The 288358-nt window shown below is 44.8% G+C and overlaps 1 protein-coding gene across 10 annotated transcripts; it reads left to right on the forward strand.

The window, feature by feature from the left end:
* The first annotated feature begins 19707 nt into the window (after window positions 1-19707).
* On the forward strand, window positions 19708-204495 carry SCML4 (Scm polycomb group protein like 4). 10 transcript variants are annotated; one of them, XM_073576066.1, is made up of 9 exons: window positions 19708-19900; window positions 136830-137041; window positions 168810-168929; window positions 185492-185621; window positions 186326-186526; window positions 192399-192593; window positions 197766-198044; window positions 200291-200436; window positions 203673-204495. In XM_073576066.1, the coding sequence occupies exons 2-9, from the start codon at window positions 136844-136846 to the stop codon at window positions 203796-203798; spliced, it is 1395 nt and encodes a 464-aa protein (XP_073432167.1). In that variant the 5' UTR covers window positions 19708-19900; window positions 136830-136843; the 3' UTR covers window positions 203799-204495. The 10 variants fall into 10 exon arrangements, with proteins under 10 accessions (XP_073432167.1, XP_073432165.1, XP_073432172.1 ...); XM_073576064.1 differs by lacking the exon at window positions 19708-19900 and adding an exon at window positions 19911-20106; XM_073576071.1 differs by lacking the exon at window positions 19708-19900 and adding an exon at window positions 19911-20106 and having other exon boundaries at window positions 197769-198044.
* Window positions 204496-288358: the final 83863 nt, after the last annotated feature.

Here is a 288358-nt window from a genome sequence, read left to right on the forward strand (position 1 = left end):
TTTTTTCTTACATTCAACACATAGGCCAGATGATGGGACTACTACTGTCCCATCATTGGCTAATGTGTCAATCACCATCATGGTAGCAGGCATCGCCCGATGGGACTTGTAGTCCCATCGGACGATGCCTGCACAGACCCCCGCAGCATGCACAGACCCCCGGACAGTCGGCACAACCACCCCGGCAGGCCAGCACAGCCCCCCGGCAGGCCGGTACAGACCCCCGGCAGTCCACACAGACCCCCGGGCAGTCGGCACAGCCCCCCGGCAGGCTGGTACAGACCCCCGGCAGTCCGCTCAGACCCCCGGACAGTCGGTACAGCCCCCCGGCAGGCCGGTACAGACCCCCGCAGCGTCGGTACAGACCCCCGGACAGTCGGCACAGCCCCCCGGTATATGTAGTATATATGTAGTATGCATGTAGTATATATGTGGTATATATGTAGTATGCATGTTGCATGCATGTAGTATATATGTGGTAAATATGTAGTATGCATGTTGCATGCATGTAGTATATATGCAGTATGTATGTACAGTCATATGTAAAAGTTTGGGCACCCCTATTAATGTTAACCTTTTTTCTTTATAACAATTTTGGTTTTTGCAACATGTATTTCAGTTTCATATATCTAATAACTGATGGACTCAGTTATATTTCTGGATTCAAATGAGGTTTATTGTACTAACAGAAAATGTGCAATCTGCATTTAAACAAAATTTGACCGGTGCAAAAGTATGGGCACCCTTATCATTTTCTTGATTTGAACACTCCTAACTACTTTTTACTGACTTCCTGAAGCACTAAATTGGTTTTGTAACCTCATTGAGCTTTGAACTTCATAGCCAGGTGTATCAAATCATGAGAAAAGGTATTTAAAGTGGCCACTTGCAAGTAGTTCTCCTATTTGATTCTCCTATGAAGAGTGGCATCATAGGCTCCTCAAAACAACTCTCAAATGATCTGAAAACAAAGATTATTCAACATAGCTTTTCAGGGGAAGGATACAAAAAGTTGTCTCAGAGATTTAACCTGTCAGTTTCCACTGTGAGGAACATAGTAAGGAAATGGAAGAACACAGGTACAGTTCTTGCTAAGCCCAGAAGTGGCAGGCCAAGAAAAATATCAGAAAGGCAGAGAAGAAGAATGGTGAGAACAGTCAAGGACAATCCACAGACCACCTCCAAAGACCTGCAGCATCATCTTGCTGCAGATGGTGTCACTGTGAATCGGTCAACAATACAGCGCATGCATAATGCCTTTTTGTATGACCAAACAACTCAATCTTTGTTTCATCAGTCCACAGGACCTTCTTCCAAAATGTAACTGGCTTGTCCTAATGTGCTTTTGCATACCTCAGGCGACTCTGTTTGTGGCGTGCTTGCAGAAACGGCTTCTTTCGCATCGCTCTCCCATACAGCTTCTCCTTGTGCAAAGTGCGCTGTATTGTTGACCGATGCACAGTGACACCATCTGCAGCAAGATGAGGCTGCAGGTCTTTGGAGGTGGTCTGTGGATTGTCCTTGACTGTTCTCACCATTCTTCTTCTCTGCCTTTCTGATATTTTTCTTGGCCTGCCACTTCTGGGCTTAACAAGAACTGTACCTGTGTTCTTCCATTTCCTTACTATGTTCCTCACAGTGGAAACTGACAGGTTAAATCTCTGAGACAACTTTTTGTATCCTTCCCCTGAAAAGCTATGTTGAATAATCTTTGTTTTCAGATCATTTGAGAGTTATTTTGAGGAGCCTATGATGCCACTCTTCATAGGAGAATCAAATAGGAGAACTACTTGCAAGTGGCCACTTTAAATACCTTTTCTCATGATTTGATACACCTGGCTATGAAGTTCAAAGCTCAATGAGGTTACAAAACCAATTTAGTGCTTCAGGAAGTCAGTAAAAAGTAGTTAGGAGTGTTCAAATCAAGAAAATGATAAGGGTGCCCATACTTTTGCACCGGTCAAATTTTGTTTAAATGCAGATTGCATATTTTCTGTTAGTACAATAAACCTCATTTGAATCCAGAAATATAACTGAGTCCATCAGTTATTAGATATATGAAACTGAAATAGCTGTTGCAAAAACCAAAATTGTTATAAAGAAAAAAGGTTAACATTAATAGGGGTGCCCAAACTTTTACATATGACTGTATGTTGCATGTATGTAGCATGTATGTAGTATGTATGTAGTATGTATGTAGTATGCATGTAGCATGTAGTTTGTATGTAGTATGTATTTTTTTTCTTACATTCAACACATAGGCCGGATGATGGGACTACTACTGTCCCATCATTGGCTAATGTGTCAATCACCGTCATGGTAGCAGGCATCGCCTGATGGGACTTGTAGTCCCATCGGACGATCCTGCACAGACCCCAGCAGCCTGCACAGACCCCCGTACAGTCGGTACAGACCCCCGGCAGGCCGCTCAGACCCCCGGACACTCTGTACAGACCACCGGCAGGCCGGCACAGCCCCCGGCAGGCCGGTGCAGACCCCCTGCAGTCCACACAGACCCCCTGCAGGCCGCTCAGACCCCCGGACACTCGGTACAGACCACTGGCAGGCCGGCACAGCCCCCGGCAGGCCGGTGCAGACCCCCTGCAGTCCGCACACACCCCCGGGCAGTCGGCACAGACCACCGGCAGGCCGGCACAGCCCCCCGGAAGGCCGGTACGGACCCCCGGCAGTCCGCACAGGCCCCGGGCTGTCGGTACAGAACCCCGGGCAGTCAGCATAGACCTCCCCCGGAAGGCCCGAACTGACGGCGCATCATGATGCGCACAGACCGCGCATCATGATTACGTCATTTCGGCAGCCAATCCAGAGCCACAGCAGTGGCTCTTTGCATTATGGGAACTTCCGATTCCGATATTGAAAAAATATCAGTACTCGGTATCGGAATTCAGATACAGCGAATATCGTCCGATACCCGATATTTGCAGTATCGGAATGCTCAACACTACATACTATACATTGCTAAATAATACTGGGTGATTTCAGGGTTATTTCTATTGTAGATTGGTAAAGGAGGTTTCCAATAATTGACATTTATCACATATCCATGGACAAAATGATGTGTGTGCGGAGGGGGTTGCATTACTGTATACTATGTGTGTGGGGGAGCTGCTCTATACTGCGTGGAGGGGGGCTGCATTGTACTGTGTGTGTGGAGGGGAGCTGCACTATACTGCATGTGGTGTGCTGCATTATACTGTGTGGGCGGGGGCTGCACTATACTGTGTGTGGAGGGGGGCTGCATTATACTGCGCGTGGGGGGAGCTGCTCTATACTGTGTGTGGAGAGGGGCTGCATTATACTGTGCTTGTGGAGGGGAGCAGCACTATACTGCATGTGGGGGCTGCATTATACTGTGTGTGGAGGGGAGCTGCACTATACTACGTGTGGAAGGGGGCTCCGTTATACTGTGTGTGGAGTGGAGCTGCACTATACTGTGTGAGGGACTATATTATACTGTGTGTGGGGGAGCTGCACTACACTGTGTGTGTGGGGGAGCTGCACTATGCTGTGTGTGGAGGGGGCTGCATTATACTATGTGTGTGGAGGGGGGCTGCATTATAATGTGTGGGGGGAGCTGCTCTATACTGTGTGTGGAGGGGAAGCTGCTCTATACTGTGTGTGTGGAGGGGAGCTGCACTATACTGTGTATGTGGGGCAGCTCCACTATACTGTGTGTGTGGGGAGCTGCACTATACTGTGTGTGGAGGGGGGGTTGCATTATACTGTGTGTGGAAGGGGGCTGCATTATACTGTGTGTGTATGAGGCTGCAGTATACTCTGAGGGGGGCTGCAGTATACTCTATGACAGGGGCTGCATTATACTCTATCAAGGACCATGGGGAGTGCATTATACTATATGTACTATATGGGACCTGCATTATACTGTATTGAGGACTATCTGTGCCCGTCATTCTCCTTAGCAGGTTTAAAAAAACTCGGGAACAAGCATCGAACGACTTCAATGCCGTCTATCACGTTCGTTTAACAGCCTGAAATCTGCACCTGTAAATACAACAGAAACGTTGGTGTGATGTGGGATATGTGACCATTTGGGGACTCACTTTAAACTTTTGTCCAGGTCCCCACTTTCTCTAAAACCGGCCCTGTAAATATAGTGCAAACATAGCCTGCAATGCAAATACATACTAAAGCAAAAATTTCACCGGCAATGGCAAACATACTTTAAAAAACAGCTGGAAACATATAAAATAGACTTTAAAAAAGGAGGAAGTTAAAAGTATGATAAGATTCAAATGTAAGGCCAATGAGAAGCACCAAAATTTAGGGGAAAAAAAGGGGCAAATCATGAACTGTATCTGACTGCTTGGGGCACAACCACCACGACCACCGTGATCCTAGAATAGGAGTCCCAGCATGTATCTTTCTCACATACTGTATAGATCATAGTTGCTAAATAACAAAAATATTCTTATATATCAAAGAGACAGCCTTTGCAGCTGGAAAGGGGTGTAGTGCAAGTTCTCAGGAATACCTCATTTTTATTTCTCATCTCACTGTCCAAGGCCAATTTGTTATATTTTTTTCAAGAATCAAAATAATGGCCAGAACATTTATTAGTTTAGTGTATTTTTTGTTTAAGGCCGGGGTCACACTGGCGAGGAATACGGGAGAGTGAGAGGCGCAAAAAGCACGCATTAGACACGGACAAATGATTCTCTATGGGGTCACTCACACCAGCCGTATATTTCTCCTCAGTATCCTACGCTCCGTGCCACTCGCAGCATGCTGTGATTGTCAGCGTACTACAGCCGTAATACGCCAATGCAAGTCTATGGGTGCGCAAAAAATACGGATTACACACGGACCACATGTGTGACTTGCGAGAAATACGCACCAGGTGTCTTTTAGCAAAGCCGGCAATTCAGTGCGCTATACAGTAAACTCACACTGACAGGTTTAATAAAGAAAGAAATAATAGATATAGACACATAGAATACACACATATATATGCATTCTATGTGTGTATATCTATTCTTTCATTTCTTTATTAAAACTGTCATAGGGCTCCATTATATGTCCATTTTGCAAGCCGGCGACAAAATCCCACCATACGGATGCCACACGGATTACATACGGATGCTGACATGCGCAAAATACGCGACCACACCTTGATTACGGATGACATACGGAGCACTGTTTAGGGGTCATTCATCCGTATTATGCATGTAAAATACTGGCCGTATTTTGCGCAGGTTAGTGTGACTCCAGCCTAAGGGTTATTCTCAAGTTGGTAATATTGCAAAATTCTTCTAAAAACAAGCAACCTTGCAATCTACTTAATAAAAACCCTCTCTGTTTTCAAGAATGGAGAGATATTTAATTTGATAATTTACTACTTGCTGCCTTGGTTACCAGTTACCACTGCAACCTATTAATGGTGGTGTGAGGAAATGACGCCGCTGCCACCAATATGTGATGACAGCGCCGCTGCCGCCAAATTGTGACGACTAGCGTTGAGCATTCCGATACCGCAAGTATTGGGTATCGGCCGATATTCACTGTATCGGAATTCCGATACTGAGTTCCGATACTTTTAGCTTATCGAATACCGGAATCGGAAGTTCCCATAATGCTATGAGCCAGTTTGATTTGATTCAGCCAATAACAATCCTCAGAAGTGTGGGCACATCCTGTTAGACATGTAGGCATGTTAACTAATGGCATGGCTGTGATTGGCTGCTGAAATGATGTCATGATGCACTATAAAAGCCGCCGCCGCCATTTCTGGTTCACTCTGCTGTGAATTCAGTTAGGGACAGGCTGCTGTTCAAGACTGTGAGGGACAGTTAGAGATAGTGATTTTCACAATCATAGTGTGCTTTACCTAGGCTACATAAAAAAACACTGTAGCTTTCTTTTGCCTTGCAGCAGTGTTCACAGCTGTCTGCAAGGTCTGTGTGAGTGCAGCTCACGCTGAGTAGTGTGTCCTGCAGCCACGTCTGGTTGTAGGCCGCTCAGCGTGTGTCACTGCCTCATACATATTTTTCTTTTTTTGCTGCTCATTTTTCATTCTCCTATTAGTGTGCACTGTGCATCCATTCGTATCCATATACGTTGGTTGCAAACACTATAGGAGTAGACAGCGGAGCCTCTCTGCAGCCTTTCAGTGCTAGTGCCCAGTTTGCTGCACTGTTCACGGCTGTCTGAGAGGTCTCTGTGTGTGAGTGCAGCTCACGCTGAGTAGTGTGTCCTGCAGCTGCGTCTGGTTGTAGGCCGCTCAGCGTGCGTCACTGCCTCACACATATTTTTCTTTTATTGCAGCTCATTTTTTATTCTCCTATTAGTGTGCATCCATCCGTATCCATCTACATTGGTTGGTTGCAAACACTATATAGGAGTAGATAGAGGAGCCTTTTTTCTGGCTTGTGCCCTTCAGCTGAAGCCAGATTAGTATTACCCTATTTTTTGGAGCCTCATCTTTTGCATTGTAGGTTACCTTCCTGCATTGTAATAGCTCCAAAAAGTTTGTGATACTATCGCTTTCAAATCTTTGGTCACATCCTTTTAGTTTTTTTTAAAAAAAACAAAATAAAGTTCACCAAACACTCCATTTGACAGTTGTGTAGGCCACATTAGCTCCTATTAAAGTGTAGTCCACACACACACTTCATAAAATTAGTGTTTCTTATACCTGTTACCAGCTGTTCAGGAATAAACACACTAAGCCCCCCTTTGTACTTTTCTGCCTATCTTTATCAGTCTACCAAGATGAAGAAGGCAGGGAGTAAGGCACGTGGGCGTGGAGTTTCAACAGGGAGAGGATGTGGGGATTCTGCAGGGAGAGGACATGGGGATCCTGCAGGGAGAGGACATGGGGATTCTGTGCCTGCTGCAGGCACCAGACAGTCAGCATCCCCCAGTTTTAGCAGGCAACAGTCCTTTATGCGCAGCTTTGTAGGACCTCGCCGTACCCCACTGCTGCGGGAGGAACAAATTGAAGCCGTTGTCGGATGGATGGCAGCTAACGCATCAACTTCAATGACTTCCACGTCCTCTCAGGGCCAGTGCACTGAAGAGCAACCATCTGTCTCTTCACCACCTGCCAAAATGCCCAGGCAGTCAGAGAGCCCTGGACAGGAGCCATCACAGTCTCTACTTCTGTTCTCTGAATCTGTTGGCTTGGAAAGAGGGGGCCAGCCAAGCAGCATTCAAGAATGTGAAGAAGAGGGAGTATGCAGTGATGCGCAACTTCTTTGTCCCTCTGAATCAGAAGAGGCAGGTGGGCCAGTGCCTATGGTCAGCACACCTCAGTACGCATCAGATGATGACGAGACTCAGGTGCCACTTTCTGGTGCGTACGGTGCTGGCGAGACAACCCAGGAGAAGCAGGTATTTGAAGAGGGGAGTGTAGATGATGAGGTCTTTGACCCATTATGGCGTGAGGAACAGGTAGGTGATGGGAGCAGCTCTGAGGAAGAGATTCCCCGAAAGGCCAAAACAGGAGGGAGAGGGAGGGGGCAGACTTGGTTGCCTGTAGCCTCCACTTCTGCACCTGTTAGGAGCATTCCTCTTCCAAAAGCCAAAACGGGCGCTCCCAAGACTTGCAGTGTGTGGTCCTTTTTTGATACAGTTGCAGATGACATTTGCTTTGTCAAATGCAAGCTGTGTCATCAGAAAGTCAAAAGAGGGAAAAATGTCAGCAACCTCAATACCACAAATATGTGGAAACATGTGCGGACCAAGCACGAGATGGAGTTACACAGACACACTGAAGACGTAGGCCAACGTACAGCACCACCTACCACCTCTTCAGCTCGTGTTGGGGCCTCTTCCTCCAGCTCACACACAGCTGGTTCGGCTTCCTCACAGGATCGCCAAGGAAGAACCTCTGGCACAGTTGTCCGGAGACCCAGTGACATTCCACCCACAGCACCACGTTCCCAGTCATCCTCGCACTCCCAGGCCACTCTACAGCCACCCGGTAGCACAGGCATGGGATAAAAGGCGGCCATACTCGGCAAACCATCCCCGAGCACAGGCTCTGAATGCTGGCATTGCCAAACTACTGGCCCTTGAAATGCTCTCATTCAGGCTGGTGGAAACTGACACCTTCCGGAACTTCAAGGCATTGGCAGTCCCATAATACACCGTGCCCAGCCGCTTTTATTTCAGCAGGCAAGCCGTCCCTGCCCTGCAAAAGCATGTGGAGGGAAAAATAAAACATGCGCTACTAAACACCGTCAGTAGCAAGGTCCACCTGACCACCGATGCGTGGACCAGTAACCATGGACAGGGACGATACCTTTTCCTCACTGCCCATTGGGTCAATGATGTGGAGCCGGGTACAGATCTGGAGAGTGGCGCTGTACGTGTTCTGCCAACCCCACGGATTAACCACAACAAGAAAGCACAAAATGACAAATTTGCAAAAATACTCTGCAGTAAAAAACATGACAGTAATCAGCAAGTGCTGTATAACAAATACAGGGTATTTAGTCGATACGTTTTTTGCATGGTTTGGGAGACCCCACCCCTCTCCTGTGTGACGTGCACATAAATGATCTGTTTTTCACCACAAGCCCATATACTGGGAAGCGCCTGTCTGTATCCTGTTCATTTAGACACTGTTCACACGTTCAGGTTTTAAATACATTAGATAGGGACTGCTTCGTGAAGGGTTACCGTGAAGTGGTGAAGCAGCTTGGTATATATTTTTTGCAAAAAACGTATCTACTAAATACCCTATATTTGTTATACAGCACTTGCTGATTACTGTCATGTTTTTTACTGCAGAGTATTTTTGCAAATTTGTCATTTTGTGCTTTCTTGTTGTGGTTCAGCCATTGGGTGGTGTGGGCATTGTCTTACCGACTTGTTCACACTTGTGCATGTCACATATATGTTTTTAATCTGTTTTTTCCGTGCTTAGCATGGTTTGGGAGACCCCACCCCTCTCCTGTGTGACGTGCACTTAAATGAGCTGTATTTCACCACAAGCCCATATACTGGGAAGCGCCTGTCTGTATCCTGTTCATTTAGACACTGTTCACACGTTCAGGTTTTAAATACATTAGATAGGGACTGCTTCGTGAAGGGTTACCGTGAAGTGGTGAAGCAGCTTGGTATATATTTTTTGCAAAAAACGTATCGACTAAATACCCTGTATTTGTTATACAGCACTTGCTGATTACAGTCATGTTTTTTACTGCAGAGTATTTTTGCAAATTTGTCATTTTGTGCTTTCTTGTTGTGGTTCAGCCATTGGGTGGTGTGGGCATTGTCTTATCGACTTGTTCACACTTGTGCATGTCACATATATGTTTTCAACTCCACGGATTGCAGGACTCCAGTCTGTACACATTGACTCCTCCTCCTACTCAAGTTCCTCAGAAACAGCGCTGCAGGAGCCTGTTACGACCGATATGAGCACAACTGTGGCCAAACATCAACAGGCCGTACTCAAATTAATTTCTTTGGGGATTTGAAGCCACACAGTGCAGGAGCTTTGGAATGCCATCAAGCAGGAGAGCGACTTGTGGTTTGTGCCAGCGAATCTCCAGCCAGGCTTGGTAGTGTGCGACAATGGCCGAAATCTGGTGGCAGCTCTGGGCCTAGGCAACCTCACTCACATCCCATGTCTGGCACATGTGCTGAACTTGGTCGTGCAGAGCTTTCTGAGGGACTATCCGGATCTTGATGCACTGCTGCACAAGGTCCGCATAGAGTGCGCTCACTTGAGGCGTTCCAGCACGGCAAGATCGCGCATTGCTGCTCTGCAGCGCCGATTACGCCTTCCGGAACATCGCATCATATGTGACCTACCCACCAGGTGGAATTCAACGTTACATATGTTGGAGCGGTTGTGTGAGCAGCAGGCAGCAGTCATGGAGTACCAGCTGCATCAGGCGCAAACAAATCGCACTGTGCGCCGGTCACACTTCAGCACCACTGAGTGGGCCTCTATGAAGGACATCTGCCTCGTTTTGCGTGCCTTCGATGATTCCACGCGGATGGCGAGTGCAGATGATGCACTAGTCAGAATGACTGTCCCCCTTATCTGCCTGCTTCAAAAAACACTGCAAGCACTAAGGGAGGAGGTTTTGGAAGAGGTGGAGGATGAGGAGTCACAAATGCCATCTGCTTCTGGACAGTCTGCGCTACGTGGTTCCTCACAAAGGCCTAGGCAGGGGACACTTTGTGAGGAGGATGAGGAGGAGTCAATGGAGGAGGAAGACATCTCTCCAGAGGAGGGAGGTACACAATGCTCTAGTCAGTATGTACAGCGAGGGTGGGGTGATGCAGAGCAGGCAGAGATGACGACTCAAGCAGGGGACAGCGTTTCTTTGGCTGTTGGAAGTCTGCAGCACATGGTTGATTTCATGCTGCAGTGCCTGAGAAACGACCGCCGCATCGCCCACATTCTCAACACGGCTGATTATTGGGTGTACACCCTCCTAGATCCTCGCTACCGGGACAACTTATAAAGCCTCATACCACCGTCGAACCGGGAGCGTAAAATGCGGGAGTACCAAGACACACTGGTGCAGTCCATTATGTTCTCCATTCCACCCGACAGCAGTGCTGGTAGTGCTTTACAAAGCAGCTCTGTGCGTCGAGGCAGTGGAGGAAGCTCTGCACAAGGGAGGGAGCAGAGGCAGCGCCTCAGCACAAGGCAAGACCACTATGGCCCAAATGTGGCAAAATTTTGTGTGTCCGCCACAAATGTCTACACCATCACAGACAGCTCCAGTCAGCAGGAGGCAACGTTTCCGTCAGATGGTGACAGACTACATGTCTTGCCCTGTCACTGTACTCCCAGATGGCTCTTCTCCCTTCAAGTTTTGGGTCTGTAAGCTGGATACATGGCCAGAGCTTAGCCAGTATGCATTGGAGGTGCTAGCTTACCCTGCTGTCAGTGTATTATCGGAACGCGTCTTTAGTGCCGCAGGTGGTGTACTAACAGACCGTCGCACGTGACTATCCTCCGATAACGTTGACCGGCTTACTTTTCTGAAAATGAACAAGGCCTGGATCTCGCTAGAATTTGCCAGTCCTCTTCCAGAATAAATTATTGGTTGGCAACAGAATCCAGGTCTCCTGTTGTGTTCATGTTTCTACCACCTGAACTGTAATCCCTGGGCTTCAACACAGTCAGTTGTCGCTCAGAAGTGCCGTCTGCACAGAGAAAAACACTAGCTTCTGTGTTAGTGGGGTTCAGTAACGCCAGCTGCTCCCCTGCTGTGTGGACGGCAAAGTCTCCTGCTGCCTCCACATGCAAAAAACATCAGGCCTCAGCCTGCTCCATGCTTGATCCTGGGCTCCAACAACGCCAGTTGGTGTTCAGAAGTGCTGTCCACACAGAGAAAAACACTAGCTCCTGTGTTAGTGGGGTTCAGTAACGCCAGCTGCTCCCCTGCTGTGTGTACGGCAAAGTCTCCTCCTCCCTCCACAATCGAACTACTACTGATTTTTAAACGTGCTCCACTTAGGCCTCTGGCTCCACTGTCTCCAGTATTTCCCCTGGCCTCCAACCCCGCCAGTTGCTGCTCTGAAGTGGCGTCTGCACAATCCACACTTGTTCCTGTGTTACTGGGGCTCAGTCACGTCAGTTGATCCCCTGATGTGTGTCCGGCAATGTCTCCTGCTCTGTCCAGTGGGAATGTGGACAGAGCAGGAGACCGTGCCGGACACACATTAGGGGATCAACTGACGTGACTGAGCCCCAGTAACACAGGAACAAGTGTGGATTGTGAAGATGCCACTTCAGAGCAGTAACTGGCGGGGTTGGAGGCCAGGGGAAATACTAGAGACAGTGGAGCCAGAGGCCATAGTGGAGCACGGTTACAATCAGTAGTAGTCTACAACCTATATAAAACTTGCTGCAAGTTGGCCTCCGCCTGCTGCATGATTGATCCTGGGCTTCAACACAACCAGTTGTCAATCGGAAGTGCTGTCCGCACAGAGAAAAACACTAGCTCCGGTGTTAGTGGGGTTCAGTAACGTCAGCTGTTCCCCTGCTGTGTGAACGGCAATGTCTCCCGCTGCCTCCACATGCAAAAACCATCAGGTCTCAGCCTGCTCCAAGCTTGATCCTGGCCTCCAACAATGCCAGTTGGTGTTCAGAAGTGTTGTCCGCACAGAGAAAAACACTAGCTCCTGTGTTAGTGGGGTTCAGTAACGTCAGCTGTTCCCCTGCTGTGTGGACAGCAATGTCTCCTGCTGCCTCCACATGCAAAAAACATCAGGCCTCAGCCTGCTCCATGCTTGATCCTGGGCTCCAACAACGCCAGTTGGTGTTCAGAAGTGCCGTCTTCACAGAGAAAAACACACTAGCTCCTGTGTTAGTGGGGTTCAGTAACGCCAGCTGCTCCCCTGTTGTGTGGACGGCAATGTCTCCTGCTGCCTCCACATTCAAAAAAACATCAGGCCTCAGCCTGCTCCATGCTTGATCCTGGGCTCCAACAACGCTAGTTGGTGTTCAGAAGTGCCGTCTTCACAGAGAAAAACACACTAGCTCCGGTGTTAGTGGGGTTCAGTAACGTCAGCTCTTCCCGTGCTGTGTGGACAGCAATGTCTCCTGCTGCCTCCACATGCAAAAAACATCAGCCCTCAGCCTGCTCCATGCTTGATCCTGGGCTCCAACAACGCCAGTTGGTGTTCAGAAGTGCCGTCTGCACAGAGAAAAACACATGCTCCAGTGTTAAGGGCATGTCACACTAAGAGATATCGCTAGCAATATCGCTATAACTAGTGACGTTATAGCGATATTGCTAGCGATATCTCTGTGTCTGATACTTACCAGCGACCGGCTCCCCCGCTGGTTATCGCTGATCGCGCGAGAACGTTCAGGACTGTTTCTCGTCGTCAGCTTCCTGTGGTGCTTCCTGATGTGAGGACGAGCGACGCATGGAGCCGGGCGGGAGGACGCAGGATCGCCTGGTGTGACAGGTAAGTAGCGACCCCCGTCCCCAGCGATGTCGCTAGTGAGATCTGCCTGTGTGGCAGCTCACTAGCGACCACTTAGCGATGTACCAGCGATCCTGACCGCGTCATATCGCTGGTCGTGATCGCTGGTACATCGCTAAGTGTGACAGTACCTTTAGTGGGGTTCAGTAACGCCAGCTGCTCCCCTGCTGTGTGGATGACAAAAAGTCTCCTGCTGCCTCCAAAATCACACTACATCTTATTTTCTACTTGCTCCAAGTAGGCCTCAGCCTGCTCCATGATTGATCCTGGGCTTCAACACAGCCAGTTGTTGCTTGGAAGTGCCGTCTGCACAGAGAGAAACACAAGCTCCTGTGTCAGTCGGGTTCAGTAATGCCAGCTGCTCCCCTGCTGTGTGGATGGCAAAGTCTCCTGCTGCCTACACAGTTACACTACTACTGATTTTTAACCGTGCTCCACTTAGGCATCTGGCTCCACTGTCTCTAGTATTTCCCCTGGCCTCCAACCCCGGCAGTTGCTGCTCAGAAGTGGCGTCTGCACAATCCACACTTGTTCCTGTGTTACTGGGGCCCATTCACGTCAGTTGATCCCCTGATGTTTGTCCGGCAATGTCTCCTGCTCTGTCCACATTCCCACTAATTTATTATGGGTACCTTCTGCTACCCATCCGGGTTCCAGCACCATCAGCTGGTTCTCAGCAGTGCCTTTGGCTGAGGTGCCTCCTTCTCGGTATCCGAGTTCCAGCAACGTCTGCTGGTTCTTGGTAGTGCTTTTCAGCACAGGTACCTCCTGCTTTGAAACCGTGTTCCAGCACCGTCAGCTGGTCCACGGTTGTGCCATTGGCTCTTGTTCCTTCTGCTGCCCCTCCGGGTTCCAGCACCGTCAGCTGGTCCTCGCTAGTTCCATTTGCTCTTGCAGCTTCTGACACCCATCCGGGTTCCAGCATCGTCAGCTGGTTCTCGGCAGTGCCTTTGGCCTAGGTGCCTCCTTCTCGGTATCCGAGTTCCAGCAACGTCTGGTGGTCCTTGGTAGTGCCTTGTAGCACAGGTACCTCCTGCTTAGTAACCATGTTCCAGCACTGTCAGCTGGTCCACAGTTTTTCCATAGGCTCTTGTTCCTTATGCTGCCCCTCCGGGTTCCAGCACCGTCAGCTGGTCCTCGCTAGTTCCATTTGCTCTTGTTCCTCCTGCTAACCATCCGGGTTCCAGTACCGTCAGCTGGTACTCAGCAGTTCCTCAGCCTTCTTGTACCTTCTGCTACTTTTCCAAGTTCGAGCTTGTGGAAATGGTTTTTGGTTCTCACTCTGGATCTCCCTGACGACGACCCTGAAGACAACGACCCTGAAGACCACACCGAAGAAGACCAAAAAGATGACCCTGAAGAAGATGACCAAGAGGACAAAGAACATGAAGACAACCACCAAGATGCAGAACAACAAGAGACAAAAGACCAAGAAGCTGAAAAAACAAAAGCAGAAGAACATTAAGCATAAGACTAAAAATCAGAGCAAATGATATTAAACTAAATTATAAGCAGAAGAAGACTAAGCAGTGTATGGAGGTGAGTCCGTTCCTCCTCGTGGTGCCCCTGGAAAATGCCTGCTGCTGCAGGCCAAACTGAACGCGGACAAATCCTGTTGTAAATCTTTTGTGACAGGCAGAACGGAATGTGTAATCTTCAAACTTTTATATATAACAACTACAGGAATGCCTGTCACAAATAAGAATATGATGAAGAGGAAGAAGAATAGGAAGAAGATGAAGAAGTAGAATATGAAGAAGAATAATAGTTGAATAAGAAGAATATGAAGAGTGTAAAAAAAAAAGAGTAGGAAGAAGGTGAAGAAGATGAATAAGGTGAAGAAGTTGATGAAAAAGATGCTGCTGCTGAGGATGATGAAGGAGAAAGTGTGGGACAAGTAAAAAAAGAAGGTGAAGAGCATGGAAGTAGTGAAACATACATACCTGACAAAATATAAAAGAGGTTAACATAGTCAATATCTTTGTAACTCCGAACGTCTTTAAAAAAAAAATAAAATGATTCCTGCTATTCCATTTGATTGGGCTAAACCTCTATGGCTTTAATGTCTCCTACACCTCCCACAATACATTCTACATTATTATTAGTTGTTTTTCTTCATGTAGAATTAACCTACAAGGAAAGAAAGGGTTTTTTTTAATTCCGATATTTCTGTCCCATTGACTTGAATGGGACTTCCGATATCAGATTCGGCGATACCGATACTTTTTGGATATGGGCCGATCCAATCCGATCCGATATTTTTCAATATCGGGTGGTATCGCTCAACACTAGTGACGACGGCAAGCGCACCCTGTGCCACCAATATGTCACGATCCCACCACTGACCCGGGTATGTCAGCGGACGGAGGGACGCGATGCACTGCCGGCACACGGCTGTCACAGCCACAGCGGGGGCTTATCTTAGTTATCCCGCCACTGACACCATGTAACTAAAATATACAGCATGCTAATCTCGCTCTAACAATTACCGCAGGGGGGTATTTTGGATGCCCCACTACTGCTAACAACCTTCCAAGAACTGCGGGGATTTATGTATATCCCACTTTCTCAGTTCCACTTTGGAACTCGCAGCTCTCCAGTGCCCCCCTTACCCTCAGGTTAGTCAGGGAACTGCACCTAGGATAATTAGTCGCCGGATGGGCTGCTTGTTGTGCACGGGCAATTAGGCTACTGCAGTGAGGGAATTATCAATGCTTTGGGCCTCAGCCCCTCATTCAGCAATATAAGACCCTTTCTGTCCTGCCAACCAGCCTAACCAACCGCACACACCACGCTGCCACCAGCTCCTGGTTTCTCCACTTAAGTTATAGACCTAATGGAGGGGTTCGAAGCCAACCCAAACAGTAGCTTAATTATCTAAAAGAGGCGCATAGTTTGTTTCTTAGAGCATGGAAACAGAGCTAACAGATTTTATCATTTATTCCCAAAATGCAGGCAGTGATTACATAGATAAAGTTGCTATAAATTGAGACATTAAATATGTACAATACAAATATAACATAACAGGGATCAAAGCAGAAAGTACACTTACATGTGCTTAGTTGGTATTAGGCAACCCATGTGTGGCGACAAGGCGGAGCCACACGTCTCCACTCATCTGGGGTTCTGGTCAGCATCAAGACTCCAGCTTAACTGAAGCACTGTAAGGGAGGGGTGCCTTATAGCCCAGGGTCTGTGACATCACGAAAGGGGCAGTCTGCAAAAGTTCATCCCCTCTTTCTCCAAGTTGACAATTAACTAAAAAACTTATGATAACCATATATCAACAAGGGAAGCTCGTATCACCTCACTGAGGGTCTCATAGGTTGTAGTTCATCGAATATAATAAAGCAACATCAGACATGCCATACTTAGGACACTCCGTTTGGGAGCAATCCATATCTCAGCTTCTGGAGGGGTTAGAGCCGCGAAAATTAGAGGTTATAAAAGCTAGTTTCGTGCCCTTCACAGAAATGTAGTCTCTGACGCGTATGATTTTTGCAATATGACTTGTTTTAATACTTCCCATATCTTTCATCCAGCCTCGTGGCCAGAACAAAGGAATCCTTTAGCTTAACTAATTAACATTCCTTTCTCAACAGGAAATGGATGGTATCATGTTTCAGATGCAGGCAGAGAGCACACACACAGACAGCTGCTAAGGAGGGGGGATGCTGCCAGCTATGTGACAGGCTGGTCTCCTCAGTGTGTAGCAATGGGAGATTCTAGAAAGTTCTACCTTACAGACATTTTACATTACAGGTGGCTGGTCTTCTAGGCAAGAGGCGCAGGGCTTACAAGCTCTTTTCTACAGAGCTTGGAAGCTCTGCTTTAAGGCTGACTAGATCACTCACTCCTCAGCTTGTAGAATCCGAGCGCATTCAGTTCGCACCAGCACCACATCCATACTGCTGGCCCAAGCTGACAATCACTCAGGGATGTATCTTTCCATGGAAGCAAAAATATATGAGCCAGGGGAATGATGCACTCCTTAAAATGGATTATGAGATAGCCGCTTTAAGGGAAGCGTCAGATGGCCGTATAACTTGAATGGGGATCGCAAAGCAAAAGCTTGGACTTGGCCGCTGGCTCTCCCAAACCAAGCATGACAGCTAAATAGAAATACTGGATGTCATGCTCTGGTCAGGAGAGCTGCCTGCTAGTCCAAGCATTGCGTTGCGATCCCCATCCAAGTTATATGGCCGTCTGATTCTTCCCTAATTCTATGTATTTTCTTTCTCTGTAATTATAGGTAATCTGCCATTTTCTCACCATGGAAACAACAAAAACCCTCACTGTAGCATTGATCCACTCCCGCTTGGATTACTGCAACGCTCTATTAATTGGCCTCCCCGTCACTCGACTATCCCCTCTCCAGTCCATACTTAATGCAGCAGCCAGGGTTGTCCATCTGGCTAATCGATTCTCGGACGTGTCCTCTCTTCGTCAGTCATTACACTGGGTGCCAATTCATTATAGGATCCAATTCAAAGTACTTGTTCTCACCCACAAAGCTCTCCATGGTGCGGCACCCCCCTACATCTCCTCCCTCATTTCTGTCTATCGGCCTAGCCGATCACTGCGCTCTGCAAACGACTTTCGACTAACCTCTGCACTAATCCGTACCTTCCACTCCCGACTCCAAGACTTCTCTCGTGCTACTCCTATCCTCTGGAATGCTCTACCCCAAGAAATTAGGACTATCCACAATTTGCATAGTTTTAGGCGCTCCCTCAAAACACATTTGTTCAGAGTGGCTTATCACGTTCACTAATCAAAGTCATTCTATGTGTAAGTGTGCGTGTGTAGCCCATTCACTATCTCCATCCATCCTTCACTCCTGCAAGATGGCTGGACCTTCATTGTAAATATACAATTGTTAATACACACCTGTACTTTGTATCTCCCTCACCTCATTGTAGATTGTAAGCTCTCACGAGCAGGGTCGTCTTATTTCATCTTATTTTGCTTTAATTATTGTATTGTTGTTACTTATGACTTGTGTTGTTAAACTGTTAAACTGTATAGCGCTGCTGAATATGTTGGCACTATATAAATAAAGATTATTATTATTATTATTATAGGTAATTGGATGTATGAATTCAATAAAAATGGTGGAAATTTTGCCAAATTCTGTTCAAATTAAAACTCAACATATTTGGTACAACTCAATGACATATTTTTCCTTCATGCCATCCCAAGGCTGATGTACCCGCACATCAATAATCTCTACAAAAAAGGGTGATTGTTTTTCAGAAAATTTATACATTTTATGGCACAAAACTGTTGATGTAGGTGTCAAAATCTGTGATAAGTTCCTGACTCGTTCTGCACAGTAATCTCCCCTACGTCTTTCAGAGAGAGTTCAGTTGTATTCCCCTGACGTCCTTACACACACAGCTCTGGCAAAAATTAAGACACCACTGCAAAATGTTCAGTTTGTCTGATTTTTCTCTTTATAGGTATATTTTTAAGTAAAATGTAAATTGCTCTTTCATTCTATAAACTACTGACAACATGTCTCTGACTTTCCAAGCAATAAATTTTGTATTTTTTTGCTAAAAATGAAAAATTGTCAAAATTAAATAAAAGAACCAGTGCTTTCAGACCCCAAATAATGCTTAGAAAACAAGTTAATAATCTTTTAGAAACAACAATACTAATGTTTTAACTCAGGAAGAGTTCAGAGATCAATATTTTGTGGAATAACCATGATTTTTAATCACAGCTTTCATGAGTCTTGGCATGCTTTCCACCAGTCTTTCACACTGCTTCTGGTGCAAAAATTTAAGCAGTTCTTCTTTGTTTGATGGCTTGTCACTTTCCATCATCCTCTTGATTACATTCCAGAGGTTTTCAATGGGGTTCAGGTATGGATAATGGGCTGCCCATGACAGAGTTTTGATGTGGTGGTCTATTAATTTTTGCCAGAGCTGTATTCTCTCAACATTTTCTGCAAACCCGTGTGTAGCAAATAAGCGGAAGTGATGACTATCTATCCGAGTCTCATTCATTTCTGACACCACAACACAAACCACATGTGACATGGCGGAAGAGGCGAAGAGGTGGCTGCGAGCTCTTGTGACGGTAGAGATAACCAAGGTGTAGTTCTAATGCAAAACTTCACGTATGGAAAACGGGGGTCTCCTCTCAATATTTGCTCCATGTCCTCATATCGTGCTGTTAGAAAATGAACACCCTGTTAAGGTTTATTGTATGGTTTTATGGCCAAATAGGTCTTGTGGCGCAGAGGAAGGTGGAGGAGGGGAGAGAATGTGGGGGCCGCAGCAGTGCCCCCCACTCTAATAATAGTAAATTCACAATCACTTAGGAAGAGATTATCCCAAAGATGAATGTTCTGCCTGCTGATTGAGAGGCGGTGTAATATCTGTGTACGATGACTACATCTGCATAGATAATGCCCTCATGGGCTTTATGGGGGCATGAAGACAATAAGTGCAGGTGTCCATAGGCACTTGCGTGTCAAGCCTATTCTTTGTGTACCTATCTCGGCGTGCCAGTCTGGGGATATAGATTTGGGTGTCATGTTCGTTGTGTAGAGAGGATTTGGCTGCTGCATTATGAGGACAAAGAGATGTTACAGACTGGTTTCTATGGCAACAGAAGATGTAGTCAGAACCCAAATTCTAATATCCCAAATGTTGTGATGTGTGCGCACTATGCAGTCTCCAAAATTGTGATGCAGAAATAGTCCCCCCCCCTTCTTGTCAGGGCGGCATGCTGTGTGAGGGGCTGCACACTGGCACTCCATTTCTACTTTTGAAGAGTGACAATTTTGGGCTGAGCAGCTCAGAGGAAGGGACACAACACACAGGCCCTGTTTTGTGCATGTGAAATGTGTGTGTTCTGTACAAGGCAGCGGTTGGCTGCTTTTCCGGACATGATGTGGTTGAATCTGTCATCGTAATGGAAATTCATTGCTGTAGCTATGGTAAATGGAGTTTTCTGCCTGTGCTGAATGCATTAGTCTAATGAGATGTTTGCAGCTGGAGAGCTGAGCGGCTGGAGGAGACTCACAGCCTGAGAGCAGACAGGGGGAAGATGGCTCTGCTGTGTGTGCATGCCCTGGCAATCAGCTGTCCTCCCAGTCACAACACCCTGTGAAGCCACTGACAACTGCTCCACAGGAAGGCAAAGGTAAGGGGAGACATGCAGGCTGCCGCCATGCCTCCTGCCAGGGCACCATCCCTGCCTCTCTCAGAACTGGGCAATTGACATTTATCTTGGGCATGGACATATTAGAGGATAGAGTCATATCCAGTGTGTGTGTATGTGTGTGTGTATATATATATATATATATATATATATATATATATATGTGTGTGTCCTCACATAAATAGTGGAACGGGCATATATACTTGGCATTGAAATGGAGAAAGCAATACAGTATATGTTATTATTAGGAGTTGCTAAACCTCTGTGCACACAAAACATGGACAGATTTTTAATTTTCTATTTATTCTGCTTACTATATGGGGTGTATTAGCAGTGGACTAATATGGATATAATGTATTAACGTCACACAGATCTCTGCCATTATTTTGTTATGGATGCTGAACACATTGTAAATATTATTGCATAGTAAAGTAGAAATAATAGTATATTTCCAAGTACTGCACTGCTATCCATGTGCCATCCATGTATTTGCTGCATAGTCTGTATTCCTCATAGCTTACTGGCAGTAGTAACACACTTGTGAATGCACTGTCATGGGCAGGCTCCAGTTCTTCCAGGTGAATGAGCTGGAGGCTGACCTGCCTGAGATCTACTAGTAGCACTTTGCACAGTCAGTTCTCTTTCCAAGTGTCAGACTCCGGTTAGAGCTGCATGATTAGTCCTGTAGCTCTCTGGCTGGACATGGCCTTCTAGGGGATTGTATACCCTGCTGGTCACTTGATTGTTTCCTTGTGTACTTCAGTTTGGGAGATACCGTAATCTCCATTCAGCTTTACTATCAGCTCTGCTAATGTTTTCATAAAGCCATTCTAGGATATGTTGCAGATGGAAAGGCGGTTAACCCCTTCAGATGAAAAATTGTGAAGCGGTGGACAACTGACACTGCATTTTATATAGCACTCCCTTAGCTACCTAGCTGGTTTATGATGATGAAAGAAGTCTGACACCTGACAACCTCATTGCTTAGAGGTTAGAATCTTCATTGTGTTTTTTTTTTAATACAATTTTAGAATGTGCGCTCAAGAAATCTTTCACATGCCATTTTACTAAAGATATTTGAATAGAGGTAAAACCTGTATTACAAAAGGTATACAATGTAATGTGCCTTCTTTGTGTAGTTACACTATTTATTTCTTATGCTAATTTATAGAGCCATCATATTCCAGGGCGCTTTACATACATCATCTCTGTTCCCATTGGGGCTCACAATCTAAATTCCCTATCAGTATTTATTTATCTTAGTTATATATATATAGCGCCATTAATTCCACAGCACTTTACAGACATCATCATCACTGTCCCCATTGGGGTTATATAGCATTGAGGTTATATAGCACCATTAATTCCACACTCCGCACTTTACAAACATTATCATCACTGTCCCCATTGGGGCTATATAGCAGTTATATATAGCAGCTGTATAGCGGTTATATAGCATTGAGATTATATAGCGCTCTTAATTCCACATTCTGCACTTTACTGACATTATCATCACTGTACCTGATGGGGCTCACAATCTAGATTCCCAATCAGTATGTCTTTGGAGTTTGGGAGGAACCGGAGTACCCAGAGGAAACCTATACAAACATGAGGAGAACATACAAACTCCTTGCCGATGATGTCCTTGGTGGGATTTGAGCCCATCAGTGTCTGACTGGGATGCCTACCGACAACTAGTAGTACTGACACTGGGGGCCCACCCTAAAGTTCCATGCTAATATTAGGCTAGGTTCACACTTGTGTTTTATTATTTGTTAAGAGGCTGAGTCGTAAGTTCCATAATTATCATGATTCTAGCTATACCTTTTTAATTTTTAGGCCTTCGGGTGGCAGTAAATTGTTTAATTTCCCAGAGAAATATTTTTTTTTATTTATGAGTTGACACAAGGCTTGACTTTTGCAATGCCATCAATTGAGTGTGCATATCATTTAAAGGGGTTGTCCTACATAAAAGACTAGCTGAAGAACCCGGTGTTGCCTGGGCATAGTAACCAACTGTGGTTAGTTATAACAAATTATAATGATTATATCTAATATATAAAGCTCAAGTGTGTATGTATGTATGTGTGTATGTGTGTGTGTGTGTATGTCCGGGATTGGCATCCGCACCGTCGCAGCTACAGCCACAAAATTTGGCACAGTCACACGTCTGGACCCCGAGAGTGTCCTAAACTATGTTGTGAGGCAAAATTTTAACCCCGCGCGTTCCAATTCACCAAATAATTTTGCCCCTATCTACATAATGGGGAAAAAGTGTGTGTGTGTCAAGCCCCGCCCCTCATTATGATGTCATAATGGTTGCCATGGCGACACTGATGTCATCATAGGTTGCAAGCCCCGCCGCTCATTATGATATCATAATGGTTGACCATGGGATGGAGGATGTGTGATGGGTATATGGGCACTGGACTATGCGATGGAGGATATGTATGACGGGTATATGGGCACGGGACTATGGGATGGAGGATGTGTGATGGGTATATGGGCACGGGACTATGGGATGGTCGATATGTATGATGGGTATGTGGGCACGGGACTATGGGATGAAGGATATGCATGATGGGTATATGGGCATGGGACTATGAAATGAAGGATGTGTGATGGGTATATGGGCACTCGACTATGGGATGGCGAATATGTATGATGGGTATATGGGCACGGGACTATGGGATGGAGGATGTGTGATGGGTATATGGGCACTCGACTATGGGATGGAGGATATGTATGATGGGTATATGGGCACGGGCCTATGGGATTGTGAATATGTATGATGGGTATATGGGCACGGGACTATGGGATGGAGGATATTTATAATTTGCTATATCTAACCACAGTTAGTTACTATGCCCGGGCAGCGCCGGGCTGTTCAGCTAGTTGCACATAAAAACCGTGCATCTAATCCTATCCTGTGTGATACTGACTGCTGAGCCGTGTATCTAATCTCATTCTGTGTGATACTGTCTGCTGAGCCGTGTATCTAATACTATTTTACTGTGTGATACTGTATTGTGAGCTGCGTATCTAATCCTATCCTGTGTTATACTGACTGCTGAGCTGTGTATCTAATCCTATCCTGTGTTATACTGACTGCTGAGCTGTGTATGTAATCCTATCCTGTGTGATACTGACTGCTGAGCCATGTGTCTAATCCTCTCCTGTGTGATATTGACTGCTGAACCGTGTATCTAATCCTATCCTGTGTGATACTGACTGCTGAGCCATGTGTCTAATCCTCTCCTGTGTGATACTGACTGCTGAGCTGTGTGTCTAATCCTATCCTGTGAGATACTGACTGCTGGGCCGTGTATCTAATCCTATCCTGTGTGATAATGGGCTCCCCCTGCAGTCTGTGTCAGAGGGTGGTCTGTGTTGGCACGGTAATAAATTGTGTTATTTCCAGCTTTACAGAAGGACGATAACACCATAGAAATGATAAGAATAATAGGCCTCAGTTACCACAACTGTCTACAAAGAAAACTGTTGCTGATAGCAACCAATCACAGCTCATTTTTCATCTTTTAAACAGCTCTGGGACAGCGTGGTGAGTTTTGAGTGGCGACTTTTGTGTTTCGACTATTATGTGGTGAGGTTGGTGTATGTGTGGTGAAATGTGTGCTGAGGGAGGTATATGTGTTGAAGCACGTGGTAGTGTGTGGTGCATTTTGTGTCTGTTCATATCCCTGTGTGTGGTGAGTATCCCATGTCAGGGCCCCACCTTAGCAACTGTACGGTATATACTCTTTGGCACCATCGCTCTCATTCTTTAAGTCCCCCTTGTTCACATCTGGCAGCTGTCAATTTGCCTCCAACACTTTTCCTTTCACTTTTTCCCCATTATGTAGATGGGGCAAAATTGTTTGGTGAATTGGAACGCGCGGGGTTAAAATCTCGCCTCACAACATGCCTATGACACTCTCAGGGTCCAGACGTGTGACTGTGCCAAATTTTGTGGCTGTAGCTGCGACGGTGCGGATGCCAATCCCGGACATACATAATACATACATACATACACACACACACACACCCACATTGAGCTTTATATATTAGATTATATTATTCATAATCTCAAGGGACACAAAAAAAACCTCAAACTGATCCTTTACTCGCCCTACCGCCTCTCGCCACTGTTCTAGCGTTTGTCGATTGGCTGCAGCGATGACTTCACGCCTTCAGTGCTGCTCAGTGGCTCATGACATTTACACCAGATGCTGAGTTCAGTGACTGGCTGCAGCTATGCAGAAATGACATCACTTCTGCAGCTGTTCAACACGATCTATGAAGTGAATTAGTTTTTTTGTGGGGATTATTTTTTCATTCCCGAGTCTACTAAACGGCACCACCCATTAAAGACTGGCTTTTATTATTTGGGGGTGGGAAGGTGGGATTTTTTTTCCTTTCTTTTACATACTTTTAGTGAAAAATAACATAAGATTTATTAATTTTTGCAAATAAAAATTCAAGTTAATTTTATTATTGGTACATGCATTTTGACTTTGGGGGGTGGCGATTTTTGCATGAATTATGAAGGACACCTTGTGCCCATTCCAGGATAGCAGTGGAGACTGAAATTGTTAAAGGAAATCTGTCAGGATTTCACATATCAAACTACGGTATTTAAATGCGCATATAGCTTTCAAAGACAAGTCCAGCAATATCTTTTCTTGTCCAGCCGGTTCCTCCATTACTGAGATATCAGCATTTTAATTGAAAGGCAAATGAGGCTGAAGGACTATGGTAGATATGAAACCTCTGTCACTCCAGCTCTATTCCTTGCTCAGCACCGCCTCCTGCTACTTGACTGATAGCTCCTCTGCCTGAAATCACACTGCAGAGAGGCTGTCAGTCAAGTAGGAGGAGGTGTCCCTGGTCAGAGAATAGAGCCGGAGTGACAGAGGCTTATGGTTCTTTAGCCTCATTTGTGTATCAATTCAAAAGCTGATTTCTCAGTAACAGAGGAATGGATTGTCCTTATAAAGGTATTGCTGGACTTGTCTTTGAAAGAGCACCTTGCGCATATAAATGGTTTAGTTGGGAAATCCTGCTGACTGATTACCTTTAAATCATAAACTAGAGTGCTGGGATAGAAGAGGGCAGTTGTGTAGGAAAATAGGAAAAAAACCGCTTTTGGGGGGTGAAGGATAGAGATGGTAGATGGGCCAAGGGCATAGTACAGGAAGCTCTACTACTCACTTCATTCCGAGCACTGTGACTCCTGCCCGTAGTGCTAGTACTGGTCTGACATAGCAGTGCAGGTGAGTGGGAACATGATCTCTTTAGTCCTTTCTCATACTTAGTTTTGAAATACTTGCCTTGGCCTTAAACTCCACAGCCTGTCCATGCAGGTGTGGTGATTGTAGGTATGCAGGATGGAGTGACGAGTCGCTAGACAATTTGATGCTTTCAATAATAACGTTTATATGACTAGGGGCCTTATACAAACAAACACAACACCGGTAGAACACGACAACTTCTGGCAATGGCCAGTCACTATAGGGCCGCGGTATGGCCGACTACGGGTCCTTAGTTATATAGCCCACTTAGCTGTCCAGACGTCCCTCGCCATTCAGGATGGTGGTCTTTCGGCGTAGCAGTTGCTGGGCCCAGTTGCGGAGGTGTTGGCGAAGTCTTCACGTGCTCCGGCGCGCCGATGACACTGGATCCCCACAGGCCCCAGTGGAGTCCTTGGACGGTTGGGCCGCAGCCCCCGGACTGGGGAGAGCGGCAACTATGTGTGGTGGCGAATGACAGGCCACCTGTGCAGCTAACGGCTGCGACGTGGAATCCGCGGTCAGCAAAGGCCCGGCCCCTGCTGCGGACCGAAGCGGGGTAGTAGTGGCCGCCGGTGGTGCTGGACTAGCTGTGGCCACGGGGGAAGGCAAGGCAGCTGCGGGCGGCAGGTAACAGGCTGCAGCCGCGGGCTGAGGGGAGGCAGCAGCGGCCGCGGGCAGAGCTGAGGCCGCAGTGACCTCGGGCTGGAGCGGGGTGGCAAGTACTGGATGTTCACCTTGGCACCGTCCCTCAGGTGTCCCCTGTCAGCGTCTTCCCTGGCACCGGTCAGTCGCTCTCACTTGCAGTCGCTCCCACGGTCTCCAGCTGCTTCTCTCCCAGTCTGCTGACTCATTGCCCCGGGAATTCCCCGCCTTCCTTATATCGGTCCCTCCCCCAGCCCATCTGTCTGTCACAATGGTCCGTCCCCGAATTCTGTCCCCCGGGGACAGTTTCCCCCGGAACCCAGATGACGGCTCCTTTGGTTCCGGCCCGGATACTCGACGAGGGCCGTTCCTCCCACACTCTCCCGTCCTGTATGCTCGCTAGTCCTCGGGCGAGGGTTTTTGTAGACTCGGGTTAGTCTTTTGGGACGACAGTCCTTGTCGCCACACGAACTGGTCCTGTTTGTAACGTTCAGGGAGTTTGCCAGCTGTTGACCGCTCGGAGCGTCGAAGCTCGGCTGTAGTGGAGTCTTCTGGGGTGGTGGAGGGTGGTTGAATAGATGGTTCTGGTGGGATGCCCAGGTTTACTGTAGTGCCACTATTAGGGCGACCCGCAGATGTGACGGGGAAGTCGTCTTCGTCATCCAGTTCCCAGACTGTGGGTAGGGGGTTGGGGACCTGGAGGGTCGGCTCGGGCCGCGGGGATCGGTAGACGTACAAGGTCGTAACATGTTGCGGTGCACAACCCGAGTGAGAGGTGGCTATCTCCTTCTGCTTGTATTTCGTACACAGGCCCGTCGGGGCTTATTCGACGTAACACTCGGTACGGGTTCACCTCCCACCGTGGTTCTAATTTGTTTTGGGGACGTTGATCGAGTACGAGTACCCAGTCCCCAATTTGAAAGTCAATGGGTGGGAGTAGTGCCTCCCCCCTGGTGTTCTAGATCCTAGAGCTTTGTATGGACGATATGGTGGAGGGTCTGCAGCCGGTGGTTGCGGACCCACGAGGATACCCCGGTCCAGTCCAGGGTAGGGGTTTCACTGGGTTCAATTCCACCTCCGTAATTCCTTTGCCTTCCCGTCCGAACAGCAATGAGTAAGGGGGTATAACCAGTCACTCGATGTACCCAATTGTTGTATACCCACACTAGCTCGGGAACATATTCAGGCCAGTGGGCCCTTCGGTCACTTTCTAGGGTGCGCAGCATTTGGATTAGTGTACGATTGAATCGTTCACAGGCTCCGTTTCCCTGCGGGTGGTACGGCGGCGTCCGCGATTTATCCATACCGTAAAGACGGTGCAGGTGTTCAACTTCCAGTAATCCACGCAAAAGCGCAGAGTGCCATCCTTTTTCCGAACCAGGACAATAGGGGCCGCCCAAGGATTTGGCTTTCTCGTATGACCCCCTTCCGGAGCATTTGGGCTAACAAGGTTTTCACTTCCTGGTATAACTGTGGTGGTATTTGCCAATATCGCTCCGAGATGGGGGCCGCTCCTGCCGTGGGGATCCCATGCGTGATGGCCGTGGTACATCCGAAATCGTCCTCATGGCTGGCGAAGACACTGTAAAATTGTCCAAGGAGTGTCTCTACTTGGAGAAGCTGGGCTGCCGCTAGGCTGGAAAGTTCAGCCCACATTCTTTCCAGGATGACTCGACCTTTCTCCTGGACCGAGGATGTGGCGGCCTGTTGGGTTCATACCATTACGGCCCAGGGATCTTCGGGTTGCACCCTCAACTGGACTGCGGGGTCCAGCAGCATCTCCTCCAATGGCCTTACTAGTTTGGCCATTTCGGCCCGGGGCTTCAGGGCGATGTCCTGATCTTCCAGGTTGACACAACGTACCAAGACAGTCCCTTCCCGCACTGTGGCCAGGGAGCGGGCTACCAGGAGGCCAGGGTGCAGGCGCTCTGAGTAACATGGCTCCACCTGTACCTCCACGCCCTCCAGTGGTATCGGAGCGCGGATCAGCAGGGCCACCACCGTCTGTCCAGGAGGAAGCACAAGCGGGGGGGCCGCCGGCGAGATGACCTTACCCAGCGCCTCACCCTCCTGACACTCCTGGAGCACTCACGCCTCCCGCACCAACTGCTGGAAGACGTGCCCTTGGGCCGTGCGAGAACCCCACTGACTTAGGGTCTCCTGCGTGGAGTCGTTGAGTAGCGGATTGCCGAACTCCCGCAGTATGTTCATGCCCAAGATGATCGCATGATGATCGTTAGTCTCTCCTTGGGTTAGGACCACTCCCCGGCGGCCGAGGGATTTACCACACAATGTCATCTGAAGCCACACCACCCTGGCGACAGGTACCGGCAGTTGGTTTGCGGCCACTAGTCGTATCATGGGCCCCCACTGGGGCCTAGCCGCTTCTGGGAAATTCTGCCGGAAGTATGTTGCCGGCATGGTCGTTACCTGCGACCCTGTATCCACTAGGCACCGCACAGCACGGCCCGCGACTTCGGCCCATACTATTGGGCACTTAGCGACCAGTTCTTCGGGACTTCCACCACCCCTCGTTGTGGCTTCCGGCTCCGAGCGGCATCCCCCATGCCCGGAGCCCTCTAGCTTAATGTCCGCCGGGGTGGGTATTTCCCACGCCGCGGACACTCCCGTGAGAAGTGACCCAATTCTCCACACTCATAACACCCGGGTGGTGAGGCTCGACCACCCCGGGTATTGCGAGTTCCCCAGGGCCCGGAACTGTAGCCAGGTCGGCCGGGCGTGGGCTCCGTCTTTTTCTTCACTTCAGCCAGCTCTCCCCGGATACTCTTCAGTTCTTGTCTCATTTCATCAATCCATTGAGGTTCCTCGACAACGCTTATGGCCGACTCCATACTCCGGGCCTTCCCCACAGGAGCCGTCATCCCCTGCTCTTGCTCTCGCACCCAGGCCTGACTCCCCACTTCGGAGAAGGCTAACTGTGGGATCACTCGGACCTGTTCCCGCAATGCCTGCTTGAATAGCGGGTCCCGGAGTCCAGTCACTAGCAGGTCACGCAGGGTAATGTCGATGGGCCCTACCCCTATTCCGTCCTTCCTTTCTATGGCGGTGCGTAGCTTCTGGAGGACGTTCATGTACTTCTAGAATCTGCAAGACCCTGGCGAAGATGTTGCGATGCCCCGGGGGTCTCAACATTACTGACTTCCGGGCTTCCCCATCTAGCGCCATAAGGGCCACCTCAACCTCTAATGGGGTGCATGCGGAAAAGGCCCCGCATCTATTCTGTCCAGCGTATCGGAGCCAGTAAACCGGGGCAAGTTACTTAGCATGGCCCCCAGGGAGATGCTGGAGCGGGGACCCCCATCATCATCAGCGGCCGCAGCCCCACTCTGATCAGACGCACCGCCGTCTGCACTCGGAGACTGCATCCTGCCGACTACGCCAAATGTGATTGCAGGTACGCAGGATGCAGTGATGAGTCGCGAGACAATTTGGTGCTTTCAATAATAACGTTTATACGACTAGAGGGAACTTTCCTCAGTCGCGGTCTGCTCACCAAAAAAAGGGGTAACACGTGTTGCCCTCGCAGGGGCCTTATACAAACAAACACAACACCGGTAGAACATGACTACTTCCGGCAATGGCCGGTCACTATAGGGCCGCGGTATGGCCGACTACAGATCCTTAGTTATATAGCTCACTTAGCTGTCCAGACGTCCCTCGCCATTCGGGATGGTGGTCTTTCGGCGTAGCAGTTGCTGGGCCCAGTTGCGGAGGTGTTGGCGAAGTCTTCACGCGCTCCGGCGCGCCGATGACACTGGAGCCCCACAGGCCCCCGGTGGAGTCCTTGGACGGTTGGGCCGCAGCCCCCGGACTGGGGCGAGCGGCAGCTATGTGTGTTGGTGAATGACAGGCCACCTGCGCAGCTAACGGCAGCGGCGGGGAGTCCGCTGTCAGCAAAGGCCCGGCCCCTGCTGCGGACCGGAGCGGGGCAGTAGTGGCCGCCGGCGGCGCTGGACTTGCCACGGCCACGGGGGAAGGCAAGGTGGCTGCGGGCGGCAGGTAACAGGCCGCAGCCGCCGGCTGAGGAGAGACGGCAGCGGCCGTGGGCAGAGCTGAGGCCGCAGTGGCCGCAGGCTGGAGCGGGGCAGCAAGTACTGGATGTTCGCCTTGGCACCGTCCCTCAGGTGTCCCGTCGGCATCTTCCCTGGCACCGGTCAGTCGCTCTCACTTGCAGTTGCTCCCACGGTCTCCAGCTGCTTCTCTCCCAGTCTGCTGACTCATCGCCCCGGGAATTCCCCACCTTCCTTATATTGGTCCCTCCCCCAGCCCATCTGTCTGTCACAATGGTCCGTCCCCAAATTCTGTCCCTGGGAACAGTTTCCCCCGGAACCAAGATGACGGCTCCATTGGTTCCGGCCCAGATAGTCGATGGGGGCCGTTCCTCCCACACAGGTGTGCAGGGCTTACTGCTCCAAACTTCCAGGTGCAGTGTAGTGACTGCAGTGCAGTGGGGATAGCTACACTGGACCTTTTAGATGCCCCCCTTCTCTATGTAAAAGACAGAAACTGCACCTCCATAGCAGCCAGCAAGTGGTAGTTCAGCTGTTAACACATTATTTGTAGTCTATGCCTGCTTTTTGGTTGAGTTTTACCTTTTTTTTTAATTCCAACTTGCTTTGCTGGCCCTGACCCCGCCATCGTGTCGTCCAGTTCAGGCTTAGAACGTGGGCAGGACATACTGCTTCACTGGGCAACACATCATGCACTGTTAGGAGGTGGGCCTGTGTAGAGAGAAGACAGGCCATGCTTTTCCAAACCAGGACGTAAGTCCTAAGATGTGGGAGGGATGTGACACCTGTGGGAACTTCTACTGAAGGAAGCATTCTTTATGGAAGAAGCCTGGGAGGAGGCCCAATCGATAATTGTTTGGTGCGGAAGTCTGAGCCTACTTAGTCTCTGCTCCCCACACATAATTAAATAACACACACATCAGTATATAACACACAAACGTATAGCACACACCTCAGTATATTGTAAGAGCAGGTAGAGTTCATGGGATGCAGTGAGTAACCGGAGACAGAGAAGGGGTTAACAAGGATTTACTGAACAAGCAATAACAAGTAGTGCTCCACGCAGGGAGATAAAGACAAGCAGGGAAGGAATATATAAAAACAAGACAACTTATCGATTGTGGTTCTGGCAGGGAAAAGGCTGGAAAATCTCCCGGTGGCGTCTCAACTGATATACAAAGTCTCTGTCTCTGCTGCAGAGATACGAGTAGCACTGCCGCCCAACAGCGCTGATGGATTCAGTTCTGCTTGACTTGGGTACGTCGGAACGTGGAAACAGTCCTTTATGTGGATTCCTCAGAAATGGTGCTGGACACGGGTCATGAGCACGCGTGCAGTTCGCAACGGTCTTTTGGAGTAGTCTCTAAGTAGTTTGTCCTGCATTTCAGGTAGAACAGGGGTATCCAACAGTGTGAGAACAGACTGTAACTTAATAGCGACAAGAGAAGTCTTAAGGTCAGCACTCTGAGGTATGGGAGCAGTGGAGCTGTCAGTGCAAGCAGCGGAGAGACTCAATCATCTCCTGTCGCCTTTCCGCCAAGTCTGACCTGTTCCCACGCTCAGGTCTCTGAATATACCCGACTTTGCTTCCCCATTGACTTGCATTGGGTTTCGTGTTTCAGTCGGCCTCCGACTTTTCCCTATAGTCGGCCGATTTCGTTCGACCCGACTTTTGCGAAAGTTGGGTTTCATGAAACCCGACTCGACCCTAAAAAAGGCAAAGACGCTCATCTCTAGTCACCACTCAAACACCCACATACTTACATTAGTTTAGATGCTAAGATGCTAAGATGACCGAGCTGCACCCAGATTGTTATCCTTGTCTATGTCACTTGGCGGTATGTCACAAATGCACATAATATAAACTGAATATGCAAACTCACATCTAGTAACCTAGCAACGTAAGTAGCATAATGTCATCCTGGTAGTGATGTGCCTGAGACCAGCACATATAGCGCAAGATGGATTTCACTCATTCAGTGTCAGGAATAAGCTTTTATATTTTTCTACAATACATTTTAAATGACAGAACAGGAATTATCAGATTTGATAGCTGTATCTATAATCCGATATACCAGGGGTCTCAAACTCAGCAGAGTAAATGGGCCGCACATAAAAAAAAATTTGAGCTGGGGGCTGCATTCCTTTCAAACTTAATACACCTCGCACACACACGGCTCCGCTCCGTACACCTCGCACACACACGGCTCCACTCCGTACACCTCGTACACACACGGCTCCACTCCGTACACCTTGTACACACACGACTCCGCTCCATTCTGTACACACACGGCTCCACTCCGTTCTGTACACACACGGCTCCACTCCGTACACCTCATACACATGGCTCTGCGCCGTACACCTCGTACACATGCGGCTCCGCTCCGTACACCTCGTACACACGCGGCTCTGCTCCGTACACCTCATACACACATGGCTCCACTCCGTACACCTCGTACACACGGCTCTGCTCTGTTCTGTACACACACAGCTCCACTCCATACACCTCATACACACATGGCTCTGCACCGTACACATCGTACACACGCAGCTCTGCTCCGTACACCTCGTACACACACGGCTCTGCTCCGTATACCTCGTACACACACTGCTTTGCTCCATACACCTCATTCACATGCGGCTCTGTACACACACGGTATGGCTGTGCTTCATACACCTTGTACACACGGCTCCCCTTTGTACTCCTCGTACGCACACGGCTCCGCTCCGTACACACACGGCTCTGCTCCATACACACACGGCTCTGCTCCGTACACACAAGGCTCTGCTACATCCACCCTGCAAACCACTCCTGACCCCACACATAAACTTACCTTCAGCCAGCACCATGACAACCAGCACAGACAGCAGCGTCCTGCATACACGGAGACCCCTGATCATGTGACCCCTGAATCCTCCCCCTCCTGTAACCTCATCCTAGGTCCTGTGCAGAGTATGCACACAGAACAGCCATCGCGGATCGCACGCTCCTGAATGCGCGCCTTCCCCCTGCCTCAGGGAGTGAGACGTGGTGCACCGCGGGCCGCAGGCATCTGCGGCCCGCGGGCCATGTGTTTGAGACCTCTGCACTATACATTGTGATTCATTAATGGATTTTTCTTTTTTGGTCATCCATACACATATAATTCATAATGATGCCAGGTGTAGGAAGTGGTACTGTTCACGGCTGTCCATATTCCCATATACACCTACCGTTCCTTTATTTTTCTCTGTGTTCTTTCAAGTAGTCGAGTTGGTTCATAATAAGCAGTTTTGGCGTATGTGTGCTGTGACAAAGTCACTGGTAAAGGGCTTGAGGTGAGATATGTTTCTCTACGCTTAATGGCATAAGTGATATAAAACCCAGAGTTTTTCCTCCAACACACTAAGTGTTGTGAGGGTTAAGCTAAGTTGCATAATGGGCTGGGTTTTATGTGGACATCCATAGAGTGGGTGGGAGGATGTCCACCTTATCTCCAGCTGCAGAGCAGGCACTGAGCTGACAGGACATGTGTGATGTCACAGTCAGGTGTAGGAGTCACACGGTCTGGGGCTTAAGTAGCTGGCCTCCAATGGCAGCAGGAGTCAGTGTCTGGAGAGGACGCACTCCAGAGAAGTGTTTGTGCCTGTGTCAAAGGACCTTAACCAAGGACACTGCTAACCCTGAGTGGGCTGATGCCCACTGGGAGAAGGACTGTGTTTTATTTTGTTTTGCATAAACCAGCTTGGTTTATGCTGCATTTAAAAATCCAAGCACGTTCTTAAAGAGACAGTGTTCCATTTCTACCTCTGTGTCCAGCCAAGTGAGCCGATCTACCACAGTGTCTAAAGATTTTGTACATTTCTACCATTATTTTGGGGTTTTCTGTGTTGTCTTATGCACGTATTTAAGGGAAACTGTGTAGCAGCAGGGGTTTTTCTCTGTAACCATAACATTTAATATTTGGAAGGCCACCTTTTTCTAGTGCTTCCCTCCAGTCACAATATCACTACTCCCCCCCCCCCCTTCTTGTCAAGAAGAGGAGCAGAGGAGTCTGACTGATATACAAAGGAAGACCTCATTTAGCCTCTCCTGTGCTCTCAAATCACCAAGCTCATTTGTCTAAACATGTTAATATTTTAATTGCCTTTCTATGGGAACCAACTGCGTCGGATGTGTTGAGTTTGTGGAGCTGTCATTTTCTATGTATTTCTTTTCATCCAAGTGTTGGCTTCTAATCTTATTTACTGGCTGCATAGAAGAATCTGATCTAAATGGGTGAAATTCCCATTTTATATTTTTGTGGCATGTATCCAGGAAATGACAATATGCTGGGTCCAGCCTCTGAGGTCCCTACTGATCCAGAGAATGAAACATCTAAGGTCCCTTCGGCTTTTCTCCTAAACAGGGGTGCTCCAAGCTACCTGATGTGAATGGAACAGCAACACTAAAATGAATGGTCTATGTTGTAGTTCTCTGAACATCGAGGTTCCTCCATGTGAAAGAATCAGTGAGTATCCCGCTAGTTGGACCTTTACAATTAAGACGTGATGCCAAATATTTTGTTTTCAGTTATGTAATGAAATATTCCATCACTATTATATAGTTGCACATATAGGCAGATTTAGGCAGATTGCAATTCAGTATTGTATAGAAATTAAGTGACCTCTGGGAGATGTTGTGGTTACCATAGTGGTTGTCACTTAACTTACACACGTGGTCAAAATTGTTTGTACCCCTCGTATAATGACAGAAAAACCCACAATGATAACAGAAATAACTTGAATCTGACAAAAGTAATGATAAATGAAAAATCTATGAAAATGAACAAATGAAAGTCAGACATTGTTTTTCAACCATGCTTCTACAGAATTAAAAAAAATAAAAATAAAACTCATGAAATAGGCCTGGACAGAAATGATAGTATGATACCCCTGAAAATAATGTGCCAAAAGGGACATGTTAAATCAAGGTGTCCACTAATTAGCATCAGGTGTCTACAATCTTGGAATCAGTGAACGGGCCTGTATAGAGCGCGACAGATACTCACTGTGCTGTTTGGTGACATGGTGTGTATAACACTCAACATGGACCAGAGGAAGCGAAGTAAAGAGTTGTCTCAGGAGATTAGAAAGAAAATTATAGACAAACATGTCAAAGGTAAAAGTTACAAGACCACCTCCAAGCAGCTTGATGTTCCTGTGACTACAGTTGCACATATTATTCAGAAATTTAAGATCCATAGGACTATAGTCAACCTCTCAGAACGTGGCCGCAGGAGGAAAATTGATGACAAGTCAAAGAGACGGAAATTACAAATGGTAGCAAAAGAGTCCAGAAAACCTTCTAAACAGATTAAAGTTGAACTTCAAGCTCAAGGAAAATCAGTGTCAGATCGCACCATCTGTCATTGTATGAGCCAAAGTGGACTTCATGGGACACAACCAAGGAGGACACCATTGTTGGAAAAAAAAAGCCAGACTGGAATTTGCCAAACTGCATGTTGACAAGCCACAAAGCTTCTGGGAGAATGTCCTATGGACAGATGAGACAAAAATGGATCTTTTTGGCAAGGCACATCAGCTCTATGTTCACAGATGGAAAAATGAAGCATATCAAGAAAAGAACACTGTCCCTACTGTGAAACATGGAGGAGGCTCTGTTATGTTCTGGGGCTGCTTTGCTGCATCTGGCACAGGGTGTCTAGAATCTGTGCAGGGTACAATGAAATCGCAAGACTATCAAGGGATTCTAGAGAAAAATGTGCTTCCCAGTGTCAGAAAGCTTGGACTCAGTCGCAAGTCATGGGTCTTGCAACAGGATAATGTCCCAAAACACACAGCTAAAAACACCCAAGAATGGCTAAGAGGAAAACATTGGACTATTCTGAAGTGGCCTTCTATGAGCCCTGACCTAAATCCTATTGAGCATCTTTGGAAAGAGCTGAAACATGCTGTCTGGAAAAGGCAACCTTCAAACACAAGACTACTGGAGCAGTTTGCTCTTGAGGAGTGGGCCAAAATACTTGGCGAGAGGTGCAGAAGTCTCATTGACAGTTACAGGAATCATTTGATTGCAGTGATTGCCTCAAAAGGTTGTGCAACAAAATATTAAGTTAAGGGTACCATCATTTATGTCCAGGCCTATTTCATGAGTTTTTTATTTTTATTTCTTTAAATTCTGTGGAAGCATGGTTGAAAAGCAATGTCTCAGACTTTGTGGTCCTCTCCTTGTTATTACCCTTCCCCCTTCCTCCCCCTCCCCCCGCTTCCCCACTCCCACTCCCCTCCTTTCTTATTTGTATTTAAATGTTCAATAAAAATTATTGGAAAAGAGAAAAGCAATGTCTGACTTTCATTTGTTCATTTTCATAGATTTTTTATTTATTATTGTATTTTTGTCACCATTGTGGGTTTTTCTGTCATTAAACGAGGGGTACCAACAATTTTGACCACGTGTGTAGCTCTCACACACTGTGAAAAATTTCTAATACAAATTTGGTCACATACCCTTAAGGACGTGGTTCCAGTACCCAGTAAACATTTCTGCTGTAATACAAAAAATGCAATGTGTGACAACACTTTTGTCTGTTATATTGTAATTTTTTATGGGGATTTAAAGAGGATATGTGTTTTTTTTATAAATATGTAATTTTTTTCAAAAACCTGGTGTAAATGCTGCTTTTCTCCTTAATTTGGCATTGTATTTCTTTTTTGTATGCGCCTCTCCATCCGTGAGATATGGCCCTTCTTTCCCTGTATGTAAATCTAGTCTTTTTAGCCAAGTGGGTGTGATCCTTCAACTCTTCTTGAAGATCTTGCCCAGTTGACTAAAAAGAGTAGATATTTATAAGAGAAAAAGGGACATATCTCAGGAAAGGAAAGAAGCAGGAACAAAAGAAAAACAACGCCCGAACAGTGATATTTACATAAGTACAAAAACTTATATATGGCAAGTGACATGGTCGTCCTTAAAGAATTATTGGCATCTTAGATTTTCATGACTGCAGCGGGAAACTTGAATTACAGAAAGTGTATAGCTTACTCAGATATGCTTTTAACGCAACATTAATTCATTGCTGTGGGAGCATGTGTTTCACTGTTTCCTTAGCCTTATCTTCTGTAACTGTCACTTGGATGCTGTTATCCCTGTCTAAGCCAGTAGGAGCTAAAATGTGAATAACCTTTTTAAAGGGGCTTTCCACTTATAGGATTCTGTCCTTTAATGGAAGCACTGTGTTAAAATAATACAATCAGATGATATTGCCCCTTTTCTTCTCTCTGTCCCTGCTCCTGACTCTACGCTTTGGCAGCAGCAGTAATGTCATGACTACAGCACATACATCATCACTAAAGCCAATCACTGAGTTCAGTGGCTTGTGCTATCTACATCGGCAGAACTGCCATGCTCAGTGTCTGCAGCAGTGATGTGCTCGGTGTCCATTCTACAGCTAGTAAATAGAGACCGGAGTCAGACAGGAGCCTGTAAATGGAAACCCCTTTAATATTTGGTAATATTAGGACTTTTGGTTATTTTTTGGTTGTATTCATGGAAATTCATTCCCCAATAAGCCTTGATGTATAGGTTTAGTAGATGTTGGCGAAGGGAAAAAGTGAAAGTGGCTTTTTATACACTTCATCTAAGTACCAATTTGCCATATTAGACTTTTACTAAAAAAAGAGCCATATATCAGACTTTGCTTCTTTATCACAGTGATATTGTGGTTTCTGAAATTATATGCAAGTCAGCAACACCTGTATAAAGTGATTACCTGCTTCTTATGTTTCTTAGTATTTACTGTGTTGTAATAGTGTTTTTAGCTCTGCTCCATAAGTCAGACTCGACTATAGTATGGTGCCTATAGAGAATGTGTGGATGTCTGAGATACACCCCTTGTCTTATTGTTGATTCAAAAGGGTGCTACCCCCACACATCGACTTCTCTGTCTCTTCCGATAGTCTTGTGGTTTACAGCCAATCACAGGATCTGTAGGATGGCTCAGTGGGTTCTCCAAGAATGTAATAAAATTGCCTTTGTCAATTATTTGAAACAGCAGTCCATCCGATTCACCAGGGCGGACTTATCGTTGGAGCAACCTGTGCAGCCGCACAAGTGCCCAAGTGGTAAGGAGGGCCAATTACACCTCCAAAATAAGGTGGAGTGCAGTATGATCAGCTATTCAACTACAACTGGCCCAAATATTGCTCTTGCACAGTGGCCCTCTTCTGTCTGTGTACACTTTTGCTAACCATGTGTCAGGATGGGCTGCAGTTGGAAAAAACACCTCCCAAGAACTGACAGAAGAGCTGTATCATAAACACATTTACATCAATGAGCTGAGGAAAAGGGCTATGATATCAGAAGAAATAAATCTTCACCTCTGACTGAACATGAAGAAGTGAGGTTGGTGTAAAAAATCCTTTGTGCTCTGTCAGCTGAGGAGAAGATTTATTTTTTTTTCTTGTCATTTATGTCCTTTTTCTATGCTTATGATACAGCTCTTCTGTCATTGAGACGCATGTCTTGGCAGCTGTTTTTCTTCAGATTTCAGCCCATCCTGACTCATGACTAGGATGGGCTGCCATGTGAATTATGTGCGAGGGGCCATTTTATTACATTCTTGGAGAATTCCTTTAAAGAGCTAAATGATAAGTTTCCATTATTTCCGTACACAATCACTTAAAGGAATATTTTATCTAGCAGGGCAACAGCGTTTTAACCTGAAATATTAAAGGGGTTGTCCACTACTTTACATGTCCCTTTCATGTAAACTAACTGCTACAGATAAGTTTTAACTATTCACCAAATTTTGGGAGTCCCTAACACTAATCTCAAACAAGGAACATAGAAAAAATTAAAAAAAACACATATCAAATGAAAGGTAGACTCACCAAACCCTAAATAATGCACTAGCAGGATGCAGCAGACCCCCACTGACAAAGGCTGGGGCAGCACAGGTGCATCCCACTGATGAAGACAGCCAGTTACCCAACAAAACAATGGAGGGGCTGGCTGCCTAGTGGAAAAATGCACAAAAATAAGGCTTGTGTTGTTTTTTTGAATTTTTTCTATGTTCTTTGTTTGAGATTAGTGTTAGGGACTCGCAAAATTTGGGGACTCTTGATGTTTGGGTTGCGAGCTTATCTGCTTTGGCCAAAATAGTAACTAATACCCCATATCTTTTTTACACTTTTTATCATTTTTACAGGATGCAGCTGGGCCTCTTTATGTTGGCTTGGTTTTTCTGTGTGATGCATATGGGTCGCCCTCACACCCAGGGCAGCGGGGTACTCGGTACTGGGCCGGTGTCAGGGGGAATGTGTCACAGCAGCAGTGACCCGGTCCGTGGCCCTGGGCGCCCAATATCAATGGCGGTGATGTTTGTAATATAGTTTATATGGATAGTTTGTGACGCCACCTGTGGTGCTCGGCAAGTGTGATGTTAGGCCGACGCTGCGGGCAGATCCTCTGGGACTGATGGTATGCGCAGCTTAGATGGTAAAGCTCCCCACAGGTGGAGCTGTAGTCCCAGGGCAGTGTAGATGAAGTAATGGCGGGGAGGCGCAGTTGGTGTAGGTGCAGGTACCCAGGTGTAGCGGTGCTGGAATAATTGGAGGACACCAGAGAATGCGGTTCCAAAGCTTTACTCACTGTTTGCAGTTCACACAACTGCCTGCCTCCGCACTGTGTTCTTCAGGTCAGGGCCCCAGCCAACCTCCAGGCAGGATAGGATTCTCCCCTCCACACTCCGCCAATATGTACCTTACTGAACGACTCCTCCAATGTGCCTTTAGGTGCGAAGCACTCCAGTAATTAGTTACCATGGAATGCCTCTCTCTAGGTGTTCCTAGTCTCTACTTGTATGACAGACAGATGTAGCCTGCTTCGGGGACTCCTCTCTGCGTCCCGGCTCACTATCCAAGTGCTGTTGTGTCCCAAGTCTATGATGGGAGTAAGGCCTTAGTGGCTCACTACTCCTCCGGTGTCTGTTGCCAGACATAAAGATCCAATCAACCTTGGGGACCGGGCCCCGGCCTTTGCGTTCTGGACTGGAAGGGTTATCTCTCTTTCTCAACCTGCTTCCCGCCATCCTTCCATTCTCCTTCGTTCCGATCTGTTCTATCTCTCTTATGGAATCTGTAGTCTCCAGTCTACGTCTCTTTCTCCTTCTCTTCCTTCCCGTGCCAGCTGGCCCAGTTCACTGGGGCAGCTGCAGCACTCATTCCTCCATCCCTTCTTCCAGGGATCCCCACTCCTCACCGAGTGGCTGTCCTCTCCTACTCCGCCTGCCCTCTTCTGCGGACTGACTTGAAATCCTACACCTTCCCTCTCTTTTATATCTAACTCCACCCGCCTCCCCAGCACCTCTCGTGTTACGAAGCCAGGGACCACAAAAGGCACCCTATGACCTTTCCAGCATAAAGCATGGATGGGTCCCTGCTGAACTATCCTGTGTGTGGGGTGCAGGTGTTGGAATGTGGAAGGGAGTTCCCACCATACCTGGATGGTGGGGTACCACACCTTAGGAGAAGGTGCAGTACCTCTGTGGCGACTGAAGCCTCAGGGGCGCCACACATATATATTGCTGAGTGGCCCACCTGCTAATATTATGGGCATCATTAATAGGCTGTTCTGACACTTTGCACCACACTTATCTGTGTGACTGATGTCCTATGCAAGCCTTATTTTTGTGCATTTTTCCACTAGGCAGTCAGACCCTCCATTGTTTTGTTGGGTAACTGGCTGTCTTCATCATTGGGATGCACCTGTGCTGCCCCAGCCTTTATGAATGGAGGTCTGCTGCATCCTGCTAGTGCATTAGTCAGGGTTTGGTGACTCTACCTTTCATTTGATATGTGTTTTTATGAAGGGAAATGTAGTTAGAAGAGGAACCGATGACTGTGAGAGCAGGGAGCAGGTCGTAAAGCAGAAAGGTATAAAACAACATGAAAATTGGCAGAAAAACTATATGGGGTTCTTTGGGGGCATTATCCTAAAGCATTTATGTAAAAAACAGTAACTGCGTTAGGGTAGTGGACAACCTCTTTAAGTGATTGTGTAGGAAAATTGTGGAAAAAATGAGGCAGCACAACTCTGCTGTGGTTTAAAGTTGCAGCATGATTGCTGTGAACAGGTCAACAATCACCCAACAAATGTTCGTCAGGTGAGATGATTGTTAATCATCCTGCTTGGCAGCACGTCATCTTGTGTAAACAGGAGATGCGCTGCTGATAGCTAATTCTATGCATAAAGAACATTTACATTAGCATCGTTCTGTGAACATAGAAGTACAAACATTCCGTCTAAAAAGTGCATAAAACGACTGAATCAACTATAGGTCATTAAATTGAATTAGCTGATCATCTATTATTTAATGTAAATGGGCCCTAAAATAGGCTAACCAAACAAAAGAAAAAGCTATTCGCTACTTTTTAGAAGGAAGGTTTGCATTATGTTCAATGACAATCCTATTATCACAAATATTTTATACACTGACACCTATTGTAACTTTCTTGGCATAACTAAATAACGAACTAAAGGAATCATTCTGTCTCCGAGTACAATATTCCATGATCATCACCATGGCTAGATTCACACATATTGCTGAGATTCTTGCTATAGTTTAACTGACAATAATTCTACATCATATAGATGTTAACTATATTTTAATGATCAGATTTAATTATTATCCAGCCTGTATTAATAATTCTTTTTTTCATGTTAGTACTGTGACAGTAGCCTGAATTAATTATTTTTTATGTTACTGCTGTGATAATAGCATGTACATAATGATTGCAGGTAGAGAATAATAAAGCGTTATATTCCAAGGCTGGAATCAATTTTCCTGGTAATAACCCACTGTACATGAATGCAGAGCTCAGACCGACATTTAGATAATTAATTTTCGGGACGTTCCTCTGATCGGAGTCTTTTATCTCAAAGTAAACAAGCTAAGATGAATTCCTTCAGCTTCATATTGTAAATATTGCTTAGGAATAGCTAGAAGACGTGTATAATGCTAGCGGCAGCACTGAAGGATTTCCTCCTCCTTTCCTGCTCTTTGAATTACAGATGAAGCTTTGAACATTTGTGATCTTGCTCTCTTTGTGTATGCTTTTCTACATACTACTATATATAAAGTGCACATTTGCAGCTCTTTGTGTTCGGAATGAATGGAAATGTATCACGTATGTGCTTCCAACACTGCAGTGCAGCAGAATGATCTATAGTTCATAGGGAAAGCATTGTGCAATACGGAGACCATTTCACTACAGGACAGGCCAGAACTATAACAAGATGCATGTTCGTATGTCTGATCATCATTTCGTCATCTAGCAATGTACATCTATTCCAGGCCAAGGACTTGTTCACACAGGCCTACGATCCATAGTGTGCCTTATTACAGTTAGCGTGGGTCTACTGTAATAGTTACAAATGTGCTTACATTGGAAAATGTATCCAATATCCAGGTGATCTTAGTCATTTAAAGGTTATTTCAAGCCTGACCTTATCATTGGAGCAACCTGTGCAGCCACAAAGGAGCCCAAGTGGATAGGGGGCCTATTTTGACCTCCAAAGCAGGTGGAATTGTGCATTATGACTACAAAAGGCTCATCTATTGTTCTTGCAAAGGAGCCCGCTTCTGACCTGTTGCTTAAATCAGATTTTTGTTTATATTTATTTTATAAACCTCTTTGTTAAATTCATTTATAACGTAATCTGTAGTAATAAATAAATGATAAATCTTTCACTGATAACTGGAACTATTTTTGACTCGCTCTTTCTGTTACTTCAGAAAGAGTTTTCGTCAGTCTCATTATCTTCACAAGCAGGATCACTGCTATACACAACTGATAACACGAGATCCACCGTTCACAATAGGTGATGTCGCAACTCCTCCTGGTCTCTATTTCTTTACGATGATCTTTGCACACACTCATTAGATGCATCAGTACAAAGACAAGGTCTGAATAAGTCTAATGCTGCTAATGTGTTTCCTGAAAGAACCGCAAGTATAAGTCTAGAATAGCCTCAGTGTAACAATGGCAGGATTTCTATTTTTATTAATGCAGATGGACATATAAACATTAAAAAAAAATATAACAAATGAAAGATGTCCTTTTCCTGTTAATGCATCACAAATAAAGTACCTTTAATTTGTTTTGATTAAGAAAATGGCATATTTTGTGTATACAGATCCTATGCATATGTAAGTACAGTATCTCTATGGTATCAGACAAGAAGAAACCCTCTGTTTTCTGATACTGTAGTCATAATCACTGGCGATCACAGATAGAAGGGGGCCCCTGTGCAAGCACTGTATATGGGCCCTTTATAATCCAAAAGCTCATTATACTGCAAAATTCCACCTACTTTGGCGGAAGAGATGGGCCCCTTACCTCTTGGGCTGCAGCTGCACAGGTTGCACCAATGATATGTAATGTCCACCCCTGATGATACTCCTTTATATGAGTACCTTACTTTATACTAATCTGCCAGATATATGTTAGGATTAGGTAGGAGATTCTAGTTGTCCTTGTGACACAAGGAAGCCCATATCGCCTTTCTGATGTCCGTTTTCCATAACAGCAACCTCAATGCAGCAGCCATTACTTGTTATTCATGGACACATAGATGGTGTACCGTGTTTAGTGATTTTAGTAACTGATCAATTCACTTCAGTCTTTTTGGTGGGACCAGAATGTCAAGCAGACAAAATGTTATCTGGAATGGCAATTCTTCCATTTGTGCAATCTGTCATTACAGATTATTTCTGTCTGTGTGTCCCACCTGCGTGGAGTAGATGTATCCAAAATGTATATCTAGCATTTGTGGTTGTAACGTTCCTGATATATGTTTGATGGTATCAATACTGAAAATTCGAGTGCTGAGTGTGCAGCTCGTCTGTAGGAAGCTCTGCAGACAGGATATACAGTCCGTGCCACTGCTGTCTGCCTTACTGACTGCTTAGTATCATCGATCCATGTAGACACTGTCATTTCTGCTCATCTGCTGAATCCTTCATTAGACCCAACCTCCCTCTCCACCAGAATTATACACAGGATGTCTGTATTCTCTGCTAACTTCACTTTTTGTTCCATTAAAATTTGGTCTTTGGTATGTTGTTAATATATTATTATAAAATGAATTAAAGGAGTTTTTTAAGACCCTATATCAGGGCAGTGAATCCTCTATATCACCTTGGTTTGGCGCTGGCCAAAGTAGAGAAGGAATCCCTCTGTTCTTCACCATTAATCTGTGGAAGCCAGTTGCAGTCTGCAGAGAAGTATGCAGATGGGACAGAAGTATATGTAATTGAAAGGAGTGTATATGAAGTCATCCAGGGTCATCATCAGGTTATGACAAGGTAGTGGAAGTAACAGAAACACAGTAGATGGCTAGAGGTCATTCTCTGCATGCCATATACTCGGATAAGCATTTGAGCTAGGGGTTTCTTTATTAAATAAACCATTGACTGTATATGGAGTTTCAGATTTTAAAATGACACTAAATGGGTTTTCCCATGAACAAAAGTTGACATTAATCAATAGATATTGGAATAATAATAAGTTCCACAATTGGATGTGTGTAAATAAAATGTCCCTGTGCTGAGATAATCTTATAAGTGTGCCCCTGCTGTGTACTGTGTAATGGCTGTGTCTGACCATTTAGACATGGTCTAATCATACCACAGCTCCATGCAGGAGAGGAAGGACATTACAGCAGGGGTCACAGCTGTTTCATTTTGTGAGGTAAAACATTTCCCTGCCTGTTTTTAAGCAATGTTTTATCTCAAAGAATCATTTGTGATTCCCGACTGTAATATCTGTATACTCTCCCCTGCTTCCTCCCCTGCCTAGGAGCTGTGGTATGATCAGATCATGTTCCTGAACGCTCAGCCACAGCCATTACACAGTACACAGCAGGGGCACATTTACAGTATAAGATTATCTCAGCACAGGAACATTTAATTTAAACACATCCAATTGTGGAAATTATTATTATTCCAAGAACTGTGTGAATTAACACGTATTCTCGTATATAAGCCGAGTTTTTCAGCACCTTTATTTTGCTGAAAAAGACCCCCTTCGGCTTATACACGAGTCATGGTACCAGTACGGAGGTCCCTGGTGTCTCTGGATCGTCTGCGCGCTCCCCTGCAGCCTCGGTAACTATTCCAGTGGCTGCTGACAGGGCTGGTGGTCGACGTTGGCACCGGCACAAGTGTCGGGGTCCTGAGCAGGCGGGGACACCAGCGCGCTATGGAGGCCAGGTGCCTGTGCCGCCACTTGTTCAGGCCCCTGGCACTTGCGATATTCACCTGTCCCAGTTGTGGTAAAGCAGGTACACAGGATGCAGTGATGAGTCGCGAGACTGAGTATACTTTTGAAAATAACTTTTATAAATGAATGCCACTAGGGCTATACTAAGCAACTAGAAAAAATAACAATAAATGTCCACACAGGGACTCAAAACAACCAAACACTATTAAAGGGGGAACGACTACCCCGGCAGAGGCCGGCTACTAAAAGGCTGCGGTATGGCCGACTACGGGTCCTTAGTGTCTATATTGCCATTTATCCATTCTGTCGTCCCTCAGCATCTCTGAAGAAGATACTTTGGTGTCGCAGTTGCTGGGCCCAGTTGTTGAGGATCTGGCGTCGTCTTCGGGTGCTCCAGCACCCAGGGGAGTAGGGGCACAACAGGCCCTGAAGGGGTCCTTTGAGGTGGCGACCCCCTATGAAGAACAGCGGGGTCACGCTTAGTCACGGGTTTTAAGGAGACTCCAGTCCCCCCAAACAGGGTTGTGTCGCAGTTTCCAGGGATGGCGGTTTACAGGCCACGTGCACGGCCTGGGCTATGCACTAAGTCTCTCTGCTAGCGAGGAGCAGGCCCCAACTGCCGACTGTAGAGGGGGAATGGCAGCTGTGGGCGGTGATGAACAGGCCGCAGCCGCGGACTGCACCTGGGTGGCAGCATCCATGGGAGACCGCGGTAGGCCACAACTGCGGGCTGAAGTTGAGTAGTAGTCACTGCGAGAGGCAGCGGACAGTGCGTGACAGGCTGGAGTACAGCAGCAACGGCCGCGGATGTCTGTGGGTAGGCCGCGACTCCGGACTGGAGTGAAGCGGTAGTCTCTGGTCGGCAATCCCGGCATCTCCTAACGACAGGCCAATGTAAATGTCCCCTAAGCTGCTGGCTTCCTCTCCCTTCAGTGTCCGTTGCTCCGGCTTTCTCAAACTCACACAGTCTCCTGCTCTGTCTCTGCCGTGCTGCCAACTGACTCCCCTGTGCGCTTCCTGTCCCTTTTATACTCTCCCCTCCCCTTGCTGTTCTGTCACTCTCAGCCATCCACCTCCCTCTTTCGCTCCCCGGGTACAGTTCCCCCAGGAACCCAGATGGCGGCCCCCGGCTCCGGCCCGGACACCCCGCGGGAGCCCCCCTCCCCACACTCCCCACCCTGTATGCTCGCCAGTCCTCAGGCGAGGGCTTTAGTATGTTGGGGTTGGTCTGTGGAGATGTCAGCTTTTGTTGCCATATGAACTGGTCCTGTTCGTATTGTATGGGGGGGTTTGCCAGCTGTTGACCGCTCGGAGCGTCTAAGTTCGACTAGGGTGGAGTCTTCCAGGGTGGTGGATGGTGGTGGGATTGCTGGTTCGGGCAGGTTAATTGGAACAGTTGAATTGTCATTGAGTGGAAAGCCCATGGATTTCGGCGAAAAGTCTTCTTCATTGTCCGGGTCTCAGGCCACTGGCAACGGTTCAGAGACCTGGGGGGTAGGCTCAGGTTGTACTGGGTCGATGGAAGTACATGGACGTAACATATTACAGTGCACAATGCGAGTAGGCAGTGTTCCGTCTTTCTCGGGTCGTATTTCATAGAATCATAGAATCATAGAATCGTAGAGTTGGAAGGGACCTCCTGGGCCATCTGGTCCAACCCCCTGCTCAAAGCAGGATTCGCTAAATCATCCCAGTCAGATGTCTGTCCAGCCTCTGTTTGAAGACTTCCATTGAAGGAGAACTCACCACTTCTCGTGGCAGCCTGTTCCACTCATTGATCACTCTAACTGTCAAAAAGTTTTTTCTAATATCTAATGTGTCTCCTCCCATTCAGTTTCATCCCATTGCTTCTAGTCTTTCCTTGTGCAAATGAGAATAAAGTTGATCCTTCTACAATGTGACAGCCCTTTAGATATTTGTAGACAGCTATTAAGTCTCCTCTCAGTCTTCTCTTTTGCAAACTAAACAATCCCAAATCCTGCAACCTTTCCTCATAAGACAGGGTTTGCAGACCGGTCACCATTCTGGTCGCTCTTTTCTGAACTTGCTCCAGTTTGTTGATGTCTTTTTTTAAAATGTGGTGCCCAAAACTGGACACAATATTCCAGATGAGGTCTGACCAAAGAGGAGTAGAGGGAAATAATGACTTCACGTGATCTAGACTGTATGCTTCTGTTAATACATCCTAGAATTGCATTTGCCTTTTTTGCTGCTGCATCACACTGTTGACTCATATTCAGTCTGTGATCTATTAGAATACCCAAGTCTTTTTCACATGTGCTGTCACTTAGCCCTATTCCTCCCATTCTATATATGCTTTTTTCATTTTTATTGCCCAGATGTAGTACTTTGCATTTCTCCCTGTTAAAAACCATTCTGTTAGTTGCTGCCCACTTCTCCAGTTTATTTAAATCTTTTTGAATCCTCTCTCTCTCATCTCTAGTATTAGCTATCCCTCCTAGCTTTGTGTCATCAGCAAATTTAATCAGTTTACCCTCAATTCCTTCATCTAAATCGTTGATAAAGATGTTGAACAATACAGGGCCCAGGACAGAGCCCTGTGGTACCCCACTTGAGACATTCTTCCAACTGGATGTACAGCCATTTACGAGCACTCTTTGGGTCCGATCACTAAGCCAGTTATGAATGCACCTAACAGTTGCCTTGTCCATTCCATACTTAGCCATTTTTTCAATAAGGATTGTATGAGAGACTTTGTCAAATGCTTTGCTGAAGTCAAGATATACTATATCTACAGCATTTCCTTGATCCACCCAATCAGTGATACCGTCATAGAAGGAAATTAAGTTAGTCTGACATGACTTATTAGTTACAAACCCATGCTGACTCTGTTTAATCACTTCATTCTTATCCAGGTACTGACATACATGTTGTTTAATAATTTGTTCAAAGATCTTTCCTGGTATAGAAGTCAGACTCACCGGCCTATAGTTGCCTGGGTCCACCTTCTTCCCCTTTTTGAAGATAGGAACAACATTTGCTCTTCTCCAGTCTTCTGGCACTTCTCCTGTTCTCCAAGAATTTTCAAAGATTATGGAGAGGGGTTCAAAAATTTCTTCTGCTATCTCCTTCAGTACTCTGGGGTGTAATTCATCTGGACCTGGAGACTTGAATTCATTTAGGTTAGCTAAGTGTTTCCTCACTATCTTTCTGTTTATAGATATCCTGGATTCTTCTATTCCCTTAATAGGACAGTGAATAACAGTTGATGTTACATTTCCTTTCTGAGAGAAAACAGATGCAAAATAGGAATTTAAAAGTTCAGCCTTCTCAACATCCTGTCTTACCATTTCATCATTTTCATCCTGTAAAAATCCTATAGCATCTTTGACTTTTCTTTTACTTTTGACATATCCCCAAAATCCTTTATTATTGCTTTTGACATCTCTTGCAAGCCTCAATTCATTTTCAGCTTTAGTAATCTGATTTGTACCCTGCAGGTTCTGCAGACAGCATTATATTCTTCTTTAGATATGCCTCCCTCTTTCCATTTCATAAACATTTTTTTCTTCCTTTTTAGCATGTGCTTAAGTTCTGTGTTCATCCATCCTGGTTTCCTTAAATGCTTCCTATTCTTCCCTCTTTTCGGAATTGTTAACAACTGTGCTTTGAGAATTTCATTTTTCAAGATTTCCCATCCTTCCTGGACATTTTTGTCTTTAAGGATATCCAGCCATTGGATCCCTCCAATTCTCTTTCTGAATCCCTTAAAATCTGCCTTTCTGAAATCTAACCTTGACGTCTGAGTCTTCACAGGTCTTCCGCCTCTAGTTATCCAAAACTCTAAAATAGCATGGTCGCTACCTCCTAGGGTCCCAGCCACTTTTACCTCCTCAACCATTTCCTCCCTGTTTATAAGGATTAGATCCAAGGTAGCAGTTCCCCTTGTTTTCTCCCCTACCTTTTGGAAGATAAAGTTGTCAGCAAGAGAGGATAAGAATTTCCTTGACCTGTTAGTTTTGCCTGAGAGAGATTCCCAACAAATGTCTGGATAGTTGAAATCTCCCATGACAACTATGTCATATTTTTTGGAGAACTTGGCCATTTGATGCATAAAGAGTTCATCCATATCTTCAGCTTGCACAGGCGGCCTGTAGTAAATGCCTACAATGGTGTCCTTTCCATTGTTCTGTCCTTGTATTCTTACCCAAACAGTTTCCACAGAACTCCCAGTCTCTGAAGCTTCAATCTCTGTGCAGATATACGTGTTTCTAACATACAATGCGACACCCCCTCCTCGTTTATCAAGTCTGTTTCTTGCAAATAAGTTGTATCCTTCTAGTCTTGTATTCCAATCATGTGTATTGTCCCACCAAGTTTCAGTGATTCCAATGACATCATATTTCTTTTCCTGTGTTAGTAGTTCCAATTCTCCTTGTTTGTTGCCCATGCTTTGTGCATTAGTATAGAAACACTTTAGTTTGTGATTGGTTTCTCTTTCTCCAATATTTTTATTAATTAGATTCTTTCGTCTTTGTTCTTCCTTTCCACTTCTAATTGCAGAGTTCTCAATAGCATTTGTCAGGTGTATGGCTTTTTCTGGTCTTTTGCTTCCCTTCCCATGTTGTTCTAGTTTAAAGCTCTCCTTACAAGTGTAGCAAGGCGACTTCCAAATACATGCTTTCCAGTCTTCGTAAGGTGCACCCCATCTCTAGCAAGTAGTCCATCGTATAAGTAGTTCACTCCGTGATCCAGAAATCCAAATTGTTGCTGACGGCACCATCGACATAGCCAGTTGTTCACCTGCAGAATCTTATTCCACCTCCTTGTTCCATGGCCATCCACTGGGAGGATGGAAGAGAAGACCACCTGCGCTCCCAGTTCTTTCACTTTCTTGCCTAAGTCTTCAAAGTCTCTGCAGATGGTTTCCAGGTCGTTTCTTGCGGTGTCATTTGTCCCCACATGTAGTAGCAGGAATGGGTAGTCATCTGTAGGTCTGAAGAGTCCTGGTATCCTGTCAGACACATCTTTAATTTTTGCACCTGGAAGACAGCACATTTCTCTTGAAGTTATATCCGGTCTGCAGATAGCGGCCTCTGTTCCTCTCAACAGGGAATCCCCCATGACCACCACTCTCCGTTTCTTCTTCACAACATTTTTCTTTCTCCATCCAGGAGGACTCTGAAGGCGTACAAGGTTGCTGTTTGTTGGCAAAGTCTTATCCTGATGTATTTCTTCATCGTTTTCCTGCGTGAGAGCCTGGTACTGGTTTCTGAGCAATATACAGGCCCTTCAGGGTTTATGCGGCGTAGGACTCAGTAGGGGCTTTCTTCCCAGCGTGGCTCTAATTTGTTCTGGGGGCATTGGTCTAGTACAAGTACTCGGTCTCCGATTTGGAGGTTGGGCGGTGGAGGTAGGTTCTTTCCTGGGTGTTCTAAGTCTTGGAGCTTGGTATGAACAATTCGGTGGAGAGTTTCCAGCCGGTGTCAGTGATTTTGTACCCAGGACGATACTCCGGTCCAGGGCTGGGGCTCCTCTGAGTCCAATTCTATCTCCATGATCCCTTTGCCGTCTCGTCCGAATAGCAGGGAGTAAGGAGTATAGCCGGTAACCCGGTGCACCCAGTTGTTGTAGACCCATAATAGGTCAGACACTTATTCGGGCCTGCAGGCCTTCTTGTCACTCTCCAAAGTACACAACATTTGAATTAGTGTACGATTAAATCGTTCGCAGGCCCCGTTTCCCTGCGGGTGGTATGGCATGGTTCGGGATTTGTCAATACCGTAAAGACGGTGTAGTTCCTCCATGACTTTTCCCAAAAAGCATGCTCCTTGGTCGGAATGTATATGTTGAGGGCAGCAGTACACTTGTATAAAGGTTCTACAAATTGCAGAGGCGGCCGACTCTGCGGTTTGATCTCGAGTGCGTGTGACCACAGCGAACTTAGTGAAATGGTCCACCATGACGAGACAGTGTTCATATCCCTGGAAGGCGGGACCAATGGTCAAGTAGTTCACCGTCAAAAGCTCGAGGGGCGCTGAGGTCACTATTGTCTGCACTGGGGCTCGCTGTGTTTGTGGTTTGGCTAACTCGCATAGGCGGCAGGCCCGGCAAGTCTATTCCACAACAGCATGTAAGCATGGATGGTAAATTATCTGCTGCAACCATTGCAAGGTCTTTTGAGTTCCGAAGGGAGCCCCTTTTTCGTGGGCTTCCTGAGCCAATTCGTTGAGTTGGGCTCCTGGCGTAACTACCTGCCAATTCGTCATAGATGTAGCCCGTGATGTCATTTTACGGTACAATAGTCCTTTTCTGAAAGTCAGTCTCTCCCATTGTTATAACATCAGCAACATGACCTGAGTCAAAGTCTGTCTTTGGGAATCAGTGGGCAGTTTGCCAGCAGCTACCCACTTTCGGAGAAGTCCAATTTCTTCGTCTTCCTGCTGCTGTTGAATCCATTTGTCACGGGATTGTTCCAGCATGCCCCTTAGGGTTCCCAAGGGGGATACGTTCTGGCTGGTAGCCATGAAGACGGCGGTGGTGAGCGCGAACGGTATCTCTTCCCCTTCCAATTCGTCGTCTCGATTCTTCCCTGGAGTTTTATGTCGGATCCTGGAGAGGGCGTCAGCGTGTACATTTTCGGCCCCTCTTTTATAGATGATTTTGTAGTTGAATTTAGCCATCCGGGCCACCCATCTTTGTTCCAGAGCTCCCAGTTTGGCATTCTCCAAATGGGCCAGCGGATTATTGTCAGTCCGCACCACCACCTCGAAGCCCGCCAGGTACTCTGCGAACCGCTCCGTCATGGCCCACACCACTGCGAGGAGCTCGAGCTTAAAGGAGCTGTAGTTGTCAGGGTTGCGCTCGGAATCATGGAGTGATCGGCTTCCGTACGCAATCACTCTCTCCCGGCCGTCTTGAACTTGTGACAACACAGCCCCTAGCCCGTGAAGACTACCGTCAGCGTGTAGGATGAAAGGCTGTGAGAAATCCGCATAAGCTAACACCGGGGCACCCGAGAGTGAAGCCTTAAGATCTTGGAAGGCCTCTTCTTGCGGTTGTTACCACAGGATTTTCCGTCCATTTGCCCCAGCGGGAGCCCCTTTTAGCAGGTCGTGCAGGGCTCGGGTTTGACATGCAAAATTCTTTACGAAACGACGGTAATATCCGGCCAACCCCAGGAAGGCCTGCACATCTTTTATCGTCTCGGGGGTAGGCCATCCCTGGAAGGCAGCAACCTTCTCCTGGGATGGTCTTACGACCTCCACCAAGACGATATGCCCCAAATATTCTATCTGGGTGCGAAATAAGTGACATTTCTGGGGTTTTACCTTCAACCCGTACTTTTTCAGCCGGCCGAGTACCTGCCCCATCCGCTTCAGGTGGTCCTCAAACGTGGCAGCATAGATGATGATATTGTCTAGATATATCAACGTGGCCTCAAAATTGAGGTTCCCCAGACACCGCTCCATCAACCGCTGAAAGGTTCCTGGGGCGTTGGCCAGCCCGAACGGCTTTTGCTTGAACTCAAATAGTCCCATGAGAAGGATGAACTCCGTCTTAGGCTAGTTTCACACTAGCTTATTTTCCACACAGCGCTCGTCGATGCTAAGCCCCACCCCCTGCCGACTCCCTGCCCGCCTCATCCGGTCATCGCCGCCTATTATCGCACATGGCTGCATTCGATCTGCGCACCCTATCTTTAGCATAGGATGCGCAGACCGTGCGCAGACCGTGCGCTAGTAGGATTGTAGTGTGCACTGCGCACTTTTGAAGGTGCGCCGGTGTGCGCCGAACGCACCATGTTGCATTTTGGCGCGCTTGGCGCACCTTCAAAAGTGCGCAGTGCACGCTAAAATCCTACTAGCGCACGGTCTGCGCACCATATGCTAAAGATAGGGTGCGCAGATCGCATGCAGCTGTGTGCGATAGTAGGCGGCGATGACCGGATGGGGCGGGCAGGGAGCCAGCAGGGGGCGGGGCTTAGCGGCGACAAGCACTGCGTGGAAAATAAGCTAGTGTGAAACTAGCCTTAGCCCTGTCTTCTTCTGACATGGGCACCTGCCAGTACCCACTGGCCAGATCCAAAGTCGAAAAGTACGTCGCCTTTCCCAAGGGGGATAAGGATTCTTCTATACGGGGTAGTGGTTACGAGTCTTTGATAGTGCAGGCGTTCAGCTTTCGATAGTCCACACAGAACCGTAGGGTGCCATCCTTTTTGCGGACCAACACGATGGGAGCCGCCCAGAGACTTTGGCTTTCTCGGATGACTTCCTTTCATAGCATTTGAGCCAGTAGAATTTTCACTTCTTGGTAGAGCTGTGGAGGGATCTGCCGATATCGTTCGCGGATGGGGGCCACTCCTGCCATGGGAATTTCATGAGTGATGGCGGTGGGGCATCCAAAATCTTCCTCATGACTAGCAAATACGTCATGATACTGTCCAAGCAGTGTTTTTATCTGGGAAAGTTGAGCTGAAGTCAGACCGGAGAGCTCGGCCCGCATTTGTTCCAGGATGTTTTGACCCCTCTCCTGGGTTGAGATCTCGGCTTCCTGTATAGTCTGGATAGTCACTGCCCATGGGTCCTCGGGTTGTGCGCTGAATTGTACCGCAGGGGCCGGCAGCACTTCTTCCAAAGGCCTGATTAGCTTGGCCAGTACAATCCGGGGCTTCAGGACGATGTCTTGGTCTTCAAGGTTGATGCAGCGCACCAGGACAGTCCCTTCTGCACTGTGGTCAAGGAGCGGGTCACCAGTATGCCAGGAGGCAAGTGTTCCGAGTAGCATGGATCCACCTGCAATTCCACGCCCTCCAATGGTATCGAGGCTCGTATTGGCAGAGCCATCACTGTCTGTCCGGGGGGCAGTATAAGCAGGCGAGCCGCCAGTGCGATGACCTTACCCAGAGCTTCGCCCTCCTGGCAGTCCTGGTGCACTCGCGCTCCCAGCACCAACTGTTGAAATACCTGTCCTTGGGCCGTGCAGGAACCCCACTGCTTCAGGGTCTCGTGCATTGGATCATTGAGGAGCAGATTGCCAAACTCCCGCAGTATGGTCATGCCTAGGGTGACTGGATGCTATTATTAGTTTCCCCTTGAGTCAGAACCACTCCTCTGCGACCGAGGGATTTTCCACACAGTGTCACCTGCACCCACACCACTCCGGCAACAGGGACCGGTAGTTGATTGGTGGCTACCAGTTTGATCATGGGCCCCCATTGGGGTCTCGCTGCCTCGAGGAAATTCTGCCGGAAATAAGTTGGCAGGCATAGTGGTTACTTGGGACCCCGTGTCCACTAGGCACCGGACGGCCAAGCCGTCGACTTCTTCCCATACCACCGGACACTTTGCGACCAAATCTTTGGGACTTCCACCACCCCTGATCGTGATTTCTGGCTCCGAGCGGCGTCCCCTCAGCCCGGAGCCCTTTAGTTTAATGCCCGCCGGGGTGGGTATTTCCCACGCTGCGGACACTCTCGGGCAAAGTGGCCCAGTTCCCCGCACTCATAGCACCGGATCTGTGAGGATCGGCCACCCCGGGTAGCGCGGGGCCCCCAGGGGCCGGGATTGAAACTAGACTGTCCAGTCCCAGATTCAGTGTGTCTTTAAACTTCGGCCAGCTCGCCCTTGATGTTCTTCAACTCCTGTTTCATCTCCTCTACCCATTTAGGCTCCTCGACTGCGTTCACAGAAGCCTCCACACTCCAGACCTTCCCCACGGGGACCGCCATTCCCTGCTTCTGCTCTCGAGCACGGGCCTGACTCCTCACCTCTACAAAATCCATACCTGGCTTTACTCTGACCTGGTCCCGTAATGCCTGCTTTATTAATGGATCCCGCAGACCAGTCACCAACAAGTCATGTAGTGTAATGTCAATAGGTCCTACCCCTACGCCGTCCTTCCGTTCAATGGCTGTGTGCAACTCTTGGAGGACATTCATATATATTGGGTGATGGTCTCCCCCTCCCCCTGCAAATGACTGAACAACCAGGTCCTTAACTCCCCCACGTTGGTCGGGTCCCCATGAGTCTGTTCCAAAATCTGCAAAACTCTACCAAAGGTGTTGCGGAGTCCCGGGGGCCTCAACATTACTGAATTCCGAGCCTCCCCATCTAATGCCATGAGGGCTACTTCAGCTTCCAGGTCGGGAGTCATCGGGTGCATCCGGAAAAGCCCCCGCATTCGCTCTGCCCAGCTCCATAGCATTGTATTGGAGCCGGAAAACCTAGGCAGGTTGCTCAGCATAGCCCCCAAAAAGATGCTGGAATGAGGGCCCCGTTATCTGTTGAGTTCGCGGCCCTGCCCTGGTCTGGGGTGCTCTTGTCTGCGCTCGGGGACTGCATCCTGCCGACTATGCCAAATGTGGTAAAGCAGGTACACAGGATGCAGTGATGAGTCGCGAGACTGAGTATACTTTTGAAAATAACTTTTATAAATGAATGCCATTAGGGCTATACTAAGCAACCGGAAAAAATAACAATAAGTGTCCACGCAGGGACTCAAAACAACCAAACACTATTAAAGGGAGTACGACTACCCCGGCAGAGGCTGGCTACTATAAGGCCGTGGTATGGCCGACTACGGGTCCTTAGTGTCTACGTGGCGCCCCTGAGGGTTCAGTCCCCACAGAAGTACTGCACCTCCTCCTGAGGTGTGGTACCCCACTATCCAGGTAAAGTGGAGACACCTGACCACACTCCAAGACCTGCACCCCACACCACAAAGTAGTGCAGCAAAGCACCTTCGGCGGCTCCCTGCTTGGAGTGTAGCATAGCACCCCTTGGTGGCTCCCTGCTTGGAACACGAAACGTGCTGGGAGGTGGGTGGAGCTTAGTCTGCACAAGAGAGCGGGAGATGATTAGGACTAGGTCAGTCAGTCAGTCTGACCGAGAGAGAGAGAGTTTGAGAGATCCCCAGGAGAGAGATGGATTGATGGAAGTGCTGCAGCAGACCTCAGTGACCTGGGTCTGCTGGCACAGGAAAGAGACATTTTAGAAAGCCTGATTCTCCACAAGAAGGAAAGGATTAGTACGGAATGTGAGGAGAATACGAGAACAAGGACCAGGGTTAGAGAAGAACCCTTCCCAAGTTCTAAGCGCAAGGCTGGGGCCTGGTCCCCGAGGTTGTAAGGATACTAATGGTCCTGCAGCAGACACCGGAGGAATAGAAGTAGTGACCACTTTATTCCCACACAAGACTTGGGGGCACAACAGCAACGATAGTGAGTCGGGACTAGGTAGAAGGAGTCCCCAAAGTAGGCTACAGCTGTCTGCCATACAAGTAGAGTTCATCAGAACATCTGACAGGAGGAACTCCAGTGTAGCTCAGTACTGTGAGTACTTCACTCAAAGGTGCTAAGAGGGAGACGTTCAGAAAAGGCACATATGTTGGCGGAGTGTTGGAAAGGAGAACTTCATCTTGCCTGGAAGTTGGCTGAGCTCCTGACCCAGAGGACACGGCATGGATGTGGGCACCTGTACCACAACAGACTGTGAGTAAAGCTTTGGAACTACATGCCTTGGTGTCCTCCACTTATTCCTGCACCAGCCTGTCCGACACTGCTACATCCCTTGCGCACGACACTACACCATCTAAGTGTCACTTCACCTACTCTGCCATGGGACTACAGCCCTGCCTGTGGAGGGCTATAACATCATTGCTGCACCACACCATCTGTCCCAGAGGATCTGTCTGCAGCGTCGGCTTACATCTTCATTGCCGAACACCACAGGTGGCGTCACAAATCGCTTATAAACTTTCACCACCATAAGCACACTGAAACAACCCCTTTTGTAATGGAGCCCCAGGGCCACGGCCCTGGTGACTGCTGCCGTGACAACCCCCCGTTGAGAAGATCAACCGGCCCGGTACCGAGTACCCCACGGCCCTGGTGAGTGAGGGCGCTCCATCTATAATACCACTTATCCATTCTGTCGTCCCTCGGCATCTCTGAAGAAGATACTTTGGTGTCGTAGTTGCTGGGCCCAGTTGTTGAGGATCTGGCGTCGTCTTCGGGTGCTCCAGCACCCAGGGGAGTAGGGGCACAACATTCCCTAAAGGGGTCGTTTGAGGTGGCGACCCCCTATGAAGAACAGCGGGGTCACGCTTAGTCACGGGTTTTAAGGAGACTCCAGTCCCCCTAAACAGGATTGTGTTGCAGTTTCCAGGGATGGCGGTTTACAGGCCACGTGCATGGCCTGGGCTATGCACTAATACAGTTCCCCCAGGAACCCAGATGGCGGCCCCCCGGCTCCGGCCCGGACACACCGTGGGGCCCCCCTCCCCACACAGTTCCACTGCGGCGCTGTGTCTTCCGCTTCTTCTATGACGTTCAGGTCAGAGGGCCCGATGATGTGATTAGTGGGCACCCTCTGCCTGATCAGCTACTGCAGAGACCCGGCAATGCTGAGGAGCAGCAGTCAGCGACGAGAAGTGATTGACTTTTTTTATTGCAGCAGCAATATAGGGTATATGATCAGCATAAACTGCATTATTGAGCATTAATTATATGAGCATCTAATGGGGCCATCATTAACTTCATGGTGCTTTATATGGGGCATATTTTTGTATGGAGCATCTTATGGGGCCCATCATCAACTTTATGGAGCATTATATGGGGCATATTTTTGTATGGAGCATCTTATGGGGCCCATGTCTCAAGTAGTGTAATTTTATTGGTATCTATTTTTATTTTTAAAATTTACCAAGTAGCTGCTTCATTTCCCACCCTAGGCTTATACTCGAGACAATAAGTTTTCCCAGTTTTTTGTGGTAAAATTAGGTGCCTCGGCTTATACTTGGGTCAGCTTATACTCAAATATATACGGTACATAAAGAGACAGAAGGATTTCCACAAGCCTATACCTACAGAACATCTGTGATTAGTTCAAGATGTTTCTTCAAAAACTGTGTTCTCGTGTACCTAGAAGAATTGATGCTGTTTTGAAAGTAAAGTTTGGTCACCAAATATTGATGTGATTTCAGATTTCTTTTTATTCATTCACTTTGCATTTTGTTAAATCATAAAATACTTTATTAGCAATTCTATTTTTTAAAACGTTCTTACTGGGTTTTTTAACACATCTGCCTAAAACTTTTGCATAGTAATGTATCTCTGACCCTATTGCTACTGCAGTCAGCTGCACTCAGTACTTTTATGTATTACATAAAGTTTGGCATCTTTACCTTACTGATGAACAACCAATGCATGTTCATATTTTTTTTACAATTTGCACGTATTTTTCCTTTTTTAACTTTCTTCAATGTAGAAAAACAACACCTGTTACTACCTGACAACAATGAAACAACTGCTGTTGACAAATCTGCTATTTAATTCACAATTCACAATTAGGTGATCGGACTGATTAAGATCAAAATATGATTTACAGATTTTTTTTAATTAAAGGGTCTATCTCGTTAGAATACGTTATGATATATTTGCTGGATGACCAATTGGAGATTGTTTAAACCTGGTTGACCGCAATGACCAGTAGATTGGAACTATCCCGTTACAAAACGACGCAGCAAGTTAGAAGCTTGACAGACGCTCCTTTCATTCCTTATGGGTGGAAAAAGCAGAGCCAATCACTCAACAGCCCCATTTAGAATGGACAGAATGCAAGTCGAGAACACGCACTACCGTTCCTTGTTAACTAATCAACAAGTTATCACCTATTTATAATAACTTGTTTTCATAGGACAACTTCTTTAAAGGGGTGATATGAAAGTAAAATGTATTTTAATCCCAAATGTCTGTCTGTTTGTCATAATCTAATCTCTTTTCTAGTATACCTTGCTTAAAAAGTCCCTACCATTTCCTCACTACTCCAACTAACTGCTATATATATTTTTACTACTTCCTCTTTGATGATGCTTCGTTTGAAAATCCCAATGCATGCTGGGATACTCAAACGAGTTGTCATCAGGGGGCCAAGGCTGCATTCTTTGGGGGCCGAGGCTGTGGTTGTCAGTACTGACGGATGCCAAGTAGCATCTTGTCAATGTGCACTATTCTTTTCAGTACACAGTGACAAACCCCGCTATCTCAACGTCAACAGTGCAGCGCTTCCTCTTCCAGGCCGTTCTGATGACAAAGCGAGACTGCCGACAGACATAATGCTGATTGACAGCCGGATCCCCACACTTAGGCATGACAATGGCAGTCACTGCCTGTCAGCAGAGTGGAAGAGAATCTGCTGCACTTTCAATGTGACGTCAGCGTAAGCCGCTGAATCACCGGCAGTAGTGGTCCGTGACCGCTCTGTGCTGGCATAGATCGTCACCGGGCACAACAAGCAGGTAGATGGCAACTACCTGCCTGTTAGTTTTTTTAACCTCCTAGTAAAAAAAAAAAAATCCCAGATAAACCCTTAAGGAATACTCATGAGTGGCAACAACAATTTACAGTAATTGAAGCTGGTATTATTTCATTAATAAAAACCATGGGTTTTATGTTTTTTTTATCAGCTTGTATTTTGTTGACTCAACAGAGAGTAGGAAAATGATAAATAAGCACATTTAACTTCTGCCACCTGCTGAAGTCCACATGCTGTTAGGAAAATGAAAATATATTAATTACAGACAGTTTGCCCGGAATATAGATATTCTTTTAACATTCTGTCTGAATTTTTTTTCTCACCCCCGGAGTGTCAATCACAATCTATATATATATAAACACCTTATCGTGTCTGTCTGTAACCGAAATCGCGGGCCGCTGATTGGTCGCGGCCGCTAGGCCGCAACCAATCAGCGACAGGCGCAACTGTATCTAACGGTAAGCTGCACCTGCCGCTGATTGGTCACGGCCTGGCGGCCGCGACCAATCAGCGGCCAGCGCAGTCGGGGTCAGCGCTTAATCAGCCGCAGGGATTATTTCGTTAAAAAGATAAAAAAAAATTAGTATCACCGACGACCTCCAATGTCCTTTCCACCCCCCCGGCCTCACGGTCCCAGTAAGGCTTTGCGACTTAGACCCGCAATGACGTCACTCTCGCGAGAGTGCGACATTATCAGCGGTATAAGCTGCAAAGCATTACTGGGAACGCGAGGCCGGGAGCGTGGAAAAGACATCGGAGGCCGTCGGAAGGTGGCCATGGGTAACAAAAACACAAACATACTCGCCTTCATGTGGCCCTCAGACTATTTTCCTTCTCTCTCCAACACGCCCGGCATCGCGTTCCCAGTAATGCTTTGCAGCTTATACCGCTGATGACGTCCCCTCTCGCGAGAGTTACGTCATCTACGGTCTTTAGCGCTAAACATTACTGACACCGCAATGCCGGCTGCGTGGAGAGGAGAGCGGGGGGGGGCACACCCGCATTGCTAATTGGTCGCAGAAGCCCGCGTCAGTGATTGTTCGGGGATACAGGGCCATGTTGCTTATTGGTCGCGGACACAGGGCCGCGTCGCTCATTGGTGGCGGAAACACGGAAAGGGGGTGAGGGGACCATGCATACCAGGAAAGGGGGGGTGAGAGGACCATGCATACCAGGAAAGGGGGGTGATGGTGAGCATACATACCAGGATTGGGGTGTGAGAGGACCATGCATACCAGCAAAGGGGGGGTGAGGGGACCATGCATACCAAGAAAGGGGGGTTAGGGGACCATGCATACCAGGATAGGGGGGTGAGGGGACCATGCATACCAGGATTGGGGGATGAGAGGACCATGCATACCAGGATTGGGGGGTGAGGGGACCATGCATACCAGGAAAGGGGGGTGATGGTGAGCATACATACCAGGATTGGGGTGTGAGAGGACCATGCATACCAGCAAAGGGGGGTGAGGGGACCATGCATACTCCGAAAGGGGGGTAAGAGGACCATGCATACCAGGATTGGGGGGTGAGGGGACCATGCATATCAGGAAAGGGGGGTGAGGGGACCATGCATACCAGGATAGGGGGGTGAGGAGACCATGCATACCAGGAAAGGGGGGGTGAGGATACCATACATACCAGGATTGGGGGGTGAGGGGACCATGCATACCAGGAAAAAGGGGGGTGACGGTGAGCATACATACCAGGATTGGGGTGTGAGAGGACCATGCATACCAGGAAAGGGGGGTGAGGGGACCATGCATACCAAGAAAGGGGGGTGAGGGGACCATGCATACCAGCATAGGGGGGTGAGGGGACCATGCATACCAGGATTGGGGGGTGAGAGGACCATGCATACCAGGATAGGGGGGTGAGGGGACCATGCATACCCCGAAAGGGGGATAAGAGGACCATGCATACCAGGAAAGAGGGGTGAGAGGATCATGCATACCAGGATTGGGGGGTAAGAGGACCATGCATTCCAGGATTGGGGGGTGAGGGGACCATGCATACCCCGAAAGGGGAGTAAGAGGACCATGCATACCAGGAAAGAGAGGCGAGAGGACCATGCATGCCAGGATTGGGGGATGAGAGGACCATGCATTCCAGAATTGGGGGGTCAGGGGACCATGCATACCAGGATAGGGGGTTGAGGGGTAGCATGCCCATCAGGATTGGGGGTGAGAGAACCATACATATCAGAATTGGGGGTGAGAGAACCATACATATCAGGATTGGGGGGTGCATTATTACATTATTATTAAATCTTCAAAAATAAACTGCATACATATTCTAGAATACCCGATGCGTTAAAATTGGGCCACCATCTAGTAGGCTATATTTACCTATATTATTTTATCAGAGGACGCGTAAGGAAACATCAGCATTTCTTTCAGTAATTTTCTGAGAATTTTGTGACAGCGTTTTTTGCAGGATTTTTATTTTGGTCTTGCACAGGGGCCCACCGGAGGATTCTCCTGTTCTCCTATGGGCCAGTCCAAGCCATAGCATGCACATACCTTGAGATGGTTTTTGGAGCATAGAAGTAATAAACATATAAGAAACATGTAAATTACATGCAAATGTTACCCGCATCATATCAAAATCCATTGCCATTGACTCCCAACACTGTAAACAAGCCAAAAAAAATTTACAATTAACAACAACTATGTAATAGAAAATACAATTAGAGTTTTCTGTAGTCAGCAGCATTGCACCAGCTTTTAAAAATATTTCTTGTAATGTAGCAAATGTCAAGCAATGAACTGTGTGTAAACTTGGTTTGCTTATATCTGGATTGTTTTGTTTTTTAGTGGATCATTTAATTTAATTTATTTATACAATCGTAAGAACAGTTAATCTTTCTCTAAGTTATTCTCAGAGGAACGACTATGTGACAATGAATCTCAGCTGATATTCTCTGCCTGGTCTTGGCTTGGTAAATAAAAACAGCTGTATTTAGCTTGTTGGTGAGTGCCATTATATAGACCCCTTTTGATACCTCCCACAGTATGTTAGCAATCACGGTAAACAGCTTAAATGTGTCATTAATCAGTGAAGCCATTTGCTTCAGTTAGTATTGCTCTGGAGTAACAGTGTCAGATCACAGATATATGTAGCATAATTCATAGGTAATACGTTTGGTAGCAAATTGAATCTATCAAATTACTTCAGCTCAACCTAAGCTCAAGGCTCAAAGTCGCAAAGTTTTTGTTCATCATGAAGTTGTGCAAAAGTTTAGCATCTTTTGGCGTTCTCATGCGAGTTTCTCAATATGGGCAAAGCTTGGATAGAGTGCACTGAGCCAAGAGGCCACAGCTCGTCTAATTCATGACGAGCTGTCACATAGCTTGCGCCAAAAATCTTACTTCAGTCAGGGACTAGAGTGAGACGTCTGGCATGGAACACCAAGGCGCATGCCATTCGCAAGACTCTGTTAATGAATCAAGAGGGTGTGAGGCAGTGACCCCTGTTACAGCTAGGGGGCACTGTGTGTTCTCCCCAGGACACGCATGGAGGCATATTGAGGCTATGGGAATGCATTGCAGTCACAGGTGTAGCTGGGATTGCAATGGTGAAGCAGAGACCGATGTCACAGGTAGGGGGTCTCTGTGTAGTCTCCCCAGGATATGCACGGAGGTATATGAAGACCATAGGTTTGCATGGCAGTCACAGGCGTAGCTGTGACTGCAATGCAGACTGATAATATAAGTGTTAGTCATGGACATGTTAGTGTCCAAGACAGAGGTAGGGAAAACCTGCTCTGGATGTTGTGTTTGAAACAGATTGCAGTATGATAGTGTTGCAGTCTGTTCCATTCCGGATCCAGGTTTCCATGTGGCTGAAAGCCACATGTTTCTGTGATAAAAGCCCTGCAGGAAAGGGTTAGTGAGAGACTGAGTGAGTGCTTAGTGAGTCTCAGGTGTGTCAGGGCCAGAGTGAGTTGGTGCTTGTTGCTGTGCAGAGCAGTTGGTGTGCAGAGCACAGGACAGAGCGGAGCCAATAGGCCTGGCACCCACACTGTACACAGAGATGCAAGTCATCCACGGTGACTGGTCTCGGATGTGTACAGTCCTGTGCTCAGAGGTTAACCGGAGGTGGAAGTCCTGTGCCCAAAAGAAGACTGGCGTGTGTAAAGATAGCAAAACAGGTGGATATGGTGCCCGGCTGCGATCCAGAGGATATCCTGGACTGTGTATGGCTGTGTGAGTAAAAAGACTGTGATACAGCGGTGCAAGACACCCACGGGAACTAGTCAGAGGAGGACTAGCGTGTGTAGTGCCTGCAACATGTAATGCTGTGTGAACAGAGACTTGGATATGGTGCATAGTCACCCATGGGAACTAGTCAGGAAGACTGGCGTGTTTAGTGTCTGTAAAATGAACGTTGCCGTATAATATATATTCTGCAAATGGTGAAATGGATACTAGTTATATGCACTTGTGTGGATTGGACTTTTGTGTTTGAATTTTGTGGGTCACTGCCTCTTCACTGCGCACGGTGTTACTGCTGCCTTACAAGGATCTTACTCAAACACACCCCCTCATCAATACTCGCTCGCTGGTTTTGATGAATCAGGGCCATAATGAGTTATATGAAAATATAATATATGGTTGACAGTATTCAATTAAGGCACTATAGCAAATTGTTTAAAAAATCTAATCGATCACCACTAATATTTTGGCAGCGGATCTGAGTATTAACAATGCTCAATTACTGCCATATATTTTGAATCTTCGATAATGAACAATTGTGTAATATCAGTCCAGTGCATGCTCCTATGTGTAGACAGTACAATAGTCCCTGACTTCTTGTGAACTACTGGATTTTATCATCCATTAAATCACTCCTGGTAGCTCTCAGATGCTTCCCCTTTCAGCTCCACTCTCCTTGCTCCTCTGTATCTGCCTTATGCAACTGAAGAAATTATTTCGGCCTAGAGCATTAATATAGTATGTGATTCCACACAACGATTAGTTGCAATTATAAATCTCTACTGTCTCGCTCTGTTTGTCCACACTACATTCTATGAGGTGCTGCTTCAGCCTTTCTCCTTGATTCCTGTTAAAGCTGACATGGAAAACTTATCGCAAGCAGGAGGCAGAGTAAATAGCCTGAAGCTGCTTCACATAGGATACATTGATTAGGGGGTGACATTTCTTTGCCTCAGATCTTTTACTACTACTGTTAGGACTCAGACTACATCCTCTGTACCGCTAAAGATTCAGATGCGCTATGAGAAATGTAGACTGCTTTAGTAGAACTATATGAGAAGGGAAGAAGGAGCCAATGTGGCTGTCATCCCAGAAATGGTAAATACAAGCTATACACAGGTGCCTCTACATTTAATATTAGTGTGTGCTGCTTTTATTTGTGAGCCTCTGCACTGAATAGGAGATTTACTGAAAAAAAAACAAAAAAAAACCTTATTTTTTTGACAGAAGAGGACAATCCAAAGTCTTTTGTTTTTGGAGGTAATGGAAGTTAGCTCTATTATTCAGATTCATCTGAAAATCAAAATTGCTATCTCATCCCTCAGAGATGGACTTGATATAAATGAGACATTGTATTGGGTCTGATTTTTAGCTCCGTAATGCATATTGATTTTCTGCTGGAATGAAGACTGTGCCAGTCTCTTGTGTGTAATCTATTTTTCTCAACCTGTGTTATTTATTGAAGAATATATAGAATTGTACCAGTAGATCTGCCTCCTAGTAAATCAGCTGTAGAAAGCTGGAGTTTCATGTTGGACAGCGCTTGCAGAGTAGATCCACAGCTTATTTCAGCAGTGACCTAATAAATCTTGTATCGACCAACTCTACCGTATGTTACACGGTGAGATAGGCCCAACTGTATGCCTGTATATAGAAATATATAGAATAGTAGTCACATTTTAATATTGTGTTGCCTTTCCCCATATCTACTGTAACACTGAATATCTGTGTGCCTGCTTAGCAATTTACAAACTGTGTTCTTGTGTATATTTTTAGTAGGGTGGTTTGTGCCAGCACATAGCAAATGTGGTGTGGGTAAATAGTTATTTTTAACGTGTTAACTCACTTTGTCTAGTAAAAATGCTATATGGGACTTCTGTGCTTAGCTTGCAATACCTTGTTCCTATTCGTTTTCACACTTCTTTTCATCCTGTATATTCATCCAGTATATTCATCCAGTTTGTATAGTGTTATTCATTGGTATCTAGAAGAATTATAGCTTATTGTACAATGCATATTACTATATCATATTTCCAGATAAATTGCTATCCCTTTTAACACTACATATTATATTTTTGTGTGGCTGAAGAAGGCTCATTCAGGATAGAATTTCCCATGTTCCTTTTAAGATATTGTCTGAAAATCAGTGGTCCTTGTGCAAAATAGTCCATGTACACTCGCACTTAGGCCGGGACCACACATGCGAGAAACTCGGACGAGTCTCGCATCTTAATACCCGGCACTCAGGAGCGGAGCGTGCGGCTGCATGTATTTTTGTGCACAGCGCACCCTCCGATCCGAGTGCCGCCGGCAGTGCCGGGTATTAACATGCAAGACTCGGCAGTATTCCTCGCATGTGTGATCCTGGCCTTAGGCGAACATTGGATCCATTTGCTGTCCATTTTCCACACAGACAGCTTACATGTACCATTAGCTATGTCAATCACAATTCGTTCTCATTGAGACGTCTGTGAATTGCGTATGTATTTTATTAGTGATTTTCGGATGGAGCACACGCTCATTAAAGTCTGTTATTGTTGACAAGTTTATTTTTTTGTGGAACATTTGACCACATAGAAATTACCCATACAAGTCCATAGGTCCATGAAAATCATGAACAGCATCGGATGGGCATCAGCGTACAGTCTGTGATTAACATTGTAATGGGAAGGAGAAGATTTTCAATTTTTGTCTTCATAAATGAAAATCATAAATGAAGCTCCGATGGTGAAAACAGACACAGCAGCTGAAAATCGTATCTAAAACACTGCTGAAACGCGGACCGTTTTTGCAAATGTGAACAATCACTGATATCTGAATGAGGTCTTAGCAGTAGGCTTTTGTGCTTACCTCAAAAAGTTGTGTCTGCCATTAGTTTTATCTTGCACAGCTACCATAGTAGCAATTTGCCTCACAGATTCCAAGATCACCTGCCTGACTATATATGCAAAAAAATAAATAATGATCACATTCTATTAATCTTTTCTGTAAAAATGTAGCTACACATGATGTTTTTAAAAGAAACACGTGCAGGAACTAGTTAACTCAAAATTGCCTACTAATGCACAGGCATAGATTGACTGTGTCCTAATTACACACAAGGCATTGATATGTAGAAGCTAACTCAGCAATGTGTCAGAGGCGGTCGTTTTCTAGAAATAGTGGCAGCAATAGATCACTGGAAGACACACCATTATTAGAGGACTGCATCATGTCTGACCTATTTGAATTGTAAAATAATAGCAGCAATTACATTTAAAATCCACTGGGAATTGGTGCCCATTTCTTACACTTTCCCACTCACCTCCTATTTATTTCAATGTCGACAATGTATAATAAATAGAGTCATCAATAAAAGATTTGCCCATCACCAAGTCTCCTAGTACCAGAGTGGAAAGTCTGCATTAATCACTTATTCAGATGTTTCTATGAGTGCTGAATGACTCCTAGCCTAGACTTAAGCCCCCTTCTCACATAGTGAGATCGCTAGCGATATCGCTAAAGCTTCACCGATTTTGGGACGCAACAGCGATATCGCTAGCGATCTCACTACATGTGACACGTACCTGCGACCCGGCCCCCCGCTGGATATCGCTGATCGCGCGTGAACGTCCTGGGCCATTTTCTTCTCACTGGCGTCCTGCTGGCATCCCACTGGCGCCGACTAGCGACGCATGGACGCAGGCGGAAGTCGTCATCATCGCTGCGTGTGACAGGTAAGTAACGACCGCCGATGGGCTGCTGCGTCGCTGGTGAGATCTGCCTGTTTGGCAGCTCACTAGCGACCATTTAGCGATGCACCAGTGATCCTGACCGGGTCGTATCGTTGTCGGGATCGCTGCTGCATCGGTAAATGTAACGGGACCCTTAGTCCTATACAAGAACCATTGTTATCCCAAACATACCTTTTCAGGAGCATCTTGGGGCTCTGCCTGCCAACTTTCTAATTGATGGGACGGACGGCTCTCCTTTGAGGGCTCGCTCACACAGGCGATGATACTTTCTTCTGAAAGAATTGAATCAATTATAGTAATGACATTCGTCTCAAACTCTGATCAGAGTTTGAGCCCAGTATCAGTTTACTGTGATCTGTTTGCGTGGGTTTCCTCCGGGTACTCCGGTTTCCTCCCAAACTCCAAAGACATACTGATAGGGAATTTAGATTGTGAGCCCCATCGGGGACAGCGATGATAATGTGTGCAAACTGTAAAGCGCTGCGGAATATGTTAGCGCTATATAAAAATAAAGATTATTATTATAAAAATAAAGATTATCTGATTATCTCCCATGATCAGAGTTTGAGCCCAGTATCAGTTTACTGTGATCTGATTATCTTGCCATGATCAGAGTTTGAGCCGACTATCAGCTTAGGCCTCTTTCACACTTCTGTTTTTGACAATCAGTCAAGATCCGCCGATTTGGAAAAAAAACGGATCCGCCATTTTTGTTTGCGGATCCGTTTTTGACCCCATTGACTTTCATTATTGGCGGATCTTGACGGATTGCCGTCCGTTGCATCTGTTTTTGTGAAGATCCGCCACAATGTTGGTGTCCGTCAACATCCTCAAAGATTTCCAAATAGAACTTGCAACGTTTTTTTTTGGGCGGCGGATCCTCCAGACACTGATTTAACCCAACATTCTGTCTGGGTGCCGGACAAAAAAAATCTCTCTCTCTCTCTCTCTCTCTTCCTTTAAATTTCCTCGTTTTGCGGATCCGTTAAAAAACGGATCCTGTGACATCCGTTCACATCAGTTAGGAACGGATCCGCTTGTCTGCCTTTTTGGCGGATTTTAACTGACACAAAAAACTGAAGTGTGAAAGAGGCCTTACCGTGATTCGATTATCTCACATGACCAGAGTTTGAGCCAAGTGTCACTTTACTGTGATCCGATTATCTCGCATGATCAGAGTTTGAGCCAAGTATCAGTTTACTGTGAACCAATTCTCTCGTATCACAGGTATGGAGAAGACAGAGAACTTAGTTTTTGCATCTTCTCTATTGTTTGTGTCCACGTTTAGCAGCATAGAAATAAATGCTGTCGTGCTCAGGGCGGTAGAGACGACAGCCAGTCCGAGCATTACGTTGCAATCCTTGTACAAGTTATACTGAAGTCTGACTCTTCCTTTAGTTTGAAATAATGGTCTTTTTCTTCATGTGATAAATTATCAATGTCATGCTTGGTAGACTGGCTATAATTTACCAATATAAGGACTGGTGTGCTTTTCTTTTTCACAAATGTGAAGAATAAAATCTGGGGTTTAGTTTAATAAAATCAAATTGCACAAAGTTCTGGTGTGAGGAAAGAGCGTGTAATTTGTAATTCAAGCAACAGAACATCTAGTCAAACAATGGCGCACACAGTATAGAGTGAGGCATATCGAGACATATTTAACATGGTAATAGAAAAGAGAATGAGGCTATGTCAGCTATTGTGCTCATATATTTATTAGAAGGAGCAAGCACTGTTGGCACAGAAAGGAATTTCCTCGCTCATAGTTAATCAGTATACATTAGATTTTTTCTGCATTAATTTAGAAAGTCATAGTGATTGCTAAAGATTTAGAGAAACAAGTTATATAAAGTTCTAGTTATCTTTCTTTCGTGCCATTAGACTTCACTTCCTCACTTCCTAATTTTTTAAATGTATGTAATTAAATGCACAATTTGTATGAATGAATACATGAATTCCACTATTGTTATACATGTTAAAAACGTAAGGAAAAATGTTTACATTTTTTTATCTAAAAGTGCAAAAGCCATCCAGCAACGTCAAGGTGTCCCTAATTTTATTTTGGATGGTCTCTATCACTTGTGCCTCATCTCTCTATGTGCCAAGCCAGGCCTTATGTAAACTGGGGAAGTGAGAGGAAAACCAGGCACAGCTTCTACTTAAAATATATAGCATTCATATAAATGATATGCATATTTACAGATTGGACAGTGATTGTGTGCTTATCATTGTTAAGTGAGTCTGTCACCCCCAAATACTTTTTAAATAAGTTATACAGTGATATAGGGGACTTGGCCCTTCTAAAAATCATGCCAGCCTATTACTAGTATAGTGCCTGGGAATATAACTTTTAATTTGTATGCAAATGAGGTGGCTTCAGTGCATGGCCAATAGTTTGGTGCACCATTATGTCCCATAATTTGCATATTGGAGCCTTCCGCACTTTTAATTGACAGTGCTAACAGCCCAGAGTGAGCACTGTGTGAATGCTGCTGACGTGTGTACGCATGCGTACTGACGTGCTTGTGCGGGCTGAGCATGCAAACAGCGGCTGGGAACGTTCACCTTCTTGTCTCCTTTCCACTGACCCCACTTGCTAGACTAATACACCTGGATGTGTCGCGAGTAGTGTTGAGCGATACCTTCCGATATCGGGAAATATCGGATCGGATTGGATCGGAGGATACCCCAAAAATATCTGGTATCGCCGATTCCGATACCGGAAACCCATGCAAGTCAATGGGGCACAAAAATGGGAATGAAAATAAACCCTTCTTTCCTTGCACATCCAGTTCAGGAGGGGGGAAGAGTGTGGGCGGTGAGTGGGCAGAGACTGTGTGTGTGTGTGGGCGGGGTCTGTACGGGACTGCCGGGGGTCTGTGCGGGCCTGCCGGGGGTCTTTAAACCCATAAGAAGTCAAAAAATCTTTTTTAGCATTTTCATTTTTTCCTCCCCTTTTTCAAGAGCCATAACTATTATATTTTCAGTCAACATAGCATTATTAGGGCTTGCTTTGTACCGGAAAGTTGTACTTTTGAAATACACCCTTTTGTTTACCATATAGTGTACTGAAAAATAACCCAATTTATGTGAAATTGTAGAAAAACATGCAATTCCGCCATGATTTTTGGGGATTTGTTTTCATACCATTCATTTTGTGGTAAAAATTATCTAGCATTATAATACTCCAGGTCAGTATAATGACCACAATACCAAACTAGTTTTTTGTTATTTTAGTGGTTACAAATTCTATTAAAATTTGTGGAAAATACACTTAGTTTATGTCACCATTTTCTGTGACTTAAAAGTTTTTAATTTTCTACTCCATAGGTTTGGTTGAGGGCTTGTTTTTTGAGACCTGTGATGTTTTAATTCATACCATTGTTGATGTACATATGACCTTTTGATTGCTTTTTTTGCATTTTTGTAGGAAGTACAGTAACCAAAAAGCAGCAATTCATGTTTCGATTTTTTTCGCTCTTTTCAGTGTGTAATAAAAGATTTTATCAATTTTATATTTTAATAGATCGAACTTATTTGGACATGACGATAACAAATGTGTTTTTTTTTTTTTTTTTTTTTTAATTTTTAGGGGGTCATTTTGAGTTTTTATATTTTTTATTTTTCTACATTTTCCTTTATTTTTTAGCCCCCCCCCACGGGACTTGAACCAGCGTTTGATTGCTTATACTATAAACTGCTTATACTATAAAGTTTTTGCAGTATATAGTAAAATCCCAGTTCTTCTATGGTGCTCAGCCTTTCTTTGAACTTCACCGTAGGACCAAAATGGCAGCTACAGGGGCCTTCAGCTGTCCCCAGCTCCAATGGCAACCCATCATTTCCCCATTATCGCTCTTTTTAATGAGTAACTGTACTTTTACTGCTTATATACACGTCAGTATTTTGTCAGTATTTTGCATCAGTATTTGTATGCCAAAACCACAAGTGGAACTCATAGAAAAACCTTATACCTGAAAAATTGAAACCTATTCTGTGTTTTTGAGACACTGATAAAATACTGATCAAAATACCGAGAGCATGGGCCTGTTACTTGGAGCAATGGATTGCCAAAGAACCCTTCTGTGCAAGTTCGTCTGCCGGCCTGGGATCCTCGAGATCGGCGTCACGGCCCTTGGGTGTACTAAAGCTGCGGAGCTACAGGGAAAGATGGACTCACACCCTCAGAAGCATGATGTGATGGAATCTGGGTACACTGCCACTGGTGGAGAAGAATTACTAGTGTTAGAAGCGTTAGCAAGAGGGATGCTCTACCCTTTCTGAGAACTAGGGCTGAAGTTAAGTCCGGTACCTGTGGGAAAAACTGTAACCCATTGGTCCTTATCCTATATGGCAGATTGTAATGACCATAAGCTGCCAAGTAAAAGTTCGACTGTTTTAACAACTTCAGTGTCCCCTGGATTTTTTGCTGCGAAGGCTCTGGAAGATGGAAGCCTGAAGCCAGTGGAGGCCTATGGGCCACAAGTAAATGTGATGCACCCCACACATAGTAGTACAAGACTGAGCCTTCTGCCACTCTGTCAAAGGCCACGTTCAGCATTTTATCAGTATTTTACATCAGTATTTGTAAGCCAAAACCTGGTTTTGGCTTACAAATACTCTACGAGTACCCATAGATTCACTGATCAAACATCTGGCATGTCTCTTTGAAGGGTCAAAAAGCTTTGTGTTCACTATACAGGTGAAAACAATATTGAAATAAAAAAGATGGGCACCAGTAATATACCTACTTTTAACTGTTATCTTTTAGCTCCTCTCACCAGACCACATCAATGTTGTACAAGTAGGAAAACAAAAAAGCCTCTAAAAGCAAAACAGTGGAATTATTTTACGGAACCGTAAAACAAAATTGCTCCCAAAGTTGGACAACTTCTTTAAATAAATAGCAGTCAGACAATATATAAAATGGTTGATGCATCCAGATAAAACAAAAAATTATTAGTCTCACTTAGTAGCGCCTACGTATACATTATTATGACTTTCTCTACCCTTTGAGGCTAACAGGCTAAATTTTCTACCAGTCTTTGGTGTGTGGATGGAAACAATAGTACCCAAAAACCAAGGAAGACAGCACTGGAAAGTAATGGTGCTAGCCACTGAGCCTCCATGTGTCCCAAGATTACAGCAACATTTAATGGATCACTGCAAAATACGGTAGCTACAATTTGCAAAGACACATTACTTATAAAATCATAGAAGCTTCAAGTTACTCTGGTGAGCAAAAACCCTGAATAAATATTTTCATAAATTTTGTAATATATTTTGCAACTTCATTTATCATCAGTAGTAAACTGAATTTTTGTGCTACTCTAATGTCGGCATTCCCTAGAAATGAGCACAAAATATATTCTTTTAATAACTATAAGATCTCAACAAATTTTTGAGACTTTGACATTTTGTCATCTCCGAATACTATTTTCAGTTCATTAATGTAATCATTGTCATCCCCATGAATATGCCAGTGTCATCTACAGTATTTTAGTAATCCAATTACAAGGAGTGAGACTTTAGTTGTATATTTCATGAAATTACTATCTACATTTTATATCTCTCCTCTTTAAGTATACATTAAAGCTGCATGTAATTACAGGATCACAGAGTATTGTGATATACACACCTGCCCAGGTAATAAATTATCCATATTGGGACTGTACTAATTTTAATTTTTTTTCAAATTAGCTTTGAGCTAAGAATTTTGACATACAGAAGAAAAATAAAGTGAAGCTGAGCGTATATGGCAGGCATTGCCACGAGCAAACAGAGACCTTTTTCAGCAGAATTATCCCTTGATCACTGTGTAATCAAGGCTGTTAAAAGGCTCTAGGGAGATCATTTGTCACAGAGTCCAAGCTGCAAACCTGTGCTGCAACTAATACAGCTACGTATATGCAGAGATGCTGATTGTAACCCCTCTATAATATATTTAATTTTTTTTCTGTTGTGTATTCAGTTCTATAGTTCATCCAAATGACAGGTTTTGGATTAAAGCTTCTCCAAGTAGATGGCAACTTGGTAGAAGCTGCATAGAATATTGGATTTGCCCCTGATGAAGCTAAAGACCAGTGGGATCTTGCATGGAAAACAATTAAGAGCCGCATTGTTCGAAACACGTTGGCCTTACCACTACTGCTAAGTGTTTTTGGATGTGTATTAATGAAGTTTTTGGATTTTAACTTCACTCCTGGTGCTGGATATACAACCCATAGATTAAGTTATCATGGCATCCGACAAAAGTTGGTCCAAATCGATTTGTACATTCCATTACATCGGCCACAAAGTAGAGTTATGAAAAACATGCATCCCCGATTAGCCCTGAAGTTGAAAATGTATGTCCCATCACTATCGGATTTATACTAGTCCCAGTATTCATACATTTCTACCGGTCACCAGTTGTCTGCTTCAATGAAAGTAATGTCCACCTGTGAAGACCAATAGCTATCTCTAAAGGGTGTGAGATATTTGCTTCAATCCTCTCAAAACTTAAGAGGCAGCTGGTATTTTATCTGTAATGGAGTGGCCAGTGCACTCACCAGATGTCAACCCCACTGAGCTATTGTGGGAGCAGCTTGACCTTATGGTACACAAAAAGTGCCCATCAAGCCAAACCAATTTGTGGGAGGGGCTTCTAGATGCATGGGGTGACATTTCTCCAGATTACCTCAGCAAATTAACTGCTAGAATGCCAAAGTTCTGCAATGTTGCAATTGCTGCAAAGGGAGATTTCGCTGACGAAAGCAAAGTTTGAAGGAGAAAATTATTATTTCAAATAAAAATCTTTTTTTTTTTTTTTGATCCTTGTCAATGTCTGGACTAGATTTTAAATTCATTTGGCAACTCATTTAAAAGTATGAGTTTTCATGGAAAACGCCAAATTGGGTGTCCCTTAATGCAGGGTTCCCCAACTCCAGTCCTCAAGGCCCACCAACAGATCATGTTTTCAGGATTTGCATCACCTGTACAATACAAGGGAAATCCTGAAAGCATGGCCTGTTGGTGGGCCTTGAGGACTGGAGTTGGGGAACCCTGCCTTAATGCATGAAACATGAGAAATCAGTTCACTTGTCAAGGTGCATGGCAAAATACTCCAGTAATAGCAACAGTCCAAACTATAGCAAGCAGTCACATCGTCTTACAAGAATTGCTTTATTGATCTAGTAGTATAGAAGGCACAATAAATGGTGGAACACAACAGTACAAAACTTAAAAAGGCAGAAAAGAAATATCCACTGCTATCCCAAGCAACATGTTTAAGACCTACATGTTCCTTCTTCAGGCTTGACAATGACATGATTACAGGCTTGACAATAACATGATTTAAATGCTATTTACTAACAGATTACCAATATACTTGTGGATGACAGTTTCCCATGACAGAGCATAAGTCATAGGCTAGGTATTGTGTGGTTCCTACATATGTCACTGTATAGAAGAGGAATTCTTTAAGGATGGACTATCTCTGGAGAACTGCATCTCATTTTTAAAAATTATTTGGTTGCAGGGTTAACTGCAACTTTTATTTTTCCATACAAGAGCATAAAGTTGAGGCCTGATTGCATTTTTCCCACAATGTTGTGATGCTATCCAACCTTTGTCTAATAAAGAAAGTGTAGGCATGAACATGGAACTAATGAAATCATAGAAAAAAGTGAATTCCGGTCTGTCAGATTCCCGTGTAAACTCTTATTAATAATAACAAGAATGCTTTATTTATATAGCGCCAACATATTCTGCAGCACTTTACAAGGAAGCGGTGACATATACATGCAATAAATTAAATACAAGGTAAGAAAGTTTAAACAGTTACATTAGGAGTGATGGCCCTGCTCGCAAACTTATAATATACAACAAAATAGGGGGAGGGACACAATTGGTGAAAAGTGCTTGTTATTTCAGATCGAGCAATTACGGTATAATAAATTGTGATTTTCATATAAAGATGCATGATCTAGTAACAGCCATTTTTCTTAGTGCAGGTCTCGTGTGCATGGAGAGTGTGGAGACCGATTAATAGGAGGGAGTGGATTGTGAATAATATTTAGAAGGAGGGAACAGGGGAGAGTAAGGTTAGTGAGTTGAGGTGATAGGTTTGTTTAACCCCTTCACTACCAAGGGTGGTTTGCATGTTAACTCCCGGGCCAATTTTTACAATTCTGACTACTGTCCGTTTATGAGGTAATAACTCTGGAACGCTTCCATAGATCCCGGTGTTTCTGACAATGTTTTCTCATGACATATTGTACTTCATGTTAGTGGTAAAATTTCATTCAAACAACTTGTGTTTATTTGTGAAAAAAAACGGAAATTTGGTGAAAATTTTGATAATTTTGCAATTTTCCAACTTTGAATTTTTATGCCCTTAAATCACAGAGATACGGCACACAAAAAACTTAATAAATAACATTTCCCACATGTTTACTTTACATCAGCACAATTTTGGAACCAAAATTTTTTTTTGGTTAGGAAGTTATAAAGGTTAAAAGTTGACCAACGATTTCTCATTTTTGCAACACCATTTTAATTTTTACGGACCACATCACATTTGAAGCCACTTTGAGGGGTCTATATGATACAAAATACCCAAAAGTGACACCATTCTAAAAACTGCACCCCTTAAGGTGCTCAAAACCACATTCAAGAAGTTTATTAACCCTTCAGGTGCTTCACAGGAATTTTTTGAATATTTAAAAAAAAAAATCAACATTTAACTTTTCTTCACAAAAAAATACTTCAGGTTCATTTTTTTTTATTTTACCAAGGGTAACAGGAGAAATTGGACTGGAAAAGTTATTGTGCAATTTGTCCTGAGTACACTGATACCTGATATGTGGGGGGGAACCACTGTTTCGGTGCATGGCTGAGCTCAGAAGGGAAGGAGCGCCGTCTGACTTTTTCGATGCAAAATTGGCTGGAATTCAGATCGGACGCCATGTCATGTTTGGAGAGCCCCTGATGTACCTAAACAGTGGAAACCCCCCACAAGTGACCCCATTTTGGATACTAGACCCCCCAAGGAACTTATCTAGATATGTGGTGAGAACTTTGAACCCACAAGGGCTTCACAGAAGTTTATAACGTACAGCAGTACAATTAAAAAATCATATTTTTTCCACAAAAATGATCTTTTCACCCCCAAATTTTATTTTCTCAAAGGTAACAGGACCCTAAAAGTTATTGTGCAATTTGTCCTGAGTACGCTGATACCTCATATGTGGGAGAAAACTACTGTATGGGCACACGTCGGGGCTCGGAATGGAAGTAGTGATGTTTTGGAATGCAGACTTTGATGGAATGGTCTGCGGGTGTCATGTTGCCTTTGGAGAGCCCCTGATGTACCTAAACAGTGGAAACCCCCCACAAATGACACCATTTTGGAAACTAGACCCCCTAAGGAACTTATCTAGATGTGTGGTGAGCACTTTGAACCCCCAAGTGCTTCACAGAAGTTTATAACGCCCGGGCGTCAAAATTAAAAAAATCATATTTTTTTCCACAAAAAAGATATTTTTGCCCCCAATTTATTTTCCTAAGGGTAACAGGAGAAATTGGACTCCAAAAGTTGTTTTGCAATTTGTCCTGAGTAGGCTGATACCCCATATGTGGGGGTAAAGGCCCCGTCTCACTAAGCGACTTACCAGCGATCCCGACACCGATATCAAGGTGTCAGGATCGCTAGTAAGTCGCTATGTGATCGCTGGTGAGCTGTCACACAGACAGCTTCACCAGCGATCAGCACAGCGATGCCGAGCGCCCGGCATCGCTGGCCATCCTGTAAAAAATAGAATCAAAATAAAAAATATAGTTATTCTCACCATCCGATGTCCCGCGCAGTCTTCCTGCCTCTCTCCACGCTCCGGTCCCAGTGATCCTTTGCATGAATGACCGCGAGATGTCACGGTCTCACGGGATAACAAAGTCTCGCGGTCATTCGTGCAAAGGATCACTGGGACCGGAGCGTGGAGAGAGGCGGGATGGCTGAACGGGACATCGGAAGGTGAGAATAACTATATTTTTTATTTTTTTTATTTTTTACACCTGATCGCTGGTCTCCCGCTGTCACACACAGCGATGCGTGCTGGCCAGCGGGAGACCAGCGACCAAAGAAATGTCCAGAGATTTCTTGCAGCGATCAGCGATACTGGCAGGGGGGCCGCTCGCTGATCGCTGTCACACACAGCGATCTCGCTGGTGAGATCGCTGTTACGTCACAAAAGTTGTGACTCAGCAGCGATCTCGCTACCGAGATTGCTTAGTGAGAAGGGGCCTTTAAACACTGTCTGGGCGCATGGCAGAGCTTGGAAGGGAAGGAGCACCATTTGACTTTTTCAAGGCAGAATTGGCTGGAATTGACATCAGAAGCCATGTTGCGTTTGGAGAGCACCTGATGTGCCCAAACAGTGACACCCGGCAGCGATCAGTGGATCTCACCACGGGGGCGCCGCTGATCGCTATGACGTAATATTCCATCCATGGGAATTAGGTCCCAGGTCACATGGACGGAATATTACGTCCATTGTAGGAAAGGGGTTAAAGAGATGTGTTTTTAAAGCGTGCTTAAAAACATGGGGGCTAGGTATCAGTCTGATCATCTGGGGTAGTGAATTCCAGAGAACTGGTGCAGCACAGGAGAAGTCTTGTAGACGGAGGTGCAAGGTTCAGATTATATAGGATGTTAGTGTTAGGTCAGTTTCAGAATGGAGGGCATGAGTGAAGTGATAGAAAAAGATGAGTGAGGATATGTAGGGTGGTGCAGAACTGTGGAGGGCTTTGTGGGTTAGAGTAGCCAGTATAGTGACTGGCTCAAGGTGGAGGCTTTGGTGAAGCGGCCTCCCTCTTACCTGTAAAATGAAATCAGTACATGAGTCCTGGCACTGTAAGCTCACTGAGCACTCTGGCCCTCTTTTGACACCACTGTGTGAATTATCTCTATGTTGTGATATCATAGCATTTTTCATGTTCTGTAAACTTGTTAATTATCCCTTTACTGTATCCCACCAAGGACAACATCTGCAAGGAGTTTGTATGTTCTCTACGTGTTTGCGTGGGTTTCCTCCGGGTACTCCGGTTTACTCCCATATTCCAAAGACATACAGATAGGGAATTTAGATTGTGAGCCCCATCCGGGACAGCAATGATATAAGCAAACTGTAAAGTGCTGCAGAATATGTTAGCGCTATATAAAAATAAAGATTATTATTATTATTATTATTATTATTATTTACTGTGACATTCCCACATGGATTTCCACCTGTTACATCACCACGTCCATTATTCTGCACTGTGACATTACTTTGTGCATTATCTCTCTATTGTGACAGCCTTATTGGAAAAGACACATGACACAGAATGGAGCCTTAAAACTAATTATATTTTTCTCACATTCTGAACTCACTATTGACGGTCATCATTATCCCCAAGGTTTCTTGTGACACCTCTGGTTGTATTTTCTGGTCATCCCTCTGTCTTATTCTGTATTAGTAAAGTTTTTTGGCAAAGTATTCACTACACTGCTTCTCTGTATAAGAGAAAGTGTTTGACTTACAGTGTGTAGTTTGATATTCATTGACACTTACAAGCTGAGGTCTGGTCAACAATTACACAAGCCAATTCTGGAGCCGAGTTAAAAAGTGATGGCAGATGGGAGATCCAAACACAGAAATAGGTGAAGCGACAAAACCCGGACTAGTACTAATGATTCTTATCATTGTCACACTGGCAGCCAGTGGTGTCATTTCAAGCTTGTGAATTACAAATTGCCAAAAGGCAAGCTTGTAGACCCCAATGCAAAATTGTAGGATAGTAGCAAAAAGAAATCTGGTTTTAAAACGTAACTGTCATGATCCAGACTGGGTTTTGAGTCCTGTTTTCCCTTTTTCCCGGTCTGGTCATGTCAAGAGTTAACCTTTCCCAGCCTCAGTCTGGGTTTCCGGTTGGCTATTTGTCATGCTGCTTTCTGGAGGTGTTCTCAGTTATAGTTTTTGCCTAGGGCTACTGTAGCTGGCTCTGATTGCTCTGATTTGTCCTGCTGCGTTCGCTGTCTGAACCCGAGTCTGTTTTCCCCTATTCCCGTCTTGACTCAGTGTTTCCCTTTAGTGTGCTGACTCCCTGGTTTTGACTTGGCTTGCATCCTGACCTGCTTCTGTCTTTTGGCTTATCCGCTCCTGACCGTTACTGATCCGCCTGGCTTGTCTCTGACCGTGAGTTTGCTTATTCCTTTGGTACTGCGCTACAGTCGAGAATTTGACCCAGCTTGTTTGACTATTCTGCTGCCACCTGTGGTAGCCTCACTGCTGCACTACAGGCCAGCTCTGTTTAAGTGTAGTCCTGCTTCCACTCTACTGCCATCTAGTGGAGCCTGCACCTACCTGCATTGCAGCAGCGTGATATAACTGACCAGAAACAGATGTTTTTTTTTTCTCTGCTCTGCTGCCTATGGATCCACTCCATACCTTGCGGATCAAATGGCTAGTTTGACACAAATGATGCAGGATCTGTCTGTGGAACATAGGGCCTTGGCCACGTCTCATAACCACCTACAAAGAGAGCTTTTTGACACGGTAAAATCTTTGCAAGGATCTTCTTCCCAGTCTGTCTGTAAGCACTCTGATACTGTTGATGTCACATTGCACTCTCCTGAACCTACGGTCAGGCTCCCAGATAGGAGAAAAGGAGAATTTCTGTACGTTCAAGGAGAGTTGCAAGCTATTCTTTTCTCTCAGATCCCGATCTTCTGGAGATGAGAGCGGGTGGGGATAATCATTTACTTCAGGAGGGACCTCAATCGTGGGCTTTCTCTTTACCTGCTTCTGCCCCTGAATGTGTGTCTGTGGATAGGTTCTTGGAGGCCTTAGGACTTATTTTTGATGAGCCTTTCCAGGTCAGATTGGCAGAGGACACAATCACGAGTTTCTTTCAGGATAAGCGCTCGGCAGAATGGTATTGCCGAGTTCTGTTGATGGTCCACAGAGGTGTCCTAAAATGACTCTGCGCTGAGATGTTAGTTCAGGAGAGGACTGTTGGATCACCTGAAGGACGCTCTGGCTCTCCATCCACCACCCAGCTCGTTGGAGGAGGCTATCACTCAGGCTGTCCTTATGGATTGGAGGCTGCGGGAGAGAGGTGTTACACAGTGAGAGGTTCCGTTGCTCCCTGCTAATCTTGTTGTTTTGCCACTGTCTGAACCTATGGAGGTGGGGGTCACCAACCTCGAGAGGAGACAGCGATGTGAAGGAAAGCTGTGTTTTTACTGCAGAGATCCCAGACATTGTAAAAAGGACTGCCCCTCCTGCCCACCGACTAACAAGTGGCTGAGTCTGGGTGATTATCGAGGAGGTCACCCAGACTCTCAGGTACCTTTTTCCTCATTTTCTAAAATATTGCTGGAAGTGGAACTTAGTTGTGGGAGATGCTCCATGGCCACTTCTGCTTCCGTGGACTCCGGGTCGTCCATGAACTTTTTGACTCTAACTTGGTGACCAAGTGTAAGTTAGGGACAGTTAGGCTGGAGACTCCTATTCATATTGTTGCTATTGACAAGAAACGCTGGCTAAGAATGTCATTAAATTTGTCTTGGATGAGTTTCTCCTTAAAGCGGGTTCCATGCACCAGGAACGCATTTCATGTTTTGTTCTGGAGAATCTGTCTGCGGGACTGGTGTTGGGGTTCCCCTGGTTACAGTTACATAATCCTGTGATAGACTGGGAATCTCGGAACATTGTCAAATGGGGTCCCAATTGTGTTAAAAGTTGCCTTACTACTGTACTTGTGTCATCCGTTAATCTGGAAGGTATTCCGGAATACCTGAAGGATTTTGAGGATGTTTTTTCAGAAAAGGAAGCTGAGGTCTTACCACCACACTGCCACACTGTGCTATTAATCTGGTTCCGGGTGCTAAATTGCCCAAGGCCTGTCTGTACAACCTCTCTGGCCCGGAGCGAAATGCTATGAAGGAGTATATTTCTGAAAGCCTACATAAAGGCCACATCCATCCTGCTGTCTCCCCAGTGGTGGCTGGATTCCATTTTGTAAAAAAAAAGATGGTGGTTTGCTCCCGAGCCACGATTTTCAGGAATTAAATAAGATCACAGTGAGAAATACCTATCACCTCCCACTCATCCCTGATTTGTTCAATCAATTGTCGGGGGCCAAATGGTTTTCTAAATTGGACCTCAGGAAGCATATAATCTAATCCATATTCGGGAGGGGGATGAGTGGAAAACGGCATTTCTCACTTCTAAAGGGTTATTTGAGAATTTGGTTATCTCCTTTGGTCTCACTAATGCGCCAGCTGTTTTTCAGAATTTTATTATCCATGTGTTTTCTGTTTTTATTGGGCGCTTTATGGTGGTGTATTTAGACAATATCCTTGTGTTTTCATCTAACAAACAAGTTCACATGGATTATCTACGTGTGGTTCTCCAGAGGTTATGGGAGAACTCGCTTTTTGCGAAACTTGAAAAATGATCATTCTTTTTCCAAGAATTGTCCTTTTTTGGGTTTATTCTGTCTGATAAGGGGTTTCGTATGTACCTTGGGAAGTTATGGGCCATTGTGGATTGGGTGCAACCCAGAGACTTAAAGGGTCTTCAACTTTTTTGGGGGTTTGCAAACTAGTATAGGAAATTCATTAAGGGGTTTTCACAGGTGGTCAAGCCCCTCACGGATCTGACTCATAAAGGGGCTGATCTTAAAAATTGGTCAGCTCCTGCTGTGGCAGTTTTTGCTTTATTAAAGAAATGCTTTATGTCTGCTCCTCTTCTGGTCCAGCCTGATCCGTCTTGAACCGTTCATAGTTGAGGTGAATGCATTGGAGCTGGGGGTGGGGGCAGTGTTGTCCCAAGGACTCGCCACATTGACTTACTTGAGGCCCTGTGCCTTATTCTCGAAAAAATTCTCTCCTGCTGAGAGGAATTATGATGTTGGGAATCAGGAGCTTTTAGCTATAAAGTTGACCTTTGAAGAAGGTGTAGTCCTGATTCCACTCTACTGTCATCTAGTGGAGCCTGCATCTATCTGCATTGCAGCAGCGTTATGGTAACTTTTACTAGTCCGTTCCTAAAAAGAGGTCTATATCCTCAATAAAATTAATGTGAACAATTATACCATCACTCAAATAAAGCAAATGGAATAAATAAATATTTCAACTCCCTGTTTGGGAAGAATAACCTATGATTCAACTCCCTATTTGGGAAGAACAGGTTTAAGACATTTTTCACACCACATGAAGTGATTATGTGAACCAACAAAATGACCAAATCCTCACCATGGGAAATTCAAATTGAGCTAGTTTTATCCACATTGTTCACATATAATATGCCAAAAACAGCATCTGCCACACACATATTTGTTACAGGTTGCGATAAAAAAGGAACGATCTCACCAGTTGTTAGTTTTTCTTTTTTCTCGTTTAACTGCAACTTCAAGGAGTGGGGGTCCCAGTGTTATCCCTGTTATTTTGGATGACCCTGGCACCCCAAGACTCCCGCCCTTACAAGGAGAGTCCACAGCTAGCCCTGATGCTAGCCAGCCCTAGACCGACCCTGTGTGTGCCTCCCGATGCGTTTCCTCAACAGCTTGATTCATCAGGGGAATGGCACATGTATTCCTTATCAGGAGTAACCGGGCAGCAGTGAAAAATCTCCAACAGGACCCCAATTGTTGCAGACTTTAGTAGTAATGATCTTTTCATAAAAGCCAAAGGAACCTCTTTGTCCCTCTAGGCTCCAGGGCATGGGTGCCATTGCAACCCCCATGCCTATCTTAGTTAAGCCCCCTGCTGGCAGGTGAAACTTGCAGCAGACTCCCTGTAAAGTAAATTCATATTTAATGCTCCTTTAATGAGTATAGAGACCGAAGCGGATACATAGAAGAAGCAAGATAAATTTAGTAAATCATCACCTAGCTGGAAGGTTTTCCAAACAACTCATTGTATTGTTACAGCAGATGGTAGAACAACGTCATAGTGTTACTTGATAAATTTACTTTTTTGATTTTTATTTCATAAATTTAGTCTTTTTACTTCTATTTTGCCTCTAAACAGAATGTTACAAAATATGCTTCATTTCCAATGAGTATTTCAATGGGGATCACAATTTATCAAAATCGGCTTGAGACACGCATACTTACAATACAGTCTCTGCTAATGATTATCACCAATAAGATCACTTCTTTATTGACCTTGCTTTTCAAGTATTGCTCATACAGGCCAATTTAATTTTAGCAGTTTTGTTTCCAGTAAAATTTCTAATTTCATCCAAGCGTTTGAGATTTTTTTTGTAGTGGGTCCCCACTTTCTAACAAATAGTGTGACCCTAAAGCTAATGCAATGCAAATTTTTCCATCTGCCGTCTGTTTTGTACCAATGCCTTCCAGCTCTATAATTAACTATTGACTAATGGCACTGTCTTTGGAAAGCTGCCAAATTTCACAAGTAGAGAACATTTAAAAACATATATCAGTCACAGTATTATGGCATTATTAGACTAATATGCCACATGAGGCGTAGGTTGTTTTTTGGGTCTTTCAAAATATTCACTAAATTATAAGCAAGAGGAACCAGTATGGCCGATTGATGATCTAGATATTGCTATATGGGTTCTTATATTATCGTGTATGAAATAGTTTCCGATCAAGAGAATTGCTGAACACTACAGGTCACATTTAGGCCAGGTTTACATATTGTCCCTTTTTTCGGTCAGAAACAAATGTCACTTTTGTATTCCTAATATATGTCCGTTTTTCATGTCCGTATTAAATCTGTATGTACATTTTCTACATCCGTGTGCCATCCATATGTTCCTATTGTACATGCACATGGCATAAAATTTTTACGTTAACAATTTGATAAAAAAGGACAAATGCAGTTTCATATGATAATTGTAATGAAAAAAACGGATGACATACAGATGGTAACCGATGGGTGATCCATTTTTTAGTGCACTGATCTTCTTATAATTGGCAAGTCTGGTCTGGAATACGTAACAAAGTACTGGAAGGCATGGTGCAATTATTTTTACATGTGGATTATCGGTCTGTGTGTATAAGCTCTCATGTGAACTAACAATTTGACTTTCAGTGGTCTTGTCCATATTTACCCGTTTTGCATGCAGACAGCACACCGACATTTAAAACGTTCATATGAGCAAGCCCTTAATTAAGGTCTTCCCAAAAGCGAAGCAGTAAAATCTGAGAAATACAGAAGCAGACACAGCCCTCTAAATAAATTTCTTGCATCTCTGCCTGCCTGTGTGTTATGTAAACCAGAGATCGGCTCTCTGGTGCCACCACTTGCCCCAGGTCGGTCAGGGAACTGCACCGAGGGCAAATAGTCGCCGGATAGGCTTCCCTTATAGGTAAGAGTTATTGAGGCGCTCCCAGTGAGGGGGCATATATATCTCCAGTCCAGGCTGGGGATATATATAAACCTCCCGGCCATCACTGCCAGAGTTCCTCACTAAAACAGTACGGTATGCTGCCACCAGTTCCTCGATCAAAATAAGGTCCGTCCGTCAGCAGGCTTATATCAGGTCAGAAACCAACCCGGGTAGCGCATAATAACCAACCAAGATTAATTTTATATTTAATCTCTGAAAGGTGCACTAGAAATATACAAGCATATATTTACAGAACAATATACAGTGGTATTCAGTCAAGAGTGTAGTACAAGGATAGGGTATAGATAGGTTGCAATTACTGTGTTATGTAGCATGTGACCACAGGGAGGCGCTGATGGATCACAGGTCCAAGTTACGAGTTTTCCTGGTTACGTCAGCTAACGGATCCTCCTGCCAGTAAAAAACTAAGCTCAAAATGAGGAGGTGCCACTTATCTCCTAGGCTGCTCCCTCCTACACTCTGCGCCCACCCCTGGGCTGGGCTGCCTTCCTCCTCCCATATCTGAGAGTATGATTTTCCAGGCAGAACCATGGATGGCCCATAATTTTCAGCCCGAAGCTCTGAATGGAACGGCAGCGGTGCCACTGGATTCTGCTGGATTTTATCTGCGCAGGGATACCAAATATGCCTACCGTATGTAATCCCTGGAAGCTATGCTTTGTAACTGTAGAACACAGGGGTCTACAGGTGGCTGCCGGGAAAAAAGGGATGCGGGGGAAGGAATGCCGGTTCCGAGAATGTGCTCGGCTACACTCACAGACATTGCATTCTGTTATTATAGGTCATTTTCCAGATTCAATACCTCAGAGCCTTGCTGTGACCTGTGGTGCTTGAGTTAGACAAAGGAATCCAGTTTAGTTGGGCCTGCAAGAGAGTTCACACCCCTGTGATAATTGGTGGGGACCAGAGCTTCAAAGGGCTTGTTCCTGGACTTAAATTAAAGGAAAACAACGATCCTGGGGAATGAATGCCAAGGGATGGGGGTTGAGTGGTATGAAGCAAGTATTTTTGGGCCAAACTGTATCTTGATGGGGAATTCCATCAGAAATCAAAATATCATCATTTTCCCATTTCTCACAGGGTCTGTCTCTCTCAGCTTTACACATCTAGAGCTAGTTTGGAAAGAAGAATGTGCACAAATTGCAGCATCAAGATGTGCAAAGGTGGGAGAGACATACCCCAAAAGATATGCAGCCGTAATTGCAGCAAAAGGTGGTCCTACAAAGTAGTGACTCGGGGGCTGAATACAAATACACATCAATTTCCAGATACATGGTTTTCTATATATTTTAAATATATATGTCATTTCCTTACACTTCACAAATACTTACTACTTATGTTAGGATATCACATAAAGTTCGATTTCTATACATTTATGTTTGTGGTTGTAAAGTGAATTAACATGGAAAAGTTCATGACATACGAATACTTTTTCAAGGCTATTATTAATTCTTTCTTTCTAAGACCCAGTCACTTTTTATAAAGTGTAAAGAGTGGCATAAAGAACAGAAAAGTGGCTTATTTTTTGGGAAAACAGACGTGCCAATGTTTTGGGTCTTTTTTCCACTGGAATTCTGGTCATGTCACCAATGGCTTCTTTGTATATCAGATGTGGAGAAACCCACGGCAGTAACACATAGATATCATCACAATATATGCTTTATAGCAGCTTTGGCCATTAAATACAGAACCTGTCAACGTGAGAGTATAATGCTCTCATACTGAGTGTTTCTAACATCTCCTGAGAAACACACAGGTCTAAATTGATGGGCATTGATCTGTTAAAAGAAGCTGTGTGTCCTTCTCCAGGATCCCACATCACAGCTTAGAAATCACAGAGCGGTGTTTTTCATGATTGATTACAGGCTCCTCCTGGTGCTGCATTTATCGGTTATGTTTCCCGATAACAAAAAAAAATGGATCTGCTTTTAAGGTTCATTTCTGAATAAATATGGCAACACTCTGAACCTTTAATTAATGTAATGTAATTGAGTCGCCAGCTCAGGCTCAGTAATGATTCTTATGTGGCTTCTGAGCAGATGAATCCGTTTTTCACTCTTCTATTTTAGTGAAAGATCAATAAGAACTGATGGGTGAAGATGTGTGTGTCCCTGGACGGACGACCTGAGCAGACGTGTTCTTTAAGATGGCTTGATGAGTGTGATTAGGACAATTAAAGATGAAAAAGAGGTGCACAGTGATCCCTAAAATCACGGTCATCGAACAGTATTTGCTGACAGAATGACGCTCACCTCTGTGCTTTTACAGGAAATGTTTTGGTCGATGGCTGCTATGTGCTTTAGTACATTTACTCTTTGCAGCTCATTAGGCAGGCGCCTTGGCTACATGAAAGTGAAAGAGGAAAAAGCTTTGCTTCAATCTCCCTCAGTTTAAATGCACTTTCCTTGTTTGGTAAATTATTAACACATAGATACAACATTGTAATGAATAACCGGATATACTGACTTGTGGCCAGCCATACCAGTTCTAGAATAGTAACAGGAGGCGGCAGTCACACTCTGCAGCATTTGTCAGTTCTAACGGGAGGCGGCAGTCACACTCTGAAGCATTTGGTGACGTGTTCTTATTATACTTTTCCTCTGATGTTCCACTCCTTGTTTTGACTTACAAATACTGATGTAAAAAAATCAACAAATACTCAACATGTGCACGTGGCCTAAAACACCTGGAAGAGTAGTGAGTATAGGGAAAAGTCAGATAGCTGAGCCGCATAAATCGGACAAGGATTGCAACACAATGCTCAGACTGGCCGTCGGTTCTACTGACCTGAGTGTGACAGCTGCATAGAAATACATGCTGTCATGCTCAGGTCACAAGAGCTGACAGCCAGTCCAAGCATTGCGTTGCGATCGTCGTCCAAGTTATACAGCCGTCTGGCTATTTCCTTAGAGTCTACTGCTCTATATATACACCAAAAGGTCTCAAACTCGACCAGGTGAATCGGCTGCACATAAAAAAAAACTTTGAAGCTGACAGGCCACATTCTTTTCCGGAATAGATGACATTTTCAGTGATACCATATTTTTATGTACGGCTTTTTGATCACTTTTTGTTCTATTTTTTTATGCCCGTGAAATGAAAAAGCTACATTTTTGACTCCTTTTTTATTTATTTTTTATGGTGTTCATAGTATGGGTTATGGTACAGTTTTATAGCTTGTGTCATTCAGAAAGCGGCATTATTTTTTTTGTTTACTTGTCAATGCTGACTTTTATTCCCCATTGACTTGCATTGGGGTCGGGTTTCGGACGAAACTCCGACTCTTTTTTGCCCTAGTCGGACCAGTTTCATCCGACTCAAATTTTGTTTCATTCGGGTTTCATGAAACTCGATCTGACCAAAGTCGCTCAACTCTAGTAGAGGGGCCTCTTGTTGGGGCTGGTAGGCCCGTGGCTCATACCCAACAAAATAGCCATGTCGTCCCCAAACAGATTGGGACCAGCCTCCGACACTGGGTGGGAACAAGTGGCCATATTGGTGAGGTTGGCTAGAGGCAGACATATGTGGCTGCTGTGGGAAAGGTTGGGTAGGGGGAGGAACGGGTTGAGATGTAGGCCCACGTATTTGAAGATCCTCAGAGCCTGCTTGAGTAGGCATTTGTGTGGGGTGTCCAAGGCACATCAGATTCCTTGGGGAAAGCTGCCACCTCTCCAGATATTCAAATAACTGATATGGGGTATTGGAGTGTGTGCTTGCATCAAGCAGGATCTGAAAACCTCCAAGAATACATAGCCTCACCTCACGGGAAAGGGCCCGAAGATAACGGGCCAGGCTGCATGAGTATGCCTCCTCACCATCATTATTATTGACTCTAGCCAGATAGCTCAGCACCCCTGTGTCAACATTGGTACAGGTATCTTGGGCAGGGATCTGGCGCCTTCTTCTTCCTCGCCAGGATGGTCAAGCAGGCTATGGGCAGCTCTGGATCTGGGCAGTTGGGCTGGTGCTGATGTTGCCCTGGTCCTCCTGTATGGCGGATGGTGCTGTAGCAGATGGTCCTGCTTGTGGATGTAGCCCTGGTAGTGGGGTTTGTAGTGCAGGCACTGGGTTTTCTGGAGAGGAATCTTCACCCACCTCTTCTCCTCCAGCCACATGATCAATTATGGCCTCTGTATCTGAGCCAGTTTCTCTCTCCGTAAGGTTGAACTGAGTTCTGTTATGAAATCAAACAGAGCCAAAATTCTAAACATTAGTTTTGTCCCTGTAAAGTATCTGTGTAATGTGGTGTGAGGTATCTACTTACGGTCTCAGATCCAGAATTGGAGCAAGGAAGGAGAGGCGATCATAATAAATTTTCGCTTTGTGTGGCCTGCATCACCACTCCTGGCCCGCTGCTGACGTTCCCGCCTGTATTGGTCGCGGATGCTGCGCCAGTGTCACATCACATCTTCCACTGCAATAACATAGATTTGAAACATAGTAACATAGTTTTGAAGGCTGAAGGAAGACCTTATGTCCATCTAGTTCAGCCTATTTTTAGTGCAGCTGTTCTGCATTGTTGATCCTGGGGAAGGCAAAAAACCCACAGAGTAGAAGCCAATTTTCTCCATAGGGAAAAAAATTCCTTCCCCTAAGCTGGGTCAACCATCTACCTATAATATCCTGTTATTCGTAGCCTTCTATACTGTTACTCACTTGTCACAGTCCTTGGTACAAACAGTTCATTGGAGAGATCTCTGTATTGCCCTCTGATATACTTGTACATATATATTAAGTCTCCCCTAAGTCTTCTCTTTTCTAGAGTAAATAGACCTAATTTTGATAACCTTTCTGGGTATAGTAGTGAACCAACTCCATTTATCATTTTAGTAGCCCGCCTTTGAACCCTTTCAAGTTCAGTAATGTCTTTCTTGAGCACCGGCGTCCAAAATTGCACACAATACTCCAAGTGTGGTCTGACGAGTGATTTGTACAGAGGGAGAATTATGTTTTCATCTCGTGTCCCCAGACCTCTTCTAATGCATCCCATGACCCTATTTGCTTTGGTGGCAGCTGCCTGACACTGGGCACTCCAATTTAGCTTCTTATTGACTAAGATGCCTAAGTCTTTTTCCATGTCTGATTTCCCCAGCAGTTTCCCATTTAGTAAGTAATTATAGCATCTGTTTCTCCTTCCCATGTGCATAACCTTACACTTATCTGTGTTAAACCTCATTTGCCATTTTTCAGCCCAATTCTCCAATTTACTCAAATCTGTCTGTAGTTGCAAACTGTCCTCCTTTGTGTTAACTACCTTACATAGTTTTGTATCATCTGCAAATACTGATATTTTACTGTGTAAGCCATCCACTAGATCATTAATAAATATATTAAATAGTAGGGGGCCCAATACAGAACCCTGTGGTACCCCACTAGTAACCCTGGCCCAATCTGAGTATGCACCATTAATAACCACTCTTTGTTTTCTATCACTAAGCCAGCTACCTACCCATCTACACACATTTTCCCCTAGCCCAAGCTTTCTCATCTTACTTACCAATCTTTTATGTGGGACAGTGTCAAATGCTTTAGAGAAGTCGAGATAAATGACATCCAATGATTCTCCTTGGTCCATTTGAGAGCTTACATCCTCATAGAAGCTGATCAGGTTAGTTTGACATTTGACAGGAGCGATCCTTCATAAATCCATGTTGATATGGAGTTAAACATTTATTAACATTGAGATATTCCATAATGGTATCCCTTAGAAACCCTTCAAAAATTTTACCCACAACAGATGTTAAGCTTACCGTCCTATAGTTTCCAGGTTCCCTTTTACACCCCTTTTTGAATATTGGTACCACATTTGCTTGCCGCCAATCAAAAGGAACAGACCCTGTTTCTATAGAGTCTTTAAATATAAGGAATAGAGGCCTGTCTATCACATTACTTAACTCCCTTAATACCCGAGGGTGAATGCCATCAGGGCCTGGTGATTTGTCAATTTTAATCTTACTAAGGTGGTTCTGCACTTCTTCCTGGGTTAGGCAGGTAATACTTAATGGGGAGTTTACATTATCACTCTGCATTTCCCCTGGCAAATCCTTTTCCTGTGTGAACACTGTTGAGAAAAAAGTATTTAAAACATTTGCTTTTCCCACATCGCTCTCTATGATTTCACCCCATTGTTCTTTAAAGGGCTGACACCATCAATTTTAACCCCTTCACCCCCAAGGGTGGTTTGCACGTTCATGACCGGGCCAATTTTTACAATTCTGACCACTGTACTTTTATGAGGTCATAACTCTGGAACGCTTCCATGGATCCCGGTGATTCTGACATTGTTTTCTCGTGACATATTGTACTTCATGTTAGTGGTAAAATTTCATTCAAATAACTTGCGTTTATTTGTGAGAAAAACGGAAATTTGGCGAAAATTTAGAAAATTTTGCAATTTTCCAAATTTGAATTTTTATGCCCTTAAATCACAAAGATACGGCACACAAAAAACTTGATAACTAACATTTCCCACATGTTTACTTTACATCAGCACAATTTTGGAACCAAAATTTTTTTTTGTTAGGAAGTTATAAGGGTTAAAAGTTGACCAGCGATTTCTCATTTTTACAACACCATTTTATTTTTAGGACCACATCACATTTGAAGCCACTTTGAGGGGTCTATATGATAGAAAATACCCAAAAGTGACACCATTCTAAAAACTACACCCCTTAAGGTGCTCAAAACCACATTCAAGAAGTTTATTAACCCTTTAGGTGCGTCACAGGAATTTTTTTGAATATTTAAAAAAAAATCAACATCTAACTTTTTTTCATAAAAAAAATACTTCAGGTTCAATTTTTTTTATTTTACCAAGGGTAACAGGAGAAATTGGACTGCAAAAGTTATTGTGCAATTTGTCCTGAGTACGCTGATACCTGATATGTGGGGGGGAACGACTGTTTCGGCGCATGGCAGAGCTCAGAATGGAAGGAGCGCCGTTTGACTTTTTCAATGCAAAATGCAAAAAACAGTGGAAACCCCCTACAAGTGACCCCATTTTGGAAACTAGACCCCCCAAGGAACTTATCTAGATATGTGGTGAGAACTTTGAACCCACAAGGGCTTTACAGAAGTTTATAACGTACAGCTGTACAATTAAAAAATCATATTTTTTCCACAAAAATGATCTTTTCACCCCAATTTTTATTTTCCCAAGGGTAACAGGACACTAAAAGTTATAGTGCAATTTGTCCTGAGTACGCTGATACCCCACATGTGGGGGTAAACCACTATTTGGGCGCATGGCAGAGCTCGGAAGGGAAGCAGCGCCATTTGACGTTTTTGGCTGGAATTGAGATCGGACATCATGTCGCGATTGGAAAACCCCTGATGTACCAAAACAGTGGAAACCCCCCACAAATGACACCATTTTGGAAACTAGACCCCCTAAGGAACTTATCTAGATGTGTGGTGAGAACTTTGAACCCCCAAGGGCTTCACAGAAGTTTATAACATACAGCTGTACAAATAAAAAAACATATTTTTTCCACAAAAATGATCTTTTCACCCTCAATTCTTATTTTTCCAAGGGTAACAGGACCCTAAAAGTTATTGTGCAATTTGTCCTGAGTACGCTGATACCCCACATGTGGGGGTAAACCACCGTTTGGGCGCATGGCAGAGCTCGGAAGGGAAGCAGCGCCATTTGACGTTTTTGGCTGGAATTGAGATCGGACATCATGTCGCGATTGGAAAACCCCTGATGTACCAAAACAGTGGAAACCCCCCACAAATGACACCATTTTGTAAACTACACCCCCCCAAGGAACTTATCTAGATGTGTGGTGAGCACTTTGAACCCCCCAGTGCTTCACAGAAGTTTATAACGCCCGGGCGTGAAAATAAAAAATTCGTATTTTTTCCACAAACATCTTTTAGTCACCATTTTTTTTATTTTCCCAAGGGTACCAGGAGAAATTGGACCCCAAAAGTTGTTGTCCAATTTGTCCTGAGTATGCTGATACCCCATATGTGGGAGAAAACTACTGTATGGGCACACGTCGGGGCTCGAAAGGGAAGTAGTGACGTTTTAGAATGCAGACTTTGATGGAATGGACTGCGGGTGTCATGTTGCCTTTGGAGAGCCCCTAATGTACCTAAACAGTAGAAACCCCCACAAATGACCCCATTTTGAAAACTAGACCCCCTAAGGAACTTATGTAGATGTGAGGTGAGCACTTTGAACCCCTAAAGGCTTCACAGAAGTTTATAATGCCAGGGCATGAAAATAAAAAAATCGTATTTTTTCCACAAACAAGATCAATTAGTCCCAAATTTTTTATTTTCCCAAGGGTAACAGGGGAAATTGAACCCCAAAAGTTGTTGTCCAATTTGTCCTGAGTACGCTGACACACCATATGTGGGAAAAAACTATTGTATGGACACACGTCAGGGCTCGGAAGGGAAGTAGTGACGTTTTGGAATGCAGACTTTGATGGAATGGTCTGCGGGTGTCATGTTGCCTTTGGAGAGCCCCTAATGTACCTAAACAGTGGAAACCCCCCACAAATGACCCCATTTTGGAAACGAGACCCCCTAAGGAACTTATCTAGATGTGTGGTGAGCACTTTGAACCCCCAAGTGCTTCACAGAAGTTTATAACGCTCGGACGTGAAAATAGAAAAATCATTTTTTTCCACAAAAATGATATTTTTGCCCCCAATTTTTTATTTTCCTAAGGGTAACAGGAGAAATTGGACCCCAAAAATTGTTTTGCAATTTGACCTGAGTAGGCTGATACCCTACATGTGGGGGTAAAACATTGTTTGACTTTTTCAACTCAGAATTGGCTGGAATTGAGATCAGACACCATGTTGCATTTGGAGAGCCCCTGATGTGCCCAAACAGTGGAAACCCCCAATTCTAACTCCAACCCGAAACCCAACACACCCCTAACCCTAATCTCAGCCCTAACCCTAACCCTAATCCTAGCCCTAACCCTAGCCCTAGCCCAAACCCTACCCTAACCCTAACCCTAGCCCTAACCCTAATGGAAAAATGGAAATACATTTTTTTTATTTTATTATTTTTCCCTAACTAAGAGGGTGATAACGGGGGGTTTGATTTACTATTTATGGCGGTTTTTATATTTGGCAGCTGTCGCACGCTAAAAGACGCTTTTTATTGTAAAAATAGTTTTTGCATCACCAAATATTGAGAGCTATAATTTTTCCGTATTTTGACCCACTGAGTCATGTGAGGTCTTATTTTTTCGGGACGAGTTGACGTTTTTATTGGTACCATCTTCGGGCACGTGATATTTTTTGATCGCTTTTTATTCCGATTTTTGGGATGCAGAATGAACAAAAACAAGCGTTTCATGAATTTCTTTTGGGGGGGGTGCGTTTACACCGTTCCGCGTGCGATAAAATTGATAAAGCGGTTTTATTCTTCGGGTCAGTACGGTTACAGCGATACCTCATTTAGGTCGTTTTTTATGTTTTGTCGGTTTTATGCAATGAAAACTATTTTATATAAAAAATAATTATTTTTGCATCGCTTTATTGTGTGAGCTATAACTTTTTTATTTTTTTGCTGATGATGCTGTGTGGTGGCTCGTTTTTTGCGGGACAAGATGACGTTTTCAGCGGTACCATGGATATTTATATGCGTCTTTTTGATCGCGCGTTATTTCACTTTTTGTTTGGCGGTATGATAATAAATCATTATTTTTTGCTTCGTTTTTTATTTTTATTTTTTAAGGGGTTCGCTAAAGGGGTTAACTAATGGGACAGTTTTATAGGGCGGGTCGTTACGGACGCGGTGATACCTAATATGTGTACTTTTATTGTTTTTTTTTTTTATTATTTCCAAAAAATGGATTTATTGGGGGAATAATTTTTTTTTTTTTTCTAATTTATTTGGCGATTTTTTTTTTTAAATTTATTCTAACACCTTTTTTTTATTTTTTTTTAACTTTATTAAATAGTCCCAGGTGGGACATCACTGTCCTGTGACAGATCGCTGATCTGTCACATCACAGATCACCTGTCACAGGCATTGAAGCAGACTTCCTCATGCCTGCGCTTTGCAGGCACTGAGGAAGCCAGCTTCCTGCAGGCCCCCCGAAGGCCCCCGTCGCCATCTTGGATTCGGGGGTCTGCAGGAAAGGAGCCCCCCGCAGCAGCGCTGCACATTGCGCTGCCGTGGGGGGCTCATGGAAGCACGGAGGGAGCCCCCTCCCTGCCGATGCTTCCCTTTAACCCCCGGTACACCGCAATCATGTTTGATCGCGGTGTGCAAGGGGTTAACGTGTCGGGGGCGGTCCGTGACCGCCCCTGACACATTGTGCCGGGTGTCAGCTGTGATAATCAGCTGACACCCGGCCGCGATCAGCGGCGCTCACCACGTGGGCGCCGCTGATCGCGGTAGACGTACTATCCCGTCCATGGGCATAGGGGCCCGGGTCCCATGGACGGGATAGTACGTCTGATGTCAGGAAGGGGTTAATCTTTTTACTGTTTATATAATTAAAGAATAGTTTGGGGTTTGTTTTACTTTCCTTAGCAATGAGTCTCTCAGTTTCCACTTTTGCTAAATGTATTTGTTTTTTACACATTTTATTTTTTTCTCTAACTTTTTAATGCTTCTTCATTGCCTTCTTGTTTTAGCTTACTAAATGCCTTGTTCTTGTTATTTATTGCCCTTTTTACATCCTTATTTAGCCACATTGGTGTTCTCCTATTCCTAGCCCTTTTATTTCTGTACGGTATGGCTGGAGTCACACTGGCGAGTAATACGGGAGAGTGAGAGGCGCTAAAAGCACCCAGTAGACACGGACAAATGATTCTCTATGGGGTCACTCGCACCAGGCGTATATTTCTCCTCCGTATCCTACGCTCCGTGCCACTCGCAGCATGCTGCGATTGTCAGCGTACTATGCCCGTAGTACGCGAATGCAAGTCTATGGGTGCGCAAAAAATACGGATTACACACGGAACACACGTGTGACCTGCGAGCAATACGCAGGTCTTTTGGCTGGTGAACAGGAAATGGGCCAATCCATCATCAGGAAGCCTAGACATGCAAATGAGCTCAAAAACCGCTCCAGACATCCAGGAAGTCAGCCTCCACGGAGTACAGCAGCAGCATGGCGTCCACATACATTAATGTAGAGCTCCTCATTGTGCTGGTGCAGGAGCGTCCAGAAATATGGGACCCACGCGACGCAAACTATGCGAATCGCACAAGAAAGGAGACGTCATGGAGGCGTATCTGTCGCCAGATGTACCATGACTTTGGTGACAGACCACGTGATGAACAGCATAAAATTCGTAAGTGCAACCATAAAAATATAACCTTAGCGCGCGCTATAAAATGAATCTACAATCAGCACCCCCCCTTCCTGTGCATGTACTTTTGTTAGCCTCATGAGGCCATTACATTAGGATGTGACACGTGGCTTCACACAGCCATAATTAGGGGTTAGGCCACAAGCTCCTCATCCTCCTAGCCAATACAATTAGCTTCAGTGGAGCTAATGAGACCCTGGGTATCGGCCCAATTACATATGCCACCATGGGTAGAACGCACACCCCAGAAGGCCCCATGCCTAGACTACTGTTTGAAAATGTGACCTCTCAAATATGTGATTTTGACAACCTTTCCTGTCACATTGCAGTGGAAGATGTGATGAAACGGTGGAGAAGCATCCGGGACCAGTACCGCTGGGAACGCCAGCAGCGGTCCAGGAGTGGGGATGCTGGCCATGTAAAGCGCAAATATATATACTATGACCGACTGAACTTCCTCGCCCCAATTCTGGCTCTGAGACCGTAAGTACATACCTCACACCACATGACACAAAAACATTACACAAATACTTTACAGGGACAAAAATATTGATGTATTTTTGCCTCTGTTCTATTTCATAACAGAACTCAATCCAACCTTACGGATCGAGGAACGGCCTCAGAGGCAGAGCCCATTATAGATCCTGTAGGGGATGAGGTGGCTGGCCCATCTTCTCCCCCTACAAGAAGGATGGCTGAAGAGGAGGCATCACCAGAACACACAATGGCTGCCCTACACAACACATCACCAGGACGGTCTGCTGCTGCAACCTCACCCATCCTGGAAGAGCCGGGCAACTTGAGCAGCAGCCCAACTGCCCAGATCAGGCCCTCCCCACAGTCTGCTCTAGCATCATGGCGAATAAGAAGAAGGCGCCAGGTCACCATTCAAGCGAGCAGGACCAATGTGGACACAGGGGTGCTGAATTACTTGTCCAGAGTCACTACAGATGATGGTGAGGAGGCCTATGCACGTAGCCTCACCCTTTATCTCCGTGCCCTTACCCGTGAGGTCAGGCTCCGTATTAGGGGATGTATTCAGATCCTGCTTGATGCAAGCACCTCCCCAATACCCCATATGAGGTGTTTGAATTTCTGGAGAGGTGGCAGCTCTCACCAAGAAATTTAATGCGCATGAGACCATCCACACAGATGCTTGCTCAAGCAGGGTCTGAACAGCCCCTAATACGTGGGCCAACACCTCAAGCCCTTCCTCCCCCTACCCATCCTTCTATTCCGCAGCCCCAAATGTCTTCCTCAAGCCAACCCCACCAATATGGCCACTTGTACCCACCCAGTGTTGGAGGCTGGTCCCAACTTGGTTGGGGACGATCTGGCTATGTTGGTGGGTATGAGCCACGGGCCTACCATAGCCAACAAGAAGCCCCTCACCATCATCAGTACTCTGGCCAGTATCACCAACAGGCCCAGGAGGCTGGACAACTACAGCATCATGGGCAACAGTATGGCCCCACACAGGGCGATGTTGCCCACAATGTCCAGCAGCACCCACAGGCTGTTCCTCCACGTTCCCCTTCCCCTACATATGAGGATTTATGATTCAAAAGTTTGGAGATGTCCAGTGACATGTAACTGGTGCTTCTAATCTAGACAAAAAAACAGGTGTTCTCCTTCACCAACATTTAGAACATAATTTAACACTCACATTTTTAAACAATGTTTTCCAAACATATGAAACAATCCATCATGACAGGCAACGCTACCTCACGCCTTTCACACAGATATTAAATGTGTGTCTAAAAGAGAATATTTAAATGCGCTATACTGTTACATGAAAGGATGAAAATACACTATTCACTTGCTAACGCATAGGAAAGGCGTGCTTGCCTTTAGTTAAGTAGTCAACTTTGTTGTTAGCAATCTCTAGTAAAACAATTTGAGGCGACCAGCATTCACAATATCAAGCTCTCTCTATGTCTTAACAAGTGAGTTTTGTATTTTCATCCTTTCCAGTATAGCATGCTTAAATATTGTCTGTTCTACAGACAGGTAATATCTGTGTGAAAGATGTGAGGTAGCCTTGCCTGTCATGGTGGAATCTTTCTATGATTGGATAACATTATGAGGAAATGTGAGTGTTATCTTATTGACTTTATTTAGGCGATGGAGCTCACCCTTTGTTGCCTAATCAAGGTTAATGTAGGCATGCAGCAATGTTGTTATTGCATAATGTTTGTTGCAGTTTTTTTCTGTAATGTTAATGTTACACCAAGTTAAGGGCATGTCACACTAAGAGATATCGCTAGCAATATCGCTATAACTAGTGACGTTATAGCGATATTGCTAGCGATATCTCTGTGTCTGATACTTACCAGCGACCGGCTCCCCCGCTGGTTATCGCTGATTGCGCGAGAACGTTCAGGACTGTTTCTCGTCGTCAGCTTCCTGTGGCGCTTCCTGCTGTGAGGATGAGCGACGCGTGGAGCCGGGCGGGAGGACGCAGGATCGCCTGGTGTGACAGGTAAGTAGCGATCCCCGTCCCCAGCGATGTCGCTAGTGAGATCTGCCTATGTGGCAGCTCACTAGCGACCACTTAGCGATGTACCAGCGATCCTGACCGCGTCATATCGCTGGTCGGGATCGCTGGTACATCGCTAAGTGTGACAGTACCTTTAAAGAAGGCACAAAGGGTCATTTTGGCCATTGCCAAATTTGTGTTATGGCAAAATTATGTTTGCCTTTAAGCAAAACAAAAAAAAAAGGCAAAACTAAAAATTTGTCTACTCTAGTTAACGTCTCTGTGTGTTATTTCACAATCCCTCACAACATACTAACAGACACCAACCAATGCAATGAAACAGTCATAGAATCATAAAGGCTTGAGTAATATATATTTAGACACACTTAAAGAAACAAATTATAACATAGACACAGCATTCTCTTGCCAAGAAGTTGCCCCCTCAGGTGAGATAAAGTAATTTGTGAATATATCACGCACTTTGAGGCCAGAGAGCGGTCTACGTTGAGGGATGATAGGTGGTCTCACCCTGCGCACATTGTCCGGCCTACGCACAACACCATCAGAGGAGGAACAATCATGTATCCTGGTGAAGTTATGCAGAACAACACAGGCTTTGACAACTTCATTCACATTTTGCTCACTTAACTGAATGGCAGACTGGAGTACCCGCCATTTGGCACAAAGAATCCCAAAGGAACACTCCACCAGTCGCCTAGCACGTGATAGGCGCAAGTTAAAAATTCTGCGCCTGTGGTCAAGGTTGCGCCGGGGATATGGCCTCATGACATTAAGTGATAACTGAAAGGCCTCATCTGCCACAAGGACATAAGGGACTGATTGTTCGGGGGAGCCTGGTAGCTGGCGTGGTGGTGGTAGATCTAACTGGTTGGTGCGTAGCCGCTGACCCATTATGGAAGTATTGAAGACTCTAGAGTCTCCCGTCCTTCCATAGGCCCCAATGTCAACAATTATAAACTTGTATTGAGGGTCTACCAGAGCCAACAATACAACAGAAAAGTATTGTTTATAATTGAAGAATTGGGAGCCTGAGTTCGGCGGCTTACGCACCCTGATATGTTTGCCATCCAGGGCCCCAATACAATTTGGAAACTGGCAGTCCTCCTCAAAGTCCCTTGAAATCCTTAACCAGTCTTCCATCCTGGGCTCGGGTAGGACCACCTGATGGAGTCTTGTCCAGATTTGTGCACATGTAGACCTCACTATGCCTGAAATGGTTGACTTTCCAATGAGAAACTCATGGTGGAGGGCGGCATAAGACAGGCCAGTGGACAGGAAGCTGTAGAACAACAGAAAAAGTACAGTTTAGAATGGCTAAAGTAAAAAAAAATCAGTTACATGCCGACCAAACTTGTTAGGAAATGAGAGAGAACAACACACACATATTTGGTGGCACAATGACTAAGTGATATGCAGGACATATTAGATGTAACATTCTGCTGTGTCAGGTGAAACATATTTTGAGTAAGATGAGGGTATTTAAACTTTGTCCAAGGCCAAAAAACATAAATTAACACACACATTATGAACATAGAGAATGTGGTTGTGTAGTACATACCGTATTGTGAGTAGAAGTCGCTCCTCTGCAGATATGGCTTTGCGCATCCTAGTGTCCTAGTAGGTGATCCCAGGGCGCACTGTCTCCAAGAGGCGATCAAATGTGGAAATGCTCATTCGACAGTACTGGTAAAATTTCTCCGGGTGCTCCCGCAGAGACGAATAGAGGCGGTGAAAATGACCTCTTGTGAGTCGTTGCCTCAAAAGTGGATGTACCCACATGCGTCTCCTCCTCCACGGATCCACTATCACAGGATATGGTTGGCCAAAGCGCCGTGACAAAAGCCAGGTAAAGAGAACCTGCTCAGTTGTATTGAATGTCAGACCCTCTGCCATGCTGCACAAAGAACACCAACACACCTCGTGAAAGCAAGGTGACAAATGTACAGAATGTAGGCAGCCACCTGTTTCTGAGTGTCTAAATAGGGTGCAGGCTAATGATTTAAATTGTTTGCAGGCCTCAAAACCGTTAAATGTCCATTTTGCAAGGCTGCGAGAAAATCTCGCCATACGGATTGCATACGGATTACATACGGATACACACATGCGCAAAATACGCGACCTCACCTTGCTTACGGATGACCTACGGACCACTATTTAGTGGTGATTCATCCGTATTACGCATGTAAAATACGGAGCGTATTTTGCGCAGGTTAGTGTGACTCCAGCCTATGGCTAGCTCGCAGTGGGTGTGTAAAACTGATTTAAATACAGTGGGGAAAAAAAGTATTTAGTCAGTCAGCAATAGTGCAAGTTCCACCACTTAAAAAGATGAGAGGCGTCTGTAATTTACATCATAGGTAGACCTCAACTATGGGAGACAAACTGAGAAAAAAAAATCCAGAAAATCACATTGTCTGTTTTTTTTTCATTTTATTTGCATATTATGGTGGAAAATAAGTATTTGGTCAGAAACAAGCAATCAAGATTTCTGGCTCTCACAGACCTGTAACTTCTTCTTTAAGAGTCTCCTCTTTCCTCCACTCATTACCTGTAGTATTGGCATCTGTTTAAACTTGTTATCAGTATAAAAAGACACCTGTGCACACCCTCAAACAGTCTGACTCCAAACTCCACTATGGTGAAGACCAAAGAGCTGTCCAAGGACACCAGAAACAAAATTGTAGCCCTGCACCAGGCTGGGAAGACTGAATCTGCAATAGCCAACCAGCTTGGAGTGAAGAAATCAACTGTGGGAGCAATAATTAGAAAATGGAAGACATACAAGACCACTGATAATCTCCCTCGATCTGGTGCTCCACGCAAAATCCCACCCCGTGGGGTCAGAATGATCACAAGAACGGTGAGCAAAAATCCCAGAACCACGCGGGGGGACCTAGTGAATGAACTGCAGAGAGCTGGGACCAATGTAACAAGGCCTACCATAAGTAACACACTACGCCACCATGGACTCAGATCCTGCAGTGCCAGACGTGTCCCACTGCTTAAGCCTGTACATGTCCGGGCCCATCTGAAGTTTGCTAGAGAGCATTTGGATGATCCAGAGGAGTTTTGGGAGAATGTCCTATGGTCTGATGAAACCAAACTGGAACTGTTTGGTAGAAACACAACTTGTCGTGTTTGGAGGAAAAAGAATACTGAGTTGCATCCATCAAACACCATACCTACTGTAAAGCATGGTGGTGGAAACATCATGCTTTGGGGCTGTTTCTCTGCAAAGGGGCCAGGACGACTGATCCGGGTACATGAAAGAATGAATGGGGCCATGTATCGTGAGATTTTGAGTGCAAACCTCCTTCCATCAGCAAGGGCATTGAAGATGAAACGTGGCTGGGTCTTTCAACATGACAATGATCCAAAGCACACCGCCAGGGCAACGAAGGAGTGGCTTCGTAAGAAGCATTTCAAGGTCCTGGAGTGGCCTAGCCAGTCTCCAGATCTCAACCCTATAGAAAACCTTTGGAGGGAGTTGAAAGTACGTGTTGCCAAGCGAAAAGCCAAAAACATCACTGCTCTAGAGGAGATCTGCATGGAGGAATGGGCCAACATACCAATAACAGTGTGTGGCAACCTTGTGAAGACTTACAGAAAACGTTTGACATCTGTCATTGCCAACAAAGGATATATCACAAAGTATTGAGATGAAATTTTGTTTCTGACCAAATACTTATTTTCCACCATAATATGCAAATAAAATGAAAAAAAAACAGACAATGTGATTTTCTGGATTTTTTTTTCTCAGTTTGTCTCCCATAGTTGAGGTCTACCTATGATGTAAATTACAGACGCCTCTCATCTTTTTAAGTGGTGGAACTTGCACTATTGCTGACTGACTAAATACTTTTTTTCCCCACTGTATTTCCCATCTATTTTCTGTGCTTCTATTTTTGAGGACATTGTCCCAATCAATTCGGCGAAGGTCCTCTCTAAGCTGATCAAACTTTGCTTTCCTGAAATTCAGCGTTTTCGTAACCCCCTTCCAGGGCACCTTACTGAAGGACAAGTGGAATTGTATTATATTGTGGTCACTGTTCCCAAGGTGCCCATCGACTCGTACTTCTGTTATTCTATCTGGCCTGTTGCTTAAAATTAAGTCCAGAAGGGCTGTCCCTCTAGTTGGGCCCTGCACAAGTTGTGACAGATAATTATCCTTGGTCACTGACAGAAATTGGTTTCCTTTCTGAGATACGCAGGTTTCAGTTTCCCAGTCTATGTCGGGGTAGTTGAAGTCCCCCATAATAATCACCTCATTGTGATTTGCTGCTTTGTCTATTTGTTTCAATAATACATTTTCAGTGGTTTCTGTTATATTTGGTGGCTTATAACAAACCCCTATGAGGATTTTATTACTTTTCTCTCCTTGTATCTCCACCCATAGAGACTCCACCACTTCATTTCCCTCTTGTATATCTTCTCTTAACCTAAAAAACACATGTAAAAAAACTACAGTTACTTTGTTTTAAAGCTTTGGTTCTGCATTTAATAAAGTAACTGCAGTTTTTTTACATGTGTTTTTTAGGCTCCACATAACAGCCTCCAGAAAATAAAGCACCAATTCCGCACAGTTCAGCAATGTGTTTAGAAGCACAGTGGGCGCAGTTTTCATGAAATCACATCCACTTTGCTTGCACAGTTAAGCGCAGCAGAATTTCTGTATAAAACAACAGCAGAAAATACGCATTTACGCTACATGTGAACAGGGTCTAAATGTCTAAGCAACGTGGATGTGATTTCATGAAAACTGCGCCCACTGTGCTTCTAAACACATTGCTGAACTGTACGGAATTGGTGCTTTATTTTCTGGAAAACACATGTAAAGAACTGCAGTTACTTTGTTTTAAAGCTTTGGTTCTGCATTTAATAATCAGAGAAGATTTTTATTGTGTAGTTTGGTGCGAGTACCAGCAGAAAATAGAAAACACAGTATTTATGCTACATGACACCAAAAAGCCAGATGTCGTATAATGAAGCTACATACAGATGAGAAAGTTCTGGCTGCTCCAACTGTGAATGAATGAACAAAAAATAAATCCACAAGTTTCAACTAGAGATGAGGCCTCCTGCCGTGCTGCCAGGTAGCAGTGATTTAGACGCTGGACCGGAGTTGGGTCAATACCCTGCAGTCTCGAGGATCTGCTGAATTTCACTCATTGCATCGCCTTTCTGACATCTCCTCCAGCCATGGTAGAAAAAAATTGCAAAATGGGTGTGGATTTGGGTGTGACCAGGGGCGTGACCAAAATTTGCCACATCGCGCTATGCGCACGACATTATTTGTCCCTCTTTCTATTTTTCAAAAGTTGGGAGGTATGCATAACACGAAATACGCCTTGGATTCTCCTCTGCTTTAGACGCTGCCGTTGTCTCAGAGCAGTGTGGTGAGCATGTTTAATGGTTTCAGCATTCTGTCAATTAAATTCAATTTAAATTGAAGTTATAACTGGCTGCTCCAGTCCCAAATTGCCAGCAATCTGCTTATAAGGAGAGAAACTATTGAAAATGTCTCACGTAATCTATATATATAAAAGCGAGTGTGTATGTATGTGTGTATATCAAGCCCCGCCCCTCATTATGATGTCATAATGGTTGCCATGGCGACAATGATGTCATAATAGGTCGCAATGGCGAAGATGATATAATAATGGGTATAAGGCCACAGAACTATGGGATGAAGAATGTGTGATGGGTATATGGGCACGGGACTATGGGATGGAGGATATGTATGATGATGGGAAAATGGGCACTGGACTGTGGGATGGAGGATATGTATGATGGATATATGGGCACTGAACTATGGGATAGAGGATATGTATGATGGGTATATGGGCATGGGACTATGGGATGGTGGATATGTATGATGGGTATATGGGCACGGGACTATGGGATGGAGGATATGTATGATGGGAAAATGGGCACTCGACTGTGGGATGGAGGATATGTATGATGGGTATATGGACACTGGACTATGGGATAGAGGATATATATGATGGGTATATGGGCATGGGACTATGGGATGGTGGATATGTATGATGGGTATATGGGCACTGGACTATGTGATGGAGAATAATCATTATAATTTGTTATAACTAACCACAGTTAGTTACTATGCCCGGGCAATGCTGGGCTCTTCAGCTAGTATATTTATATAGTAAGACTATCTCATATTATATTACTTGCCGCTAGAATACATATTGCTTCCAAATGGAAGTCTTCATCCTTACAGTTATGAATGGCTATCTCACATGATAATGACATTGTGATGTGTGAAAAATGAAAGACCATTAGAGGAGACGATATGAAACGCTTTGAACAGGTCTGGGCACCGTGGAGGTCCTCCTACTTTGTTTCTGAAGTCGGGTATTATTTTTCAATGTAATATGTTTTCTTTTATCTTAAGTGCCCTTCCTACACTCTTCAATATTGAATTAAAATGTACATAAAAGTCTGAGAAACCCATAAATCTCAACTGATTGACATAGAATATACACTCTTCCAGAATCGCCATAGACAAATACACTCCTCAACATTGAAATTGCAACACCAAAAGGAAAAGTTATGGAAATTACAGGATGGATAGACATGTTGATGATATGCAAATAGTGAAAAAAATAGAAACATCATTTTCAAAAAAAGAAATTGAGGAAATGTTCCAGCTCTAACTAAAACTTACGTGTATTTGTAACAAGGGCTACCGGGGGAGGGGGGTAGTCGTGGCCGAGTTACTTAACCCCTTTCTGCCATGTGACATACTATCCCGTCCATGTGCCCTGGGACTTAATTCCCTGGGCTGGGATAGTACATCACAGCGATCAGCAGCGCCCACGTGATGAGCGCCGCTGATCGCGGCCGGGTGTCTGCTGATTATCACAGCTGACACCCGACACAATGTGTCAGGGGCGGTCACGGACCGCCCTTGACACGTTAATCTCTTGTGCACCACGATCAAACACGATCGCGGTGTACCGGGGGTTAAAGGGAAGCAACGGCAGGGAGGGGCTCCCTCTGTGCTTCCCTGAGCCCCCCACAGCAGCGCAATGTGCAGTGCTGCTGCGGGGGGCTCCTTCCCTGCAGGTTCCTGGATCCAAGATGGCGATGGGCACCTTTGGGGGGCCTGCAGGGAGCTGGCTTCCTCAGTGCCTGCAAAGCGCAGGCATGAGGAAGTCTGCTTCAATGCCTGTGACAGGTGATCTGTGATGTGACAGATCAGCGATCTGTCACAGGACAGTGATGTCCCCCCTGGGACAACCTAATAAAGTTAAAAAAAAGTGTAAAAATAATTTTAAAAAAGTCGCTAAATAAATTTAAAAAAAAAAAATATTCCCTAATAAATTCATTTTTTTGGAAATAAAAAAAATATATAAATAAAAGTACACATATTTGGTATCGCCGCGTCCGTAACGACCTGCCCTATAAAACTGTCCCATTAGTTAACCCCTTTAGCAAACCCTTTAAAAAATAAAAATAAAAAACAAAGCAAAAAATAATGCTTTATTATCATACCGCCGAACAAAAAGTGCAATAACACGCGATCAAAAAGACGCATATAAATATCCATGGTACCACTGAAAACGTCAGCTTGTCCCGCAAAAAATGAGCCGCCATACAGCGTCATCAGCGAAAAAATAAAAAAGTTATAGCTCGCAAAATAAAGTGATGCAAAAATAATTTTTTATATAAAATTGTTTTTATTGCATAAAAGCGCTAAAACATAAAAAAATGACATAAATGAGGTATCGCTGTAACCGTACTGACCCGAAGAATAAAACTGCGTTATCAGTTTTACCGCACGCAGAACGGTGTAAACGCACCAACCAAAAGAAATTCATGAAACGCTGGTTTTTGTTCACTCTGCGTCCCAAAAATCGGAATAAAAAGCGATAAAAAAATGTCACGTGCCCGAACATGATAGCAACAAAAACAAATACTCATCCTGCAAAAAATAAGACCTCACATGACTCAGTGGGTCAAAATATGGAAAAATTATAGCTCTCAATATGTGATGATGCAAAAACTATTTTTACAATAAAAAGCGTCTTTTAGCGTGTGACAGCTGCCAAACATAAAAACCCGCCATAAATAGTAAATCAAACCCCCCCATTATCACCCCCTTAGTTAGGGAAACATAATAACATTTAAAAAATGTATTTATTTCCATTTTCCCATTAGGGTTTGGGTTAGGGCTAGGGTTAGGGGTGTGTTGGGGTTCGGGTTGGAGTTAGAATTGGGGGGTTTCCACTGTTTGGGCACCTTAGGTGCTCTCCAAAAGCAACATGGCATCTGATCTCAATTCCAGGAATTCTGCGTTGAAAAAGTCAAATGGTGCTCCTTCCCTTCCAAGCTCTGCCATGCGCCCAAACAGTGTTTTACCCCCACATATGGGGTAACAGCCTACTCAGGACAAATTGCAAAACAACTTTTGGGGTCCTATTTCTCCTGTTGCCCTTAGGAAAATAAAAAAATGGGGGCAAAAATATCTTTTGTGGAAAAAAAATATGATTTTTTTTTATTTTCATGCCTGGAAGTTATAAACTTCTGTGAAGCAGTTGGGGGTTCAAAGTGCTCACCATACATCTAGATAAGTTCCATGGGGGGTCTAGTTTCCAAAATGTGGTCACTTGTGGGGAGTTTCAATAGTTTAGGCACATCAGAGGCTCTCCAAACGCACATGACACCCGCAGACCATTCCATCAAAGTCTGCATTCCAAAGCGTCACTACTTCCCTTCCAAGCCCCGACGTGTGCCCATACAGTAGTTTTCTCCCACATATGAGGTATCAGCGTACTCAGGACAAATTGGACAACAACTTTTGTGGTCCAATTTCTCCTGGTAAACTTGGGAAAATAAAAAAATTGGGGACTAAATGATCATGTTTGTGGAAAACTATGATTTTTTTATTTTCACACCCGGGCATTACAAACTTGTGTGAAGCCCTTGGGGGTTCAAAGTGCTCACCACACATCTAGATAAGTTCCTTAGGGGGTCTGGTTTCCAAAATAGTGTCATTTTTGGGGGTTTTCCACTGTTTAGGTACATCAGGGGCTCTCCAAAGGCAACATGACACCCGCAGACCATTCCATCAAAGTCTGCATTCCAAAACGTCACTACTTCCCTTCCGAGCCCCGACGTGTGCACATACAGTAGTTTTCTCCCACATATGGGGTATCATTGTACTCAGGACAAATTGGACAACAACTTTTGGGGTCCATTTTCTCCTGGTACCCTTGGGAAAATAAAAAAATTGGGGACTAAATGATCATGTTTGTGGAAAAAATATGATTTTTTTATTTTCACACCCGGGCATTACAAACTTGTGTGAAGCCCTTGGGGGTTCAAAGTGCTCACCACACATCTAGATAAGTTCCTTAGGGGGTCTAGTTTCCAAAATGGGGTCACTTGTGGGGGGATTCCACTGTTTAGGTACATCAGGGGCTTACAAACGCGACATGGTGTCCGATCTCAATTCCAGCCAAAAACGTTCCCTTCCGAGCTCTGCCATGCGCCCAAATAGTCGTTTACACCCGCATATGGGATATCAGCATACTCAAAACAAATTTCACAATAACTTTTAGGGTCTTGTTACCCTTGGGAAAATAAAAATTTGGGGTGAAAAGATCATTTTTGGGAAAAAATATGATTTTTTTAATTGTACCACTGTACGTTATAAACTTCTGTGAAGCCCTTGTGGGTTCAAAGTTCTCACCACATATCTAGATAAGTTCCTTGGGGGTCTAGTTTCCAAAATTGGGTCACTTTTGGGGGGTTTCCACTGTTTAGGTACATCAGTGACATGACATGGCGTCCGATCTGAATTTCAGCCTATTTTGCATTGAAAAAGTCAAACGGCGCTCCTTCCCTTCTGAGCTCTGCCATGTGCCGAAACAGTGGTTCCTGTTGTGAGTTCATTTTCCCCTTCGTCACTGAGGTCTGGTGAACTCCCTATTCTGGTAAAGGAAGGTAATGAGCCTGATTATCAGGCACCTGAGTCTAATGATGATGACTGGCTGAGTGGAGTCACGGACTGGATATAAGGCTGCCGACGCCCTTCTGCCCTGCGGGTGATTTCTCTGTGGACTTCTAGGAAACCAGTCTGATTCCTGCTCCTCTAAAGCTAAGTTTTCTGCTTTGCCTTTTAGCATTTGTGTTTTGTTTTTGTTTGCCTTGCTTTTCTGGATTCTGCCATTCCCTGCTGGGGTGAGCTGAATCTCCTTTTGCCGGTTGCTCTGTCTTCAGAATATTCCTGAGTACTGACATAGCTTTTTGAAGCCTAGCGTCTTCAGGGCCTTTTTCACTGTCAGTCTGTTGGCTCTTATTTTCATAGGGTTTTTCACGGATTGCAGACAGCATCCTTCCTGTCCTTTCCTATCTAGTTAGCTTGGGCCCCGTCTTTGCTCAGTCTATCTTTCTGTCTGTGTTGTGTTCTTTCTTCTTGCTTCACTGTCATTATATGTGGGGGGCTGCCTTTTGCTTTGGGGTCTGCTCTGGGGCAGTTTAGATTTCCCTTTCTGTCTTTAGGCTATTTAATTCTCCGGCTGTGATCGAGGGGTCTAGGGCATCGTAGGAACCCCCCACGGCTACTGCTAGTTGTGTTGATAGGTTCAGGGGTCTGCAGTCCGATAGCTGGCAACCTCTCTGGTTTTCTGGACTTAGCTAGCATTTCTGTTTTTGCCTCCTACGGTGACTCAATCATAACAGAATCACCCGCCATACCGCAGATCCTAGGGTACTCAATAGCAGGAAAGAATTGTGTTTAAAAAAAAAAAAAGTGTGTATATTCTTTCCTCTATATCTCTGAGGCCGTAGGGGGAATTTTTTTTTTTTTTTTCTCTTAATGGAGATAAAGCAATTGTCTGATCGTGTGGAGCAGCTCGCTGCGGAAGTGCGGGGAATTTCCACCTACCTTGCTCATTCGCATGCTGTTGAACCAAAGATCCCTACACCTGATGTATTTTTTGGGGATCGATCTAAATTTTTGAGTTTCAAAAATAATTGTAAATTATTTTTTGCCTTGAAGCCTAACTCGGCAGGGAGGTCCGCGCAGCAGGTTAAAATTGTCATCTCTTTGCTGCGTGGCGATCCCCAGGATTGGGCGTTTTCTTTGAAACCAGATGATCCTATTCTGACTAATGTGAACGCATTCTTTCAAGCCTTGGGGTTGTTGTATGACGAACCTAATGCTATTGATTAGGCTGAAAAGACCCTGTTGGCATTGAACCAGGGTCGAGATTCTGCAGAGTTGTACTGTCAAAAGTTCCGAAAGTGGGCGGTCCTTACTACCTGGAATGATAATGCCTTGGCTGCTCTCTTTCGGAAGGGTTTGTCAGAAGCCGTAAAAGATACTATGGTGGGATTTCCTGTTCCCTCTGGTCTGGACGATTCTATGTCATTAGCCATTCAGGTTGATCGGCGTTTACATGAACGCAGGATTGCACGAGAGGTGTTGCCACCGGTAGAACAGACGTCTGAACCTATGCAATGTGATAGAGTTTTGTCTAAGGCGCAACGTCAGGAGTTCAGAAGGAGTAATAAGTAGAGTTGAGCAAAACGGGTCGAACAATTTCAAAAGTCGCCGACTTTTGGCAAAGTCGGGTTTCATGAAACGAAACCCGACCCTAGGATGAGGTCGGCCACGAGGTCGGTGACTTACGCGCCAAAGTCGTGTTTCAAAAGTTTGTTTAGCGCTCTTTTTCAGCCAATCAGGATCCACGGACACTGTGGGCAACGTGATGACATAGGCAGGGGTCACCACCATCTTTCAGAAGGGCATGCAAGTGATTGGCTTGCTTTGGTGGGCGTCACAGGGGTTATAAAAGGGCGTGCACACCGACCGCCATCTTACTTCTGCCGATCTTAGCATAGGGAGAGGTTGCTGATTCTGTAGGGAGAGCGTTAGGCAGGGAAGAAGAAAAAAAAACTGCTCTGCTGCTAGCGATTTTGCCTGTGCAACACACCAGTCACTGTGTGTGCAGTGCAAGGGAAGGCTATATTGTGGTGGATCAGCGGTGTTGGTTGTTAGGCTGCTTTCTAAGGCTTCCTGACAGCTGCATTGCTGTTTCCCCACTGCTCGGCAAACTGCTTTTTTAAAAGCAATCCCAATTTTTTTTTTTGTCCTGCTGAGGTACTGAGCGTGCATTTATTCACACCATACAGCGGTGTACGCTCCTCACACAGTACCGTGTAACGGCTGTTATCACAGCCACAGTGAAGCTATCTGTGTGTCACTGTGGAGGACTTGTTCCGTTCTTACAGACCTACACTCTAGGGAGATTCCTATTCTGCCCAATTCTACAATTCACTTTTTTCACACCTGTGCCATCGAGCCTGTGACATAAAGCTCTGATATTCAGTGGGCCTCACACAATCCAAAAGTGTCCAGTGTCCACAAGTGTCTGCAGAAATTCAAAATCTCCCTTATCTTGTAGTCACTTTTTTCACACCTGTGCCATCGAGCCTGTGACATAGCGCTCTGATATTCAGTGGGCCTCACACAATCCAAAAGTGTCCAGTGTCTGCAGAAATTCAAAATCTCCCTTATCCTGTAGTCACTTTTTTCACACCTGCTGCATCGAGCCAGTGACATAGCGCTCTGATATTCAGTGGGCCTCACACAATCCAAGTGTCCAGTGTCCACAAGTGTCTGCAGAAATTCAAAATCTCCCTTATCCTGTAGTCACTTTTTTCACACCTGTGCCATCGAGCCTGTGACATAGCGCTCTGATATTCAGTGGGCCTCACACAATCCAAAAGTGTCCAGTGTCCACAAGTGTCTGCAGAAATTCAAAATCTCCCTTATCCTGTAGTCACTTTTTTCACACCTGCTGCATCGAGCCAGTGACATAGCGCTCTGATATTCAGTGGGCCTCACACAATCTAAGTGTCCAGTGTCCACAAGTGTCTGCAGAAATTCAAAATCTCCCTTATCCTGTAGTCACTTTTTTCACATCTGTGCCATCGAGCCTGTGACATAGCGCTCTGATATTCAATGGGCCTCACACAATCCAAGTGTCCAGTGTCCACAAGTGTCTGCAGAAAATCTAAATCTCCCCTGTCCTATAGACACCTTGTACCTTGTTTTACATTACTATATAGTTTGTTGGATTTTGTCTACATTTCTACCAAAAATGAGGAAGGCTGGTGGAAGAGGCCGTGGAATTGGGCGGGGGTTGGCAGCTGGTAATGATGGTGTTGGTGGTGGATCTGATGGTAGTGGCAAAAGCAAAATAGGACCGAATGCAGGAGGTGTTGAGCCTGCGTCATCGTCTGGCTCCATAAGGCTTCGAAGGCTTAGTTTTCTAGGAGTTGGCAAACCGCTTTTAACGCCAGAGCATCAGGAAAAAGTTTTGTCTTACATTGCTGACTCAGCCTCCAGCTCTATCGCCTCCTCTTCTGAAGTTGTAAAAAGTAAAAGCACTGAGTCGTCATTGGAGGCTCATGTTCATGAACCACACCTTTCCTTGTGTCCTTCACCCCAACCAAGATTGAAGGATGACGCAGGCCATACTACTGATTACTCCATGGAGCTGTTTTCACATACCATGCCTGGATTATCAAGTGAAATGGTGAATTACCCAGGCCAAGATGAATCTGACATGGAGTGCACTGATGCACAGCCGCTGATAGATGATTCTGCTGGTACATTCACTCAGAGCACTACATTGTCCTCGCAGTGTACAGAGCCAGATTCTGACCCTGATGAGACTCAGGTGCCCCTTCCCGCACACTATACCACCATACACGGTGACACAGAGGAAGGTGCACATGACATTGAAGAGGAGGTGATGGATGACCCAGTTGTTGACCCAGACTGGCATCCATTGGGGGAAGAGGGTGCTGCTTCCAATAGCTCAGATGAGGAGCATCCACAGCAGACATCGACATCGCAACAGCTGTTATCTGGCAGGCCCGGAGCACTCCAAAGACAGGTTCCAAAAATGAAAAGAGTTGCTGGACAGCTTGTCCAGAGGGTCAAAACATCACAGCGTGCTAGGCCGCAAAATGTCTGCCAAAGTAGGAAGAGTGCAGTGTGGCACTTTTTTGAACAAAATCCTCATGATCAGGCCAAGGTTATCTGTAAGAAGTGCGCAAAGACCTTTAGCCGAGGGAAAAATCTGAAAAATTTGAATACCAGTTGCATGCTTAGACATTTAACCAGCATGCACTTGCAAGCGTGGACACAACACCAAACCTCAAGTGCCACATGTGCAACTGATCACAAAGAAGGTAGTCCGCAACGCTACATTGTTTCCCCCACTGTAAGCCCACCGGTTAGCACAGCAGCAAATGTTGAGGTGTCGTTGCAAGGCCACAGCAGTCAGGGAATCCCACTGTTATATCAACGAAATACTGAATCTAGGCCATCAGAAAGAACACCAACTCCATCACCATCATCAACCCTCTCTGTCCGCCCTGTCCACCGCTACTTCCACCATATGCAGCTCTCAAGTCCAGCTCACCCTCCCAGACACTATGAGTAGTTCAAGAAAGTACTCAGTCTCTCATCCGCGTACACTGGGTTTGAACACCCACATTGCCAAACTAATCTCGTTTGAGATGATGCCCTATCGGTTGGTGGAAAGCGCAGCTTTCCGCGAACTCATGGCCTATGCAGTACCACGCTATGACCTACCCAGTCGCCACTTCTTCTCTCGCAAAGCCATCCCAGCCCTCCACCATCATGTGAAAGACCGCATTGTCCATGCACTCAAGCAGTCAGTGAGTGGAAAGGTGCACCTCACAACTGATGCATGGTCCAGTCGGCATGGCCAGGGCCGTTACGTGTCCATCACTGCGCACTGGGTTAATGTGGTGGATGCAGGGTCCACAGGGGACAGCGGTGGTGGGACAGTGCTGCCTAGCCCACGGTATAGGAAACAGTTGGCTGTAGGCGTTCCACCCTCCTCCTCCTCCTCCAGAAGCGAAAGCTCGTCCACAGAGCGCAGTCGTACGAGCACTCCATCTGCAGCTGCCACTGTTGCACACGAGGTGTCCCCCTATCGAGCAGCTAGTGGAAAGCGTCAGCAGGCTGTGTTGCAGATGATGTGTTTGGGCGACAGACACACCGCCGAGGTGCTGGCCGAGTACTTGAAGCGACAAACTGAGTCATGGCTGGGCAGTGTACATCTTGAGGCAGGCAAGGTAGTTAGTGATAACAGCCATAATTTTGTGGCAGCCATAGCCCTTTCAAAACTCAGCCACATACCTTGCTTGGCTCATACCTTGAACCTGGTGGTGCAGTGCTTCCTCAAAAATTATCCGGAGTTAACAGCCCTGCTCCAGAAGGTGCGAAGACTGTGCGCGCACATCCGCCGGTCGCCTGTACACTCCGTTCGTATGCAGAAGCTGCAGCGATTGCTCCACCTTCCCAACCACCGCCTCATTATCGACATTGCAACAAGGTGGAACTCCACCCTGCACAAGGTGGAGCGGCTGTGCGAGCAGAGGCAGGCCATAATGCATTTGTGGGAGGATACACGGCCAGGCACTTTGAGAGCAGACATGGAGTTGACAGGTGTGCAGTGGTCGAAGCTGAAAGACCTCTGTAAAGTCCTTCAGTGTTTTGAGGAATGCACACGGCTGGTAAGCGCAGACGACGCCATCCTAAGCATGAGCATCCCACTTATGCGTCTGCTCATGCAAACTTTGACGCACCTTAAGGAGCAGGCGTCTGCAGCCAATGTTGACGAGGAGGAAGAGGTGGAGGGAATCCTTGATGACATTCAGCCATTGTCTGCTCAGGGACCTCTCCTGGACGAGTTGGAGGAAGAAGAGGAGGAGGAGGATGATGATGGGGATGATTACTTAGGAGAGGAGGATGCATCTCGTGGGGCAAGTGAAAATGTTGGCGTGGCAAGGTCTGGTGCAGGGTTTGTGCGTGACTGGAGGGATGTGGATTTGCCAGAAAGTGCTCCTCCAACCAGCACTCGCAGTGCATCATTGACACCGGGAACATTGGCCCACATGTCAGATTATGCCTTGCGGATCCTAAAAAGGGACCCCCGCATTGCCAAAATGATGAACGATGACGACTACTGGTTGGCCAGCATCCTGGATCCACGCTATAAAGGCAAATTACAAAACATCATGCCACAGGAGAACCTTGACCTAATATTGGCTAATAAACAAGCAACTCTGGTAAATCGGTTGCTTGAGGCATTCCCAGCACACAGCAGCGGTGATGGTTCTCACACGAGCCGTACGGGCCGGGGGCAGCTTGGCAGAGGTGTTCATGGTGCACACAGCAGAAGTGGCGTTGGAGACAGGGGTTTCATGACAATGTTGTGGACTGATTTTTCAAGTACCGCTCACACAACTGGTAATACAGCATCGATGGAAAGTGACAGGAGACAGCAGTTGTCAACTATGGTTACAAACTACTTTTCCTCCCATATCGATGTTCTCCCACACAGGTCATTCCCCTTTGACTATTGGGCCGCTAAACTGGACACCTGGCCTGAATTGGCACAATATGCCTTACAGGAGGTCGCTTGCCCAGCTGCAAGTGTGCTATCGGAAAGAGTCTTCAGTGCAGCTGGATCAATCCTGACAGAAAAAAGGACCCGTCTGTCAACCCAAAATGTGGATGATCTAACCTTCATTAAAATGAACCATGCATGGGTTTCCAAGGATTTTGTCCCACCTTCCCCTGATGACACATAGGTGACAGAAAAATGGCTTGCTTTGGTCCACCTCTTCCTGGGACTTGACCTATTTCGCCTTTTGCATCAGCTGAATGTCCAACATCAACATATGCCACTTTCTAAAACTCCCTAACTGTGCTGCCTCCCTCCCCATGGCCGGGGTCACCACCTAGCGCACGACTCTTGGGCCTGGGCACTGGCACAGGGTCCCTCATAGTGCAATCAAGTGTCTGACGGTGGTGGTGCACACCCGCCGTCAGACACACCGCCGTACTATGAGGAGCCCAGTGCCAGTACCGACGCCCACGAGTGGGCCCCCCTTGCTTGGGCAGGGCCCCAGCATTTGCAATCTTTACCTCTCCCTGCTCCTCCGCTGTGTAGTCTGGGCCGTCAAATCCATACTGTGCCTGACACCGTCTGAGCCTGCCTCCTGATGTATAGACATATCTTTTGAATGTGTACACTATCCATACATGTTATCCGGGGATACGGTACCCTTTCTCACCTTTGTGCAATCACTTGCAAGCCATACTGGGCCTAACACCGTCTGAGCCTGCCTCCTGATGTATAGACATATCTTTTGAATGTGTACGCTATCCATACATGTTATCTGGGGATACGGTACCCTTTCTCACCTTTGTGCAATCACTTGCAAGCCATACTGGGCCTAACACCGTCTGAGCCTGCCTCCTGATGTATAGACATATCTTTTGAATGTGTACGCTATCCATACATGTTATCCGGGGATACGGTACCCTTTCTCACCTTTGTGCAATCACGTGTAATCCATACTGGGCGTGAGAACGGCTGGCGAGCTGTTAAGCAAGCTACAGCACCTGTGGTTTGCACACGTAAGTTTTTCATTTTTTCAGGAATGACGGTTAGGCCTAATTCCGGAACTGCGGTTGACCTGCACTTACTGGGAAATCATCGTTCGCGAGTAATAATTGTAATCAGTGATCCCCATCACTAACGTTGTTCAGCGGGTTATCTGCACCTGTAAGCGACAAACGCTGGCCTTTTCAGTGTAGCGCACATGCAGCCACGGACATGTAAGGGCATGACACACCAGTTATTGGCCAATCTCATGTGCCAGAGCCTCACGTGTCCCTCTAGTAAGCCAGACTCGGACCGCGGGGCATGACGGAGTCTCGTTCGTTAACGGAATTAAGCTTGCAATGTGTGCATCTGTTCTGTAGCTGGCATGGTTGAGGTTGCCCGTGTTGAGTCAAATTACGCCGTAGGCTCCACTCCTGGTGGTGCCCTTCTGGACATTCCTTTAAGGTTCAGCTTTGCAACCATACTGCCCACGTAAAACAAACACTTTGCCTTCATGAACGCTGTTTGGAGGGTCATGACTCGTGGGAATAACGCCGCCCAATCAGTTAACCTGCTAGAGAGATCCTTCGTTGCTCCCAAGCATGACATCACACTCCCTAAGAGGAAGGTAATGCCACTGTGGCGACTGTACTCCTGGGGGCGACACAAGTGCACTGATGCCCAGCCACTGCTCGATGAATCTGCTGGTACAATGACCCAGACCACTACATTCCCCTCGCACGCTACACGGCCTGAATCTGACCCTGATGAAACTCAGGTTACCCTTCAAATATACAGTTCCATCTTACACGGTGATTGTATTCACTAAAAGGTTGAAACAAGAGCGCAATAGGGTCTTATCCGGGTAAAATGTACAAATACTAAAAGTATTATACTCACCTTCTCAAAGAGAAAGTAAAGCCTGTATAGTATGTCAGCCTGCTGCACGTCCAACGGTCCACAGCGGAACCGCACCACAGATCAATAAGGAATAAATTCTTGGACTTTAAGTGCGCTGCCAGACAGATTCCATAACCACACAAGGTTAAAAAAGTTAACCCTTTAATCCCTACGCGTTTCGAAGCATAACGCTTCTTCAGGGGTTGTGTCAACCCCTGACGCGTAGGGATTAAAGGGTTAACTTTTTTAACCTTGTGTGGTTCTGGAATCTGTCTGGCAGCGCACTTAAAGTCCAAGAATTTATTCCTTATTGATCTTACACGGTGACAAAGAGGAAGCTGCAGATGAAAGTGCAGGTTCGGCCCACCCGCCATCAGACACACCACCGTACTATCAGGGGCCCTGTGCCAGTGCCGTCGCCAACGAGTGGGCCCCCCCTGCTTGCTCAGGATCACAGCACTTGCAAGGTTGAAATACTGTGCAGTGAGATGGAAGATGGGGACGACGAGGAGTCCAGACTAGTACAGGGATTCCCTAGCGAGGAGACTTATTTGATTGTTTTCAATGTTGGGACAGCAATTTTTGGGGAGCACTATACTCTGGAGAATGATAGCTGGGGCCCACCATACACTGGAACATTCCAAAGGTGGACATCAGACACTGGAGCAGCATTTACAGGGCCTATTATACACTAGAGCAGTAGAAATGGGGCCCATTATGTTTGGAGCATTATTTGGGCCCAAAAGACAGTGGAGCTTCATCCATGGGGACCAACATATACTGTAGCATTATGTGGAGCGCATCATATACTGTTTCAAACATTATATGGGACCAATGATTCTGTATGGAGAAATAGATGGGCCTCGTCATGAGATGTAAAAAGCTAAGTATTTTTCATTGTACTATACCGCTATTTCTCAGCCGTATCGGAGCATGATGAGTTGTGGTATGTGTTAAAGGGGCGCTCTTTCACCCAGGGCACATGAAAACCTGGAGCCAGCCCTACCCCCCCACAACTTTAGCCAAATAACCCCCATTTTTCAGTGCGTAACTTGTATTATGAAGTTAATTAAGGTTGACCAGCTTAAGTAAGAAGAATTGATGCTTTTGGCATTCAAATGAGCACTGTAGGTGTGTTTCCTGTCCTCCTCTCACTGCCGACTTTTATTCCCCATTGACTTACATTGGGTTTCGTGTTTCGGGACGACCCCGACTTTTCCCTATAATCGGCCGATCTTGCTCGATCCGACTTTTGGAAAAGTCGGGTTTCACGAAACGAAACTCGACCATAAAAAACCAAAAGTCGCTCAACTCTAGTAATAAGCTGTGTTTTTTCTGCGGAGATGCCTCGCATATTATTTCTGTTTGTCCTAAACGAGAGAAACGCTTTGCACACACGTTTTCTGTTGGTGGTGTTCAACCTAAGTTTCTTCTGGCAATTACTCTGATCTGCTCCCTGTCCACATTTTCCGGCAAGGCTTTTGTGGATTCGGGAGCAGCGCTAAACCTAATGGACTTGGATTTTGCTAAACGTTGTGGATTTCTGATGACACCTCTGCAGACGCCTATCCCTTTGAGGGGGATTGATGCTACTCCTTTGGCTAAAAATAAACCTCAGTTTTGGACCCAGGTGGTCATGCGGGTCGCCCCAGACCATCAAGAAAATTGCAGATTTTTGGTGTTACATGGTCTGCATGATGCCGTTGTTCTGGGGTTTCCCTGGTTGCAAATTCATAATCCAGTCTTGGATTGGAAATCTGTGTCTGTGGTGAGTTGGGGTTGTCGGTGTGCCTGTAGTGAGGCTCCGTTTTTTTCCACCTCTCCTCAGTCGCATGATGTTCCTGACTATTTGGCGAACTTTTATGATGTATTTAGTGAGAATGAGTCTGCGTCCTTGCCTCCTCATAGGAGTTATGACTGTTCAATTGAACTGAGCCTGGGGTGTAAATTTCCCAAGGGTCGGCTCTTCAATTTATCTGTACCCGAGCACAAGGCTATGCGGTCCTATATTAAGGAGGCGTTGGAGAAGGGTCATATTAGACCATCCTCTTCACCCTTAGGTGCCGTTTTTTTTTTTGTAGCCAAAAAGGATGGTTCTTTAAGGCCTTGTATTGATTATCGTGCCCTCAACAAAATTACTATTAAATATCAGTATCCGTTACCCCTGATTTCGGATCTATTCTCTAGAGTTAGAGGTGTTTGCTGGTTTACCAAGGGGGGCGTATAATCTTATCCGCATTAAGCAGGGGGATGAATGGAAGACGGCGTTTAATACTCCGGAGGGACATTTTGAGTACCTGGTGATGCCTTTTGGGCTCACTAATGCCCCTTCTGTCTTCCAGTGCTTCATGAACGATATTTTCCGAGACTTTGTCGATAAATTTTTGATTATCTATCTGGATGATATTTTGATCTTCTCCAAGGATTGGGATTCTCATGTGGAACATATTCGGACTGTGTTCCAGATCTTGAGGGAGAATTCCCTGTATGTCAAAGGATCGAAATGCCATTTTGGAGTACAGAGGATTTCATTTTTGGGATTTATTTTGTCTCCATTAACTATTGAAATGGACCCGGCCAAGGTACAGGCCATTTATGATTGGGTTCAGCCCGCTTCTTTGAAGGCCCTCCAGAAGTTTTTGGGTTTTGCTAATTTTTATCGGAAATTTATAGCAAAATTTTCTAGTATTGCCAAGCCATTGACTGATCTGACTGAGAAGGGTGCTGATGTGTTGAATTGGTCTCCGGAGGCTGTTGCTTCCTTTCAGGAGCTGAAGCGAAGATTTACCTCCGCCCCGGTTTTGCGGCAACCTGATGTCTCACTCCCGTTCCAGGTAGAGGTGGATGCTTCTGAGATTGGTACAGGAGCTGTTTTGTCCCAAAAGGATCCTGTAACATCTAAAATGAATCCCTGTGCTTTCTTTTCCCGAAAGTTCTCTCCATCTGAACGTAACTATGATGTGGGGAATCGGGAACTGTTGGCCATGAAATGGGCATTTGAGGAGTGGAGACATTGGTTGGAGGGAGCTAAACATCAAGTTGTGGTCCTCACTGACCACAAGAATTTGATTTACCTAGAGTCGGCTAAACGCTTGAACCCTAGACAGGCTAGGTGGGCCTTGTTTTTTACACATTTTGATTTTGTGGTCTCTTTTCTTCCTGGAACTAAGAATGTCAAGGCAGACGCCCTCTCTAGGAGCTTCTTTGCTGATTCTCCTGTGGTGACCAAGCCTGCTACCATCTTAGGCGAAGGGGTAGTTCTTTCTGCCATCTCGCCTGATTTGAGACTTGCTCTGCAAGAGTTCCAGGAGGACAAACCTGAGCGTTGTCCCAGTGGAAAGTTGTATGTTCCTGACCAGTGGAAGAAGAGAGTGATATCTGAAGTTCATTGCTCTGCATTGGCTGGTCATCCAGGTATTTTTGGTACTAGAGATCTGGTGAGTCGCTCTTTTTGGTGGCCCACCTTGTCTCATGATTTCAGGAATTTTGTGCAGTCCTGTGGGACTTGCTCCCGGTCTAAATCTTGTTCTCGCTCTAGTGGGTTGTTGATGCCTTTGCCGGTCCCCAGGAGGCCATGGACCCATATTTCAATGGATTTCATCTCTGATATGCCGGTCTCTCAAAGAATGACTGTTATTTGGGTGATTTGTGATAGGTTCTCTAAGATGGTTCATCTTGTACCACTCCCTAAGTTGCCGTCTTCCTCTGAGTTGGTGCCCCTGTTTTTGCAACAGGTGGTTCGCTTGCACGGGATTCCTGAGAACATTGTATCTGACAGAGGAGTTCAGTTTGTGTCTAGATTTTGGCGGACTTTCTGTTCCAAGCTGGGAATTCAGTTGTCCTTCTCCTCTGCTTTTCACCCTCAGACCAATGGGCAGACAGAGAGAACAAACCAGACCTTGGAGTCATATTTGAGATGTTTTTTTTCCGCTGATCAGGATGATTGGGTTTCATTTTTGCCCTTGGCCGAATTTGCTTTAAATAATAGAGCTAGTTCTGCCACTTTGATGTCTCCTTTTTTTTGTAACTTTGGGTTTCATCCTCGATTTTCTTCAGGGCAGGTGGAGCCTTCTGCCTGCCCAGGTGTTGACACTGTGGTGGAGAGAATGCACCAAATCTGGGACCAAGTGGTGGATAAGTTATCTCTCTCCCAGAAAAAGGCCCAGCGGTTTTCCAATCGACATAGGACCATTGGTCCCCAGTTTAAGGTTGGTGATATGGTGTGGTTATCATCAAAAAATATTGCTATGAAGGTGGTTTCTCCTAAGTTTAAGCCTAGATTTATTGGACCTTACAAGATTTTTGAGATTATTAATCCGGTCTCTTTTCGTTTGGCTCTCCTGGTCACATTTAAAATCCATAATGTGTTCCATAAGTCCTTGTTGAAGAGGTTTGTTGAACCAGTTGTTCCTGGGGTGGCACCTCCGGACCCTGTATTGGTTGAAGGTAACATGGAATATGAGGTAGAGAAAATACTGGATTCCTGTCTGGCTAGACGGAGACTCCAGTATTTGGTTAAGTGGAAGGGTTATGGTCAGGAGGATAATTCCTGGGTCTCTGCCTCTGATATTCATGCCAAAAGATTGGTGCGTGCCTTTCATCAGGCTCACCCTGATCGCCCTGGTGGCGTGGTTGAGGGTTCGGTGACCCCTCCTCAAGGGGGAGGTACTGTTGTGAGTTCATTTTCCCCTTCGTCACTGAGGTCTGGTGAACTCCCTATTCTGGTAAAGGAAGGTAATGAGCCTGATTATCAGGCACCTGAGTCTAATGATGATGACTGGCTGAGTGGAGTCACGGACTGGATATAAGGCTGCCGACGCCCTTCTGCCCTGCGGGTGATTTCTCTGTGGACTTCTAGGAAACCAGTCTGATTCCTGCTCCTCTAAAGCTAAGTTTTCTGCTTTGCCTTTTAGCATTTGTGTTTTGTTTTTGTTTGCCTTGCTTTTCTGGATTCTGCCATTCTCTGCTGGGGTGAGCTGAATCTCCTTTTGCCAGTTGCTCTGTCTTCAGAATATTCCTGAGTACTGACATAGCTTTTTGAAGCCTAGCGTCTTCAGGGCCTTTTTCACTGTCAGTCTGTTGGCTCTTATTTTCATAGGGTTTTTCACGGATTGCAGACAGCAGCCTTCCTGTCCTTTCCTATCTAGTTAGCTTGGGCCCCGTCTTTGCTCAGTCTATCTTTCTGTCTGTGTTGTGTTCTTTCTTCTTGCTTCACTGTCATTATATGTGGGGGGCTTCCTTTTGCTTTGGGGTCTGCTCTGGGGCAGTTTAGATTTCCCTTTCTGTCTTTAGGCTATTTAATTCTCCGGCTGTGATCGAGGGGTCTAGGGCATCGTAGGAACCCCCCACGGCTACTGCTAGTTGTGTTGATAGGTTCAGGGGTCTGCAATCCGATAGCTGCCAACCTCTCTGGTTTTCTGGACTTAGCTAGCATTTCTGTTTTTGCCTCCTACGGTGACTCAATCATAACAGGTTCCCCCCCACATATCAGGTATCAGCGTACTCAGGACAAATTGCGCAATAACTTTTGCAGTCCAATTTCTCCTGTTACCCTTGGTAAAATAAAAAAAATTGAACCTGAATATTTTTTTTGTGAAAAAAAGTTAAATGTTCATTTTTTTTAAATATTCAAAAATTTCCTGTGAAGCACCTGAAGGGTTAATAAACTTCTTGAATGTGGTTTTGAGCACCTTAAGGGGTGCAGTTTTTAGAATGCTGTCATTTTTGGGTATTTTCTATCATATAGACCCCTCAAAGTGGCTTCAACTGTGATGTGGTCTGTGAAAATAAAATGGTGTTGCAAAAATGAGAAATCGCTGGTCAACTTTTAACCCTTATAACCTTCTAACAAAAAAAAATTGGTTCCAAAATTGTGCTGATGTAATGTAAACATGTGGGAAATGTTACTTAAGTTTTTTGTGTGCCGTATCTCTGTGATTTAAGGGCATAAAAATTCAAAGTTGTAAAATTGCGAAATTTTCTAAATTTTTGCCAAATTTCTGTTTTTTTTTCACAAATAAACACAAGTTACATGAATTAAATTTTACCACTAACATGAAGTACAATATGTCACGAGAAAACAATGTCAGAATCACCGGGATCCATGCAAGCGTTTCAGAGTTATTACCTCATAAAGGGACAGTGGTCAGAATTGTAAAAATTGGCCCTGTCATGAACTTGCAAACCACCCTTGGGGGTTAAGGGGTTAAAGGCACAGTCCACGGGCAGAGTCCACTGAGCCAACGGTCAATGAGCACCCCGGGCCCCTTGTATATAAATATACGGGACTGACACAGCTTTTCCCACAGTTTACCTTTTTCTCTCTCCTGCCACGGTAGTCCAGGCGTATTAGGGTCCAAGAATGCAACTGTAGTCCAACAGGGAATAACTTTTTAATGAGCAGGGATGAAATAGAAAGAAAAGAGTAGAACACTGGCTTCCTGCTCTCTCCCTGACAGTCTCCACAGCTGCACCCATAGCAGCTGCAGCAGCCGAAGATTCACAGTAGTCCACTCTCTGGGATCTGGCCGCTTAAAGCCCCTTTAGTGGGGGGCCCTTCTAGAGTCCTGGGGCCCATGTTGAATTCATTTAATCCTTAAGTCCTTGGATCGAGGGCAATAGATCTGTCCCCTCCGGAAGTCTGGCAACGCCCCGTCCATATTATTTGTCTGACCTGGGCCAACGTGTCCAAGCTACTAACTGGGGACAGCAATTTCCTGACGCCTTTCTGCTGCTGCTGGCACAGTCCCCCAAATTAACTGTTCACTATCCCTAACTATACACAGCCTTTAAAGGGGAACATTCACAATACAATATAAGGCATAACAAATACAGCACATGCATAATACACACAGAGAAGGAGAGTGCGCAACTGAGGGGACCTGTCACCTCCTTTCATATTAATGTAAAAAAGTAGATTAAAAAGTGATGAATTCCATGGCTAATATCATGCAAGAAAATCCATCGGAGGTTTAAATCTGATGCAGGGAGGGATGTACATCAAAAAGAGGACATGAAGTAATGCGTTTTGAATGTAACACAGGTGTTCTTTGTCAAAACTTTAACAGCCCATTGGTGCACCGCGATCACGTGACAGAGACACTGATGGGCGAGATCAATGACCCACTTCCTGTCTGCATGTGTAAATGCTGCAGTCAGTGATTGATAGCGGCATTTAACTGGTTAACAGCTGTTATAAACTGTTATAAACACTTGATGGCTGATTAACCCATTAGCGTCCAATGATGGACAGAGTCCATCATTGGACACCTCCCCCTGTTTGGTGCAGGTTCTGGCAATGAGCCCGTACCTTTTCCAGCACACGACAGCTGATCTGATCAGCTGACATGTGCCCGGGACAGCGACGGGTGGAATCACGATTCACCAGCGACTGTTAACATGTTTAATGCCACTGTCCAATGCTGATAGCGGCATTTAATATGCAAGCAGGAAGCGATGCATTACCTCCCATCCCATCAGCAGGAGACCCCTGTGGTTGTCATTGCTTCATCACTGTGAGCGCCGCCTGGTGGTCGGCGCTCATAGCAAGTGAGCATATCTGCTACATAGAGCAGGGCTGTAGCAGAGGCAGTTGGACAAGTGCAGCTTCTAGTTTCCCATGGAGACTATTGAAGCAGGTAAAAAGTAAAAACCAAATAAATGTTTTTAAAAAAAATACAAAAAATATAAAAATTTCAAATCACCTCCCTTTTGCCCCATTCAAAATAAAACAATAAAAAAATCAAATAATCAAATATACACGTTTGCTATCGCCGCATTCAGAATCGCCTGTTCTATCAATATATAAAAAGAATTAATCCAATTGGTTAACGGCGTAGTGAGAAATAAAATCAAAATGCCAGAATTACGTTTTTTGGTCGCTGCAACATTGCAATAAAATGCAATAACGGGCCATCAGAAGATCGTATCTACACCAAAATGGTATCAATAAAAAATGTCAGATCGGAATGCAAAAAATAAGCCCTCACCCATCCCCAGATCCTAAAAAATGGAGAAGCTACGGGTCGCGGAAAATGGCAACTTTTTTATTTTTTTTACAAACTTTGGAATTTTTTTTTACCACTCAAATAAAAAAGAACATAGACATGTTTGCTGTCTATGAACTTGCAAAATGATGTGCAGAATCATAATGGCAGGTCAGTTTTAGCATTTAGTGAACCTAGTAAAAAAGCCAAACAAGTGGGATTGCACTTTTTTTTGCAATTTCACAGCACTTGGATTTTTTTTTTTCCCCTTTTCTATTACACAACATGGTAAAACCAATGGTGTTGTTTAAAATTATAACTCATCCCGCAAAAAACAAGCCCTGACACGGTCATTTTGACCAAAAAATAAAAAAGTTATGGCTCTGGGAAGAAGGGGAGCAAAAAATGAAACTGCAATACCAAAAGTACCTCTGGTCATTAAGGGGTTAATTCAGTCATCATGTGTGGGGAAAGATGCAGATTCAGCGTGTGAGCCCGCATCAAAGCATCAAAAGTAAATATACGTTATTGGTCGTCAAGGGGTTTATTGAACTAATAGCTTTTTTATATATTATTTTTCCACTTTTATCAGTGATTGTCTATTGTGATTCAGGAAGGGTGTGCATTCTATGTTAATAAGTTACTTGAGATATGTGTTGCTCTGAACGATGACCTTTTATGTACATTTTAATTCTATCAGCCTGTAACCTTACATGTTTAGTTAATGTATGTATATTTTTTTGGATTATACTATATTTTATACCATTTAATAAAGTTTATACATTCCAGGCTAAAAAAATCTAAGTATTTACAAGCAATACAAAACATAATAACATTTATTATTCAATGTAAAAACACCTCAGTAGGTATCTAGATTAAATGAATGATTTTTTTTACATAGTTATAAGCAAAATGTTCACTAACATAAAGAAAAGATCTGCTTAATGGGAGACAGTCAAGTAAATTAGTTTTGCCTTAATTAGACTACTTTACCTTGGCAACTGTAACAAATCCTCTTTCTATTGACATGTGCCTAATGAGGCATAGCAGACCATTCACACACGCATTTCACCATGACATCCACAGATCATGTTTCACTGGTTTGGTGTGCAGGCACACGTTTGAGCTTCGGTTATACTTTGGGATAAATGGGGAGACTTTCTTCCACGACTCTGAATAATAGGCAATATACTGGGCCGGACTGGGACTGAATCTCAGCCATGGCACACAAGCCAAAGCAGCCTACATTCAAATCAATTAAATAGGAGTGTATCTTCTATTCAGCCTTTTCTGGACAGTTTGTGGGTGAGAACACTAAGGGAGTTAAAAAGGTAAAAAATTACAATATACAGCATGTCCCTCCTTGTCTATAAAAGTTGGGAGATAAGGCATTCTATGACTGCGCATATGCCCTGTGACCCTGCTGACATTTTTGGTTTTGAAAAGAAAAAAATTGCACCATGCTGCAAGTGGCTCCCAAAATCGGATCACGCACACCTATACAAGTGTATGGGTGTGTGTGACACATCGGACTACAGTCTGATTTAAGCGGACACAGAGAGTGGAGAAGATGGAAAAATGTATATTCTCCGTCTCCTCCACACCTGTGATACTGTTATCTCATGCGAGAGAATCAGATCACAGTAACCTGACACTGATCAAACTCGGATCAGAGTGTGATCAATGTCATTACCATAATCGATCCGATTCTCTGGCATCATCAATCATGTGAACGAGCTTTTAATGATATCACCACATAAATAAAAAATTAAAGTCATTGTCCATCTACTAAAAATGGCCAGTCCTCCAGTACTCCTATCCTTAGGATAGGTCATCATGCTTGATCGGTGTTGGTGCGACAACTGGCACCACCGCAAGTCAGCAGTTCTCAGTCCTGGAGAGAACTGCTCAGTTAGAGAACTGCACAGCACCACTCAATCTACTGTATAGTGGCCACAATTGGGTTGTGCACATCCGCCCCTTTATTTGAATAGGTACCAAATGTGCAGTACCTGGCCACTATACAGTAGGTGGAGCTGTGCTGTACCTGAGCAGTGTCATGATACCAGTGCTGGGTGACGGCACTTCTGGGGTTAATGTTTTGATGTCAGTGCAGACTCTTACCTGCACACCTGGGACCTATTATGGTGGCCTCTCATTGGTTCTGGGAAAGCTTCTTATAGCCTCAGGAAGCTCCCATCCCCCATCAGTTATACTTTCGCCCTTGGCATAGTGTGGTGACCCCTGAGTGTGTTTGTGCTGTGTTCTGGTTGCTTGATTCTCTGTGTATGACTCGGTCTGTTCTCTGGATATTGCTTTGGATTCTGCTTGGTACCTTCTATGTCTGTTTGGTTTTGACTTCTGCTTGGCCCTGACTATCCGTTCTGTCTGATCCCTGGTACTTTACTGATATCTCTGTGTATGACCTCCGTTTTGCCTGACTCTGGAGTATTTCTGTATAGTGTCCTGCCATCTCTGAAAGCAGGACGCTAAGCCCCGCCCCTTGCAGTCACACGACCGTAGGTCCTGTGACTGCTTGCTAAACTTCAGCGTCCACAGGTCCTGTGTATCTGTACTTTCCTGCTGTATCTGACCCCGGGCCCCCTACAGTGCGGGTGAGTCCCTGCTCAGCGGAGGCTGCACGCCAGCGCTGACAGGATCCTGACAAGCAGTTCCCGCCGTCACCGAGTACAGCTGATCTGCGGTGGCGCCAGGTGTCACAACCACACAGATCAGACATTCATCACCTATCCTAAGGAAAGGTCATCAATGTTAAAGCAGTGGACACCTCCTTAAATTTATTAAATTTGTCCCTGGGTTGAGCTAGACACTAACTCACCCAGTGACCCAGAATGCTGCAGATTGGGGCATTAACGACAACACAGCAAAGCCAACTGCTGGTCTGGAGCTAATTACGTGGCTGTCAGGGGTGTACATAGATCGCTGGCAAAAATTAAGAGACCACTGCACAGTTTTATAAAAATCAGCTTCTCTACATGTCTGACAGCCATTCCATTCCAGTGTCAGTTGAATTCCAACCAGAGTACACCTCATTCTACTTAATGTGCTTATGATTAGGTGATCACCTGAACCAAATCTTATTTAACAAAGGAAAGTATAAAAAACGCTGCTGTGATGTTCACAATCCTCTTGCAATAGGATAAGCTGGATGGCAAAACAAGTGCTAGTAATATCCCAAAAGTAATAAGAATGAAAAAATAACTTTTAACCATCTCAAAGAAGTTGAAAAGAAAAGTCTTGAGTGAGGAAAAGAAGAGCTCAATTCTAGCTTTACTAGCAGAGGGATACAGTGAGTGTAATGTTGCCCCCATCCTTAAAATTTGTAAGACGGCAGTCAATTACAACAAGGTCAAGTAGCAGACATTGGGGACAACAAAGCTACAGACCGGCAGAGGGCGAAAACGACTCTCCACTGACCGGGATGACCGTCATCTTATTTGAATGTCACTCTGCAACCGCAGGATGACATCAAGTGACCTACAAAAGGAATGTCAAATGGCAGCTGGGGTGAAATGCTTAGCAAGAACAATTCACAACAGGCTCCTAGAGGCAGGACTCAAGTCATATAAAGCTAGAAAAAAGCCTTTCATCAATGAAACGCAAAAGAGAGCCAGGCTGAAGTTTGCCAAAGACCATAAAGATTGGACTATAGAGGACTGGAGTAAGGTAATCTCTAATGAGTCTAATTTTCAACTTTGCTCAACACATGGTCATCTAATGGTTAGACGGAGACCTGGAGAGGCGTACAAGCCACAGTGTCTTGCACCCACTGTGAAATTTGGTGGAGGATCGGTGATGATCTGGGGATCCTTCAGCAAGGCTGGAATTGGGGAGGATAGTCTTTGCGAAGGATGTATAAATCAAGTCGCATACAAGGTTATCCTGGAAAAACAGTTGATTCCTTCTGCTCAGGCAATGTTCCCCAACTCTGATGACTGGTTTCTCCAGCAGGACAATGCGCCATGCCACACAGCTAGGTCAATCAATGTGTGGATGAAGGACCACCAACCACATTAAAATCCCTGTCATGGCCATCCCAATCTCCAGACCTGAACCCCATTGAAAACCTCTGGAATGTAATCAAGAGGAAGATGGATAGTCACAAGCCATCAAACAAAGAAGAACTGCTTAAATTTTGGTACCAGGAGTGGCATAAGATCATCCAAAAGCAGTGTAAAAGACTGGTGGAAAGCATGCCAAGCTGCTTGAAAGCTGTTATTAAAAATCATGGTTATTCCACAAAATATTGATTTCTGAACTGTTCCTGAGTTAAATCGTTAGTATTGTTGTTTCTAAATGATTATGAAGTTGTTTTCTTAGCATTATTTCAGGTCTACAAGCACTGCATTTTTTTGTTATTTTGACCATTTCTCATTTTCTGAAAATAAATACAAAATTTAGTGCTTGGAAATTCGAAGACATGTCAGTAGTTTATAGAATAAAAGAGCAATTTACATTTTACTCAAAAATATACCTATAAAGAGAATATTCAGACAAACTGAAGATTTTGCAGTGGTCTCTTAATTTTTGCCAGAGCTGTAGAAATCATGAGGCCCCAGAGCAAAAGTCCTAATAGCCCTGCACATAATATAATGGCCCCACACATATATCCCTGGACATATAATGGTATCATATAAAGTATAGCCCTGCAAATAATATAATGGTCCCACATATAGTCCTGCACAAAATATAATGGTCCCACATATAGTCCTGTACATAATATAATGGCCTCAAATATAGTCCTGCACATAATATAAAGGCCACACATACAATCCTGCACATAATATGATGGCCCCACATATAGTCCTGCACATAATATGATGGCCACACATATACCCCTGCACATAATATAATGGCCCCACATATAGTCCTGCACATAACATAATGGCCCCACATATAGTCCTGCGCATTATATAATGGCCTCACATATAGTCCTGCACATAATATAATGGCCTCACATATAGTCCTGCACATAATATAATGGCCACACATATACCCCTGCACATAATATAATGGCCTCACATATAGTCCTGCACATAATATAATGGCCTCACATATAGTCCTGCACATAATATAATGGCCCCACATATAGTCCTGCACATAATATAATGGCCTCACATATAGCCCTGCACATAATATAATGGCCCCACATATAGTCCTGCACATAATATAATGGCCCCACATATAGTCCTGCACATAATATGATGGCCCCACATATAGTCCTGCACGTAATATAATGGCCCCACATATAGTCCTGCACATAATATAATGGCCTAACATATAGCCCTGCACATAATATAATGGCCCCACATATAGTCCTGCACATAATATAATGGCCCCACATATAGTTCTGCGCATAATATGATGGCCCCACATAGTCATGCACATAATATAATGGCCCCACATACAGTATAGCCCTGCACTTAATATGATGGCCCCACATATAGCCTTGCACATAATATAATGGCCCCACATATAGTCCTGCACATAATATGATAGCCCCACATATAGTTCTGCACATAATATAATGGCCAACATATAGTCCTGCACATATTATGCACCATATACAGCATGATGGCTCATCATAACCAGGTTATGACAAAGGGGCACATTTGGCCCAGAAACGTGTAAACCGGTGTCTGGGACCTCTATTTTGCCATTTTTTCTATGGTCAGTTGTCTTTGCTTTTATATGAAGATTTTGTAATAAAGTTCAATGGAGTGCAACTTCTTGGTGCTGGATTTTTTACTACTTAATGTATCAGTTTATTGGATGCAGTATTTAGGATAGTCACAGTTTTCTATGCTGCAAATCTCGCCCAGCTGAGCTGTTGCTGTGTATAACCCTGCCCATACCACTGCTTGCTTTGTACATTGTATAGTGACAGAGCTGCCAATCAGTGCTGGGTCAGGGTTGGACTACCCTGCACGTGCCATGCAGTCTTGTACTGATAATCTCCTACTGATAAAAAACTGGTTGCATTGAAGCATCAAAATTCAACTTAGTATTGCTACTTCCAATAGGTGGCAATAGAGTTCTAGTCGTCTTCCTCTCTGAAGAGACAAATTGCATAATTAGCATATTTCCCAGAGGAGCTTTAAGTCTCCTCATCTTGACATGCTTAGCATGTCATTCTCCGCAAGGAGAAATGATACTTCTTGGATATCGGTCAGACGCCTCACAGCCAAACCAGATCTCACACTCTGCACTGACGAGGGGCAGTACCTCAAAACACAGTGTCTGCAAATTGAGATTCTGGCTTGGCTTTTATCCTAAATCATGTAACAAGGCTCGTTAAAGGGTCGACATTGACTTTTAGGATTGCTACTTCTAATAGGTGGCACTAGAGTTCTAGTCCTCTTCCTCTCTGAAAAGACAATTTGCATAATCAACTTAGTTTGTGACACGTCACTGGAATCAGGGTCCTACTTTATGGTGTTCTCCGATTACATAGCAAAAACCCGCTGATACCTTTAATACAGTTGACAAAAGCCAAATGTTCATCAAATTCAACTAAGGCATTGGAAAAGACAATGGGAAGGAGGGCATAGGCAACCGGAATGCATGATCCATCCTGCTTCAAAAAGAGCTAATCTTTTCCTCTTGATCAAAATTGTGGATCCACTGGACCAAACCTATAGAAAAGAACTTTACGCATTAACATAAGCATTTATATTATTTCTTTATAAGCATCCATTCATTTTTTTAAATCCTTGACGTCTCCCACTGTGACTTGCCCCTGAAGTAGGGTATTCTGCATATTAATAGTTTTTATGGTAAAAAAGCCATGTTATACCGTTGGGGAGATTTTAACAGCAAAGTGTGTTGTGGCACAAAATCCTTTAAATGATTCCCAATCTCTGGTTTCTCGACTTGACAGATTGCCTTTATGGTGAACTATGTTCAAGAAACACATTTAAAATATACGTTTATCATTATCTTGGTGAGGCTCCTATAGAGCATTCAAAAAATACAGCTAGTACAGCTATAAAACCAGTTTTATGATGAAAATTTATACTCAGCCTAAAAGGAGGACATTTACACATGGCTATAATAAGATATTGAACACAGTAAATGATGGTGGACATGGCCGCCAAAGGGACAGTTCTTCCTTTTATCAACACTAACCCTGCCGTTCTGTATGTACTCGTAAGCCTTTATTTATTACGTGGTATCATATATGACATGTCATTTAAATTACTGTTATACTGTGTGGCAAAAGGGAGTTTTGGCCCCTTGAGGACCAGGTTCTGCACTAAACTGCAACACCTACAGCTATTCTATTGCATCTAGGGAACAATCGCTGGAAGATTTCCTACAGGCTGAAATACGGTATACACGGAATTCCAAATTATTATGCAAGTTGGATTAAAGTGTCGTAAAGATGTCATTCTTTGTTTTTCAAATACGTGTATGGATGGCATTGCGTCTCAGGGCTCTTTGGCTCACTAAAGTTAATCCCAAACTCCTGTAATAATTAGTTTACCGGTTGTGCCAAATTAAAGGAAAACTACTTAAGAAAGACGTTACACATTATTAAGCAGGCCACAAGTTTCAGGAAATATGGGAAAGAAAAAGGATCTCTGCTGAAGAAAAGTGTCAAATAGCGCAATGTCTTGGACAAAGTATGAAAATACACAAAAAACAACAACGGAGGCAGCTATTCAAGCCGACATCCAAAAAGGAGAAGAGAACCATAAATATGACAAACAATTTTGTTTATTGAACAGTAAAAATATTTAAAAGAGCTACCAATTATTTTCATTCAAACATTTATCCCTAGGGGGCAGCATCAACTATGGCATGTATAAATTTACAATATAGTCTTTATATGATGATATCGCTCAATAAACATAAGAGCACAATATTATAAGCACACCCATTAAGGCAATAATAAATGTGTAATAAGAGAATGGCAAAAAGGAATCCAATTAAACCGAGTCACAATCATGCATACTCACTATGTACCTTAATGTCGTAAACCTCCAGTTATCTTAACCCATGCCTAATGGATAAGTGCTATGCGCATGAATATACCCAAATATAATGGTGTACTTACTTAAAATATAAGCAAAAATATGTGCCGTTTGTGATGCTGTCCCCGCGCCCCGACGCGCGTTTCGCCCACTTGCTTCTTCCGGGGGCACATATTTTTGCTTATATTTTAAGTAAGTACACCATTATATTTGGGTATATTCATGCGCATAGCACTTATCCATTAGGCATGGGTTAAGATAACTGGAGGTTTATGACATTAAGGTACATAGTGAGTATGCATGATTGTGACTCGGTTTAATTGGATTCCTTTTTGCCATTCTCTTATTACACATTTATTATTGCCTTAATGGGTGTGCTTATAATATTGTGCTCTTATGTTTATTGAGCGATATCATCATATAAAGACTATATTGTAAATTTATACATGCCATAGTTGATGCTGCCCCCTAGGGGTAAATGTTTGAATGAAAATAATTGGTAGCTCTTTTAAATATTTTTACTGTTCAATAAACAAAATTGTTTGTCATATTTATGGTTCTCTTCTCCTTTTTGGATATCGGCTTGAATAGCTGCCTCCGTTGTTGTTTTTTGTGCAATTGTATGGAAGTGCCATTTTTTCAATATTGTGGACATTTAGTGGATTAATAAAGTATGAAAATAATAGATATTTCATAAAAAATGAATAGCGTCCTCTACTACTAGGACAACCCCTTCTAATAGCCAATGCTTGGCCCCGATAAAATAGGAAACCTCTACTCGTCTCCAATGCAGGCACCGTTCCCGCGGTGTCGGCACTCGCAGTGCTGGGGCTCTCATGTTGTTCCTTGACACGCGATGCCTGGTGCCCAATCAGCAATGGCATCACTGTTCCTGCCTGCAGACAAATTGAACATAATGAGGAAATTGGAGATAAGATGTAGCCTGGACTTCCTCTTCATGTTTAATTTGTCTGAAGGCGGGAACCATTTAGGAAAATCAGAGAAACCACATTTGCATAATAATATGGAATGCGGTGTAGTAATGTTTCCTTATGGGAAAATCGGGTGATAAAAGTATATCATGCTGCTGTGTGAATGTGAGGCGTTCCAACAAGATGGAGCTCTCTAATGTTCACCATCAATGTTTCTTTTCAGAAAGCAAATTTTAGAAGAGTGCTCCACCCATTTTTTATAATATGCAGCAAGTAGAGACACCATTGCTAGATGAAATACTATTTGGCCCCACATACATTTTTAAGTAGCTGTCGGCTGAACAATGGTTTGGCCAATCATTTGACCACCAGCTATCTCACACGACCCTCCCACACACAGGAGTGCTTGCTTTGCCAAGTGCATGTGCACTCTCTATAACTGAGCCGCTGCCAGACTCCCAAACACAATATGAACCCTTTGATATTGGCGGATTCAGTTTACATTAGTCTAATGTATACGGGGCCTCTAGTCTTTATAGAAGCTGTGAAAATGTTGGCTTTGCTTAAGTATGGTTTTGTTTCTCCTTTTTTTTCAACCTTGCCTTGTTTATTGTTTCAAGGCATTTCAAATACTAAATGATGCAACTTTCCACGTGTCTCTTACAGCTTACTAACTACAGTGGCATGTAAATGTTTTGGCAACCCTGGTCTAAATGACTGTTATTGTAAACAATTAGGCAAGTTGAAGACAAAATGATCTCTAAAAGGCCTAAAGGTAAAGATCACACATTTATTTTATATTTAAGACAAATATATATTGTCATTTATTTATTTTTTTTCATTTTAAAAATAACAAAAAGGTAAATGGGCGGCTGCAAAAGGTTGGGCACACTTGGAGATTTGTGTGCTCAGATAACTTTAACCAAGGTTTCAGACCTTTAATTAGCCTGTTAGGGTTATGACTTGTTCACTATCATTGTTAGGAGAGACCAGGCAATGAAAAATTCCCAGCTTTATAAAAACCCAGCCTCCTCTAACCTTGTGCCAAAAAACAGCAGCAGAGTTCTGCCTAGCACTCTTAAAATGGTGGAGGTGCACAAACAAGAGAAGGCTATAGGAAGATAGCAAAGTGCTTTCAAGTTGCCCTTTCCTCAGTTTGAAATTGAATTAATAAATGGCAGTTAACAGCAACCATGGAGGTCAAGATAAGGTCTGGTAGACTAAGCAAAATTTCAGTGAGAGCAGCTCAAAAGATTGCTAGAGTCAAATCAGAACCCCAGCTTGACTGCAAAAGACCTTCAGAAAGATTTAGCAGACTCTGGAGCTGTCGTACATTGTTTTACTATTTAGAGACATCTACACAAATATGTCCTTCATGGAATGGTCATCAGAAGAAAACCTATCCTGCGTCCTCACCTTAAAACTCAGCATTAGATGTATGCAAAAAGAACATCAAAGCAAGCCTGATGCATTGTAGAAACAAGTTCTGTGGACCGATGAGGTTAAAATAGAACTCTTTGGTCAGAATGAATAAAAATTATGTACAGAGAAAAAAGGGAACATAATTTCAGGAAAAAAACAACTCACCAACTATTAAGCATGGGGGTGGTTCAATAATGCTTTGGATTTAATGAAATTTTAACAAATTCTTGATGCTAACATAACACGATCTGTAAAAAGGTTGAAGTTGAAAAGAGGATTGCTTCTACAAATGGATAATGATCCTAAACATACGTCAAAATCTACAATAGACTACCTCAAAAGGTGTAAGCTGAAGGTTTTTTAATGGCCTTCACAATTCCCTGATCTGAACATCACTGAAAATCTGTGGCTAGACCTCAAAATAGCGGTGCATACAATACGACACAGGAATTTCACAGACCTGGAACAATGGTCCAAGGAAAAATGGATGAAAATTAGAGATGAGCGAATATGTTCAGGTTCCTGCTTATTCGGCAAGCAATAGTGCTTTGCAAATAAGCTGCAAAGGGAACCCGGCTTCCTGGATTGCAGCGGCTGAACAACAGATCGGCGCCGCAGCTGCATGTGTCGCGGCTGTGTCACAATTGCAGCACATGCATGGAGAGCCCAACACACAGGCTCTCCATGCATATGACTGTGACTATGACACAGCCATGACACATGCAGCTACGGCGCAGATCAGCTGTTCAGCCAGTGTGATCCAGGAAGCCGGACTTCCCTCTGCAGCTTATTTGGCAAGCGTTACAGATTGCTGAATAAGAGGGAACCTGAACATATTCGCTCATCTCTAATGAAAATCTCTCAAACAAGAAATGAAAGACTCTTGTCTGGCTATAAATAGCATTTACAAGTTGTGATACTTTCAAAAGAGGGTGCTACTAGGTACTATCCATGCAGGGTGCCCAAACTTTTTTGCATTGACCCATTCTCCTTTTTGTAATATTTAAAATGTAAAAGATGAAGATATATTTATTTTTTAGCCAAAAATACAAAGTACGTGTTTCATTTTTAAATTTAGGCCTTTTAGAAATCATTTAATCTTCAACTGGCTTATCTGTTCACAATAACAATAAGTTTGGACAGGAGTGCCCAAACTTTTATATGATACTGTATTTATATGTACACTTGGTTAGCCAAATAGCAAAAAGTAGAGTTCGACAGGAGGCAGTATGCTCACGTTGCCATATTAGTGTGTGGATGTTCATTCTAATACCTTCCAAATAACTTGGTGAGCCGAATTACATTTGAATAATGGGGCATGTTCTTTTTATCTTTCAGGTCTTTTTTTGTGAATGAATCAGTCTATACATAACGTGAGAGAGTACATTGCAGAGATGCAGTCTCCTAGAATACCTGGAAGAAAACGGGGGCGACCCCCACTTCATTCCAACCCCCTGAAAATGACTGTCCACAACTTATATTCGGGGAATGCGGGATCCATCCCAACTGTAAAAATTCCAAAGAAGAGAGGCAGAAAGCCTGGCTTTAAGGTATTTCTATGAACATCTCTTGCACACAATGATTTTGTATATTTTCCATACTGTACATTTTTAAATAACACTAGGGCATGGTCTCTTCATGATTGAAAGTATAAACAAAATAAGCAGAATCTTTACATTGTGGAAGCTCATGTTAGATTCGAAGTTTGGAAAAGTAGCCAGAGAAAGTCTGTATTAAGCAGAAGTAAGCCTCTAAGGACGGTGCCCACTATCTAGAACTAGCAGCCCTAGTATGTTCGCTGAGTCCGAAGCGATGCCTTCAATTGAACGTGGGTAAATCCGTATGTGTTCATTGAATCATGTGGATTTACCTCATCCAATACATTACCACTGGTGAAATTTCTCTTGCGGAGCCTAACGTCTCCGTAAGAGAAATTGACTTGCTGCAGTCTTGAGAGATGCGCCACATGTCAGTCTCCACAGGTGATCCGCAGGTGACTAGACACGCGTAGTGGACATGGGATTTCTAGAAACCCCATCCAATATGCTGTCACAACTGGCCACTGCAGGTTTGATGCTGCATAAACATGCAACGTCAAACCCACAGCAGCTCCTGATTGTGGACACATACCCTAAAGGGGTCATCGGGATATTAGACCCCTATCTAAAGGCATGTGTGTAACGGGTCTATAATGCTCATTAAATCCTTGCTTCACTCACTTGTTTGGAAATTGTAGAGAAATCCATCCTTGAAGTTTTAATTGCTACTGTGGGGGGCTAACACTGCACTTCTTTCTTTCCTGCTTCTTTCTCTAGTTCGCCACCTGGTGCCGGCCTCTGGACTCTGATGGACAGGTCCCTCTTTTCTCAATAATCTATCTCCCCTGCCCAAGATTCTTTTTAGGTGGGGTCGTACATTAGGGGGGTGGTTCATGTGCAGGTCAATAGTCTGTATCTCGCAAAGTCATCAGGAACTTTCTGGGCATGTACCACCCCCTCTGATGTGATCATGGTGCTTGCGCTGGATTTCTTTACAATTTCTAAAATACTACAAGCAAGGTATGGATTTAATAAGCATTAAAGCACCTTTACACACATGCCATTAGTTAGAGGTGAAATATTCTGACTACAGATTCCCTTTAAATGATAGACCTATTTACTGTATTACGGAATGAAAATGCAATTTCTTAGGGTAAGCTCATACATATCCAGCAATCCAATGTGATTTTCGTCCATCACAGTATAAAAACACTGGTGAGAAACTGATGCTAGAAGTGATTCTTTGGCTTTCTACTGGATCATTTTTGGCATCTAATATTTTAGTTGTAGTGCCAGACTGGTGCGTGAGCTAGATGAAACAAATGACTAAAGCGTTTCTTCATCTCGCTTGTTGACAGATTTAATACTGCTCCCTCTTTTTGTCTATGGAACACTAAAGTGAATAAAGGGCGTAAAGCATCTAGCTTTTGGTATCCACTTCTATGGATCCTCATCAAATGTTATTACATTTGTAGCTAATGCGCATGGCAACTGTTTTTTTTTTTAGAGCAAATAGGACATTGCTGCCACCAATCATATGAAAGCTAAGACATAGAAAAACAAGGGCTTGTAGGATTAAAACCAAAAAAATTATGTCCTGTAGTCAATAAACAGACATTCCAATCTAACAATTATTAGAATGAGGATGCAAACTGCCTCTTGAGAAAGCAGAGCAAGAGGACTTGAATTCTATGCCACCTATTAGAAGTAGCAATATCAACCTTTAAGGAGGCCAGATGACTTAGGATAAAAGCCAAACCAGAATCTCTATGTTCAAACACGTGTTTCGAGGTGTTGTCCCTCCTCAGTGCAAAGTATGAGATCTGTATGAGAGCTGTATTAGAGGCCTCTGACAGGGGTCTAAGGGATATGTCTCCCATTGTGACATGCCTGACTAGTTAGAGGGGAGAATAGCAGAGTGTATAGTGGGCAATACACCCTGCTACTCGCTCCCTCTCACATGTCTTTGGATATAATGGACTGAACAATAAGGGAAGATTTTTTGTACCATTTGGTAAGTGCAGTGTTGATTCATGCTAATAATTGTTGGAGTGTTTTTTATCTATATGTAAAATATTATTAGCACTAGGATCATTCTGTACAACTTTGGCTGAATAATTAAATGTTCATTTAGTCCTAGAAAAATCGGACATCACATAATTATAGGATCACAGCGAAAGGTATAACCGGCTACACAACCAAGCTGTTTTAAAGGGGCTGTCTCACTAAGACCATCCCAACTGATCATTGCTGGTCCAGCTGCTCTAACCTCCTGCTACAAAAGCCATCCATGATTAAGAGCGTCTCTGTCACTCTTGAAATGTGTCAGACAAATGTGCATATCTGAATTCTGTCTTACTACACTTTTTTTTTTTGATGAAGTAATAAAACAAATTTTTATCAACACTTAAAATGCTGAATTCTACTATTGCCTCCGTTTAATGCAGCTAAATCCTGCTGCTCCTGTTGTTCAAGTCTAATAGTAATTTGCATTGTTGCTAACCTGCCAAATTGATGTTACCAAGCAGGAGTGACAGATGTAAGGAAACATGATCGGAGTATTAGACTACACTGGTTTTGTTTGTAGTCTGCTACCATGGTGACACATAGGTATGAATAAGAGCTGTAGATGCAATTTATGATTTTCTTTAATCGAGGCTATTAGAATTTTGCTAATTTTTTCCGTCCTGCTTCCTGCCCGGCACTTCCTGTCTGACACAGCGCAGCTGAATGATGTCATCATTCAGCATGACTGTTTCAGAGAGAAAGCTGCCGGGATGTGCTGCGGGGAACGTGCAAAGGAGAGGTGAGTGGTGCTATGCGTGTGTGTCTGTCTGCCTGCGTGCGGTGCTGTGTGTGTGTATTGGAGATTGGCAATGATGTGGGTGATGTAGAGAGCAGTGATGTGGTGGTGGGGGAAAAGGCAATGTTGGTGGTGGTGGAAAAGATGATGGGGTGGTGGGGGAGGAAGCAATGATGGAGGTGTTGGATTGGGCAATGATGGGGGTGGTCGGGGAGAAAGCAATGATGGTTGTGGTGGAAAGGACAATGATGGTAGTGGTGGGGGAGGAGGCAATGATGGAGATGGTGGAAAGGGCAATGATAGGGGTGGTGGGTGAGAAGGCAATTATGAAGGTGGCGTGAGAACAATGATGGAGGTGGAGGGGGAGTGTACTATACCCTATGAGAGGGGCTGCATTATATCCTTCGAGGGGGCTGTGTTATACTTTATGAGGGAGCTACATTATTTTCTGTGGGGGGCTGCATTATATTCTGTGTGGCGACTGCATTATTCTCTCAGGGGGCTACATCATTCTATATGAGGGGGGCTGCATTATGCCCTATGATGGGGCTACAGTATGTTCTATGGGGGAACTGCCTTATGAGGGGGTTGCATTATACTCTGAGGGGGCTACATTATATTCTGTGGAAGGACTGTATTATACTATCTGAGGGAGGCTGCATTATACCATATGAGGCTGCATGATACCTTATGAGGGGGTTGTATTATATTTTGTGGGGTGCTGCATTATACCCTATGAGTGGGCTGCATTATACTCTATGAGGGGGCTGCATTATATTCCATGAGGGGGCTGCATTATATTCCATGAGGGGAGCTGCATTATATTCCATGAGGGAGGCTACATTATATTCTATGAGGGGGCTACCCCTCTATAATTCTATGATTCTACCCCAACCCTTGCTACATAATTAAGACGTGTACTATCTTATATTATACCCTGATATTAGCGCATTTTACCACACAATTGGTGGTCTTGTATTTATTTCTATGTAGCTACATAGTGGGCCCCAAGAATGATTTTCTTTGGTGGGCCAAAGGTGCTCCAGTCCGATGCTGAGTGCGTGCACAATAATCTCCGAAGAACATCCACAAAGAATTTTACCCCCACCTTAACCGAACATAGACCAGGGTTACATTGATTGTTTCAGTTCCACACATCTGTAATTAAGATATTGCAAATGCTGTGTGACGGCACACAGCATTACAAGGCAAGATTACAAGGCTGTAAAACAACATAATGTAATAATACAAGTAATGTGAAAGGAGAACAGTGTATATTACGGCATTATACTGAATGAGGCTGACCATCGAAAACAGATGGGGCGCAGTGGTGACAACAAGTATGGTAATTATACACGAGCACAGCAGTAAAATGAATCTGTTACATCAGCATGAAGAAATAAAGTCAGCAGACACAAGCTGTAAAACTGTAACAATATTTCATTAAAGCCAAGGAGAAGACAGGGTTTGGACCAGATGGCCATTAGCAGAGGAGGTCATACTTGCAGCACCATCTGCAACACTGCTTCATTACAATAAAAAAACATCCCTGTTATTAATGAAAATGCTTAGGTTCCAGCTCCTCACATCACAGTACGTACAGTATATACATAATGCCAACTGGAATGGGCATCTAAAATTCCAGAACAGAAGTGAGACAAGTTCTTTGTGCCCAAAATGCTAGTTTTAGAAGGTGCTCCCTGTTCTGGAAGATCACCATGTTAACTGTATTGTATTGGTTTCTCACAATGCCCAGTGTTCTTGTTTATACTGATTGGTAAAAATTTTACAGTAGAATGCTGTTTTTTTTTTTCTTTAACTACGCACATTTTATCCCCACTTTTAATGGCGCACTAAAAAACTTCCTAGTCTTCCAATCATTTGTTCTTGATTACAATACATGCAGTTTATAGATTTTCATATAATATTTTTTCTTCAGTAAATTTCAAAGCAGATGTATTAAAGGGAATCTGTCAGCAGGATTTCACCCTCCAAACTATATGCGCATGTACCATAGCTCTTCAAAAGACAAGTCCAGCAACAGCATAACATGCCCAGTCCGTTCCTCTTTTACTGAGAAATCAGCATTTGAACTGATATGCAATGAGGCTGAAGCCTCTGTCACTCCAGCTCTATTCTCTGTCTTCCTCTTGCTTTGCTTACAGCCTCTATGTGACTTCAGGAAAAGGAGCCATTAGTCAAGCAGGAGGAGACAGCACTGGGTAGGGAACAGAACTGGAGTGACAAAGGCTTCAGATCTACCTCTTTGCTTGCATATCAGTTCAAATGCTGATTTTTCAGTAATGCAGGAACAGATAAGCTATGTACAGGTATTGCTTAACTTGTCTTAGGAAAAGCTACATGTGGATATAAATAATTTGGGGTGAAATCCTGCTAACAGATGCCCTTTAAGTTCTGCAGTCCAGTCATGCACCATTTTACCACAGTTTTAAAATGAAAATATCTTATGGAAAAGTCCATTGTTCAGTTTATTAACAGTATAATTGCACTTACAGAAAACATCTTACATATAATAGAGACATGTCAGAAATTTTAATTCATGGTGTCTGAGTTCTGAGAGTCCCACCAATCACTAAAGAGGTGGAAACTCCACCTTCTTCTGAGACAAATTGGACTTTGTATGGAGTGTATTTTCAGTTTTGGAGGTCAATAGCTCTTGGCTGAACACTTCTGCCCCTGTATGTAAATAATTGGTGGGGACATTGATTGGATTCCCACAAATCAAAACTTCTAAAATGTCTTTATGACACATGAAGTAAAAAATGTCCACTGTGCACTGTAACTGTGTACCGTATAGTGCGCAAAAGTCACCGATTAAAGGAATATTGTTGAATTGCGTAATCAAAAATCTACAGCGTTCATCCAGTTGAAGAAATATCTAAATAAACTTTTCTTTCTCCTAAATCAATCTGAAATACTTTTACCTTTTGAGAAAATTTTAGCAAGCATGTGTAAGGGGAAGTAACTAATTAGGCACGTCTCCTCCGTCAAGGGTCCGGAACCATCGGGGCTGTCCCCTATATTGAGGGGTAGAAAGCTTGAGAATCCAGACCGCACTCTGTGTTTTGAGAAAAGGGGGCGTGGCTACGCGGACAGAGCTGCAGCGCACAAGTGACCAGATAGTTTGGGTGGGAACTTCTGGGCCGCGGGACGCCTGTGAGGTAAAATCAGCTGAGGCATTCTGGTCAGAGCAGAGCCTGGGATGGCAGAGCGCTTTGACAGGAGACCGTCGACTGAGTACCGCTCAGACACCGCTGTCTCAGCCGATATAACTGCCCTCGCTAAGACCGCTGACACAGCCGACTACGCTGCCATAGCCGCCCCCCACTGACACTACTGACCATGAGAGACAAGGTCTGTGAATGGGACTTAGGCGTGTGTCGATTCGGCACAGCGAACCGGGCTGCCCATTGTAAACTGTGTTTGGGCAGTGCTGCAAATCTCCATAGTGTTGGGACACTCACCGCTGAGGATAAAAACGTGTCCCTCTTCATCACCTCATCTCCTGGACCCCAGACCTGCATCAGGATCCCGAGGATTCGCTGCCATCGTCAGGACCACGGGAGGACACCGCCAACATCAAAAGATACTACATTTACCTCAGGATTGTGACAGACCCCCACTGCGACGCAATCTAGGCAGCACCAGTCACAGACAGAAGTTCAACCGTGACTGGCGCCTGAGTGATAAGTTATATTTTATTGTATTGTCGGCTTTACTTGTCCCTGTTCCTTAAGTTATCCCCATTAGCCTTTTGCTGTATTAGGGAATATTATCCCTCCATTTTCTCCCTGCGTGGAGCTTCTACTGTATAATAAACCTCTGTGTATAGTCCGTTACTGCATCCTACTTGCCTGCAGTCTCCTCACACATGCTTAGTAAACACTTTGTCAAAGGTTGAGACATTTATTTATTTTACTCACTTATATAGCTCCATCATTAATTTCGTTCATTAAAGAGAGTGAATTTAAGTAAGGGTTTCCTCATTCCTAAATACAAAGGTTTGTTGGTAAAAATATGGCAGGTTCAAATCTTATGAGACTCTTTTTAAACCTCGAAGCTTGTGGCCCATTGTTTCATTCTTTCCAGTGTTTGTTTATTTCAGGAAGATCTGCCATCAGTAATTTCTTCGCTCCCTTCTGCAAAGGATACTGAGGCTCCACTAGTTCGCATTCCTCAATATCAGCAAGTGAATGCAAAGTGGAAGACATGTTGGCAGAGGCACTCAGAAAGATGAAAGACATGTGGTGGCAGGGCTTTGTAGGGTGTAGACATAAGACTAGTGTAGTGATCAGTTAGAACAGGTCCAGTAGCCAATCTGTTGGCAAAAAAGTTGTGCAGACACAACTTTAGTCGTTTTTAAATAACTGATTTCAGCTGGATCTGTTCTTTTAACATTGAATTCTATGGAATACAGATCCGTTAATTAGCCATCTCTTTTCCTTTCATTTGTAATAGATCCTTTTTTGCTTACTGGATCTAGCAAACCCATTACAAATTAAAGAAACAACATGGATGGATAATGGATCAATTTTCCTTAGAATTAAAAAAACAGATGTAACAGTGATGAGTATCTGACTTAGGAGCTTTGAAGTCATCTAGGCGAGAGCATAGGGGAGCAAGGCTGATAAAAAATTGCTGGAGCTGTGTGGGGTAGGAGAGCAGAGGAAGAGATATATGTATCAACAGGGGCGAAGAGTGAACAATGAACATATAGTCTGGTGTGAACATTCTAGAAAGGGAAGGGTAAAATAGTGGCTTGCATAAAAGAGAAGCTTTAAAGAAAAAAAAATAATGAAAATTCCTAGAGAGAAAAAGGCAGAATCATTCACTGTGTCAAAACTACTGCTGCTGGCTCTCTTCTAGTCTTGGCAGTCCAGTGAAAATGACAGGTCCAAGGCTCTGCAGCTGCTTTTGAAATAGGTTCTCCGGGGATAGAAAAAAAAAAAAAAGAAAAGAAAATAACTAAAACAAATATCATTATAAATAAGTTCCTAATTACATTTAAAGATGACCTTTTACCAGCTATAACATGTTAAACTGGCCAAATTGGGGAATTGTGCTATAGAGCTGAATAAAAGTTATTTCTCCTGTTTGTTGCAGAGATCCATGTGCCTTGTAATGTGTAGGATATAACTTATGTCTAATTGAGTGTTGCCAGAGATTTGTCTCTTGGCGCGTGTACTTCTTCCCTTGTATGATATTGACCAATCTTATGCAGACAGCAAGATATAGGGGGAAAAGCAGAAGGTCCCACAAAAAACTTGGCATCCCTCTCACTGCAGAGCGAATACATGTGCCAGTAATAGTTCAGGGATGAGTGTGATTACTAGCACCTTTCAGCTTTCATCTCAGGGCAATCAGCATGGGAGGTGGGAAGGAAGTACAGTTGAGCTGACAGTGCTGTGAATGGAGAGCTGCAACTGCAAATATGTTTGTAATGAGACAGAGCTGTGCTGTACTGCCCCTCCCAGCACACTGTCTGCTGTGAGATGAAAGCTGAAAGGTGTTAGTAATCTCTGCTCAACTTCCAACACTTGAATTCACTTTGCAGTGAGACCAGACTGTCTATCACTACATGTAACATACTGACAAACTTGTTCTAAGCTATTGTGGGAGCATGTTCCTTTTTTTCTTGTATGTTGCTGCCTGTTTATCAGGGCTCAAGCTTGGGGCAGGCAGACAAAGCAGCTGCCTGGGGGCCCCACCCACAAAGGGGGCCCCCCTGTGTCTGCAGCCCCTTTATGAAGTGCCCAGAGGGTGTACAGCATTACTTACAGTGAATACCACTGTGCATCCTCTGTAGTCCTTGATCGGATCTCACAAACCCCCTCTAATCCCCCCTCTCTCTCCCCTGCAGTGTGAGGTTAGAAAATGAGAGTGAGGAGGAGGGGCACAGCACAGCAGAGGTCAGACCTGGGGCAGGACATGTCTGCAACCCTGTGTGTGTGTCCTCCTCATCATCATGGCTGCTCCTACATCACTATCCTTAGTTCTGCACAAGTGACATCAGGACCTGGTAAGTATACATATATATGTATATCTGTGTGTGTACATGGGTAGTATACAGTGTGTGTGTCTGTCTATGTGTATATAGTATGTGTGTGCATATATACAATATATAGTATGATTGTGTATATTTGTGGTGAATTTGTGTGTGTATATATGCATGTACATACAGTATATAGTATGTGTCTGTGTATATTATATATGTATACTGCATGTGTGCAGTATATTGTGAAATATATGTATAAAGTCTATATGTATGTGAGCATATTGTATATAAACTGAATGTTTCTGTTTGCATATACCTTATATTTGTCCTTGTACACACTGTATGTGTCTGTATACTGTATATACAATATTTAGTGTATGTTTCTATATTTATAATGTATATATAATGTGTGTACATGTATAGTGAATATCTATGTATATGTGCTGCATACAGTATATAGTTCTGTAACTCTAGTGTCGCCATAACAGGGATCAGCAGTTTATGTCTAATGCCTATGTTTTTCATTAGGTCCTGTTCACACTGTCTTTCTTAACTGTGCCCCGATGGGTTCTGCCTGAATTCCCTATAGAGCCATAGATTGAAATGACAGGAATGTAGTTCACATGAATTCCACATGTGATGTTTTTTTTTCTGAACGTGTCCGTGTGTTCCAACAGCCACAGAAAAGTAGACACGTTTATACGAAAAAACAGAAACAGACTCTGACGGTAGGTGCATACGATCAGTAATCGAGCGGGTTGGATGCTGTGTACTGTTGCAGCATCCAGATGTTACAGCATAGTGGATGGGATCTCAAGAAATCCCATGGCCACTATGCGAATACATACGCCTGCGGATCACCCGCAGAAACTGATATGCGGAGCGTCTTTCCGGATCGCAACGTGTCCATTTACACTACAGTGTAAAAATTTAGGGTAACTTAGAAATGTCCTTATTTTTGAAAGAAAAGCACAGTTTTTTCCAATGAAGCGAACACTAAATGATTCAGAAATACACTCTATACATTGTTTTTTTTTTAATCAGATCTTTTTTATTAAACATTCAGGAATCAATACAGAAAGAATATGACATCTTATATAGCTAGTAAAAATTACATTGAGAGCAGATATTATTTAAAGGGTAAAACTCTTCCTGTGTAAGAATAAATAAAAAGAAGAAATCTCAAAACACAGATATTTGCATAAAACTGAGCCTATAAACAACATGGCTCCACAAATAAAAATCAAAATTATACATCAGTGCCTCATTTCAGCGGGAAAACCATCCCCGCCAGCCGCGCCACTCCGCATCATATTTCGCCCCCCCCGCCCCCCACGGATATCAGGTCCAATCCACCCCAGCCCCCTCCCACCGCGCCACTCAAAATCTACTTCGCCACAAAGGGCACTAGACTTTATTTTCACCCCCCAAGCATCCCCTCATCGCAAGCACAACAGCAACTGGTCCAACATCGCATCCCGTACCAGTGCGCCCGAGGGGAGACCCGGTGACTCCATCCATGGCTGCCAAATTTTGTAAAACTTTCTTAATGCATTTCTTTTTAAATAAGCCCCCCTTTCCAATCTGATGACATTATTTAGTTTATTTTTAAGCTCTGACAATGTTGGTGGCATAGGATCCAACCAATGATATGCAAGTATCTTTCTTGCCTGATACAGGATGCGTGCTATTCCCAGGGCCACTGCAGAGTCCGAGTCAACCCCCTCCTCCCACAAATTCAACAAACATAGACGAGGTGACGGTCATATTGTGATATGGTATACTTGGGCTATGAGTCCCAGGGTCTGCCTCCAGAAATCCCCAATGTGCCCGCACTCCCACATAACATGCATCAAGTGGGCATCATCCTGCCCACACCTAACACATTGTGTATTGGGCCTAAGTCCCATTTTAAATAATAAGCTGGGTGTTTTATATACCCTGTGAATGAGATATATTTGCGAAAGCCGCTGGCACTCAGAAACCGCCATTTTAGGGACCTGTTCTAGAATATCGGACCACTGGTCCTCCGTCAGGGGGCCAACGTCCCGTTCCCACTTATTCTTAGCAGCAGTCAGTGGATATGTCTCCAGATGGGCAGGCAATAATCTTTTATATAATTCAGAGATAAGTCCCCTAGAAGACTCAGATGTAAGTAGCATATGTAGTGTTTGATTATGTGTCACTATCACCGGATTTGTCCTTCTCTGTTTTTCCAATGCATGTCTTAGCTGTAAGTACTGATAAAAGAAGACGTGCGGGAGGTGAAATTCTGTTCTCAATTGTTCAAAACTCTTAAAGAGTATTATTTTGCAAAATTTGTGACACCAGATAAATCCCTTTATCTTCCCATCTTCCGAACCCCACCAGCTTTTTGATCTCTTGCAAATCCGGATTTCGCCACAATGGCCACAATTCCGTAGGCCCATTTATCTTCAAAAGAGACTTACCCCTATCCCACACCTTGAAAATCATAGCCAACGTGGGGTATCGTGCCCCATTTATCTGCCGTCTTCCCACCTCCAACCGGCACCCTGGATATTTCCATACCGATCCTTCCCTCACAATATCACCACCATTGTCACTCGCCCCGTCTCTACCCCAACCCTTAAGATGTTGCATCTGGGAGGCTATAAAGTATATGAATGGGTTTGGCACCGCCAATCCTCCCTCCTCCTTCCCTCGCTGCAGTATCTCCAAGCGAATCCTAGCCTGTTTTTTCTTCCAAATTAATTCCCGGAATAATGTATTTATTTTTGCAAAAAAGTCCCTACAGATCCACACCGGAGAATTATGTATCAAATATAATAATTGTGGCATCATTACCATTTTGATTAAGTTAGATCTACCAATATTCGACAACAGCAGGCGACACCAAGTATGTACTTTTGCTCTAAATCGCTGCAACAGGGGCTCCAGATTCAGAGCCCGAAAATCCTTCGGGGCAGGACTAACAATTATACCCAGATACTTAAACCTCCGAACTACAGGGACCGGTATCTGCAAATCTGAGAAATCCGCCGGGAGAGGGTCTATCGGCATTAAAGCTGATTTGGACCAATTAATCCGAAGACCAGACCTCAGCCCAAATTCTCGAATGACCTCCATTGCCGGCAAAATCGAGGAATGTACCTTATCTAAATATAGAAGTAAATCATCCGCGTACAATGATATCCTCAACTCCACAGTTCCACATCTGAATCCCATTATTTCTCTGGACTTCCGAATTGCAACTGCCAATGGCTCCACCGCAGTAGCAAATAGCAAGGGCGAGAGCGGGCACCCCTGTCTAGTACCTCTCCCAAGAGGAAAAGACTCAGAGACCCTGCCATTAGCTCCAACCTTCGCCACCGGCGAGCCATACAACAGCCTCACCCAATTTATAAATCTGTGTCCAAAGCCCATTTTCCGAAGTACCGCCCACAAAAAACCCCACTCCAAACTATCGAATGCCTTAGCGGCGTCTAAGGACAAAATTGCTCTTCCCCCCAACTCCCCAGAACTATGTTGAATCCCCAAGTATAGTTTCCTAAGGTTCATAGATGTGGCTCTGCCTGGGATAAATCCCGTCTGATCCTTCTGTATAACAGATGAGATAACTCGGGACATCCTATTGGCGAGTACCTTGGCCAATAATTTAACATCTGTTGATAATAGGGAAATCGGGCGATATGAATCCGGAACCTCTGGATCCTTTCCGGGCTTTAATATTAAAACTATCAAAGCTTCCCTCATAGATGGCGGGAGGACCCTCTGCCTTTCAGCCTCTTCAAATACCTTAAGTAGCTTAGGTAGCAGTAAGGGTGCATAGGTTTTGTAAAACTCGCCAGGCAGGCCATCCATTCCTGGAGCCTTTTCATTTTGCATCTGACCAAGCGCCTCCTCCAACTCCTCCAACAGGATGTCCCGATCCAATGAATCCCTATCGCTATCAGCCAATGCAGGGAGAGAGAGAGCATCCAGGTACTGCTCAATCTCAGTCTCCGTGAGACTGCAATCTGATGTGTATAGTCGCATATAATACCTCCTTATCTCACTCACTATGTCCGCACTGTCTGTCACAGGACCACCCGAGTCCGTTTTTAGCCTATTGATATATGAAGATCCGTCCTGTGCTCTAATGACCGTGGCCAATAAATGTCCTACTCCCTCCCCCTCTATAAAATATTTTTGTTTGAGGAAATAACGTTTATTTGCTGCCGCCGACATGAGGTTTTCCCTGAGCGACCCCTGTGCCTTCTCCAAAGCTTTTTTAGTTTCCTCTGTCGGGTTGAGTATCACCGCAGCCTCCGCAACAGACACCTCCTGGATCAGACTCTGGGTGTAGCGTCTATTTTGGCTTTTCCGTGTGCATATTTCTCTAATATATAAGCCCCTGACATAGTCTGGGATTCCATGAAAGCCTATGTGTGATGATGCAGAGTACTCATTAAGTTGAAAATATTCTAGAATGGCATCATGCAAAGATCCCCCTATAAGCTGGATCCAGAAGGGATTAAGCTTCCAGATAGGTCTAGATAGGGTGAGGGGGTGTCCCCATGAAAGTGTGACATGTAGCGGCGAGTGATCAGATACACTTCTAGGCAGGTAGGACACCCCTCGTACATATGGGGTCATGAGTGTATTCCCAATGGCCAGGTCTATCCGTGACATAGCGTGGTGGGAGCTAGAGTAGCAGGAAAACTGTCTGGCTGTGGGGTTTTGGACACGCCAAAGATCTACCATACCCAGCTCCACTAACGTTCTAGCAAATGAGGTTGAGGCTGCATCTTCTGATATGTTTCCCGAATGCAACTTATCCAAATAGGGATGCAAATATGTATTAAAATCTCCTATTAGAAGAGTTGGCGCAGGGGGAAAGGAACCCAAAATAGACAAGATTCTTTTTACTGGTTCGACTGAATAGGGCGGGGGGATGTACATGGCAACCAAAATAAATTGTATACCGTATAACGTGCAAAGCAAACATACAAATCTGCCCCCAGGGTCAACCACTGATTTAGTACATGAGAAGGGGATGGACCTGTGCACCAGCACACTGACACCCCGCGCATGGGTTGAGTACGTGGAATGATATTCATGTGAAACCCATCCCTTTCTTAGCCAATGAATATTATCTTTCACCATGTGGGTCTCAGACATACACAGGATAGCCGGGAGAAATTTCTGCATATTAGTAAATATAGCACATCTCTTATTTGCATCCCCGAGCCCCCTAACATTCCACGCTACAATATTAAGTGATATCGCCATAAGAGCAGACTAAAAAATGAGAAATCGGAGCATACTCCACTCCCGAGGGAGAGAGGCAATCTCCACCATCCCTCAGTACAATGAATTGGGTGACACGACTGACGCACATCACATCCCACAGAACAATTAGGGAATACAACAACAAACGAAAAAAACAAAGGAGGGAGAGGGAGCACTGCACACCAGTGCACAGTGCCCCTACCCCCAAACACAAGTGTAACTTGCACATTTCTCTCAAATAGAGAGAATCAGGGCTAGAAAACTCGCCCAGAGTCAACGCAGGGAGAAGGGTCCACAGCTTGTCACTGTAACGAGTGTCCACAGCAATCCGGTCAGCTCCCGCCCTGAATCCGAAATGGAATGAACAGTAGTAATTATACCAGCATAGCGTCCTAGACAAAAAGGAGTAACAACACCTGGTGGCGAAAAAAGGGAGAACTTCAAGTATTCTTCTTCCTCATGGACCTCTCATTAATATCCAGCCAGGACAGCGCCATTCCCGCCGTATCAAAAAAGTGCGTTTCTCCATTCACATCAATCCGCAGTCTCGCAGGGTACATCATGGAATATGTCACCTGTAAGTCACGTAGGCGTTTTTTAATCTCAATAAATTGCGCCCTTTTACGCTGCACCTCCAGGGAAAAATCAAGGAAAATGGAGACTTTCCTCCCATTAATAGCAAGTTCCTTAATGTCTCTGGATCTGCGCAGGATAGCATCTCTATCTTTAAAGTGTAGGAGCTTGAGCAAGATGGGACGCGGGGGTGCTCCCGGCGGGGGGGCACGCGTAGGGACCCTGTGTGCTCTCTCAATAGTAAAGAATGGGGACAAAACATCTTTACCAAAGGTGTCCATTAGCCATTTTTCAAAAAAGCCAAGTGAGTCAGTCCCCTCCGTCCTCTCCGGAACCCCCACCAGTCGCAGATTACTTCTACGGGAGCGGTTCTCTAAATCATCCACCTTGTTCAGCAGTATTGTAATATTTTGCGTGGCTTTTCCCAGCTCCCGTGTTATTGGTGGCAATTTATCCTCCGTCGCACCAACACGCTCCTCCAGTTCCCCCACCCTGGCAGTCACCCCCCGCAGCTCTTGTTTAATACAGGCCATGTCCTTGGTGACAATCTCCATTTGATTACTTAGAGTGGCCAGTGTGGTATTGCAGGAGTTAATTGCTGCGAGGATTTCTCCCAGCGTGGGCTCAGCAGTCACAGACTCCGGCTGCTCCCCATCCCCCACTCCTTCCTCCTCCAGCACAGGCCCCTGTGTCTGCACGTGTCGGGCTGAAGGGGGGCCCAGTTTACTCACTGTTCCCTCCCTGGAGAGATGATCCTCCAGCTCCACGCTGCATCCAGCGTCTGCCTCAGTCTGTGCACTGGGCGATTGAGCAGCAGCAGGAGGCACCCTTGCATATCGTTCCAGCCTGCCAGCAGCTCCCATCGCTCCACTAGCGGACGACTTGTTTGCTGGCGACATCCTGGATGTAGCAGAGGCGCGCCCCGGCGTCTCCTTATCTTTTTAACTGCTGTGGTTCGACATGGCCCAAGGATCCTCCGCTGTCTAAACGCCCAGGGAGATATTGCAGCCCTCCAGGTCAGTGGGACTCGTCAGCAGTGCCGGTAATCAGGATTTATTGTCGGATCCGGGCAGGAGCTCTCTCACTCCACGTCCTCCCTACATGAGGTCCAGGCCACGCCCCCCACTCTATACATTGTTAATGTGGTAAATGACTATTCTAGCTGCAAACGTCTGGTTTGTAATGCAATATGTTCATAGGTGTATAGAGGCCCATTTCCAACAACCATCACTCCAGTGTTCTTATGGTCCTTTGTGTTTGTTAACTGTGTAAGAAGGCTAATGAATGGTTTGAATACACTTGAAAACCCTTGTGCAAGTATGTTAGCACAGCTGAAAACAGTTTGGCTGATTAGAGAAGCTATAAACCCGAACTTCCTTTGAGCTAGTTGAGAATCTGGATCATTACATTTGTTGGTTGCATTAAACTCTCAAAATGGCCAGAAAAAAAGAACTTTCATGTGAAACTCGACAGTCTGTTCTTGTTCTTAGAAATGAAGACTATTCCATGCGAGAAATTGTCAAGAAACTGAAGATTTCTTACAGCGGTGTGTACTACTCCCTTCAGAGGAGATTACAAACAGGCTCTAACCAGAGTAGAAAGAGAGGTGGGAGGCCCGGCTGCACAACTGAGCAACAAGACAAGTACATTAGAGTCTGTAGTTTGAGAAATCGATGCCTCACAGGTCCTGAACGGGCAGCTTTATTAAATAGTACACGCAAAATGCCAGTGTCAACGTCTACAGTGAAGAGGCGACTCCAGGATGCTGGCCTTCAGGGCAGAGTGGTAAATAAAAAGCCATATTTGAGACTGGGTAATAAAAGGAAAAGATTAATATGGGCAAAAGAACACAGACATTGAATCATAGAATAGTAGAGTTGGAAGGGACCTCCTGGGCCATCTGGTCCAACCCCCTGCTCAAAGCAGGATTCGCTAAATCATCCCAGACAGACATTGGACAGAGGAAGATTGGTAAAAAGTTTTATGGACAGATGAATCCAAGTTTGAGGTGTTCGGATCACACAGAAGAACATTTGTGAGACGCAGAACAACTGAAAAGATGCTGGAAGAGTGCCTGACGCCGTCTGTCAAGCATAGTGAAGGTAATGTGATGGTCTAGGGTTGCTTTGGTGCTGTTAAAGAGGGAGATTTTTACAAAGTAAAAGGGATTTTGAATAAGGAAGGCTACCACTCCATTTTGCAATGCCATGCCATACCCTGTGGACTGCGCTTGATTGGAGCCAATTTCACCCTACAACAGGACAATGACCCAAAGCACACCTCCAAATTATACAAGAACTATTTAGGGAAGAAGCAGGCAGCTGGTATTCTATCTGTAATGGAGTGGACAGCGCAGTCACCAGATCTCAACCCCATTGAGCTATTGTGGGAGCAGCTTGACCATATGGTATGCAAAAAGTGCCCATCAAGCCAAACCAACTGGTGGGAGATGCTTCTGGAAGCATGGGGTGAAATTTCTCCAGATTACCTCAACAAATTAACTGCTAGAATGCCAAAAGCCTGCAATGCTGTAATTGCTGCAAAGGGAGCATTCGTTGACGAAAGCAAAGTTTGAAGGAGAAAATTATTATTTCAAATAAAAATCTTTTTTTCAAACCTTGTCAATGGACTAGATATTAAATTCATTTGGCAACTCATTTGATAAATAAAAGTATGAGTTTTCATAGAAAATACAAAATTGTCTGGGTGACCCCAAATTTTGGAACGGCAGTGTATCTTGTAACATAGTAACATAGTAACATAGTTATTAAGGTTGAAGGGAGACTTTAAGTCCATCTAGTTCAACCCATATCCTATCCTAACTTTCCCTAACATGTTGATCCAGAGGAAGGCAAAAAAAACCCATGTGGCAACAGTAAGCTTCACATTGGGGAAAAAAATTCCTTCCCGACTCCACATACGGCAATCAGACTAGCTCCCTGGATCAACGCAATATTAAGGAGACTAGTGTATATACCCTGTAATATTATACTTTTCAAGAAAGGCATCCAGTCCCTTCTTAAATTTTAGTAGTGAATCACTCATTACAACATCATATGGCAGAGAGTTCCATAGTCTCACTGCTCTTACAGTAAAGAATCCGCGTCTGTGAGTATGCTTAAACCTTCTTTCCTCCAGACGTAGAGGATGCCCCCTTGTCCCCGTCACAGGTCTAAGAGTAAAAAGATCATTAGAAAGGTCTTTGTATTGTCCCCACATATATTTATACATTGTAATAAGATCACCCCTAAGCCTTCGATTCTCCAAACTTAATAACCCCAAGTGTAATAACCTGTCTTGGTATTGCAGACCCCCTAGTTCCCTAATAACCTTGGTCGCTCTTCTCTGCACCCGCTCCAGTTCAGCTATGTCTTTCTTATACACCGGAGACCAGAACTGTACACAGTATTCTAAGTGTGGTCGCACTAGTGACTTATATAGAGGTAAAATTATGTTCTCCTCATGAGCATCTATGCCTCTTTTAATGCATCCCATTATTTTATTTGCCTTTGCAGCAGCTGCTTGACTCTGGCCACTAAATGTGAGTTTGTCGTCCACCCATACACCCAGGTCTTTTTCAGTGACTGTTTTGCCCAGTGTTTTACAATTAAGCACATAATTATACAACTTGTTCGTTCTACCCAAGTGCATGACCTTACATTTATCCCCATTAAAGCTCATTTGCCATTTATCAGCCCAAGCTTCTAGTTTACATAAATCCTCCTGTAATATAAAATTGTCTTCCTCTGTATTAATTACCCTGCAGAGTTTAGTGTCATCTGCAAATATTGAAATTCTACTCTCTATGCCCCTTACAAGGTCATTAATAAATATGTTAAAAAGAAGCGGGCCCAAAACTGACCCCTGTGGTACCCCACTGCTAACCGTGACCCAGTCCGAGTGTGCTCCATTAATAACCACCCTTTGTTTCCTATCCCTGAGCCAGCTCTTAACCCACCTACACATATTTTCCCCTATCCCCATTGTTCTCATTTTATGTATCAACCTTTTGTGTGGCACCGTATCAAAAGCTTTTGAAAAGTCCATGTACACCACGTCCACTGCATTCCCTTGGTCCAGTCCGGAACTTACCTCTTCATAAAAGCTTATCAGATTAGTCTGACAGGAACGGTCTCTTGTAAACCCATGTTGATATTGGGTCATAAGGTTATTCTTCTCCAGATACTCCAGTATAGTATCTCTTAGAAAACCCTCCAGGATTTTACCCACAGTTGAGGTTAAACTTACTGGCCTAGAATTTCCAAGTTCAGTTTTTGTCCCCTTTTTGAATATTGGCATCACATTTGCTATACGCCAGTCCTGTGGTACAGACCCTGTTATTATGGAATCTTTAAAGATTAAAAATAGTGGTCTATCTATGACTATGCTTAATTCCTGCAGTACTCGGGGGTGTATCCCATCCGGGCCCGGGGATCTGTCAATTTTTTGTGGAAACACGATAAATTTCACCCGTACAATGTATTGGATGCAGTGAATCCACACAGTTCAGTGATCACATGTGGAGTCACCTGCGTTCTATAGCCTGCAGTGGACATGTGCTGCCAATTCCTGATTGTGTGCATCCGGCCTTAGAAAATAAATCAGTCAATTTCAGAAAAAACAAATTCATTTGACCTCTGCTTGTGTCAGTGCAGTCTGTGGCCCCGTTGGGGATTTACGTGAATCATATTTTAGGAGGATTCAGCCATTTTCTTTAAATTATAGAAACATAGAATGGTAGAGTTGGAAGGGACCTCCTGGGCCATCTGGTCCAACCCCCTGCTCAAAGCAGGATTCGCTAAATCATCCCAGACAGATGTCTGGCCAGCCTCTGTTTGAAGACTTCTATTGAAGGAGAACTCACCACCTCTCGTGGCAGCCTGTTCCACTCATTGATCACTCTAACTGTCAAAAAGTTTTTTCTAATATCTAATCTGTGCCTCCTCCCATGACGTTTCATCCCATTGCTTCAAGTCTTTCCTTGTGCAAATGAGAATAAAGATGATCCTTCTACAATGTGACAGCCCTTGAGATATTTGTAGACAGCTATTAAGTCTCCTCTCAGTCTTCTCTTCTGCAAGCTAAACATTCCCAAATCCTGCAACCTTTCCTCATAAGACAGGGTTTGCAGATCGGTCACCATTCTGGTCGCTCTTTTCTGAACTTGCTCCAGTTTGTTGATTTCTTTTTTAAAATGTGGTGCCCAAAACTGGACACAGTATTCCAGATGAGGTCTGACCAAAGAAGAGTAGAGGGCAATAATGACTTCACGTGATCTAGACTGTATGCTTCTGGTTATACATTCTAGAATTGCATTTGCCTTTTTTGCTGCTGCATCACACTGTTGACTCATATTCAGTCTGTGATCAATTAGTATACCCAAGTCTTTTTCACATGTGCTGTTGCTTAGCCCTATTCTTCCAATTTTGTATATGCTTTTTTCATTTTTATTGTCAAGATGTAGTACTTTGCATTTTTCCCTGTTAAAAACCATTCTGTTACTTGCTGCCCACTGCTCCAGTTTATTATCTTTTTGAATCCTCTCTCTCTCTTCTCTAGTATTAGCTATCCCTCCTAGCTTTGTGTCATCAGCAAATTTAATCAGTTTACCCTCAATTCCTTCATCTAAATCATTGATAAAGATGTTGAACAATACAGGGCCCAGAACAGAGCCCTGTGGTACCCCACTTGAGACATTCTTCCAACTGGATGTGCAGCCATTTACGACCACTCTTTGGGTCCGATCACTTAAGCCAGTTATGAATCCACCTAACAGTTGCCTTGTCCATTCCATACTTAGCCATTTTTTTCAATAAGGATTGTGTGAGATACTTTGTCAAATGCTTTGCTGAAGTCGAGATATACTATATCTACAGCATTTCCGTGATCCACCCAATCCGTGATTCCGTCATAGAAGGAAATTAAGTTAGTCTGACATGACTTATTAGTTACAAACCCATGCTGACTCTGTTTAATCACTTCATTCTTGTCCAGGTACCTACATACATGTTGTTTAATAATTTGTTCAAAGATCTTTCCTGGTATAGAAGTCAAACTCACCGACCTATAGTTCCCTGGGTCCACCTTCTTGCCATCATCTTTCAGCGTTTCTGCAGCGTTCTTTCCCCTATTCAAATGACAATACAAGCTATAGGAATCTCCAGGTCACAGCAGAGAATCTTCTACTCATAGCCGCCTGTCTTAACATTCTAGGGCAGATATTTATCATTGTAGCAAGTTACAAGGGGGTAACCATTCTAATTCTAAAATGGTTACCTCCCTAGACAAAACAATTGTGATTCGACAATTCAAAGTATTTAGGAAGTTATTTAAAATGACTATTCCTTTAGTTATTTTTTTCTATTCCCAAGAATCAGTTTAATTTGGGACTTCTTCCATCAACCCTAGCATAGAAATACAAGATTACATCACAATGGTTTGGGAAAGTAGAAGTAGGTAACGTATATTCACATTTAGCCTCGATCTTGACATTATCTTTTTATTAATAAAATTACTGAAACTTTGGCATTGTCAGTATGGTAAAAAAGACATAAGAATCCTGCAGCAAATTTAAAGTCCATTTCCTTTACAATAAATTAGATGGATATGAATTAAAAAAAAACCTCCTGTACCAAAGGACCTCCATCAACTGGACACATATTAGGTTCACGACTCCTAGTCTTGTAGCAGCTGAAACTGGCTACTTCAATTTCATAAGCTTAATTTTCTCATAGGATCTCTTTTATGTGAGAAATTTCCAGATTTTATCCACCCATTCCTGAATTCCACAGCTTGGGGATTTTCTATATACTCGCTTGATTAATTTTGTAAATTGTTTTTACTTTTACTACACCCACTTTGACAATTCTGGCTGTTATTAGCCATTTCGAAAATGTCACAGATTATTCAAACAGTTTATTAGCACTCATCAGGGGTAGGCAATCCGTGACCTTCTCAATGACTCCCATCACCATGGCGACAAAATGTAATCTGAAAAATCAACACTGGCACTCTGAGGTCTGCGTTCTCTTAATATTTCTCTCCTCGATTCTGTGATCTAATCTCTATGATCTGCATGTATGAAGCGCACAAATTACAAATAAACAGGAAACGGCACAGTGAGAGCGAGTAAAAAAAAAAAGACTCGTGTCCCTTTGTGAGTATAATCATAAAAGACAATTTGGGCCTTTTATAAATGGTAAATTGACTTAATCTTGTCAGCTTCAAAAAGTGTTTCTTAAGATAAGAAATCTCTGAACATTTTCATGCAAGTAGCCGCCTATAAAATAATACCGCCTATGGCTGAAGTACATTGATACTATATAGGCTGTTCGATTTCAGGACTACTGAGTCACAATATTGCTAAATTAAATATTATCCCACTCATATTGCAGAGCAGACAGCGTATACAAATAAGCATTAACCCTTTGTAGTGTCATATGACAAATTGGCATGCAATACTGCAATAGAGTACGGTATACAGTTGCACAAGTGCATTATTTCACCGTACTGCTACATGCAGTACTAGCCAAAAGTTTTGAGACTAACAAATTTTGTTTTTTTACAAAATTTGCTGCTTCAGTGTTTTCAGATGTTTTTGTTAGGTGTTTCTATGGTCACTGAAATACATTTATAAGCATTTCACACCTTTTTAAATATTTATTGACAAATCCAATAACTTTATGCAGAGGCTGAATATTTACAGACTTGAGTCTTAGTTTTCAAGACTTCTGCAAATCTCCCTGGCATGCTGGATATCAGGTTCGGGGCCAATTCCTGACTGATGCCAACCCATCCTTGCCTCATTAGCGCTTGGAGTTTATCACACTTTTTGTGTTTGAAACCTGGGAGTTTCCTGACCATGAACCAAAATTTTCAATGTTTTGCTCACCAAGCCACTTAAGTTATCACTTTTGCCTTGTAACATTGTACTATGTCATGCTGGAAAAGGAATTGTTTATTACCAAATTACTCCTGGATTTTCTCCTATAAAGTCCCTTTCAGACTGTTTGGGAAATCTGGAAGAATGATTGTCTGGAGAATAAAATGTGAGCACTACGATGAGTCCTATGTTATGCCAACAGCATCCTGAGACCATTCACGTGTGGGGTTGGTTTTCATACAGTGGAGTGGGCTCAGTTATAATTATGCCTAAGAACTTCCATAAATAAGGAATGGAATCTATGCATCCTCCAAGACCAGCTTCTTCCAATGACGCAAGAGCAATTTGGTGATGAACAATGCTTTTTCCAACATGAAGGAGCACCTTGTCACAAGGAAAAGTAATAAGTAAGTGATTCGATGAACAAAACATTGAAATTCTAGGTATATGGCTAGGAAAGTAGGTGGACAAACAATAACACAGAAATTTCGATAACCTCCAAGCACTAATTAGGAAATAATGTGTTGTCATCAGTAATGACTTGACCCAGAAGCTGATATTCAGCATGCCAGAGTGAATGCTAGAAGTCTTGAACAATAAAAGTCAACATTGTAAATATTGAGTCTTTGCATAAACTTTGCGTAAGGCTAGTTTCACATTAGCGTTTTTTAGCGCTGCGCTTTGTGTGCAATAGAATCGCATGCAAAAAACGCATCATGCGTTTTGTATGCATTTGCTTTTTTAGGCGCATGCGTTTTAACCTGTTTTAACCTGTTTCTAGCCATGTTAACTCTTAAAACGCATGCGATTTTAAACGCAGGCGTGCGCATGTCCATGTGCATGCCTGCGTTCCCATAGACTGTAATGTGATTTTTTGCGCATTCCGTGCGCATGTGTTTTTTTGAGACAGGTCAGACGGACCAAAAATGCAACAGGTTGCGTCCAACGCGTCTAGGCGCACACTACAAAAAGACGCATGTGCACGAAAACGCATACGAACGCGTCCATACGCTAGACCGTGCGCCCCCATGTTAAAGATAGAGGCGCAGGACGCATGAGCATGGATGCGCACGAAGCGCAGCGCTAAAAAAGAGCTAGTGTGAAACCAGCCTTAGTCCACAAAAAAATGTAAGAACTTATGAAAGTTTTTGAAGTGCTTGAGGGTAACTGTGCTCTTCAAACTTGTTAACTTCTCAAGTTTTTGCCCATTTTGGCTGATATTAAACCATTCCACTTTAACATCATTTTAATTCAGTGCATATTTATGATAGCTATCTTCCTAAATGTCTTCTAGATCCTTGCCCTCAACCTTTAATTTGATCCATAATGTCCTGAGTTTTAGCTACCACAAAAATAGAAGAAAGTGTTTAAATTTTACAAAACAGTACACCCTGACATTTTTTGTTTGTGCAAGACCAGATTCTCTACTTCATGTCCCAAATTTTTAACTTCACATTTTCCATTGTTCTACTGCGCAAGTTCGACTGAGAAGAAGTTCGACTTTAAGAAGAATCTGTCTTTTATTTGTACACTGGAAATAGCAGAGCCAAAGCGCTATTATCTCTGCTTGTAGGCAACGCTTGATGTTGAGATGACAATAGTCTCTTACTGTATTCCTAACCAATACCCAGCTTAACATCCACCAATATGCATTAAAACGGCAGCCGCTAAGGGGCCTTATTTCTTCATTGCCATTTTAAAATTGTGATTGGGAATAAGGCTGTAGCTCCCCCCAGAGGCGGAAAATCTCCAGGGTCTTGGCTAACATGATCAGGGTCAATTTTCCGTACCCCGCTCACGTGATCGTCATTACTCAGTGAATAACGTAGATCACAAAAAAAGTGTGCCCACTGTTACAATGATTTCTCTCTCTTCTGACATGATATACATGTCAGAGGAGAGAGAAATGATGCCCCCTGAAAACCCCTGATGCCAGCCCCAAGCCGTCCTGATCTGTCCTCCCCCAGCCTTCCGCGTCATCTTCCTGAACAAAAAAATGTGCAGTGCACCAGTTGAGATTTGTCGGCTGGTACCGACAAGAATAGATGATTTTTTTCTATTGGTTCCTTTTGATCGCTGTGATAGACCCTATCACAGTGAGCAAAAGAAAAAAAAATTAAATCAAATTTCTCTTTGTCACCCCTTTAGTTAGATAAAAATTAAAAAATAAAAAAATAATTTGTTTCCATTCTTTGCTGTTGGATTTAGGGTTGGGGTTAAGGTTGTGTTAGGGTTAGGGTTGGGGATAGCATTGTTTTTTTTTTCAAAAATAAGAAAAAAGTGATGACGATATGATGGCTAGTGTTTGCAAGTTTGCATCAGGTGCTCAAGTATGCACAAAGTATCTCGGATCTCCGCAGGTTGTCCCTCGAGCACCCGCGATATTTGGTGCATACCCGAGCACCTGATGCAAACTGCGACCTAATGTTATCAATAGAGGAAAATAGGTTTCAATAGATGATAATACCTCCATAGTATAGCAGAGTGGACTCCCCACACCGCAACGCACGTTTTGCCGCTGGCTCATTTCCTATAAACAGGCTGTGGACGCCATAAGACCTGTGATCTGACAGTGTTTGTTAGGAACGGCGTAACGCACTAAATAAAAATAATAATAAAGTGCGTTTGCTGCTCGGGGTCCACCATGCAGTAGGTGTTACAACCACTGCTGAGTAATGGCAGACGAGCCGAAGTGCGCAGAGCAGTCTCTGTTCACACTCAGAGGTGCAGCAACAAAAACATACAAAAGGCTGAGCCTGTTAGAGTCACAGGCCTCAGGTAAATGCACACACCATATAAGGTCACAGGAGCAGGAACTAAGACAGAGGGGCTGCGTCTGTCTAGACCTACCGTGTGTGCGGCGTTGCTACTGCGAACGCCAAGAAGGGCTGCAACTGCAGCGTGGCGCAGGACACTGCCACTGGATGACACAGCTACAAAGCAGGCATTATGTCGGACGCTAGCGCAGAGGCGCGGTGTGCACAGTGGCCTAAGGCTTGCCACAGACTGGCGCAGACTACTGAACTAATTCCCTAACCATATGCGTAATATCAGAGGGAAGGGGTTTCATAATAAGTTAGTCACCAGAAGCATACATCTGTCACCATTCACACATAGCAGTATAGTCTATACTAGCACATGGCGGAACGGCCATGCGCGCTTTTTATAGCAGCCGGGACCTTCTGGAAGCTTCCAGATCTCCGAGATAGACAAATGAGATCTGGAGCAGGACCTGAGCACATGACTCCCAATCTCCAATGGGAAACCGTCTCAGGAGCATGCTCAGTAGGAGGACAGAGGGACCTAGCCCCTGGAGAGATTAGATGCAAGGCAATCTTCTCTGCAGTAGATAAAGAGCAAGAGACCGCAGAATATAAGGGTCTGGATTCCTGCAGAGCAGACGCAGGAACCTAACAGTGTTAGTCTTATTAGGATTGCATAAAAGTGCAATCGGCCACAGTTTTGTGCACGTCTGAAAAGAAGATCACCGCTGAACAGAGGCCAGAATTAGTCCAGAGTAACACTGCTGCCTTATTATAGTATGAACAAAAAAGGAAGGAATACAATTACCCATAAATCTGTATAAATTTTATTACATAATAAATGTTCAATCCAAGAATAAAAACATCTTAAAAATTATAAAAATGAAGGATACAGGACAGAATAACTGACACAATCACAAAAATGTATAGACCAGGGCTTCAGAGACTATAAAGCTTATATGACAATATAATCTACACATGAACATAGACACATACTAACATTATCAATGTGCTGGGCATTCACAAATACCAGTGTGTATATAGTCAGCTCAATCTATAACACCATACATATGGTACCATAAACCTCCTAAAACATGCCAAAAGAACCACCCAGCAACAGTGAAGTCTCACCTAAATTGGTCCCAGTGATCGGTTAGAAGAGTGCAGCCCCATTGCCTTATCATAGTGAATGGATCCGTCAGGGTTTCCCCACTAAGGTCTGTCATCTGTTAATGGAAATATAGGGGCTTCCACTTTACTGGTAGCACAAAGGCTCTGGAAAAGCGAAATCGCTACATCTGTAGATAAATTCCCAAAGGGGTATAATTATCAAAATGGGGTCACTGAGGGATTCTGCTCTTCTAGGATTTAGGCAAATAACGCTCCATTCCTCCCGAGTCTCTCCGTATGGCGAAGCAGTACTGTACAGCCACATATGGGGTATTGCCACGTTCAGTAGAAATTGTGTGACATGTTATTGTTCCATTTTTACTCACTTCTTGTGTGAAAATGTAAAATCTGGGGCTAAAAGAAAATTTTGGTGGTAAAAATGTAATTATTTTTTCTTCACTGCCCAATAGCCTAAAATTCTATGACACACCCGTGGTGTCAATATGATCACTGCACCCTTAGATGAATTCGTTGAGAGCTTTAGTTTGTAAAATGGGGTAACTTATGGAGGATTCTGCTGTTCTGGCAACTCAGGGTCTCTCCCAGTGGACCATGCCACCTGCAAACCATAACAGTAAAATCTTCACTATAGTATGGTGCTCCTTCCCTTCTGTGCTTTGCACTGTGCTTGAAAAATATTTCCCAATTACATGTAGGGTATTGGTACACTCTGGAAAAAATGGACCTCAGTTTGTTGTAAACAAAATTCTTATTAGCCCTTAGAAAAATTAAAACATTTTAGTAGTAAAAATGTAATTTATTCTTTCTTCACCACTCAATGGTATAAAATTCTGTGAGGCCCCTGTGGTGTCAATATGATTACTGCATCTATAGATGAATTCATTGGGGAGTTTAGTTTGTAAAATTAGTTCACATATGGGGGGTTACTGTTGAATGGCACTTCAGGGGCTCTGCCAATGTGACATGGCACCCTCAAACCATTCCAGCAAAATCTGAACTCCAGTATGTCGGTTCTTCCTTTCTGAGGTTTACACTGTGCCTTAAAAGTAGTGCCCCACATATGGGGTATCGGTGCACTCAGGAGAATTTGCACAACAAATTGTATGGTGCAATTTCTCCTGTTATCCTTGTGAAAATAAAACATTTGGGGTTAAAATAACATTTTTGTGGGGAAAATGTGATTTTTTTTTTTTTTTTTTTTTTTTTTTAAATTTCACAGCTCATTGTTAAAAACTTGAGGGTTCAAGGTGCTCACCACACATCTAAATATATTCCTTGAGGGGTCTAGTTTCCAAAATGGTGTCACTTGTGGTTTTTTTTCACTGTTTAGGCACATCAGGGGCTCTCCAAACGCGACATGGTGTCCGTTAATTGTTCCAGCCAATGCTGCATTCAAAAAGTCAAATTTAGTTAATTCTTTTTCGACCTCTGCCATTTGCCCAAACAGTGGATTTCCCCCACATATGGGGTATCAGCATGCTCAGGAGAAATTACTCAACAAATTTCGGGGTTTATTTTTTCCTGGTACCCTTGTGAAAATAAAAAAATGGGTCTAAAGTTGTTTTTTTTTTAAAGTTAAATGTTCATTTTTTTCCGCATTCCAAAACTTCTTGTGAACAGTTGAATGGTTAATGAACTTCTTGAATGTGCTTTTGAGCACCTTGAGTTGTGCAGTTTTTAGAATGATGTCAATTTTGGGTATTTTCTTTCATATACAGTAAGGTCCATATATATTTGGACAGAGACAACATTTTTCTAATTTTGGTTCTAGACATTACCACAATGAATTTTAAACAAAACAGTTCAGATGCAGTTCAAGTTCAGACTTTCAGCTTTCATTTGAGGGTATCCACATTAAAATTGGATGAAGGGTTTAGGAGTTTCAGCTCCTTAACATGTGCCACCCTGTTTTTAAAGGGACCAAAAGTAATTGGACAATTGACTCCAAGGCTATTTCATGGACAGGTGTGGGCAATCCCTTCATTATGTCATTCTCAATTAAGCAGATAAAAGCCCTGGAATTGATTTGAGGTGTGGTGCTTGCATTTGGAAAGTTTTGCTGTGAAGGAAACATGCGGTCAAAGGAGCTCTCCATGCAGGTGAAACAAGCCATCCTTAAGCTGCAAAAACAGAAAAAACCCATCCGAGAAATTGCTACAACATTAGGAGTGGCAAAATCTACAGTTTGGTGCATCCTGAGAAAGAAAGAAAGCACTGGTGAACTCATCAATGCAAAAAGACCTGGGCGCCCACAGAAGACAACAGTGGTGGATGATCGCAGAATAATCTCCATGGTGAAGAGAAACCCCTTCACAACAGCCAACCAAGTGAACAACACTCTCCAGCAGGTAGGCGTATCAATATCCAAATCTACCATAAAGAGAAGACGCATGAAAGTAAATACAGAGGGTTCACTGCACGGTGCAAGCCACTCATAAGCATCAAGAATCAAAAGGCTAGACTGGACTTTGCAAAAAAAATCTAAAAAAGCCAGCACAGTTCTGGAAGAACATTCTTTGGACAGATGAAACCAAGATCAACCTCTACCAGAATGATGGAAAGAGAAAAGTATGGCGAAGGCGTGGTACAGCTCATGATCCAAAGCATACCACATCATCTGTAAAAACACGGCGGAGGCAGTGTGATGGCTTGGGTATGCATGGCTGCCAGTGGCACTGGGTCACTAGTGGTTATTGATGATGTGACACGGGACAGAAGCAGACGAATGAATTCTGAGGTATTCAGAGCCATATTGTGTGCTCAGATCCAGCCAAATGCAGCCAAACTGATTGGTAGTTGTTTCATACTACAGATGGACAATGACCCAAAACATAAAGCCAAAGCAACCCAGGAGTTTATTAAAGCAAAGAAGTGGAATGTTCTTAAATGGCCAAGTCAGTCACCTGATCTCAACCCAATTGAGCATGCATTTCACTTGTTAAAGACTAAACTTCAGACAGAAAGGCCCACAAACAAACAGCAACTGAAAACCACCGCAGTGAAGGCCTGGCAGAGCATCAAAAAGGAGGAAACACAGCGTCTGGTGATGTCCATGAGTTCAAGACTTCATGCTGTCATTGTCAACAAATGGTTTTCAACCAAGTACTAGAAATGAACATTTTATTTACAATTATTTAATCTGTCCAATTACTTTTGGTCCCCTTAAAAACAGGGTGGCATATGTTAAGGAGCTGAAACTCCTAAACCCTTCGTCCAATTGTAATGTGGATACCCTCAAATGAAAGCTGAAAGTCTGATCTTCAACTGCATCTGAATTGTTTTGTTTAAAATTCATTGTGGTAATGTCTAGAACCAAAATTAGAAAAATGTCTCTGACCAAATATATATGGACCTAACTGTAGACCCCTCAAAGTCACCTCAAATGTGAGGTGGTCCCTAAAAAAATGGTTTTGTAAACTTTGTTGGAAAAATGAGAAATCTTTGGTCAATTTTTAAAAATTTTGTTTCAAAAATTGTGCTGATGTAAAGTAAATATGTGGAAAATGTTATTTATTAGCTATTTTGTGTGACACATCTCTCTGATTTAAGGGCATACTAATTCAAAGTTTGAAAATATAAAAATCTTCCAAATTTTGGCCATATTTCCATTTTTTCACAAATAAATGCAAGTTATATCAAAGAAATTTCACCACTCTCATGAAGTACAATATGTCACGAAAAAACATTCTCCGAATTAGTGGGATCCGTTGAAGCGTTAGAATTATTGTTTCATAAAGTGACACTGGTCAGAATGATAAAAATTCTCCTGTCATTAACGTGCAAACCACCTTGGGGGTAAATGATTTAATTCTGGATTCTTAAGGCCCCGTCTCGCTGATTTTGTGACACATCAGCGATCTTGCCAGTGAGATCGCTGTGTGTGACGGGGATCAGCAACTGGCCCCCCTGCCGGTTATCACTGATTGTGCTCGAGCGGCCTGGGTCGTTTTTTGATCTCTGGTCTCCCGCTGCCCAGCGCGCATCACTGCGTGTGGCAGCAAGAGACCAGCGACGCTGGTTGCTAATGTAAACGTCGGGTATCCAGGAGCCTCGGCTCCTGGATGCACTCGCTGTTTACATTGGAAACCGGCGTACACGCTGGTTTCCAAGGTAAATGTCGGGTATCCAGGAGTCGCGCGGCTCCTAGATACCCGATGTTTACCTTGGAAATCAGCATGTACGCCGGTTTCCAAGGTAAACAGCGGGTATCCAGGAGTAACGTGGCTCCTGGATACCCAACGTTTACATTAGAAACCAGCGTCCAGCGTCTCTGGTCCTGATCGCTGGGGCTGTCTGTGTGACAGCTCACCAGCGATCAGCCTAACGTTGTCCCAGCGATCCCATCATGTCAGATCGTTGGTGGGATTGCTGGGACATCGTTTAGTGTGACAGGGCCTTTAGGAATGTCATTCAACATCTTGGATTCTTCTTTTCAGGCTGCATTTGCTGAAAGGGCCCAGTATGAACAATTTGCCAGTTATTAGAAAGCATCACTTGTACTGTAAATGATCTTCAGGATAGTAGAAAGATGTTTGTTGTATAGTTCTATGGCAATATTTTCAATAAGATGAAGGCTGGGTAATTTGAAAGAGTTGTAGGATTGCAAATGGTGGCATTATTTTTTATATCCAGTGTGCACCACATACAGTCACAACAAAATTTTATGGATTCATTTTTACATTTTACACATATATTGTTTTGGCTGATAATCCTGGTGGTTGTGGCTGACATAATGGCCTGTGGAAATACAGCTTCCTGACTGCACTGTGATGCTTTCTCGTTTTACGGTATGTGATCAATGTAGGACTGCCAGAGGCAGTGGTGCTGAAATGGTGGGGGAGATAAAGGGTGAGTAAAAGTTGGTCTACAACAGTGCAAACTAATATTTGGACCTAGTTCAGCAGGTCACCATACATTTTTAGAAGCATACAAATATTCTTCATGATCCTCGCCATGGAACTGCTCTCCTCTGCTGACTTATCTGCTGTTCCAGTTTGCTTCCTTGCATGAAGACACGGGACCTTGAAGTTGTTTATGAAGGTCCTTTGTTCATTTTATGGAAGTACTGTAAAGAATAATACTGAACAGCTATTCACTGTAACAACTTGTGTAGCCCACATGAGTTGTACATGCATAACTCTCAATCGGCGTAATAGGAGTTGGCCAAGAGTAAAGTTGTATTTTTTGTAACTATACATCATGCTTTACAATCATGTGCATTTGTAAACTAACCACAAAAGACATTATGTAACATGTTTATTAACAGAAGTGTGATTCATTTCTATGCATCATTTGTAAAGACGAAAAGGGTGGTGTATCCAAAGTGGGAACTGATAGTGCTGTTCTCCCTTATGTTTTAGTATATAAGGGCTCCTGCACCACTGTTCACCTTACCCGATGAAGGGTCCATAGCCAACTCGAAACGTTGTTACTCTCTGCATGCCCTCACAATAAATCTTCAAGCATTGCATCTTCAGAGTGTGAGTATTTGATTTTTTTTTATTTTTTTTTAAATTCAGGATACACCACCAATCTTTTGTCTTTACATGCATACTTTTTTTTTCCTTGGGCATGAACATGCCTGACTTCATTTGTCTTTTATTTTTCATTCACAGTAATCAGAACAGTAAAGTGATTTTGTTATATGTTGATATATTCCATATTGTCAGTTCTATCAAATTCCAAAATTGTTTATAGGAAGGTGACCTTTGATTTGTAAAGTCAATTGAGCATAAATTGAGCATCCAGACACTGCAATAGAAAAGTATTGATTTTGATAGAAATTTACAAAGGAAATGTTACTTGATAAATGCAGAGTTCACACACGATACTGGCTTCTATTTATACTAATATCACATCTTAAAAAACCACAGCATGAAATACAAATTTTATTAAATGATCATCTCCATTTGAATGCATAACGTATATTATGTATATAAATTATCAGTGCTGTGAAAAAGTCTTCTTTCCCTTCCTAAATTCATTATTTTTATCACTTACGTGGTTCAGATCTTCTTCAGAACTCATTATTGATAGGAAACTTTGTGGAAGATTTACCACAATTCTGAGTTATCTTCAATTGTACTAAAAAACAACCCATACAGATTAGATTAAGCTCAGCCGAAAGCTCTTGTTATTTAGGCCTCCTGACTCCCCTGACTGATGATGTTGAGGTAGAGAAAGATTGGGCAAGCTGAATTTAAATGCTCAATCATTTTGTTCTTACTGTAGATAAGTTGCAGCCTTAGGGGTTTGATAGCAGCAAATTCCCCTCTACTCACTGAAAATGTATGAATGCTCAGCCCTATCAAGCGCTCATGTGTTGGGGGAAAGTCAGGGGAGATAGGTGGGGGTCAAACAAGTGTTCATCCAACTGTTATCAAAGGTGTATGGGCACCTTAACTCTAACGATGATTAAACAAGTCTCAGGCTCATACATTTTTTTTGGCATCAAACACACATGGGTTCCGATTCATCAAAGCTTTTACACTAAAATTCTGGCATAATAAGCTTTGACAAATCACAACATTTTGTGCTCAAAAATTTAAATTTTTGGTCATTTCCATGCCATTTTTGCCCAGCTCCAACATAGTGGTTGAGTTGGTGTGAGAAGAGGGCATGACAACCACCACTTATTAAAGTCATGACGAGCTGTAGCCTACCATACAACCCAAGTCTTACTCCTGTCTCCGACATGGAGTCCAATTTGAGGCGAGTTGCAAAGAGGTATATGCCTTTTAATGAATCAGGCACCTTGCATTCCACCGCACTCGCTCATCAAGACTGGTGTGAAAAACGCAAGTATTGCTGAATCAGGGTCATGGATTTTTGCAGACCCTATTTAAATTCATCAAACAGTCACAGACATTTCGCCAACAAATCTGCCATATGTAGGGTAGTTTCTCCCTAATCCTTTCTATATATTCAACTAGCTGAAGAGCCCGGCGCTGCCCGGGCATAGTAACTAACTGTGGTTAGTTATAACAAATTATAATTATCCTCCATCCCATAGTCCCGTGCCCATATACCCATCATACATATCCACCATCCCATAGGCCCGTGACCATATTCCCATCATACATATCCTCCATCCCATAGTCCCATGCCCATATACCCATCATACATATTCTCCATCCCATAGTCCCATGCCCATATACCCATCATACATATTCTCCAGCCCATAGTCCCATGCCCATATACCCATCATACATATTCGCCATCCCATAGTCGAGTGCCCATATACCCATCACACATCCTTCATCTCATAGTCCCATGCCCATATACCCATCATACATATCCTCCATCCCATAGTCCCGTGCCCATATACCCATCATACATATCCGCCAACTCATAGTCCCGTGCCCATATACCCATCATACATATCCTCCATCCTATAGTCCAGTGCCCATATACCCATCACACATCCCCCATCCCATAGTGCTGTGCCCATATACATATCCGCCATTCCATAGTCCCGTGCCCATATACCCATCATACATATCCTCCATCCCATAGTCCAGTGCCCATATACCCATCACACATCCTCCATCCCATAGTCAACCATTATGACATCATAATGAGCGGCGGGGCTTGCAACTTATGATGACATCAGCGTCGTCATGGCAACCATTGTGACATCATAATGAGGGGCGGGGCTTGACACGCGCACACTTTTTCCCCAGTATGTAGACAGGTGCAAAATTGTTTGGTGAATTGGAACACGCGGGGTTAAAATTTCACCTCACAACATAGCTTAGGACGCTCTCGGGGTCCAGATGTGTGACTGTGCCAAATTTTGTGGCTGTAGCTGCGACGGTGCGGATGCCTATCCCAGACATACACACATACATACATACACACATACATACACACTTTGAGCTTTATATATTAGATTATTGTTTTTGAAACCTCTTAAGGCTACGTTTCCACGATGAACTTTTGGTGAATTTTTAATGTTGCAGATTTTGGGAACCATTTCTACACCCATTAGTAAAATAGGTCACTTGCATTTTTTTTCCCAAAAATACACAGAGTTAAAAACTCACCGTGGGAACGTAGCCTAAAGAATTTCTTGTTAAGATTGTACATCGAGGATAGGTGGATCTCAGGGCACTATTACAAAAGCATTCCTGGGTTTACCGCTAATTGTCATACTGCACCTGTACTTGCAGCTTGGAACAATGTTAAGTGTAGCCCAGTAATTAGCTGTAACCTGCGAACACTACACCCTGACACTAATACATGTGTATTAGCACCATTATGTTACACTTATTAATTTTATTTGAAGATCTGAATCAATTAACTGTGAAAAATATGCAACAACCAAAAAGTAGAAGAAATAAATAATTTTTCACAGTACTGCATATGTTTGGTTAAATATGATAGATGGATTTGCTTCCTAAATAACTTTGTGGTATTTTATAACATTAATCTTTAGAAAACGTACTGCTGAAATAGATTTTAAGCATAAATGACAGTACTACATTTATCTTCTTCTAGATAAATAAGTACACATTTAGTCGTAGATGATAAAATATACTTGCCACCCAAACAGACTGGAGGCGACTGTTTTGTCATTTGCTCCAATATCTCTGAAAATACAGCTGATCAATGAACTTCTTGCATCAGTCAAGTGTAGAGTCTCAAGCGGAGATGTCTCAAGGGCAAAGCAGTTGATGCAAGTGCTTTAGGCCACCCAGCTATTAAATAGCTCAATGAACGTAAACACATTACAATTTTTAAATTTGAAAACAATTCACATTGACTTCTGTTATAACACTGATGAGATTAATATGATCGTGTAACTTAATTAATATTGATTCAACTCAAATCTGCAATACATTTCCCAACCTTTTTCCACTATTAGAATGGCCAAGACATTGTAACGTTCTGCTGAAGAAAACATTTTAATAGATCACATTTCCTATATCCTAGTTGTGATATCCGTTTATTTTATTCTACTTATTATGAGGGGAAATAATAATAGTAGCAATAATTGCTCTTCATATAACAATTTAATATTTAACCCAAATACAAACAGGTAAATTAGAAACATTAAAGAGTAATCGTTATTTAATATTTATTAAATTCATAGTGCACATGAAAATAAGCAACTTTATAAAATATCTTATCAGAGAAATCTGCTTCTTTCTTCTGGACTGATCTTTTACTCTAAATTCAGGGATAAAATCTACCTTCAGGGAATACAGACTTCACATTACAGAGATAGGACACATGCCAGTTACTGCTCATAAGGTTCTAAGAAGAGAACAGGATGAGGGAAGAACCAAAGGTTACAAAGATATTCTACTGCAAGTTCTCCTGAAATAATAGTTAAACTTAAAAAAAAAGTTTAAAGTCAATTCAGGAGAACTTGCAGCAGACTGTCTCTGTGACGACAGTGGGTCCCACTGCACTACTGGCAGGGCTTACCCTGGAAGGGCGTATCTAATTTACTATCTCGTCTTCTCTAGAGCGTCTGATAGTGAGGATAGGCTTGGGCCATTAGGGTAGTCACCAGGTACCACTGTAGTGCAGTCCCCTGACCTGCAGCAGCTGACCATTGGGTCAAAGGCAAGAATACGAAGCATATGAAGCAAATACGGAGATGTGTGGTCAGAAAGTCAAAGGTCAGAGTCAACAGCATAGGTTCAAAATACAAAGCCAGGGTCAGAAACAGAGATCAGACAGAACTAGTAAACTAGCCGAGTTAGTAACAGCAGGGTCAAATAATAATTCACCTTGGCAGGAATCTAGATTCAGACTGCAACGAGAACCTGAACTTAGGCAAGGCATGGAGAAAGGAGCTGCCTAATATATCCACTGCTGTCAGGGAATAGGCCAGGAGGCAAAACTCTGCAGCACACAGTGGTTTTAAATTCCTGCAGAGTCTGGCCACATCTCTGTATAGCCAGGTGGAGACTCTCCAGGAACAGAAAAATGTAGCAGTTCTGGAAGTGTAGCACGAGGTAGCTCAGAGAGAAGATCTGACACTGGGAGGAGCAGAGCGGTGCATGCAGTGAATAGGATGGTGCTTACCAACCATCTGAGTCACTGGCATGACAGTCTGTGTAACTTATAGCTCCTCTGTAATCATTTACCCTCCCTTTCAGATAGAATCTTATCAGTAGCAACTGTAATGGAAAAATCTGTTTTCACAGAATACAGATTTTACCACTGAATACAGCGAGTGAAAGATCAGTTTTCGAGAACAAAAAGAATCAGATTTCCCTGATATATTTCAAAGTTTATTTTTATGTGTACTATTGGTTTATGAAAAGAAAATGACAACAATGGGTACGCTGTTATGATTGAGTCACCGTAGGAGGCAAAAATAGAAATGCTAGCTAAGTCCAGAAAACCAGAGAAGTTGGCAGCTATCGGATTGCAGACCCCTGAACCTATCAACACAACTAGCAGTAGCCCTGGGGGCTCCTACGATGCCCTAGGCCCCTCGATCACAGCTGGAGGACTACATAGCCTAAAGACAGAAAGGGAAATCTAAACTGCCCCAGAGCAGACCCCAAAGCAAAAGGCAGCCCCCCACATATAATGACGGTGAAGCAAGAAGAAAGAACAAAACACAGACAGAAAGATAGACTGAGCAAAGATGGGGCCCACGCTAGCTTAGCTAGGAAAGGACAGGAAGGCTGCTGTCTGCAATCCGTGAAAAACCCTATGAAAATAAGAGCCAACCAACTGACAGTAAAAAAGGCCCTGAAGACGCTAGGCTTCAAAAAAGCTATGTCAGTACTCAGGAATATTCTGAAGACAGAGCAACAGGCAAAAGGAGAATCAGCTCACCCCAGCAGGGAATGGCAGAATCCAGAAAAGCAAGGAAAACAAAACACTAATGCAAAAAGGCAAAGCAGAAATCTTAGCTTTAGATGAGCAGGAATCAGACTGGTTTCCTAGAAGTCCACAGAGAAATCACCCGCAGGCCACAAGGGCGTCGGCAGCCTTATATCCAGTCATTAACTCCACTCAGCCAGTCATCATCATCAGCCCCAGGTGTTTGACAATCAGGCTCACTACCTTTCTTCACCAGAAGAGGGAGTTCCTCGGGCCTCAGTAGTGAAGGGGAAAATGAACGCACAACAGTACCTCCCCCTTGAGGAGGGGTCACCGAACCCTCAACCACGCCACCAGGGCGATCAGGGTGAGCCCGATGAAAGGCACGCACCAATCTTTTGGCATGAATATCAGAGGCAGAGACCCAGGAATTATCCTCCTGACCATAACCCTTCCACTTAACCAAATACTGGAGTCTCCGTCTAGCCAGATGGGAATCCAGTACTTTCTCTACCTCATATTCCATGTTACCTTCAACCAATACAGGGTCTGGAGGTGCAACCCCCGGAAAAACAGGTTCAACAAACCTCTTCAACAAAGATTTATGGAACACATTATGGATTTTAAATGTGACAGGAAGAGCCAAACGAAAAGAGACCGGATTAATAATCTCCAAAATCTTGTAAGGTCCAATAAATCTAGGCTTAAACTTAGGAGAAGCCACCTTCATAGCAATATTTTTTGATGATAACCACACCATATCACCAACCTTAAATTGGGGACCAATGGTCCTATGTCGGTTGGAAAACCGCTGGGCCTTTTCCTGGGAGAGAGACAACTTATCCACCACTTGGTCCCAGATCTGGTGCATTCTCTCCACCACAGTGTCAACCCCTGGGCAGGCAGAGGGCTCCACCTGCCCTGAAGAAAATCGAGGATGAAACCCAAAGTTACAAAAAAAAGGAGACATCAAAGTGGCAGAACTAGCTCTATTATTTAAAGCAAATTCGGCCAAGGGCAAAAATGAAACCCAATCATCCTGATCAGCAGAAATAAAACATCTCAAATATGATTCCAAGGTCTGGTTTGTTCTCTCTGTCTGCCCATTGGTCTGAGGGTGAAAAGCAGAGGAGAAGGACAACTGAATTCCCAGCTTGGAACAGAAAGTTCTCCAAAATCTAGACACAAACTGGACTCCTCTGTTAGATACAATGTTCTCAGGAATCCCGTGCAAGCAAACCACCTGTTGTAAAAACAGGGGCACCAATTCAGAGGAAGACGGCAACTTAGGGAGTGGTACAAGATGAACCATCTTAGAGAACCTATCACAAATCACCCAAATAACAGTCATCCTTTGAGAGACAGGCATATCAGAGATGAAATCCATTGAAATATGGGTCCATGGCCTCTTGGGGACAGGCAAAGGCATCAACAACCCACTAGAGCGAGAACACGATTTAGACCGGGAGCACGTCCCACAGGACTGCACAAAATTCCTGACATCACGAGACAAGGAGGGCCACCAAAAAGACTGACTCACCAGATCTCTAGTACCAAAAATACCTGGATGACCAGCCAAAGCAGAGCAATGAACTTCAGACATCACTCTCTTCTTCCACTGGTCAGGAACATACAACTTTCCACTGGGACAACGCTCAGGTTTGTCCTCCTGGAACTCTTCCAGAGCACGTCTCAAATCGGGCGAGATGGCAGAAAGAACTACCCCTTCGCCTAAGATGGTAGCAGGCTTGGTCACCACAGGAGAATCAGCAAAGAAGCTCCTAGAGAGGGCGTCAGCCTTGACATTCTTAGTTCCAGGAAGAAAAGAAACCACAAAATCAAAACGTGTAAAAAACAAGGCCCACCTAGCCTGTCTAGGGTTCAAGCGCTTAGCCGACTCAAGGTAAATCAAATTCTTGTGGTCAGTGAGGACCACGACTTGATGTTTAGCTCCCTCCAACCTATGTCTCCACTCCTCAAATGCCCATTTCATGGCTAACAGTTCCCGATTCCCCACATCATAGTTACGTTCAGATGGAGAGAACTTTCGGGAAAAGAAAGCACAGGGATTCATTTTAGATGTTACAGGATCCTTTTGGAACAAAACAGCTTCTGCACCAATCTCAGAAGCATCCACCTCTACCTGGAACGGAAGTGAGACATCAGGTTGCCGCAAAACCGGGGTGGAGGTGAATCTTCGCTTCAGCTCCTGAAAGGAAGAAACAGCCTCCGGAGACCAATTTAACACATCAGCACCCTTCTTAGTCAAATCAGTCAATGGCTTGGCAATACTAGAAAATTTTGCTATAAATTTCCGATAAAAATTAGCAAAACCCAAAAACTTCTGGAGGGCCTTCAAAGAAGTGGGCTGAACCCAATCGTAAATGGCCTGTACCTTGGCCGGGTCCATTTCAGTAGTTGACGGGGACAAAATAAATCCCAAAAAAGAAATCCTCTGTACTCCAAAAAGGCATTTAGATCCTTTGACATACAGGGAATTCTCCCTCAAGATCCGGAACACAGTCCGAATATGTTCCACATGAGAATCCCAATCCTTGGAGAAGATCAAAATATCATCCAGATAGATAATCAAAAATTTATCGACAAAATCTCGGAAAATATCATTCATGAAGCACTGGAAGACAGAAGGGGCATTAGTGAGCCCAAAAGGCATCACCAGGTACTCAAAATGTCCCTCCGGAGTATTAAACGCCATCTTCCATTCATCCCCATGCGTAATGCGAATAAGATTATACGCCCCCCTAAGGTCAAGCTTGGTAAACCAGCAAGCACCTTTAACTCTGGAGAATAGATCAGAAATCAGGGGTAACAGATACTGATATTTAACAGTAATTTTGTTGACAGCACGATAATCAATACAAGGTCTTAATGATCCATCCTTTTTGGCTACAAAAAAACCTGGCACCTAAGGGTGACGAGGATGGTCTAATATGACCCTTCTCCAACGCCTCCTTAATATAGGATCGCATAGCCTCGTGCTCGGGTACAGATAAATTGAAGAGCCGACCCTTGGGAAATTTACACCCCGGGCTCAGTTCAATAGCACAGTCATAACTCCTATGAGGAGGCAGAGACGCAGACTCATTCTCACTAAATACATCATAAAAGTCCGCCAAATAATCAGGAACATCATGCGACTGAGGAGAGGTGGAAAACACCGGAGCCTCACTAAAGGCACACCGACAACCCCAACTCACCACAGACACAGATTTCCAATCCAAAACTGGATTATGAATTTGTAACCAGGGAAACCCCAGAACAATAGTATCATGCAGATTATGTAACACCAAAAACCTGCAATTTTCTTAATGGTCTGGGGCGACCCGCATTACCACCTGGGTCCAAAACTGAGGTTAATTTTTAGCCAAAGGAGTAGCATCAATCCCCCTCAAAGGAATAGGCATCTGCAGAGGTGTCATCGAAATCCACAACGTTTAGCAAAATCCAAGTCCATTAGGTTTAGAGCTGCTCCCGAATCCACAAAAGCCTTGGTGGAAAATGTGGACAGGGAGCAGATCAGAGTAATAGCCAGAAGAAACTTAGGTTGAACACCACCAACAGAAAACGTGTGTGCAAAGCGTTTCTCGCGTTTAGGACAGACAGAAATAATATGCGAGGCATCTCCACCGAAAAAACACAACTTATTAGGCCTTCTGAACTCCTGACGCTGCTCTCTGGAAAAAAACTCTATTACATTGCATAGGTTCAGACATCTGTTCAACAGGTGGCAACACCTCTCGTGCAGCTCTGCGTTCGCGTAAACGCCGATCAACCTGAATGGCTAAAGACATAGAATCGTCAAGACCAGAGGGAACAGGAAATCCCACCATAGTATCTTTTATGGCTTCTGACAACCCCTTCCGAAAGAGAGCAGCCAAGGCATTATCATTCCAGGTAGTAAGTACTGCCCACTTTTGGAATTTTTGACAGTACAATTCTGCAGAATCACGACCCTGGTTCAATGCCAGCAGGGTCTTTTCAGCCTGATCAATGGCATTAGGTTCGTCATACAACAACCCCAAGGCCTGAAAAAATGCGTTCACATTAGTCAGAATAGGATCATCTGGTTTCAAAGAAAACGCCCAATCCTGGGGATCGCCACGCAGCAAAGAGATGACAATTTTAACCTGCTGCGCGGAGCTCCCTGACGAGTTAGGCTTCAAGGCAAAAAATAATTTACAATTATTTTTGAAATTCAAAAATTTAGACCGATCCCCAAAAAATACATCAGGTGTAGGAATCTTTGGTTCAGCAGCATGTGAATGAGCAAGGTGGGCGGAAATTCCCCGCACTTCCGCAGCGAGCTGCTCCACATGATCAGACAATTGCTTTATCTCCATTGAGAGAAAAAAAAATTCCCCCTACGGCCTCAGAGATATAGAGGAAAAAATATACACTTTTTTTTTTTTTAATACAATTCTTTCCTGCTATTGAGTATCCTAGAATCTGCAGTATGGCGGGTGATTCTGTTATGATTGAGTCACCGTAGGAGGCAAAAATAGAAATGCTAGCTAAGTCCAGAAAACCAGAGAAGTTGGCAGCTATCTGATTGCAGACCCCTGAACCTATCAACACAATTAGTAGTAGCCGTGGGGGGCTCCTACGATGCCCTAGGCCCCTCGATCACAGCCGGAGGACTACATAGCCTAAAGACAGAAGGGGAAATCTAAACTGCCCCAGAGCAGACCTCAAAGCAAAAGGCAGCCCCCCACATATAATGACGGTGAAGCAAGAAGAAAGAACAAAACACAGACAGAAAGATAGACTGAGCAAAGATGGGGCCCACGCTAGCTTAGATAGGAAAGGACAGGAAGGCTGTTGTCTGCAATCCGTGAAAAACCCTATGAAAATAAGAGCCAACCAACTGACAGTAAAAAAGGCCCTGAAGACGCTAGGCTTCAAAAAATCTATGTCAGTACTCAGGAATATTCTGAAGACAGAGCAACAGGCAAAAGGAGATTCAGCTCACCCCAGCAGGGAATGGCAGAATCCAGAAAAGCAAGGAAAACAAAACACAAATGGAAAAAGGCAAAGCAGAATTCTTAGCTTTAGATGAGCAGGAATCAGACTGGTTTCCTAGAAGTCCACAGAGAAATCACCCGCAGGCCAGAAGGGCGTCAGCAGCCTTATATCCAGTCATTAACTCCACTCAGCCAGTCATCATCATCAGCCCCAGGTGTTTGACAATCAGGCTCACTACCTTTCTTCACCAGAAGAGGGAGTTCCTCGGGCCTCAGTAGTTAAGGGGAAAATGAACTCACAACAGTACGCATTAAATTTAAAGGTATTTAGAAAAATTTGCAACACAATTTACCATTAAACTATTAGTAAAACCACAAAAGAAGACTAAAAAAGCATCAAAAAATTCAAATTAAACAGCAGAAAAAAGGCAGCACTGCTTACCTGACAAGATCTTAGAACAAATGCATTACACGGTGCAGCCAGCCCATATAGGAAGATTTTGGCAACACAGGTACAAAATACTAGATCAACAGCCACTCTCCACCTACCCATTCCTGGAGGGGGTGACTGCCCAGTATACAATTGCACAATGAAGGCCCGCATAGGGCGCTGTTCACATAAGGGTACTGCATAGTGTCTGGTTCACAGCCTATTAGTCACGCCCCTACTATTCGATTAGGCAGGCTGGCCAGCACATTCTCAATGCATCCCTGTGTGAACACCCCTCATAGGAGACCAGACGTGTTTGGGCTTGGCTTCCCCCCCGAAAAATATAGTGCATAAAATACACAAAAATACTGAGGTATTGGTCGATATTTTGGCCAAAATACGCAAGCTCACAATCCACGTCAAGGATCCTCACACTTGCGAGTCCTATCACTAAACTATTAGCAAAGCCACAAAAGAAGACTAAAAAGCCTCCAAAAATTCAAATTAAACAGCAGAAAAAAGGCAGCACCGCTTACCTGCCCAGATCTTAGAACAAATGCACTACAGTTGCACTATATTTTTCGGGGAGCAGCCAAGGCCAAACACGTCTGGTCTCATATAAAGGGTGTTCATACTGGGATGCATTGAGAGTGTGCTGGCCAGCCCACCTAATCGAATAGTAGGGGTGTGACTAATAGGCTGTGAACCAGACACTATGCAGTAACCTTATGTGAACAGCACCCTAGGCGAGCCTTTATTGTGCAATTGTATACTGGGCAGGCACCCCCTCAAGGAATGGGTAGGTGGAGAGTGGCTGTTGATCTAGTATTTTGCACCTGTGTTGCCAACATCTTGATATATGGGCTGGCTGCACCCTGTAGTGCATTTGTTCTAAGATCTGGGCAGGTAAGCAGTGCTGCCTTTTATTTCTACAATTTACCATTAGACTTTGTTTATAGTGAACCTTCACAACTCTTATCAGTGATTCCTTAATATACTTTTTAATACAATTATCTGAATTAGTCCCACATTCACAAAGGTGAATCTATGCTTAAAATCATAGATTGATTCCTGGGATTGTTGCATTCCTAGAATTATTGTATATATTTAAGAGTACTGTACAAAAATTGTAGGCAGGCGTGGGAAAAAGTAAGAGTGATTTAAAAAATAGTAGTGTTAGTATTTTATTTTTTTATCAGTTTAAAAAATGCAAAGTGAATGGACTAAAGAGAAATCTGTGTGACCATCTTTTCCTTTTAAAAACAGAATCAATTTTTCTTTTCCACAAAGTTGATGATTTTGTAGGATTATAGTCAAGTGTAAGAGTAACCGATTTTATGTAACAGTTGATAATGATCATCTTTTTTAAATGCAAGTTGAAGCACAGTCATTAACTGAAACAGAAACATACAGCTCTGGCAAAAATTAAGAGACCACTGCAGTTTTCTAAAAATCACCATCTCTACATGTCTGACAGTCATTCCATTCCAGTGTCAGTTGAATTCCAACCAAAATACACCTCATTCTACTTAATGCGCTTCTGATTAGGTGATCACCTGAACCAAATCTTATTTAATGAGGGAAAGTATAAAAAACAATGCTGTGGTCTTCACAATCCTATTGCAATAGGACAAAGGTCAAAGGAGTTGAAAAGAAAAGTCTTGAGTGAGGAAAAGAAGGGCTCAATTCTGGCTTTGCTGGCAGAGGGATACAGTGATTGTCATGTTGCCTCCATCCTTAAAATTTCGAAGACGGCAGTCCATTGCAACAAGGTCAAGCAGGCAGCAGACATTGGGGACTACAAAACTACAGACCGGCAGAGGGCGAAAGCGACTCTCCACTGACCGGGCTGACCATCATCTTATTCGAATGTCACTCAGCATCAGGATGACATCAAGTGACCTACAAAAGGAATGGCATATGGCATCTGGGGTGAAGTGCCTGGCAACAACAGTTCGTATAGAGGACTGGAGTAAGATAATCTTCTCTGATGAGACTAATTTTCAGCTTTGCCCAACACCTGGTCATCTAATGGTTAGCCAGAGACCTGGAGAGGAGTACAAGCCACAGTGTTTTGCACCCACTGTGAAATTTGGTGGTGGATCGGTGATGATCTGGGCATGCTTCAGCAAGGCTGGAATTGGGCAGGTTATTCTTTGCAAAGGACGGTATGAATCAAGCCGCATACAAGGTTATCCTTGAAAAACACTTGCTTCCTTCTGCTCAGGCAATGTTCCCCAACTCTGAGGACTGTTTTTTTTTTCAGCAGGACAATGCCCCATGCCATAAAGCTAGGTTAATCAATGTGTGGATGAAGGAGCACCACATCAAGACCCTGTCATGGCCAGCTCAATCTCTAGACCTGAACCCCATTGAAAACCTCTGGAATGCAATCAAGAGGAAGATGGATAGTCACAAGCCATCAAACAAAGAAGAACTGCTTACATTTTTGTGCCAGGAGTGGCATAAGGTCACCCAAAATCAGTGTGAAAGACTGGTGGAAATCATGCCAAGACGCATGAAAGCGGTGATTAAAAATCATGGTTATTCCACAAAATATTGATTTCTGAACTCTTCCTGAGTTAAAACATTAGTATTGTTGTTTCTACATGAATAAGAACTTGTTTTCTTTGCAGTATTTTTGGTGTGAAAGCCCTGTTTCTTTTTTATTATTTTGCCGATTTCTCATTTGCTGCTGCAAATAAGTACAAAAATTTTAGCTTTAAATTTCAGAGACATGTTGTTAGTAATTTACAGAATAAAACAACAATGTGCATTTTACTCAAAAAATATACCTATAAATAGAAAAATCAGAGAAACTGAAAATTTTGCAGTGGTCTCTTAATTTTTGCCAGAGTTGTATATGAAGAAGGCTAAAATCTGGGTGAGAGTCAGCCAAATTCTCCTATAAAAGTGAGGTTATGAAAGACAGTTTCATTTCACAGCACATACACTATGGCAAAACTGAGCACAGCAACAAGACAGAAGGTAGTTTTACTGCATCAGCATAGTCTCTCACAGGAAAAGATTTTAAATCAGTTTTTGGGGTTCCAATATGTGCTGATGAAGCTCTTTTGAAGATGGACCAAGAAATGGGCAACATTAAGGACTGTAGATGCAGTGGTGGACCAAGGAAAGGTGCAGCAGCAGAAAGGTACATCATGCTTCTTTCCCTAAATCGGGACATGTCCAGTAGTATCATTAATTCAGAACTGGTAGCAACCAGTGGAACCCAGCTACACTGATCTACTGTTCGAAGAAGTCTGGCCAGAAGTGATATTCATGCAAGAATTATGGACTAAAAACCCTATTCCTTTGATATGGAAGTAAGGTCAGTCGACTCATATATGCTCAAATAAACATAGGAACTGGGGTGCATAAAATCGCAGCAGATGCTTGCAACAGATGAGTCAAAATTTAAAATATTTTGCTCTAACAGAAGGCTGTTTGATCACCAAAAGAGTATGGAGAAGTACAATAATGAGTGTCTGCAGGTCATAGTGAAGCATGGTGGAGGCTCCTTAAATGTTGAGGGCTCTATTTCAACAAATGGAGTTTGCAGTTTGGTGAGGATTGATGGTGTCCTTATTGCTGAGAAATACAGGCTGATCATACAATGCCATCAGGGAGCGTCTGATTGGCTCCAAAAAGAACAAGGAGTCATGGAAGAGCCCTGATTGCAACATCATCGAGATTCATGTGAGCTTTCATGAAGAGATAGATGGAATAGTTTAGGAAAACCTCTCACCCCTAAATCCTTCAAAAACTATATGCAAGTGTACCTGGAAGAATTGATGCTGTTTTGAAGACAAATGGTTGTCACAACAAATTTTAATTTGATTTTAATTACTCTTTTGGTCATTAATTTTGATTTTGTTAATTAATTCAATGATAAAAGTAAACTATTAGCACTTCTATGTCTTAAAATATTTTTTCTTTTCAGCAATTTTTGCCACAACCTGCCAAAACGTTTTGCACAGTACAAGTTGCATCAAAATAGCAAAAGATACAATGGAGCTCATGGTTAAGAAATCTGTCACCAGGTTTTTGCTACCTAATCAGAGATGTGCATGATGTAAGGTGGAAACCTTGATTCCCACAATGCATCACTTACTGAGCTGTTGCTGTAATTTTGATCAAATCACTATTTTATCAGCAGGGGATCACCACTAGAGGATTAGCAAACCTGCTGCCATATATTCCTCCATATTCATGACCTCTGTATAACCCTACCTCCACCACTGATTGGCAGCTATGCACAGTGTACACAAAGCTACCAATCAGTGGTGTGGGCGGGGTTATACAGAGCTCATCATTAGAGTTGAGCGAATATCTTCGGTTCCCCTCTTATTGGGCAAGCTATAGCGTTTACCGAATAACCTGCCACAACACATGACGCTGCGGCGCAGATCAGCCTGAGCGATCCAGGAAGCCTGTGTTCCCTCTGCAGGTTATTCGGTAAACGCTATAGCTTGCAGAATAAGAGGGAACCCGAACAAATTCGCTCAACTGAACGCGCCATTCAGAGAACTGGTAGATCTGCAGCAGATAAAACAGTGATATTATCAAAACTGTAGCAACCAGCAAAGTAAGTGATATAGCGCTGAAATCAGGGTCTCTGCCCCTACATTATGCTGCTCCCAGATGGGATAGCAGCAATCTTGTGACAGATTCCCTTTAAAAGACATAAGATGTCAGTAAATATAATTTTTACTGAAAATATTTTCATGGTATACACTATTTCATATCCTGGGGTAATAGGTTTGTCATCTCTGTCTCATTAATATAGTTGTTTCTCTGGAAATTCTGTACATTTTTTTTAGTATACAGCTACCACTAGGGGGAGCAAACTGGTGACTGATCTGAAAATCCATATAATAATCTCCTCTGATGGAATCTTTGTGCTGCCAAATTGTATATATTTAAAGGAGTTCCACTACTTTGATATTGATTTTTTAAGATTAGTCGTCCATAAGAGATGGTCAGGGGTTTGACAACTGGCACCTGTTACCAGCCACATTAACTTTCATATGTAAAAGTGTATGGAGTGGAACACCACACCTCCATCCCACTAATCCAGTGACACAACCGCACCAAAGAGTTATGAGCAAACGTATTTTGGATAGAGATTCTTATTCATTGCAATCAGCAACAAATAAGGATCTCTACTCTAAACATGTTTGCTCATAACACCCTGATGTGCTTGTGACATTGGATTATTCATTTTATTATTTTCTATTAATAAAAGATTACATTTTATTGAAGACCACTTTGCTGGGTTGCTCCTCTATTCTGAACACTGAACACTTTTCCTCGTGGCACTGCTGGTATCCATGCGATGGGCTCCAAATCGGTGAGCTGACTTTTCCCCTTTTTTCATTTTAGTGGATTCTCCTAGGTACTGGAGATCAGCTTTTACTTGACTGTCAGACCGAAACCAATCTCATATTGATGACCATTGACTAGGTCATCAATGTCATAGTAGTAGACAGCCCCACCTGTGTATACATAACAGTGATGCCTGTGTCAAACAAACGAACCAGAAAAACCTATTACGACCTAGTATTAAATTAATCAGTTCATTTTTAAATGTAATGATAATGGCTCTTAATATTCTCTCTGATGCTCACTGTTTGACAAACAGCCTTGCTGATCAAAGACTTGACAAAATCAGCATTATTTCTCCAGAAGCCATCAATATACACCATTGTGTTCAGATTGTCGAGCTACAAGTTCATGCTGTAGAACCTAGCATATCCTTTCATGACCTCCTAATTCACTCCCTGTGGCAATGTCCTATTTTTTTTTTGCCAATTAACATTTTCTATCTGTTTTGCAGCTGAAATCCCGTGTTTTAATGACCCCATTAGCAATTTCGCCTCCTCGTAGCACTCCAGAACCAGACATCAGTTCTATTCCTCAGGATGCAGCTACTGTGCCCCATTCTGCTGTTCCACAGGCACTTAAAGGTATAAGATCTTCGCTGGCATAATAACACTGATTTGTTCAGTCAGGCGTGTACATGGGTATTTAGGAGTATACCACTGTTTGCTCATTTTAACATTGTTGGGGTCACTGTGCATTTTAATGACTTTATCTCCCAATTCTAGGTAGAGACAGTAGCTGAATGTCAGTAGATCCCTTCCAATTTCACTTTGATCCACCAACAATCTAATATCTGTTGGCTAAGTTCAATGGTCCCCCAATGTCTTAGAAATCAAATATGTTGGATCTTTACTTGTCCAATTTATTTTTTGGACGATATAAGTGCCCAGTTATGTGATTAGCAGTCACTTATCCCCATATGTCTATAGGAATAACATATTGGATCAGCTGAATGCCATTTATCTATAATAATATCATGAATAATAAAAATGATTATTATAACTAATATAATAAACAACATCATGTATAACATTCATCTAAATGTTAATGGAGTCTTCGGTGAAACCAGCGGATGGAGCAGATGTTGCTCCATGTGAAATCATTAGTTGTTATGTGGAATGTTAATATAAGCAATCAAAATAATAAATTTGATGTTACACAACGTATATAAATCATATTATACCATAGGGTTTCAGCAGAAGACTAAACATCATTATTGCAGTTGTTTGATGCAGGATTTTTTTACACAGTAATAACATAATATTCTTTTTTTCCCCTTCAATTTCAGTTTGTATTTATGTGAACAAACAAGGTAACACCGGACCCTATCTTGACAGAAAAAAAGTTCAGCAACTCCCTGACCACTTTGGACCTGAGCGTCCTTCCATGGTGCTACAGCAGGCAGTTCAAGCCTGCATTGACTGTGCTCATCAGCAGAAGAGTGTGTTCTCCCTTGTGAAGCAGGGCTATGGAGGAGAAATGGTTTCAGGTGATGGGGAATGAAGACACGTTTGCAAATAAATTCTGTATTGCAGTTATTAATTTTTGTGCTTGATTTTTTACTAGTTCTTTTTAGATCTACTCTTAAAGCAAACATTTCACTGCTTTTTTATTTTTAAGTATACAGCTCACTAATACGGTTCTAAAGATCTGATTAAAATGTGTTCTTTTAACCTCAAGTCTTTTGTCTTGATATGGGCTTTTGAATTTAGGATACTAAGCATGAACATTTCCCTTTGAGCTAAGAGGGTGATATCAATGATTCTTATCTGTAGGCGTTTACGGTACTTTTTCCTCTGTATGAAGCTGCCCAATTATAAGAAGGTAATGTCATAGAGGGGAGAAAAGCAAAATCCTGCATTTTCAGTGTCATCTGTTGAGACTTACTGTGTCTAACTTGACAATGCTGAGAATTCCTTGCTCTCGTCACTTTCTGTCATTACAGTGCATCAGGTGAGCAGCCTTGGTCATGCACAATAGTCTGGACCTACTACAGATATTGGGGAATAAGGAGTAAAGAGATTGATGGTGTGCCTCAATAACTGTAATTAGTCCAGAGCGGTGTATATGACAAACTCTGCTCCCACGATTATCTTCATTGCTCTGGTGCTCCCACACTTAGGCTCTCTTCCTCCACCATGTAGCGACAGTAAGCAACGGGAGTGATGAATTTACAGTGTGGTCAAGTGAGATACATCAAGTCTTACCAGATCAATCTGAAATTGTTTTTGACCTTCTCCATGGGTCTTTGCTTTTTGTCCTTTTTTGGCCTCTATGATGCTTCCTTCTTATAATTGGAGAACATCATAGAAAAAAAAGCAAACCCCCCAGAGAAGATTCTTTGCTAATGCACTCTTGGTTGAAGGGGAATTTTGGGCAACCTAAATTTCAAAAGCCCATATCATGGCAAAATAGTCAAGAAAAAAATGCTGTTTTCGGCACATCAGCCTCTTTATTAGTGAGTTATACGGTATAAAATAAAAAAGCATGTTGTAAAATGTCCTCTTCAAGTGATAAATAGCAAAGGAGCAATGCAACTGTGGTGTGTTCAGCGTTTCGAATTGCTCCAGGGTAGGGCATGTTTTGCATCTTTTGACCTAAACAAAGGAGTGGCTTCAGAACAAATAAACAGCTGAATTGCACAGCTATTACATGTGGTTCAGCCATTTGTTAATGAAGGGAGGTATCCATTTGAATGAGATTGCCTTGTTACAAAATATTAATGGAAATCTATCAGTTAGATCAACCCCCCCAATAATTCAGATCGCACATATGTATATGCAGGATTTTGAAAGCTCAGTCCATTGACGCTTTTACAGTTGTGGCCAAAAGTATTGACACCCCTGCAATTTTGTCAGATAATACTCAGTTTCTTCCTGAAAATTATTGTAAACACAAATTCTTTGTTATTAGTATCTTCATTTAATTTGTCTTAAATGAAAAAACACAAAAAGAATTGTCCTAAAGCCAAATTGGATATAACTCCACACCAAACATAAAAAAGAGGGTGGACAAAAGTATTGGCACTGTTCGAAAAATCATGTGATGCTTCTCTAATTTGTGTAATTAACAGCACCTGTAACTTACCTGTGGCAATAACTAAATCACACTTGAAGCCAGTTGACATGGATTAAAGTTGACTCAACCTCTGTCCTGTGTCCTTGTGTGTACCACATTGAGCATGGAGAAAAGAAAGAAGACCAAAGAACTGTCTGAGGACTTGAAAAACCAAATTGTGAGGAAGCATGAGCAATCTCAAGGCTAAAAGTCCATCTCCAAAGGCCTGAATGTTCCTGTGTCTACCGTGCGTAGAGTCATCAAGAAGTTTAAAGCCCATGGCACTGTGGCTAACCTCCCTAGATGTGGATGGAAAAGAAAAATTGACAAGAGATTTCAACGCAAAATTGTGCGGATGTTGGATAAAGAACCTCGACTAACATCCAAACAAGTTCAAGCTGCCCTGCAGTCCGAGGGTACAACAGTGTCAACCCATACTATCCGTCGGCGTCTGAATGAAAAGGGACTGTATGGTAGGAGACCCAGGAAGACCCCACTTCTTACCCCGAGACAAAAAGAAGCCAGGCTGGAGTTTGCAAAACTTACCTGAAAAAGCCTAAAACGTTTTGGAAGAATGTTCTCTGGTCAGATGAGACAAAAGTAGAGCTTTTTGGGCAAAGGCATCAACATAGAGTTTACAGGAGAAAAAAGAGGCATTCAAAGAAAAGAACACGGTCCCTACAGTCAAACATGGCGGAGGTTCCCTGATGTTTTGGGGTTGCTTTGCTGCCTCTGGCACTGGACTCCTTGACCGTGTGCATGGCATTATGAAGTCAGAAGACTACCAACAAATTTTACAGCATAATGCAGGGCCCAGTGTGAGAAAGCTGGGTCTCCCTCAGAGGTCATGGGTCTTCCAGCAGGACAATGACCCAAAACACACTTCAAAAAGCACTAGAAAATGGTTTGAGAGAAAGCACTGGAGACTTCTAAAGTGGCCAGCAATGAGTCCAGACCTGAATCCCATAGAACATCTGTGGAGAGATCTAAAAATGGCAGTTTGGAGAAGGCACCCTTCAAATATCAGGGACCTGGAGCAGTTTGCCAAAGAAGAATGGTTTAAAATTCCAGCAGAGCATTGTAAGAAACTCATTGATGGTTACCGGAAGCGGTTGGTCGCAGTTATTTTGGCTAAAGGTTGGGCAACCAAGTATTAGGCTGAGGGTGGCAATACTTTTGTCTGGCCCATTTTTGGAGTTTTGTGTGAAATGATCAATGTTTTGCTTTTTGCTTCATTCTCTTTTGCGTTTTTTCATTTAAGACAAATTAAATGAAGATAATAATACCAAAGAATTTGTGATTGCAATCATTTTCAGGAAGAAACTGAGTATTATCTGACAAAATTGCAGGGGTGTCAATACTTTTGGCCACAACTGTATATCTTCAATCTGTTGCTGCACTCCCAAAGGATCAAAGTTTTAAATCATAAGCAGATAAGTGCTTTTGGCAAGACAGGGAACTTTAAGACCGCATCAATAAGTTGAGTGTTTGGTGAGTTTTTTGCCTCAGTATTTATACAACACCCTTTATCAAGGTGTGCAGAATTATTAAGCAGCGTGATTGCCTCAAGCAAAATGGGCCAAAAAAAAGATTTAACTGACTCTGAAAAATCTTAAATTGTTACAAGTCTTAAGGAGGGATGCAGCACTCTTGAAATTGCTGAGATATCTGAGTCCGTTCACAGTACCATCAAAAGTTCTGAAGTAAATAATCAACAGGGTCACGAAGAACATGTTGAGTAAAAAAGATGCATATTAATTGCCAAAGATTTGAGAAGAATAAAACATGGGGTGACCAGGAACCCATTATCCTCCAGTGCTGCAATATTCCAGAACTGTAACCTCCTTGGAGTAACCAGAAGTACAAGGTGTTCAGTGCTTAGCGACCTGGCCGAGGTAAGGACACATGAAACCAGCACTGAACAAGACACAAGTTGAAATGTCAAGACTAGGCCAAGAAATATGTAAAGACAAATTTTTCAACGGTTTTATGGACGGATGAGAAGAGAGTGACTCTTGAAGGACCAGATGGATGGGTCCACAGCTGGATCAATAGCGGGCACAAACCAACTTGGCAATTTATGTTGTTTTGAAAAGCTTCTCTGTTCTTATAAAGAGGGATTTTTAATTCTGTTGTTTAAAACTCATTGCCTAGGTTACCGGCCACCTCTGCAGAGTAGCACTAGTGGCCGCTTTTAGTCAATGAGTTGTAAACTAGAGAATTAAAAGTTCCTGTTGATTTTCAGGAGCAGACTGCCCTCTGGAAAGCTGGGAGGCTGAAGATAGAAAATGAGAGACACCGCATTACTCTTCTCACAAGACACAAGGCATCTGCAAAATTGATATATTCATCTTATAAATATTATGTTTAGACTTGATCCTGTAGTATCTACTTCTCAGCCAAGAGCAGACAAAATCTTTACACAATATGGCAATGATTCATTAAGATTGGTGTTTCGTACGGGGCGTGAAGAAATAAGATTTGCCATATTCATTATACGCCACTTAATGAATTCAGCGCATGTTATCAGTGGGATGCACCTCACTGGAATGACTGGAATAACATTTCTGTTGTAAGAAACGTCTACTGAGGAATTTGACAGAAGGATGTAGCCACTCCCTATTCCACCATGGCCCCTCCCCATCTCCACCCATTTTCATGGCGTAAAACTGTAAATGGCAAAAGTTGAAAAAATGTTGCGCAACTCGGCGATGCTCCAAAATGTTGAACTTTTCTAAGTGTTTTACAATTAACTGGCGTAAACGTTTTGATGAACCCGGGCCTTATTAGTCTTCAATTCACACACTGAAAATAAAGGAGTTGTATGTCAGAAAGTTACATAACTTTCATAGTGATTAAGTACTACAGAACCGGTTCATTTTCACTCTGTGAAATAGCAGCAGTTGATACCCATGTAGGTGTAAAAGATTATTCTGAAAAAGGTTTAAAGAGGACCAGCCTTAAACGAAGGGGAGAGATAACGCCTTCTTTGACTAGTGCATATAAACGCTGGCACATCTGATGTGAAATAAGAAAAATAAGCTTTGTGAAATCGCTCAGCCCTTCATGGTGCGGGAGCTGCTGAGATAATTAGTAAGCCGTCGTTCCAACAAAGAGAATTAATTAGAGCAAGAAAAGTTCTAGCGCATACTTTAAAGAAACCGACAAACCTATGAATATTATAGTGGATGGCAGAGCCGCGGCTCATGTATCATCATTCTCCACAATTTCTGTCACTATCAGAGAGTGTCATAGCCAAAAAATTGGTTCCAATAGACAAGTTGCCTTACACGGGGAAGATAATTGGAATTAGTGACGACTGAGTGAAAATTTTTAAATTTTTCTGCTACATATGGAGTTTTTCTAACTTATTTGACCTAGTGTTATTAGAACGTCTGAACATATGAAAGGATTGCACTTTTTTAGGAACCCCCCCCCCATTATAAAATGTACATTTTTGAGTTCTATGTCTTATTGTTTTTGACATGGGAAAATGGGTTGAAAGACAATAGAGTAAATGATCAATAAGTATACCAGCAAATATAGAGTTAGACTTTATTATAATTATCACGACTCATAAAAGTTACTAAATGGATGCTTTTAATCTGATAAAGTTGGCGCACTTACTTTCAAAACTCATACAGGAATGTCTGTATAAACTTCTTGGAAAGTTTACCAGCCGGATATTTAAATGAGCATTTTATGTGTTTCAGTTTAATAAAAAGCAAGCAAGAGTGCACAGAGTAAAAAATATGTTTGTCTTTATTTCAGAAATATATCCTTTTTTGATTCCACATTCCTTTTAAAAATAATTAAAATTAAGAAAATGCCTAAAAAAAAAAAGTCTCTAAAAATCGCCGCTGTCAGTCATGATGCCATATCCTGAGAATAACAGGTTACACTACAGTATAAGGCTAGGTTCGCAACAGCGTATTTTCTCTCATCCGAAACAATCGGGTCTATTATGCTTATTTAAAAAAATGTCTCCATCTTCTTCATTGTGTCAGTCTGTGGAAATCAGACTGCAATCAGATGTCATTTGAGTGCGGTCCAATTTTTTCCACCAAATTCATTGATTTGCTTAGCCGGGTGCGATCCGAATATCGGATGCAGATTGGGCATGCTGCGGTTATTTCCTCAGACAGACTTGATCCAAGGAAAAAAATTGCACATGTGCACAACCTCATACTATAACATTGGTCAGAGTGTGATCCAATATCTGTTGGATCACACGCGGACCCAATGTACGGTCGTCTGCATGAGCCTAAAGTGTGTATAATTAAAGTATCTTTCTTTTTTTTCAGTTTCTGCTTCATTTGAAGGAAAACAGCATCTTCTCAGCCTTCCTGTAGTGAACAGCATAGGATATGTTCTGCGATTCCTGAAGAAGCTGTGCCGCAGCCTTATCTGTGACAATCTGTTCAGCAATCAACCCTTTATACAGTATAGTACGACTTTAGACAACCCCAAGGAATATGATACTGGAAGGATGGAGTCAGGTACAAGTTAGATTTCATATTTTCTATTAAGATATGTTTTGCATATTTGTGTGTTTTGTTTTATCTTTTTATATATTTTATTTTAAGAACTGTATATTTTTATATTAACCCCTTCACGACCTTTGACGCCACATAGGCGTCATGAAAAGTCGTGCCAAAACGACCCATGACGCCTATGTGGCGTCATGACTTTAAAGCCCCCCTGCGGGTCGGGTGACCTAGGACACTGAAAGGTCACCCGACCCGCAGATACAGGGGGCTTTGTTCTTCACCACAGGGGGCGTGGTTTTGCCTCCACGTGGCTACGATCGCTCTAATTGGCTGTTAAAAGTGAAACAGCCAATCAGAGCAATAGTAGTATTTCATCAATGAAAATTGATGAAATATTACAATCCAGCCAAGGCCGATGCTGCAGTAGCATCGGACATGGCTGGAGACTGTGATCCGACCCCCCCATCGACTCACAGGGCCGACTGGCCCCCGATACTGACTGACGGCAATGTGCCGCCACCGTCATCATCAGCTCCCCTCCCCCTTCTCTGGGCTCCCCCCACCTTCCGACCCCCCCATCACCCCCCCGGTACGTCCAATGTCCCTCTCTGCCTCCCGGTGTCCCACGGTCCTGCTTCATGAGCGCCGCCATCTTGGAAAATGGCGGGCGCATGCGCAGTGCGCACGCCGGCTGCAATTTCCCTTCATTCAGTTTGATCACTGTGATAAACTCTCACAGTGATCAAAATAGAATGAAAAGTAAATAAACCCCCCGTTTATCACCCCCATAGGCAGGATCAACTAATAAAATAAAGAAATTATTTTTATTTTTCCATTAGGGTTAGGGTTAGGGTTGGAAAGAGGGTTAGGGTTGGAATTAGGGTTAGAGTGGAATTAGGGTTGGAATTAGGGTTAGGGTTAGAACTAGGGTTAGGGTTGGAATTAGGGCTAGGGTTGGAATTAGGGTTAGGGGTGTGTTGGGGTTAGGGTTATGGTTAGGGTTGGGATTAGGGTTGTGGTTAGGGGTGTGTTGGGGTTAGGGTTGGAGTTAGAATTGAGGGGTTTCCACTGTTTAGTCACATCAGGGGGTCTCCAAACGCGACATGGTGCAACCATTGATACCAGCCAATTTTGCATTCAAAAAGTCAAACGGTTCTCCCTCATTTCCAAGCCCCGACGTGTGCCCAAACAGTGGTTTACCCCAACATATGGGGTATCAGCGTACTCTAAAAAAATTGGGGGCTAAAAAATTATTTTTGTGGAAAAAAAAAGATTTTTTCATTTTGACGTCTCTGCGCTATAAACGTCTGTGAAGCACTTGGGGGTTCAAAGTGCTCACCAGACATCTAGATAAGTTCCTTGGAAGGTCTAGTTTCCAAAATGGGGTCGCTTGTGTGGGGTTTCTACTGTTTAGGCACATCAGGGGCTCTGATGACCGCAGACCTTTCCATCAAAGTCTGCATTTCAAAACGTCACTACTTCCATTCTCAGCCCTTACGTGCGCCCAAACAATGGTTCACCCCACATATGGGGTACCAGCTTACTCAGGACAAACTGGACAACAACTTTTGGGGTTCAATTTCTCCTGTTACCCTTGTGAAAATAAAAAATTGTGAGCTAAAATAATCATTTTTTGAGGAAAAAATGATTTTTTATTTTCACAGCTTTGCGTTATTAACTTCTGTGAAGCACTTGGGGGTTCAAAGTGCTCACCACACATCTAGATAAGTTCCTTGAGGGGTCTAATTTCCAAAATGGGGTCACTTGTGGGGGGTTCCACAGTTTAGGCACACCAGGGGCTCTGCAAATGTAACATGACGCCCGCAGACCATTCCATCAAAGTCAGCATTTCATAATGTCACTACTTCCCTTCTGAGCCACGACGTGTGCCCAAACAGTGGTCCCCACCCACATATGGGCTATCAGCATACTCAGGACAAACTGGACAACAACTTTTGGGGTCCAATTTATCCTGTTACCCTTGTGGGAAAAAAAATTGCTGGCTAAAAATTATTTTTTTGGAGGAAAAAAAATGATTTTTTGTTTTCACGGCTCTGCGTTATAAACTTCTGTGAAGCACTTGGGGGTTCAAGGTGCTCACCACACATCTAGATAAGTTCCTTGGGGGGTCTAGTTTCCAAAATAGGGTCATTTGTGGGGAGTTTTCACAGTTTAGGTAAATCAGGGGTTCTGCAAATGTAACATGAAGCCCGCAGACCATTCCATCAAAGTCAGCATTTCAAAATGTCACTACTTCTCTTCCGAGCCCCGATGTGTGCCCAAACAGTGGTCCCCCCCCACATTTGGGGTACTATCGTACTCAGGACAAACTGGACAACAACTTTTGGGGTCCAGTTTCTCCTGGTACCCTTGTGAAAATTAAAAATTGCGCACTAAAAAAATAATTTTTTGAGGAAAAAAAATATTTTTTATTTTCACGGCACTGCGTTATAAACTTTTGTGAAGCACTTGGGGGTTCAAAGTGCTCACTATGCATCTAGATAAGTTCCTTAGGGGGTCTAGTTTCCAAAATGGGGTTATTTGTGGGGGAGCTCCAATGTTTAGGCATACAGGGGCTCTCCAAACACGACATGGTGTCCGCTAACGATTAGAGGTAATTTTCATTTCAAAAAGTCAAATGGTTCTCCTTCCCTTCTGAGCCCTGCGCCCAAACAGCGGTTCCCCCCCCACATATGGGGCATCGGTGCACTCAGAACACATTGCACAACAACTTTTGTGGTCCAATTTCTCCTGTTACCCTTGTGAAAATGAAAAATAGCGTGCTAAAAAAATGATTTTTGAGGAAAAAAAATTTTGTTTTCTTTTCACTGCTCTGCATTATAAACTTCTGTGAAGCACCTGGGGGTTCAAAGTGCTCACTACACATCTAGATAAGTTCCATAAGGGGTCTAGTTTCCAAAATGGTGTCACTTGTGGGGGGTTTTCACTGTTTAGGCACACAGGGGCTCTCCAAACGCGACATGGTGTCCGATAACGATTGGAGCTAATTTTCCATTCAAAAAGTCAAATAACGCTCCTTCACTTACGGACCCTGCCGTGCGCCCAAACAGTGGTTTATGACCATATATGAGGTATCTGTGCACTCAGGAGAAATTGCCCAACAAATTTTAGGATCCATTTTATCCTGTTGCCCATGTGAAAATGAAAAAACTGAGGCTAAAAGAAAATTTTTGTGAAAAAAAAGTACTTTTCTTTTTTACCGATCAATTTGTGAAGCACCTGGGGGGTTCAAAGTGATCAATATGCAAGTTCCTTGGGGGGTCTAGTTTCCAAAATGGGGTCACTTGTGGGGGAGCTCCAAAGTTTAGGCACACAGGGGCTCTCCAAATGCGACATGGCAACCGCTAAATATTCCAGCATGTTTTCCATTCAAAAAGTCAAATGGCGCTCCTTCCCTTCTGAGCCCTGCCATGCACCCAAACAGTGGTTTATGACCACATATGAGGTATCGGTGTACTCAGGAGAAATTGCCCAACAAATTTTAGGATCCATTTTATCCTGTTGCCCATGTGAAAATGAAAAACTTGATGCTAAAAGAAAATTTTTGTTGCAAAAATTAAAATGTCCATTTTTTCTTTCCACGTTGCTTTAGTTCCTGCGAAACACCTGAAGGGTTAATAATCTTCTTGAATGTAGTTTTTGAATGTAGTTTTTGAGTAGCTTGATGGGTGCAGTTTTTAGAGTGGTGTCACTTTTGGGTATTTTCTGCCATATAAACCCCTCAAAGTCACTTCAAATGTGAGGTGGTCCCTAAAAAAATGGTTTTGTAAATTTTGTTGTAAAAATGAGAAAACGCTGGTCAACTTTTAACCCATATAACTTCCTAACAAAAAAAAAAATTGTTTCCAAAATTGTGCTGATGTAAAGTAGACATGTGGGAAATGTTACTTAGTAACCACTTTGTGTCACATAACTCTCTGGTTTAACAGAATAAAAATTCAAAATTTGAAAATTGCGAAATTTTCTAAATTTTTACCAAATTTCTGATTTTTTCACAAATAAACGCAAAAATTATCGACCTAAATTTACCACTAACATGAAGCCCAATATGTCACGGAAAAACATTCTCAGAATCGCTAGCATCCGTTGAAGCGTTCCTGAGTTATTACCTCATAAAGGGACACTGGTCAGAATTGCAAAAAATGGCCAGGTCATTAAGGCCAAAATAGGCTGGGTCATGAAGGGGTTAAAGCTTAAAATCTTTAATAAGTTTGATCCTTGTATGCTCTAAAGAATTCAATAGCCCATCCTGAGTGTGTGACCTTTTGGTTGTCTGATAGTAACATATTTTAAGGAGGGGGGGTTGTGTGGACTGTGTCAGAGTGTGATTTATGCTCACTTTATAGCCAAAAACAGAGGTTGAGAGCTGGATTCTATTAGAGCATTAGTACTTATTTTAAGCAATTATTCCCTGTACTATTGACTGATATCCTTGTGAGGAGTGCACCAGTCCTACAAGGTCCATCTCAGTGCTTACTTAGACATATTTGCAAATAGTTTCCCCTTCCCGTTTTTCTTATTTGGCAAAAGGCTGTCTACCGATATGACAGCCACATACATGAAGCAGAGTAAGGAGGCTCTGATTAACCTCCATGAGTAGAGAGGAATTGAGACAGCAGACAAATCCAAGGATCTACTGATTGATGCCTGGATGGAGCAGGAGTCAGAGCAGAGTACTGTGGCACCTGGACAAAGTGAAAGCCCAACTCAATATAAATTTGTGTAAAAGGAACTCAAAGTAAAGTGTTAAAAATCATTAAAAGATTAAAAGAAACATGAAAATATCCAGATTAAATGTAATGTCTGTCTTCTTTCACTTATATTTGCTCAACTTGTTGGCAGGTAATATTACTGTATGCGATAGTATTCACTTAACTCATTGAAGCAAAGCAGGACTGCTACTAGTGCCATCAGTTCTGGCCATTCATATAACTTAGTATTGGCATAATAATATGATAATACATCGATTCAATTATACAATCATCATCATATAATCAACATCAAATTTTATTATAGTATGTTTAAGAAAAATACGCATTTAAACACATAAAAGAAAAAAAGAATTGTTTACCTTATGATATTTATCAAAAGTTGTTCTTTATTGATTTCCATAAATATGTATTCCTTTATTAAATGATTACGTGACCCCCATTTTTTCAGCAGAAACTGTCATTCCAGAAGATTACTTGGTTGATCCGGTTAATACAAAACGGTACAGTGTTGACCCCTCTGATTCTGCCTACAACTACATGGGTTCTCTTTACCCTGTAAGACAGAACAATGGAGAAGGACGGCTCGGAGGTGGAAGTGGTGGAAGTTCCTCTTCATGTAACCATAGGTCCAATCCGATGTCTTCAGGAGGTCAATCCTCGACAGGATTAAGGCGTCAAACATCAAGTCCCACTAGAAGTGGAAGTTACCTTGAGGGAAACAGGAGTGGTAATGTAGTTTATTTCATATTCTGCTATGTCCTGATATGTTTCTATTTTTATTGCATTCTGTTTTTATTAATTTTGAGAGTCAATGTACAGCAAAGCCTGTTAACAGTAGAGTTCAAATCGATAAGAAACTATGTTAAATTAGAATACCACAATACCATATTAATAGCAAGGGAAACCATTAAGGTACCATTCAAACTTTTTACTATGTTATAACACAGGTTAAGTTATTACAAGTAGGCTGTAAATCAGCTGTACAGGATACAAATTGGTTACACATGGTTAAATAGGATCACTCTTAGTTAAAGGCTTCAGGGCAGGTTAAACCGGAGGGTATTCTCATATTATCCAAGATTGTGCCCCTGTATTATTATTACATTACGAAACCTTTAACATAAAAAGAGCAAATATAAAGGAATGCAATGAGAATAAATAGTCCAGGACGTCTCAATACTTCTCTAACCTTTCCATCAAGTAGTCTTATCAACATTGTGCAGTTCCACCTCCAAAATATAAGAGAGATGCAGAATTTGGGTCATAAGAAGCAGCAATAGTGAAGGATAGTGATTGTAAGGGTCATGGCGCAGGCTAACAGATGTTGAAGCAGAGAATATCGAAGCAGATTGCTGGTTAGTGCAACAGATCGGGTTAGAGGATTTGCTCCAGTGTATTGGCACACCGATAGTGCTGCCAGTCCATGGAAATAGCGAGCAGGATTCCAAATGGAGAGGCTGAACAGCTGTTAAAATTTGGTGAGACAACTGGTCATAGGTATTCTGGAGGTTTCTGGATGTAACCAGCTCCTAATAAGCAGCAGTGGTTCATAGGAAAGGCTGAAATGGAAGGTATCAGGCTAATCTTGCTCTTGTGCAATTGTGGTTTTTCCTCTATTCATTTCTGTTCACATGGATTTAATATTTTCCTTACACATTTAATGGAAATTTCGTTTTAAACACAGTATCATTTATAAATGGTGTAAGCTATAATGACTACTAGAACTACTAGATCTATGGGTGTCTAATTTCTAAGACCCCCATTGATCACCAGAATAGGGGTCTTACGTCCCCTGATTGTATAGACAAAAAGTTCCTAAGTTACTGGATGTGACATAAAGACAGCCCTTTTACCTAAGATTCATCTTGAATTTGTCTCTTTGGCATTTGTGCTATAGAATAATTGTCCTGTAAGGCTGCTAGTACTTAAAGCCAGTTAGCATGACAAGTCCATGAATGTTGCTGTAGGTCACATGCGAGCTTTCAGGTACTAGGGTACACCCTCAATAGTGGAGAGAGGGAGACACACAATTTTCCAGCTCAAAAGTTTGGGTTCCCATTCTTTTCAGTCAGGTTTGGTTTAAGTTCGAGTACAATTCTGGTACCAAAACCGTACTTTGGAATAAAGATTGGGTCCAGTACCAGAATCTGAACTTCCACAGGTCTGCTCATCCCTAATTAGCACTCAGCTAGTAGGTCATAGTTGTTGAATACGTAACCAAGCAGCCTAGGCTACATGGAATGGGTTGATTAGTTCTTCCATTCGAAAGATAAATATTACTCAGTCAAATGGATCTGAAAAGGAAGAGGTTCCACCAACTTCCAATGTTGAGTAATAATTTACTCAACAGTCGCAGAAAAAGTATTGCAATTAGCTACTATTACCTAATTGACTCTAATTAACCCTGACATGAGAGGTAAGGAGACAAACTCCAAACATCCTGTCATAAAGTGGAAGTCACTGAATTATAAAGTGTGAATAATCTGTTACAAAATGACATTCTCTAGAGAGACCCTCTTATGTCACTTCTTACATTACTGGCAGAAGTGAAAGGGAAAACTTTTGGGAAATCTGGACATCTGTACAATCTACAGAGCTCATTGTAATTTTTGTATTGGTATATCAGGATAAAGTAAGGCACTGGCCAGGGTATAGATTTTCCTCTACTCCATCCAACATTTTGTTTGTTTTAGGCAACATTTTGTCTAAACCTGCTCTCTTTCTGTTTGTCAGGTTATTGTGAGAGCAGTTAAATGACTTATGTGATGTCAGAAGCTAGCAGTTATCCAGTGACTTAAAGTGGTCTGAGATTCTCCAGTGTCTGCAGTGTAGGAGTGTACTTTGCTTTACACTTTAGTTGCTGTAGACCCTTGTTTTAAAAATGAAGATATTTTTAATCTATATAGTTCAGTATTGTATCGTTTTTCCATATATTTGTAGAAAACATGGGCTCTAATATGTTTTACTTTATAGCCTCGAGCCCTTCTCCTGAAAACCAGGATGCCGTCAGACCATCTAGCAAGGATCCATCCAACTGGACTGTGGAAGATGTTGTCTGGTTTGTGAAGGATGCTGATCCACAGTCATTAGGCCCACATGTTGACCTTTTCAGAAAACATGTAAGTAGAATTTTGGTTGCAATAGATTAAATATTTCTTAGAAGTAATGCCACAGCTGTTCATTGACCATATCTTGTATTGCAGGTTAGCCCTATACAATTCTACGATCCTCACTTATCACCAGAACAAGGACTTCAATTGTCTTCAATCTTATTCTATACTAATTAAAGAGGATCTATCACAATTGATTTATTAATCTTTGTTAATTATGTGTATATGTTTATTTATAACAGTATAAAATTAAATGGTGTAATAGTTTTTAATTTTTTTTGGTTCAGTCACTGGAGGCTTCCATTTGTATTTTCCTTTATGCAGTGTGTCAGAGCACGACACAACACATAGCAAGTACGGCAGACACAAGGCATAGGACACTGTGTTTGGTGTCCGGCCATATCTTCTAAGCTCTGGACTATGCACACCCTGTGTAATGTGCAGTTAACAGCTGTAGGTGGAGTCAGGCGGAATTTTGCTGTACCCAGCGCTCTCCGCTAAGCTGAACTTTCACCTTGTTACTGCTCATTTCTACTTTCAGTATTCAGAGTGCAGCAGTCATATCCTCACTGGCTGCTGCACTTTGAACACTGTCAGTAGCAGTGACAGCAGATCAGGTACCAGATCTTTGTAGATGAATTATTCCAGTGGAGAGAGCAGGTCAGGTAGCTTGGCATCACTAATACAATGGCAATCTGCCCGACCTGTTCTCTCAGCAGGACGAAGTCACTGCCATATCCCTAGTGCACGATTTGTGCTCACCATCACAGCCCTAATGCAAAACCTGGTTTCAATGCTCACTGCAATCCATAATATTCAGAGCGCAGCAGCCAGAAATGATTTGACTGGCGTGCCCTGAATACTGTAAGTAATGGGGAACAGCGCCTTCTTCCTGCAGTGAGAACAGGTCAGACAGTCTGGCATTAGTAGCACAATACGAAGCTGTTCAATCTGCTCTTACGGATGGATGGAGTAAATCGAAATGAAGGATAAGGCTCAAGTCTCCCAACGGGACTAAAATATAAAGTAAAAAAAGGTTAAAAATAAAGTTTAAAAAAATAATTAAATTATAAAAAAATGTTAAATCATCCCCACATCCCTTCTATTCCATTAATAATAAAGGAATCAGAGATGTTCATGAAACACGATCCACAAATTCAACAGCATCCAATGCGATTGTAGAGACTAAAGAAGAAATTTATTGTGCCACATGTGATGTTTTGACCCAATGAAAGTCTCTATCAAACAGAGAAAATGTGGGTGGCTTAACCCCAGTGTAAATAGTGCACAAAAAACAATCCCTCCAATCAATGCTAAGGAAACACCCACAACACATACAAGGTATAAGGGAAAGGTCCATATCCAAATAGAATTAGGATAGTACAAAACATCAGTTAAGACACACATTACACATAAATACACATCATCATTACAGTTTAAAAATAATAAAATCCTTTGAGGACCAAAGAGGATTATATCTATACTGCTCATGTGTTGTTGTCCAACAGCCATCTTCAGACGTGCATACGTCACCCAGTCTCCTTCACCAGGCATCCGGTTCATCAGCATGCAGCCAATATCCAACAGACACATCTGTGCATACAGTGCATACATTACGGCCAATGAGAATCAGAGTGGTCTTGTTGACTGGCAATCCCAGTTGGCTGTCTGGAGAACCCAGATGCAACAATTCAGGACTGAATAGGGGAGATAACAATAATCCCATCCCCTTAATGGTTCATACCAGCAGGTGCAAGTAAAGAAGTCCCAAAAAAATTATATTGTAAAAACGCAAAAATATCTAAGACACAAAAAAAGCAAAGAAAAAAAGAGAAGAAGAGATAATTAAAGGCCACGGTGATTTAATAGGGAGCATAGCAGTACTAATCAGTGGATTCCCCCATAGTTAACAGCAATTGGCTGACCCAAATATATCATAGTCTAACAACTAAAGATATGTAGCTCATGTTTTCAGCACGGGCAAGATTTCAACATAGCCCAAACATCATAAAGTTTCCTAAAACATAGATTCATTATAAAAATTGTAATAGAAATAATAGGTATCCTGAATTTAATACAGTATGTTACCCTTAACAAATTACCCATCACAAATCACTTAAAAAAAGAAACTAATAATAAATTAAAAAATATTTATCACAGAATAATTAAAATAGTTACAGTGGCATGTAAAAGTTTGGGTGCTCCTGGACAAAATTACTATTATTGTGAACAGTTAAGCAAGTTGAAGATGATATGATCTCTGAAAGGGCTAAAGATGAAGATGACACATTTGCCTTGTATTTTAGGCAAAAAACACAAATATAACATATATATATATATATATATATATATATATATATATATATATATATACACCGGAATATATAATAATATATATTTATATAATTGCCTTGTAATGTTTTCATTTCCTGTTCTGTCCAGATGTCACCGTATCTCAGAATTCCAAGTGGATGAAGTTCACCGACCGCCATATTGGGACACCCAAGTGTGTGGTGCGACGATGTTCCACTGGGGGTACCGCGCAATAGGTTGGTACCAGCTGCAGTTTCCATATTGAGACACACATCACTTGGGTGTCCCAATATTGTGGTCAGTGAACTTCTTCCGCTTGAAATTCTGGGACACTGTGACATCTGGACAGATCAGGAAATTAAAACATTATCAGGCAATTATATAAATAAATAACAATCCCTTGAAGAATGTCTCAACAATTAAGATTTCAGAGCGGATTAATTTTTTACAACAGTATTTACAGTATTTGGTACTTAACTGTGATTATTGACTTTTCGTCATAAATTATTGATTCGTCCATTTAACAAGGAGAAAGATGAAAAAGATCCTTCATTAAGAAACACAGAATAAATGAGCATTACCACCACAAAGCTACTGCAACTCTTATCAGGATGAGTCTTGTGTAACAAACTTTTATTCCAGGTCTAGAAATTAATAATTAAATATAATCTTGAAATGGAACAATTGAAAGGACCTCCCAAAAAGTAGCAGCTGAGAATGGCTTCACGGTACAGGGACATATATCTCTGTATTGCCCCCCGCATGCACTTCACTCCATTGTGTCGATAGACTCGATAGTATGTTGACAATGTATTTTCAGTAATCGATAGATACCAGCAAACCATTGTTTATGGTTTTTCCTAATATGCTTATGGTTTTACAGTACTTTACATTATATTTTACTAAAACTGCCCCAATTTTTTATCCCATAGGAGATTGATGGCAACGCCTTGCTTCTTCTGAGGAGTGACATGGTTATGAAGTATTTGGGACTTAAACTGGGACCTGCTCTTAAACTTTGTTACCATATCGATAAGCTGAAGCAAGCAAAATTCTGATCATTAAATAGCATAAATTCTGTACGATGGTAAAGATGTAACATGTTGCCTTATGAAAAGGCCATTGTGACACATTATTATTTTTCATAGGCTTGTGCTATAGAACGGTTGGGCCATTTTCACATTGGCCTAGCTTTCTTACTGAAAAGCCATGCAGCTCATTGCTCTGAATGTGGGTGACATAAATGTAGGCGTCTGTTGTATCACTTTGGCAGAACTAGCATGGAATTGAAAACAAAACACCAAACTTTTTGTACGTTAGGTGCTAGGTGCTGGAAGATCTATTGACACCATGAAACCGATATTTGCCATACGAGTAGAAAATTCACCAAAGCCTCTAGCCCTGACACAATACATTTTTATAAAACTGACACACACCGCTTGTAGCTGGTCCATGAACACAGTCATTTTTGTATTAACAGTTATCAACCTTTAAAAGATTATCTACTGTGGAAAGTCAGATATAGATAGAAGCTTGCTCTATGCAGTTATCCCAAGCTCTTTATCTATGTGTCCACGGCTTGTCGATGGAGCCAATACTTTAAACGTATTGCACTAGTAAGTTAAGAAATATCATTTTTTGTGCCAACAATTAATCGGTGTGCTAAACATAAGCAAAGACTGGATATTCAGCTACAGTGGTCTGGCATGAGAAGTGAGTACGGAAAGTATTCAGACCCCTTTAAATTTTTCACTCTTTGTTTCATTGCAGTCATTTGGTAAATTCAAAAAAGTTCATTTTTTTCTCATTATTGTACACTATGAACCTCATCTTCACTGAAAAAAAACAGAAATGTAGAAATTTTTGAAAATGTATTGAAAAAGAAAAATTGAAATATTACATGGTCATAAGTATTCAGACCCTTTGCTCAGACACTCATATTTAAGTCACAAGCTGTCCACTGGAGTCCAGCTGTGTTTAATTAAACTGCTAGGACTTGATTTGTAAAGGCACACACCTGTCTGTATAAGAATTCGCAGCTCACAGTGCATGTCAGACCAAATGAGAATCATGAGGTCAAAGGAACTGGCCAAGGAGCTCAGAGACAGAATTGTGGCAAGGCACAGATCTGGCCAAGCTTACAAAAGAATTACTGCAGTATTCAAGGTTTCTAAGAGCACAGTCGGGCCTTTTATAGCAGAGTGGCTCGACGGAAGCCTCTCCTCAGTGCCAGACATATGAAACCCCGCATAGAGTTTGCTAAAAAAAACACACGAAGGACTCCCAGACTACGAGAAATAAGATTCTCTGGTCTGATGAGACAAAGATAGAACTTTTTAGTGATGTGTGGAGAAAGCCAGGCACTGCTCATCAGCTGCCCAATACAATCCCAACAGTGAAACATGGTGGTGGGAACATCATGCTATGGGGATGCTTTTCAGCTGCAGGGACAGGATGACAGGTTGCAATTGAAGTAAACATGAATGCGGCCAAGTACAGAGATATCCTGGATGAAAACCTCTTCCAGAGTGCTCTGGAGCTCAGACTTGGCCAAAGGTTCACCTTCCACCAAGACAATGGCCGTAAGCACACAGCGAAAATAACAAAGGAGTGGCTTCAGCACAACTCTGTGACCATTCTTGACTGGCCCAGTCAGAGCCCTGACCTAAACCCAATTGAGCATTTGTAGAGAGACCTGAGAGACCTGAAAATGGCGGTCCACCCACGTTCACCATCCAACTTGACGGAACTGGAGAGGATCTGCAAGGAAGAATGGCAGAGGATCCCCAAATCCAGGTGTGAAAAACTTGTTGCATCATTCCCAAGAAGACCCATAGCTGCACTAGCTGAAAATGGTGCTTCTACTCAATACTGAGAAAAGGGTCTGAATGCTTATGACCATGTGATATTTCTGTTTTTCTTTTTTAATAAATTTGCAAAAATCTCTACATTTGTTTTCTTTCAGTCAAGATGGGGTGCAGAGTGTACATTAATGAGAAAAAAATGAACTTTTTTGAATTTACCAAAAGGCTGCAATGAAACAAAGAATGAAAAATTTAAAGGGGTCTGAATACTTTCCGTACCCACTGTACATCTCCAACACTTTTACCTACCTGGCCAGAAATCCTCAAGCTTACCAGTTATTAATTTAGCTACCACATACAAGTACAGGCATAGCTCTCCTACTTCTAAGGTTTTGCATATCATGCCGTAGCTCACTTAGCTTTAACAAAAAATTTCTAGCAAAAAAAAAGTTAAAATCAACACAGTTCAGGCTAGTTTCAGACTAGCGTTTCCGGGCGCAGAGCAGTGCTTCCGCTAAGCTCCGCCCCAGCCACGCCCCCTCCAGTCAGCTCCTCTTCTGATCGCATGACTCTGCATGCAGTCAGCGTACCCTATATTTAGCGTTGGGTACGCTGGTCGTGCGCTGGCACACTTTTGCCGGCGCATCTGCCCTTTTGGCACTGCACCAAGCGCACAAAAATGCAACGCACATCGGCGCAGCACCAAAAGGGCGGATGCACCGGCAAAAGTGTTCCAGCGCACGACCAGCATGCCCAATGCTAAATATAGGTTATGCTGATCGCATGCAGTGCCATGCGATCAGAAGAGGAGCTGACCTGAGGGGGGCGGACAGGGGCGGAGCTTAGCGCCCAGAAACGCTAGTCTGAAACTAGCCTAATTCCTTTGCTAAATTGTCAAATTATAACACTGCAGTCCTCACATATGTTTTCAAACCTCATGTGACTGCTGTAAAAAGTTGATATTCCACATTTCATCTGCAATCTCTGAAAATAGAAAAAAATATCTAAAGAAAATGTCAATATAAATAAGTTCCTTGCATCTTCATTTTGTCTAGTGAGGTAAACGCTATGGGATTAAAGTGACACTAGAGAATTAGAATGGTTATGCAGAAAGTATGTTAATAAGACTGGTGAGAGTGGTCAAAAGTGTTAGGAAGCTCCGCTGTTGTGACCTGGAAATAAGCAATACCATGTACTGTCAAGCTAGCTCCAGCCACTCAGCATTCAGAAACACAAGTTGGACAGTAGTATGAGCAGTCTCTTCTTACCGAGAATCTCAAGTATTAAGATTCACTTCTTACTTTAGCACCCCTAGTATCTCTGATATTAGATCAGATACACAGTGTGGACAGCAGTTTGAGTGGCCTCGTCTTACCTCAGCACTCCTGGTATCGCCAGTGTTAGATCAGGAAAACTGAGTCGACAATGGTGTGAGCAGTCTGTTTTTTTACATGCTATCTCCGATATTAGATTAGAAAGACAGGGTGAAGAGAAGTGTGAGCAGCCTCATCTTGGCTCAGCACTCCTGGTATCTCAAGTGTTAGATCGGATAGACATGGTGAGCAGCAGGGTGACAGGGTGGACAGAAGTGTTATCAGCCTTATCTTAGCTCAGCACTCCTGGTATCTCAGATATTACTGTAGATCTGAAGAGCATAATGCACAGCAGTGTGAGTAGCCTCTTCTTACCTCAGCATTCCTGGTATCTTAAGTGTTAGATGAGAAAGACAGAATGGAGCAGCCTTTTCTTACCTCAACACTGCTGATATCTTCAGTACCAGATCAGAAAGACAGAATGGACAGCCTTGTAAGCAGTCTGTTCTTAACTGTTATCTCTAATATTAGATCAGAAAGACAAGGTGGACAGAAGTGTGAGCAGCCTCTTTTTACATTAGTGTACCTGGTATCTTCGATATTAAATCAGAAAGACAGAGTAGACAGTAGTGCGAGTAGCCTCTTCTTACTAAATATCTGCAATATTAGATTCGAAGGTCAGGATGGACATCATTAGACAGCAGCATCTTCTTAACTTAACAATCCTGGAATCTCAGATATTAAATAAAAATGACAGGGTGGACAACAGTGTGGGCAGTCGCTATAATAAAGTAGCTTTTAATGTGAATAATTATTGTGCCGTTTGTCAGATAAAATATACCTACAGTATATCAGCTGGTGAAAATTCAGGAAGTACGTTATATTTACTTGAATAATTGTATGGTCTTTTGTTTTGTTTTTTTCAAATTGTCCATAAAAAGCATTTTTTTGACAATCACTGCAATGTTATACTATTTATATTAGTTTTTAACAGTGAAGTAAGAAAAAAAATGTATCAGACCATATTATGTATAAAACTGTACAAAGACCAAAATGCCCTATCAATATCAGTAGTGTAATAGCATATTATATATACATATATCAGTAGTATAATAACTTACTATACATGTATCAGTGCTGCATTACTTATAGGTGCTATACCGTGTAATATACACAACGCAATCTGTAATGAATAATTACACAAATGTTCAATATCTGTTCTGTGAGTGCTTTTCTGGCAAATGGCCATACATTTGCACAAAAACTTAAACATTTATATCTTGGTGCTGTATATCCGTAATGTACACTCACATCATTGCATAGAAACTGCAGAAAAAAAATATTTTTTTCTTTTTTACAATTATATATTAATATAATGAAAACATTTAGAACATTTCATGTAAAAACACTTTATTTCTTTTTTTAGTTTGGTACTTGTTCCATTCTGAAAATTGCAGCAGCTATTTTCAGTAATTCTTATATGAAAGTATTTGAAACAACCAATAATTCATAATGTATAGCTGTGTTCTTTTTGTTATTCGACACCCAAGTTGACCATAAAACCAAAAAATGAAGTTTTTTTGTAATAATTTGAATGAAGAAACTAAGTATTTGATCACTTGCTGATTTTGTAAGTTTGCCCACTGACAAAGACATGAACAGTCTATAATTTTATGGGCAGGTTAATTTTAACATTGAGAGATAGAATATCAAAAATAAAATCCAGAAAATCACATTGTATAAATTATATAAATTTATTTGTATTTTGCAGTGAGAAATAAGTATTTGATCCCTCTGACAAACAAGACTTAATACTTGGCGGCAAAACCCTTATTGGCAAGCACAAGAGTCAGACGTTTTTTTGTAGTTGATGATGAGGTTTGCACACATATCAGGAGGAATTTTGGTCCACTCTTCTTTGCAGATCATCTCTAAATCATTAAGATTTTGAGGCTGTTACCTGGCAACTTGGAGCTTCAACTCCCTCCATACGTTTTTTATGGGATTAAGGCCTGGAGACTGGCTAGACCACTCCAGGACCTTAATGTGCTTCTTTTTGAGCCACTACTTTGTTGCCTTGGCTTTATGGTTTGGGTCATTGTCTTGCTGGAAGGCTCAGCCATGACCCATTTTTAATGTCCTGGGAAGGAGGTTGTCACTCAGGATTTTACAGTACATGGCTCCATCCATTCTCCCATTTATGAGATGTAGTCCTGTGCCCTTGGCAGAGAAACACCCCCAAAACATAATGTTTCCACCTCCATGCTTTACAGTGGGGACAGTGTTCTTTGGATCATATGCAACATTTTTCTTCCTCCAAACACAGCGAGTTGAGTTAATGCCAAAGACCTCAATTTTTGTCTCAACTGACTACAGCATCTTCTCCCAATCACTCACAGAATCATCCAGGCGATCATTGGCAAACTTTAGATGGGCCTGCACATGTGCCTTCCTGAGCAAGGGGACCTTGTGGGCACTACAGGATTGTAATCCTTTGTGGCGTAATGTGTTAGTAATGGTTTTCTTGGTGACTGTGGTCCCAGCTGCCTTGAGATCATTAACATGTAGTTTTAGGCTGATCTCTCACCTTCATCATGATCAAGGATAACCCACGAAGTGAGATTTTGCATGGTGCCCCAGATAGATGTCGATTGACGGTCATTTTGCATTTCTTTCATTTTCTTACTATTGTAACATATTACCGTATTGTTTTGTAGCCCATTCCAGCTTTGTGCAGGTCTGTGATCTTGTCTCTGACATCCTTAGAAAACTCTTTGGTCTTGCCCATGTTGTTAGAATCTGACTGATTGAGGCTATTAGCAGGAGTCTTTTATAAAGGTGACTATGTAAGACAGCTGTCTTTAATGAAGGTAATGAGTTGATTAGGAGCATCTAATTGGTCTGTAGGAGCCAGAACTGGTAATGGTTGGTAGGGGATCAAATACTTTTTTCTCACTGAAAAATGCAAATAAATTTCCATAATTTATACAATGTGACTTTCTGGATTTTATTTTTTACTAGCTGAAGAGCCCGGCACTGCCCGGGCATAGTATTTAATTTTTATCCTCCATCGCATAGTCCAGTGCCCATATACCCATCATACATATCCTCCATCCCATGGTCCCGTGCCCAAATACCCATCATACATATCCGCCATCCCATAGTCCCATGCCCATATGCCCATCATAGATCATCCCATAGTTCAGTGCCCATCATAGATATCCTCCATCCCATAGTCCCGTGCCCATATACCCATCACACATCCTCCATCTAATAGTCCCGTGCCCATATATCCATCATACATATCCTCCATCCCATAGTCCCATGCCATGGTGACTATGATGTCATAATAGTTTGCAACCATTCTGACATCATCGTCGCCATGGCAACCTATTATGACATCATCGTCACCATGGCAACATATGACATCATTGTCGCCATGGCAACAATTATGACATTACATTCGCCATGGCAACCTTTATGACATCATTGTCACCATGGCAACCTATTATGACATCATAGTCACCACCGACACCATGGCGACATCATCGTCAACACACACACACATACATTCAGCTTTATATATTTTTTATATTCTATCTCTCAATGTTAAAATTAACCTCCCTTTAAAGTTATAGACTGTTCATGTCTTTGTCAGTGGGCAATCTTACAAAATCAGCAAGGGATCAAATAATAATTTCCTTCACTGTATTGTGAAATTTAATCTTTTACATGAATACCCTACATTGTACACCAATTGGGCGTGTTCTTCTAAGAGCATGTTCACACAGCGTCTTTTCAATGGAACCTGTCACCAGGTTTCCCCAATATAAAGTATGGACACTATTCCCCTCTGTAAAGCACAAAAAATACAGATCAAGACTAGAGATGTCCTTCAGACTGCATCCCACCATATGTGGGTATAATAAAAGTTATTTTTTATTCTATGCAGAGGGGGTTGGGAAACTTACATACAACAAACTAGAATATTGTAAAAGAGGCCTTAAGGGTTGTGGGGCCAAACTGTATAGTGGTAAACCTGATGACTGGAACACTGTAAATTCGGGCAAACTTGCCGAGGTTTCCATGAAGAAAAATGCTTTAGGACACATTGATATTTTTTGTCCCGAAGCATATTTTTTTGCATTTATTTGGTAGTTTCCTGAGCGCTTGCATAGTCATTTTTTTCAAGCATATTTCCATCACGTAAGTCGCTATTCTCTACTTGGTGCTAGATCAAAATAATAGAATATTGAATGTCCATTACGTAATGTTTGAAAATGAGAAAGGAAAGATCAAAAACTTAATACGAGAAAGTGTTGGCAAGTTAAAGCCATAACAAGCCAGTGCTTAACGACATGACCAGTTAACCCCTTTCTAAACAATTCCATATAACACTTTCCTCTGAATGTACAGAATGTAGCTTTTTAGGGACAGTAGCACAGTTTTCAATATAATAAGGCTGTATCACTTTCCATATCAATATTCAATACTGCGTACAATTTTACAGCATTAAAATAGTCATTGCTTGATTTTATCTTGGCAACATAGTCATTGAATCGTTATGTATAGACAGTAATCATCTACGACACTATGATATCTAAACACCAACTAATGGTTTCAAATGATGAGAATAAGGCCTTGGACCATGTCCAGATGACTGTGAAACCCGGTTTGAGCATGTACTGGGATGTCTGGACTGTACGCGGGTCTCCTTATCTGAACAGTCTCATATATGCCTCATCTATGTGTAGACATCAGGGTCCATACTCGGTTCGTGTTTAATGGACATCTGCATTCTGCATAAGCTAGAGTCACACATCTGAGAAACGGACCAATTATTTTTTCTTAGCTGTTATTCTTCTCTTTTTTATTCAATGAAGAGGTGGATTTGCTTCCAGGACAATAAAAAAAACTCTTGGAAGGTCACTTGTTTTTTTTTTAAATTGATCGCTAAGAATACGTATTATGTATGCGGCTATTTATATGTCCATCATATTTTTTTTGCTGCCCTGTGGTCCACATAAAAAACAAAGACATGTCCTACTTTTTTCCGTTTTTTTGTGAGGAAAGAGGGAGACACAAGCGCATTATAGGGTCTTATCCCACAAATAAAGTAAGCGGTTTGACAGAAAACTGCTCACCTGGTAGTAGGTATTCAAAGAATGTATAGATAAGGGCTGCTGCAGATCCACAAGTCGGTCACCGACTTTCTGAAACAGAACTCTGCAAAGGAATACGTGGATTTCGTCCACGCTGCCCAAATGATGAAATTCCAGAAGGTTAATAAAGTTTGACAGTGGTTTATTTTACGCGTTTCAAGGTTTTTTGCAACCTCTTCTTCAGGAAATACCACCAAACTTTTAGAATAAACCACTGTCAAACTTTATTAACCTTCTGGAATTTCATCATTTGGGCAGCGTGGACGAAATCCACGTATTCCTTTGCAGAGTTCTACTCTGTTTTGTTGACAGGACTGACTATTCCGCAATATGGATCAGCAAAAAAAATATATTACATGGATCCCTAGTGCTGTCTGTTTCTTGCAGACTGATTGCAAGGAAAAACTTGGAAAACCTCTAAATGTTTTTTGGGCGTACAAGAAGAATCCATGAAACTGATGATAAATCTGGACAAATGGATGAAAAATAGACCATCATACAATTGAAAAACAGTGGGGTTTTTTTGCGGATGTGAAGCAGACTGCGTGAATCTAGCTTAATATTCAAGTCGGTTCCTAGAATACAGACATTTTAAGAGTTAAAGGTTTCCTCCACACCAACAAATTTTGCTTAGCTGGACTACATATGCCATAGTTAAGAGTTTTAAAAAGGTATTTTGAACATTGAAAGTGGTTTTCCAGTTTTGGAAAACCACTGCCTCCAAACAGAAGTTTGTTAAAAACCAAAAACAAACAGGGGCACCACTCATCCTCCCCTGGTCTATCACTGAGTCTCCGCAGTCTGTTACTGTCCACAGCACTGATGTCACATCTATAACTCTGCAACCAATAAGTGAGCTCATTGGCTCTGCCTGTGTTGACGGCGCGAGACACTCCCAGCCTACGAGCTCACTTAATGACTCCAGGGCTTTCAACTTGAAGCAAGAGGTGCAGACAATAACAGACACGGGCAGGAGCACCGGCAGAGAATAAAAACTGGACCTGGGGAGGGTGAGTAATGCAGTGTCACAGCTTGAGTGGATAACCCGGGGAGGGTGAATAAAGCACAGTTAAAAAAACAAACTGCAGCTGGGGATCATTAACTATGGAGAAACCGATATGAATTGGTAAACAAGCTTCATGTGACCCTAATACTTCCAACATAAGAGGGTCTCATAGGAGGGTATAAATATACCATAAATGTTCAAAATAACCTGTTAACGTTTGTACACCAGCCATAGAAGCAATGTCATAAATAAGCATGGTTACAGTAATTCTGCAAGAAAGTGATATTAACATTCAGCGCTTACTTCCATAGACATTATGCGTAGTTTCTACATATGGATGTACGTATAGTACACATTAAGTTTCGCAAACCTACCAGCATAATACCAGATGTGTAATGGCACTATATGTACAGTATATATGCACAATGTAAATTGCTCACAGGTCACAGCTGAGGATTGCAGAACAGCCTGTTTTCTATGGGTGGTGCCAATTCGTACATGTCTACGGTGTTTTAGGACAAATACTACCAAATGTACAATATAAAAAGTGTCAAATGTGCTTTCGGTTTTTCACATATTTGATTTGTAATTTATTAAAGAGTATGATGTCACTATTTAGAGGCATGTTTTGAATATTGTAATTGACTGTTAAGTGTATTGTATCTCTGATGTTTGCATATTAATTACAATGGGATATACCTGGCCTTAATGTTTTTAATTATAATTAAAAGTACCTTTTTCATTTTATTTCATATATGATGCTTTATGTTTTCAATACTGTCAAATAAATAATTGTGATTAAAGACAAAAATATTATTATTGTCATCATGGTCTTTATTTCCTGCTGTCTGAATCACTAGCTTCACTGTAAGGCTAAGTGCCCACATTGCAGAAATGCTGCGGAAATGTCAGCAGCATTTCCGTAACTCCCTGCGGTGGGTAAAATGCATGCAGAATTTGCATGCGCTTTCCCTCAAAACACAAGCGTTTTGCAAGCGTTTTTAGCTTGCAGAATGCTTGCACTTTTCCAAGTGATTTGAAGCATCGCTTGGAAAAGTGACCGGTTGGTCACACTTGTCAAGCACAGTGCTTGACAAGTGTCACCAACTTTTTACTATTGATGCTGTCTATACAGCATCAATAGTAAAAGATAGAATGTAAAAAATAATTTAAAAAAATAAATAATAAGGATATACTCACCTTCTGACGGTCCCCGGAGTTCTCCTGCCTCTCAGCCACGTTGCCAGCATCTTCTGTTCCCAGGGATGCCTTGAGACTAGAGTTGAGCGACTTTGGTCGGATCGGGTTTCATGAAACAAAATTTGTTTCAGATTAAACTGATCCGACTAGGGCAAAAAAAGTCGGAGTTTCGTCCGAAACCCGACCCCAATGCAAGTCAATGGGAAATAAAAGTCGGCATTGAGCGGATGACATTCATCCACTCAAACCCGACTTTTATTCCCCATTGACTTGCATTGGGGTCGGGATTCGGACGAAACTCCGACTTTTTTTTGCCCTAGTCGGACCAGTTTCATCTGAAACAAATTTTGTTTCATGAAACCCGATCCGACCAAAGTCGCTCAACTCTACTTGAGACAATGACCTTTGATGACGTAGCATCACGCGAGACTGCTACGTCATCAGAGGTCATTTGCGCAATGCAACCCTGGGAGCAGAAGATGCTGGCAACGTGGCTGAGAGGCGGGAGAACTCCGGGGGCCGTCAGATGTTAAGTATATCACTATTTTTTATTTTAATTCTATTTTTTGCAGGAATATAGTACCCAGGGCATGGAGGAGAGTCTCCTCTCCTCCAGACCCTGGGTACCATCCGTACATGAAGCGCCCACTTTACGCATGGTGGGCATAGCCACATGCGTAAAGTGAGCGTTTCAATGCAATCCTATAGTGGCGCAATCGCCGCAATTCCGCAGAAATAATGTACATGCTGCGGATTTTACCGTTATGCGATTCTGCAGCGGTAAAATCTGCAGCATGGGTACAACAACTGCGGAATCACATAGGATTGTGTGGCGCCCCTGAGGCTCAGTCGCCACAGAGGTACTGCACCTTCTCCTAAGGTGTAGTGCCCCACCAAGTAGGTAAGTTGGGAACTCCTTTCCACACTCCAACACCTGCACCCACACACAGGATAGTTCAGCAATGGACCAGATTGCGGCTCCATGCTTAGAGGGTAGCAGAGCACCTCTGGTGATTCCTTGCTTCGTAACACGAGATGTGCTGGGAGGTGGGTGGAGTGGAGATCCATATAAAAGAGTGAGAAGGTTTAGAATTGCAGGTCAGTCTGACAGGAGGTCAGGCGAGAGGAGTTCAGTTCTGAAGTTAGTTTTGAGTTCAGTTTAGAAAGAGTGCTGCAGCTGCCTCAGTGATCTGAGCCAGCTGGCACAGGAAAGAGAAGAGAAGGAGAAAGACGTAGAACTGCAACCAAAGCTTCCATAAGAGAGAGAAGGAACAGCGCGCAATGAAGGAGTAGGAGAACAGAGAGGAGTTGTGGGTTGGAAGAGGAACCCTGCCTATAGGTTCTCAGCGCAAACCCGGGGCCCGGTCCCCGAGGTTGTATGGACACTTATGGTTCTGCAGCAGACACCGGTGGAGTAGTTGGCTGTAAATGCACTACTCCCATCTAAGACTTGGGACACAACAGCAACACGGATAGAGAGCTGGGATCCAGGAAGTCCCTGATCAGGCTACAGCTGTCTGTCATACAAGTAGAGTTGTTAGGAACATCTGACAGGAGGAACTTCAGAGTAACCACGGTACTGGAGTTCTTCACACTAAAAGGCGCAATAGAGGAGTCATTCAGGAAAGGCACATGTTGGCGGAGTGTAGTAGAGGAGAACCCTGACTTGCCCGGGAGGTTGATTGAGTCTCTACCCCGGAGGACACGGCACGGGGCCAGGCACCAGTGGGTACCATGAACTGTGAGTAAAGCTTTGAAAGTGCAAGCCCTGGTGTCCTCCATTCCTTCGCCGCTAACACCTTCAGCACCGCTACATCTGGGTACCAGCATCTATACCATTCTGCGCCTTTCCTCATCCATTGCACCTACACTGCCCTGGGACTACAACTCCACCTGTGGGGAGCTACACCATCTTTGCTGCACCACACCATCAGTCTTAGTGGATCTGCATGCAGCGTTGGCTCAACATCTTACTTGCCAAACACCACGGGTGGCGTCACAAACTATCCATATAAACTATACTAGTAACATCACCGCCATTGATATTCGGCACCCAGAGCCATGGACCGGGTCACTGCTGCTGTGACACATCCCCCTGACACCGGCCCAGTACCCCGCTGCCCTGGGTGTGAGGGCGACCCAATTTTGGCATCACGAACAGGATGACGAGACCCGATGCCATAGGGTTCTGTGCGCCTGAAATTTGTGAGACTTTGAACTTTTGAGAATGTGCAGAAGATCGGATTTAATAGACTGTAAAATGGACATTAGAAATGGCCGCTGATGTGGAGAAGAAGGGCGTGAAGAGATGGGAGGTCCTAAGAAAAAACCGCAAAGAGTATTGGGCCTTCCCTGCCTGAATTACTATGTGACAGCCACATGGCCCACCCCCCGAGGGGTTCGCATACTGGCTTGGTATGGAGGCGCTGGAAGAAGACGCCGCCCCCGGAAGGAGGGGCAGAAGAAGCCAGTGGTGGGAAAGGGGCCGAGGCAGGAAGAAGAATGCAAGAACGCCATTTTGGAGAGTGAGGGAAGGAGGCCTGCGGAGCGCGGGGAAACGAATCTCCCTGGCGCCATGGCTGACGGCTCCAACCCAATCTACGAGATGAACCGCCAGCATTTGGAAGAAGAAATAGTCAAGCTGACCACCCGGCTGTGGCTGAGGCAGGAGGCCTTGGGGAGACTGAGCCGGCAGCGCGCCCCGGAGGGGCCTACACCTGCAATACCCGCGACACCGATACCTGTCGCTGCTGCACCGGATCTTCTCCTGGCAGACCTTGCGGAGCTTGGAGCCGCTGCCATGCCAGCAGCAGCGTACTCTGTCCCCTCTTTGCCGCTGATACTGGAGGAGTTGTATGCAGCCCAGGGAGCTGGGAGGAAGAGAAACCCCTGCCCGGACCTGGCACGGCAGCGCAGGTCCTGCCAGCGACCCCCGCGGAACCGGAGCTGCTATTGGCTCCACCGCCATCCCCGGTGTCTCACCAGACAGCGCCTTTTGTCAACACACCTGAACCGGAGCAGAGGCCGCACCGTTGGGAACTCCCAGGAATCTACCCCAGCCTTCCTAGCGGGTTGATGGGGTGGCGGAGGGGGACTCTGCTGTTGGGAGTACAGTTGGAGCAGGCACGCCTGATTCGACATCTACAGGCCAGAGGGGGGTCTGGATCGTTTTGGGACTGTGATTTCGGGATTCCTTCACTACCCAGTCCCCAGGTAGTTGCTTGTCAGCGCCGCCAAGATGTAGAAGCCCTAGGAGCTAGACCTCGTACCAGAACAGTGGAACCGCCTATTGAGGAGGAACAGTTGATGGGCATTGAGATACATCATGGGTTCCATTTGCCACAGCTTCAAGGTCCTTTAGAGAGAAACCAGAATCAGGGTGAGGACAGTCCCAGTTCAGCTTCCAGAACCCCAGGAGGGGAACACCAGTAACACCTTTCAAAATCTCGTTACCCAGGAGGGTTTGTTTACACCAGTTGTGCCTTTTTCTATTTTTGCTATCATGTTTTTGTTTTTCTGATAGCACTTTTGTTGCCCTGTTTTGATTGACAGTGTTCTTCAATTTGGAACTAGCGATCATGAACTTGGAGTGATCCAAAAACTTTTATTGTAAATAGTTGCATCTCTTTAGATAAGATAATCTTTCTTGGTTTTACATATAGAGACACTTTGCGAAGATAATGTTTTTGCATGGACACTTTTCGAAGATGATGTCTACCTCAAAGGACACTGCAAAAGATCCCGGCTGGGAGCGGTGTCCAGCACTTACAAGAATAATTGTTGAATGTTTTACTGTAAAGTATTTGATAATGTGTTTCATAAGAATATTAGTAACTGAGAAATGGCTTTTATAGAAGAATTAGGAATGTCTGATCTAGAGATGAGTGATGTGAATAAAGAATTGAAAGTAGACAGGTGACGGACCAGGTACTTGTGGTCAGCGTCTTGCATCTAGAAGAGACAGTGAAAGTAGAAAAGAAAAAAAAAATGTGTTACAGAGAATAGCACTTTGAATTGAGAATTGCACTTAGAATTAGAAATTTTAGATAGAATTTAAGGTAGAATTGTTTGTAACGTTCAAGATGAGTACCTCCTATACTAGGAAGATTAGTATAAAAAAAGTTTGTTATGCATTACAAAATTTTTGTATGTTTCTTTGCTGTATACTTTGTTGTCTTGCAGCCCGCGGACGTGCTGCGTTTAACAGGGGGTATGTGGCGCCCCTGAGGCTCAGTCGCCACAGAGGTACTGCACCTTCTCCTAAGGTGTAGTGCCCCACCAACTAGGTAAGTTGGGAACTCCTTTCCACACTCCAACACCTGCACCCACACACAGGATAGTTCAGCAATGGACCAGATTGCGGCTCCATGCTTAGAGGGTAACAGAGCACCTCTGGTGATTCCTTGCTTCGTAACACGAGATGTGCTGGGAGGTAGGTGGAGTGGAGATCCATATAAAAGAGTGGGAAGATTTAGAATTGCAGGTCAGTCTGACAGGAGGTCAGGCGAGAGGAGTTCAGTTCTGAAGTTAGTTTTGAGTTCAGTTTGAGTTCAGTTTAGAAAGAGTGCTGCAGCTGCCTCAGTGATCTGAGCCAGCTGGCACGGGAAAGAGAAGAGAAGGAGAAAGATGTAGAACTGCAACCAAAGCTTCCATAAGAGAGAGACGGAACAGCGCGGAACGAAGGAGTAGGAGAACAGAGAGGAGTTGTGGGTTGGAAGAGGAACCCTGCCTATAGGTTCTCAGCGCAAGGCCGGGGCCCGGTCCCCGAGGTTGTATGGACACTTATGGTTCTGCAGCAGACACCGGTGGAGTAGTTGGCTGTAAATGCACTACTCCCATCTAAGACTTGGGACACAACAGCAACACGGATAGAGAGCTGGGATCCAGGAGGTCCCTGATCAGGCTACAGCTGTCTGTCATACAAGTAGAGTTGTTAGGAACATCTGACAGGAGGTACTTCAGAGTAACCACGGTACTGGAGTTCTTCACACTAAAAGGCACAATAGAGGAGTCGTTCAGGAAAGGCACATGTTGGCGGAGTGTTGTAGAGGAGAACCCTGACTTGCCCGGGAGGTTGATTGAGTCTCTACCCCGGAGGACATGGCACGGTGGCAGGCACCAGTAGGTACCATGAACTGTCAGTAAAGCTTTGAAAGTGCAAGCCCTGGTGTCCTCCATTCCTTCGCTGCTAACACCTTCAGCACCGCTACATCTGGGTACCAGCATCTATACCATTCTGCGCCTCTCCTCATTCATTGCATCTACACTGCCCTGGGACAACAGCTCCACCTGTGGGGAGCTACGCCATCTTTGCTGCACCACACCATCAGTCTCAGTGGATCTGCATGCAGCATTGGCTCAACATCTTACTTGCCAAACACCACGGGTGGCGTCACGAACTATCCATATAAACTATACTAGTAACATCACCGCCATTGATATTGGGCACCCAGAGCCACGGACCGGGTCACTGCTGCTGTGACACTTCCCCCTGACACCGGCCCGGTACCGGGTACCCTGCTGCCCTGGGTGTGAGGGCGACCCAATTGCATGGGGATGCGTTTTAGCAGCGTTTTTTAAGTGTTTCCACTGTGGCAAAAACGCGGTGGAAACGCATAAAAAATGCAACGTGGGCACACAGCCTAAAGATACTTAAAGATGAGATGATAGTCGGTTAATTTGCATGGATAAAAATGCTTTTTCTCCATGTAAACATGCCAGTGATCACCCAACAAACGTGTAAACTCTGATTTTTTTTATGCCAGCATAAAAATCATTATTATAGTCAGCACTCTTATCGAGTGTAAACCGGATCCTTCAAATAGGATTTACAGCTTTGGCAAAAATTAAGAGACCACCACATCAACACCCTGTCATGGGCAGCCCATTCTCCAGACCTGAACCCCATTGAAAACCTCTGGAATGTAATCAAGAGGATGACGGCTAGTCACAAGCCATCAAACAAAGAACTGCTTAAATTTTTGCGCCAGAAGCAGTGTGAAAGACTTGTGGCAAGCATGCCAAGACGCATGAAAGCTGTTTTTAAAAATCATGGTTATTCCACAAAATATTGATTTCAGAACTCTTCCTGAGTTAAAATATTAGTATTGTTGTTTCTAAATGATTATGAACTTCTTTTCTTTGCATTACTTGAGATCTGAAAGCACTGTTTTGTTTTGTTTTTTTTTTTATTTAGACCATTTCTCCTTTTCAGAAAAAAAATACAAAATGTATTGCTTGGAAATTCGGAGACATGTTGTCAGAAGTTTGTAGACTAAAAGAACAATTTACATTTACTCAAAAATATACCTATAAAGAGAAAAAGCAGACAAACTGAATATTTGGAAGTGGTCTCTTAATTTTTGCCAGAGCTGTACATAAGAATATATATATATATATTCTATGTGTATATATCTATTCTATCTATTGTTTTCTAAGCTGTCAGTATGATTTTACTGTAGCCTCACATGAATTGGCGGCTTTTCAAAGGACACCGGTGTGTAAAAATCGGACAGCACTCACATGGTGCGAGTGCTGTGCGATTTTTTTCTCGAACCCATAGACTTTCATTGGCAAGTCTCGGCCGATATACGCAGCAAATCGCAGCATGCTGCGATTTCACTTGCAAGTATAATATGGCCGAGAAAAAAATGGTGATGGGAGCTGCCCCATAGATTAACAGCAGTTCGAGTGCTATGCGATGTTTTATCACATAGCACTCCTCCGTATTCCTCACAAGTGTGACTCTGGCCTAACACATGTAGCATTACATCCCTCTGGCAATGCTGAATAAAAGTCACCATTTCCACACATCCACCACAAGTTAGCCCTAGCTATAACTTTCCAATTTGTTGCGGTGGGACAGCTTTATGCTTTCTTTTATAAAAGCAGTGTTTACAAAATACCCAATTATTTAATGCACTTTCTTTTTTACTTACCGTATATACTCGTGTATAAGCCGACACGAGTATAAGCCGATCCCCTAATTTTGCCAGGAAATAACTGGGAATAGTTTTTGACTCGAGTATAAGCCTAGGGTGGAAAATTCAGCAGCTACTGTTAAATTTCAAAAATAAAAATAGATACCAATAAAAGTAAAATTAATTGAGACATCAGTAAGTTAAATGTTTTTGAAATATCCATATTGAATCAGGAGCCCCATATAATGCTCCATACAGTTCATGATAGCCCCATAAGATGCTCCATACAAAATACACCCCGTATAATGCTGCACAAAGGTTAATAATGGCCCCATAAGATGCTTCCTAGACTATGCCCCATATGATGCTCCATAAAGGTTATGGCCCCAAAAGATGCTCCATAGATTATGCCCCATATAATGCTCCATAGATTATGCCCCATAAGATGCCCCATAAAATGCTCTGTAGATTATGCCCCATATGCTGCTCCATAAGATGCTCCATAGATTATGCCCCATAAAATGTTCCATAGATTATGCTCCATAAGATGCTCCATAGATTATGCCCCATATGCTGCTGCTGTGAATAAAAAAAAGACATACTCACCTCTCATCACTGGGAGCCAGGTGCCAGTGTCCTGAGCAGGCGGGGTCGCTGGCGCGCTATGGTGGACAGATGCCGGTGTCACCGCTAGCTCAGGGCCCCACCACCTGAGATATTCACCTGTCCCCGTTCCACCGCCGTGCGCCACTCTGTCTTCCAGGTCCCTCTGTCAGTGACTGTTCAGGCAGAGGGCGTGGCGTGCACTAACCACATCATCGCACCCTCTGACCTGAACGTCACAGACAGAGGACGCAGAGGACTGAGCAGCCAGGTGAATATCGCATGTACTTACCCCCTCCTGGCGTGGTCTCTGCAGCCCCTTCTCCCACGGTGTCCGGCAACTGTTCCTTCAGAGGTCCCGTGATACTACTCATTAAAGTCATGAATATGTGCATATTCATGACTTTAATGAGCGGTACAACGTGACCGTTGAACACAGGCATCGGAGACCTTGGGAGAAGCAGGGGGGCTGCAGAGACATGCCAATAGGGGGTAAGTATGATCTGACACCCCCGCACCCCCTCCCCCACCAACCCCTTAGCGTATATGACTCGAGTATAAGCCGAGAGGGGGACTTTCAGCCCCAAAAATGGACTGAAAATCTCAGCTTATACTCTAATATATACAGTATTTATTTTTATTAGGGTACATGCACACATTGTCTTTTCTTTGGTTTTGTTTGTTTCTATGGCCAGTGTGACCACGCCTTTACATCATGCATGTTTTCAAGTCATACTCTGGCTCAGTTTTCTGTTTTTCTTTAGTGTTTTGGTATTCAGTACAAATAGGGTGTGGCCTCCTTTTCCCTGAGCTGAGCAGTTCATATTTAGTCCATCTCAAAGTTGGGTGTCCAGTTGGGATCTGCTGACTCTCTGCCACACTGTTCACACTAGGTAGGTTTTAAGTAACATTAGAGCGTGTAGGTACTGTCCCAATTGGTTATACCTTGTCGCAATGGGACAGCGTTATGCTTTTTTTTAATCAAAAATAGTGTTTACTAAATACTCTGTTAATTATTTAATGCACTTGCTTTTTTACTTATTTATTTTTATTAGGGTATATGTGCATAATGTCTTTTCTTTGATTTTGCTTGTTTCTATGGCCAGTGTGAACATGCCTATACATCATTCTCTGGCTCAGTTTTCTGTTTTTCTTTAGTGTTTTTGTATTCAGTACACTTAAGTTGTGGCCCCCTTTTCATTAAGCTGAGCAGTTCATATTTAGTCCATCCAAAGTTGGTTGTCCGGTTGGGACCTGGTGACTCTCTGCCACTGTTCACACTAGGTAGGTTTTAACATTAGAGAGTGTAGGTACTGTCCCTATTGGGTATACCTTGATGTGGTGGGACAGCTTTATGCTTTTTTTTTATCAAAAACAGTGTTTACTAAATACCCTATGTTAATTATTTAATGCACTTGCTTTTTTACTTATTTATTTTAATTAGGGCATATTCGAGGAGCTTGTCTGCATTTCGAGTCACAATCTGGACTGGTATCAGGAGTTTAACAATAACACATGTAGCATTACATCCCGCTCGCAAAGCTGAATAAAAGTCACAATTTCCGCACATCCACCACAAGTTAGCACTAGCTACCGTCTGAGGAGGGCATGGCCTCGAACCAAGTTAGTGGTGGTGGTGGGACTGCAGTATGAGGAACCCAAATGCTTAAGTAAATGGTTCCTGTTAAAGTATGGAAACATGTGTAATATTACAGATAGGATTATACTTTTTGTAGGGCTGTGATAACAAAAGATACAATCCTGTCTTAGGAGTAGGAGGTTTAATGGTTTCTATGTGCCGACAGAGGGCATCACATATCACATACATGACAGGTCTCTACCCAATCTTGATTCTGATTCCTACATACACAACATGTCCATACTTCAGAGAAAATTTAAATGTGTGGAGTCAAACTGAGAGTGAGAAATAGCCTAATTGACTGGCGTCAATTTGAAACCTCCATGGTAATGTATATATAAGTAAATTAAAAAATAAGTTTTAATACATCAGTTTAAAAACTGTGAGACCGACTACCATAAAGCATTAATTATAGCCCATGTGGGCTTTATGTTTGTCGATCCTAGGGGAGTTCTAGGAGTTGTTTTATTAGCTAGTTAGTGGAGTGTACATAAACTCCTAAGGAGAGTAGTGGTAGCGGCCGCACCAACCCTATGAAATTACTTACACAGAATATCTCTATATATAATCGCCAGTGGCCGCTGTCCCAGAATCCCATAAGGCACCATGGCAGTTCCAGCACAGCCTCGCCATCATGTGTCCCTTGCTGCACTACATGTAACTAGAAGCCTGCGACAACCTCGCTAGCAGAATACCTGTGCGCTGCCAGGCCTGAGAATTAGCGGATCCACTCAGATCCGGTCTGTGCTCCGCCAGCTGCAGCCGCTATTTCCCCCAGGAGGCAAACACTGGACTAGGACGGGGATGCTGAGAGCAGGTATGATGTCATGGGCGCACGCTGTGTGGGAAGGGGCGGAGCCCGCTGCGCACATAGTAATATTAGCAGAGCTAGCTGACAGAGCTCTGAGTGACATAGTTCTGCCAGTGGTGAGGGCGGCGCGTGTGGGGAGTATTTTGGGGACAGGTAGCGCTTATGTGGTACTAGAAATAGGCCTGATGCTATCGCATCCGGAGTGTGGTGAAATTACCGGGTGCTGCAAAGCCTTCCCCATCGTGACATTACCACCCTCCCTATGCGATAGCATTGGGCCTATTTCTAGTATGACATAAAATCCTGTGGATCAGATAGTCAAGGTCTTGTCCTAATATACACTCTCTAGCTTTGCAGATTTTAATATTTATAATCTTTTAATCGTTAATGAAAAGTTATGTTTTACGTGAATCTTTATTTAAGTTCTAGTTGCCTTTTCGGCAAATTGTAATTACAGTATTTACCTTACGCTGTTTTTTTTTAACAGCATGTTGTGTATTACCAAACAGTAATAGCACTCTCTCTCTGCTTTCATACAGTAATACTTCCCGTTCACTGCCTCCACATTGTAAGGCCACGTTCACACATTCAGTATTTGGTCAGTATTTTAAGCCAAAACTGGGAGTGGGTGAAAAATGCAAAAGTGATGATGTGTTTCTATTATACTTTTCCTTTGATTGTTCCACTTCTTATTTTGTCTTGAAAATACTGATGTAAAGTACTGAGCAAAAGACTGAATTGTGTGAATGTGGCCTAACAGTGACCACCACTGTGCCTCAATATAGCAATAGTACCCCTTTTGATCCTCCATATAGTAGTACTACACCTTTCTGTGCATTTAGATAGTAATAGTTCCATTCTTGTGCATACATATAATAATGCTACCTCTTCTGTGCCTCCATATAGTAAGATTCCATCCATGCCCCCTCATAGGCTTACAGACTTTCAATAGTAATAATTCCCCCATTTGCTTCTTTTAGTAATAATGCCTCTGATGCCTCGTCGTAGTTAGCTGTCATCAGAATAACAGGGCTGCTTTGAGTAATCTAAAGTTTCACACATATTCTGGTTTGTTTCACAAGTGTTTCATTACTCATTGTGTTAATAATATGACTCATATCTCCTAATAGTAATATAGCACCCTATTGTAATAATATCCCTGCGTGCTTCCTTATAGTATTAAAGCCCCCTGTATTAATATTGTTCCCCTGTGTACAGTTATAATAATGTAGCATACTTTAGTAATAATGTCCCCTGTGCCTGGAAATGAATAAAATAAACTTAATTTCACCTCTCCTCCATGACTAGTGGTGATGTGCTGCTCCTTCTCTATGTTAACTGTCCCCTTCCTTGCACAGTTGGTGCATTCTCTGTGTGGTGCCAGCCTGTTCAGACTGGCAGCTGGAATCAGCCTACAGCATGCAGGAATAAATGGTAGTATAAGGAGCCAAATGAACACATATTTTTACGTTTCATACTGTTAAAAGTGCCCTCGACTGGCCCAACTGATATTTACCAAGATTTCTGGTCACCCAATGTAACCTTGTATATCTCTATAGATGTCCTCTAGGGCTTTAAATATTACAGAATTATGTGCATGATGCCTAATAGAGTTTAAATTGTCTGTAATGCCTGCTGCAGCACAGTAGCACACGACCTCTACCAGGGGGTGCGGGTGAAGGAGAATGGGTACACTCAGAAAGAAACCACAGAGCAGTAGGCAGGAGCCACTAGGTGGCGGAAAAGTAGTCAGAAAAGCCGGGTCAGCCACAGAGAGGGAGCGAAGTACCAGAGGTCACCGCAATACATGTGGTTAGAAACAAGCCAAAGAAGTCAGAGCTGGTTGGGAGCAGGAAAGCCAGAGACGAAAGACAATCAAACAGGTCAGGGGCAAGCTGAGTCAAATACTAGGAGGTCACAACACAGAGAACGAGTACTACGATGAGCAAAGTCACTGGGAAAACAGGAACAGGACCTAGGTGAATGGGCAGAGGACAAATCAGGGTATAATTGGGTCAGCTGCTCAAGCCAGAGACTGGAACTATAACTGACACTGCTTACAGGTAACAGCAGACTGAAATAGCCAAACAGATACCAAAATGAGGCAGGGAAGATTAACCCCCGCATGACCATCCCGGGGAGAGAATAATCAGAAACAAACCCCGGACTGGATCATGACACCCGCCCAGGGTTCTCCTTTTTCCAATCACAGCAATGTTAGCTAACAAGTGTAGGGGAGACAAACAGAGGCTACGGCAACATTTATCTTCAGGGTGCATCAATGGTCCTTTTTTGACATGGTTGTGTTTGATGGTATGGCACAAGTCTGCAACTATAGGGTTTTCTCTTCTAAACATATTGCATGGCTAAATCAACACAGGAGTATAAAAATATAGGGCAACCTGCTGCTCACATTGTTCCTAACCACTGGTTAGCAAAAAGTGCTGCGTGAAGGGGTGGTCTACTACTCGGACAACTCTTTCTCAATCACTATATTCCCCCATTTAAGAAAAAAAACAGCCCATACTCACCTCCAGCAATGTCAACACCTGGTCACCCAGGGCTTACGTGACATTGTTATATCACGTGACTTCTGCAGCCATTCAGCAGTAACTTCACTTTCACTTCTGCTCCTGCTCCTTTACTTCCTCCGGATGTCAATTTTGTCCAAAGGAGTGAAGTGGCCACGAATTGGCTGCAAATCTTGTGTAACATAACAATGTTTTGTGAGTCTCAGGAGACAAGGCTCTAAGATTGCAGGAACGGCGCATGATCCGGAAGTGAGTATAGGTTGTTTTTATTTCACATGGGGAAATATAGCAATTGAGAAGAAGTTGCCCAATTAATTAACAACCTTTTAATAAACAAAAGTGTCTGAGACATTCCCAGATTCACAAAAAAATTATGTTGTATACCATTACTAAAATCTTAATTTGAAGAAATATGACTGAACATATCAAGGACAGGTACTGCAGCCTTTCATAAAATTGCTAATTGGAGCACATAAAATGCTTCTCTACATTATATAAGCTAAGCATGGCTCTTGTCTATAGGACTTGTGCACCCCATAAGAATTATTTCTATTAAATGGCTGTTAAAACTCACTATTTATGGTGCATTGATATGCATCTGACCTTCCTTTGCAATAATGAAGGGAACATCTACAAATTGTCTTTTCTCATCATTTTCATCATTAACTATTAACTTTCTCCTTGAGCAATTCTATGATAAAACGCTAAAACTATTAAATGCACATTTATTTTAATGAATAGTTGTCAAATGATATAATTATAGTCATGATGTATGAGAGAATGATTATAGTCTCTCTGTGTCAGAAGTGAAGGAACAATAGACAGTATCGTAACAGTGACCTTCAACCTCAATCACAGGAAAGAATTAACTAAAATAGTTTTATATCCACTGTTCATTTGATTTGTTATCTAAAATATATTAAATGGCCTTTAGGGAAAAAGGAGAGAAAAAAGGATGAGGGTGACTTATGGCCCTTTTACATTTAGCGATGCACTAGCGATCCGACCAGCGATCCGACCCGGTCAGGATCGCTGGTGCATCGCTAAATGATCGCTAGTGAGCTTTCATACAGAAAGATCTCACAGCGATGCAGCAGCGACGCAGCGCACGATACTCACCTTTCACACACAGCGATCCTGACATCCTCCCGTCCGCCTCCACGCGTCGCTCGTCGTCACAGCAGGAAGTCTCAGCAGGAAGCGCCCGACGAGAAATGGAGCCGGACATTCTCGCGCGATCAGCGATGGACAGCGGGGGAGCCGGTCGTTGGTAAGTATCACACATAGCGATATCGCTAGCAATATCGCTATAACGCCACAAAACCAGTGACGTTTTAACGATATTGCTAGCGATATCGCTTAGTGTAAAACCCCCTTTAGTTTCACAGATGAAGAAGCTGCCCAACAGATACAGGTGCTTCAAACAAAATTTGAATATCATCAAAAAGTTAATTCATTTAATTTTAAATTACTGAGATAATGACTTTTGTGTTTTTTCATTGGCCGTAAGCCAAAATCATCAACATTAACAGAAAATAAACACTTGAAGTAGATCACTATGTTTGTAATGACTCTATATAATACAGTATATGAATTTCACTTTTTGTATTGAAGAACTAAAATAAATTAACTTTTTGATGATATTCTAATTTTGTGAGAAGCACCTGTAAATCAGAGACTGGGCATATGAACTTCCATGGTGAAAGCATTGTTGAGAGCCAACATGACTGTGATAATGAAAAATGTTTTGGTAAAATGTGAGATATGAGGTTGATTGCCTGAGACTACAAATTGCGCAAATCCATCACTCATGCAAAATTGTCTCTGGATATAGACAATCCTTAAAACAATTAGAGTGAAAGATGTGGGATAATGGCGCTAAACCCTTGTTGTTAGAGATGACCTGATTGCTTCACACAAACCTAGTACAGGTCAGTGCTCTCTGACCAAGGCTGTGTGAATATCCTTACCCACCAGGATCCCAAGCTCATTTTTTGATTAGCCAGACTAGTGAGATATGACTTGTGAACAGCACAGATGACGTCATGCCAGGCTGGAGGCTCAGGAAATTTGTGCAGCCCCTGTCCACAGCCAGAGAGCACTGAGCTGGACGGTGGACCAGGGTGTGCGAAGTGATCCGCTTACCTCTACTTGTGGGTACTGAATATAATTTATGAAAATGTGGATGTTGTGGAAATTGTGGATGTTTTAGCCAGGTAACCTGGTGGATTTCTCTGAAGAAGTACTTTAATGAATACAGTGGGTACGGAAAGTATTCAGACCCCTTTAAATTTTTCACTCTTTGTTTCATTTCAGCCATTTGGTAAATTCAAAAAGTTCATTTTTTTTCTCATTAATGTACACTCTGCACCCCATCTTGACTGAAAAAACCAGAAATGTAGAGATTTTTGCAAATGAATTAAAAAAGAAAAACTGAAATACCACATGGTCATAAGTGTTCAGACTAGGGATGAGCTTTCCAATATTGAAATATCGGAAATCGGCCCGATATTTGCGATATCGGATTTCCGATTTCCGATTTCGATATTTTATTCACATCGGAAATCGGAAATCCCATAATCCTTCAGCCTCCGAGCGTTCCATGGAGCCAATCAGGAGCTGAAGAATTGCTGACAACATTGTGTAACTCCCCTAAGCTTGGTAGGAGGCGTCCAAACGTGCTAGCTAGGGTCTGCGCTGCGATTGGCTGGCTGGATGGTGTGATCAGGCAGTATAAAAGGCTGCGCCTGCCATTTTAGCCTCACTCTACTGTGAAAGTAGATAGGGATAGGTTGCTTTTGGAGATAGGGAGAGATCTCGGATCTAATAGCGATAGAAATTGTTTTTCAGTGACTGTAGCAGCCCCTGTGTGTTACAGAAGCAGTCTTTTTCCTCACTGACCATGCACAGTTTCATTTTTTGTGCTGTGCAGGATCTCAGTGAGGTGCTTATTGAGACAGTGCAGCGCACATTCACTGCAGCTGCTGCAGCTCCTCTTTCTGCAGCACTGTGTGGTGTGTGTCTCACTGACTTTTCACAGCCTTTTCTTTTCATCCCTTAAATCCCCTTCCCCTATTTTTTCCTAAAAGTGTAGCTTCACCATCCAGTACATTTTGGTGAACGCTATGCAGGGATTTTTCAGTGAGGGAATCGCCCCCGAACCTCCCCCCCATTCCCTTACCCCCATTTATCCCTCAATTTTCCTGGTGCTCTGGTGCGCTTTGCACAGTTTAGTCACCTCCGCTGCGCAGACCGCCTGTGTGCTTTTTTTTAGGGAGTGCAGCACCCACTAGGTCAGTCTTTGCAGTCACATCAGACTGCAGGACCCCTAGTGCGGCCTGTGCTATCACGCACCCCCAAATTTTTCACCAGTAAATTCACTCTCAGTGCCCCTATAAGTGTTACTTTACCTCACAGCATTTATTGAAGTTAAAGTTAAACACTATATAGGGATTGTACTGTGAAGGCCCAAACAACCTCTGTGGCTGGTGCCACACAGCACCTGGCCCAGTCCCGGAGAATCCTTTTTTTTTTTTGGTATCACAGCAGTGTCATTTACTGCGATGTGACATCCGACCGTAACGTGTACACCAGCACCACAAACACACGTTACTCTTTGTGTAGGCCACACTAGATTCAAATAAAGTGTAGCAGACACACCATCATACAGTTGCATTAGTGTTTCTTATACCTTTTTGTAGTCCTACAGGAATAAGCACACTAATCCCTAATAATTACTTTCTTGCCATTTTGAATCCATCGATAGAGATGAAAAAGGCAGGGAGTAAGGGATATCCCCGCAGCGGCCGCGGAAGAGGTGCACCAGCAGCTAGACATGGTGCACATCCAGAGCAAGCAGCAGGCCCAAGTCACTCAGCACCTACTTTCACCCGGCAGCAGTCATTTATGCGCAGCTTGTTAGGAGCGCAGGGCCATAGGCTGATAAGAGAGGATCAAGTAGAAACCGTTGTTGGTTGGATGGCAGCTGAGGCATCCACCTCAATGAGCGCAGCATCCTCCCAGGACCTCTTCACCACATCGGGTCAGGCCACTGAAGAGCAGCACCCATCTGCTTCTTCACCGCCCACTAAATTGCCCAGACATTCAGAGGGCCAGGAGCCAACCTTAATCCTCTTCTCAGAATTTGTTGGCTTGGAATCTGTGTGCCAGCCAGACAGCATTCCTGCAGCTGAAGAAGAGGTAGTGTGCACAGAGGCGCAACCACTGTGTGCGTCTGAGGAAGAAGTGGAGGGTGGGCCAGTGCCTACAGTGACCAGACCCCAGTCAGCAGATGATGATGAAACTCAGCTGCCAGTTTCTGACGAAAGTGTATTGGATGACGAGGTCCTTGACCCATCATTGCATGCTGAGGGGCAGCAAGCAAGTGGGGATAGCTCAGAGGAAGAGCTTGCAGGTGTGGCGCAGCGTGGCCGTCCACGTGGGAGAGAAAGAGGGAAAAATTGGTTGTTGGCTCCCTCAACTTCAGCACCTGTTAGGAGCAGGGCTCTTTTAAAGAGCACAAGGGGTGCGCCCAAGAATTGTGGTGCATGGGCCTTTTTCGACCAAGTTGCAGATGACGTTACAGTAGTCAGATGCAAGCTTTGTCGACAAACTGTGAGGAGAGGTAAGGACGTCAGCAACTTTAATACCACCAATATGTTGATGCATGTCAGGAAGAGGCACCCTGTGGAGTGGCAGCATCACACCCAAGATGATTCGCCACCTGCAGCTGGTCCCCCACCTTCCACCTCTTCAGCCACAGCAGCCACCTCTTCCTCCAGCTCGCAAACAGCTGCTCCCACTTCCTCGCCAGAATGCATCTGCAGGCAGTGTTGTACGGCGACACACTGTCTGTACTTCATCAGCATCAGCATCCCAATCGCGGGCATCCTCACACTCCCAATCCAGTGTGCAGCCATCTGTCACACAGGTGTGGGAGAAAAGGCGCCCGTACTCGGCAAACCACCCACGAGCACAGGGCATGAATTCTCGCATTGCCAAACTGCTTGCAGTGGAAGTGCTACCATTCTGGCTGGTGAGCAAGCCTGCCTTTATCGATATGTTGGGGTTTGCAATCCCACAAAACAGCCTTCCCAGTCGCTTCTACTTCAGCAGGCAAGCTGTCCCCGCCCTGCAACAGCATGTGGAGCGTAAAATTAAGCATGCGCTACAAAATGCAGTTAGTAGCAAGGTCCACCTGACAACCGACGCGTTGACCGGTCAGCATGGCCAGGGACGCTACATTTCCATCACTGCCATTGGGTAAATGTAGTTGAGCCTGGAACTGAAGTAGACAGTGCAAGCGCGCAGGTCCTGCCAACTCCATGGATTGCAGGCCTCTCCTCCGTACAAATTGACTCCTCCTCATACTCCTCGTCAGACTCGCCTGCACCCAGACGTACCACAACAACCGATTTCAGCACTGCATCGGCCAAACATCAACAGGCCGTGTTGAAATTGGTTTATCTGGGTGATGTTAGCTACACCGCAACCGAGCTGTGGACCATGCTCAAGGAGTAGAGCGACATGTGGCTTGCGCCGCTCAACCTCTAGCCAGGTATGGTGGTGTGTGACAACGGCCGAAACCTGGTTGCGGCTCTGGGCCTAGGTAGTCTGACTCACATTCCATGCCTTGCCCACGTCCTAAACTTGGTGGTGCAGAGTTTCCTTAGGAACTATCCTGCCCTTGAGGAGCTGCTGCACAAAGTCAGATACGAGTGCTCTCATTTGCGGCGTTCAAGCATGGCTGCATCGCGCCTTTCAGCCATGCAGCGCAGATTGGGCCTGCCCGAGCAACGCATCTTTGACGACCTCCCCACTAGGTGGAATTCGACTTTGCATATACTGCGGAGGTTGTGTGAGCAGCAGCCTGCAATTATGGAATTGCAGCTGCATCAGACGCAAAGTAGGCGACACACATCTCAGCCCTCCCACTTTACAACCACAGAGTGGGCATCCATGAAGGACATATGCACCATTTAGAAGTGCTTCGAGAACTCCACTCTGATGGCGAGCGCGGATGCTGCCCTACTCAGCCTGACTATTCCCTTTATATGCCTTATAGAATCATCACTTAAAGGACTAAGGGATGAGGTTTCTCAGGAGGAGTATGATGAGACACTTGCACCAACCAGGCAATCTTCATCGGCCCGGTTGGTACAAAGCTCTGTGGGTGCCTCACAAAGGTCCAGGCAGGACACAGCAAGCGAGGAGGATGAGGAGGACTATGAGGATGAGCCAGAGGAGGAAAGTACACAGCGCTCTACTAGTAGTCACCAGATAGAGCATGGATGGGGTGATGCAGAACAGCCAGAGCACATTCCTCCAGCTGGTGACAGCGATGGATGGCCAGTTGGCAGCCTTCAGCACATGAGTGACTTCATGCTGCAGTGTCTGAGAAACGACCCACGTGTGGCTCGTATTCTCCACACAAATGACTACTGGGTGGCCACCCTCTTAGATCCACGTTACCGGGACAGCCTTCAAAGTCTAATTACACCATTAAACCGAGCGCGTAAAATGCAGGAGTACCAAGACGCACTGGTTAATTCACTCATGTACTCTTTTCCACCGCATAGCAGTGATGCGCGTGCATTAGCAGGCACCTCAGCGCATCCTGGGCCCAGCGGAATTCGTTCAGAAGCCGGTAGCAGAAGCAGTACATCTGCTACTGACAGGTTCAGTATACCCAACCTGTTCCAATGGTTTCTGAACCCGCAAACAGTTCGGGCACCATCAGCACAGACAGTGCAACGCACTAGGAGGCAACGTTACCGTGACATGATGGCACAATACCTCTCCACCCCTGTCAGTGTGCTTCAGGATGGATCTGCCCCCTTCAAGCTTTGGGTCTCCAAGTTGGATACATGGCCTGAGCTTAGCCAGTATGCCTTGGAGGTCCTGGCTTGTCCTGGTGCCAGTGTGATTTCTGAACGCGTCTTTAGTGCAGCTGGCAATGTACTAACTGACCAACGTACCAGACTATCCACTGCAAATGTGGACCGGCTTACATTCATAAAAATGAACCAGGCCTGGATTTCTGGTGACTTTTGCTGACCTGGGCCAGAGTAGACAGGTTACATGCATGGTTGGTAGCAGAATGCATGCTCTGTCATGTGCCTATTGTGAGGAGTCAGCTTTAGCTGAGTCGACTTTTCTTTAGAGTGGACCCTCTGGGTCGTGGCACCCACCCACCGAGGGCGAGCTGACCTTGTGAGGAACCACCCCCTATACAGGGATTGTCAGGGGCAAGACCAAGGGGGTGAGCCACCACGACTGCTAAAACCTGATGGCCGGCTCAAGGAAGACACAATTTGAGTGTCTGACGACCAGGGACGGGCAGGAAACAAGACAAGACGTAAGTTCAAGGTATCTTCATTAAGGAAAACTTCAGGGTAACATCAGGTACAGGACATGAAAACACAGGGAAAACACAGCAAGGTGTGTGCGGGGGCACGCCAAGGTCCATGGCATGATACGTGCTAGATGGTATGCCTTGGTACAGGCAAAGGCACGATGACGTCAGACTCCGGACAGCAGGCAACGATCGCCAGGATCAGGGCATCAGGCTGCAGTCATCAGGCTTAGGATCTCTAGCAGTGATCGGCAGGTTCCGGGCATCCGGCAGGCAAACCAAGGTTCAGGCAAGGAGACACGACAAGGTTAAAGACATGATGCGTGTTAAGGAACACACCAGGGTCCAAGGCAAAGTTCAAGGCAGGGTGCGCGTGTAGGGGACACACCAGGGTTCAAAGCACAAGACAGGGTGCGTGTGTAGGGACACGCCAGGGTTCAAAGTCCAAGGTGCTCGGCGCAGTAAGGAAGCCACCATGATTCAAGATTCAAGGTCCTGCGCGTGCTAGGGCATGCCAGGGGCACTGTACAAAGAATGGTCCTGGCCATGCTAGGGGGCACGCCAGGTTACAAGGTTAGCAGCGGGTCCCACACGTGCTAGAGAACACGTTGGGCTTTGAAGGTCAGGACTGGTGTCCTGCGCGTGCAGAGGTGCACGCCAAGGTCAGGATTCAAGGCAAAGAGCAAAGCACAGAGCAAGGTACTAGCAAGACAAGGATGCAAGACAGGTTATAGAACTCAGAACATGACAGAGAGACAAGGTTCAGGACAGCAAGGAAAGCGAAAGACTTGTGCAAGAGTAGCACGAAAATGCACAGTGCGAGAAACAGCGTTAGTGCAAGGGAGCACGGAAACCACGACTGGGGCACCGGCAGGCGGTACCGACTGGAGGCATAGGCAGGCGGGCACGACTAGAGGTGGCACAGCTGAGGCACAGACAGGCGGAAACCACAATAACACTGGACGGCGAGCACGGCTGAGGCACACAGGCGGGCACGACTAGGGGCGGCATGGCTGAGGCACAACAGGCGGTCACAGAGTAATCAGGCACGTGCAAGAGGGCACGCAGCCACTAGGCAGGGCTAGGCAAAGGTACAGGACAGAGACGCGTGCGAGACAGCACGGCAAAGCATAGTACGAGAGGTGCAAGGGCGCACGAAAAACGGAGGCAAGACACAGAGTTCAAGACAGGGTCCTGCACGTGCAGAGGGCACGCCAGGGTCAGGGTTCAGGACAGAGAGCGGAACTAGCAGCGGAGCATAGGCCAAAGCCCAGAGCCGGGTCAAGGCAGAGCCTTGAGACTAGTCCGGTAGAGAGACATAGAACTAGCAGCAGAGCGTAGGCCGAAGCCCAGAGCTGGGTCAAGGTGGAGCCTTGAGACTAGTCAAGGAGTGTGCTAGAGAGCACCATAGAACAGAGTCTAGCAGCGGAGCGTAGGCCGGAGCCCAGAGCCGGGTCAAGGCAGAGCCTTGAGACTAGACACGGAACACAGGACGAACAACAAGACAAGGAAGAGCTTAGGCAAAACAGCGAAACAGGCAAAGGCAGAGAACAGAGGAAGTAGTACAAGGCAAAGCATAGCAAAAGAAAACACAGCACGAAAGACAACACATGACATGGCACGAGACAAGAGACAGAGTACAAGCAGAGAGCGTGTGCAGAGACGCACTACAGAGCAGAGTGCAGGGGCACAGAATACAGGGAGCGACCGAGCAGACCAAGCAGCCATGCAGGGAAGCAACACGATACTCAGGCCCCGACCATAGGAAGGGGCGGTCTGATATAGCACCATAGCACCTGGACTTCCGGGTCAGGACCAGGGAAGGACTTCCGGTTCAGTTCCTCCTGGGTCATAGAGAGCGTTGCTAGATCAGACTGGCTGGATCATAGAGAAGGTCACATGCTCAGAGGTTCTAGGAATACAGAGGATTGCAGAATCAGACAGTGCTGGAACATAGGAAAGGTCACATGATCAGGGGTTCCAGGAATACAGAGGATTGCAGAATCAGACAGTGCTGGAACATAGGAAAGGTCACATGATCAGGGGTTCCAGAAATACAGAGGATTGCTGAATCAGAGCAGAGATGGATGGTTACCAAGCAACAGCGTGCAGCCATGAGTTAAAGCATGTGTGCACACTGCTCCAGGCGTCTTGTGGCATAACAGTCATGAGGTGCGCCTGTACACACAGGCGAGACCCGCGGGGCGCCCTCAGGGACCCCGACCTGGGGACAATGAGGCATGACAGGCATGACAATGGGGATCATGCAGCACAAGCAGCATGGCTGGCATGACGGGCATGACACCTATGTTGCACATAATATCATCTGTTATGCCCGTGCTCTGGCCTCTACTACTAACATCTAGCATCTGGTTCTGTGACTGACTTTTTCACCTCATACTGTTTTCCATGGGCTCTAGTACCGCCAGCTAGTGCCCATTTCTGTGACTGCTGATTTCACAGCATGCCGTATTTCTGGGCTCTAGTACTGCCAGCTAGTGCCCATTTCTGTGACTGCTACTTTCACAGCATGCCGTGTTTCTGGGCTCTAGTACCGCCAGCTAGTGCCCATTTCCGTGACTGCCACTTTCACAACATGCCGTGTTTCTGGGCTCTAGTACCGCCAGCTAGTGCCCATTTCCGTGACTGCCACTTTTACAGCATGCTGTGTTTCTGGGCAACAGTACCGCCAGCTGTACCTCATTAGACCAAAGTGGAAAAAAAGGACGACAGATGCCAAACACCTATAGGCAGAAGCACAAGAGGTGGGATCCAGCCACGCTGACTGTTTCCTGCCAGTGAAGTGCGCACACAGGTGCCTCCCCCGAGAGGTAAACCGAGTTCCAGCATCACCAGCTGGTTCTCGGGAGTGCCCAAGGGCACGGGTAGCTCCTGCTCCAAACCGTGTTTCGACAACGCTCGCCGGTACACGGTTGTGTCCGCCGCACTGTTCCACGCCCCCGCCGTACATCATTCCAGCTCAGTTTGCTGTTATCCATGGTGTCGGTAGTGTAGGAGCCCCCTACATGGACTCCGGGACCTGGCGCTCAAGGTTGGTCTCGACAGTTCCAGTAGGCCCTGCTCCTCCCCTGCTGCGACTGCGGAGTAAAGAAGACTGTGTCCGGGTTGCGGGGGCAAATGTGGCTCTTGCACCTTCCTCTGAGAAGGTATTACTCTGGTAGAAGACGCAAGACTGGAAGACAGATGCAGAAGACTCAGGACAGGAAAACAGATGCAGAAGACCCAAGACAAGAAGACAGATGGAGATGTCCCCGGACACCTGTCTTTTTGCTCTTGAACTTGCGTCTTTGTGGGGGTTTTTTGGGCTTCTCAGCAATGCTTTTGGCTTATGTCACTACTACATTGTGGTATCCGGGCTACAGTAATGTCAGCTGTTGTCCAGTATAGCCACTGGCACTTTTACCTTCTGCTGCTTATCTGGGTTCCAGTAACATCAGCTGGTTCTCAGTAGAGTCAATGGCTTAGGTCCCTCCTTTGTGGTATCCGAGTTCCAGTAACGTCTGCTGGTCCTTGGTAGTGCATTCTGGCACAGGTACCTCCTGCTTAGTTAACGGGCTCCGGTAATGTCAGCTGGTGCCCGTTAGTTCCATTGGCTCTTATGCTGATTTCTGCTGCCTATACGGGTTCCAGACTCACCAGCTGGTTCTCTCAAGTTCCTGTGCCTACTGTTACTTCTGCATATTTCCTCTGGGTTTGGGACATTCTGCGACCAGACAATAGCAGAATAACCATAGACGGAGGTTTAGGAAGCAGTAGGAGCAGATGTACATGAACCAAAAGCAGAATATAAATATGCAGAATTACTGAATAACAGTAATATAATCAGCAGAAGAAAACTAAGCATGGTTTAAAGGGAGTGTATCCGTTCCTCCACGTGGTGCTCCTAGAAACTCCCTGCAAAGCAAGGTGAGCTGAACGCAGACACATGTCAGTCAAAGGGCATATTGACACCACCACCGGCAGTTTTAATTTAATAATGTAAAATCACTAACCCTAACTATCCCTAACCCCTAACCCCTAACCCTAACCACTAACCCTAACCCCTAACCCTTACCCTAACCCTACTAACCCTAAACCTAAACCCTAACCCCTAACCATAACCCTACTAATCCTAACCCCTAACCCTAACCCTACTAACCCTAACCCCTAACCCTGCTAACCATAACCATAACCCCTAACCCTAATAACCATAACCCCAAAATATAACCCTACAAACTAGAGTTGAGCGAAACGGGTCGAACAATTTCAAAAGTCGCCGACTTTTGGCAAAGTCGGGTTTCATGAAACGAAACCTGACCCTAGGATGAGGTCGGCCACGAGGTCGGCGACTTACGTGCCAAAGTCGCGTTTCAAAAGTTTGTTTAGCGCTTTTTTTCAGCCAATCAGGATCCACGGACACTGTGGGCAACGTGATGACATAGACAGGGGTCGCCACCATCTTTCAGAAGGGCATGCAAGTGATTGGCTTGCTTTGGTGGGCGTCACAGGGGTTATAAAAGGGCATGCACGCCGACCGCCATCTTACTTCTGCCGATCTTAGCATAGGGAGAGGTTGCTGATTCTGTAGGGAGAGCGTTAGGCAGGGAAGAAGACAAAAAAACTGCTTCTGCTGCTAGCGATTTTGCCTGTGCAACACACCAGTCACTGTGTGTGCAGTGCAAGGGGAGGCTATATTGTGGTGGATCAGCGGTGTTGGTTGTTAGGCTGCCTTCTAAGGCTTCCTGACAGCTGCATTGCTGTTTCCCCACTGCTCTGCAAACTGCTTTTTTAAAAGCAATCCCAATTTTTTTTTGTCCTGCTAAGGTACTGAGCGTGCATTTATTCACACCATACAGCGGTGTACGCTCCTCACACAGTACCGTGTAACGGCTGTTATCACAGCCACAGTGAAGCTATCTGTGTGTCACTGTGGAGGACTTGTTCCGTTCTTACAGACCTACACTCTAGGGAGATTCCTATTCTGCCCAATTCTACAATTCACTTTTTTCACACCTGTGCCATCGAGCCTGTGATATAGCGCCCTGATATTCAGTGGGCCTCACACAATCCAAAAGTGTCCAGTGTCCACAAGTATCTGCAGAAATTCAAAATCTCCCTTATCCTGTAGTCACTTTTTTCACACCTGCTGCATCGAGCCTGTGACATAGCGCTGTGATATTCATTGGGCCTCACACAATCCAAGTGTCCAGTGTCTGCAGAAATTCAAAATCTCCCTTATCCTGTAGTCACTTTTTTCACACCTGTGCCATCGAGCCTGTGACATAGCGCTCTGATATTCATTGGGCCTCACACAATCCAAAAGTGTCCACTGTCCACAAGTGTCTGCAGAAATTCAAAATCTCCCTTATCCTGTAGTCACTTTTTTCACACCTGTGCCATCGAGCCTGTGACATAGCGCTGTGATATTCAGTGGGCCTCACACAATCCAAGTGTCCAGTGTCCACAAGTGTCTGCAGAAATTCAAAATCTCCCTTATCCTGTAGTCACTTTTTTCACACCTGTGCCATCGAGCCTGTGACATAGCACTGTGATATTCAGTGGGCCTCACACAATCCAAGTGTCCAGTGTCCACAAGTGTCTGCAGAAATTCAAAATCTCCCTTATCCTGTAGTCACTTTTTTCACACCTGTGCCATCGAGCCTGTGACATAGCACTGTGATATTCAGTGGGCCTCACACAATCCAAGTGTCCAGTGTCCACAAGTGTCTGCAGAAATTCAAAATCTCACAGAAATTCAAAATCTCCCTTATCCTGTAGTCACTTTTTTCAAGCCTGTGCCATCGAGCCTGTGACATAGCACTGTGATATTCAGTGGGCCTCACACAATCCAAGTGTCCAGTGTCCACAAGTGTCTGCAGAAATTCAAAATCTCCCTTATCCTGTAGTCACTTTTTTCACACCTGCTGCATCGAGCCTGTGACATAGCGCTGTGATATTCAGTGGGCCTCACACAATTCAAGTGTCCAGTGTCCACAAGTGTCTGCAGAAATTCAAAATCTCCCTTATCCTGTAGTCACTTTTTTCACACCTGTGCCATCGAGCCTGTGACATAGCGCTGTGATATTCAGTGGGCCTCACACAATCCAAGTGTCCAGTGTCCACAAGTGTCTGCAGAAATTCAAAATCTCCCAGAAATTCAAAATCTCCCTTATCCTGTAGTCACTTTTTTCACACCTGTGCCATCGAGCCTGTGACATAGCGCTGTGATATTCAGTGGGCCTCACACAATCCAAGTGTCCAGTGTCCACAAGTGTCTGCAGAAATTCAAAATCTCCCAGAAATTCAAAATCTCCCTTATCCTGTAGTCACTTTTTTCACACCTGTGCCATCGAGCCTGTGACATAGCGCTCTGATATTCAGTGGGCCTCACACAATCCAAAAGTGTCCAGTGTCCACTAGTGTGTGCAGAAAATCTAAATCTCCCCTGTCCTATAGACACCTTGTACCTTGTTTTACATTACTATATAGTTTGTTGGATTTTGTCTACATTTCTACCAAAAATGAGGAAGGCTGGTGGAAGAGGCCGTGGAATTGGGTGGGGGTTGGCAGCTGGTAATGATGGTGTTGGTGGTGGATCTGATGGTAGTGGCAAAAGCAAAATAGGACCGAATGCAGGAGGTGTTGAGCCTGCGTCATCGTCTGGCTCCATAAGGCTTCGAAGGCTTAGTTTTCTAGGAGTTGGCAAACCGCTTTTAACGCCAGAGCATCAGGAAAAAGTTTTGTCTTACATTGCTGACTCAGCCTCCAGCTCTATCGCCTCCTCTTCTGAAGTTGTAAAAAGTAAAAGCACTGAGTCGTCATTGGAGGCTCATGTTCATGAACCACACCTTTCCTTGTGTCCTTCACCACAACCAAGATTGAAGGATGACGCAGGCCATACTACTGATTACTCCATGGAGCTGTTTTCACATACCATGCCTGGATTATCAAGTGAAATGGTGAATTACCCAGGCCAAGATGAATCTGACATGGAGTGCACTGATGCACAGCTGCTGATAGATGATTCTGCTGGTACATTCACTCAGAGCACTACATTGTCCTCGCAGTGTACAGAGACAGATTCTGACCCTGATGAGACTCAGGTGCCCCTTCCCGCACACTATACCACCATACACGGTGACACAGAGGAAGGTGCACATGACATTGAAGAGGAGGTGATGGATGACCCAGTTGTTGACCCAGATTGGCATCCATTGGGGGAAGAGGGTGCTGCTTCCAATAGCTCAGATGAGGAGCATCCACAGCAGACATCAACATCGCAACAGCTGTTATCTGGCAGGCCCGGAGCACTCCAGAGACAGGTTCCAAAAATCAAAAGAGTTGCTGGACAGCTTGTCCAGAGGGTCAAAACATCACAGCGTGCTAGGCCGCAAAATGTCTGCCAAAGTAGGAAGAGTGCAGTGTGGCACTTTTTTGAACAAAATCCTCATGATCAGGCCAAGGTTATCTGTAAGAAGTGCGCAAAGACCTTTAGCCGAGGGAAAAATCTGAAAAATTTGAATACCAGTTGCATGCTTAGACATTTAACCAGCATGCACTTGCAAGCGTGGACACAATACCAAACCTCAAGTGCCACATGTGCAACTGATCACAAAGAAGGTAGTCAGCAACGCTACATTGTTTCCCCCACTGTAAGCCCACCAGTTAGCACAGCAGCAAATGTTGAGGTGTCGTTGCAAGGCCACAGCAGTCAGGGAATCCCACTGTTATATCAACGAAATACTGAATCTAGGCCATCAGAAAGAACACCAACTCCATCACCATCATCACCATCATCAACCCTCTCTCAGTCCGCCCTGTCCACCGCTACTTCTACAATATGCAGCTCTCAAGTCCAGCTCACCCTCCCAGACACTATGAGTAGGTCAAGAAAGTACTCAGTCTCTCATCCGCGTACACTGGGTTTGAACGCCCACATTGCCAAACTAATCTCGTTTGAGATGATGCCCTATCGGTTGGTGGAAAGCGCAGCTTTCCGCGAACTCATGGTCTATGCAGTACCACGCTATGACCTACCCAGTCACCACTTCTTCTCTTGCACAGCCATCCCAGCCCTCCACCATCATGTGAAAGACCGCATTGTCCATGCACTCAAGCAGTCAGTGAGTGGAAAGGTGCACCTCAAAACTGATGCATGGTCCAGTCGGCATGGCCAGGGCCGTTACGTGTCCATCACTGCGCACTGGGGTAATGTGGTGGATGCAGGGTCCACAGGGGAAAGCGGTGGTGGGACAGTGCTGCCTAGCCCACGGTATAGGAAACAGTTGGCTGTAGGCGTTCCACCCTCCTCCTCCTCCTCCTCCAGAAGCGAAAGCTCGTCCACAGAGCGCAGTCGTACGAACACTCCATCTGCAGCTGCCACTGTTGCACACGAGGTGTCCCCCTATCGAGCAGCTAGTGGAAAGCGTTAGCAGGCTGTGTTGCAGATGATGTGTTTGGGCGACAGACACACCGCCGAGGTGCTGGCCGAGTACTTGAAGCGAAAAACTGAGTCATGGCTGGGCAGTGTACATCCTGAGGCAGGCAAGGTAGTTAGTGATAACGGCCGTAATTTTGTGGCAGCCATAGCCCTTTCAAAACTCAGCCACATACCTTGCTTGGCTCACACCTTGAACCTGGTGGTGCAGTGCTTCCTCAAAAATTATCCGGAGTTAACAGCCCTGCTCCATAAGGTGCGAAGACTGTGCGCGCACATCCGCCGGTCGCCTGTACACTCCGTTCGTATGCAGAAGCTGCAATGATTGCTCCACCTTCCCAACCACCGCCTCATTATCGACATTGCAACAAGGTGAAACTCCACCCTGCACATGGTGGAGCGGCTGTGCGAGTAGAGGCAGGCCATAATGCATTTGTGGGAGGATACACGGCCAGGCACTTTGAGAGCAGACATGGAGTTGACAGGTGTGCAGTGGCCGAAGCTGAAAGACCTCTGTAAAGTCCTTCAGTGTTTTGAGGAATGCACACGGCTGGTAAGCGCAGACGACGCCATCCTAAGCATGAGCATCCCACTTATGCGTCTGCTCATTCAAACTTTGACGCACCTTAAGGAGTAGGCGTCTGCAGCCAATGTTGACGAGGAGGAAGAGGTGGAGGGAATCCTTGATGACATTCAGCCATTGTCTGCTCAGGGACCTCTCCTGGACGAGTTGGAGGAAGAAGAGGAGGAGGAGGATGATGATGGGGATGATTACTTAGGGGACGAGGATGCATCTCGTGGGGCAAGTGAAAATGTTGGCGTGGCAAGGTCTGGTACAGGGTTTGTGCGTGACTGGAGGGATGTAGATTTGCCAGAAAGTGCTCCTCCAACCAGCACTCGCAGTGCATCATTGACACCAGGAACATTGGCCCACATGTCAGATTATGCCTTGCGGATCCTAAAAAGGGACCCCCGCATTGCCAAAATGATGAATGATGACGACTACTGGTTGGCCAGCATCCTGGATCCACGCTATAAAGGCACACAACTGGTAATACAGCATCGATGGAAAGTGACAGGAGACAGCAGTTGTCAACTATGGTTACAAACTACTTTTCCTCCCATATCGATGTTCTCCCACACAGGTGATTCCCCTTTGACTATTGGGCTGCTAAACTGGACACCTGGCCTGAATTGGCCCAATATGCCTTACAGGAGCTCGCTTGCCCAGCTGCAAGTGTGCTATCGGAAAGAGTCTTCAGTGCAGCTGGATCAATCCTGACAGAAATAGGAGCCGTCTGTCAACCCAAAATGTGGATGATCTAACCTTCATTAAAATGAACCATGCATGGGTTTCCAAGGATTTTGTCCCACCTTCCCCTGATGACACATAGGGTGACAGAAAAATGGCTTGCTTTGGTCCACCTCTTCCTGGGACTTGACCTATTTCGCCTTTTGCATCAGCTGAATGTCCAACATCAGCATATGCCACTTTCTAAAACTCCCTAACTGTGCTGCCTCCCCCCCCCATGGCCGGGGTCACCAGCTAGCGCACGACACCGTGCGAGTGCCGTTGCCCTGGACAGGTGGGTAGGCCGACTCTTGGGCGCGGGCACTGGCACAGGGTCCCTCATAGTGCAATCAAGTATCTCTGAAGGTGGTGGTGCACACCCGCCGTCAGACACACCGCCGTACTATGAGGGGCCCAGTGCCAGTACCGACACCCACGAGTGGGCCCCCCTTGCTTGGGCAGGGCCCCAGCATTTGCAATCTTTACCTCTCCCTGCTCCTCCGCTGTGTAGTCTGGGCCGTCAAATCCATACTGTGCCTGACACCATCTGAGCCTGCCTCCTGGTGTATTGACATATATTTTGAATGTGTACGCTATCCATACATGTTATCCGGGGATACGGTACCCTTTCTCACCTTTGTGCAATCACTTGCAATCCATACTGGGCCTAACACCGTCTGAGCCTGCCTCCTGATGTATAGACATATATTTTGAATGTGTACGCTATCCATACATGTTATCCGGGGATACGGTACCCTTTCTCACCTTTGTGCAATCATGTGCAATCCATACTGGGCCTAACACCGTCTGAGCCTGCCTCCTGATGTATAGACATATCTTTTGAATGTGTACGCTATCCATACATGTTATCCAGGGATACGGTACCCTTTCTCACCTTTGTGCAATCACGTGCAATCCATACTGTGCCTAACACCGTCTGAGCCTGCCTCCTGATGTATAGACATATATTTTGAATGTGTACGCTATCCATACATGTTATCCGGGGATACAGTACCCTTTCTCACCTTTGTGCAATCACTTGCAAGCCATACTGTGCCTGACACCGTCTGAGCCTGCCTCCTGATGTATAGACATATCTTTTGAATGTGTACGCTATCCATACATGTTATCCGGGGATACGGTACCCTTTCTCACCTTTGTGCAATCACGTGCAAGCCATACTGGGCCTAACACCGTCTGAGCCTGCCTCCTGATGTATAGACATATCTTTTGAATGTGTACGCTATCCATACATGTTATCCGGGGATACAGTACCCTTTCTCACCTTTGTGCAATCACTTGCAAGCCATACTGTGCCTGACACCGTCTGAGCCTGCCTCCTGATGTATAGACATATCTTTTGAATGTGTACGCTATCCATACATGTTATCCGGGGATACGGTACCCTTTCTCACCTTTGTGCAATCACGTGCAAGCCATACTGGGCCTAACACCGTCTGAGCCTGCCTCCTGATGTATAGACATATCTTTTGAATGTGTACGCTATCCATACATGTTATCCGGGGATACGGTACCCTTTCTCACCTTTGTGCAATCACGTGCAAGCCATACTGGGCCTAACACCGTCTGAGCCTGCCTCCTGATGTATAGACATATCTTTTGAATGTGTACGCTATCCATACATGTTATCCGGGGATACGGTACCCTTTCTCACCTTTGTGCAATCACTTGCAAGCCATACTGGGCCTTACACCGTCTGAGCCTGCCTCCTGATGTATAGACATATCTTTTGAAAGTGTACGCTATACATACATGTTATCCGGGGATACGGGACCCTTTCTCACCTTTGTGCAATCACTTGCAAGCCATACTAGGCCTTACACTGTCTGAGCCTGCCTCCTGATGTATAGACATATATTTTGAATGTGTACGCTATCCATACATGTTATCCGGGGATACGGTACCCTTTCTCACCTTTGTGCAATCACTTGCAAGCCATACTGTGCCTGACACCGTCTGAGCCTGCCTCCTGATGTTTAGACATATCTTTTGAATGTGTACGCTATCCATACATGTTATCCGGGGATACGGTACCCTTTCTCACCTTTGTGCAATCATGTGTAACCCATACTGGGCGTGAGAATGGCTGGCGAGCTGTTAAGCAAGCTACAGCACCTGTGGTTTGCACACGTAAGTTTTTCATTTTTTTCAGGAATGACGGTTAGGCCTAATTCCGGAACTGCGGTTGACTTGCACTTACTGGGAAATCATCGTTCGTGAGTAATAATTGTAATCAATGATCCCCATCACTAACGTTGTTCAGCGGGTTATCTGCACCTGTAAGCGACAAACGCTGGCCTTTTCAGTGTAGTGCACATGCAGCCACGGACATGTAAGGGCATGACACACCAGTTATTGGCCAATCTCATGTGCCAGAGCCTCACGTGTCCCTCTAGTAAGCCAGACTCGGACCGCGGGGCATGACGGAGTCTCGTTCGTTAACGGAATTAAGCTTGCAATGTGTGCATCTGTTCTGTAGCTGGCATGGTTGAGGTTGCCCGTGTTGAGTCAAATTACGCCGTAGGCTCCACTCCTGGTGGTGCCCTTCTGGACATTCCTTTAAGGTTCAGCTTTGCAACCATACTGCCCACGTAAAACAAACACTTTGCCTTCATGAACGCTGTTTGGAGGGTCATGACTCGTGGGAATAACGCCGCCCAATCAGTTAACCTGCTAGAGAGATCCTTCGTTGCTCCCAAGCATGACATCACACTCCCTAGGAGGAAGGTAATGCCACTGTGGCGACCGTACTCCTGGGGGCGACACAAGTGCACTGATGCCCAGCCACTGCTCGATGAATCTGCTGGTACATTGACCCAGACCACTACATTCCTCTCGCACGCTACCCGGCCTGAATCTGACCCTGATGAAACTCAGGTTACCCTTCCCATATACAGTTCCATCTTACACGGTGACAAAGAGGAAGCTGCAGATGAAAGTGCAGGTTCGGCCCACCCGCCATCAGACACAACACCGTACGATCAGGGGCCCTGTGCCAGTGCCGTCGCCAACGAGTGGGCCCCCCCTGCTTGCTCAGGATCACAGCACTTGCAAGGTTGAAATACTGTGCAGTGAGATGGAAGATGGGGACGACGAGGAGTCCAGACTAGTACAGGGATTCCCTAGCGAGGAGACTTATTTGATTGTTTTCAATGATGGGACAGCAATTTTTGGGGAGCACTATACTCTGGAGAATGATAGATGGGGCCCACCATACACTGGAACATTCCAAAGGTGGACATCAGACACTGGAGCAGCATTTACAGGGCCCATTATACACTAGAGCATTAGAAATGGGGCCCATTATGTTTGGAGCATTATTTGGGCCCATAAGACAGTGGAGCTTCATCCATGGGGATTAACATATACTGTAGCATTATGTGGAGCTCATCATATACTGTTTCAAACATTATATGGGACCAATGATTCTGTATGGAGAAATAGATGGGCCTCGTCATGAGATGTAAAAAGTGAAGTATTTTTCATTGTACTATACCGCTATTTCTCTGCCGTATCGGAGCATGATGAGTTGTGGTATTATGTGTTAAAGGGGCGCTCTTTCGCCCAGGGCACATGAAAACCTGGAGCCAGCCCTACCCCCCCACAACTTTAGCCAAATAACCCCCATTTTTCAGTGCGTAACTTGTATTATGAAGTTAATTAAGGTTGACCAGCTTAAGTAAGAAGAATTGATGCTTTTGGCATTCAAATGAGCACTGTAGGTGTGTTTCCTGTCCTCCTCTCACTGCCGACTTTTATTCCCCATTGACTTACATTGGGTTTCGTGTTTCGGGACGACCCCGACTTTTCCCTATAATCGGCCGATCTTGCTTGACCCGACTTTTGGAAAAGTCGGGTTTCACAAAACGAAACTCGGCCATAAAAAAACAAAAGTCGCTCAACTCTACTACTAACCATAAGCATAACCCTAACCCTATCTAACCCTAACCCCTAACCCTTACCCTAACCCAAATAACCCTAACCATTACCCTAACTAACCCTAACCCTACTAACCCTAACCCCTAAGGCCTGGATCACACTTCTGTTTTTTTAAATCCGTCCAAATCCGTCATTTTCCGTTAAAAAACGGATCCGCTATGTTTTTGGCGGATCCGTTTTTTTCCCATAGACTTGCATTAGCGGCTACCGTGGATCCGTAAAAAAAAAACAGATCCGGTAGCATCTGTTTGCGGCAAAAAACGGAAACGGATCCGTTTGGCGGACACAAAAAACCGATGTGTGAAACAGGCCTTACCCTTACCCTAACCCTTACCCTACTAACCAAAAACCCTAACCCTACCCCAACTAATCCTAACCCAAAGAAAAAACACTGCTGTTAAGAAGATGGCGACCAGTTTTCCTGCTACAGCTTTCACTCTGTTCATTTTTCTAGCGATTTTTTTGCTCCTCTGCCTCTGCAAACTCCTTCCCCATTATCCTGAGGTGTTTCCCCTCCATTTTATCCATTATACTGTATAGCACGGTAGTGGTCATTTTGTAATTCTGATTTTTTTCTCCCATTGACTTGCATTGATATCGGAAATCGGAAATTCCGATATTTTCCAATATCAGACACTCATATTTAAGTCACATGCTGTCCATTTCCTTGTGATCCTTCTTCAGATGGTTCTACTCGTTCATTGGAGTCCAGTTGTGTTTAGTTAAACTGATAGGATTTGATTTGTAAAGGCACACACCTGTCTATATAAGACCTCACAGCTCACAGTGCATGTCAGACCAAATGAGAATCATGAAGTCAAAGGAACTGGCCAAGGAGCTCAGAGACAGAATTGTGGCAAGGCACAGATCTGGCCACGGTTACAAAAGAATTTCTGCAGTACTCAAGGTTCCTAAGAGCACAGTGACCTCCAAGGTTCCTAAGAGCAGTGACCTCCATAATTCTAACGGAAGTAGTTTGGAACCACCAGAAGTCTTCCTAGACCTGGCCGTTCAGCCAAACTGAGCAATCGTGGGAGAAGAGCCTTGGTAAGAGAGGTAAAGAAGAACCCAAGATCACTGTGGCTGAGCTACACAGATGCAGTAGTGAGATGGGAGAAAGTTCTACAAAATCAACTATCACTGCAGCCCTCCACCAGTTGGGCCTTTATGGCAGAGTGGTCTGACGGAAGCCTCTCCTCAGTGCAGGACATATGAAAGCCCGCATAGAGTTTGCTAAAAAAAAAACACATGAAGGACTCCCAGACTATGAGAAATAAGATTCTCGGTCTGATGAGATGAAAATAGAACTTTTTGGTGATAATTCTAAGTGGTATGTATGGAGAAAACCAGGCACTGCTCATCACCTGCTCAATACAATCCCAACAGTGAAACTATCGGGGTATTTTTCAGCTGCAGGAACAGGACCACTGATTGCAACTGAAAGAAACATGAATGCGGCCAAGTACAGAGATATCATAGATGATAACCTATTCCAAAGTGCTTTGGACCTCAGACTTGGCCAAAATTTCACCTTCCAACAAGGTAATGACCCTAAGCACACAGCTAAAAAAACAAAGGAGTGGATTCAGAACAACTCTGTGACCATTCTTAACTGGCCCAGCCACAACCCTGACCTAAACCCAATTGAGCATATCTGGAGAGACCTGAAAATGGCTGTCCACCAACGTTCACCATCCAAACAGATGGAACTGGAGAGGATCTGCAAGGAAGAATGGCAGAGGATCCCAAAATCTAGGTGTGAAAAACTTGTTGCATCATTCCCAAGAAGACTCATGGCTGTACTAGCTCAAAAGGGTGCTTCTACTCAATATTGAGCAAAGGGTCTGAATACTTATGACCATGTGATATTTCAGTTATTCTTTTTTAATAAAAATCTCTACATTTCTGTTTTTTTCAGTCAAGATGGGGTGCAGAGTGTACAATAGTGAGAAAAAAATGAACTTTTTTGAATTTACCAAATGGCTGCAATGAAGCAAAGAGTGAAAAATTTAAAGGGGTCTGAATACTTTCCGTGCCAACTGTATTTTATATTAAATTTGTGGATATGTGTATGGTGTGTAGTGTGAGTGTATTAATATAATCAACTACTTTCTGCGGTGTCCAGCGCCGCTCTGCTCTGTTTCTTAGTGATGTCGATGCTCTGCAGACTCTCTGGGTCACACTGCAATGTTTGTGTCCCACAAGTGGTTTTTACAATGTAAACCTTTTACGCAGCCTCAGTGGGAGTGCCCGGCTGACCTGAGGTGAACTGATGAGCGTGGGAAAAAAGTAATAAACTTTCCCATGCTTATTAGTTCATCTCCGGGCAGCCAGAAAGGCTGCGCAGAGCTGAACTAATTCATTCTGAAGTAGCTTACAGTAGGGCTGGTCGCATTAGAACCAGTCCTCATTGTAAATTCTTTAACCCCTTGTGAAGGATTACAGCATGGGACATGACTGAATGGTGGAGAGGTAAGTATATTGTTGCCTTTTTATGTTTTTTTTGCAGATCATGGTTTAATTTTGGAATAGCAGAGCAATAAAAATTGGTCAAAAACTTGGTGTCTGTATTTCATTAAAAGACTTTTTAATTAATGTATGTGTGGTTTTTTTAACCCTTTCATTGTCTAGGGTTAATAATGGAGAGGTGTCTTATTGACACCTCTCCATTATTTATCGACTTAATGTCACCTTCCAATTGCAAGATGACATTAACCCTTTGTTATTAAACCATTCGCCACCCTTACAGGGCAATGGGAATAGAGAGGATAAGTGCCAGAAAAGGCACACCTTATAGATGCGCCTTTTCTGGGGTGTCTGGGGGCAGATTTTTGTAGCTGGGGGGGCAAAAACAATGGTCCCTCAAGGCTATTAAAATCTGCCCTCACTCACCTGCTTTACCTCTCTGGTTGACAAATTACTGCGGGAGCCCACGCAATTTTTTACAATGAATTAACCCCTTAAATTACCCCTACACCTCCCAAATTTTACACACAAACCCTCATCTAATTACTAGTGAAATACATACAGTTGTGGCCAAAAGTATTGACACCCCTGCAATTCTGTCAGATAATACTCAGTTTCTTCCTGAAAATGATTGCAAACACAAATTCTTTGGTATTATTATCTTCATTTAATTTGTCTTAAATGAAAAAACACAAAAGAGAATGACGCAAAAAGCAAAACATTGATCATTTCACACAAAACTCCAAAAATGGGCCAGACAAAAGTATTGGCACCCTCAGCCTAATACTTGGTTGCACAACCTTTAGCCAAAATAACTGCGACCAACCGCTTCCAGTAACCATCAATGAGTTTCTTACAATGCTCTGCTGGAATTTTAGACCATTCTTCTTTGGCAAACTGCTCCAGGTCCCTGATATTTGAAGGGTGCCTTCTCCAAACTGCCATTTTTAGATCTCTCCACAGGTGTTCTTTGGGATTCAGGTCTGGACTCATTGCTGGCCACCTTAGAAGTCTCCAGTGCTTTCTCTCAAACCATTTTCTAGTGCTTTTTGAAGTGTGTTTTGGGTCATTGTCCTGCTGGAAGACCCATGACCTCTGAGGGAGACCCAGCTTTCTCACACTGGGCCCTACATTATGCTGCAAAATTTGTTGGTAGTCTTCAGACTTCATAATACCATGCACACAGTCAAGCAGTCCAGTGCCAGAGGCAGCAAAGCAACCCAAAAACATCAGGGAACCTCTGCCATGTTTGACTGTAGGGACCGAGTTCTTTTCTTTGATTGCCTCCTTCTTTCTCCTGTAAACTCTATGTTGATGCCTTTGCCCAAAAAAGTTCTACTTTTGTCTCATCTGACCAGAGAACATTCTTCCAAAACGTTTTAGGCTTTTTCAGGTAAGTTTTAGCAAACTCCAGCCTGGCTTTTTTACGTCTCGGGGTAAGAAGTGGCGTCTTCCTGGGTCTCCTACCATACAGTCCCTTTTCATTCAGACGCCGACGGATAGTACGGGTTGACACTGTTGTACCCTCGGACTGCAGGGCAGCTTGAACTTGTTTGGATGTTAGTCGAGGTTCTTTATCCAACATCCGCACAATCTTGCGTTGAAATCTCTTGTCAATTTTTCTTTTCCGTCCACATCTAGGGAGGTTAGCCACAGTGCGATGGGCTTTAAACTTTTTGATGACACTGCGCACGGTAGACACAGGAACATTCAGGTCTTTGGAGATGGACTTGTAGCCTTGAGATTGCTCATGCTTCCTCACAATTTGGTTTCTCAAGTCCTCAGACAGTTCTTTTGTCTTCTTTCCTTTCTCCATGCTCAATGTGGTACACACAAGGACACAGGACAGAGGTTGAGTCAACTTTAATCCATGTCAACTGGCTGCAAGTGTGATTTAGTTATTGCCAACACCTGTTAGGTGCCACAGGTAAGTTACAGGTGCTGTTAATTACACAAATTAGAGAAGCATCACATGATTTTTCGAACAGTGCCAATACTTTTGTCCACCCACTTTTTTATGTTTGGTGTGGAATTATATCCAGTTTGGCTTTAGGACAATTCTTTTTGTGTTTTTTTCATTTAAGACAAATTAAATGAAGATAATAATACCAAAGAATTTTTGTTTGCAATCATTTTCAGGAAGAAACTGAGTATTATCTGACAGAATTGCAGGGGTGTCAATAATTTTGGCCACAACTGTATAAAAAAACATGAAATGAAATGGTTTACTGTATGTAAACCATGTGTCATTTCATGTTGGGTTTTGGAATGATTTTAATGATGCCGGCAAATGTTTCAGCGGCTATTCTGCTATGTAGAACTGTATGAATTATATATATGTGTCTCTATGACATGTGTATGTGTACATATATATATATATATATATATATATATATATATATACTAGCTGAAGAGCCTGGCGCTGCCCGGGCATAGTAACTAACTGCTAGTTATAACAAATTATAATTATCCTCCATCATCCCATAGTCCCGTGCCCATATACCCATAATACATATCCACCATCCCATAGGCCCGTGCCCATATACCCATCATACATATCCTCCATCCCATAGTCGAGTGCCCATATACCCATCACACATCCTCCATCCCATAGTCCCATGCCCATATACCCATCACACATCCTCTATCCCATAGTCCCATGCCCATATACCCATCTATAATAATAAATGCCCTAAGCAACTTCCGGTTGTAACAACTTCCGTCCAGTTGTAACCGGTGACGTCACCGCACACCTCTTTCCATGTTAACCCTCAACACACACACTCCACTCACCTTTCACCATCTCCACTCACGTCCACTCACTCTTTCACTCCACATACGACCCTTTCTCTCACTCCGTCTCTCATACTCACGCCGTCATCGCCGCTGATCCACGATCCCCGACATCTTCTTCCGCCGGCGCCATCCTGGATCCAGACGTCCTCCACGCCGGCGACATGTTCTTGCGGCGACGCCATTTTGGATCGGCGAAATCCCGCGATAGTCAAGATGGCGTCGCCGCAAGAACATGTCGCCGGCGAGGACGATGTCGGGATCCAAAATGGCGTCGGCGAAAACTCGCGAGATTTCGCCAACGCCATTTTGGATCCCGACGTCGTCCACGCCGGCGACATGTTCTTGCGGCGACGCCATTTTGGATCGGCGAAATCCCGCGATAGTCAAGATGGCGTCGCCGCAAGAACATGTCGCCGGCGAGGACAACGTCGGGATCCAAAATGGCGTCGGCGAAAACTCGCGAGTAGAGTTGAGCGACTTTTGGTTTTTTAGGGTCGCGTTTCGTTTCGTGAAACCCGACTTTTCCAAAAGTCGGGTCGAGCAAGATCGTCCGATTATAGGGAAAAGTCGGGGTCGTCCCGAAACACGAAACCCAATGTAAGTCAATGGGGAATAAAAGTCGGCAGTGAGAGGAGGACAGGAAACACACCTACAGTGCCCATTTGAATGCCAAAAGCATCAATACTTCTTACTTAAGCTTGTCAACCTTAATTAACTTCATAATACAAGTTACGCACTGAAAAATGGGGGTTATTTGGCTAAAGTTGTGGGGGGGTAGGGCTGGCTCCAGGTTTTCATGTGCCCTGGGTGAAAGAGTGCCCCTTTAACACATACCACAACTCATCATGCTCCGATACGGCAGAGAAATAGCGGTATAGTACAATGAAAAATACTTCACTTTTTACATCTCATGACGAGGCCCATCTATTTCTCCATACAGAATCATTGGTCCCATATAATGTTTGAAACAGTATATGATGAGCTCCACATAATGCTACAGTATATGTTGGTCCCCATGGATGAAGCTCCACTGTCTTATGGGCCCAAATAATGCTCCAAACATAATGGGCCCCGTTTCTACTGCTCTAGTGTATAATGGGCCCTGTAAATGCTGCTCCAGTGTCTGATATCCACCTTTGGAATGTTCCAGTGTATGGTGGGCACCATCTATCATTCTCCAGAGTATAGTGCTCCCCAAAAATTGCTGTCCCAACATTGAAAACAATCAAATAAGTCTCCTCGCTAGGGAATCCCTGTACTTGTCTGGACTCCTCGTCATCCCCATCTTCCATCTCACTGCACAGTATTTCAACTTTGCAAGTGCTGTGATCCTGAGCAAGCAGGGGGGGGCCCACTCGTTGGCGACGGCACTGGCACAGGGCCCCTGATAGTACGGTGGTGTGTCTGATGGCGGGTGGGCCGAACCTGCACTTTCATCTGCAGCTTCCTCTTTGTCACCGTGTAAAATGGAACTGTATATGGGAAGGGTAACCTGAGTTTCATCAGGGTCAGATTCAGGCCGAGTAGCGTGCGAGGGGAATGTAGTGGTCTGGGTCAATGTACCAGCAGATTCATCGAGCAGTGGCTGGGCATCAGTGCACTTGTGTCGCCCCCAGGAGTACGGTCGCCACAGTGGCATTACCTTCTTCCTAGGGAGTGTGATGTCATGCTTGGGAGCAACGAACGATCTCTCTAGCAGGTTAACTGATTGGGCGGTGTTATTCCCACGAGTCATGACCCTCCAAACAGCGTTCATGAAGGCAAAGTGTTTGTTTTACGTGGGCAGTATGGTTGCAAAGCTGAACCTTAAAGGAATGTCCAGAAGGGCACCACCAGGAGTGGAGCCTACGGTTAAATTCGACTCCACCTGGGAAACCTCAACCATGCCAGCTACAGAACAGATGCACACATTGCAAGCTTAATTCCGTTAACGAGCAAGACTCCGTCATGCCCCGCGGTCCGAGTCCGGCTTACTAGAGGGACACGTGAGGCTCTGGCACATGAGATTGGCCAATAACTGGTGTGTCATGCCCTTACATGTCCGTGGCTGCATGTGCGCTACACTGAAAAGGCCAGCGTTTGTCGCTTACAGGTGCAGATAACCCGCTGAACAACGTTAGTGATGGGGATCACTGATGACAATTATTACCCGCGAACAATGATTTCCCAGTAAGTGCAGGTCAACCGCAGTTCCGGAATTAGGCCTAACCGTCATTCCTGAAAAAATGAAAAACTTACGTGTGCAAACCACAGGTGCTGTAGCTTGCTTAACAGCTCGCCAGCCGTTCTCATGCCCAGTATGGATTGCACGTAATTGCACAAAGGTTAGAAAGGGTACCGTATCCCCGGATAACATGTATGGATAGCGTACACATTCAAAATATATGTCTGTACATCAGGAGGCAGGCTCAGATGGTGTTAGGCCCAGTATGGATTGCACGTGATTGCACAAAGGTTAGAAAGGGTACCGTATCCCTGGATAACATGTATGGATAGCGTACACATTCAAAATATATGTCTATACATCAGGAGGCAGGCTCAGACGGTGTTAGGCCCAGTATGGATTGCACGTGATTGCACAAAGGTTAGAAAGGGTACCATATCCCCGGATAACATGTATGGATAGCGAACACATTCAAAATATATGTCTGTACATCAGGAGACAGGCTCAGACGGTGTTAGGCCCAGTATGGATTGCACGTGATTGCACAAAGGTTAGAAAGGGTACCGTATCCCTGGATAACATGTATGGATAGCGTACACATTCAAAATATATGTCTGTACATCAGGAGGCAGGCTCAGACGGTGTTAGGCCCAGTATGGATTGCACGTGATTGCACAAAGGTTAGAAAGGGTACCGTATCCCCGGATAACATGTATGGATAGCGTACACATTCAAAATATATGTCTGTACATCAGGAGGCAGGCTCAGATGGTGTTAGGCCCAGTATGGATTGCACGTGATTGCACAAAGGTTAGAAAGGGTACCGTATCCCTGGATAACATGTATGGATAGCGTACACATTCAAAATATATGTCTATACATCAGGAGGCAGGCTCAGACGGTGTTAGGCCCAGTATGGATTGCACGTGATTGCACAAAGGTTAGAAAGGGTACCATATCCCCGGATAACATGTATGGATAGCGTACACATTCAAAATATATGTCTGTACATCAGGAGACAGGCTCAAACGGTGTTAGGCCCAGTATGGATTGCACGTGATTGCACAAAGGTTAGAAAGGGTACCGTATCCCTGGATAACATGTATGGATAGCGTACACATTCAAAATATATGTCTGTACATCAGGAGGCAGGCTCAGACCGTGTTAGGCCCAGTATGGATTGCACGTGATTGCACAAAGGTTAGAAAGGGTACCGTATCCCTGGATAACATGTATGGATAGCGTACACATTCAAAATATATGTCTGTACATCAGGAGGCAGGCTCAGACGGTGTTAGGCCCAGTATGGATTGCACGTGATTGCACAAAGGTTAGAAAGGGTACAGTATCCCCGGATAACATGTATGGATAGCGTACACATTCAAAATATATGTCTGAACATCAGGAGGCAGGCTCAGACGGTGTTAGGCCCAGTATGGATTGCACGTGATTGCACAAAGGTTAGAAAGGGTACCGTATCCCTGGATAACATGTATGGATAGCGTACACATTCAAAATATATGTCTGTACATCAGGAGGCAGGCTCAGACGGTGTTAGGCCCAGTATGGATTGCACGTGATTGCACAAAGGTTAGAAAGGGTACCGTATCCCCGGATAACATGTATGGATAGCGTACACATTCAAAATATATGTCTATACATCAGGAGGCAGGCTCAGACGGTGTTAGGCCCAGTATGGATTGCACGTGATTGCACAAAGGTTAGAAAGGGTACCGTATCCCCGGATAACATGTATGGATAGCGTACACATTCAAAATATATGTCTATACATCAGGAGGCAGGCTCAGACGGTGTCAGGCACAGTATGGATTTGACGGCCCAGATTACACAGCGGTGGAGCAGGGAGAGGTAAAGATTGCAAATGCTGGGGCCCTGCCCAAGCAAGGGGGGCCCACTCGTGGGCGTCGGTACTGGAACTGGGCCCCTCATAGTACGGCGGTGTGTCTGACGGCGGGTGTGCACCACCACCGTCAGAGACACTTGATTGCACTATGAGGGACCCTGTGCCAGTGCCCGCACCCAAGAGTCGGCCTACCCACCTGTCCAGGGCAACGGCACTCGCACGGTGTCGTGCGCTAGGTGGTGACTCCGGCCATGGGGGGGGAGGCAGCACAGTTAGGGAGTTTTAGAAAGTGGCATATGTTGATGTTGGACATTCAGCTGATGCAAAAGGCGAAATAGGTGAAGTCCCAGGAAGAGGTGGACCAATGCAAGCCATTTTTCTGTCACCCTATGTGTCATCAGGGGAAGGTGGGACAAAATCCTTGGAAACCCATGCATGGTTCATTTTAATGAAGGTTAGATCATCCACATTTTGGGTTGACAGACGGGTCCTTTTTTCTGTCAGGATTGATCCAGCTGCACTGAAGACTCTTTCCGATAGCACACTTGCAGCTGGGCAAGCGAGCTCCTGTAAGGCATATTGGGCCAATTCAGGCCAGGTGTCCAGTTTAGCGGCCCAATAGTCAAAGGGGAATGACCTGTGTGGGAGAACATCGATATGGGAGGAAAAGTAGTTTGTAACCATAGTTGACAACTGCTGTCTCCTGTCACTTTCCATCGATGCAGTATTACCAGTTGTGTGAGCGGTATTTGAAAAATCAGTCCACAACATTGTCATGAAACCCCTGTCTCCAACGCGACTTCTGCTGTGTGCACCACGAACACCTCTGCCAAGCTGCCCCCGGCCCGTACGGCTCGTGTGAGAACCATCACCGCTGCTGTGTGCTGGGAATGCCTCAAGCAACCGATTTACCAGAGTTGCTTGTTTATTAGCCAATATTAGGTCAAGGTTCTCCTGTGGCATGATGTTTTGTAATTTGCCTTTATAGCGTGGATCCAGGATGCTGGCCAACCAGTAGTCGTCATCGTTCATCATTTTGGCAATGCGGGGGTCCCTTTTTAGGATCTGCAAGGCATAATCTGACATGTGGGCCAATGTTCCTGGTGTCAATGATGCACTGCGAGTGCTGGGTGGAGGAGCACTTTCTGGCAAATCCACATCCCTCCAGTCACGCACAAACCCTGTACCAGACCTTGCCACGCCAACATTTTCACTTGCCCCACGAGATGCATCCTCCTCCCCTAAGTAATCATCCCCATCATCCTCCTCCTCCTCCTCTTCTTCCTCCACCTCGTCCAGGAGAGGTCCCTGAGCAGACAATGGCTGAATGTCATCAAGGATTCCCTCCTCCTCCTCCTCCTCATCAACATTGGCTGCAGACGCCTGCTCCTTAAGGTGCGTCAAAGTTTGCATGAGCAGACGCATAAGTGGGATGCTCATGCTTAGGATGGCGTCGTCTGCGCTTACCAGCCGTGTGCATTCCTCAAAACACTGAAGGACTTTACAGAGGTCTTTCAGCTTCGACCACTGCACACCTGTCAACTCCATGTCTGCTCTCAAAGTGCCTGGCCGTGTATCCTCCCACAAATGCATTATGGCCTGCCTCTGCTCGCACAGCCGCTCCACCATGTGCAGGGTGGAGTTCCACCTTGTTGCAATGTCGATAATGAGGTGGTGGTTGGGAAGGTGGAGCAATCGCTGCAGCTTCTGCATACGAACGGAGTGTACAGGCGACTGGCGGATGTGCGCGCACAGTCTTCGCACCTTCTGGAGCAGGGCTGTTAACTCCGGATAATTTTTGAGGAAGCACTGCACCACCAGGTTCAAGGTGTGAGCCAAGCAAGGTATATGGCTGAGTTTTGAAAGGGCTATGGCTGCCACAAAATTACGTCCGTTATCACTAACTACCTTGCCTGCCTCAAGATGTACACTGCCCAGCCATGACTCAGTTTGTCGCTTCAAGTACTCGGCCAGCACCTCGGCGGTGTGTCTGTAGCCCAAACACATCATCTGCAACACAGCCTGCTGACGCTTTCCACTAGCTGCTCGATAGGGGGACACATCGTGTGCAACAGTGGCAGCTGCAGATGGAGTGCTCGTACGACTGCGCTCTGTGGACGAGCTTTCGCTTCTGGAGGAGGAGGAGGAGGAGGGTTGAACGCCTACAGCCAACTGTTTCCTATACCGTGGGCTAGGCAGCACTGTCCCACCACCGCTTTCCCCTGTGGACCCTGCATCCACCACATTAACCCAGTGCGCAGTGATGGACACTTAACGGCCCTGGCCATGCCGACTGGACCATGCATCAGTTGTGAGGTGCACCTTTCCGCTCACTGACTGCTTGAGTGCATGGACAATGCGGTCTTTCACATGATGGTGGAGGGCTGGGATGGCTTTGCGAGAGAAGAAGTGGCGACTGGGTAGGTCATAGCGTGGTACTGCATAGGCCATGAGTTCGCGGAAAGCTGTGCTTTCCACCAACCGAAAGGGCATCATCTCAAACGAGATTAGTTTGGCAATGTGGGCGTTCAAACCCAGTGTACGCAGATGAGAGACTGAGTACTTTCTTGACCTACTCATAGTGTCTGGGAGGGTGAGCTGGACTTGAGAGCTGCATATGGTGGAAGTAGCAGTGGACAGGGCGGACTGAGAGAGGGTTGATGATGGTGATGGAGTTGGTGTTCTTTCTGATGGCCTAGAATCAGTCTTTCGTTGATATAACAGTGGGATTCCCTGACTGCTGTGGCCTTGCAACGACACCTCAACATTTGCTGCTGTGCTAACCGGTGTCTGGGAGGGTGAGCTGGACTTGAGAGCTGCATATGGTGGAAGTAGCAGTGGACAGGGCGGACTGAGAGAGGGTTGATGATGGTGATGGAGTTGGTGTTCTTTCTGATGGCCTAGAATCAGTCTTTCGTTGATATAACAGTGGGATTCCCTGACTGCTGTGGCCTTGCAACGACACCTCAACATTTGCTGCTGTGCTAACCGGTGGGCTTACAGTGGGGGAAACAATGTAGCGTTGCTGACTACCTTCGTTGTGATCAGTTGCACATGTGGCACTTGAGGTTTGGTGTTGTGTCCACGCTTGCAAGTGCATGCTGGTTAAATGTCTAAGCATGCAACTGGTATTCAAATTTTTCAGATTTTTCCCTCGGCTAAAGGTCTTTGCGCACTTCTTACAGATAACCTTGGCCTGATCATGCGGATTTTGGTCAAAAAAGTGCCACACTGCACTCTTCCTACTTTGGCAGACATTTTGCGTCCTAGCACGCTGTGATCTTTTGACCCTCTGGACAAGCTGTCCAGCAACTCTTTTGATGTTTGGAACCTGTCTTTGGAGTGCTCCGGGCCTGCCAGTTAACAGCTGTTGTGATGTCGATGTCTGCTGTGGATGCTCCTCATCTGAGCTATTGGAAGCAGCACCCTCTTCCCCCAATGGATGCCAATCTGGGTCAACAACTGGGTCATCCATCACCTCCTCTTCTATGTCATGTGCACCTTTCTCTGTGTCACCGTGTATGGTGGTATAGTGTGCGGGAAGGGGCACCTGAGTCTCATCAGGGTCAGAATCTGGCTCTGTACACTGCGAGGACAATGTAGTGCTCTGAGTGAATGTACCAGCAGAATCATCTATCAGCGGCTGTGCATCAGTGCACTCCATGTCAGATTCATCTTGGCCTGGGTAATTCACCATTTGACTTGATAATCCAGGCATGGTATGTGAAAACAGCTCCATGGAGTAATCAGTAGTATGGCCTGCGTCATCCTTCAATCTTGGTTGGGGTGAAGGACACAAGGAAAGGTGTGGTTCATGAACATGAACCTCCAATGACGACTCAGTGCTTTTACTTTTTACAACTGAAGAAGAGGAGGCGATAGAGCTGGAGGCTGAGTCAGCAATGTAAGACAAAACTTTTTCCTGATGCTCTGGCTTTAAAAGTGGTTTGCCGACTCCTAGAAAACTAAGCGTTCGAGGCCTTATGTAGCCAGACGATGACGCAGGCTCAACACCTCCTGCATTCGGTCCTATTTTGCTCTTGCCACTACCATCAGATCCACCACCAACACCATCATTACCAGCTGCCAACCCCCGCCCAATTCCACGGCCTCTTCCACCAGCCTTCCTCATTTTTGGTAGAAATGTAGACAAAATCCAACAAACTATATAGTAATGTAAAACAAGGTACAAGGTGTCTATAGGACAGGGGAGATTTTGAATTTCTGCAGACACTTGTGGACACTGGACACTTTTGGATTGTGTGAGGCCCACTGATATCTGAGCGCTATGTCACAGGCTCGATGGCACAGCTGTGACAAAAGTGACGAGAGGATAAGGGAGATTTTGAATTTCTGCAGACACTTGTGGACACTGGACACTTTTGGATTGTGTGAGGCCCACTGATATCTGAGCGCTATGTGACAGGCTCGATGGCACAGCTGTGACAAAAGTGACGAGAGGATAAGGGAGATCTTGAATTTCTGCAGACACTTGTGGACACTGGACACTTTTGGATTGTGTGAGGCCCACTGATATCTGAGCGCTATGTCACAGGCTCGATGGCACAGCTGTGACAAAAGTGACGAGAGGATAAGGGAGATTTTGAATTTCTGCACACACTTGTGCACACTGGACACTTTTGGATTGTGTGAGGCCCAATGAATATCTGAGCGCTATGTGACAGGCTCGATGGCACAGCTGTGACCAAAGTGACTAGAGGATAAAGGAGATTTTGAATTTCTGCACACACTTGTGGACACTGGACACTTGGATTGTGTGAGGCCCAATGAATATCTGAGCGCTATGTGACAGGCTCGATGACACAGCTGTGACAAAAGTGACGAGAGGATAAGGGAGATTTTGAATTTCTGCAGACACTTGTGGACACTGGACACTTTTGGATTGTGTGAGGCCCACTGATATCTGAGCGCTATGTGACAGGCTCGATGGCACAGCTGTGACCAGTGTGACTAGAGGATAAGGGAGATTTTGAATTTCTGCACACACTTGTAGACACTGGACACTTTTGGATTGTGTGAGGCCCACTGATATCTGAGCGCTATGTCACATGTTCGATGGCACAGCTGTGACAAAAGTGACGAGAGGATAAGGGAGATTTTGAATTTCTGCACACACTTGTGGACACTTTTGGATTGTGTGAGGCCCAATGAATATCTGAGCGCTATGTGACAGGCTCGATGGCACAGCTGTGACCAAAGTGACTAGAGGATAAGGGAGATTTTGAATTTCTGCACACACTTGTGGACACTGGACACGTTTGGATTGTGTGAGGCCCACTGATATCTGAGCGCTATGTCACAGGCTCGATGGCACAGCTGTGATAAAAGTGACGAGAGGATAAGGGAGATTTTGAATTTCTGCACACACTTGTGGACACTGGACACTTTTGGATTGTGTGAGGCCCACTGATATCTGAGTGCTATGTGACAGGCTCAATGGCACAGCTGTGACAAAAGTGACGAGAGGATAAGGGAGATTTTGAATTTCTGCACACACTTGTGGACACTGGACACTTTTGGATTGTGTGAGGCCCAATGAATATCTGAGCGCTATGTGACAGGCTCGATGGCACAGCTGTGACAAAAGTGACGAGAGGATAAGGGAGATTTTGAATTTCTGCACACACTTGTGGACACTGGACACTTTTGGATTGTGTGAGGCCCACTGATATCTGAGCGCTATGTGACAGGCTCGATGGCACAGCTGTGACCAAAGTGACTAGAGGATAAGGGAGATTTTGAATTTCTGCAGACACTTGTGGACACTGGACACTTTTGGATTGTGTGAGGCCCAATGAATATCTGAGCGCTATGTGACAGGCTCGATGGCACAGCTGTGACAAAAGTGACGAGAGGAAAAGGGAGATTTTGAATTTCTGCAGACACTTGTGGACACTGGACACTTTTGGATTGTGTGAGGCCCACTGATATCTGAGCGCTATGTGACAGGCTCGATAGCACAGCTGTGACCAAAGTGACTAGAGGATAAGGGAGATTTTGAATTTCTGCATACACTTGTGGACACTGGACACTTTTGGATTGTGTGAGGCCCACTGATATCTGAGCGCTATGTGACAGGCTCGATGGCACAGCTGTGACCAAAGTGACTAGAGGATAAGGGAGATTTTGAATTTCTGCATACACTTGTGGACACTGGACACTTTTGGATTGTGTGAGGCCCACTGATATCTGAGCGCTATGTCACAGGCTCGATGGCACAGCTGTGACAAAAGTGACGAGAGGATAATGGAGATTTTGAATTTCTGCACACACTTGTCGACACTGGACACTTTTGGATTGTGTGAGGCCCAATGAATATCTGAGCGCTATGTGACAGGCTCAATGGCACAGCTGTGACCAAAGTGACTAGAGGATAAGGGAGATTTTGAATTTCTGCAGACACTTGTGGACACTGGACACTTTTGGATTGTGTGAGGCCCAATGAATATCTGAGCGCTGTGTGACAGGCTCGATGGCACAGCTGTGACCAAAGTGACTAGAGGCAGTGGCGTAGCAACTGTTTGTGGCGCCCGGGGCGGTCGAAAAATTTGCCGCCCCTTTGGTCGCTGATAATCCGGAAGAATCCGAAGAGCCCACACTACACTCGAAGATCTAATTTTTAGTCTACTACTAACTCTGCTGTTATTATTTCTAAATTTCTAGACTTTCATCTTCTTGCAGTTCTCTCTCTCTATATATATATGTGTATGTATTAGCGTGATGACACTACTGAACCTCCACCACTGCCCTGCCGAGAGCTGCACCATAAAACAGTGTAAGGAGACCCACGTGTCTTCCCCCTGCACAGACCCACAGTACACCCCCTACAGAGCCCTCATGTTCTCCCCTTGCACAGCCCCCCTCCCCCGTGTACCCCCCTGCACAGCCCCTCCATGTCCTCCCCTACACAGCCTCCCCATGTACCCCCCAGCACAGCCCCCCATGTCCTCCCCTGCACAGCCCCCCATGTCCTCCCCTACACAGCTTCCCCATGTACCCCCCTGCACAGTCCCCCATGTCCCTCCTACAGAGCCCCCCCATGTCCTCCCCTGCACAGCCCCCCATGTCCTCCCCCTACAGAGCCCCCTCATGTCCTCTCCCTACAGAGCCCCCCCATGTCCTCCCCCTACAGAGCCCCCTCATGTCCTCTCCCTACAGAGCCCCCCCATGTCCTCCCCCTACAGAGCCCCCTCATGTCCTCTCCCTACAGAGCCCCCCATGTCCTCCTCTGCACAGCCCCCCATGTCCTCTCCCTACAGAGCCCCTCCATGTCCTCCTCTGCACAGCCCCCCATGTCCTCTCCCTACAGAGCCCCCCCATGTCCTCCTCTGCACAGCCCCCCATGTCCTCTCCCTACAGAGCCCCCCCATGTCCTCCTCTGCACAGCCCCCCATGTCCTCTCCCTACAGAGCCCCCCCATGTCCTCCTCTGCACAGCCCCCCATGTCCTCTCCCTACAGAGCCCCCCCATGTCCTCCTCTGCACAGCCCCCCATGTCCTCTCCCTACAGAGCCCTCCATGTCCTCCTCTGCACAGCCCCCCATGTCCTCTCCCTACAGAGCCCCCCATGTCCTCCTCTGCACAGCCCCCCATGTCCTCTCCCTACAGAGCCCCCCATGTCCTCCTCTGCACAGCCCCCATGTCCTCTCCCTACAGAGCCCCCCATGTCCTCCTCTGCACAGCCCCCCATGTCCTCTCCCTACAGAGCCTCCCCATGTCCTCCTCTGCACAGCCCCCCATGTCCTCTCCCTACAGAGCCCCCCCATGTCCTCCTCTGCACAGCCCCCATGTCCTCTCCCTACAGAGCCCCCCCATGTCCTCCTCTGCACAGCCCCCATGTCCTCTCCCTACAGAGCCCCCCCATGTCCTCCTCTGCACAGCCCCCATGTCCTCTCCCTACAGAGCCCCCCCATGTCCTCCTCTGCACAGCCCCCATGTCCTCTCCCTACAGAGCCCCCCCATGTCCTCCTCTGCACAGCCCCCATGTCCTCTCCCTACAGAGCCCCCCCATGTCCTCCTCTGCACAGCCCCCATGTCCTCTCCCTACAGAGCCCCCCCATGTCCTCCTCTGCACAGCCCCCATGTCCTCTCCCTACAGAGCCCCCCCATGTCCTCCTCTGCACAGCCCCCCATGTCCTCTCCCTACAGAGCCCAACTGTTTTGCATAATATCAGCTATATGAAGATGTAGGCAATCCAACTCCAAGGATTAGGGAGCCTCAACTTTAGAATTAGTAAATGGGGGAGAGGGAGTAATTACCTAGATGCCGCCCCCTGTAGCATAACATTACATGATGGAATGAAATTCAAGGGGCAATCACATACCGCGGTGTCTCCCTCCCCTCACAGACATCATGGGCAGGCTGGGCAGCGCTTCCCGCCATCCCCCTCACTCACCGGCTCCTGTGTCCCGGGATCCGCTCCTCCTGCGTCACCTCAGCCACACGCCACGTGTTCTTCTGGCAGCTCCTACCGAACAACCAGCCCCGAGCGGCCAACACCTCCGCCCAGCACCGGCTCAGGAGCGGAAAGCAGCCGGGGCTCCGAGTCCGAGTCCAGCAAGGCAGTGGCGTAGAAGGTAGAAAGCGCCTGCACTGTGCCTCCGCGGAGTCCGCGCTGTTCTCCCAGTCAGAGGAGAGGAATTGAATTGCTGCTGCCGCCGCGCCGCCCCCACACACGTGCCGCCTGGGGCGGACCGCCCCCCCCGCCCCCCCCACGCTACGCCACTGACTAGAGGATAAAGGAGATTTTGAATTTCTGCACACACTTGTGGACACTGGACACTTTTGGATTGTGTGAGGCCCACTGATATCTGAGCGCTATGTCACAGGCTCGATGGCACAGCTGTGACAAAAGTGACGAGAGGATAAGGGAGATTTTGAATTTCTGCACACACTTGTGGACACTGGACACTTTTGGATTGTGTGAGGCCCACTGATATCTGAGCGCTATGTCACAGGCTCGATGGCACAGCTGTGACAAAAGTGACGAGAGGATAAGGGAGATTTTGAATTTCTGCAGACACTTGTGGACACTGGACACTTTTGGATTGTGTGAGGCCCACTGATATCTGAGCGCTATGTGACAGGCTCGATGGCACAGCTGTGACCAAAGTGACTAGAGGATAAGGGAGATTTTGAATTTCTGCACACACTTGTGGACACTGGACACTTTTGGATTGTGTGAGTCCCACTGATATCTGAGCGCTATGTGACAGGCTCGATGGCACAGCTGTGACAAAAGTGACGAGAGGATAAGGGAGATTTTGAATTTCTGCACACACTTGTGGACACTGGACACTTTTAGATTGTGTGAGGCCCACTGATATCTGAGCGCTATGTGACAGGCTCGATGGCACAGCTGTGACAAAAGTGACGAGAGGATAAGGGAGATTTTGAATTTCTGCATACACTTGTGGACACTGGACACTTTTGGATTGTGTGAGGCCCAATGAATATCTGAGCGCTATGTGACAGGCTCGATGGCACAGCTGTGACCAAAGTGACTAGAGGATAAGGGAGATTGGATTGCTTTTAAAAAAGCAGTTTGCAGAGCAGTGGGTAAACAGCAATGCCAGCCTGTCAGGAAGCCTTAAAAGGCAGCCCAACAACCAACACCACTGATACACCACAATATAGCCTCCCCTTGCACTGCACACACAGTGACTGGTGTGTTGTGCAGGCCAAATCGCTAGCAGCAGAAGCAGGTTTTTTTTCTTCTCAGCAGGACCAAAAAAAAAAATTGGGATTGCTTTTAAAAAAGCAGTTTGCGGAGCAGTGGGTAAACAGCAATGCAGGAATGTCAGGAAGCCTTAGAAGGCAGCCCAACAACCAACACCACTGATACACCACTATATAGCCTCCGCTTGCACTGCACACACAGTGACTGGTGTGTTGTACAGGCCAAATCGCTAGCAGCAGAAGCAGTTTTTTTTTCTTCTCAGCAGGACGAAAAAAAAAAATTGGGATTGCTTTTAAAAAAGCAGTTTGCGGAGCAGTGGGTAAACAGCAATGCAGGAATGTCAGGAAGCCTTAGAAGGCAGCCCAACAACCAACACCACTGATACACCACTATATAGCCTCCCCTTGCACTGCACACACAGTGACTGGTGTGTTGTGCAGGCCAAATCGCTAGCAGCAGAAGCAGTTTTTTTGTCTTCTTCCCTACCTAACGCTCTCCCTACAGAATCAGCAGCAACCTCTCCCTATACTGAGATCAGCAGAAGTAAGATGGCGGTCGGCGTGCACGCCCTTTTATACCCCCTGTGACGCCCACCAAAGCAAGCCAATCACTTGCATGCCCTTCTGAAAGATGGTGGTGACCCCTGCCTATGTCATCACGTTGCCCACAGTGTCCGTGGATCCTGATTGGCTGAAAAAGAGCGCAAAACAAACTTTTGAAACGCGACTTTGGCGCGTAAGTCGCCGACCTCGTGGCCAATCTCATCCTAGGTTCGGGTTTCGTTTCATGAAACCCGACTTTGCCAAAAGTCGGCGACTTTTGAAATTTTTCGACCCGTTTCGCTCAACTCTCCTCTCGAGATTTCGCCGACGCCATTTTGGATCCCGACGTCGTCCACGCCGGCGACATGTTCTTCCTGCGACGCCATCTTGACTATCGCGGGATTTCACGATGCTCAAGATGGCGTCGCCGCAAGAACATGTCGCCGGCGTGGACAACGTCTGGATCCAGGATGGCGCCGGCGGAAGAAGATGTCGGGGATCGTGGAGCAGCGGCGATGACGGCGTGAGTATGAGAGATGGAGTGAGAGAAGGGGTCGTATGTGGAGTGAAAGAGTGAGTGGAGATGGTGAAAGGTGAGAGGAGTGTGTGTGTTGAGGGTTAACATGGAAAGAGGTGTGATGCTGTCGCATCCTCCCGATGCGATAGCATCGGGCCATAATCTAGTCATACATATTCATCATCCCATAGTCGAGTGCCCATATAACCATCACACATCCTTCATCCCATAGTCCCATGCCCATATACCCATCATACATATTCATCATCCCATAGTCCCATGCCCATATACCCGTCATACATATCCTCCATCCCATAGTCCAGTGCCCATATACCCATCACACATCCTCCATCCCATAGTCCCGTGCCCATATACCCATCATACTTATCCTCCATCCCATAGTCCAGTGCCCATATACCCATCACACATCCTCCATCCCATAGTCAACCATTATGACATCATAATGAGCGGTGGGGCTTGCAACCTATGATGACATCGGCATCGCCATGGCAACCATTGTGACATCATAATGAGGGGCGGGGCTTGATACACACACACTTTTTCCCCATTATGTAGATAGTGGCAAATTTTTTTGGTGAATTGGAACGCGCGGGGTTAAAATTTCACCTCACAACATAGCCTAGGACACTCTCGGGGTCCAGACTTGTGACTGTGCCAAATTTTGTGGCTGTAGCTGCGACGGTGCGGATGCCAATCCCGGACATACACACACACACACACATACATACATACATACACACACTTGAGCTTTAGATATTATATATATATATATATATATATATATACTAGATGGTGGCCCGATTCTAACGCATCGGGTATTCTAGAATATGTATGCAGTTTATTTTTGAAGATTTAATAATAATGCACCCCCCCAAACCTGATATGAATGGTTCTTTCACCCCCAATCCTGATAAGTATGGTGCTCTCACCCCCAATCCTGATATGCATGCCACCCCTCAACCCTCTATCCTGGTATGCATGGTCCCCTGACCCCCCAATCCTGGAATGCAAGGTCCTCTCACCTCCCAATCCTGGTATGCATGGTCCTCTCACCTCTCTTTCCTGGTATGCATGGTCCTCTTACTCCCCTTTCGGGGTATGCATGGTCCCCTCACCCCCCAATCCTGGAATGCATGGTCCTCTCACCCCCCAATCCTGGTATGCATAGTCCTCTCACCCCTCTTTCCTAGTATGCATGGTCCTCTTACCCCCTTTCGGGGTATGCATGGTCCCCTCACCCCCCAATCCTGGTATGCATGGTCCTCTCACCCCCCAATCCTGGTATGCATGGTCCCCTCACCCCCCTATCCTGGTATGCATGGTCCCCTCACCCCCCTTTCTTGGTATGCATGGTCCCCTCACCCCCCTTTCTTGGTATGCATGGTCCCCTCACCCCCCTTTCTTGGTATGCATGGTCCCCTCACCCCCCTTTGTTGGTATACATGGTCCTCTCACACCCCAATCCTGGTATGTATGCTCACCATCACCCCCTCTCCTGGTATGCATGGTCCACTCACCCCCCAATCCTGGTATGCATGGTCCCCTCACCCCCCTTTCTGTGTAGCCACGACCAATCACTGCCGCGGCCCTCTAGTATGTAAAAAAAATAATATTAAAAATAAAATGTTATTCTCACCTTCTGACGGCCTCCTGTCTTCTTTCCATGTGCCCGGCCTCACGTTCCCAGTAATGCTTTGTGGCTTAGACCGCTGATGACATCGGTCCTCTTTCTCGCTCTCGCGAGAGTGACGTCATCAGCGGTCTAAGCCGCAAAACATTACTGGGAACGTGAGGCCGGGCGCATGGAAAGAAGACAGGAGGCCGTCGGAAGGTGAGAATAACCTTTTTTTATTTTAATTCTCTTTTTTACAGATTAAGGCCTGCGCCCGATTGAGCGCTGCGCCCGACTGCGCCTGCCGCTGATTGGTCGCGGCCTGGCGGCTGCGACCAATCAACAACAGGCACAGCTTACCGTTACAAACAGCTGCGCCTATCGCTGATTGGTTGCGGCCTGGCGGGGGCCTGGTGGCCGCGACCAATCAACTACCCTCGATTTCGGTTACAGACAGACATGATAAGGCGTTTATATATATATATAGATATATATTTATGTATTCTATGAGTCTATGTCTATTCTTTCGTTTGTGTTTGAAAACCTGTCATTGGGGTCCATTATATGTCCATTTTGTAAGCCTCCGACAAAATATCGGCAGACGGATGTCAAACGGATGCTTAGATGCAATAAAATCGCATTCTCGCATGAAAATCGGACGAAATACGGATCACTGTTCAGGAAACATTTGTGCAATTTTGGTCCGTCAAAATCAGACTGATTTTTTTCATCGTTGTGACTCCAGCCTAAAAGCGACTTCCAGCTCACAAATAGAGCATAGAGTAAGACGGTTAGTATGAAGTGCGCCGGCGTCACTGAGAAAATGAGCAGAACAGTGCTGAATCTTGAAGTAAGGTGGTAGATGAATATATTAATACATTCACACTACACACCATGTAAGGATTAATCACAGTTTACTGTATTGTTGGAGATTTGTGATATAATATATGATCTGGGTAATAGAGGGCAGGGGAGAGGCCGGAGTTGCAGCATGGGGGTTTTGCAGTTGGTGACAGTTGCTAGGGGAGTTGAAGCTGCACATTATTGGAAAAAGGTCTGGATAGAGCGGTGCGACTCTGGATTCTGTTGGTGACTCTGGGATATATTGTTTGGCTTGCATTGAGCTGACTTGGTGAGGACAACCAAGAACACAGCATCTTTGACTAAGCCGCGTGTGGCCTTATTTCTATGGAATTAGAGAAGCCCTGCATTGGAGAGATCGGTATTCTTTAAAAGCTTCAAGTCAGCCTTTCTGATTATTTGGGACTCAAGCCAGCAAGAACCACTGTACTTCAGTCTCAGGACTTACCAGTACCATCTTATATCTGAATATATATGTGCATTAGTGATGAGTGAGCATGCTTGGAAGTGCCCGAGATGCTCGGCGAGTGTAGAGCCTTTCTGGGGTTGCTCGGTGGGAGCTTGGGTCCCCGCCTGTCACTCTCGCGCCTTGGCTGACTGGCGCGAGCCGGGAGTTTGTGGCCCCCACTGAGCCACAAACCAGACTACCCTGGAAGGGGTGTGACTACAACAGCTACCTCGGTCTTCGCTGGAGCCTCTGATGGTGAGGTCAGGCTTGTGTGGCAGATAGCTGTCGAGTACCACTCCAGGGTGGGGTCTGGCTGTGGCTGCTGATCCCACTCGGGGACAATTCACTTGGACAGGTGCTATAGACAGGCAGGTAGGCACGGCAGGCACGGCCGAGACACAGGGGAAGCAGGCATGGCTTGGAGACACAGGGAAAGCAGGCACGGCTTGGAGACGCAGGGCAAGCGGGCACGGCTTGGAGACGCAGGGCAAGCAGGCACGGCTTGGAGATGCAGGACAAGCAGGCACGGCTTGGAGATGCAGGGCAAGCAGGCACGCCTTGGATACACAGGGCAAGCAGGCACGGCTTGGAGAAACAGGGCAGGCTGGCACGGCTTGGAGACACAGGGCAGGCAGGTGTGGTGTATGAAGGAACAGGAAGGGACCCAGCAGGAACTGATACTGGCAGGAAGGAATGGAATATGACGGGACAGGTTTGGACCTGTTCACATGGGGGGAGTAGGTATGGATACAGGCAGGAGTGCGGAGTAGGCAGAGCCACAAGAGTGCGGAATAGGCGGAGCCGCAAGAGTGTGGAGTAGGCAGAGCCACAGGAGTGCGGAGTAGGCGGAGCCACAAGGTCTGCGGAGAGATACTGCAGCAAGAGGTTCTGTAGCGACAGCAGGAGCGGAGCAAAGATGAACCACAAGGTCTGTGGAGAGAAGCTGCAGCAAGAGGTTCTGCAGCAGCAGAGCAAAGCTGAACCACGAGGTCTGTGGAGAGAAGCTGCAGCAAGAGTTTCTGCAACAGCAGGAGCAGTACAGAGACAAAGCCTGCAAAGGTGCAGAGCAGAGACAGAGCTGCAAGGCTGCAGAGGCACAGACAGAGCTGCAAGGCTGCAGAGGCACAGACAGAGCTGCAAGATGGCAGAGGCACAGACAGAGCTGCAAGGCTGCAGAGGCACAGACAGAGCTGCAAGGCTGCAGAGGCACAGACAGAGAGGACACAAAGAAAGACACAGGAGAACAAAGACTCAAAGACAGGATATTCTGCCTCCTGGCAGGCGGAAGGACAAGTAAACACAAAGCTAGGACTAAGACACAGAGACCAGGATTTGCAACCTCCTGGAAGGCAGACAAAGAACACAAAGCAAGGCTGAGAGTATTCCTACAGAGAAGGAGATACACAGAACAGGGACTGGCTTCCTCAGCAGCAAGATACTAACTGAGTATAGACATTGCACAGGCAATGTTCAGTGGGTGTGGTGGATCTAAATAGTCGAGGGCTCTAGGTAATTGGTCAGGGACAGATTGAACAGGTGCACCCTGACTGCATAAGAACCAGAGAGTTCTGGTACCGCCCCCTTATACACACATTGCCAGGAAGCATACAGGAGAACAGAGACACAGAGCACAGAGCATAGGACTGGCAGCAAACAGAATTCACAGCATGACCCGGAGCAGTGAGTAAGCTGGTGTGCGGGGGAAGGGAGGCCATGCAGTGATGCCAGCAGGGTTATTACACTGCCCTGCATGTTTGGTGATCTTTACAGAGCCAATTGACATGTAGGGATTGTTTGCCACACACTGTAATGCCACACCCATGTTGTTTGTGGCATTACAGTGATTGGCTGGCTGCACAGTGTCATCAGGTCTTTATCAGACCTGATGCCGCCCTGCTCATCAGTTAGCTCTGGAATCAAGCAGTGTAGGGAGAGTTGCTGCAGAGGTAGGGACAGATTTGGTGTTGTTTTAGTTAGTGTCGGTATACCATCTTCCATACACAAATCCTTCTAAACCAACAGTCCTCCTGAGGGCTAATCAAAGTGCATAGATATCAGCAGGGCCGCCATCAGGGCATGACAGCCCTTACAGATGTATGGGGCCCCAGTGAATAGGAGGGCCCGCCCGGGCCCGGCGGCACCCGAGCTCGCTGGCAGCCCAGTGACGGTCCGCACTCTCCGCTCAGGTCCCGGCCGGTCCCCCCTACAATTTGTTCAGCGGCCCGGCCCCCCCCTCAGCCTGCCCTGACATGAGATGGTCCTGGATATCGGCACAGCACCTGGGGCCCCTCCTCCTCCCTCCCTCACCAGTGCACTATGGTCCAGCGCCGACCACGGCTCACGTGACGTCACATGCTGCTCTTCACTTCCTCATTCCTGAGCAAGAAGAAGACGTCGGTCTGACGGTGCAGTGGACAGCGAGGTGGTGCCCGGCGAGCAAGCAGGTAAGGTAAGTATTCTTTTTATGTCTCTGTCTGTCAGGGCCCGGCTGATCATGGGGACTCGGAGTCTGGAGACCAGGCTGTCGGCTGTTCATGGGGGGACCCGGCTTTTGCTCATGGGGGAGCCAGGGGCCCAGCGGCTGCTCATGGGGGAGCCAGGGGCCCGGCGGCTGATCATGGGGGAGCCAGGGGCCCAGCGGCTGATCATGGGGGAGCCAGGGGCCTGGCGGATGATGGAGGTCTAGGGGAGCAAGGGGACTGGCTGAACATGAGGGGTCTGGGGTAGCCAGGGGCCCGGCTGATGATGGAGGTCTGAGGGACCCAGGAGCCAGGGGCCCCGCTGATGATGGCATCTGGGGGAGCCAGGGGCCTGGCTGATGATGGAGGTCTGGGGGAGCAAGTGGCCCAGCTGATGATGGAGGTCTGGGAGACTCAGGAGCCAGGGTCCTGGCTGATGATGGGGGTCTGGGGGGGCAAGGGGCCCAGCTGATGATGGGGGTCTGGGGGAGCCAGGGGCACGGCTGATGATGGAGGTCTGGGGACCCAGGAGCCAGGGGCCCGGCTGATGATGGGGGTTTGGGGGAGCCAGGGAACCGGCTGATGATGGGGTGAGCCAGGGCCCATGGGGACAAATCTCCATCGTCTATGATTAGTAGGCACATTGTTGACTGCCTCCACCTGCAGCTCAGCCCGTAGTCCTATCCTTTAAGTCAGCACAGACTGTGCTGTGACCAGTACCAACATGTTGACTGTCTCCACCTGTAGCTCAGCCCGTAGTCCTATCCTTTTAGTCATCACAGACTGTGCTGACCAGTACCAGCATGTTGACTGTCTCCAGGGGCCTGGCTGATGAAGGAGGTCTGGGAGAGCAAGTGGCTCAGCTGATGATGTAGGTCTGGGGGACTCAGGAGCCGGGGGCCCGGCTGATGATGGGGGTCTGGGGGAGCCAGGGGCCTGGCTGATGATGGAGGTCTGGGGGAGCAAGGGGCCCAGCTGATGATGGAGGTCTGGGGGACTCAGGAGCCAGGGGCCCGGCTGATGATGGGGGTCTGGGGGAGCCAGGGGCCCGGCTGATGATGGGGGTCTGGGGGAGCCAGGGGCCCGGCTGATGATGGAGGTCTGGGGACCCAGGAGCCAGGGGCCCAGCTGATGATGGGGTGGAGCCAGGGGGCCCGGCTGATGATGGGGTGAGCCAGGGCCCAGGGGGACAAATCCCCATCGTCTATGATTAGTAGGCACATTGTTGACTGTCTCCACCTGCAGCTCAGCCCGTAGTCCTATCCTTTAAGTCAGCACAGACTGTGCTGTGACCAGTACCAACATGTTGACTGTCTCCACCTGCAGCTCAACCCGTTGTCCTATCCTTTTCGTCAGCACAGCCTGTGCTGCACAGTACCAGCATGTTGACTGTCTCCACCTGCAGCTCAGCCTGCAGCCCTATCCTTTTGGTTAGCACAGTCTGTGCTGACCAGTACCAACATGTTGACTGTCTCCACCTGCAGCTCAGCCCGTAGTCCTATCCTTTTAGCTAGCACAGACTGTGCTGCGCAGTACCAGCATGTTGACTGTCTCCACCTGCAGCTCAGCCTGTAGCCCTATCCTTTTAGTTAGCACAAGCTGTGCTGACCAGTACCAGCATGTTGACTGTCTCCACCTCCAGCTCAGCCTGTAGTCCTATCCTTTTAGTTAGCACAGACTGTGCTGACCAGTACCAGCATGTTGACAGTCTCCACCTGCAGCTCAGCCCGTAGTCCTATCCTTTTAGTCAGCACAGACTGTGCTGACCAGTACCAGCATGTTGACTGTCTCCACCTCCAGCTCAGCCCGTAGTCCTATCCTTTTAGTTAGCACAGACTGTGCTGACCAGTACCAGCATGTTGACAGTCTCCACCTGCAGCTCAGCCCGTAGTCCTATCCTTTTAGTCAGCACAGACTGTGCTGACCAGTACCAGCATGTTGACTGTCTCCACCTCCTGCTCAGCCTGTAGTCCTATCCTTTTAGTTAGCACAGACTGTGCTGACCAGTACCAGCATGTTGACTGTCTCCTCCTGCAGCTCAGCTTGTAGTCCTATATGGGGTATCAGCCCACTCAGGACAAATTGCACAATTGTTAACAGGCTGTGCTGAAGCTAATCTGTTTAGGTGACAAACCACACAATGCAGAAGAGTTGTGGACAGCTCTGAAAGAGCAGCCAGATCTGTGGCTGACACCGCTTAACCTACAGCCAGGCATGGTCATGTGTGACAATGGCCGGAACCTGGTGGCGGCTCTGAGGCAAGGCGAGCTCACACATGTACCATGCCTGGCCCATGTGCTTAACCTATCCTGAGCTGCCGGATTTGCTTGTCAAAGTACGCCACCTGTGTGCCAATTTTAGAAAGTCAGCTACAGCTTCTGCCGCCCTTGCCTTACTTCAGCAGCGTTTGCAGCTTGCGATACACCGACTGGTGTTTGATGTCCCCATGCGTTGGAACTCTACACTGCAGATGTTGGGAAGGAATTGTGAGCAGAAGAGTGCAGTTTTTGACTACCAGCATCAACAAGGCCGTCGGTATTCAGTTCAGACTCCACACAAAAGGCCTCAGGAGTGGACATGGATGTCAGACATAGGTACTATCCAGCAAAACTTTGAGGACTCCACCAAGATGGTGAGCGGCGATGACACCATAATTAGTGTTACCACCCCGCTTCTCTTCTCTTCTGAAACGCTCTCTGCTCACAATCAAAGAGGATGCATTGCAGGTAGAGCACGATGAGATGGAGCAAGGAACAATACAGGCTAATTACACACAGCCCAGCATCATCTCATCCCAACGTGGATTGGGTGACAATAAGAAAGAGGAGGAGGAAGACCAGGAGTTAGTTTCATGCGCTGTAGTTGGTAGTACCTGCACATCTGTCATACCAACTGTTCAGTGTGGATGGCCTGAAGACAGGGACGAGGAGGAGGAGGAGAGCATGGTCAGTCGTCCTCTTGGTGAGGACACCAAAGTCTTGGCTGTTAGCAGTCCGGCACGCATGGCTGAGTTTATGTTACAGTGCCTTGATCGCGACCCTCACATTATCAAAATTTAAGGTGACAGTCATTACTGGTTGGTGACACTTCTAGATGTCATGATCCAGGATGGGGTTTGTCTTTGGCCCGTCCTGGTCAGACAGGGGTTAATTGTTTCTGCCTCTGTCTGGCAGAGGGCGGCTATTTAATGCTCACTTGACCTAGGTCCAGTGTAAGTTATACTCCTGCCCTCGGCTGAGTTAGTTGACCTTGTGCGTACGTGTGCCTTGTGACTGTGATACTTTATGCTTGTTTGGTTTTGACCCGGGTCTGTCCCTGTTACGAGTTCTGCCTGTTCCTTTGGTACTGCTCTGCTATTCCCGTGTATGACTCTTTTGCCTTGGGCCTGACTACTCTCTGACTGCCTCCCTTGTACCGCGTTGCTATCTCTGTGTATGACTCATTGCTTACGTTCTGAGTATTCTCTGTTTGCTCCTCCAGTATCTCTGCCCGCTCTGTGTATGACCCCCCCGCTTGTCTGACCTGAGTTCCCCTAATCTTCACTCCAGCATTCCTGTAATAGAATCCTACAGTCATCTACTGCAGCAGGATGCTAAGCCACGCCCCCTGTGGTCACATGATTGTAGGTCCTGGTATTCTATACTACCTTTAGTGTCGCAGTTCCCGTGCTCAGAACTTTCACTACAGTATTGGACCCCGTGCTCTCCCATAGTGTGGGTAAGTCACCCTGCTCTGCGTGGCAGTTTGCTGACGCTGACAGGGTCCTGACATTATCGTCCTGACACTAGACCTAGGCTACAAGGAGAACTTTCTATCGCTTATTCCCGAGGTGGACAGGTCTACTAAAATGGGGCAGTACCAGAAGAACCTTGTTGCGGAATTATTAAAACAATTCCCATCTGAAAACGCTGGCGGCAGAGGTCACAGTTCTTTGGACAACCAAGGAGTACAGGCGAGAGAGACACAACTCCAATCCAGCAGAGGCAAGGTAACACTCTCAAAGTTCTGGGATGTACAATACAAAATAATATTGTGGTACCGTGTTAGCCAGAAAAATAGATGTAAATACAAGCAAGCTTTGCAAATATAATTTCCCTGGTTAGCCCACAAAGTTATCACTCCTTGAATACTTTTCTCAATTTTTGGGGGGGACATAAGTATTTACATCTAAAGTTCTGGGATAGATTTCTAACACCCTCCCATCGCACAGACCCTGAGGCACAGGGTACTCTCACAAGGAGTGCAAAGTTTGGGAAGATGCTGAGGTAGCACCTTGCTGACCGTACCAATGTCCTCAAAACTGCATTTCTCAAATGTCGGGTCTTCAGCCTCAAAACTGCATTTCTCAAATGCAGGGTCTTCAGCCTCAAACTGCAATTCACCAATCAATGCCAGGTCTTCAGCCTCAAAACTGCAATTCGCCAAAGCTGGGTCTTCAGACTCAACACTGCAATTCGCCACTGCAATTTCTTCAGGCTCAACACTGCAATTCACCACTGCCGGGTCTTCAGCCTCAAAACTACAATTTGCCACTGCCGGGTCTTCAACCTAAAAATTGCAATTCTCAAATGCCGGGTCTTCAGCCTCAAAACTGAAATTCGCCCCTACCGAATTGGGGTGCGTTTAAATTTGGGGCAGGCCCTGCATTTAATGCATAGGCAAACAGTGGCGATCCTGTTCGTCTATTCAAAGGGTTATTGGGGTGCATCTAAATTTGGTCCAGGGCAGGCCTTGCATTCACTTCATGGGCAAACAGTATGGGAGTAACAACTTCCTAATAATGGGAACATTGCTTTCAGGTGACCATCATGTATGGCTCTTCAAAGGGGTATTGGGGTGTGTCTAAATTTGGGCAGGCCCTGCATTCAATGCATAGGCAAACAGTATGGGAGGACAAACTTCATAATAATGGGAACATTGCTTTCAGGTGGCCATCCTGTACGTCTGTTCAAAGGGTTATTGGGGTGCATCTAAATTTGGGCCAGGGCAGGCCTTGCATTCACTTCTTGGGCAAACTGTATGGGAGTACCAACTTCCTAATAATGGGAGCATTGCTTTCAGCTGGCCATCCTGTTTGTCTGTTCAAAGGATTATTGGGGTGCATACACATTTGGGGAAGGCTTTGCATTCACTTCATGGGCATACTTTATGCAAGTACCAACTTCCTAATAATGGGAACATAGCTTTCAGATGGCCCTCCTGTACGTCTCTTCAAAGGATTATTGGGGTGCATCCACATTTGGGGAAGGCCTTACATTCACTTCATGGGCAAACAGAACTGCTGTGGAACTGAAAGAGTCCACCTCTCCCCCGCTTGCTCAGAGCCCCCACACTTGCGCTACTTACCTTTTCCCGCTCCTCCGCTGCGGTGTCTTCTGACTGTGACGTTTCAGATCAGAGGGCACGATGACGTCACGTCTGTACGCCTTTTGCCTGAACAGTCTCAGTGCAGAGTGCCGGAAGATGCCGACGCTGAGGAGTCTGGAGTAGAGCAGCTGCCAGCGAGGAAAGGGGAGGATTTCATTTTTTTATGTTTTGAGCAATATATGGGGCCCATCATATACTGGAGCATCATATGGGGCCCATCAAATAATGGAGCATTATATGGTGAACAATATGTATGAAGCATCATATGGGGGCCCATTATACTGAAGCATAATATGGGGCCCATTATATACTAGATCATTATATGGCACCCATTATATATGGAGCATTATATTGGGCCCAACATATAATAGAGCATCATATGGGGGCCATTATATATGGAGCATTAAATGGGGCCCATTCTGTTTGGAGCAATGTATAGATATATAGGGCCCATCATATACTGTATGGAGCATTATATGGGGCCCATACTGTTTGGAGTTTGGAGCAATATACAGGACCCATCATATACTGGAGTATTATATGGTGCCCATCATAATCTGTGTGGAGCATTATATGGGACTTATTCTGTATGGAGCATCATATAGGACCCATTATACTGAAGCATAATATGGGGCCCATTATATACTGGAGCATTATATTGCACCCATTATAAATGGAGCATTATATTGGGCCCCACATATAATAGAGCATCATATGGGGCCCATTATATATGGAGCATTATATGGGGCCAATTCTGTTTGGAGCAATATATAGGGCCCATCATATACTGTATGGAGCATTATATGGGGCCCATTCTGTTTGGAGCAATATACGGTACCCATCATATACTGGAGCATTATATGGTGCCCATCATACTCTGTGTGGAGTATTATATGGGACCTATTCTGTATGGAGCATTATATGGGGCCTATTCCATATGGAGCAAGGTATGGGGAGCATTATACTGTCTTGAGCATTACATGGGGCTCATTATACTGCATGGAGCAATATATGGGGATCATTATTCTGTATGGAGCATTATATGGGGCTCATTACTCTGTATGGAACACTGTGGTACCCATAATACTGTATAGAGCAATATGTGGGGCTCATTATACTGTATGGAGCAATATATGGGGCAGACAGACATGATAAGGCGTTTATATATATATATATAGATAGATAGATAGATAGATATGTATTCTATGAGTCTATGTCTATTCTTTCGTTTGTGTTTGAAAACCTGTCATTGGGGTCTATTATATGTCCATTTTGCAAGCCTCCGACAAAGTATCGGCAGGCGGATGTCAAACGGATGCTTAGATGCAATAAAATCGTATCCTCGCATGTAAATCGGATGAAGTACGGATCACTGTTCAGGAAACATTTGTGTGATTTTGGTCTGTCAAAATCAGACCGATTTTTTTCATCGTTGTGTGTGACTCCAGCCTAAAAGTGACTTCCGGCTCACAAATAGAGCATAGAGTAAGACGGTTAGTATGTAGTGCGGTGGTGTCACTGAGAAAAGGAGCAGAACAGTGCTGGATCTTGAAGTAAGGTGGTAGGTGAATATATTAATACATTCACACTACACACCATGTAAGGATTAATCACAGTTTTCTGTATTGTTGGATATTTGTGATATAATATATGATCTGGCCAATAGAGGGCAGGGGAGAGGCCGGAGTTGCAGCATGGGCGTTTGGCAGATGGTGACAGTTGCTAGGGGAGATGAAGCTGCACTTTATTGGAAAAAGGTCTGGATAGAGCGGTGCGACTCTGGATTCTGTTGGTGACTCCGGGATATATTGTTTGGCTTGCATTGAGCTGACTTGGTGAGGACAACCAAGGACACAGCATCTTTGACTAAGCCACGTGTGGCCTTATTTCTATGGAATTAGAGAAGCCCTGCATTGGAGAGATCGGTATTCTTTAAAAGCTTCAAGTCAGCCTTTCTGATTATTTGGGACTCAGGCCAGCAAGAACCATGGTACTTCAGTCTCAGGACATACTAGTACCATCTTACATCTGAATATATACAGTGGGGCAAAAAAGTATTTAGTCAGTCAGCAATAGTGCAAGTTCCACCACTTAAAAAGATGAGAGGCGTCTGTAATTTACATCATAGGTAGACCTCAACTATGGGAGACAAACTGAGAAAAAAAAATCCAGAAAATCACATTGTCTGTTTTTTTTTCATTTTATTTGCATATTATGGTGGAAAATAAGTATTTGGTCAGAAACAAAATTTCATCTCAATACTTTGTGATATATCCTTTGTTGGCAATGACAGAGGTCAAACGTTTTCTGTAAGTCTTCACAAGGTTGCCACACACTGTTGTTGGTATGTTGGCCCATTCCTCCATGCAGATCTCCTCTAGAGCAGTGATGTTTTTGGCTTTTCGCTTGGCAACACGGACTTTCAACTCCCTCCAAAGGTTTTCTATAGGGTTGAGATCTGGAGACTGGCTAGGCCACTCCAGGACCTTAAAATGCTTCTTACGAAGCCACTCCTTCGTTGCCCTGGCGGTGTGCTTTGGATCATTGTCATGTTGAAAGACCCAGCCACGTTTCATCTTCAATGCCCTTGCTGATGGAAGGAGGTTTGCACTCAAAATCTCACGATACATGGCCCCATTCATTCTTTCATGTACCCGGATCAGTCGTCCTGGCCCCTTTGCAGAGAAACAGCCCCAAAGCATGATGTTTCCACCACCATGCTTTACAGTAGGTATGGTGTTTGATGGATGCAACTCAGTATTCTTTTTCCTCCAAACACGACAAGTTGTGTTTCTACCAAACAGTTCCAGTTTGGTTTCATCAGACCATAGAACATTCTCCCAAAACTCCTCTGGATCATCCAAATGCTCTCTAGCAAACTTCAGACGGGCCCGGACATGTACAGGCTTAAGCAGTGGGACACGTCTGGCACTGCAGGATCTGAGTCCATGGTGGCGTAGTGTGTTACTTATGGTAGGCCTTGTTACATTGGTCCCAGCTCTCTGCAGTTCATTCACTAGGTCCCCCCGCGTGGTTCTGGGATTTTTGCTCACCGTTCTTGTGATCATTCTGACCCCACGGGGTGGGATTTTGCGTGGAGCACCAGATCGAGGGAGATTATCAGTGGTCTTGTATGTCTTCCATTTTCTAATTATTGCTCCCACAGTTGATTTCTTCACTCCAAGCTGGTTGGCTATTGCAGATTCAGTCTTCCCAGCCTGGTGCAGGGCTACAATTTTGTTTCTGGTGTCCTTTGACAGCTCTTTGGTCTTCACCATAGTGGAGTTTGGAGTCAGACTGTTTGAGGGTGTGCACAGGTGTCTTTTTATACTGATAACAAGTTTAAACAGGTGCCATTACTACAGGTAATGAGTGGAGGAAAGAGGAGACTCTTAAAGAAGAAGTTACAGGTCTGTGAGAGCCAGAAATCTTGATTGCTTGTTTCTGACCAAATACTTATTTTCCACCATAATATGCAAATAAAATGAAAAAAAAACAGACAATGTGATTTTCTGGATTTTTTTTTCTCAGTTTGTCTCCCATAGTTGAGGTCTACCTATGATGTAAATTACAGACGCCTCTCATCTTTTTAAGTGGTGGAACTTGCACTATTGCTGACTGACTAAATACTTTTTTGCCCCACTGTATGTGCATTAGTGATGAGTGAGCATGCTTGGAAGTGCCCGAGATGCTCGGCGAGTGTAGTGCATTTTTGGGGTTGCATGGTGGGAGCGTGGGTCCCCGCCTGTCACTCTCGCGCCTTGTCTGACTGGCGCAAGCCGGTGGTTTGTGGCCCCACTGCGCCACAAACCAGACTACCCTGGAAGGGGTGTGACTACAACAGCTACCTCGGTCTTCGCTGGAGCCTCTGATGGTGAGGTCAGGCTTGTGCGGCAGATAGCTGTTGGGTACCACTCCAGGGTGGGGTCTGGCTGTGACTGCTTATTCCACTCAGGGACGAGTCATTTGGACAGGTGCTATAGACAGGCAGGTAGGCACGGCAGGCATGGCCGAGACACAGGGGAAACAGGCACGGCTTGGAGACGCAGGACAAGCAGGCACGGCTTGGAGACGCAGGGCAAGCAGGCACGGCTTGGAGACGCAGGGTAAGCAGGTACAGCTTGGAGACGCAGGGCAAGCAGGCACGGCTTGGAGACAAAGGGCAAGCAGGCACGGCTTGGAGACTCAGGGCAAGCAGGCACGGTTTGGAGACACAGGGCAGGCTGGCATGGCTTGGAGACACAGGGCAGGCAGGTGGGGTGTATGAAGGAACAGGTAGGGACCTGTTCACACAGCAAGAACTGATACTGGCAGGAAGGAATGGAATATGACGGGACAGGTTTGGACCTGTTCACATGGGAGGAGTAGGTATGGATACAGGCAGGAGTGCGGAGTAGGCGAACCCGCAAGAGTGTTCTGCAGCAACAGAGCAAAGCTGAACCACGAGGTCTGTGGAGAGAAGCTGCAGCAAGAGTTTCTGCAGCAGCAGGAGCAGTGCAGAGACAGAGCTGCAAGGCTGCAGAGGCACAGACAGAGCTGCAAAACCGCAGAGGCACAGACACAGCTGCCAGACTGCAGAGGCACAGACAGAGCTGCAAGGATGCAGAGGCACAGACAGAGCTGCAAGGCTGCAGAGGCACAGACAGAGCTGCAAGGGTGCAGAGGCACAGACAGAGAGGACACAAAGAAAGACACAGGAGAACAAAGACTCAAAGACAGGATATTCTGCCTCCTGGCAGGCGGAAGGACAAGTAAACACAAAGCTAGGACTAAGACACAGAGACCAGGATATGCAGCCTCCTGGAGGGCAGACAAAGAACACAAAGCAAGGCTAAGAGTATTCCTACAGAGAAGGAGATACACAGAACAGGGACTGGCTTCCTCAGCAGCAAGATACTAACTGAGTATAGACATTGCACAGGCAATGTTCAGTGGGTGTGGTGGATCTAAATAATCGAGGGCTCTAGGTAATTGGTCAGGGACAGATTGAACAGGTGCACCCTGACTGCATAGACCCAGAGAGTTCTGGTACCGCCCCCCTACACACATAGCCAGGAAGCATACAGGAGAACAGAGACACAGAGCACAGCGCATAGGACTGGCAGCAAACAGAATTCACAGCATGACCCGGAGCAGTGAGTAAGCTGGTGTGCGGGGGAAGGGAGGCCATGCAGTGATGCCAGCAGGGTTATTACACCGCCCTACATGTTTGGTGCTCTTTACAGAGCCAATCAACATGCAGGGATTGTTTGCCACACACTGTAATGCCACACCCATGTTGGTTGTGGCATTGCAGTGATTGGCTGGCTGCACAGTGTCATCAGGTCTATATCAGACCTGATGCTGCCCAGCTCGTCAGTTAGCTCTGGAATCAAGCAGTGTAGGGAGAGTTGCTGCAGAGATAGGGACAGATTTGGTGTTGTTTTAGTTAGTGTGGTTATACCATCTTCCATACACAAATCCTTCTAAACCAACAGTCCTCCTGAGGACTAATCAAAGTGCATAGATATCAGCAGGGCTGCCATCAGGGCATGACAGCTCTTACAGATGTATGGGGCCACAGTGAATAGGGGGGCCTGCCCGGGCCCGGCGGCACCCGAGCACGCTGGCAGCCCGGTGACGGTCCGCGCTCGCCGCTTGGGTCCCGGCCGGGCCCCCCTACAATTTGTTCAGCGGCCCGGCCCCCCCTCAGCCTGCCCTGACATGACATGGTCCTGGATATCGGCACAGCGCCTGGGGCTCCTCCTCCCTCACCTGTGCACCATGGTCCAGCGCCGACCCCGGCTCACGTGACGTCACATGCTGCTCTTCACTTCCTCATTCCTGAGCAAGAAGAAGACGTCGGTCTGATGGTGCAGCGGACGGCGAGGTGGCGCCCGGTGAGCAAGCAGGTAAGTTGTTGTGAGCTCATTCTCATGTTCACCAGTTGTGAGTTCTCCTTCCAGACTCCCTCTGGTGGTAACAGGAGGTAGAGAGGCTGATTTGATTGGTGGAGAACTGCCACCTGAGAATGAGGATGACGATTGGATCTCAGGAGTCTCAGATTGGATTTAAGACAGCCGACGCCCTAATCAGTTGCTAGTGATTCCTTCTGGCTTGTCAGCTCTTGGTTTTCAGCTCTGTTCCAGCCATCTAAAGCTAAGTTTTTCTGCTAATGTTCACACTTGATTTTGTTGGTTTATTCAGTTTTTTGGTGTGGTCAGCCAGCCCCTGCTGGGGGCTGTGCTGAAATTCCACTCTTATTTATCAGTATTTTGCCAATTGGCTTTTTGTCCCTTACTACTTCGGTCTCTTTTTGCTCTGTCTCAGAATATTTCAGAGTGCTGATATAGTGGGAGAAGTCTTGTGACTTCAGGGTTAATTTTGCTATCAGAAGTGTTGGACATGATTTTTGTAGGGTTTTTTGCAGGTTGCAGACAGTGTCTCTCCTTCCCTTTCCTGTCTAGTTAGCTTGGACCACATCATTTGCTCAGCCTATTTTCCTGCCTGTGTTTGTGCCTTCATTTTGTTTCACCGTCAATACATGTGTGGGGGCTATCTATTCCTTTGGGGTCTGCTCTGGGGCAGTTAGTTTTCCCTTTTCTTGCTTTAGGCTTATTTAGTTCTCTAGCTGTGACGAGGCGTCTAGGAACATCGTAGGCACGCTCCACGGCTAATGCTAGTTGTGTGGCAAGATCAGGGATCTGCAATCTGCATAGTTACCAACCTCTCTGGTTTTCTGTGACTTAGCTTGTTTTGCCTTTTTCTCCTCGGTGACCCATTCATAACAGTAAGTATTCTTTTTATGTCTCTGTCTGTCGGGGCCCGGCTGATCATGGGGACACGGAGTCTGGGGACCAGGCTGTCGGCTGTTCATGGGGGAGCCAGGGGCCCAGCTTTTGTTCATGGGGGAGCTAGGGGCCCGGCAGCTGTTCATGGGGGAGCCAGGGGCCCAGCTTTTGTTCATGGGGGAGCCAGGGGCCCAGCGGCTGCTCATGGGGGAGCCAGGGGCCCGGCGGCTGATCATGGGGGAGCCAGGGGCCTGGCGGATGATGGAGGTCTAGGGGACCAAGGGGACCAGCTGAACATGAGGGGTCTGGGGTAGCCAGGGGCCCGGCTGATGATGGAGGTCTGGGGGACCCAGGAGTCAGGGGCCCCGCTGATGATTGGCGTCTGGGAGAGCCAGGGCCCTGGCTGATGATGGAGGTCTGGGGGAGCAAGTGGCCCAGCTGATGATGGAGGTCTGGGGGACTCAGGAGCCAGGGGCCCGGCTGATGATGGGGTCTGGGGGAGCCAGGGGCCCAGCTGATGATGGGGGTCTGGGGGAGCCAGGGGCCCGGCTGATGATGGAGGTCTGGGGACCCAGGAGCAGTCTGGGGACCCACCTGCAGCTCAGCCCGTAGTCCTATCCTTTTAGTCAGAACAGACTGTGCTGTGACCAGTACCAACATGTTGACTGTCTCCACCTGCAGCTCAGCCCGTAGTCCTATCCTTTTAGTCAGCACAGACTGTGCTGATCAGTACCAGCATGTTGACTCTCTCCACCTCCAGCTCAGCCTGTAGTCCTATCCTTTTAGTTAGCACAGACTGTGCTGACCAGTACCAGCATGTTGACTGTCTCCACTTGCAGCTCAGCCCGTAGCCCTATCCTTTTAGTCAGCACAGACTGTGCTGACCAGTACCAGCATGTTGACTGTCTCCACCTCCTGCTCAGCCTGTAATCCTATCCTTTTAGTTAGCACAGACTGTGCTGACCAGTACCAGCATGTTGACTGTCTCCACCTGCAGCTCAGCCTGTAGTCCTATATGGGGTATCAGCCTACTCAGGACAAATTGCACAGCTGTTAACAGGCTGTGCTGAAGCTAATATGTTTAGGTGACAAACCACACAATGCAGAAGAGTTGTGGACAGCTCTGAAAGAGCAGCCAGATCTGTGACTGACACCGCTAAACCTACAGCCAGGCATGGTCGTGTGTGACAATGGCCGGAACCTGGTGGCAGCTTTGAGGCAAGGCGAGCTCACACATGTACCATGCCTGGCCCATGTGTTTAACCTATCCTGAGCTGCCAGATCTGCTTGTCAAAGTACGCCACCTGTGTGCCAATTTTAGAAAGTCATCTACAGCTTCTGCCGCCCTTGCCTTACTTCAGCAGCGTTTGCAGCATGCGATACACCGACTGGAGTGTGATGCCCCATGCGTTGGAACTCTAAACTGCAGATGTTGGGAAGGAATTGTGAGCAGAAGAGTGCAGTTGTTGACTACCAGCATCAACAAGGCCATCGGTATTCAGTTCAGACTCCACACAAAAGGCCTCAGGAGTGGACATGGATGTCAGACATATGTACTATCCTGCAAAACTTTGAGGACTCCACCAAGATGGTGAGCGGCGAAGACACCATAATTAGCGTCACCATCCCGCTTCTCTTCTCTTCTGAAACGCTCTCTGCTCACAATCAAAGAGGATGCATTGCAGGTAGAGCACAATGAGATGGAGCAAGGAACAATACAGGCTAATTACACACAGCCCAGCATCATCTCATCCCAACGTGGATTGGGTGACAGTAAGGAAGAGGAGGAGGAGGAAGAACAGGAGTTAGTTTCATGTGCTATAGTTGGTAGTACCTGCACATCTGTTATACCGTCTGTTCAGTGTGGATGGCCTGAAGACAGGGACGAGGAGGAGGAGGAGAGCATGGTCAGTTGTCCTCTTGGTGAGGACACCAAAGTCTTGGCTGTTAGCAGTCCGGCAGGCACGCATGGCTGAGTTTATGTTACAGTGCCTTGATCGCGACCCTCACATTATCAAAATTTAAGGTGACAGTCATTACTGGTTGGTGACACTTCTAGACCTATGCTACAAGGAGAACTTTCTATCGCTTATTCCCGAGGTGGACAGGTCTAGTAAAATGGGGCAGTACCAGAAGAACCTTGTTGCGGAATTATTAAAAAATTCCCATCTGAAAACGCTGGCGGCAGAGGTCACAGTTCTTTGGACAACCAAGGAGTACAGGCGAGAGAGACACAACTCCAATCCAGCAGAGGCAGAGGCAGGGTAACACTCTCAAAGTTCTGGGATGTACAATACAAAATAATATTGTGGTACCGTGTTAGCCAGAAAAATAGATGTAAATACTTATGTCCCCCCAGAAAATGAGAAAAGTATTCAAGGAGTGATACCTTTATGGGCTAACCAGAGAAATTATATTTGCAAAGCTTGCTAGCCCATAAAGGTATCACTCCTTGAATACTTTTCTCAATTTTTGGGGGGGACATAAGTATTTACATCTAAAGTTGTGGGATAGATTTCTAACACCCTCCCATTGCACAGGCCCTGAGGCATGGGGTACTCTCACAAGGAGTGCAAAGTTTGGGAAGATGTTGAGGTAGCACCTTTCTGACCATACCAATGTCCTCAAAACTGCATTTCTCAAATGTCGGGTCTTCAGCCTCAAAACTGCATTTCTCAAATGTAGGGTCTTCAGCCTCAAACTGCAATTTACCAATCAATGCCAGGTCTTCAGCCTCAAAACTGCAATTCGACAATGCTTGGTCTTCAGCCTCAACACTGCAATTCGCCACTGCAATTTCTTCAGGCTCACCACTGCAATTCACCAATGCAGGTTCTTCAGCCTCAACACTGCAAATTAACCAATGTAAGTTCTTCAGGCTCATCACTGCAATTCACCAATGCAGGTTCTTCATCATCAACACTGCAATTCACCACTGACGGGTCTTCAGCCTCAAAACTACAATTTGCTACTGCCGGGTCTTCAACCTCAAAACTGCAA

The sequence above is a fragment of the Dendrobates tinctorius genome, unplaced genomic scaffold (genome assembly GCF_039654945.1).
Source record: "Dendrobates tinctorius isolate UK_male_01 unplaced genomic scaffold, ASM3965494v1 ptg000046l, whole genome shotgun sequence".
Taxonomy (NCBI): domain Eukaryota; kingdom Metazoa; phylum Chordata; class Amphibia; order Anura; family Dendrobatidae; genus Dendrobates; species Dendrobates tinctorius.

Bases quoted from the DNA above. Each gene is read 5' to 3' on its own strand.
- SCML4 (XM_073576066.1), top strand. From the start codon at position 136,844: ATGAATCAGTCTATACATAACGTGAGAGAGTACATTGCAGAGATGCAG. The intron at 168,930-185,491 runs GTGAGTATTTGA...TCTGTTTTGCAG, and splicing joins AAGCATTGCATCTTCAGAGT to CTGAAATCCCGTGTTTTAAT. The intron at 200,437-203,672 runs GTAAGTAGAATT...TTTATCCCATAG, and splicing joins TTGACCTTTTCAGAAAACAT to GAGATTGATGGCAACGCCTT.